Raw genomic sequence first — 203,038 nt, forward strand, 5'->3', positions numbered from 1 at the left:
TGTGGTGGAGCCCGATACCAAACGATGAACCCAGCAACGATAACCCCGGCAAGGGTTTTCCCTAATACAAAATCAAAGTACTGCGGAGGCTGGAAATCTGAAATAGAAACAGAAAATGCTGAAACGTTAAGTCTGTTTTTCTCTCCACAGATGCTGCCTGACCTGCTGAGTATTTCCAGCATTTTCTGTTTCTATTTCAGATTATCAGCATCCGCAGTATTTTGATTTTGTATTAGAGAAAAATCTTCCTGATGGAAATGGTTAATTGAAAATAATCAATACTTAATTGAAAGCAGAAGAGAATTAAATCAAGCGTACAATATGAAAATGCATCATTCAGAGTCTGTTCATGAATTGTAAATCCTATGGGAATGCTTAGAACTAACTAGGTCAGCTCACAGTTTTGTGACTAAGTGAATCATGTTTTGATGGCATTTTAATGACTTGGAGTTTGAATTCTGCATCTTCTGAAATCAAAATGTTTGTAGCTCATTAACTGAGATATTTGTTCATCTGAATTCTCAGCATTTTCTATGTGTAATTGGCACTTTCATCGCCGAATATCTGAGCTTGTGTGTCACTGGCAATGTATTGGCACTCCAATACTTTGTGCCATGGAATGGTTGGACCTGATTTGCCTTCAATGATTTTCTATTTGTCTAATTCCTCATTTCAGCTGTATTGTCAGCAGAAGCACCCAGTAGAGACACATCACGCTGAGTTACTGTCACTCAGATACTGTTGTGTAATGTAGCATTGTCAAAAGCCTGGCAAAAAAATTGTCTGCTTTCCCTTGCAGCCAGAAGAATGCCACACGTAGGCTGAAGAGCATAACGATGAGTTAGCTGGTTGGCTCAGTGGATAAATATAGATCCTGTGTGGTACCGAACCTTACAGATATAAAATATATGCAAGTTTGATCGCTGCTCTGGGAGCTGTTCATGCTAAGGATGTCGAAGGAGGAGGTGAGGAAGTCATTAGGAAATGAACAGAGGTGTTGATGTCATCCTTAGTGGAGAGTTGAGTTGGGTGATGATCCATTACTTCAGTCTGTTTAATCATTATGACCAACATCAAGTTTTATCCCCCCCATGTATATTGGATTCTCCATTCTCTAGACTCCAAAAAGACCTTTTGGTTTGGATTGCATTCCTCGTTATTCTCAAAATGTGGGCCTCTGAACTAATCCCTTTCCTATGCCAATTAGTCAACCCCTCTTATTATCAGTCCACCTTTGCTTACCTTGAAAGTTTGCTTGTATTGACCCTATCTCTAAGGAAGACGGTCTGTTTTATTCTTCAAGCTACCGTCCTATTGTCTCAACATCAGTATTTTGTAAAGTTATGGAAGGAACTGTGAACTCCCAAATTATTTATCCCCTTGAAAGTTCTGGTCTAATGCAGGATCACCAGTATTGTTTTTGGCAAGGTCATTTCACTGATTTAATCTTGTGTGGAATGAATGGATCAGTATGCTGCAAAATTAACAACTGCCCTTTACTGAGCTGTTTTGCACCAAGGATGCCTGGGATCCCCTGACCTCTTGGAAAACATATAGTCAGACTGTATATTCAGACTAAAAATACAGCGGCAAAAATGAATACAGCCAAACAATATTTAGCTTGTATTTTGCTTATTTCCTGAAATGAAAATAATGTCTTTCAGAGTCTTGGATTTTTTTTTCCGATTCTTTAAACAGAGTCTTGTTGATCTTTTTAGATAAGTTGTATAGGCCTTTGCTCCACAGTTATAATCATAGAATGGTTACAGCATGGAAGGCCATTCGGCCCGTCGAGCCCGTGCCGGCTCTCTGCAAGAGCACTTCAGCTAGTCCCACTCCCTGGCCCTTTCCCCGTAGTCCTGCAAATTATTTTCCTTCAAGTACTTATCCAACTCCCTTTTGAAAGCCGTGATTGAGTCTGCCTCCACCACCCTTTAAGGCATTGAATTCCAGATCCTAACCACTTGCTGCGTAAAAATGTTTTTCCTCAGGTCGCCTTTGGTTCTTTTGCCAATCACCTTAAATCTGTGTCCTCTGGTTCTCGACCCTCCTGCCAATAGGAACAGTTTCTCTCAATCTACTCTGTCCAGACCCCTCATGATTTTGAACACCTCTATCAAATCTCTGCTCTAAGGAGAACAACCCCAGCTTTCCCGTCTATCCATGTAACTGAAGTCCCTCATCCCTGGAATCATTCTCGTAAATCTTTTCTGCACCCTCTCTAAGGCCTTCACATCCTTCCTAAAGTGCGGTGCCCAGAATTGGACACAATACTACATTTTAGGCTGAACAAGTGTTTTATACAGGTTCATCATAATTTCCATGCTTTTGTATGCTATACCTCTATTCATGAAGCCCAGGATCCTGTAACGTTTTTTAACTGCTTTCTCAACCTGCCCTGCCACCTTCAACGATTTGTGCACATATACCCCTAGGTCTCTCTGTTCATGCACCCCCTTTAGGATTGTACCCTTTAGTTTCTATTTCCTCTCTTCATTATTTCTACCAAAATATATCACTTTGCACTTTTTTCTGCGTTAAATTTCATCTGCCACGTGTCCATCCACTTCACCAGCCTGTCTATGTCCTCTTGAAGTCTATCACTATCCTCCTCACTGTTCACTATACTTCCAAGTTTTGTGTCATCTGCAAATTTTGAAATTGTGCCCTGTACACCCATATCCAAGTCATTAATATATATCAAGAAAAGCAGTGGTCCTAGAACTGACCCCTGGGCAACACCACTGTATACCTTCCTCCAGTCCGAAAAACAACCGTTCACCACTACTCTCTGTTTCCTGCTACTTAGCCATTTTGTATCCATGCTGCCACTGTCCCTTTTATTCCATGGGATTCAGCTTTGCTGGCAAACCTATTATGTGGCACTTTATCGAATGCCTTTTGGAAATCCATGTACACCATGTCAACCGCATTGCCCTCATCAACCCTCTGTTACCTCATCAAAAAACTTGATCAAGTTGGTTAAACACAATTTGCCTTTAACAAATCCATGCTGGTTTTTCTTGATTAATCCACACTTGTCCAAGTGACTTAATTTTGTCCCTGATTATTGTTTCGAAAAGCTTCCCCACTGCTGAGGCTAAACTGATTGACCTGTAGTTGCTGGGTTTATCTTTACACCCTTTTTTGAACAAGGTTGTAACATTTGCAATTCTCTAGTCCTCTGGCACCACCCCTGTTTCTAAGGAGGATTGGAAGATTATGGCCAGTACCTCCAAGATTTCTTCCTTCACTTCCCTCCACGTCCTAGGATGCATCCCATGTGGTCCTGGTGACTTATCTACTTTAAGTGCAACCAGCCTTTCTAGTACCTCCTCTTGATCAATTTTTATCCCATCCAGTATCTCCTCTATCTCATCCTTCACTATGTCTATGGCAGCATCTTCTTCCCTGGTAAAGACAGATGCAAAGTACTCATTTAGCACCTCAGCCATACTCCTCTGCCTCCATGCGTAGGTCTCCTTTTTGGTTCCTAATCAGCCCAACCCCTCCTCTTACTACCCATTTACTATTTATATGCCTATAGAAGACTTTGGATTACCTTTTACATTAGCTGCCATTCTATTCTCGTACTCTCTCTTTGCCCCTCTTATTTTCCTTTTCACTTCTCCTCTGAACTTTCTATATTTAGCCTGATTCTCCAATGTATTCTCAACCTGTCATACGCATTCTTTTTCTGCTTCATCTTGCTCTCTTATCTCTTTCGTCATCCAGGAAGCTCTGACTTTAGTTGCCCTATCTTTTCCCCCTCGTGGGAATGTATCGCGACTATACCCGAAACTATTTCCTGTTTACAGGCAGCCCATTGTTTCATTACAGTTTCGCCTGCCAATCTTTGATTCCAATTTACCCGGGCCAGATCCGTTCTCATCCCATTGAAATTGGTCTTCCTCCAATTAAGTATTTTTACTCTAGATTGCTCCCTGTTCTTTTCCATAGCTAATCTAAACTTTATGATACTGTGATCACTGTTCCCTAAATGTTCACCTACTGACACTTGCTCCACTTGACCTACTTCATCCCTCAGAACCAGATCCAGCAATGCCTCCTTCCTCGTTGGGATGGAAACATACTGATCAAGAAAGTTCTCCTGAACACACGTCGGAGTTCTGTTTCTTTGCCAGGACTTAGAAATACAATCAAACTGAATTATGCACCCTTGGGCTGCCTAGACGTAAGCTCACTTCTTTCTCAACAGACTGGTCATTTTCATATTTATTTCCGTCATTCGAGTAGATGGGATTGGGCATATGGACAGCGACTCCTTTTATTGTATAGAGAGAGCTTTAGTAGATCAGGCATGAAACAAAACCTTCTGGAATTTCCATTTGGCATGCTGCCAGGTTAATGGTTGTGGCAATCACAGATAACAAGCTCAATTTCTACTGGCAGTGGTAAACTTGCTTAAATTACCATTTCAAACCAATAGATAATAGCCAGACAATCTTTACCTGATTAGATAACATAAACAGATGCAAGCTGCCTCCCCTGGAGCTAGCAGCTATTCTCCAGACAGTATTGTATATAGCTGGAAACTCAGCCTCAAGGTGCCACAAACTCTGTTCCCTAGCCATTGACACTATCCCTCTCCCTGGCAACTGTCTGAGGCTGAACCAGACTGTTCGCAACCTAGGTGTCGTATTTAACCTCGATGAGCTTCTGACCACATATCCGCGCCATCACCAAGATGGCCTACTTCCACTTCCATAACATCGCTTGACTCAGTCCCTGCCTCAGCTCATCTGCTGCTGAAATCTCATCCCTGCCTTTGTTACCTCTAGACTTGACTATTCCAATGCTCTCCTGGCCGGCCTCCGATCTACCACCCTCCATAACCTTGAGCTAATCCAAAACTCTGCTGCCCATATCCTAACTCACACCATGTCCTGTTTACCACTGCCAGAAGAAACTGAGCTTGTTATCAGTGATTGCCACAACCATTAACCTGGCAGCATGCCAAATGGAAATTCCAGAAGGTTTTGTTTCATGCCTGATCTACTAAAGCTCTCTCCCGGTCCAGCAATGCCTCAATTTTAAAATTCTCATCTTTGTTTTCAAATCCTTCCATGGCTTCACCCCTCCCTATCTCTGTAACCTCCTCCAGTCCTACAATCCTCCGATCTGTGTGCTCAGCCAATTCTGGCCTCTTGAGCACCCCGATTTTAATCGCTCCACCATTGGCGGCCGTGCTTTCAGCTGCCTAGGCCCTAAGCTCTAGAATTCCCTCCTTCAACCTCTCCGCCTCTCTACCTCTCTTGCCTCCTTTTAAGACACTCCTTAAAACCTACCTCTTTGACCAGGCCTTGGTCATTTTCCCTAGTAGCTCCTTATATGGCTCACTGTCAAATTTTGTTGATAGCACACCTGTGAAGTGCCTTTCGCTGTTTTACATTAAAGGTGCTATATAAATGCAAGTTGTTGTTGATGTGACATAGGCTCAGTGTACACTGCAGGAATGTCTGTCCATATAACAATTTATATTAATTTAAACATACTGGGTCTAGAGCTTCATCTGCATTTGTGCCCAGATACATCTGTAATCTGGGTGACAACAAATTACGTGGTTTAAAAGATCATGGAATTTTGGGCAGCAGTGAGTTACACACATAACTACAATACGCCCAAGCCTCCTCGATCTTTTACGATCGTCCATCGAATCTCCGCCCACAAAACTGGCCACGCCCTCGACTCTAAAATGCGAGTATCCTCCAATTGCGCTCGTGCAGGGGGTCTCTCAACATTATGACCAGATTTTCAGGCACCGCAAGAAACAGTAATTTTTCGGGTCTGTTAATTGCATGTTTTTGAACATTTCTTTTAAATTATCCTCAGAACTGCTCTGTATTTTCTGTTGGTGCATTTTTATGGCATAAGTATAAATCAGATTAAAATTGAAAAGCTTCCCTGATTGCAGATTCTTAAACAGCTGTGCCTGATGTGCATAAATGATGGTTAAATTGAATTGAAACTTTAAATGTTACAACTCAAAGAAGAAACCTATTGGTGTGAGTTGTGTTTTTCCTTAAGCCCCCAACTGTTTATGCTGATTTCTGCCCATTTACGGTCATTTTAAGTTCAGGCATATTCTAATCAGATTGGGAGGATAGTTGGGCATAACTGGACATCGGCAAAATGAGTGTGACAAAATGCGCATTTTCAGGTCTAACTTCAGGGTTGTGCCTACAGAGGAAACTTGAGGCCTGAATATATTGTGAAGAGCTGTAGTCTGAGGAAGGGAAAATGTGTAATAGCCAAACTCTGTGTGGGCCCACCAGCAGTGATCTCAGTTTTTCTTCATAATATTTTTGTACTTCTCTACAGTTGTTGCTCTCTGAATTGTTACTTTGTCTCCGTATTTACCAAGCAGACTAATAGGGTGGATGTGACATTAGAAGAGATTTTTAAAAACATTTAAGATAGAAAGGAGGGAAATAATTGATGAAATAATCAAACTTAGAGAGGATAAAACCCCTGGTCCGGGTGGATTGCATCCACGCCTGTTAAAGAAAGTTAGGGAAAAGATAGCAGAGGCAGTATTACATATATGTAAAAATTCATTAGTAAAGGGAATAGTGACAGAGGACTGGCAGACAGCTGATGTTATTTCTATATTTAAAAAGGGGGATAGAATAAGTCTAGGAAACTATAGAGCAGTTAACTTGACGTCGGTGGTAGGAAAGATAATATAATTTTACTCAAAGATGTAATAAGAAATCTAGAAACCAAAAATATAATTGAGTAGTTAGCACAGATTTCAAAAAGGGCAGTCATGCTTGACCAACCTGATTGAATTCTTTGAAGAAATATAGATATGTGAAGAGAAAAAGATTGGTGAAGTCAAGCATAGGTCCCTTGCAGTCAGAATCAGGGGAATTTATAATGGGGAACAATGAAATGGCAGACCAATTAAATACATACTTTGGTTCTGTCTTCACAAAGGAGGATACAAATAACCTCCCAGAGATGTTGGGGAACATAGGGTCTAATGAGAGGGAGGAATTGAATGAAATTAGTATTTGTAGGGAAATGGTGTTAGGGAAATTGACGGGATTAAAGGCCGATAAATCCCCAGGGCCTGATAATCTACATCCTAGGGTACTTAAGGAAGTGGCCCTAGAAATAGTAGATGCATTGCTGGTCATCTTCCAAAATTCTATAGACTCTGGAACAGTTCCCATGGATTGGAGGGTAGCTAATGTTACCACACTATTTAAAAAAGGTGGTAGAGAGAAAACGGGAAATTATAGACCGGTAAGTCTGACATCGGTAGTGGGGAAAATTCTAGAGTCCATTATAAAAGATGTAATAGCAGAGCACTTGGAAAACAGTGATAGGATCGGACAAAGTCAACATGGATTTACAAAAGGTAAATCATGCTTGACTAATCTACTGGAATTTTTTGAGGATGTAACTGGTAGAATAGATAAGGGAGAACCAGTGGATGTGATGTATTTGGACTTTCAGAAGGCTTTCGATAAGGTCCCGCATAAGAGATTAGCGTTCAAAGTTAAAGCACACGGGATTGGGGGTAAGGTACTGTCTTGGATAGAGAACTGGTTGGCAGACAGGAAGCAAAGAGTTGGAATAAATGGGTCTTTTTCCAAGTGGCAGGCAGTGACTAGTGGGGTACAGCAGGGATCAGTGCTAAGACCCCAGCTATTCACAATATATATAAATGATCTAGATGAGGGAACTAGATGTAGTATGTCCAAGTTTGCAGACGACACAAAGCTGGGTGGGCGTGTGTGCTGTGAGGAGGATGCAGAGAAACTCCAGTATGATTTGGACAGGTTGGGTGATTATACTGCATTTGCCATGCATCTGCCCAATGTGGATAAATGCGAGGTTATCCACTTTGGTGGCAAAAACAGGAAGACAATTATCTGAACGGCAATAGATTGGGGAAAGGGGAAGTGCAACGAGACCTGGGTGTTCGTGTGCACCAGTCGCTGAAGGTAACCATGCAGGTGCAGCAGGCGGTTAAGAAGGCAAATGGTATGTTGGCCTTCATAGCGAGAGAATTCGCGTACGGGAGCAAGGATGTCTTGCTGCAGTTGTACAGGGCCTTGGTGAGACCACACCTTGAGTATTGTGTGCAGTTTTGGTCGCCTTATCTGAGGAAGGATGTTCTTGCCATGGAGGGAGTGCAGCGAAGATTCACCAGACTGATACAGGTAGACTATCCTTTATCCAAACTTCCGAAAACCGAAAACCTCTAAAAACCAAAAGTTTTTTCATTCAGCGTAAGTCGTGCGCACGACATGACCAGAGTGGCGCACGACTTACGCTGAGCAGGGCAGAGGGTCACAGAGTTCCCTCCTGGGTAGGAGTTTGCAGGCCGAGCCGGGCAGTGTGAAGGAGGTACCGGGAGAGTGAACCCAACAATACAGCGGCCCATCCGATATTCTTTTCTCCACCCCCCACCCGACCCCCGACCCGTCCGATATTCTTTTCTCCCCTCCCCTCCCCACCTGACCCGACCCGACCCCCGACCCATCCGATATTCTTTTCTCCACCCCCCACCCGACCCCCGACCCGTCCGATATTCTTTTCTCCTCCCCCCACCCGACCCGACCCCCGACCCGCCCGATATTCTTTTCTCCCCCCTCCCACCCAACCCAACCCCCCCCCCGCGGCCCGTCCGATATTCTTTTCTCCCCCCCGACCCCCGACCCCCCCGCCAACCCCCACCCCCCGCCGACCCCCCGCCAACTCCCCCACGCCGACCCCCCCCGCCGACCCTGACCCCCCACCGACCCCGACTCCCGACAAATTTCCCAGTCTTATAAAATACCTTCTGAAATCCGAAAAATTCCGAAAACCGAAACTCAGCTGGTCCCAAGGCTTTCGGATAAGGGATAGTGTACCTGTGCCTGGGATGGCAGGAATGACGTATGAGGAGAGATTGGGTCGATTTAGGCTTATATTCGCTAGAGTTTAGAAGAATGAGAGGGGATCTCAATGAAACTTATAAAATACTAACAGGACTAGACAGACTAGATGCAGGAAGGATGTTCCCAATGGCGGGGGAGTCCAGAATCAGGAGTCACAGTCTAAGGATAAGGGGTAAGCCATTTAGGACTGAGATGAGGAGGAATTTCTTCACTCAGAGGGTGGTGAACCTGTGGGATTCTCTACCACAGAAGGCTGTGGAGGCCAAGTCACTGAATATATTTAAGAAGATCGATAAATTTCTAGACGCAAAAGGCATCAAGGGGCATGGGGAGAGAGCGGGAATATGGTATTGAGATAGAGGATCAGCCATGATCATATTGAATGGCAGAGCAGGCTTGAATGGCCTACTCCTGCTGCTATTTTTCTATGTTCCTAACTGTTTTTAAAAAGCTGACAATTCAATAAGGGCCTATGACCTGTGATAACAAGTAGTTACAGTGGATTTGTAATTTGATCATAAGACTTGCATTTATATAGCGCCTTTCATGACCACCGGATGTCCCAAAGCACATTATAGCCAATGAAGTACTTTTTGAAGTGTAGTCACTGTTGTAATGTAGGAAACGTGGCAGCCAATTTATGCACAGTAAGCTCCCACAAACAGCAATGTGATAATGACCAGATAATCTGTTTTTAGTGATGTTGATTGAGGGATAAATATTGGCCAGAACACTGGGGCTAACTCCCCTGCTCTTATTCGAAATACAGCTTCAAAAACTGTAGATATACCCAACATTATTCCACTTGTATGGTAGGGAAAAATATATAAATGCCTGAATGGAGACTTCAAATGATAATGGTTCAAAACTTTCCCCTTCATTGCCATCCATTTCTCTTCCTTCCCTTATCATGCTGTTCCTACCCAAGTATCACTGCCAATGCGAGTGAATCTGGTCACTGTATACAGTTGCTGTGAATGTTTGTTCATGACAGTTTGCACCTAAAGTATGTAGCAGCCAGAACCACATTTATTAGCAGCAGTACTCGGGAAGGAGCAGTGCAGAGAATTTGTAAAAGAGGACAAGGATTTTGAATTCAACGCTTTAGAGGACAGGGAGCCAATGGTGGTTGCCAAGAACAAGGGTGATGGGCACATTAGATTTGGTGCAGCACAGGATGGAAGCAGTAGAAACTATTATGAATCTTAGGTTGTGTAGGATGGATCTTGGGAAGCTGGCAAGGAGAGCACTGGAGCAGTCGAGTCTGGAGGGAATGAAAGGCCAGGTGGGGCAAGGGCAGAGTGAGCAGAGGTGTAAGTAAAAAGTATTTTCAATGGATAGGATATGGGGCTGGTAACACTTTTTTCAGGATCAATAAGGACACTGAGGTTGCAGCCTCAGTAGTCGGAGAGGGTTGGAATTGGAGGCAAGAGTCAGGCTCCAAAAAGGTTGACTTTAATCTTGCCTTTGTTAATTTGCAAAAAGTTTTGGCTCATCCTGTGATCAGTTTGGTAGATCCTGTCGCCAATTAACTAACACTGCCAGTACCTCCTAATGAGAAGCAAAGAACACCAATTCCAGGACAAGAAATTAAAGTTATAGAGACAAGAGAATTTGCACAGTCAAACTTGGAACTACTTTGCTGCAATATGAAGTTACACTGGCTCCCTCTTCTTGGCAATTATTTAGCATTTGTGCCCTCTGGACCATAGTTAATTTGGTTCAGTGGCTACATGTTGCTGCAAAATCAATTTAACAGTTGGTATGTATTTGAGGTCATCCTAGCTGTCATAGAAACATAGAAGATTGGAGTAGGAGTAGGCCATTCGGCCCCTTGAACCCGCTCCGCCATTTAATAAAATCATGGCTGATCATCCAAATTCAGTACCCTGTCCCTGCTTTCTCCCCATATCCCTTGATCCCTTTAGCCTTAAGAAATATATCTAACTCCTTCTTGAATATATTTAATAAGTTGGCTTCAACTGCCTTCTGTGGTAGAGAATTCCACAGGTTCACCACTCTCTGGGTGAAGAAATTCCTCCTCATCTCTGTCCTAAATGGCTTACCCCTTATCTTTAGACTGTGACCCCTGGTTTTGGACTCCCCCGCCATCGGGAACATCCTTCCTGCATCTAGTCTGTCTAGTCCTGTTAAAATTTTATAAGTTTCAATGAGATCCCCTCTCATTCTTCTAAACTCCAGCGAGTATAAGCCCAATAGACCCAATCTCTCCTTATACGTCATTCCTGCCATCCCAGGTATCAGCCTGGTGAATCTTCGCTGCGCTCCCTCCATGGCAAGAACATCCTTCCTCAGATAAAGCGACCAAAACTGCACACAATACTCAAGGTGTGGTCTCACCAAGGCCCTGTACAACTGCAGCAAGACATCCTTGTTCCTGTACTCGAATCCTCTCGCCACGAAGACCAACATACCATTTGCCTTCTTAACCGCCTGCTGCACCTGCATGCTTACCTTCAGCGACTGGTGCACAAGGACACCCAGGTGTCGTTGCACTTCCCCTTCTCCCAATCTATTGCCGTTCAGATAATAATCTGCCTTCCTGTTTTTGCCACCAAAGTGGATAACCTCGCATTTATCCACATTATACTGCATCTGCCATGCATCTGCCCAATCACCCAACCTGTCCAAATCATACTGGAGTTTCTCAGCATCCTCCTCACAGCGCACACGCCCACCCAGCTTTGCGTCGTCTGCAAACTTGGAGATATTACATCTAGTTCCCTCGCCTATCATTAATATATATTGTGAATAGCTGGGGTCCTAGCGCCGATCCCTGGGGTACCCCACTAGTCACTGCCTGCCACTTGGAAAAAGACCCGTTTATTCCAACTCTTTGCTTCCTGTCTGCCAACCAGTTCTCTATCCAAGTTAGTACCTTGCCCCCAATCCCATGTGCTTTAACTTTGAACGCTAATCTCTTATGCGGGTTCTTATTGAAAGCCTTCTGAAAGTCCAAATACACCACATCCACTGGTTCCCCCTTATCTATTCTACCAGTTACATCCTCAAAAAATTCCAGTAGATTAGTCAAGCACGATTTACCTTTTGTAAATCCATGTTGACTTTGTCCGATCCTGTCACTGTTTTCCAAGTGCTCTGCTATTACATCTTTTATAATGGACTCTAGCATTTTCCCCACTACCGATGTCAGGCTTACCGGTCTATAATTCCCCGTTTTCTCTCTACCACCTTTTTTGAATAGTGGGGTTACATTAGCTACCCTCCAATCCGCGGGAACTGTTCCAGAGTCTATAGAATTTTGGAAGATGACCAGCAATGCATCTACTATTTCTAGGGCCACTTCCTTAAGTACCCTAGGATGTAGATTATCAGGCCCTGGGGATTTATCGGCCTTCAATCCCGTCAATTTCCCTAACACCATTTCCCTACAAATACTGATTTCATTCAGTTCCTCCCTCTCATTAGACCCTATGTTCCCCGACATCTCTGGGAGGTTATTTGTATCCTCCTTTGTGAAGACAGAACCAAAGTATGTATTTAATTGGTCCGCCATTTCTTTGTTCCCCATTATAAATTCCCCTGATTCTGACTGCAATGGACCTACGCTTGACTTCACCAATCTTTTTCTCTTCACATATCTATAGAATGTCATCCGGTTAAGTCCTTCAGATGATAACTTGGACTCCTACAGTTAAATGTTTACTCTTAGTTAGATTTTCTTACCTGGATACCTTCTTGACAGGGAGACTTCAGCTCTGATAGTTTGTAATTTGGGCTGTTATTTTGTGTAAACATATTTTCATATTGGGGGTATCTGGTTGCACAGCACTCTGTTGCACATGAAGTGGTAATGTTCGTATCTCTCTCTCTTATTTATAGAACACAAAACAAAGGCTGCAGCAGGTGTGATCAGAACTGTTTGTCTCCCTTTCGCACAAACATCTTTGTTTTTAGAAAAGAAAATACTCTGAATTTTGTCTCTAAAGTTTTTGAAATATATCCTCTAGTTGTTGTTCAAATAATTTTGGAAAACATTTGCGCAGAAACTGCTAGGAATAAAAGAAAAATGTTACTTAGTATGACTGATGCATCTGGGAGATTTGGTACACTGCACATGCTCAGAGTGCTCAAACCAAATTCAACTCATTGCATCTTAGTTCTGGGCAAAAATATCAACTTTAAGCCATAGGACAGAAGTAGACTATTCAACTCCTTGAATCTGTTCCACCGCCATTCAATTAGATCATGGCTGATCTGTTTATCTGCCTTTGATCCATGCCCCTTGATATCCTTCCCTAACAAAAATCTGTCTATCCCAGTCTTGAAAATTTCAATTGACCCAGCAGCCACAGCCTTTCGGGGGAGAGAATTTTAGATTATCACTACCCTTTGCGTGAAAGTGTTTCCTGATTTCACTCCTTGATAGCGTAGCCCTAATTTTAAGATTATGCTCCCTTGTTCTGGATTTCCCTACCAAAGAAAATAGCTTGAATAAAAACAGAAAATGCTGAAAATACTCAGCAGGTCAGGCAGCATCTCTCTCCACAGATGCTGCCTGACCTGCTGAGTATTTCCTGCATTTTCTGTTTTAATTTCAAATTTCCAGCATCTGCAGTATTTTGCTTTTGTTTTTGTTAGCTTCTCTAGATCTACCCTATCTAATCCTTTTATCATTTTAAACACCTCAATTAGCACTGCCCCTCCCCCTCCCAAACCTTCTAATCTCAAGAGAATACAAGTCAAGTTTATCCTATCTTCATAATTTAAGATGGTATCATTCTGGTGAATCTGCGCTGTTGCCCCTCCAAGGCCAATATGTCCATCTTGAGGTGCGGTGCCCAGAACTGAATGCAGTTCTCCAAATGGTGTCTGACTAAGGCTCTGTACAACTGCAGCATCATTTCTTCCCCTTTGTATTCCAAGAGAAGCTGAACCCTTCAAGAAAAAAAACTATAAAGCATTAAGTGACATAAAAGACAATTCAGTAGATGTAATTTTTTTTGTGAAATATGTAATTTTCTCAGTTTTAAAATGTTGTTTAAATCCTTATTTATGACATTAGAATTTGTAGTTAATGAGGGAAAAAATAGCATTTGGAGAGACTTGTGGTAGCTCAGTGGCCAGATTGTGCTATTAGCATGATGAGTTTACTTAGGCATTTTCCATTATTAATGTGAACATGGACATTCATAATGGAAAAGTGTGACAGAAATGTGATAGTAGAATGTCAAGTGTTGCAGGTAGAAGTGTGTGCAGTTGTAATATTTTCAATATAATTTTTTTCTGCAGTTAAATGGCAACTGTTTGTGGAATTTGGGAATCAGAAGTAGAGTTGGTTGGAGCGTAGAAGTTTATCTGTAGTACAAGCTGTGTTTCTGATAGATGTAAAAATGAGGCATTACATTGCTACCGCTCCCTCAGTACTGCACTGGGATGTCAGCCTACATGTTTGTGCTCAAATCTCTCAACTCCAGCGCTGCAGATGGATGTAATTACAGTGCGACAGGTTTGCATAAGTAATCTCCATTTACAAATGTAGACATGGAATTTATAATAGAAAGTTGACACAATGTGACAAAAACATGACAATAGGTAGAAAGGTTTTGTAGACAAGAAGTGTATGCAGATACAAGATTTGTAATGGCCCGGAATTTGCGGTGGGTAGCGTGTTATTACCCCTCTGAAACTGACCACAACTTCAGGATTTAGCCCATGCGCATCCTAATGCAGAAATCCTGAAGTTGCGGTCAGTCATTCACTGCTCGGACACTGGCTGTGCTGTGCTCCCCCTCCATAGCTGGCAATCAGTGAAACTGATGAAAACTTGGGCTTTTCCGCAGTAATATCGCTGTTAAATACCCCATTAAATGTTAGACTTTGTTGGATTAAATGTAACTGAGATTTTAACAGCATATTGACAACTAAACAAACATTATGGCCCTGAAAAAATTGTTTAAATTTTGTGGAGTGTCAAATTTCTCCATTATAATAAAAATTACAATTTTTAAGAAACTTGAAAAAAAATTATATTTTTTAAAAATGTGTCCATATTTATTTCAGGTTTACCTTTTTCCCCATATGAGAGCCCAAATCTTTGTTTTGCTCGCTAACATTTTAAAAAAAGTCAGAATCAAAGGAACTTCTTCACTTCCTCGTTTCCTGTCTGAGAATTCTGCATTGTGATTGGTTGCTTAGACAGTTTGTTGACGTCACAGAAGCTCGCGCTATGGAATTCTCATTACACTGCAGTGATCTCAATTGAATGTCGAAAAAGCCAAACTTCTCGCCACGGCGATTGTGAGATCTTTGTGGGCAGCTTTCTTCGGGGTCAGCGCGGGTGCCTTTGCTTCGCCGCTGACCGGACGTCGCCTCTGAATCAAAGGTTGTGGGTTCAAGTCTCACTCCAGAGATTTGAGCACAAAAATCTAGGCTGACACTCCAGTGCTGCACCTTTGGAGGTGTCGTCTTTCGGATAAGATGTTAAACCAAGCCATGTCTGCCCTCTCGGGTGGACGTAAAAGATCCCATGGCACTATTTCGAAAAAGAGCAAGGGAGTTATCCCCGGTGTCCTAGCCAATATTTATCCCTCAACCCATAACACTAAAAAACAGATTATCTGGTCATTATCACATTGCTGTTTGTGTGCAAATTGGCTGCCGCATTTCCTACATTACAACAGTGACTACACTTCTAAAGTACTTCATTGGCTGTAAAGCACTTTGGGACATCTTGAGGTCACGAAAGGCGCTACATAAATGCAAGTTTTTCTTTTTTTCTCTTTTTTTTGTCTGACTGGTAGGCAAACAAAAAAAAGGTGCTCCTTCAACAATTGAGTTATATTGACAGTATAGGGTCTCCACTTGTAGTGTGCAGTTACTTTTCCCTTGACTCTCCCATCTCTGTACACTCATTCACACTTTACTGATTATTTAAATTTCTGTGTGCTCTAAATTTGTTTAAAAATGTATTTTATTTGAATATATTAGTGTTGGCAAATTACCTATTTGTAGGTAACAGTATGTGTTGTAAATAGTAAGTAAACTACATAGATTATTGTATGTGAAGCTTTCATTAATATGGTATGAGAACAGCTCCCTCAATGAATTGGTGGGTAAGTAAACTGCTCAGTGTAGTTCTAAGCCATATACAGGAAACTTTGGTTTATCCGGAGGTTGTATGTCCGGAAACCTCGATCTAACGGCAGAAATCAGCAGCCATTTTGGTTAGGGTTTTTTTCTTCTCCTAGCATTTTTTTTTTAACAGTCAGGCTCTGGAAAGCATCTCTGTAGCTTAGCAACAGCTTCAGAGACGCTTCCAAGGTACGGGCCGAGTGTTTACAAGCTGTTGCTAAGCAACAGTGTTTGTTGTCAGATACGGAGATGAAAACCTCCCGTATCCTTCAACATTAGCGCTGGTCTATCCGGAAGTTTTGATAGATCGGCAGCAGCTCGGTCCCGTCGGTGCCGGATATCGCGAAGTTTCCTGTAGATTAGAAAGCGGCAGGTTAAATTCCCAGTCTGTGCTAAGTCAACTGATCTCAGCTTTAATAATCAGTCAGTATGTTTGGGCTGGGTGGCACAAAACAGTCAGTGTTTCTGCTTTTGATTGCTTTCCATTTGACCCCTGCTGGAAAATGCCTGTGCGTGGGTGTCAAATTAGAACAGGATTGAGCTCAGCAGTGATGCCTTAACATGAATTAATGATCAGTATAATTTAGCCTACTTGTACATGCCCCCAGATGTGGCTATATAGATATTCTAAAGATTTTGATTTTCTTTTCCTAAGGTAGTCTCCTTCCTTTACGTGAAGGTGTTGAACTGTGCTGGGATTTGAATTCACGGATACCAGCAGCCCTCCATTGCCTCAGTCGCTAACATCGCAAGATAGGTTTGGATGAAGAAAGCCTTTTAAGCTATTTGATCTCATCCTTCCAGAATACCAACTTTGCCATTACAGCCTCTAGATGTTTCTTAAATGAGACAAATGTCTTGGCCTCAAACACCTTTCCGGGCAATCCATTCTAGCTGTTGATCACTCTGTGGAAAATATTTCCTGCCCTAAATCTGCTCTTCACAACCCTGAATCTGTGCCCTCTTGACCTACGACCCTGTGCCCATTCTGGGTGTGTGAGTGTAGGCTGTGAGTGTCAGCAGGCTATTATACCTTGACGGGCCATCAAAGCTAAGCCTGATCCTTTTGCTTTTTTCTGTACATTTTCCAGTCAGGAATTAATGGATAATTGAGTGTGGGTCCTTGGTTGATCTTTGATTGATAGCTCAAGGACACTAGCTAATTTTAGTGGGACATTCCTTATCTACCTGGTTCTGTATCCTACCAAGTGATGCATTTAACAACTAAACCATTAAGGGATCCATATGTATCCTTAAGTACTTGAAACACCGTGCTTTTTACCTGAGTTTACATTTTAAAAATGGATACACAGTAGCTCCCCACCCCAAGCTCTGCTGATGCAAGACTGTACAAACCAGGAGTTTGATTCCTGGCTGAGTTAACTATTCTCAGCTGGAGCAGTGCTAAAGGTGCTACAGTTTCCCTGACCTCCCCAGGAATGGAAATATCCAGGATTACACTGAAAAATGGGCACTTGAATGAGACACTGAAGAGCCAAACCTACAAAGAATCATTGATTTAAGGAGAGAAGAGTTAAGTGACGCACATTGGAGGACAAGAAAATAAAAAGAGCTAGTAAGGCCTGCAAATTTTTGTTTTAGCTGATTAATATGGGAAATGGAGGAGAGCCCATTAGTTCCTATTGGGTGTACAAAGTATGGGTTGCAACTGCAATACATTACTGCTTATACTGTACCAACGCTAAAGTCATACCTCATGAATGCGCAGCCAGAGGGTGTGTTTGTGCTGAAGTGATAGTGGGGTAGGCCTTTGTACTGCAAAGTTTTCATTAGAAAGAAAAACTAGGGTTGAGCTTGGAACCAACTCAGAAACATAACAAAAGCTTGGCCGATTTAATCATGCTGCTGTCAAACTGAGCAATTGTCAGGTCAAGGTTAAGGTCAAATGTGTTTTTGTTTTCACAATGAAATTAACTTTAAACTGAGCAGAGTTTCACCATGGAGGAGAGGATTCAGCAGAGGTTTGGAATCAATAGACATGCCTTAGTTTGAACAACAAGTTTGGTTTGATGCATTCATGCTTAATAGAGGCTCCCAGTAGACATGCTCATTGTACCATTGTTTTTACTATACCCCCAGCCCCTTTATGGGAATCTGATTCTGTCCTTGCCTGATGTCTATGTACACTCGCTAATGATAACAGAAACTCTCCTCTATCCTGGAGTCACGAGGCAATTTTAATGCCTCCACTGCTGCAAATTTTTAAGATGGGCTGAGAACAGACCAGATATTGAACCTGGACGTTGCTGATCTGAATAAATCAACACCACCTGTGTTTTCTGCTGTGTTGCTGCGATATAGATTCAGTATAGTCTGTAATCATTGCTGCAGCGACAGATTATTATTTGTCATTCAGCTGCTACATTTGTGTTCAATTATGCAATTCTATATTAAATTTTTTTTAACCAAAGCAAAGGATTAAACAGCTGGGCAACTTAGAGCCTGAGGCTAACATGTTTAAATTGCTTTATCCAAGTTAAATGTATTGGGGGAAAAATTCAGTTGATTTGCGCCTCCCATTAGTGCCCTAAGAGGGCACTAACGGGGCACAAAGCAACTAGCGCCTGGGGTCGGCGCCGCCAACGCCTCCTAATTAATTCAGTGGGAGGTTAGCGGCGGTGGTAACCATTAGCGCCCCACAACGCTGTGCCGCCGGCAATGACGTCATCACCGTGCGCAGCGCCCTGCTCATGCCCTGGCCGCGATCTTCGGTAGCATCCCCTGACTTACCGCCAGACACTATGTTCGCCAGGGTCAGGGGGGCCTACCTGCAGCCGGGGTGGCGCAAATTAAAGGGGAGGTGCCTGGTGGGCATTTTTGTTGCTGGCCGCCTGCCAGCACCAGCCCCCGTTGCTGTCCCTGGCCTTCTGTGCAGCCCCCGCACCCCCCCCCCCCGCGGGGTGCAGGCTGCGCTCCGTGAGCCCGGGACATCTCGAGTGCTGGCACTCCGATCCCTGGTGGGCCAACTGGGCCCCGGGTTGCGCTCCGCAAGGCCCCTCCCATTTAATAAGGTGAGGAAGGCCTGCAGTACCGCGGCACGATGTGCCGCAGAGCATAGTGCTGCAGCACGTAGCGCCGTGATATTCACTTCCAGTAGTGCCTCGCCTCCCTCTTGGGGCGCTACCAGTGGATTTCGGGCGCGACCCAATTTTTCCCCCATAAATTCTTAAAGCAAATGTTAGTGAAGGGCAATCCCATTTGACACCAAATTGTAAAAGAATGTAAAGTATGTTTTTAAATGATTGCATTTTTCTGTGCATCTGTTTTAAATGTAAAATTGGTTACTTTTATTTTCAGTATCTCCATTTTTAATTTAGCTAGATTAAGTTACATTATTTTTCTTTTTGTCAGGGTTGACTCCAGCCACTCAGGGATTTTCCCTTTGACCTCCATTGACTTTAGTTTTGCTAGACCTCCTTGGTGTGATAGTCAATTGAATGTGGCTTTGATGTTGAGGGCAGATACTTTCACATCTTTTGTGGCATTCAGCTTTTGCATCATGTCTGGATCAAGACTGTGATGAAGTCTGAAAAATGAGGGTTTATGGCAGAACCTGAACTGAGCTTCAGTGAGTAGGAGTCATTTAATGACACTATTGATGGTGTGGCAATTGGCCGGGTGAGATTTATTTTGTTATAATAAATCTTGGTAATTTCTTTCAATAACGATGATTTGCAGGACAATGCAGGTAAATATTTTTGGAACGTTTAAATATCTGAAAAGTCTTGGAAGTGGGACACACTTTCTCTAAAGGTTGCGCTTACCTCCTCACATTTTCTCAATCACACTTTCTTTTAACTTCCCTAATGTTATAAAACAGTGTATCCTCTGACTAGCCATGAGCAACTTGATGGGAGATCTGCATATTGTGAATCGCTGTGCCACTTTTGTGTCACGCATTTGTGTCACTCCAACATAGGCCATAGGCAAATTTATTCTAACGTAGACAAATTTCCTCGACACGTTTATTCTGCCACACCTCATTGAGTTTGTCTTCCCACATGGCTCACTACTAACTTTGGTCCCTGTCAATGTTCCCTCTAAACTGCACGCCTGCACGCAGCAATCTTGAAGGTACTGTGCAGGTCACTCACAACTTCTGCAGCCGCGCAAAAAAAACTGGCCACGCACAACACAATTTTAGAGGGAACATTGGTCCCTGTGTCCTTGGCTTCTATTTTCGCAAAAGCTACGGAAAGCCACAGAGAAGTAAGTTAGAACAAACTAAGAACAACTGAACATCAGCACCTAGGTATAAATGTAGGAAACTTCAAACTTTTTAAACAATGATTTGTACAATTACAATAATTTGCAGTTTCTATCTCCTGCACTTGATTCTTTTCCTTAGAGGTGCAAAACCATCTTAAAAAAACTGTGTTTCAGTTCCCTCTCTCCAAGAACACAGGATTCATAATGTTTACACGTTCTTAATTGACCTGTCAATCAAACAAAGCCAGGGTTCTTTTCTGAAGCCTGAACACTTAAGTGAACTCATTATTTATTTCAAGAATGTAGAACAATTACTCTTTTACCCTTCAAGGATTGCACATCAACATTCTATTTTACATGCCTTCTAAAACAGTGCATCCTCCGATTACCATGAGAAACACCATGGGCAATTCACTAAAATATATGGTCAATCTTCCATTGCATTGCAAACAGGGAGTCAAGACCAAGGGCAGGATTTTCATTCAGGAGTCGGGTTGGAGGCGGGACTACAACTTTCGGGGTTGTAGTCCCGCCTCCATCGAGATGCGGCCAATCCACGCAATTTTAACTTGATTGACCTTGTTGAGCACGCCCAGCGGGCTCAGCAGGCCAATTAAGGGCCACCCGGCAACAGGTGACATCACAGACTGAAATTTCATCTGTCAAAAGGTTTTGACAAATGAAATATCAGCGTTTCACAGCTGTTTGAAGCTGTCAAACACTGACAGTCTTACTTCTAACATGAGTCCTACTCCACAGACTCAGTTAGAAATCTCTCCTGCACAGAAAGCTGCAGGCTGTCACTTTTGACAGTTCGCAGCCATTCTGTTTTCTGTGCCGGTGAGATGAGGGACTCTGGGACCTAAAGGAAGGAAGGCTGAAAAGGTAAGAAAAGGACATTTAAAATTCTTTAATCACTTTAGACACACCAAACACACTTACCTTTGCACTCATGCACACGTCACTCACCTGAACACCGACATCTCGACCCCTCCAAGTCCTTCAACCCGACAGCCCGCCTCCTCTAACTTGGCGTGGTTTGGAGCCGTCGGGAATCCCACACTTCAACCTTAAAAATAGGGATTAGGCTAAAAACTGCCTGTTAACTACCTGTTAATTGGCACTAATCCCTTCCCGCCTCTGGTAGGCGGGTCACAGTGCGGGGCGGGTACCCCTCCTTTGAAACTGGCATGGAGGTGGGTTTGGGTGCGGGATGGAGTCGGGTCCCCTGATTTCGGGATTTTAACCCCCCGCACGCCTCCAATCCTGACTCCACGGCCCAATGAAAATCCTGCCCCAAGCGTAGAAAGCAGGTTAGGGGGTGAAGGATAATTGGACCAGGGTGCACAAATGTAATTTGACCCCTATTTAAAGTCATATTTCTGTCCATATTTTGTACAATACTTTGATTTTACATGATCATTTGCAGTTAAATAGACAAACATGTGGCAATTTGGGAAAGAGAAGTCGGGTTGGTTGGAGTATGAGTTTCTTATAGTACAGGCCGAGAGCTGGAGACACAAAATTCAGGTGTTAATGCCACAACTGGTGGGAAGATGTAATTGCAATGTGACAAGTTAATATAGGTAGCTTCCATTATCAATTGGAACATAGGAACTTGTGGGAAAAATTGACAATAAGAAGTAAGGTTTTGTAGACAGGAAGTGTGCACAGATTTTAAATACATTACTGGTAGATGGCCCATGGTGTTGCACAGAGGGCGTCAAGACCAAGTGCAGTCTTCAGGTGAAGTGGAGTAAGAGGCCGGTGGATAATTGGACCAGAACTGCCAGTATCGGTAGCTAAAGGACTTCCCATTCCCTTGCACCAGTTATGTGTATATTCACTTAGGCGTGCCACTGCAGAGATTGTCCAGTAATGGGAGGAGTTTGAGGGCAAAAAGTGGGGAAACAAGGTTGAAAACAACATGCATTCTAGTATGTATCATGTAATTATATTCCAGCTAACAGTCTTGTGGTGTTAAATAAATGTATTATTCCATTTAGCTTTTAAACACCCATTACAGGATGTGATTTATTGACTGTAAGGCTATCTATCTATTTATGTAAAAGTTTTGAGTGTCCATAGGACTACAGACGTCACACTTCGAAATTTCAAAAGTATTTTAAAATAGAGAAACCAAAGCGTGCTTTTTTTTTCCTGACTTGGAACCAGAAAGGTACAAACACCTGGCAATCATCAAAATACCTTCACCAAACAACTATTTTATTTATACACATGGAAATTACAACACTGAAACAGGCCATTTGTGTTGGTGTTTATCCTCCACACAAGCAGTAGTCCTCATCCTATGTACCTGCCTGGTTTCCATATCGTTATTCCCCCTATGATTGAGCTCAGGAGCTGTTTAGACCACTTCCCCAAAATGTATATGAACAGTGATCTTAAAGGGATAGGCCAGATTAGCATCTAAACATCAAAAATGTTCCAAACAATGCCACAGGATATCAGCTGATTTAATATAAATTTACAGATCACAACAATAGGATTTCACATCAGCAAATGCAGACCAACTCTGCTCCTTTTGGATTGAGACCAAATACTTTAGCAAAAATGTTTTTTCAACTAAACATTGTACTGTGACAGTTAAACCTGATGTTGGGTTTCAACAGAGCCAAGGGAGGCTGTCAAGGTCTGACCTTCTATAGGTAGGTCAAATCTTAATTGAGTTTAGAATGTAACTAGGTGGGGAGGGGGTTGGGCATACATTGCATTGAATATCCCCCTCCCCAGAGTAATGTTCTGCTTTAATGCACATAAACATCCTTTTATCTATTTGTGTTGAGGAAAGTGTGACTGCCAACAGCCACAATTCCATTTTCATTTGGCCTCGACTTACAATAAAATCCAATTTAAAAAAAAAATGTATAAAATCACTGAAGCTATTTTTGTGAAGGTTGACTAAGATCTCAAGATATTTGTAAAAGAAATGTCAAGCTTCTGAAAAGTGATGGGACTCCTTTCACTGTCAGTCACGATTCTAAGATGAGCAACAATTTGGAATTTAGCACAGCACTGTATATTAACTATGTAATTAATTTGCAATGTAGCACTCTTGTGCAAGTTTGTCCGATAACAGGAGCATACTTGTTTCCACCTCGGTGCCTCTGTAAATGTCTGATTATGTTCATCCTAAAAATGTTTAATTAGTGAACGGCTAAAACACAAACGACCTAAATATTTGTAAGCTTCAAGTTATATTACAAATACTACAGGTATTTCAGAATTAGACAACTGATTTACAATATGATAGGAAGATGATGTCATTGGGGGTGTGTCAGCAAGTCTGTCCACAGATTCAGCTGGGGTTGTCAGCAGTGGTGTCAGCTTGGCTTAGTGCTGGTGCATTCTTGCCTCTGAGTCAGGCCTCACTCTGGGACTTGAGTACATAAACGAGACTAACGATTCAATGCATTACTGAGACAGAGCTGCACTGTTGGATCTTTTGGATCAGACATTAAATGAGATCTCCTCTATCCTCTCGGATGGACGTAAAAGATCCCATGTCACTATCTGAAGGGAGTTCTTCTGGTGTCCTGGCTAATATTTATCCCTCAACCATCACCATCAAAAACCAGATTATCTGGTCATTTATCATTACTGTTTGTGGGAACTTGCTGTGTACTTCAGCTGCTGCATTTTCCCACATTACAATAGCGACTACACTTTAAAAAGTACTTCATTTGGCTGTGAAGTGTTTTGCGACATCGAATGTGAAAGGCATTATTATATAAATATACTAGTTCCTTCCTTTCACTTTTCCTCTTGCTTTTTCTTTCGCATTTGTCTTTTTAGTCATAGATGCCGGGGTGTCTCTTTTTTTAACCGTACCTGTTGAATACAGTGGTATACTGAGAAATGTATTCTCCATCAGTAGGGAGAAGCCATTGTAGGTACTGTATGGGTCAAAATGGTTTTCGGTAGTAGCGAATTGGCAGACCCTTTTACACCCCACCCAATTGTCTTTTCCGTTGAAGTTATCACCCATTTTCCATTACCACTGAAGACAAATTTCATCCCCTGTAACTCAATTATGTTGTACATAACAGTAGTTTCTGCTACAAAACCTTGCTTTTCCATAACTTTTACTCCATAATTATTAAATACATTTAAATATATTTCAGAAATAAGCAACTCCAAGTCTAACACATTTTGATTGCTTCCTGAAGACTGTTAGAAAGTGGTTCTGCTTTTCACAAATACTTAGATACAGGTATTTTTGTGTCTATCTTGAAACAAAACTAAGTTTATTTTCTTTAAGATAGAAAGAAATTGCTTTGAAATAAGTGAAAACAGTGACTCCTGCCAGGATACAATTCCACCAAATTAAATGCCTCACCTTCCTGCACTCGTTCTCTGTCTTGTTCAGTTATGTTTGCTACTTTTTGCCACGTCCAAAACCACCAAGGAAGCAGAATAGGAGGGGAGGGCTAAAAGCGTGGCTGTTTCATTTTATTTATGAGGAAAATGTCTTTAAAATCTTAATGACGATACCTAATGCCTCTGCATGAGAAGGCACAGAAGCAACCAGGAAACAATGTTCTTTTGAAATTAATAAAAATAATAATCTTGCAGTTGGTGCGATAGATATACGTTTGCATTTGTGATTTAATTGATAACCCTTGGTGTTGCACACAGAGTATCAAATCCAAGGTAATGTCCAATGTAGTCTTAAGGTAAAGTGGTGTTAGAGGGTGAGAGATAATTGGATCAGGGCATGCAGCCGTAATTCAGACCGTTTTAAAGTCATGCATTCTGCTGTTTTTATATCCCATTATAAATTCCTATGTAAACTGACTGTAATCTTGTCACACTGTAATTGCATTCTCCCACCAGTGGTGGTGCTGCAGTACCTTCACTGGAGGAAGATTCTAATCAGTGTGACAAGTTTATGTTGGCACTTTCCATTATAAGTGCGGACATAAGAATTTATACCTTCTTCTTCTTAGGCAGTCCCTCGGAACCGAGGATGACTTGCTTCCACATTAAAAATGAGTTCGCAGGTGACTGATGAGTCCAATGCGGGACCTACAGTCTCTGTCACAGGTGGGGCAGACGGTGGTTGAAGGGGCGGGTGGGTGGGGTGCTTGGGTTGACGTGCGCTCCTTGCGCTTGGCTTCTGCTTGCTCCCAGCGAAGAGACTCGAGGTGTTCGGTACCTTCCCGGATGCTTCTCTTCCACTGTGCGGTCTTGGGCCAAGGATTCCCAGGTGTCGGTGGGGATGTTGCACTTTTTCAAGGAGGCTTTGAGGGTGTCCTTGAAGCGTTTCCTCTGCCCACCTGGGGCTCTCTTGCCATGCCGGTGCTCCGAGCAGAGCGCTTGTTTTGGGAGTCTCATATCGGGCATGCGGACAATGTGACCCGTCCATCGGAGCTGATCAAGCGTGGTCAAAGCTTCGATGCTGGGGATGTTGGCCTGAGCGAGAACACTGACGTTGGTGCGCCTATCCTGTCAATGGACTTGCAGGATCTTGCGGAGGCAGCGTTGGTGGTACCTCTCCAGTGCTTTGAGGTGCCTGCTGTACATGGTCCATGTCTCTGAGGCATACAGCAGGGCGGGTATCACTGCTGCTCTGTAGACCATGAGCTTAGTGCCAGGTTTGAGGTCCTGGTCTTCAAACACTTTCTTCCTCAGGCTGCACTGGCACACTGAAGGCGGTGTTGGACTTTGTCATCGACGTCTGCCCTCGGTGAAGGTGTTGACGATGGTTTGGAGTTCGAATTTATAATGGTAAAGTTGACAGGAGGTGCATGCAGATACATGATTTTTTAAATAAATTATTGGTTGATCTCCAATGGCACTGCTCATGGTAAGTCAGAGGATTGGATGTTTTACAAATCCTCTTTTACAACAATAGGGGTGTTATCATCCCAGTTGACTGGCTGGTGGGTGGTGAGGCACCAAGACCAGGGAGAGAAGTTGCTGAAAAAACTTTTGAGGCTAGAACCAGTAATATGTGGAAAGTCTTGCGTTACTACTTTGTAAGGTAATTGGAAGTGCTTACTTCATGTACATAGTTTTCTCCTTTTTGTTATACAGCTACAATGTATTGGATGAGAATTACTGTAATGCACAGGAAAGAGGAATTCTAATATACATTATCGATCAATGTAACCAATATTGTAAAAGAAGTATGCAATATGATTGCATTAGCCTCCTGGCTTTGATAGAAACTTGTCTCACGAGTGGCAACATCTTGCCGTTAATGAAGTTTCCCCACATGCCTGTATTTTCCACCACATTACAAGCCCAAATCAGTATCATGGTGGTGTGGCCCTTATCAGCGAATTACACCTTCTCCTCCTTCAAGCACCTCACTTTTATTCTACGACTCTCCTTTAAAATCATTGATCTTTACTACTCCCCCACCCAAAACCTCACCGAGTTTCTCCCTCATATATAACAATAATAATCAACTTTATTGTCATTGTTAGTGCACAAGTGCAGTACAACGAAATGTGGGCTTGCGGCTCCCGAGAGTGTACATTTAGATTAAGACATTTAAACATTCAACATTCATTTGGCTTGTAATACATTACATAAACATAACCATAATAAAGTGCATTGGCAGATGTGCAGGCTTTAGAGTTTATTTGTGGAGTTCAGTAGGATGACAGCCCTGGGAAAGAAGCTGTTCCTAAATCTGGTCGTTCGGGTTTGAATGCATCTGTAGCGTCTCCCAGATGGCAGGAGGGCGAACAGACTGTGGCTGGGGTGGGTAGGGTCTTTGATGATGGTCCGTGACCTCCGTAAACAGCGTTTCTGGTATATGTGCACTATGGTCAGTAGCCGGGTGCCGGTAATGCGTTGGGCAGTTTTGACTACCCGCTGCAGGGCTTTCCGGTCATAGTAGCTACAGCTGCCATACCATACTGTGATACAGTTCGTCAGGATGCTCTCTATTGTGCAGCGGTAAAAGTTAGAGAGGATCAGGGGTGACAGGTTACATCCCTTCAGCCTCCTTAGGAAATATAGGCGCTGCTGGGCCTTCTTCACCAGAGAGGAGGTATTGAGGGGCCAGGAGAGGTCTTCCGTGATGTGGACTCCGAGGAACTTAAAGCTGTCCACCCTTTCCACCACAGCCCCATGGATGTGGATGTGACTTCCGCCTTTAGACTTCCTGAAGTCCACAATGATTTCTTTGGTTTTCTTGATGTTAAGGGCCAGGTTGTTATCGGCGCACCACTTCACAAGATGCTGGACCTCCTCCCTGTAGGCTGACTCATCGTTGTTGGTGATCTGGCCTACTACCGTGGTATCATCCGCAAACTTGATGATGGTGTTGGAACCATGAACAGCCACACAGTCGTGGGTGAAGAGGGAGTAGAGGAGGGGGCTCAGCACACATCCTTGTGGGGCCCCCCGTGTTCAGGGTCAGGGGGGGAGGTGTGGTTACCTAATTTGACAGACTTTCTTTCTTTCCTTAGCCTCTGTACTGAGTGACTGCTCATCCTCAGTGATTTCAATCTCCATCTTAGCTCACCTAGCCCTCCCTCCTGATTTCACTGCTCCTCCCACCCCACCCTTAACCTCTCTCTATATAAACTCTCCTATTCATACAGACAACCTCATGACCTTGTCAGCTTACATAGTCTCTCTACATCCATTGTCTTGATCCCAGACGAGGTCATCTCTGAGCACTTCCTTATATCCTTCACCACCCAACTCCCTTCCAACCTCCATTCTTTCTGTTTGCCCCAGGAATAATCTCTTTCCCCAAGTATCTTACAATTGTACTTTCAAACTAGGGATGTCAATCTGCTGAACCGCACCCTTAGCTCCACCGTTGATAGCCTTGTCGCCAGTGAAACCCTTATCTCTCCCACTTGGTAATTCTATAGTTTAGCTATCCACCAGATTTGACTTGGTCACAACAAGCCTCATAGTCTTCTGCAAAAACTGCTCACTCATCTAGGATCATCCTGAGAGCACAGATAACCCTTGGCTTCTTTCCATTACCATTTCTTTACACCCCTTCCTCCTGCTCCCACCACCTTCACCTCCAATAACATCTGTGAGGAGCTCATGGACTTCTTCACCACTACCATTGAGACCATCTGTTTCATTACATCTGCTGCATCTTCATCAACAACTTGCATTTATATAGCATCTTTAATGTAGTAAAACATTCCAAGGCGCAACCCGCCCATCTCCTTGCCCACCAGGCCAAACCTCTCCCAAGGCTTACCCTGCCTTAGCCCTGAACCCATGTCTTTCTCTAGTTTCTCTATTTGCCCTCATGCCCGCTATGAGCTTGTCTTGTACAAGAGACTCGCCTGCAACAACAGAATTTTGCATTAGTAACCAAAGTGACTGTACTAGTACTAAATTTGGTTGTTACTTCTGATCATTACTATGCCTCATTTACATTTAAAAGACTTGCATTTATATAGCGCTTTTCACGACCACCAGACGTCCCAAAGCGCTTTACAGCCAATGAAGTATTCACTGTTGTAATGTAGGAAACATTTATAGTTATGGTGAGGCAGTCTGCATTATAAATAAGGGAGTTTCTCATCATGCATTGCTCATCGTGTATCATTTTAGGCTGACCGGATTTCAGGGCAATGATATCAGACACCACTGACACACCCAATTAGTGTGTGTCTATAGCTATATGCCCGCAAAGCTATTAGTCAGAACGTGTTTGGGCAGGGCAGCTGCTAACACTTGAGTGAGACATACTGCTAGGAACTACATGCAAGGTCAGTTGAGTTTTATTCTCTGTGTAGCCCAGATTGTGTCCTTCCAACTCCTTTCGCTTGTCATTGCCGCAATGTTACATTGTCAACAAACGTTACTTGATTTGTAAATAGAATGCAAAGATCGAGAGGGTTACTACATCCGAAATGCAGTTAAGCAATATTTTCGTCTTTACTGAAAGCAGCATTTAAAAAAGGACTGTCTTTGTTACGGGGAAGAACAGATGGAACAGCTGCACATCATTTTCATTATGATGATGTCACATGCACAAGACCTATATATACACAATATTATATATATAGTCACATTTATTTGAAGACTGCATCCCTTTAACACTAGTAATTTTTGACATCCATATAGAATCATTACTGCGACACAGTAGCACATAATTACTTCAGTATTCTGTCATTATTTTTTCAAATTGTGTGTATTTTTATCCAAATGTTAATTTCAGTTCTTACCTCCTGAATAGCCTTTATGTTTTGTTTTTTGCAAATTCTCAGCAGTTAAGTGTTGTGGCCATTACATACTGAATTTACATTACAATATACTATTGATATGTATTATTTATGACAAGTGATGTCTGATTGTAGGTGGGATGACCTTGGCAGTGTGCCAAGTATTCACTGTGTGGGGGAAAATGTGCGGGAGGAGAGAAGAGGTTTGTAAAAACCATTATTGCATAGGTTGGTTGGTTCCCCCTGTTGTTTTCTTTACTGGATGGCTCCTGTATGCTGTCCTGCTTTAGTGCTTTGTACATATCTGGGAAATGTTGCAGGTCTGTTGGTAATAGTACAGAAGTGGAGATTATATCTTGAATAATTTCTCCAGGTTTAACCATCAGTGAGTATATGATTTCTTTGGATTGAGCCATTTTTCAAAGACCCTTGATAAAGAATGGTCCAGTAAGGAGATCTATTTGGAAGTATTTCAGTGCAATGTGTCACCCTGCTGCAGCTGGGAGAAAGCCTGGGGCTTTGGCCATTTTGGGTTTGTTCTGTTCACTATGGGAAGTCCTAAGAGGTTCTCATGTGGAACTGCAGGCCTACAGCCCAACTACAACTACTAAATATTAAAATATATACAAATATTAAAATGTCAAGTAGTATAATGATTCTTGCTCTAGTTTTCTTTGTTTTCTGCGCACACTCGGAGGTCGAACTCCAAACCATCGTTAACACCTTCACTGAAGCATACAAGAGCATGGGCCTTACACTAAACATCCGTAAGACAAAGGTCCTCTACCAACCTGCCCCCACCACACAGTACTGACCCCCCTCGATTATCAAAATCCACGACAAGGCCTTGGACAACGTGGACCACTTTCCATACCTTGGGAGCCTACTATCAACAAGGGCAGACGTCGATGACTAAGTCCAACACCGCCTTCAGTGTGCCAGTGTAGCCTTCGGTTGCCTGAGGAAGAGAGTGTTTGAAGACCAGGACCTCAAACCCGGCACCAAGCTCATGGTCTACAGAGCAGTAGTAATACCCGCCCTCCTGTATGCCTCAGCGACATGGACCATGTACAGCAGGCACCTCAAAGCACTGGAGATGTACCACCAACGCTGCCTCCGCAAGATCCTGCAAATCCATTGGCAGGATAGGCGCACCAACGTCAGTATTCTAGCTCAGGCCAACATCCCCAGCATCGAAGCTTTGACCACGCTCGATCAGCTCCGGTGGACGGGTCACACCGTCCGCATGCCTGATACGAGACTTCCAAAACAAGCGCTCTACTCGGAACTCCGACACAGCAAGAGAGTCCCAGGTGGGCAGAGGAAACGCTTCAAGGACACCCTCAAAGCCTCCTTGAAAACGTACAACATCCCCACCGACACCTGGGAATCCCTGGCCCAAGACCGCACAAAGTGGAGGAGAAGCATCCGGGAAGGTGCCGAACACCTCGAGTCTCTTCGCCGGGAGCAAGCGGAAGCCAAGCGCAAGCAGCGCACGTCCACCCAAGCACCCCACCTACTCGCCCCTTCAACTACCGTCTGCCCCACCTGTGACAGAGAATATAGGTCCCGCATTGGATTCATCAGTCACCTGAGAACTCATTTTTAATGTGGAAGTAAGTCATCCTCGGTTTTGAGGGACTGCCTAAGAGAGTAGTATCATGTATATCTTCTACCAAATAATCTTGTAAACATAAAGATGTTGCATTTTCATACATGCCAATATTCTGCGTTTTAAGTTGACAACTCATTGTTTCAACCGCTGTGTTAGCTTGTTGCTGGTTTCACCAGAAAAATCAGCTTTATCGCTGAGAATTCCCAGATCAGTTGGAAGCGTGGATGTTAATTTCTCATACTGGTGGTTAAACATGAGCAGCAGGCTCGAGTAAGCCCACGACTATCCTCTGTGCCTCTTGGCATTCTTCAAAGGGCCCATCTAGGTATCGTCGCTGCTTCCTTATGAGCATTGCTATTTCCACAGCTGTCTATTTCCTCAACCACTCCCTCACCTCAACCTTTGCCTTTGTCGCTTGCAAAACCTTGATTGGTCATTCCCCCAGTATGGTCCCCATCTTCGCGCTCTCAAGTCCAATGAGCACAGACTTGACTTGGCTGTATCTGGTGCACAACTTGTTTAGCCATTATCACCATGTCTGGTCGGACCTCAAGCACAATCAGACTATGTGCTGTTCTGCTAAAACCGTTCACTACTTCAGCATCATCCTGGAAAGAAATTTCATTAATAATTAATAAGAAATATAATAGATTGGAGGTTGCTAGTCAGGTCCCTTATTTTTACACTTCAACTTTGCCTCATGGTAATCTTCCCTGTATCCTTCCATAAGAACATAAGAAGTAGGAGCAGGAGTAGGCCATACGGCCCCTCGGGCCTACTCCGCCATTCAGTAGGATCATGGCTGATCCGAACCTAGACTCACGTCTGTTAAGTCCGTGAATGATTGAGACACGGACCAGCAGGAGTGAAAACAAATAAGTCTTTACTGGTGGAAGTCAATAGTGAAACTAACAAACAGAGTCTCTCTAGCGCCTTTTATACAGGGGTGGTCACTGCCGGTACTGCAGTCTGAGACCAGTTATTCTCTAAAAGGTACATACACAACAATTCCTCCCCTTTTAGATAAACAGTACATAACATTCATTTAACAACTAAATGATAACGAATTACAATCACAATTACTGTTGCTAGATACATTGGTTAAGTTTAAGCAATTATAAGTTCAGTCTTTGAGGAGGCTTCCTGATTCTGTCTGGATAACGCCTCTTTGGGGTATCAGGTTCTTCTGGCAATGTTGCGTCGGGATCAATGTCTTTGTTTGGTTCATCTGCTTCCAATATTACCGGTTCTGCGGTAGCTGCAATTGGAACGTCAATTTCATTACCAGGTGTATCAGATCGTGGTGTGGAGTTGACGTTTTCCAGTGACTCTAGAATCTGGTCAGCATGGCGTCTTACAATGCTCTCCCCAATGTCCACGGTATACATGAGAGGTCCTTGTCGTGTACAAATCATTCCTGGCTGCCATTTCTCAGTGCGGTAGTCCCGGGCCAAAACTGGTTGACCTATCTTAAAACTCCTGGTCGGCCTTTCATTCATATTCTGAAACTGCCTGTTCTCCACATCTCTTCGGACGTTTGGCTTAACCAAATCCAAGCGGCATCGTAGTCTTCGATTGAAGAACATCACGGCTGGAGTTTGGTTGGTAACCGCATGTGTCGCATTCCGGTAGGCAAACAAGAAGTTGTCCACCTTGTGTTGTAGGGGTATATCTTCATTACACATTGCCTTGATAGCCTTCTTGAATGTTTGGACAAATCTCTCGGCCAATCCATTAGTGGCTGGATGATATGGGGCAGATGTGTAATGCTTAACGCCATTGTTCTTTAAGAACCTCCGGAACTCTTCAGACACAAACTGTGGTCCATTGTCAGAGCAAATCTGTTCAGGCAGCCCATTCCTGGCGAATATGGTTCGCAAAAACGTGATAGTTTTTTCCGTGGTGGTTGAGGACATTTTTATTACCTCTGGCCACTTTGAATGTGCATCCACCGCAATTAAAAACATCGAGTCCATGAAGGGACCAGCAAAATCAATGTGCACCCATTGCCATGGAGATGAGGGCCACTCCCATGGATGCAGAGGAGCTTGTGGTGGGGCGTTTTGGACCTTCTGGCATCCTGCACAGCTCTTGGTCATCTCTTCGATTTCTCTATCGATTCCCGGCCACCACACAAACGCTCTGGCTAAGTTCTTCATTTTTACCCCACCCAGATGACCCTCATGAAGCTCATTGAGTACTCTATCCGTCAACTTAGGTGGAATTACTACTCTGGATCCACACATCAAGGTTCCTCTGCACACTGACAGCTGTTCTCTTCTCGGCGAGAATGCTGGCAGCAGTGGTTCGCCATGTGCTGGCCATCCCTTCACCGTTAAATCATAGACCCGTGATAGTATCGGGTCATTCCGTGTTTCCTTTTCTATGTTTGCATTCGTCACAGGGAGACATTCGACTATGGTCGAGTGGAATAACTCCATTGGATCCACTGAAAGGTCTTCTTCCACCGTTGGCAACGGTAGGCGTGACAATCCATCAGCATTTCCATGCTGTTTAGTTCCTTTCTACTCGATGTCATATTGGTGTGCCCCTAGGAAAAGGGACCGTCTCTGCAGCCGTTGTGCCGTCATTATCGGTACGCCCTTCTGAGGGTTGAAAATGGAGACAAGAGGTTGATGATCGGTTAGTAGAGTAAATTTTTGACCGTGCAGATAGTGATTGAACTTCTTCACCCCCCACACTAGGCTGAGGGCCTCTCTGTCAATCTGGGCGTAGTTACGCTCGGCAGAAGTTAACGAGCGTGACGCAAAAGCTATCGGCCTCTCTAAACCATCAAGGAATTTATGTGACAGTACCACCCCAATGCCGTAGGGAGACGCATCACACGCCAGCCTGATTGGCAGTGCTGGGTTGTAGTAAGCCAATACTTCCCTTGAAGTGATTAAGTCCTTACTCTTCTGAAAAGCACGTTTACAATCATCATTCCATTTCCATGCTACCCCCGTTCGTAGCAGGGTGTTCAGTGGGTGCAGAATTGTCGACAAATTCGGCAAAAACTTATGATAGTAATTCACCAACCCGAGGAATGACCTCAGTTGCGACACATTTTTAGGCGCTGGGGCCTTAACAACCGCTTCAATTTTGTCAGGGGATTTATGTAACCCCTCTTCATCAATCACGTGGCCACAATACGATATCTGTTTCTTAAAAAATTCGCACTTGGGGCGGTTGGCTCACAGCCCATGTTCCCGTAGTCTAGTGAGCACCTGTTCTAGGTTGTTAAGGTGTTCACTGTCATCTTCACCTGTTACAAGGATGTCGTCCAAGTAACACTGAGTCCCCGGAACCCCTTGCAGGACTTGTTCCATCGCTCTTTGCCATATCGCCGGAGCCGATGCTACTCCGAATACCAATCGATGATACTGGTAAAGACCTTTGTGAGTGTTTATCGTGAGATACTTCCTAGAGGACTCTTCAACCTCCATCTGCAAATATGCTTGTGCTAGGTCAATTTTTGTAAAACGCTTCCCTCCAGACAGTGAGGCGAAGATGTCTTCTATCCTTGGAAGAGGATATTGTACTGTGTGAAGGACAGGGTTCACCGTCACCTTGAAATCCCCACAGGTGCGAATCTTCCTTGGCTCTCCAGACTTATTGCTTAACGTTTTCTTCATGACAGGAACAATGGGTGTCGCCCACTCGCTCCAGTCGACCTTAGACAACACACCCACCTTCTCCAGATTCTCCAGCTCTGCCTCGACGGCTGGGCGAATTGCATATGGTACCGGTCTTGCTTTGAAAAACTTGGGAACTGCATTCTCTTCTATTTTTATCGAGGCGGTTACGCCTTTAAGCGTGCCCAGTTCTTGTTGAAATACCTCTTTGGCGTTAGCTAAGATTGTTGACAATCGTCCAGGAGTGACGTCTTCATCTTTTTTACCGTCCACCGTCATTGCATGAATGGAATGCCAATCTAAGTTTATCTTCCTGATCCATTCCCATCCCAATAACGGTGGTCCACCATTTGGCAGTATGTAGAGATACAATTTCTGTATTTTCTTGCCATTGTATTCGACAGGCACCCTTATTTTTCCTCTGGGGTATACTTTTTGCCCCGTATACGTCGTCAAGACGATGGATGTCTCTCTCAAGGGTATGTGTGAAAATAGCCGCTCGTAGTCTCGTTGATTCATGACGGTTAGCGCTGATCCTGTATCCAATTCCATTTTAACTTGGGACCCTGCTATCGTGAGGGTGACCCAAATGGTTCGGTGATCCTCTTTTGCGATTACATTGTGAAGTTTGAGACAGCTTAGTCTCCTGTTTCCGGATTCACTATTGCTCATCTGGTCTTCAGAACTACTGTCCGTCATCTTTTGTACTTTCTTGTACGGTTCCTTAGTAGCCTTTTTGTTGTCGCTGGTCTTCTTCCCAGACCTGCAAACTCGTGCAATGTGTCCAATCTTCCCGCATTGTCTGCATATTTTGTCTTTGGACCAGCAGTCCTTCTGGTCATGGTTAGTTCTGCCGCAGCGATAACATTTTGCAAATCCCCGTGTCATTTCGTGGGTGCCGTATTCCTGTGGTTTTTGTTGAATTTCTGCAGCTCCCCTGGCTGCTGCTTCATACGATACTGCCACACTGAAAGCCTTATCTAGCGTCAGCTCTTTTTCTGAGAGTAACTTCTTCTGTGTTCCTTCACTCAGGAGTCCACAGACAAATTTGTCCCGTAGGGTATCTGCCAGTCCTGCTCCGAACTGGCAGTGCTTTGATAGCTTGCGTAGTTCCGTAAGATACTCAGCATTGCTCTCATCTTTGTGCTGAGTTCTCCTGTGGAATTTAAATCTTTCTGCTATCAACAGCGGTGCAGGGTTTAAGTGTTCCTGTAGGATAGCAACAATTTCGTTAAAACTCTTCGCCTTCGGTTTGGCTGGAGTAATCAGGTCCCGCAATAGGCCGTACGTTCTAACGCCCATTAAGTTTAGCAATATCGATGCCTTTTTCCCCTCCGCTATTTCATTTGCCTCGAAATATACCTCGACTCTTTCCACATACGTGGTCCAGTCCTCTAATGTATTATCAAAAGCAGTGATACAGCCAGTCTTCGGCATCTTGCAAATCTAAAATGGCACCTCCCGCGCTTTGCCTTCGTCCCCGATTTAACAAAATGGCGCCTCCCGCGCTTTGCCTTCTTCCCCGCTGTTTTTAGCGCTGCTTTCCACGGTTTCTTGCGCGTTAAATATTGATTCTTTTTCTTTAATTATTTTCCCGTCGTGGGGCGGACCCTCTGGGACACTTCCCTCCCTCTTCTTAGGTCCGAACGCTGCCCGGCTTCGAAGCACCGGCCGCGCCCTGTGTGCTCCACCCTCTCTCTTTGCTTCCCGACTCGCTGCCCGGCCCCGTTGAAAAGCCACCCGATCGAGCTTCAGCCCGCCGCAGCCCAGGAAGGATCAGAGCACTGCCTGCCACCAGCCCGATTAGCTGGGAAACCACAGACCGAGGAACCCAGCCTGGCTCTGGACAGTCTCTCCTGCAAGTTTTCAAACCGATGATTGACGGTCGACGCCCGTTTCCCTAGTTTCTTTGGACTCTTTTTTTTCTTTCTTCTGGCTCCGACCTTCAACAACGTCGTCTGAGGTGCTGCCGAGTTGCAGGTAAGTTCGTTTCTTACTCGTCGCCAGTGTTAAGTCCGTGAATGATTGAGACACGGACCAGCAGGAGTGAAAACAAACAAGTCTTTACTGGTGGAAGTCAATAGTGAAACTAACAAACAGAGGCTCTCTAGCGCCTTTTATACAGGGGTGGTCACTGCCGGTACTGCAGTCTGAGACCAGTTATTCTCTTAAAGGTACATACACAACAATTATTAGCTAGGAAACTGTCTATCTCTGTTTTAAATTTATTTAATGTCGCAACTTCCACAGCTCTCTGAGGTAGCAAATTCCATAGATTTACTACCCTCTGAGTGAAGAAGTTTCTCATCTCAGTTTTGAAAGGGCAGCCTCTTATTCTAAGATTATGCCCCCTAGTTCTAGTCTCACCCATCAGTGGAAACATCCTCCCCGCATCCACCCAATCAAGCCCCCTCACAATCTTATATGTTTTGATAAGATCGCCTCTCATTCTTCTGAATTCCAATGAGTAGAGGCCCAACCTACTCAACCTTTCCTCATAAGTCAACCCCCTCATCTCCGGAATCCAATTTTAGTATGTTTTTAATGATTGGAGTGTGTAATGATTTTTATTTCTAATACAAGAAAATCAACTTTTTGACAGAGTTAAAGAACAGTCTAGGCTAGAAATTACTGTTCCCGATGAGAGTGGGCAAATAATTAACATTTTCGTGACATTCTTCAAATCTGCGTCGGGTCCCAGCAGGGGCTCATCGGATGACCCAGGCGACAGGTAGTCGGCGTGAGCCGAGCTGGTGCTTTGCAAAGTTGGTACAAGCCAGGCTCGTGGGTCAGTGTCCAGCAGGGAGAGTGCAGCCGCTACCTGCGCGTACCTCTGAGCCGTCTGCTGAGGGTGATGACGATGCTGCACCTGCTGCAGACACCTCAGAGACTCTCCCCAGAGCTGGTTGGATTCCTTTCCACCTATTTTCCAACTTTGGACCGGTCACTTCGCTCGGACCTCTCTCCCGGTTAATAATTTTTAATCTACTCGCTTGCCCTCCCTGGAAAAGTATAACATATCCCAGGGAGGAGACAGACTCCAGTCAGCGGGGCAGATGCGAAGAATTTAAAAGGCCTTAAAACAGCCCCAAGCTATGAAAATGGCTCCAGGAAGCTGATGATGCATGAAGGGAGACACACGGCCCTCAGGTTTCAATTTAAAAAAATTACCGAAATAATCCTCAAGCCAGTGAACTCGCCCAACACACATGGCAAACGGTGTTCAACAGTGCGCATGCGCACAGTCTTTGTATCTGAGACTATTCCAATCATCTCAAATACAAAGGGGAGGAGAGGAAGACTTCTGGTGGGTCAACCAACTCGCGGACCCCTAGGGGGGCATCAGACCCCCCCCCGGTTGAGAGTTCGCGTGTCCCAGCAGCAGCCAATCACAGGAGGCCCGACGAAGATTAATACAGCAGAAAGAAAATGGTTTGTTTTCATAGTTCAGATCGCGCAAGTTGGGGTACATTTTCGTTAAAATTCCTGTGTCTCACGATTAATCTGAGAGTTGGCAATACTGGGTATATCTGCAGCTGAAGTTATGACAAGCACTACTGCATTTTCAGTCTAACGGTTTGTCACAAGGCTGCTTTTGAACGGTCAGGTTTTTTTTCGGCTGTCAGTTTTTTGAAGCCAGCTTTTGCTATTTTCCTAGGTTGGCATGTAAGCAGTTCATTCCGTTTAACCAAATTAATCAGCAATTCTAAATGTTTTGAACCTTAATGATTTTGCACTTGGCCTCTGCAAGGATGAGCTTTTGAATCCCTCTCTGTTAGCTGGTACATTGACGTGTCTCTGGAGTACAGATCTTGCTGTAGTTTTTAAGGAGAATGATAAGTGCCGTGTTGTTGTTGTGCACACAGCCTGAGGGGCACTTGCAGCTTCATTAATGACCCCGAGTTTCAGAAACAGCCACTAACTCCAACAACATGTTTTTTCAATTCTGTCTGCACTCAGCTGTTCTGTGGTAAAGGATCGTGGAATACACTTAAGAAACAAAGCATTACACCTGGGGGAAGAGAATGGATTGATGGTAATTGTCAGCGGTGAGAGGACTGAGATGCATGCTAGGAATTTTCAGAAACATTGCTTATGAAACTATTCGAAACTTCTAGGCCAAGTAAAAGTTAAATGTTAGACTGTTTTTGTTTCTTTTACATCTGTAAGTTTCTTTTTCTTCAATGTTGAGCCATTTTTTTATCTGTATTTTAAACAAAGCATTCAGCAGCTAATCAAAGCTCAGATGTGATTTTCCCAGAAAAATTACTGAATCACAGACCCTAAAACACTGGTTAAAAAATCCAAGAATCCCTTCTGAGAAAATTGCAATTGAACTCATCCAGTTCCCTTAAACTAATTACCCAAATAAGAAGGTAAAAGAAAGTCAAGGACAAGAAAAAGCTATTTGGCCCACCACAGCAATTCACAGCAGTCCAACTCACCCAGCCAGCATCAAACTACATTTTGAATGTCCCCTAATGTATTTGACTTTACTTATACAGGGGTGGGCATCCTGTTGCAACATTCATAGGCATTGGTCCCACTGCTAAGTTTGTGGGGCCCTTTAGGCAGCTAAGGCGGATGCCTAAAACAGGCGTTGGGCCCCTTAAATTTGTAAGTTAGTGGCCTACGCCTGCTGAACGACCTTTTGGTAAAATTAGTCACCGATGAGCGGGGAGGCGTCAGGCCTGCCCGGCTCAGGATTCTTCAGCGGCTCCGGCAGTTACCAACTAGTCTGCAGTACATGGCTGTATTAAGCAGACTACAAATGCATCTGTTCACTAGGGCTAACCAACTTATCCATCGACCTCCGCAGCGGCCGGTTACCCCCATGTTAAGGGCGTCACTGACTGCACACCTATTGCCAACAGGGCACCACCACACGGCCAGTAATATTCATAAATAGAACTGTGCAGCTAGTGGCTGCTCACAGAAACAGAATTGTACAAGATATCCAGGCAGCTGTCACGATGTATTTAACCTGAGAACGTCTACCATCCCCCCGCAATATTTGAGCCTATCAGAAATGTGGCTGGCTGGCTGCTGGGGGACAAGGGGTACCCCCTCCAGATATGGGTCATAACACCCCTCTGCAACCGCTCCACTCCCAAGCAACATCATCGAAGCAATGGGAATGCCAGGATCATTATTGAGCACACCATAGGGAGTCTGAAGCAGAGGTTCAGATCTGGGGGCTCCTATGAAGAGTCTCCCACAGCATTTGTGTGCTGCATATTTCACAACCTCGCTATAAAGAGAGGCCTGCATTTGGAGGAGGCAGAGCTGCTGCAGCAGTCATCGGCTGAGGGAGAAAGAGGGGCACCTCAACACCCTGCAGCAAGAGATGTGAGGGACCAGTTCATTACTCAGCACCTCCGTGATCTGCTCAATCCCCTACCCTGAGAACTTGCACAGAGCCCCTCTGCCTAACAGTCTTTCTTACATCCTTACTGCTTTCTTAATCCTGTATTGAAGAACATTTAAATAATTTAGACAACTTCTGCATCTATGGCCTACTGTGAATGCATACTTAGAAATTGCTATAAACTCACACTACACTGTAAAGTGTGAATGTAATTAAGGCGATTTAATTTAACACCAAACATACCAAGTGCTCATCGCATAGTGTTTTCCTTAAAAGTAAATTTCCTAACTCTCTACTACTCCTACAAGCTGCACCCCTAGTGGCCTGAGTAAAGCTGGTGGAAAGTTGCTGTTGCTCACATCGGGACCTTTCAGATGCTCATGGCCGATGAGTTCTGGGTGCTCGAGCCTGTGATGGCCCAGCTACAGACTGCTGGACCTCGGCTGCTGCCGGTGCAGTCCGGCTCAGCTGACTTGCTAGCAAAATGAAGGGTATTGGCTCGAGGGGGTGGAGAGGGAGCAGAGGTTCTGCCATCTGGAGAGAGGGCAACAAGTACTGCTCCCATGGCACCACTGCCACTTCTCTGGGGCTGGGGCTCATCACTTCCACTAATCTGCAGGAGATCAAACTGCAAAAGATGAGTGGCTCATTAAAAGCCTCTATTTATTCAGTCCACCACTCTTTCCAAGATGGAGCCCTGAGCCTGCAGGACAGCCGTTTGAGCTTCCATCAAAGCTGCAAAACATGTGAGCATAGACTCCTGCTGTGAGGACCCGGCTGCAGAGTCCCTCGAGCTGGCCACACTAAATGCAGAGTTCTGATGCCATGTGAGATGACACCATGGAGGCTGGAAGTGGACTCCTCCATACTCAGCTATGGTGCTAAAACTCCTTGGCAGGCTAACTTTGTTGCAGTAAAAAACTTGAAGCTCTAGAGCAAAATAATATTTTTTTAAGCAGGTACCTGGGAGGGATTGAGCATTGTGCATCCTTAGGAGGATGTTCCTCCTCTGAAGTTTCTGGATAAAGTCTTGCTGCTGTAAAGGATGCAGAGGAAAGAAAAGTGACCTTTGTTAGGATAGCAGGTAAAAGCTGGATATTAACAGGTGATAGTCCTGAGAATACAGCTTGGAAACAGTGAAGCTAGCTGCATCTTTGCTGAGGTGAATCGAATGTTACAAGTAATATGCAGAATCATTGCTCTGGAATGCTGCTTGCCTCGCCTTCCCCGATGCTCATGGCTCTGCCTGGGGCACTGATCTCTAGGAAGTGCTGCTATGCTTCAGTGAAGACGGTGAGGTCTGGAACTCCTTCCCCACTCTTGTTCCTCTCCTTTGCATTGTGTTTTTTTTGTTCTGCAGAAAAAGAGGACGAGAGTTAGTGAGTGGCTGTTGGATATATGTGGAGCTTGTGCACACAGTTGATGTGTTGAGAGGTAGAAACATGACAAGATGGAATGAGAATGGGCATGTGATGAATGTAAAAGGAAGTGTGTATGATGTGGTGGGAGGAGTTGGTGGCTGTCCAAGTGGTACTATGCAAGAAGAGAATGGTATAATGAGACAGTGAGAGGTGTTGTGCTGTGCCCTTGTGACAGGAAGCTGAAAGATGTGATGGAGGGGAGGGAATTGATGAGAGTAGTGGGAGAGGGGGTGAAAGGAGTGCTGTGAAGTGTTGCTGAGAGAGACGGAGAGATGAACTCGCCATTGCTGCTCGCGTGAGGTTATTGAACAACCTCTTGTAATGCAGCCATATCGGGGGGGTCTGATGTTGTTGGAACTGACTGTCTGCAACCTCTGTCCAGGTCTGAACTACTGTTTCCCTGGGGATGCTCTGAGAAACAGGCACACCTCTTTTCGTCTCTGTCTGTGGCTCTGTCTCCGTCTGTCTCTCTCGTACTGAGTCAGCTGCAGAGGCCACGAGTGAAAGCAAGGATGCAACCGCAATTTAAGAGACATGCAAGAGTTCGGCTGGCTGCCTGATGCGCTTGCATTGGGAGAGCAGGCCGCTATTCATATTCAAATGAGGCCCAGGCCTCGTGCCGAAGAGTTCGTGGGGGACTCCCACCAGTCCCGAACCAGCCCAGAGTTAAAATTGGGACTTATGTTATTGGTCCCTGTCAATCACCAGACAGATCAAGGGGCCACTGTTGTAACTATACAAACTGCACAGTTGCTGGTCACATCCTATGGTATATGCACATAAATTAAAGGTGCAGTCATGGCGCATCACATTTAAAGTTCTGAGGAAGGAGTTTGCTGATTTTTAAGTATGAGAAACAATGACTCCACTTGTGTCACATCACCACATTATTATGTCAATATGTGCATGACATTATCACAATGAAAGTGATGTATGATTTTTTTCTGGGGCCTTAAAATTACCACGTGGATACTTATTCAGCTTTGCTTCCCTAGATGTCTCTGGTGGTAAATGGGCCACCCAGTGTGGTACAGAGTCATACAGGCTGGGAAAGTTCTTGGTTCAATCCTCCACCTGTGCTGAGCTAGTTTTTTCAGCTAAGATGGTGATAGGGTACTGCAGTTGACTTGAGCACTCTTGTGCTCGGTTAGGAAAAATCTAGGGTTCCCATTCACGATCGCTATCCGGGTCCCCTTGCTGGAAAATGAAAACAGAATTAAGCTGAGCTTTGATGCCCCTGAATGGCCACTTTGAGGTCTGGAGAACTGCCAACAACTGTGGTCTCGTACCTGAGGAAGAGTACATACCCTCGGTAGAGGAAGAAAAAAATTATAGAGCACTTTAGCTTCAAATATATCCTTCCTTCTTCTTAGGCAGTCCCTTGGAACCGAGGATGACTTGCTTCCACATTAAAAATGAGTTCTCAGGTGACCGATGAGTCCAATGCGGGACCTACAGTCTCTGTCACAGGTGGGACAGACTGTAGTTGAAGGGGCGAGTAGGTGGGGTGCTTGGGTTGACGTACGCTGCTTGCACTTGCTCCCGACGAAGAGACTCAAGGTATTCGGCGCCTTCCCAGATGCTTCTCCTGCACTTTGTGTGCGGTCTTGGGCCAGGGATTCCCGGGTGTCGATGGGGATGTTGGACTTTTTCAAGGAGGCTTTGAGGGTGTCCTTGAAGCGTTTCCTCTGCCCACCTGGGGCTCTCTTGCCGTGTCGGAGCTCCAAGTAGAGCGCTTGTTTTGGGAGTCTCGTATCGGGCATGCGGACAATGTGACCCGTCCATCGGAGCTGATTGAGCATGGTCAAACCTTCGACGCTCATATATATATTGTACTTGTTGCTGGCAATTGAGAAACAAGCTGTTTGTTTTTATCCATGAAATGTGGTGCATTTAAATTGATTTTAGACATTTCGTGCAATTCATTGTACATTCAATTAAAACAACTCCCTTCTGCTCAGAAAACTGAACCAGGAGCTTACTTCCAAATTGTTCCCATTTGCTGAGTACCCTGGTGCTTTGCCATCTAGTCAGAATTACTTTAATTGGAAATGTGAAACCAGCAAGTTTCATGAGTTGGCATGAGTACAGTTTAATTTTCCTAAGGTAATGCACATTCATGCCGTTCCTTGAATGAGTAACAAAACAGAAACACAGAATTGTTTGCTGTGCAAATATGTTAACCACCACACAATGGTTTGTCTTTCTGTATTTGTACTGAACAGTTAACTGAACATGTTTAGATTTTTATTTAACCAAGCATTTTCCAATAAACCTGTCATCATTTAGCACCTTTGTCTTGGTTGTTGGAAGGGAAAACAGCAGACTACTTCAGCTGCAGATATCACACAAGCTGTGCTGTGACGTTTTGAGAAACACTAACCTGCTTCAATGCAATTTGTATAATTTCATTGCAGTGTTTGGCAAACATAGAAGGAAGTGTGACAAACATATTGTGTAACACTCCCTTTGAACAGGCATTGTTTACCTAAAATGACACTTGTTTGATGGTTACTCAAAAAACCAACCTCGATGCCTCTGTCCTTGCAAACCACTGCTCCATCTTCAACCCCCTTTTCTCCAACCTGTGTTGTTCTAATTCTGGCATCTTGTGTATTCCAAAATCACTTCGACCCACCATTGGCAGCCATCTAGGCCCTAAGCTCTGGAACTCCCTCCCTAAACCTCTCCTCCTTGTTAAGACCCTCCTTAAAACCCACATCTTTGGCCAATCTTTTAGCCACCCTTCCTAATATCTCCTCCTATGGCTTGGTGTTGATTATATTTCTGTGACACACCTTGGGATTTTTTTTTACATCTAATGGTGCAATAAAAATTCAAGTTGTTGTTCCTTGATGTGTATTTACATATAAGTTTTGTACTATTTGTCATTAACTATGGTATGGGATAACTATCTGGGGTGAATGCTTATTTCTTGTCCATGCCCTCTTATGATCTTCATGTATTAAGCTATGAGGAATATGGCTACCTAGTAAGCAGCCCTGCACCTCCTACATTTGCATTAAATTATTTTATATTTCCAATTTTTTTAGCATTGGGCATCTCAAAATCTGGACCAGGAAAAGGAACAAAACACTGTCATGGTAGTAGAGGAAACAAAGCAAGGCCAAGATGAAGATAGGAGACCAAATTGAGTAAGGACACTGGAGGTGCGGAGGAGTGTGAAAGGGAAACTGGACTAAGTTCACAGTGAATCGAGAGAGAAGCAAAGCCAGGGTCACAACAGGAACTGGGGGAAGAGGAGGCTGAGCAAGCTCTTGGTGGGGAGTGGTCAGAACAGACCATTTTATATATCTTTTGATTTTTCTTAGAGATGGTCTTAATCCAGGCCATATACAAAGGCTTGGGCTGCACTAGATTGGCCCAGTAGTGCAGATTTGACCTGCAAGGACATTAGGCCTAACCTTTTGGAGTAAAGAATAGATAAAGGAGAACCAGTGGATGTGGTGTATTTGGACTTTCAGAAGGCTTTCGATAAGGTCCCGCATAAGAGATTAGCATGCAAAGTTAAAGCACATGGGATTGGGGGGTAAGGTACTGACTTGGATAGAAAACTGGTTGGCAGACAGGAAGCAAAGAGTTGGAATAAACGTGTCTTTTCCGAGTGGAAGGCAGTGACTAGTGGGGTAGTGCAGGGATCGATGCTAGGACCCCAGTTATTCACAATATACATTAACGATCTAGATGAGGGAACTAGATGTAATATCTCCAAGTTTGCAGACGACACAAAGCTGGATGGGCGTGTGTGCTGTGAGGAGGATGCAGAGAAACGCCAGTACGATTTGGACAGATTGGCAGATGCATGGTAGATCAGTATTATGTGGATAAATGTGAGGTTATCCACTTTGGTGGCAAAAACAGGAAGGCAGATTATTATCTGAACGGCAATAAATGGGGAAAAGGGGAAGTGCAACGAGTCCTGGGTGTCCTTGTGCACCAGTCGCTGAAGGTAAGCATGCAGGTGCAGCAGGCAGTTAAGAAGGCAAATGGTATGCTGACCTTCATAGCGAGAGGATTCGAGTGCAGGAGCAAGGATGTCTTGCTGCAGTTGTACAGGGCCTTGGTGAGACCACACCTTGAGTATCGTGTGCAGTTTTGGTCGCCTTATCTGAGGAAGGATGTTCTTGCCATGGAGGGTGTGCAGCGAAGATTCACCAGACTGATACCTGGGATGGCAGGAATGACGTATGAAGAGAGATTGGGTCGATTAGGCTTATATTTGCTAGAGTTTAGAAGAATGAGAAGGGATCTCATTGAAACTTATAAAATTCTAACAGGACTAGACAGACTAGATGCCGGAAGGCTGTTCCCGATGGCGGGAGAGTCCAGAACCAGAGGCCACAGTCTAAGGATAAGGGGTAAACCATTTAGGACTGAGATGAGGAGGAATTTCTTCACCCAGAGAGTGGTGAACCTGTGGAATTCTCTACCACAGAAGACAGTTGAGGCCAATTCATTAAATATATTCAAGAAGGAGTTAGATATATTTCTTAAGGCTAAGGGGATCAAGGGATATGGGGAGAAAGCAGGGACAGGGTACTGAATTTGGATGATCAGTCATGATCGCATTGAATGGCAGAGCAGGCTCGAGGGGCCGAATGGCCTACTCCTGCTCCTATCTTCTATGTTTCTAAACCTAATTCAAATACATTTTTGCCTCTATATAAGTGTCCTTTTGAGGACAAGAGAAATGCTGGCAAAGTGTTTCCAATCATACCTGATGAATTGAGTTCCAGCTTATTCCTGTCTGTTGTGTGGAAATTCTCAAGAATATGTCAACTTACTCATCTGCCTGGATTCAGTTCAACTGGTTCAGATCACCATTTAAAAATCTCCCGTGATGTACCAAGTTCCAGAGTGATGAGCTGTTCATTTCTGATCACACCTTTTGGCATTTGGTTTCATTATGTATGTGCCCTGGGTTGTTGTTCCTGAATTAGACAATAATAGGGTGTCTTAATTATTTATTTCTGAATAGGTACTGATTATCTTTGATTTTTTTTTGTATAGGGCCGCTGTACAAAATCTGTATGGCATTCAGGCCTCAATTAAGAGCCCGACTGTTCCAGAAACTGGATCTATTTGCAAAGAACAAATCATCACTTGCCTTAACATGCACTCAGGAGGTTTTTAACTGCTTTCTATTAGACCCAAATCATATGTCCTGAAAAGTAAATAAGGCGCACCTATTTATATGTGGTTAGCAGCAGGTGGAGGTGGATGAGTCATGCATGCAGTTACATTTGCAAAGAACAAAACACTCACAGTTGGTATGTTTTCTCACATCTATAGTGGGAGGCCATTAGGCATCAAATTGGGCAACTGGAAAGAGGGTTTTAGTGGAATGCTTGTTCCATCTATCGTACGATTGATGACTAGAATATAACAGATGATTTACATTTTAGTGATGTCAATTTTATTGATGTGCAGCACTTAAAACAACTAACTTATCAGAATTAACAACAGAAAATGCTGGAAAAACTCAGCAGGTCAGGCAACATCCGTGGAGAGAAATTTGAGTTGACGTTTCGGGTTTGACCCTTCTTCAAAACTGGAGAGAAAAGGAACTAGATCAGAATGTCTGGTCTGGACATGTTGGTGTCAAAATAGAGCTATATTTCATATATGCAAACAGTTAACACTTGCTTCTCTGTTTAGTAGGCTATTTTATTTTTGGCAAATATCTTAAAATGGAGCTGGTTTTCAATTTAGTTTGCTAGCTAGCTGATACTAGGTTGGACCAGTTGTATGGTGCGTAGTCAGATCTATACAATGTATCACCCACAACGACAGCATTGTTTTCATTTGTGGAATGACATATTATTGCCTATTTTTGGACACCCAAAGTCTCAGCCTGAAAGTTATACTGCAGTGACACAATGGGGCCAAAAATGCATCAGGCACTCTATGGGACAAGATTGTTAACCTAGCACTATAATCTAAGTTCAGCTTATTTCAATATTTTTCCACATGCTTAGTGCCTAGAGGTCAGGGGCAGGATATCTGATGGTAGCAACTCTTGCTGCATGTTTCTGAAAAGTGGAGGTAGGACTGCATTTAGTGTGAGTGCTGAGGAGATCCTGCAGTGAAGGGTGGCTCTGTTTGGAGGAGAGGGCAATATAGTGCAGTGCCAATTCAGTATTGAAGAAGGCGACAAAGTGTATAAGTGCAGTCTCTCTCTCTCCTGTGGCTTGGACCTGGGAGTAGGTGAGGAATAAATTTTCTGGCCTGCGCAAGGCTGCCAAGGTAAGCGCACAAACAAAACGGTTACATCTTATTATGTTGCCTTTCAAAGCATCTTGATTGCTTTGACTGTAAACTTGCTTGGCTCACCATCTCAGTATACTTTTCCAATTCTTTCTGAAAATATAGGTATGTTCATAGTTTCCATGCCATCCTCTCTTCTACATTCCTCTCTTCACCACCACCACCAAAAAACAGATTAACTAGTCATTCATCTTTATACTGTTTGTGGAACCATGCTGCGTATAATTGACTGCCCCATTTGCCTACATAACAATGGTAACTGCACTTCAGAAATAATCTATTGGTTGTGAAGCACTTTTGAGATGTCCTGAGGACATGATGAGGTGTTGTATAAATGGGACAAGTTCTTCTTTCTTAATGTTGCCATATCAAAATGTGACTGCGTGACCTATTAACTGGCAGCTAACAAGCACCAAGTATGATGCCAGCACAAGGTTCCTCAATGCTGGTGTTCACATAGGTTGGCTGGTGTCCTGGGCATGTGGGTGGCTCACTTCTGTCACATTCCTCTTTCCAACGCATGTTCCTTTTAACCCTGCTCTCTGAGGAAGGCTGTACATAACCGGAGGCGGCACGTGAAGCCTGGTTGGGGGTTGGGGTGGGGGGCGGGGAGCTAAGAGGGATCACCAATGCTGCCAACATTGACTTACGACAACAACTAGCCAAGCGCAAGGAGCGCACGTCAACCCAAACACCCCACCCACCCGCCTCTTCAACCACCGTCTGCCCGACCTGTGACAGAGACTGTAGGTCCCGCATTGGACTAATCAGCCACCTGCGAGCTCATTTTTAATGTGGAAGCAAGTCATCCTCAGTTCCGAGGGACTGCCTAAGAAGAAGACGACGAGAGGGCAACAGTGGACACATTATTCACCACCCTATAGGTCCTGAGTACTGAACTTCACATTTGCTGATGTAATAACTCTGGAATGAGGAAAGAAAATTCAGGAACGAGGAAAGAAAATTCAGGAATGAGGAAAGAAAATTCAGGTGGTACAGAGGAAATCATAAAAGATTTGCATTACAATACTATTAGGTTCCTCATCACTTGATCTGCACTCACTTGAGGCATCACGGTATTTATAAAAACATAAGAAGGTAGGAATGAGAAAGGGACGATGTTAGCAACTCTAAATGCGATAATGTTAGTCCTTAATGTTAATGAGAAAACTCGGAAAGCACTGTTGCAGTGCAAAACACTCTCCCACTTTAAACAAAACTGAAGATGGTGTATTCTACTATTACAAGGTCAGGGTCTTACCTTGGATATTCTCCCTGGTACAGTAATGCTAGTTAGTCGCTCTTGTAAGCAGTCTGAGCATCTTATGTGTAGGGTTATGCTTGTACAGTCTTCTATCTAGCTATGCAACTTGGGAAAATAAGGCAGGTTCTATAACGAGCAGGTGATCCGCTCTGCTAGATTACCAACTAGGCAATGAAGATGAATAATTACCACTTTGTGTCTTTTTCACGTATGTTTCTTCAATCTCTCCAAACATGAACTGAGCAAACATTTGGTGAAATGAGGCAAGATGAGAACCATGAACCTGCTTTATTTCACAGCACGTGAACATATAGACCAACATGATCGGCTTCACTTATTTCAATTAGTAGTTTACCTACACATAATAATACAAAATAATGACATTCTGTGCTTCCCCCACATTAATGGGTAATCTTGCTTGACTTTAAAGTAATTTTAAACTACTGTCCTGTATTTTACCCTTGCAATCTTTGCTGGACCTGACTGTCCTCGTAGTAAAGCAACTGCCTGTGTCTCTGTCTTTAAAAAAAAATCTCCCTCTGTTTACAGCGAAAAGGGGTTAGACACAATGTGGTGAGGTGTTTGTCAATTGCCAAGACAGGATGAATTGCTTTTTATTTACAGCCTATGAGGAAACCACTTCAAAGCTAGCTCATTAGCATTTTGACCACCTGTCATCTGTCTTTTTTAAACTTGTGTGCATTCACTATGCATTAAAGCACAATATCTAAAAGTAAGCTTTTACAAATTCTTTCTATGGGAAAAATGGTCACAAAAGCCCAGACATTGACACCTATCTACAGTATTGGAAATGCCTCTGTTCAGTAACTTATTTCCTCAACTGCTTGTATCTTAAGCTGCTCTTGCGTTAACGTTCAGGGGGCAGGGGTTGTGTGCGTGTGTATGCGCGTGTGATGAGGAGGGACACCTTTGGCACTCTGCACTGCAGAAAACAGGGACCCATCAGTTGAGTTCATGAGCCTGAGGCAGTATGGCATGAAAATGTAATTTTGCATATGAAGCTTGATTTTTAACATTCAGTTATGTAATCTTAGCAATAGAATTGTACTGATTTGTTTTCCTTGCTTTAATTAGGAATTTTATTTTCTGATCAGTTATATTTAAAACTAGCTCATTAAACCCCTCCTCAATGAAACTAAAGAAAGGTGACTTTTTTCTGTGGTACTTTAACACTCTGTTAGGTGTACAAGACTGTGGTGGGTTCACTTTTTTCTCCACCCCACTTCGCCTGCTGAAATACCTCATCTCTTCCCAGTACCTTAGTCTATATTAGATTCAGAGCTTGCATTATGCTCAGTCATGGGGAAGGAGCTACAGTCACCATTCATTGGACACTGTTTTACTGCAGCACCAGGCGCATTCTTCCCATTTCCCATGCCAGCCATCCTGTGGGATCTCCATGTGGCGTTAGTGCCAAATTAGGGACAGTTTTGTGCTGTCGGCTCATGACCCAGAAAATGGATTGAATTGCATTTCACACAGGACCCTTATAGCCAGCAAATGCAGGAAACTTTCATCCCGTCAGTTTGAGATGGATTTGTACAGACCAGTATCTAATCCACTGAGTCGCCTAGTTCAAATGTGAATCTCTGTTTACAAACCATTAGACGCCTCAAGGTAAATATTTTCACTTAAACTGGCTTGCAAACCAGGTTAAATAAAACTGCAGCTTTGAGAGTGAACCAATGCTGCACTACTCAGGCTTTGTATAAGGTGGGGTGGCTATGTTAATAAAGGAAGGAATCACTGTAATACAGAGAAATGATATTGGGTCAAAAGATCAGGATAATGAAACAGTTTGGGTGGAGGTAAGGAATAATGGGAAAAAAACACTAGTGGGCATAGTCTATAGGCCTCCGAACAGTGGCAACTCTGTTGGACGGAGTATCAATCAGGAAATAGTTGAGGCTTGTAATAAGGGAACATCTATAATTATGGGGGATTTTAACTATCATATTAATTGGACAAATCAAATTGGGCAGGGCTGCCTTGAGGATGAGTTCATTGAGTGTATTAGGGATGGGTTTCTTGAGCAGTATGTAACTGAACCGACCAGGGGGCAAGCAACCTTAGATCTGGTCCTGTGTAACGAGACAGGATTAATTAAAAATGTCCTAGTAAAGGATCCCCTTGGAATGAGTGACCATAACATGGTTGAATTCCATATTCAATTAGAGGGTGAGAAGGTTGGATCTCAAACAAGCGTGCTAAGCTTGAATAAAGGAGACTATGAAGGTATGAGAGCGGAATTGAGTAGAGTGGATTGGGAAAATAGATTAAAGGGTAAGACGATACATGGTCAGTGGTGTACATTTAAGGAGTTATTTTACAACTTCCAAAAAAAATATATTCCACTGAGAAGAAAAGGGTGTAAAAGAAAAGACAGCCATCCGTGGCTAAGTAAAGAAATTAAGGATAGTATTCGACTAAAAACAAGGGCATATAAGGTAGCCAAATCTAGTGGGAGGATAGAGGATTGGGAAAACTTTAAAAGACAGCAAAAAATAACAAAAAGATTGATTAAGAAAGGGAAGGTAGATTATGAAAGTAAATTAGCAAAAAATATAAAAACAGATAGTAAGAGTTTTTATAGTTATATAAAAAGAAAAAGGGTGGCTAAAGTAAATGTTGGTCCCTTAGAGGATGAGACCGGGAAATTAATGGTGGGAAATATGGAGATGGCAAAAACACTGAATGAATATTTTACATCAGTCTTTACAGTAGAAGACACTAAGAACATCCCAACACTGGACATAGAGGGGGCTAAAGGGGGGGAGGAGCTAAACACGATCAAAATCACTAAGGAAGTGGTACTCGGTAAAATAATGGGACTCAAGGCGGATAAATCACCTGGACCTGATGGCTTACATCCTAGGGTCTTGAGGGAAGTGACGGTAGGGATTGTGGATGCATTGGTAATAATTTTCCAAAACTCCCTGGACTCGGCAAAGGTCCCGGCAGACTGGAAAACTGCTAACGTAACACCCTTATTTAAAAAGGGCAGTAGACAGAAGGCTGGAAACTATAGACCGGTTAGCCTAACATCTGTGGTAGGTAAAATTTTGGAGTCCATTATTAAGGAGACAGTAACAGGACATTTGGATAATCATAATTTAATAGGACAAAGTCAGCATGGTTTTATGAAGGGGAAGTCATGTTTGACAAATTTGCTGGAGTTCTTTGAGGAAGTAACGTATAGGGTGGATAAAGGGGAACCAGTGGACGTAGTGTATTTAGACTTCCAAAAGGCATTTGACAAGGTGCCACACAAAAGATTATTGCTTAAGATAAAAAATCACGGGATTGGGGGTAATATTCTGGCATGGATAGAGGATTGGCTATCTAACAGAAGGCAGAGAGTTGGGATAAATGGTTCATTCTCAGACTGGCAATCAGTAACTAGTGGTGTTCCGCAGGGGTCAGTGCTGGATCCCCAACTCTTTACAATCTATATTAACGATTTGGAGGAGGGGACCGAGTGTAACATATCAAAGTTTGCAGATGATACTAAGATGGGAGGGAAAGTAGTGAGTGAGGAGGACATAAAAAACCTGCAAGGGGACATCGACAGGCTAAGTAAGTGGGCAGAGATTTGGCAGATGGAATACAATACTGGAAAGTGTGAGGTTATGCACTTTGGCAGGAAAAATCGTAGAGCAAGTTATTATCTTAATGGCAAGAAACTTGAAAGTACTGAAGTACAAAGGAATCTGGGGGTCCTGGTGCACGAAACTCAAAAGGTTAGTATGCAGATGCAGCAAGTGATTAAGAAGGCCAATGGAATGTTGGCTTTCATTGCTAGGGGGATAGAATATAAAAATAGGGAGGTATTGCTTCAGTTGTACAAGGTATTGGTGAGACTGCACCTGGAATACTGCGTACAGTTTTGGTGTCCATACTTAAGAAAGGACATACTTGCTCTCGAGTCAGTACAAAGAAGGTTCACTCGGTTAATCCCGGGGATGAGGGGATGGACATATGAGGAGAGGTTGAGTAGATTGGGACTCTACTCATTGGAGTTCAGAAGAATGAGAGGCGATCTTATTGAAACATATAAGATTGTGAAGGGGTTGGATCGGGTGGATGCGGGGAAGATGTTCCCGATGATGGGTGAAACTAGAACTAGGGGGCATAGTCTTAGAATAAGGGGCTGCTCTTTCAAAACTGAGATGAGGAGGAACTACTTCACTCAGAGGGTGGTAGGTCCATGGAATATGCTGCCCCAAAAAGCTGTAGAAGCTACATCATTACATAAATTTAAAACAGAAATAGACAGTTTCCTAGAAGTAAAGGGAATTAAGGGTTACGGGGAGCGGGCAGGAATTTGGACTTGAATCTAGGTTCGGATCGGTCATGGCCCTGTGGGTAGCGGAGCGGGCCCAGGGGCCGTGTAGCCTGATCCTGCTCCTATTTCGTGTGTCTAATTCTGTTAGATTCAGGAGATGGTTCTGTGATAGTGGATTGGCGGTTAGGATCAGATCAGCCATGATCTTATTGAATGGCGGAGCAGGCTCAAGGGGCCAATTGGCCTACTCCTGCTCCTATTTCTTATGTTCTTATGTCATAATTAGCTACTCGGGCAATGTGGCAAAATGTTAACATTTTCAGTTACCTTGTTAAATTAATGAGTTATTAAAATATACCACTCCCAGGATAGTAACTAATTAGTTGTTAAAGCACCCTATTCTTTACCTTTAATAACTTGTTTTCTTCCCTATTAAGGACATACTAGAATTTTACCAAGCTAGCTAGTTGATATTCATGAGGTTTGAGAATATATTTTATTAACTTATCTTTTTTTTTCCTTTTTAGCAACAAAGGTGGCTGAAGCTTCCAAGAAGTAAATGTATACGTTTTTCAGATGCAGATAACGCCATGATGCCCACAGGGATCGATGTTACAGGAACTGAAAGATACTGAGTTCGTTTATGTAGCCTTAACAACAATTTTTTTAAACTTGCTTCAAAGGAATACAGCTGATCTGTACATGCTGTATAATAGTACCGTTCCAAAAAGAGTTTTTACTTTGAGAGCATGCAGTTAGTCATGTTCGTTGGGAAGATTTCCACCTTGAGCCAGTACTGTGTGCATTTGTTACGTTCACTTCATTGATTCCTGGATTTCTCAGCCAGTAATTTTCTCCTAAACCAGTCTTCATTACCAGTATCACCAAATCCAGGGAGAGTGTAACAAAGATTGACACTGCTGAAGCATGTCCAAAACCACTGAGATTGTCAATCTGTCATTCTTGTTGGACAATGAAAAGGAAATGATTTTGGAAGTTTTACACAGAGATGAACAGTTGAGAAAAGCTGAAGAGAAGAGAATAAGGTGAGTGGTATGTGGGGAAAAATGGTTTTTTTTACAAGTTGTCAGCAGCAATAACAGTCAACGTGATAAATTGAATTTGTACCCCGGCCAAGAATTCACACAGCGGCACAAAATGTTTTCGTGGCTAGTACACTTTATTGCTTTTGTAAATGGGAAAGAAAAATGAGCAGAAGACTGGTCTGCTTCCTGTTTGTGCAGTTTTCTGAACATGGTGAATTCTGGATCTCATCTGGGGTCTAGGGAAACATACCGTGAAAGAAAGGTACATTCCAACAGATAAAATCACAAGGTGAGGCAATTCGGTCCACTTTTTTTTGTGCATCTTTTAGTGGTTAATTCAAGATCAAGAGACTTGCGAGTAAGTCAATCCACCCAGCCTCGATCAGAAAATGTGTGTAGCATGCTAGGAGAAGAGCCTTGAAGTGAAGGCAAAGCTTTAAATGGATGAGAAAAACAGCAGAATAGCTAAGTGTCCTAAGCAAATAAGCTAGTATGGGGAGAAAATAAAAGGTATTGTTATGGAAGTGTACATAATGGATGCTACACATTCCCTAATGCTGTCTGTTTTTATTGGACAGGTTATTATCACAAGACAAAAGACACTGTTGCATGCATTGACTCATCGTAATGTGATTTCTCTTTATTTGGGAGGAGTAAAATCTAAAATCACTGATGCATTTCATTCTTTTGATTGAATGATCCCATATCAGGAAATGCTAAAAGTGTACATGATCAATGAATTAATAATGACTGGAAGGACAAGTCTGTTCTAATAGCACTGGCAGTAGGCAGTTGCCCGGAAGCTGCTGTCAAATGATAATTGTCTCTCAGCATGCTACAAATGTGCTAAAATATACATAAGCTAAGTCTATTCCCCTCAGTGTCCACTCCAATGACAATAGTTTCTATATATAATTGGTAAAGCCAAAGTTGCTTCCATTGACCTTTTGTGCTCTGTGGTGAAATAACCAGTGTTAGCTTTAAAATGTGTGTAGTATTTTAATTGAACATTTAGCAGTAGCTGTATCATTACTTTTTCCTCAATACAAGACACACTGTTGTATTTTAACATAGTACCTATAGAATTGATTGTTAATTTAAAGCACAGTTTTTGAATGTCCATTCAGATTTATATTTGCAACTGTTTAGCTATTAAAGAAATGCTGTGGCATCATTTAGATCTTCTTCAGTCAGTCTCCTACCCTCCCAGATGAGACAGGTGGGGCAAAGAATTCACACAGTAGCACAACATGTTTTTGTGGCTGGTACACTTACGATTTTTTTTATATTTAAGGTGTGTAAATCAAATGACTCTTCCCTTTCCAGTACCTTATATAATTCCACTCTTGAGCTACTGCCCTGCTTCTTTTATCTTGCCGTCAGTGGTCTTCTGGCTGCTGTGCAAGCCAACAGAAGAACTTTGAGGAAGGTTTAATGTGGGTTGATCTTTTCTTAATTATCCTATTTTTAAAAAAAAGTTTACAGATCAAAGACATGTTAGTGCTTGTAAAATTTGCAATTTTATCTTTGCTCCTTGTTGACCTGTGATAATAGATGCTTAAAATGCCTGCCACTGTACCATTTCAGGTCATTTAATCAGTGATGACATTGCAGTATTTCAATTTGGACTTCAAAAGAAAATCACAAGTGCAGACGGCCCCTCGCTAGTCCCTTCATAATAGTGACAAGACCTTGTCCTTGCACTGTTACACCCTCACAGTACAATTTGAAGGAGACAAGTTGAGACAGATACCTTTCTATACTTCCTGCAACCAGTCTCAAACTTTATGGAGAGTATTTAATCAAATCAGTCAGTCGCATTCTACGACATAGCTGCTTCTTTAGACAGCACTTGGAAAGGTACAACCTTTAGCAAATCTCTTGTGTTATGACTCAAATTTGTCTGCAAAAGAGGATTTATAGTTTGAAAGGTCAGTCCTTGGTTGAGGTATGCAGCGTATACCTGGATGATTATCCTTCTCCTCTTGTACAACCTGACAAGAATACTTTCGTATCAGATGCATACAAAAGATAATATAGTGTTTTCCTCCTTTGAATGCCAAGCATGCACCCTTCCATCCTTCTGATTCCTTCTCGGCTTCTGTGGAAAAAGTATTTCTGCTGTCTACCAGCTTTATCATCCTCTTCAATGTTTTTTAATTATTCAGATTTGTTGTGGAAAACAAGGATGGTGATATATAGGACATGGAAAGAGGAGGGTGATATGATCTAAATAATGAGGTTAAAACGTTTCAAAAAAAGCGTCCTCATCGATTCATCTAAGACGACTTGAACTACTTCCTCTGGCATATACAGGATAATTTTCAAAGAATCAGGAAGAGAATAGCAATTCACCCATATGGTTTAAATTCATTTGTAAAAAGGATTTACACTTTGAAAGGTCACTTCTTTTTATATTTGGACATTACAGCCGATTTCTTATTCTTTAAATATTATCCTCTGTATGTCAAAGACAGAATTGTTTGTATCCATGATCTGATGATGCCATTCGCCACCCAAATTGCATCTTCTCAATAGAGGAATTTTAGGGATGGGCAATAAATGCTGGCCTTGCCAGTGACGCCCACATCCCAGGAATGAATTTTTAAAAAATTAAAAATTTAGCATGGTCCTACAAAAAGATTATTGCAAGAAGTTTATGCTACAGCAACATTTAGACTCCTGGGGTAGAATTTTCTTGTGGTTGCACCTGCTCTTCTGCCATAATTTCAGCAAGTAATCAGCAGAAACGCCAGAGAAATGGCATGTAAACAGATCTGATCTAGCCCAGCAACTGCATTCTCTGCTGAACTGCTTCTGTGAGCTCAGTTTCTGCTACTCCCACTGAGACTTTTCACTCCACACTGGGATAACTCTTGATCTGTTCCTGCTGGTTCCCATACTGCTCTGGATACTGCTCCCATGATCTCTGCATCGCCACCATCTGCTTACTTCCTGTGGCTGCTGACTCTGCTCTGCTTCACTCATCCTTCAGAACTCCTCCAACATTTGCTGGACTCAGTTGGACCAGCTCCTCAAGTTACTGCTGCTGCTCCTGATCTTTTGCTCTCTGCACGGCCCCACAGCTGTTTCTCAGACCAGCTCCCATGTCTGCACTGATCTTGTCAATGGATGCTTTACCCTTCCTGGTCTTCCCTGCTCTTAGTCCTTGGGTTTCCTTCTCACTGGTCTACTGGATCTGCTGGCGTGCTAACACCTGAGGTCACTACATACCTCCTGACTCCTGGTCAACTCTCTGCTCCTCCTCCACCCTCTGATTCCATTGGACAACCTCCACCAGCACCTCGTCAACTCTTGTAGCTTCTCTACTCCTGTTGCTCCAATCATGACATGGTCATCTCTGACTCCTTCCTTGTATCCTTCACCACCCATGTGCCCCTCCCAATCCCACTTCTTTTTCATCCGCCCCAGGAAAAAATTCTGAGCCTAAGTCACATATAACTCCACTTTCAAAATCCCAACTACCTAACCTTTGGCTTTCCATTTGCCACAACAACTCCGCAACTCAGTTGCCTTTATCCCCAGCAAAATCTTCACTATCTCTCATCCTGGTTATTTCTAGTACAGCTGCCATTTCTGCTTCCTTCATTCCAGGGAAGACCTGAGCATATTTGGTGCACACCTGAATAGCCATCCATTGCATATCTGGCTGGACCACGTCAAGCTCCATCGAGCCTCTCTGCTTTGCCAAAACTACTCGCATCTCCTAGGATTATCCTGGAGAGCAAAGATATCTCCCTGCTTCTTTTCTCTACTACTAACGAACTCCCAAAAGCCCTCTTTCCCTCCTCCCCTTACCTCTAACAACAAGTGCACAGGTCACATGGATTTCTTTATTACCAAGATAGAGACCATCTGTTTAGCTACTTCTGCTGATTTCTTTCCTTACCCATGCCCTCCCTAGCCACAAACCCAGGTCTTTCTAGTTTTTCTTCAATAACCCCCCTCATGCCCTCTACAAGCTCATCTTGTCCATGAGACTCACCTCCTGCTCCTTTTGACCCCATTACCATGAAACTTATGACCACCCAACTTCTCTTCCTGTCCCCCATGTTACCCGGCATTGTAATTAGTTCCCCCTCCTTAGGCACTGTCTCCCTTGGCCCCTTTGTCCTTGCAAACTACGGCTCCATCTCCAAACTTCCTTTCCTCCCCAGTCCTTGAACATGTTGTCACCTTCCAAATCCATGCCCATCTTTTCCACAACTCCCATTTGAATCCCTCTTGCAGCATTAAAACAGCTCTAACCAAAGTCACAAACAATCTTTTCTGTGACTAAGACCATGGTGCATTATTGCTACTCATCCTGCATACAGCCTTGGACACTGTCAGCCACACCAGCACCTCCAACACCTTTCTTCTGTTATTCAACTTGGTGGAACTGTCCACTCTTGGTTCCATTGGTACCTATCTGATCATAGCCAGAGCATCTCCCACCCTCACACCATCACCTTGGGAATCCCCCAGGATCAATCCTTGGTCCCCTCCTTTTCCTCATCTATATGCTGCCACTTTGCAACATCATCAACTGCAGACATGGGGTCAGCTTCCACATGTGCGCTGAGGACACCCAATTCTACCTTTCCACCATCTCTCTCAACCCCATTATTGCCTCTATCCTGTCAGACTGCTTGTCCAACATCCAGTCTTGGATGAACTACAACTTCTTCCAACTAAACATTGGTAAGACCAATGTTATCATTTTTAGCCATTAGCTCAGTACCCTAGCCACTGACTCCAACCTCCTCCCCAGCCACTGTTTTAAGCTGAACCAGACTGTTTACAACCTCAGCATCCTACTTGACACCAACCTGAGCTTCCGACCCCATCTCCTCTCCATAATAAAGCCCACTTCCACCACTATGGGATCGGCCACCACTGTAACTGCCACCCCTACATTAGTCCAACAGCTTTGGAAATCCAAATTCATGCCTTTTTCATCTCCAGACTCGATTACTCCACCGCTTCCTGGGCAGCATCCTATCCTCCACCCTCCATAAATTTCATCTCAATCAAAACTCAAAGCCAGTATCCTATCCTGCACCACATTCTGCTTATCCATCACCCCTGGCTTCTGGTCCCCAATCCTCAAATGTAAATTTTTTATCCTTGTGTTCAAATCCCTTCGCAGCCTTGAATTCCCTATCTCTGTAACCTTCTCCAGCGCTACAACCCAGGAGATGAAATCAATGACTTTGGTCTTCCTGACTGTGATAAATCCATTAAGTGGAACAAGGACTCAAAGAGGCGATATCATAGAATTAACACGAGTACTTTATTAACAACTGGGGAAACACGTTTACAGACAACCTGCATCAGCATCCTGGCATTCCACCTTCTGCTGACCTATACAGGAAGCAAACCTCTGACCTTAGTAGCAGCATTGGCTACAGCACCACCTGGTGGATAACCTTAATCATAACATCCCAGATTACTATATCCCTCCTCCCTTAAGATTTCAGTATGAATTTCTTAACAAACAACCATTCCTGAGGGTCACATAAGGAGTCTCCATTCATCATGTTCCATACTTGACAAATCTAACAGTTCAGTATCAATCTCTCTGGTGGCTTGCGAGGCCTTTGTGAATGTCTAACAGTAAAGTCCCTGCTTGTTTGTGGTGAAGCCACCAGCTGCTCCTGAGCAGTGCTCAGAGTATCTGACTCTGCAACGATGGTTTCCTCTTGACGGATAGGTTCCTGTGGAATTATCTCTGTCCCTGGTGGTGGCACCACAGATGCACTTGGATAACTGGGGGCAACCCTGTCTTCAGTCATTGCATCTGGAACCTTCATTTCAATTTCCCCTTGTCTGGGAAGTATCTGATCTACATGTCTGCGTACTACCCTACCATCTCCCAACATGACCTTGTATGATACTGGACCTGTCATTGAGTCTATGAAGCCAGGAATCCACTTTGGTCCATAACTGAAATTCCTGGTAAGGATCGCATCTCCTTCTCCAAAACTTTGACTCTTTGTTCTTTTGTCATGGTTCTCTTTTTGTTTGTTTTGTCTGTTTTCCATTTTAGGTCTGGGTGGACAAGGTCAAGAATGGAGCGTAGTCTACGACCTAATAACATCTCAGCAGGAGAGAGTCCTGTGGTGGATTGAGGTGTTATTCTGTAGCTGAACAGAACCCGTGACACTTTGGCTGCTAAACTCCCTTCTGCACTTTTTTTCATCATCTCCTTAAATGTTTGTACGGCTCTCTCCGCAAGTCCATTCGAGGATGGATGATTTGGAGCCGAGGTCACCTGCACTATGCCATTTTTTCTCAAGAACTCTTTTGTCTCTGTACTCACAAAACAAGTGGCATTGTCACTCGCCACGATCTCCGGTAGCCCTTGATTACTGAAGCTCTGACGCAGGCAGTCTATAGTAGTAGTGGCGGAAGCAGAATTTACAGGATAAACATCCATCCATTTGGAATGTGCATCAATGATTATGAGGAACATCTTCCCCATGAATGGACCCGCATAATCTAAGTGCAATCTTCTCCATCGTTTATCCGGCCACTCCCAGGGGTGGAGAGGAGCCGCTGCTGGTGCCTTCCGGTGTTCCTGACAACTGCTGCATGTCTTCACTAGATTTTCTATCTCCTCATCTAGCTTTGGCCACCACAAGTAACTCCTAGCCAAGGCTTTCATACGGGAGACCCCATGATGACACTGATGTAGCTGCTCTAGGATAGACTGTCGTGCTGGCCGTGGAATAATCACTCGTGCTCCCCACAACACGCAACCATCCTGCACACTCAGCTCTCTTTTCCTGACACTGTAAGGTGTGAAGTCAGCCCCTTCCGGATGCTGTGGCCATCCCCTCACCACATATTCTTGAACTCTAGACAGTACTGGATCTTTACCTGTCCATGTTCTGCAGTCACAAGTGCCGTGTCAGTGTCCTCCAACATCAAAACTCTGTCCTCCAACATCAAAACTCTGTCCTCTGGAGCTGCACGGATAGGTGTGCCTGGCAGTGGAAGACGGCTCAAGGCATCTGCGTTCCCATGGTACTTGCCCGCCTTGTAGACGATGACATACTCATATGCCCTCAACGTCACTGCCCACCTCTGGATCCGGGGTGACACCATCTGTGGAACTGCTTTCATTTCATTGAAAGAGAGGGAAGAGGTTTATGATCGGTGCATATGGTGAACTTCCTGCCATATATGTACTTGTGGAACCTCTGTAACCGAAACATTACTGCTAACCCCTCTTTGTCGAACTGGGAATAGTTTTTTTCCGCTGGTGTTAGAGTTCGGGACATAAACCCTATTGGTCTTTCAGTTCCATCTTCCATGCAGTGTGAAAAAACTGCCCCCACCCCGTAAGGTGAAGCGTCACAAGAGAGAATGATATCTTTCTCTGCATTGTAGTGAACCAGCACATCCGACGACAGCATCAGTTTCTTGGACTGTTCAAATGAAACCCCCTGCTCCTCTCCTCACTGCCACTGTGTCTCCTTGCGCAGTAGTTTGTGAAGAGGTGCTAACACAGTTGACAAGTTTGGTAAAAACCTGTTATAATAGTTCAGCAGTCCCAGGTAAGCTTTTAACTCAGCCACCTTTGTAGGAGCAGGGCGTCCTGCAGTGCTTGTACCTTCTCCTTGAGTGGATGGAGCCCGGTGGCGTCCACTCTCTGTCCCAGGAACACTGCCTCATTCCCCAGGAAAGTGCACTTACTCCTCTTGAGCCGGAACCCTGCCCTCTCCAATCTCTGTAGTACCTCTCTGAGTGCTCAGATGCTCCTGGTCAGTTCTTCCCGTCACCAGAATGTCATCCAGATAGATGGAAACATGTGGAATCCCTTGCAGTACACCTTCGATTGTCCTCTGGAAGATAGCTGGACTAGATGAGACACCAAACGGTAAGCAGTTATATGTAAACAAGCCCTTGTGTGTATTTATGGTGACATACTTCTTTGATTCGTCATCCAGTGTAATCTGCAAGTAGGCATGACTCATATCCAACTTTGTGAATTTCTTTCCTCCAGCCAGGTTTGCAAAGAGATCCTCTGTTTTGGGAATAGGATACTGCTCTAGTTTGGACACCCGATTGACAGTCAATTTATAGTCTCCACAGAGTCTTACCGAATTGTCCGGTTTTAACACAGGTACTATGGGAGCTGCCCATTCCGAACATTTCACCGGCTCCAGTATGTTCTCTCTCAATAGACGGTCAAGCTCAGCCTCTACCTTTGGCTTCATGGCATAAGGCACAGGTCGTTGTTTAAAAAACCTTGGCGGTGCCTCCTTGTCTACATAAATCTTAGCTGGGGGGCCATTAAATGTGCCAAGTTCCTCCTTGAACACACTCTCATGTTCACTCAACACTTCTTGCAAAGTCAACTGTTTGCCCGCATCTATTTGATGTACTGCTCCCCAGTCTAATTTAAGTTCTTTTATCCAGCCCCGACCTAACAGGTTTGGTCCGGTACCCGATACTATAACTACAGGTAGCTGTTCCACTGTGTCCCTGTGTTGCACAGTTACCTTAGCTGTACCTAATGTCACTACTCGTTCACCTGTATATGTTTTAAGATGCAGGGAGCAAGGCTTTAACTCTGGAACTTTTGCACGGTTCCACAATTTTGAGTACTCTGCCTTGTTCATTATGGTCTCACCGCACCCTGTATCCACTTCAAAGTTCACCTTAGTGTCATTTACTGTCAGTTGCAATGTGATAGGAGCCACTTTTGGAATGTTCTCTAACATGCTATACATTATGAACATGTCCTCTTCTTCCTCCGCTTCCCCGCTGATGTGGTGTGCTCCATGTTTTTTCACTTCTCTCCCTTGGTTTTTCTGTCCTCCCCCTTTTGGTTTGGATTCCTCCACAGGTGATTTCGCCCTGCAAGCTCGTTTTATGTGTCCTTGTTTCCCACACTTGTAGCACTTTTCCTCCAGAAACCGGCATTCACTCGCCAGGTGATCGCCCTTGCATCTATAACATGCCTTCACATGCTCACGTTGTAGTTTCTGATGCATGTTCAACTTGTGCACAACAACCTGACCTGCAACTTGCGTAGCATTAGCCCTGTCTGAACCCTGCATTTCTTTTACATCTCGGTTTGCTGTCTCTATGGCTTGAGCAAGTTCCAATGCTTTTTCATAAGTAAGCCCAGTCTCGGATAATAATCTACGCTGCATTCGGTTGTCCATAATTCCGCAAACTAGCCTATCTCGCAGCATTTCCTTCAGGTTGTTCCCATAATTGCAATCTTGTGCTAATTTACGCAACACCGCTACATAGCCCATTACGCTCTCTTCCTCTTTCCTGTTCCTTGAATTAAACTTGAACCACTGTACAATCTCACTAGGCTTAGGGTTGAAATGTTCTTTTAGCAAAGCCACTAATTCAACAAATGATTTGTCCCAGGCTTTTCAGGACTGAGCAGATTTTTCATCAAACTGTAGGTTTGGCTTCCCACTGAACTAAGCAGAATGGCTTTCCTTTTTTCGGCATCATTTATTTCATTTGCTTCGAAAAAATAACCCAACACTTCACAGTATTCTTCCCAGGTTTGTGCTTGAATATCAAAAGCGGAAACCATTCCTACCATGGCAGCTATGCTCTCTTCCAGCTTGTAGCTAACTTTAGCTCGTGATTTTGTTGTTTAAACGTCCCGGCAGACTTTTCTTCTTTATGCAGGGTCCTTAAGTTGCCTCGTCGCCAAATGTGATAAATCCATTAAGTGGAACAAGGACTCAAAGAGGCGATATCGTAGAATTAACACGAGTACTTTATTAACAACTGGGAAACACATTTACAGACAGCCTGCATCAGCATCCTGGCATTCCACCTTGTGCTGACCTATACAGGAAGCAAACCTCTGACCTTAACAGGAAGCAAACCTCTGACCTTTGTAGCAGCATTGGCTACAGCACCACCTGGTGGATAACCTTAATCATAACATCCCAGATTACTATACTGACTTTAAGCTGGAGGAAGTTGTGACTTATCCATGACTTGATATTGGACAGGCAATCTGACAGCATGGAGATGATTGAGGTCAAAAGAGGTGGTGAAGAGGGTAAGAGCATCAGCATACCTGTGGAAGTTGATTACATGACCGCAGATGATGTCACAGAGGGTCAGCATGTAGATGAAGTGGAGGGGGACCAATGATAGATCCTTGGGGGACTGCAGAGGTGACAGTGCAGGGCCATAAGGGAATCCTGAAGATGTGCTGGCTGCATTTGGATAGGTAGGAGTGGAGCCACCTAAGGGCAGGCCCATGGATTTGGACAACATAGGAGAGGAAAAAGACCAGGATAGTGTGGTCAACCATATCAAATGGTGCGGAGAGGTCAAGGAGGGACAACCACCATTGTCACAGTCACAAAGAAGAAAATTGTGATTTTGGCCAAGGTCAGTGCTGTGAGAAAGGTGGGATTTGAATGCAGAGTTTTGGGACAGACGGGTACAGACCCAAGAGTTAATGACTCATTGAATGACCTTACAGATTTAGCATCCATAACAGGAGTGAAAGTCTTCGATTAAAACTATTAGACCCTATAGAGAGCATTCACTGCTGCTACGAATGTTGGGATAGCTGTCTCCAGAGCTATCTCTGGAATAAGCAGCACTTGCAGAAGAGGTAGGAGAAAGCTGGAAGAAAGCAATAAGTATGGAAAATATATTCCCCACCCCCTTCAATCTTCTTCACAGAAAAGTGAAAATCAAAAAAATAAAATAAGCCTACCACACAGATTACAATCAGGCAGTTATAAAGGGTAGCAGGTTAGTGCACCACAATACTGCACATGCAAGCTAATTTGTATTTAATTTTAAATAAAAACAGAAATGCTGGAAATACTCAGCAAGTCAGGCAGCATCTGTGGAGAGAGGAACAGAGTTAACGTTTTAGGTCGATGAGGGTTCGCAGAACCTATTATATTTTATTATTGATTTACATTTTTGAATTCAGTTTTTTTTAAAGTTTTAAGTATAAGTTGACAACATTTAGAAGGGTGTGTGTCAGAACCGACAGAAACTGGAAAAGACAAAGCTATGAATAAAGACTTCAAAAGAACCAAGAAAAAATATTTAGAACAATGGAGAAGAGAATAAAAGAAAACGCTTTGTGAATATAAACACATCATTCAGACATTTGAACACAGAATAATTCCCCTCAATTTCTAATTAATTCACTGTTACTTACCTCATGAAGGAAATAACTGAACAACGTAGTACAAAATGAGGAACTATTGCATTAATCATTGGCAATAATGTTGGAAATTAAAATCTGGAGTATTCAACAGACAAGCCACGAATAAGATGTAACCATAGTGATACATGGACAGTTAAAAATTTGGAGACAGAGTGAGAACAGACTTAAGTCATATTTACAGGTTATATAAATTAAACTGTCCGTGCAGTTCTGTTCACACAATAACTGTGAAAGATTGGAGAGTAAATGACCTCTGGCCTGGTTCAAGTGCTAGGAATGGGGGGGTGGGGGGGGAGGGAATAACTGCCTAGACAAAATCATAGTGCCAATCCAGTCAATTAACTAACATTATTTTCTTTTCAGCCTCCTGGTCTCCTCCGGCCATACATTGCCTGTGGCCAGTAGGGTGGGTGGTAGAATTGGCCCTAGGCCACTATTAGTGTTGCTTTTCACTAGCTGCTTGGGATTTTCCCAATCCAAATCAACATGGCTGGGATCTGCGACTCAGTATGGTGGTCCAAATCTGTGTCACTTGCTGCTAGGGCTTGGGTGGTCAATCATATTGACACCATCCAGGACAAAGCAGCCCGTTTGACATTCACTCCCTCCACCACCGGCGTACCGGGGCTGCAGTGTGTACCATCTACAAGATGCACTGCAGCAACTTGCCAAGGCTTCTTCGGCAGCACCTCCCAAACTCGCGACCTCTTCCACCTAGAAGGACAAGGGCAGCAGGCGCATGGGAACACCACCACCTCTAAGTTCCCCTCCAAGTCACACACCATCCTGACTTAGAAGTATATCACCGAACAGCACTGTGGGAGTACCTTCACCACATGGACTGCAGCGGTTCAAGAAGGCGGCTCACCACCACCTTCTTAAGGGCAACTAGGGATGGGCAATAAATGCTGGCCTTGCCAGCGATGCCCAGATCCCATAAGCGAATAAAAAAAATATTGCATCCAACCAAACTTTGTTGAATAATTCTGACAATAACAATAATGGTAACATTCACACCACAGAAGTGCCAGGCAATGACTATCTCCAACAAGCGAGAGTCTAACCACCTCCCCTTGACATTCAACTACATTACCATTGCCGAATCCCCCACCATCAACATCCTGGGGGGTCACCATTGACCAGAAACTTAACTGGACCAGCCACATAAATACTGTGGCAACAAGAGCAGGTCAGAGGCTAGGTATTCTGTGGCGAGTGTCTCACCTCCTGACTCCCCAAAGCCTTTCCACCATCTACAAGGCACAAGTAAGGAGTGTGATGGAATACTTTCCACTTGCCTGGATGAGTGCAGCTCCAATAACACTCAAGAAGTTCGACACCATCCATGACAAAGCAGCCCGCTTGATTGGCACCCCATCCACCACCTTAAACATTAATTTCCTCCACCACCGGCGTACCATGGCTGCAGTGTGTACCATCTACAAGATGCACTGCAGCAAATTGCCATGGTTTCTTCGGCAGCACCTCCCAAACCCGCGATCTCTTCCACCTAGAAAGACAAGGGTAGCAAGCGCACGGGAACACCACCACCTCCAAGTTCCCCTCCAAGTCACACACCAGCCTGACTTGGAAATATATCGCCGTTCCTTCATCGTCGCTGGGTCAAAATCCTGGAACTCCCTACCTAACAGCACTGTGGGAGCACCTTCACCACACGGACTGCAGTGGCCCGTGACCTAGCTAAATTCAATACATGTGTTGCAGGTAGGATGCAAACTGATGTTTTTGCACTGTAGGCTTGAGGGGAGGAGCCAGACTACCTTTTGAACGAACACTGATTGTGTGATTTGTTCAATTAACTGTATGACAGACAATTGATTTTGAATCCGAATGTCACTTGTGAAAATCCAAACAAGCCACCACAACTGGTGAATGGGTACATCAGTGACTTGATCCATTTATTCAGCAGAGTTGCTTGAAGATAGTCAAACTGATGTAGAATCTTCACAGGAAAACAAGGTAAACTAGCTAGCAAATGGTTGAAAGAAGAAATCTAATTTGGCCTGGTTCAGATTTCTATAAAAACATATGGCTTTTTCACCAACATGTTCTTGGATTAGCTAATTTACATTAACTTAAACATCACTTATCTTTTATTTGAATTCTTTAATAAAACCTGAAAAGAAATGGAGACGCACCTCAGCCCAGAATGCCTCCTTCATACTCAATATATTTCTGAGATGCCATGTACCTCTAGGCCTAGAAATTCAGTTGGTTGCGCCAGCAGTTAGCGCCTTAAGAGAAGTGAATTTCGGGCGCTATGCGTGTAGCGCCCGGGTGCAGCGCAGTTTGCGCCTCGCCCCAAATTAAGTTGACCCTTAGCGCCGGCGCAAAGTTTAGCGCCCGCCCGGCTGCGCGTGCAGAAAATGACGTCACATCCTCGTGCAACGCCCTTTGCGCGCCCCGATTCCAAACTTCAGTCGGACCGCCCCATTGTGCGGCTGGCGGCCAGAGCGTTTGTAAAATGGAACGCAACACAGCCGACGCGGGCCCCGGGGAGTGCAAATTAAAGGGCACGTACCCTGCAGTATAAAGGGCAGCCATTTTGCAGCAAACACTCTTGTGCAACGGATTTCTGGACACACAAGGAGGAGAGCTAACTGGTTTCGTGCAGCAATAGCTCAGGTATTTTTGGACTCAGGCCAAAGCGCTGCAAGTGCCCTGTTGGAAATTTGACTGTTTGCCAGCATTTGATGGGGGCTGCATGGGGTGCCAACGCGGAGTTTCAGCGCCATGTGCGTAGGGCTCGCAGACGCGGGGTCAGAGGGGCAGCCCTGGCTAGAGGCAGAGGGGGCAACAGGCGTCGGCAACATAGGCCTTACCCAGTCAGGGTATACCACCAGCAGCGCTCCTACCTCACCATGAGTGGTGCGCGATGTGTAAGAAGGCTGAGATTCCGAAAGGAGGTGGTTGCAGAGATCTGCCACCTGCTTCGCAGAGATCTGCGTCCAAAGCTCAGGTGCAGGACGTCTCTGTCGGTGGAAGTGAAGGTGACGGTGGCATTGAACTTCTATGCCACCGGCTCCTTCCAATCCGCTGTTGGGGACATAGCTAACATATCCCAGTTCGGCGTGCATCGCTGCATCCGCCAGGTGACCGATGCCCTTTTCAGAAGGAGACGCCAATTCATCTCCTTCCCCATGGCCCTGGAGAGCCAGCATCAGCGTGCAGTGGGATTTGCAAGACTCGCGGCCTTCCCCTTGGTGCAGGGCGCCATTGACTGTACGCATGTGGCTTTGCGGGCACCTCTGGAGCATGGCGAGCAGTATCGCAACCGGAAGGGCTACCATTCTCTCAATGTGCAGCTGGTGTGTGACCACAAGCAGCGCATCCTGGCTGTCAATGCCTGCTTTCCAGGCAGCTGCCACGATGCCTTTATCCTGCGGCAGAGTACTGTGCATGACATGTTCGAGGCACAGCCTCCCCCAAGAGGATGGCTACTCGGGGACAAAGGCTATCCTTTGTGTACCTGGCTCATGACCCCGCTCTGCGCGCCCAGGACCGCTGCTGAAGAGGCATACAACGAGAGCCATCAAAGGAGCAGAAACATCATCGAGCAAACTATTGGGGTCCTCAAGCAGCGGTTCCGCTGCCTTGATCGTTCCGGCGGATCTCTGCAGTATTCGCCGCACCCGGTCTCCCAATTTGTCGTAGTTTGCTGCATGCTACACAACCTGGCTCTCCGCAGGATTCAGGCACTGCCACCTGACGTTGGACCACCACCTCAGGAGGAGGAGCAGGAGGAGGAGGAGTACGTTCCCAGGAGGGAGCGACAAGGTCCAAGGGCCGTCCGTCGCCAGCTTATTGAACGTAACTTCTAAGCCCCCTGTCAGGGAATGCCTTGTGGCCATGAAGCAAGATGAATGCAGCCGCTCCGCAAGCCCTCAGCCGGCGAAGGCAACAAAGACTAACAAGAACAACCATGGACACTGTCTGAATAAAGATAAATTTATATTTGACAAAAATGAAACCCCTTCCCACATGAATCCCAAAAACAATCAACGGCCCCCACAAAAAGTGCAACAAACGACTCACTCCCACTACCTGGGGAGGAGTAACTCCACATTTGAACAAACCAGGCCTCAACCTCGGCCTTAACGCAAAAAAATTACCCATAAACAAAACAACCATGGGCAAAATAAAGATGTCCACCGCCATATAAAATGAAAGCTGGCCACACCCTCTACTTAGTGGCCCGCGAGGGCGAGACCTTGTCCAGCCTTTTGGCGCCCCTGCCCGGCCTGCTGCTCCTCCGCAAGCTCTGCCCAGTGGCTGCTGCGAGGCTGGGGGAAGGCGCCTGAGGGTCAGATGTCCTTCCGCCAGATGGCCTTGGGGGGCGGCCTACACAGGCTTTGGGCCTCGAGGGGCCGGCTGTTGATTGGCGCACATGTGCATGCCCACCATCAGCTCCAGCCGCTTGCCGTTGACACTCCACTGGGGGAGTGGCGGCGACGGATGGCGCAATGTGGGCAAGCTGGCGTATTGGAGGCGCTGGCTGGTGATGTCGCACGCTGGCACTCACCCGGGCACGCACTGCACGATCAGCACCAATCAGCCGAAGGGCGGATCGCTGTGCTGCTGCAGCGCGGCGGGTGTCCTGGCGATGCCTGGCTGAGGCAGCGCGTGTGGCAGCAGTGAGTGCCCCTGTTGCCCTGGTCTGCGCCCGCATCACATCCGCCACTGACTTGACGGCATCAGCCAGCGACTCCATCGCCGGAGGCATCCGTTCCACTACCTCCATCATCATCCGGCCACTCTCGGCATTTGATGCCCCAAACTCCCGCACACTGGTCGCCAGCGACTCGATGGCCTCAGGCATCCGTCCCACCACCTGCATGAGCTCTGTGTGGCGGCGGTCCGAATCCTCGGCCATTTTGTCCAGCTGGCGCGCCTCCTCCGAGGTGAAGGTGGCCGGACTGGAGGCGGGACTGTCCCGCTGGGGAGCAGGGGTCCGAGCTAGGCGACCCTTGGCACGTTGCTGGCGCCGAATGTCCGCAGCAACTGCACTCCCTTCCGATCCTTCCCCCAGAGGGGGGAAGGCCGCGGCCCACCCGCAGCCCTCCTGGGTGGCTGGACGCCACTGGTCCCAGCAGCTGCACTCCCCTCCGAAAGTTGCTCCAGGCTCTCGTCCAGGGAAGACGTGTCCAACACTTCGCCCTCTGCTGCGGGACCTGAGTCCTCCCCTGATGGTCCGGGTTGCTCTTCCTCCTCCTCCTCCCCCTCCTCCTGTTCGGAGGGGCTGTCACTGGCAGCTTCAGGGAGCTCTTCGTCACCAGCTGAAAGCAGGAAGGCACAAGAGTAGCTTCAGAGTGAGGAGAGGGCGTCAGCGAGGGAGTCATGACTGGTGGCATTCAGCGCATTGGTGGCACAGTGGCAAAGGAGGTAGCTCGGATGCGCAAGTGCGACGAGAGAGGGCCAAAAGGCGAGGTCCTTACCATTGCCGGGCAGCGGAGGGTCGGCTTCTCCGCACGCTCTGGGCACAATCACGCGGCCTCCCATGAGGCCACTCACGCGCTCCTCCAGGGGAGTGAGCTTCTGGAACTTGGCGCGGCCTCCCCCGGTGATGTCGCGGCGCTTGCGATTATTCGCAAGTTTAGCCTGCAAGAGAAAGGACGGGCTCTAAGTACGGTGTGTAGCCGTGACGTAGTGTGCACTGCCTCCCATGGTGGAATAGCTTGGCCAGAGTGTAGCCCTGATCTAGTGTGCACTGCCTCTCATGGTGGAATAGCTTGGCCAGTGTGTAAAGTGCAGAATGTGCAATTGATGCTCATGACTGTCCCAAAGCTGCTGGCTGAGGGCTGCCCATTAGGCCTTTCAGGTCCCTTTGCCCATCATGTCAGGTGTACATGCAAGAATGAGGAGGAGAGTGGAAAGGGTACTCACCCTGACAATCCTGGTCAGGTCATTGTATTTCTTCCGACATTGCACCTTGTCCCTGGGGGCATCGCCGTAGGACGACACCCTGGTGGCGATCTCCCTCCAGGCTTTGGTGTAGACGCGGTGGGTGGGATTCCTGCCAGTGTCTGGGAACAAGATCCTGCGCCTCTTCTCCAATGCTGTCAGCATGATATCCAGATCACGCTCTGAGAAGCGCAGGGCACGCTCACGGGCCTTCTCATGCGTTGCCATGGCTCCTTGGGCTCAGCAGCAGTGTTGAGGCCTAGTTTGAAAGCTGCAGTGTGCAGGGCGTGGCAGCAGACCAAATCGTCCCTTCCCCCTTTAAGAGCTGGCCGGCGCCACGGGGTCTGCTGTCAATCAAAAAATGACCGCACCCGCGCTGCGCCCCGCCTCGGCGCTATCCCTCTGCACCGCCGGCTTAGCGCCTAAAGATAGTCGTGTAACGCCTCTTTTAGCGCTCCAGCAACCTCTTAGGGTGAAGCAACTGAATTTCGGCGAAGGGGGCGCAACTTTGGGGCGGGCGCTAAAGTCGGGCAGGCGCTAACGTTAGCGCCCCAAAACTGGCAAAACTGAATTTCTAGGCCCTAGTCCCTCTCCTGCTTATTCCATGGCTCTGTACGCCAACCCCAATTTATCTCCAACTTCTCTCCCAGCAGTTCTGTGGAGCGCTAACTTCGCCGGGGCGCTACACCCGGAGAAATTAGCACCCCCATGCCGGAACTTGAGTGGGTGCGCCCCAAGAGGGAAGCGGGGCACTACTGGAAGCGCCCCGCATCCCTCTTGGGGCGCTGCGAGTCAACATCGCGCCGCGGTATTGCAGGCCTTCCTCCCCTTCTTAAAAGGGAGGGGCCTTGCGCAGCGCAACCCGGTGCCCAGCTGGGCCCCCGGGGATCGGTAGTGCTGGCAAAAGAGCCCGGCACTCAAGAGAAGTGCCGGGCTCTTGGAGCGCAGCCGGCACTCCGTGGTAGGGGCCGTTCAGGAGGCCGGGGATGGGAGCGCAGGCAGGTGCTGGCAGGTGGCCAGCAACAAAAATGGCCGCCCCACACCTCGTAAATTGCGCCTCCCCGGCCGCAGGTAGGCCCCCCTGACCCCGTCGGACATAATGTCCGGTGGTAAGTCGGGGCGTTCTGAAGATTGCGGCCAGGGTGCGAGCGGGGTGCTGTGCATGGCGACGATGTAATCGCCGGAGGCGCAGCGCCGCGGGGCGCTACCGATTAGTGCCACCGCTAACCTCCAGCTGAATTTCGCGGGAGATGCCGTGCCTGGGTGCTAATTGCTTTGCAACCCAACGGGAGGCGCAAAGCAACCCAATTCCCCACCCCCCCATACCTCTATGCTTCAGCCTGCTCCCTCTTTCTCTGACTGCCACTACTGCTTCTTATTCCCGGAGCTAAACAGTTCAAGAGACCTGACATCGTTAGGATGGAGAAATCTATACTTGTGTAAATAAGGGTGAAATACTAGGCAGGGTGCTTCAAGCTAGAATGGATTAGCTAGCAGGCACTCCGTTTTCTATTAGACTGACACAAGTGTTGAGTGTATCCAGTCCTTCCTCTCATGATTTGATTTTATGTCAGTGGCAATGAGTGTCATAGAATGAGAATCCAGCTCAATACAGTTTACAAGAAAATTAATTGCAAGCTTTTTAAAAAATTAAAAAATAACCTAGTGGAAAATACTCCACATGGTGATGGACTCGATTGGTTGTAAGCAGCAAGATCCCAAATTCCAACTCTGGTCTGAACTGAACTAGCTGATCACCAGCTGATGATATGGGCTATAGTACTGCAAAATAATTGGGTGTTCCTGTCTGCAGAGGTGGAAAAATGAGTTATTTTGGTGAATGGCTACCCAGTGTTCCTTGCTGGAAAGTGTCCACATGGATGTTGGATGAGAACAAGACAAGGTTGGCTGCGATGCCCAATGTTCATTGTCTAGAGTCACATGATGAGTCACTTTGAGAGATCGAAGACCGACTGGTGCCCAGTGAACCATACCCCTGTATAAGTCATTGCCTTAAAGCAAGGGGGGGGGGGAGAAAACTAGGCAAATAAAATTAATATTTATATTTCAATGGTTAGTTATTCCTAAAAAGTTTGTTATTGAAGAGAATTTCAATGTATAACTAGAATAGGAGTCTCTGTGAATATGTAGACCATCATTATGACCTACATTGATTTATTGGTGTTCCTTCACATGTGTGAAAGACCCTTCACAGCCCAAGTAAACTACAGTACCATTTGCCATTCATGCATATGACAAAGCTGTTGTTATACTGGTGAACTACTCAGTGCTTAGTGTGTAAAGGAAATCCTGTAAGTGATATCTTAGTCTCAAAAAATTGCAATTTTCACCTTGTTTAATCAATACTAATAATGAATGTATCTCAAACAAATTTAGTTGCGAAGATCAAAATACCTAACAATGTTACCTCTAATTAAAATGGTCAGTTCCCTTTTGTATAATTTCAGAAACTATTCAAATACAAACTGAATATCACTGGGGTGAAAAGGTCAGCGAAACTGCAAAACAAAAAATCGTTTTTAGTTAAATAAAACCGATGGGAACGGAAACCTGAATCTCTCCTCCCCTATCCGGTAGATTTTTGGTTCATTAGCTCTTTCACTCATCTTGTCTGATTTTTAAAATAAATATTTTTGTATTCAATTAGTTTACAACATACAATATTTTAATCTAACCCTGCACATAAATTAAAGTGGTGTTCCCCAACTGTGATCCCCTAAAAGTGGAAATGTATTTATTTTTTCTTTGTCTTTGGGTTGTTTATGTTCCTTTTTTAAAAAAAATGCAACATCCTTCCCCCAGCCCCCATGCAATGCAATATTCTCAGACAAATAGAGTAACGCTGCTCTTTAGTTATTCACTATGAGATGTATGAATAGGTGGCTTAGTCTAGTTTTTTGTCTCTACGGTTTTTCATTCACCGTGTGAAAATACTTGCTGTCTATTTAATTCATCTCTGCTTTTAGTACCCCAGCATTTCAGTTTAAGCATTAGAATGCGAAACCTTTAAAAGAGTTCAAAATCCCTGCTAAATGAGGTATGATATTCATTTAACAACAACAACATCTTACATTTAATTTGATAAGATTCTGTATCATTACAACATGTTACTGAGTATCTCCTGTGTAGTTCATACACTGAAGATCTGATGCAGTTTGCGAAGCTTTTGTCCCTGCCTGGAAACTCACTCAATTTGAACTCAGATTGGAGAAATGTACCCAATCTGCAATGCTCCTGATTTTCTAGTGATTAAAATTGGTCTCTGCACCCAATTCTCTGACCCACATTCATGTCGAGTCAGGCTCCATGCCGGGAGCAGAACCCCACAAAGTTTACCCTATAATATTATCCTGAGTTAACTTAGAAGAGAAGGAAAATGTGAATATGATTAAATGAGAGAGATTTAAGTAGTGAGCTTCAGGATGAATCACTGAGCACGAGTGAGGAATAGCAAATGGTGATGGAATTTAATGAACAGGAATCTGCTGGCCAAATGACCAGTTTGCATCCTACTTTGGTTGCAGGGCCAATGAATTCAGATCACATGGGGTCTGATTGCAAAAGAAGGTTCTTATTGACCACAATTACCTTTCACGTTATTTTAGGCCCTGCTAGGTATAGTGACTAGTGTGAAGAAATCCACTGACCCCTTTTGTGAGGTTATGCAGGACGGTGCAGAGAACAACAACGACTTGCATTTATATAGCACCTTTAACATAGTAAAACATCCCAAGGCGTTTCACACGAGCGTTGCCAAACAAAATTTGACACCGAGCCACATAATGATATATTAGCACAGATGACATGGTCGAATAGGTAGGTTTTAAGGAGCATCTTGGAGGAGAGAGAGGCGGAGAGGCTTAGTGAGTGAATTATAGAGCTTAGGGCCTCAGCAGCTCTAGGCACAGCTGCCAGTGGTGGAACATTGAAAATCAGAGATTGGCAAGAGGCCAGAATTGGAGGAGCTCAGATATCTCTAAGGGAGAACCATGGACATGTAGCAACTCCTTAGGCATCTGCAGCAGAGCAAACAGAGAGGTATAAATCCTAACACGGTGGGAGTATCTCTCATAAAGGCTCATTGCCGCTAAGGTGGTCTTGAGCTGAAACATACAGCAGACCCTCTTATGCAGCTTCAGCACACTGGGGGATAAAATGCAGAGCACAATGATGCAGGACTTCACTAACCTTATTGCTGCAATCGGACCTGCAAGTCAACAGACATTCTGAGGACAAGTCCATCACAGGGACATGACTAGAGTATGAACTAGTGAGGCCGCTGTGTCTCAAGGCAATGTCACAGCCAGCTCATTTAGTTACCCCCTTGCCAGAACGCAAGTGACATTCCTGGGGTCATTGTCAGTGTCTTGATCTGGCCTTGCCTCCTGGTTGGCCTCCCACCACCTCTTTGACAAAATTATGCAATGTATAGCAGATACAATGATATTGGAGACCCTGGCAGGGGTGGACTGTAAGATGCTCCTGATTAGTTCAATCACCCTTGTATCTGCATTGACCATGTTACATTTGCTTTCTGTTTCTGTGCATGGCTGCTGCAAAGATGCCAGTTAGGCTGAAGCAAAGAGTCTTAGGCCTCGATTTGTATGTGGGGCAAGAAGGGTGCTAGTCACTTGTTTGATACATTTGTGGGCAGCAGAACTTGGCTAAGAAGGCAGATGAACCCTATCATAGTCTGGAAAGAGGCGGAAACATATCAGTTGGTGGTGACCTTGATTAGTTGTCTGTACCGAAGATGGCACTGCTCTGTAACTGCCTCTGTGCTGACCCAGAGCCTGAGGAGACGGTTGCCCTCGGTCATTGTCAGGTACATATGTCTGGGCTTACAGATACAATTAGTGCGAGCTGATCTCCAAATGTACAAGAGATAGCTCCTGCTGTTGACACTGTTAAATCCAGTTTCCAGAGATTGGAAGCAGGTTTGTAACCAATTTTATCTTAAAAGGAATTTAATATTATGGTCTTGTCATTTTCATCTCTGTTTCAGCTTTCCCTCTTTCATGCATAAGAATATAAGAGCTCTGTTAATGTAATTGGGAGAATGGGCTTATACTCACTGGAGTTTAGAAGATTGAGAGGGGATCTCATCGAAACCTATAAAATTCTGTCAGGCCTGGACAGACTAGATGCAAGAAGGATGTTCCCGATGGCCGGGGAGTCCAGAACCAGGGGTCATAGTCTAAGGATAAGGGGTAAGCCATTTAGGACTGAAATGAGGAGGAACTTCTTCACCCAGAGAGTGGTGAACCTGTGGAATTCTCCACCACAGAGGGCGGTGGAGGCCAGTTCATTAAATATATTCAAGAAAGAGTTGGATATATTTCTTAAGGCTAAAGGGATCAAGGGATATGGGGAGAAGGCAGGGACAGGGTACTGAATTTGGATGATCAGCCATGATCGCATTGAATGGCGGAGCAGGCTCGAAGGGCCGAATGGCCTACTCCTGCTCCTATCTTCTATGTTTCTATGTTTCTATGTAATGCCTCATTTCTTCATAAGTGACCCATTAATGAGATTGCATTCTTCAAATTGTATGTTTCACAGCCACACATTCCTGTGATTTTGGTAATAAAACATGGAGGAATAAATAGGTGTTCTGTTTTCTTTTATTAAAAGAAGAATTTTGCACTCTTTACTTTTCCCTCTGAGAAACAGTTTTACAAACAGCAGAGGTCCAATTTCCTTTTCATAGATCAACTCTTCCTACCCACCTTCTCACTTTATTTATCCCTTTTTACTTCCAAAAACCCATTTAGTTGTCTCTTGATCTAACTTATACTGTCACCTTCAATGGAGTTTTGCAGTAATTTCTTTGTTTTTTTACGCTTTGATTGAAAAATGTTCACTTGTCTTCTATTACTCCTGACTTCCGCATTTTCAGCTCATGTATTTAGATCCATTGCCATAGTCAGTAATTTGCCTGACTTCATTTTGTCAAGTCTTTTCATAATCTTAATCTTCAGTTAGGTCACATTGAACTCACTTTAACAAATAAAACGAGTCGAATGTCCTTAACATTTACACATAACTTAATTTCAAATATCCAAATTATCTCTTTATTTTACTACTTCTTTCTACTTTTCAGTTTGTAGCAGAGATTTTTTTCCTAGCATTCCAAGTCAAGATACAGCTTCTCAGCTGGTAGCTGGCACACTGTTTGTTCAGACCGGGAACATAAGAACATAAAAACATAAGAAATAGGAGCTGGAGTAGGTCATTTGGCCCTTCGAGCCTGCTTCGCCATTCAACAAGATCATGGCTGATCTTCTACCTCAACTCCACCTTCCCGCACTATCCCCATATCCCTTAATCCCTTTGTTCCTAAAAATGTATCGACCTCTGCCTTGAGTATACTCAACGACTGAGCATTCACAGCTCTCTGGGGTAGAGAATTCCAAAGATGCACCACCCTCTGAATGAAGAAATTTCTCCTCATCTCAGCCCTAAATGGCCTACCCCTTATTCTGTGACTGTGACCCCATGTTCTAGATTCCCCAGCCCGGGGAATTTTTTTTCCAGCATTAACCCTGTCAAGCCCCTTAAGAATTTTGTATGTTTCAATTAGATCACCTCTCATTCTTCTAAACTCTAAGGAATATAGGCCTAGTCTACTCAATCTGTCCTTTTGTATCTTAAGGATCTCTTCTATAATGGAGATCATCAGCCTGTTGGAAGCTGCTCTTGATGTGAAAACATGGAGGTGAAATTCGTCTTGAGTGGTAGTGCAAACCCGCGATAGTGAATCGGCAGCCCATGTTACACTCTTGGGGTAAAAGAGAAGTCTTCCCTCTTCTCAAGCGGACCCCCTGAGATAAGGGGTTGACACTTGCCCTATAGCAACCACAAATTCACCAGACGGACACCTTGGATAAGTTCACGATTTTTATTCAAGCAAATGCAAGGGGAAAATCCCAGTCTCATCCCAGAGAAAGGATTCTTCCACCGAGTATCAAATACATACAGCAATTATACCCTAACTTGAGGCGTGCACCCCCTGTCTACGATCATTGATTGGTCTACAGAATTATCTGTTCCTGCTCTGGCCAGGAGGTGCTTACATCATGTTTTGAGAATCTGTATGTCCTGCCTTATCTTAAGCAAGGACATAAGAGCAGCTTATTAGCTTTACAGTTCTTGTTTTGTCTAGGTCCTACATGTCTTGCCTTATCTTAAGCAAGGACAAAAGACCAGCTTATTAGCTTTACAGTTCCTGTTTTGTCTAGGTCCTACACTCCTAAGCAAGGATAGGAGACAAACTTATCAGCCTTCTAGTTTCCTACTAATTTTAATTCTAAGAAGTTATAGTTTCTTCTAACTTTTAATTCTAAGAAGTCTTTTTTGTCCCCTTACAATCCTCCTTATGGCCCTTGGCTATATGCCCAAGCCAGGCCATTTCCCTATTACTTTCTCATGGGTGAGCCCCAGGTTTGTCCCTCCGTTTGGGTAGCTACTTTCCAAACTGCAGGATCTGCCTGTTGACTTTCCCATCGAGGTTATATAAGATAAGTCCTTTCTGCCGGACTTTTTAAATTTGCCGTATCCAGTTTTTTTCTTATCGCTCTCGCTATGGCTTGTCTCTTATTCCTGCTACATTTTTGACAAAACAATAACAAGATCACCAATACAACGCCTTGTACGACAACCAATACATCTGATATTATCCTTATCCAGGGATGTATTTGCACATTGAGTCCAGCATTCCAAAACTTAGTATACCAAGGCTGACTAGCCAACATTTCTTCAGTGTCCTTTTGTAGCTTATCTATTTCTTCCATCAAAATAACATACTTTTGTCTCTGCTTCTGAATGTCATGCTCCAGTTGGGTCTGTTCTTCATTCAGTTCGGGTATCGGTTTTCCTTGTGGCCTTATTGCCTTTGTATACCCTTCTTGGATAGTGTCCGTCACTGTCCCATTAATAGTTTCTTCTTTTAGTTCAGGATATATGATATACCCGTTTATATCTGTCTCTTCTTGTGGGGTAAAGCAGAAGTCAGTATCCGTGATGGCACAGGAGGTGGTCCCTCTCTTATTCATAACTGTCATAGTGGGTGCCTTGGTGCTTACACACCATTGGCAGGCTTTGAAAACCAGTTCTCTAACCAATCAGCAGGGGTGACTCATTTGGCTACTAACCAATCAGCAGGGGTGACTCAAACAGTATAAAAAGACCGGTGCTAGTGCGAGCAGCACTGAGTGCGGGTAGCAGAGAGTGCTGTGAGTTTGGGTAAGTGAGAGAGTTCGGGTAAGCGGGGTGTTAGGCGCTGTTTCTGTTTTGTTTCTGGCCTTATTTTCCCTGCCAGGCTAGGATTAGCAGACATCGCAGAGGCAGAGCAAAGAGGCGAGGCCCAGTCGAGGCAGCCGGGAGCAGCAGCGGGTGTCGAGTCGAGTCGGAGCAGCGAGGCGAGGCAGCCTAAACAGGCTCCACAGGCAACATTCCAATGGAAGGTCAGAATTCAAAAGTGACATCACAGCCAAGCTGGTAGGTGATTGGCTGGTTGGTGAGTACTTTTCCTTCCCTTTTAAACCTTTATAAGTTGGTAAGTTCAATTAAATAGAGGTGTGATATTCATCATCTAGAATCGGGGCAGAGGGTATTTAAAAATAATAATAAATTTAATTAATTACATAGAATGGGAGAGCAGGTGATGTGTTACTGCTGCAATATGTGGGAGCTGGTGGACACCATTGATGTTCACAGTGATCACATGTGCAGTAAGTGCTGGCTGCTCGAGGAACTCCGGCTCCGTGTTGATGAGCTGGAGTCCGAGCTTCAAACACTGCGACACATCAGGGAGGGGGAGAGTTATCTGGACTCTGTGTTCCAGGAAGTAGTCACACCAATTAGATTAACTAATTCAGATGTAGTCCGTGGTCAGGGACAGGAGGGTGTGACGATGAATGAGGCAGGTACGGGGGTCCAGGAGGTAGTGTTGGAGGAGCCACAGCCCTTGCTCTTGTCCAACAGGTTCGAGGCTATTACTCCCTGTGGGGACGGGAACAGGGATTGCAGGGAGAATGAGCAACCTGGCCACAGCACTGTGGAACGAGGGGCCATTTAAGTGGGGGGAGTAAAAAGAAATGTTGTAGTGGTAGGGGATAGTATCATTAGGAGGATAGATAGGGTTCTTTGCAGCCAAGAGCGAGAGTCCCGAAGGTTGTGTTGCCTGCCTGGTGCCATGGTTAAGGACATCTCCTCTGGGCTGGAGAGAAACTTGGAGTGGGAGGGGGAGGATCCAGTTGTTGTGGTCCATGTTGGTACCAACGACATAGATAGGACAAGGAAAGAGGTTCTGCTGAGGGAGTATGAGCAGCTAGGGGCCAAATTAAAAAGCAGAACCACAAGGGTAATAATCTCTGGATTACTACCTGAGCCACGAGCAAATTTGGCTAGGGTAAATAAAATCAGAGAGTTAAATGCGTGGCTCAAAGACTGGTGTGGGAGAAATGGGTTTTGCTTCTTGGGACACTGGCATCAGTACTGGGACAGGAGAGAGCTGTTCCGTTGGGACGGACTTCACTTGGCCAGTGCTGGGACTAGAATCCTGGCGAATCGAATAACTAGGGCTGTAGAGAGGGCTTTAAACTAATTACTGGGGGGGAGGTTTCAAGAGAGCGAAAAATAAAAATGTCAGCGGAGAAGGCAATAGAGCAAGGTAGCAGTGGGGGAATTAAAAACCAGAATGTGTCAGGAAGGGACAGAATATATAAAGATAAATGTAAAGTAGTAAAGGGGGTAAAAGCAGGAATAAATTGTCACAAAACATATTTAAAAGTTCTTTATCTGAATGCACACAGCATTCGTAACAAAATAGACGAGTTGACGGTACAAATAACTAAACATGGGTATGATCTGGTGGCCATTACAGAAACATGGCTGCAAGGTGACCATGACTGGGAACTAGACAACCAGGGGTATTTCACTGTTAGGAAGGACAGACAGGAAGGAAAGGGAGGTGGGGTGGCTATGTTAATAAAGGATGGAATCACTGCAATAGTGAGAAATGATATTGGGTCAAAGGATCAGGATAGTGAAACAGTTTGGGTGGAGATAAGGAATAATAAGGGGAAAAAGTCACCAGTGGGCGTAGTCTATAGGCCTCCTAACAGTTGCAACTCTGTTGGTCGGAGTATAAATCAGGAAATAGTTGGGGCTTCTAATAAGGGAACAGCTATAATCATGGGAGATTTTAACTTTCATATTGACTGGACAAATCAAACTGGGCAGGGCAGCCTTGAGGAAGAGTTCATAGAGTGCATTAGGGACGGGTTCCTTGAGCAGTATGTAACTGAACCAACCAGGGGCCAGGCAATCTTAGATCTGGTCCTGTGTAATGAGACAGGATTAATAAAAAATGTCCTAGTAAAGGATCCCCTTGGAATGAGTGACCATAACATGGTTGAATTCCAAATTCAGTTGGAGGGTGGGAGAGTTGGATCTCAAACCAGCGTACTAAGCTTAAATAAAGGAGACTATGAAGGTATGATGGCAGAGTTGACTAAAATGGACTGGGTAAATAGATTAAGGTGTAAGACGGTACATGAGCAGTGGTGTACATTCAAGGAGATATTTCACAACATTCAAGAAAAATATATTCCACTGAGGAAAAAGGGGCGTAAAAGAAAATACAGCCATCCGTGGCTAAGTAAAGTAATAAAGGATAGTATCCGACTGAAAACAAGGGCATATAAAGTAGCCAAATCTAGTGGGAGGATAGAAGATTGGGAAGCATTTAAAAGCCAGCAAAGAATAACTAAAAGATTAATCAAGAAAGGGAAGATAGATTATGAAAGTAAACTAGCAAAAAATATAAAAACAGATAACAAGAGTTTCTACAGTTATATAAAAAGAAAAAGGGTGGCTAAAGTGAATGTTGGTCCCTTAGAGGACGAGACCGGGAAATTAGTAGTGGGGAACATGGAGATGGCAGAAACGCTGAACAAATATTTTGTATCAGTCTTTACAGTAGAGGACACTAAAAATATCCCAACACTGGACAAACAGGGGGCTATAGGGGGGAGGAGCTAAACATGATTAAAATCACTGAGGAGATGGTACTCGGTAAGATAATGGGACTTAAGGCGGATAAATCCCCTGGACTTGATGGCTTACATCTTAGGGTCTTGAGAGAAGTGGCGGTAGGGATTGCGGATGCGTTGGTGGTAATTTTCCAAAGCTCCCTGGATTCAGGAAAGGTCCCAGCAGATTGGAAAACTGCTAATGTAACGCCCTTATTTAAAAAGGGAGGTAGACAAAAGGCTGGAAACTATAGACCAGTTAGCCTAACATCTGTGGTTGGTAAAATGTTGGAGTCCATTATTAAGGAAGCAGTGACAGGACATTTGGATAAGCATAATTTAATCAGACAGAGTCAGCATGGTTTTATGAAGGGGAAGTCACGTTTGACAAATTTGCTCGAATTCTTTGAGGATGTAACAAACAGGGTGGATAAAGGGGAACCAGTGGATGTGGTGTATTTGGACTTCCAAAAGGCATTTGACAAGGTGCCACACAAAAGATTACTGCACAAGATAAAAAATCACGGGATTGGGTGTAATATACTGGCATGGGTGGAAGATTGGCTATCTAACAGAAAACAGAGAGTTGGGATAAATGGTTCATTCTCGGGTTGGCAATCAGTAACTAGTGGTGTTCCGCAGGGGTCAGTGCTGGGACCCCAACTCTTTACAATCTATATTAACGATTTGGAGGAAGGGACCAACTGCAACATATCCAAGTTTGCCAACGATACAAAGATGGGAGGGAAAGCAGTGAGTGAGGAGGACATAAAAAACCTGCAAAAGGACATAGACAAGCTAAGTGAGTGGGCAGAAATTTGGCAGATGGAATATAATGTTGGAAAGTGTGAGGTTATGCACTTTGGCAGAAAAAATCAAAGAGCAAGTTATTATCTAAATGGAGAGAAACTGCAAAGTGCTACAGTACAAAGGGATCTGGGGGTCCTGGTGCATGAAACACAGAAGGCTAGTATGCAGGTACAGCAGGTGATCAGGAAGGCCAATGGAATCTTGGCTTTTATTGCAAGGGGGATGGAGTATAAAAGCAGGGAAGTCTTGCTTCAATTATACAGGGTACTGGTGAGGCCACATCTGGAATACTGCGTACAATTTTGGTTTCCATATTTAAGAAAAGATATACTTGCTCTCAAGGCAGTTCAGAGAAGGTTCACTCGGTTGATTCCGGAGATGAGGGGGTTGACTTATGAGGAAAGGTTGAGTAGGTTGGGCCTCTACTCATTGGAATTCAGAAGAATGAGAAGCGATCTTATCGAAACATATAAGATTGTGAGGGGGCTTGATCGGGTGGATACGGGGAGGATGTTTCCACTGATGGGTGAGACTAGAACTAGGGGGCATAATCTTAGAATAAGGGGCTGCCCTTTCAAAACTGAGATGAGGAGAAACTTCTTCACTCAGAGTGTGGTGAATCTATGGAATTTGCTACCTCAGAGAGCTGTGGAAGCTGCGACATTAAATAAATTTAAAACGGAGATAGACAGCTTCCTAGCTGATAAGGGAATTAGGGGTTACGGGGAACGGGCAGGGAAGTGGACGTGAGTCTAGGTTCGGATCAGCCATGATCCTATTAAATGGCGGAGCAGGCCCGAGGGGCCGTATGGCCTACTCCTGCTCCTACTTGTTATGTTCTTATGTTCTTATTCTCCATTCCCTTGCGGGGCGGCGGTTGTTTTGGAATCCTGTGTCATTGGCGTGATACTCAATGTGCACCCTTCCGTTCAGCCATAACCACAGTCATCCTTGGTCATTCTTGGTGGATCTCGGCATAAAACAACTTGGTTATTTCTATAACAGTCATCTATGTTAATACCCCTCGTACTGTTGTTCTCTTTAATCACATGTCTGGACAAGTCATGGTAGCGCAAGCGAGTTTGGTTCCTTATCTCCCTTATATTGTTTGTTTGGTATAAGGGATCTCCTTTTGTTACGTTATACTGCGGTATTGATAGTACAAATCCTATTATTTAAATGTCCGGTTATGCATCTAGCTTTTGGTATCCAAGCATAACTATTCCTCCGTACCTCACACGTATGCGTCATGTTTTTATCTAAGGTCCAATTGGTAAATACATCATTTGGTATCCAATCCGGCACTTCTCCATGTTGGAGTTGCTCTAGGTTATGTTGTACTTCACTAAGTATCCATGCTCCGTACCCTGCGCAAACTATTCCGACTGTAGTTGCCGGCTCATGTCTTCCCCTGCTTTGTTTATCAAATTTATAGTTCTGGCCTGGTCCCGTAACATGTGGGCCACTTGTAGCAATTCTCCCTCCGCGCCATCACCTAGCTATGCCTGCAGTCTTTGATTATCCCCTTCCCTACCCAACAATTCTTGTAAGATTCGGATTAGGGCATCAACCCGATCGTCTATGGTATGCAGGTCTATAGTGTTCACCGTCGCAACCCCTGCCGCGTATCCCACGCCTGCCATTTCTAGTATCCCTCTTTTCTCTCTGTCCCCTTTTCTACCTGTCCTCCTTTTCACATTAAATGTCATGGTTCTTGATTCAGGGCCTTCAAGAGCTCGTAGGGTCAAGTTATTGTATAGGCTCATTGTTTCCTTTCCACAAAAGCTGGGAATAGTTATATCCGTTAGGTTTAGGAACACCGTAATTATTCGTTGGCGTACCCCAAAGTGTATTTTATCCTTGGTTTTCTTTATTACCAATCCCCCTTTTGCTCCAGATTTCATAGTTGGGCACGTAGGTGGTGCTGGGGCCATGGTGGTCGGGACCGTTGTGGGGAATGAAGTGGTAGGATGTTTAGTAGTAGTGGGGTCATTGCGGGGGCTAATCTTCCAACACCATAATCTGAGTCTGGGCATTGGGAGCTTTGGGAGATTGGGTAGATTCCCCATTCATCCTCCCTTTGTTGGGGGTAACCGGAGAATTGAATGTAATCTAGCTCGCATCTTACTCGCACCCCTTTATCCAGCACACATGAGAATATCTCATCATTAATTTTATTGAAACATATGGTGCCCACCTCTTTCCATCTCACTACCATCCCTCTTATATCAGCATCTCCTGTGTGCCAGCCAGGTCTATCGTTGAATACGCTGATACCTGTTAGTCCAATACTACAATTTAAGTTTGCGATTTTTCCGATTGTCATCGTTAATGTCCCTTGCTCCTGATCACAGCTAACGTCGCTCGAGTTTTTGTAATACAAGCCTTGTTGGTTCTTTTGTCCGGCCTGCACAGCTTCTCCCGTGGCTCCCCCTATGATCCTGTAAAACATAATGGCCCTGAAATTCGGGTCTCCACGGGTGAGTACGCGCTGGGTACTCACCCGTAGGCCCAACGAAAGTGCCGGTTTCGTGCATGCACTGCGCATGCACGGGAAACCAGAACTTCCATTCCCTTAAAGGAAGCGGTTCAGAGGTGGAACGCGTGCGCCGGAGAGGCAGCGCATGTGCCTGGAACTTACGTTTTTTTTACAGGTTTCTCCGGGAGGGTAAGTCTCCAGCAGTTACACTTTTAAAAAGCAGGCGCAAGGCCTGCTTTTAACAAGGTAAGTGGTGAATTAATTAAAATTAAAACATTTTTTCCACAGGTTTATTATTTTTAAATACTTTAAAGAAAGGTAAGTTTATTTTTAGCCCCATTAGAAAATGTAATTAATTTTTTCAAAAATTTAAATTATTGTTTAAAATAGTTATTTTATGTAATTTATAGTTATTTTATAAAAATGTGATTAAAAAAAAATTATTTGAAGTTTTAGTTATGTTTTGGGGCTTATAGTATTTATAGTTTTGACAGCTCTTCCTGTCAATTATATGAATGGGCATTCCCTGCTACCATTGGCTCTCCATGGCCCACGTGATCCCAGGGGACGCTTCGAACTAACTGCGCCCCTGGGATACACAAGCACTGCGCACTGGCAGTTGGAGGAGGCCCAGGATCGGAATCCCACGCGGCCCCACAGCACAACGGCCGGCACGCTAGTAAATGCAGGTCAGAGGTTTACACCCGCGGGAAGCCTCCGACCCGAATTTCTGGGTCATTATTTCCCGGTCGTCACCGGTTAATTAGAGTCCATGCCTTTTCAACTGGGTCCAGTGTTTCCATTTGCCGGTGCCCCTTATATCTACGTATGCACTCGTGTCACGTACCATTAATACCTGTTGGGTCCAGTCCATTTTGGCGAGAACCCGGGTTTCTCTGGGTTGTTTATTTTTACTATTACCTGACTGCCTACCTGGGGTATTTGGACTTTCTGTTTCTTGGTAGCATTCTCTAAGTCTTTAATTATTTATTGGTCTCTAGCCTGCGCTTTCGGGTTGTGTAATTGCTTACAGAGTTCCATCACAAACCTCCGCATTCTGACTTTATATGGTCCTACGTCCTCACTTCCTGTGACCAGTACCTCGGGCAGTCTCATTGCTCTCCCCGTCATTAATTCAAAGGGCGTCAGTCCTGTAGTCCGGCTAGCGGTTGCCCTTAATATCATCAGGACTCGGGGCAACATGTCCACTCATCGCTGCCCGCGGGGTGGTTTCTTCCTGTACCTTAAGCATGTTCACCTCCTCGGGCCCAATTTCACAAGCACCGACTTGGGCTTCATTGGTCAGATTCCCTTTCTCAGCTGCCCGCTTGGCTGCCTCGTCTGCCCATGCATTGCCCTGTTGGTGTCAGCCAGTAATCTTCCTGTGTGCTTTAATTTTTATTATTGCATACTCTTGGGGTAGGAGGGAGGCTTCCACTAATTCCTTGATTATATTCTCGTGTCTTATGGGTCCTCCTGATGTCATATATCCTCACCTACTCCAGGCTACCATGTAATCATGCACTACCCCAAAGGCATATTGACTATCTGTATATATGTTTACCCTTTTTCCTTCGGCTAACCTCAGGGCTTCGGTGAGAGCCACCAATTCTGCTACCTGAACTGATAGGCTTCCTTCTAGTCGACCTTCCCTTTTAACCTGTCCATTGCCATCTACCACTGCCCATCCTGTTCGTGGTGCCCCTATCTACATATAGATCCATTTCCGCTTCCTTGAGCGGGGCTTCACTAACATGACTATTTTCCCCTTCACTTCCTGTTGGGTTACATTGATGTTCCTCTCCTTCCGTTATAATCCACCCTGCGGGATTGTTACCGTTGTCTTTAACTATTGTTACTGTGCCATTGGGGGGGTATGAGCATCGCCTCCCATGTGGCCCTACGCGTATCTGATACAGTTCTTAGCCTTCCTGTGTTAAGCAACTCTACTAGGGTATGCTGGGTATGTAGGATAATTTGTCCTGATATCACTATTGGTTCACTAACTCTGATGGCCCACGCAGCGCAGTCGAGGGCAGCAATGCATCTGGACAATCCTGCAGCTACAGGCTGCTGTTTAGTGGAGTAGTATGCTACCGGCCTTTGTCTATCCCCATGCACCTGAGTTACTACCACATTGTAATGATCCTTACTGTGGTAGTTATAGATTTGGAATGGCCTATTCTGGTCTGGTAATCCCAGGGCAGGGGCACTTACGAGGGCTTGTTTTAACTTTACAAATGCTGTTTCATGGTCGGGGCTCCAGTCCACCGGCTCCTGGGATGGTTTCCCCCCTTTGATCAAATCCTGTATCGGCTGGGCCATTTCTGCATATTCTGGGATAAAGTTCCGGCAATAATTAAATAGCCCTAGTACCTGCCTGACCCTTTTCACAGTTCCTGGCCTGGGCATCATTCTAATAGCCTCCTTTCTGTCTTCGGGCATTTGTCTCTTCCCTTGTATTATTATGTATCCTAAGTAGGTTACTTCGTCCTTCCCTACCTGTACCTTTCTAGGGTTTACCTTTAGTCCCGCATTCTGTAGGGCTTCCAGTACCATAGTCAATTGCATATTGTAAAGGGACCTGCCATTATCGGATGTTCTCGCGGAGTAATCTTATTCAATGCGGTCTACACAAATTTACACCAACCAGAATTTCACCGTGGCCACAATGAAAGTTTGGTTTTAATAGGTTAATTAGCCTCATAACTCCAATTTAATCCAGATCAATTTTGTTTTTAAACTCACCAGCATCACTTGGAAAAGAAAGAAAGAAGCCACATTAACAAAGAAACAGTCACCCATGCCTTGTAAACATTCAAATTCATTTTCTTCCAGGCACATTGGCAACTGTAACTTCAAGGCTGAAGCTTATCTTTTGTAAAACAATTAACAAACTTAAAACAACACACGCTTGTCCATCATTCAAGACAAGTCTTCAAAGGGTTAAACAGCTTTTAGCTCTCTGTACAAAAGAGTGGGTGGAGCTAAAACAAACACAACAGACACTTTCAAAGACAGAAAACTTCCACACTTTTAACACACACTTTCACACAAACTGAGATTCCAGCATTCCTTTTAAGATTCCTTTCACTCAGCAAATCCTGTATTTTACTTGTTTTGGACAGAAACTGATAGCTTCTGTGTCGATAAAACTTTAATTTTTTATTTCCTTATTCCCTTTCTTAAATTACTGGTACTCGGGTACAATTTTAGCACCCGTTTTTGGTCCCAATTCGAGTACGTCTACTCAACTCATAATATGCGCGAGCCACTAAAATGATGAGCTTTTCTTCCTTTAATTTTGTATCCTTAGCCCACTATTCTCTTTGTTTTACCGGTGGGTCGTTCGGTTGCCAATCGTTTTCCTTCATCGTATCTGTTAGTTTCACATTCTTTTCCGCTAGCATTTTTACTAGGGATCCCTCCAGTCCCCAGTCATACCCGTTGGCCTTTCTTTAAGATCGCTGGGGTCGGTACGTCGCCTCTAGGTTACTCTTGTATTCCTTCTTGTCTGCGCCGGCCGTATACAACCAATACCGGTTCACTGGTATTGCCTCATTGGCCGTGCTTCAGGACCTACTCTTAACCTGTAAAATGCTGGGGTCAGTACGTCACCCCTAGGTTACTCTTGTATTCCTTCTTGTCTGCGCCGGCCGTATACGACCAATACCGGTTCGCTGGTATTGCCTCATTGGCCGTGCTTCAGGACCTACTCTTAACCCGTATCCTGCTTATTCCTCGGTTCCCGTCAGTTCGTGGTTTGCTATACTTAGTTCTTTTATACAGATTATCTCCCCTTCCATCCACAATGTATCAGCTCTATCTTGTAGGTGGTATTTAAAAAGTACTCACCCCAACAGCTGCCACATTGTTCGGATCGGGGAGTCTGTATCCTGCCGACTACGCCAATTGTTGGGGTAAAAGAGAAGTCTTCCCACCTCTCAAGCAGACCCCCTGAGATAAGGGGTCGACACTTGCCCTATAACAACCACAAATTCACCAGACGGACACCTTGGATAAGTTTCACGATCTTTATTCAAGCATATGCAAGGGGAAAATCTCAGTCTCATCCCAGAGAAAAGATTCTTCCACCAAGTATCAAATACGTACAGCAATTATACTCTAACTTCAGGCGTGCGGGCCCCCCCCCCCCCCCATCTATGATCATTGATTGGTCCACAGAATTATCTGTTCCTGCTCTGGCCAGGAGGTGTTTACATCATGTTTTGAGAATCTGTATGTCCTGCCTTATCTTAAGCAAGGACATAAGACCAACTTATTAGCTTTACAGTTCTTGTTTTGTCTAGGTCCTACACTCCTAAGCAAGGATAGGAGACAAACTTATCAGCCTTCTAGTTTCCTACTAATTTTAATTCTAAGAAGTTATAGTTTCTTCTATCTTTTAATTCTAAGAAGTCTTTTTTGTCCCCTTACACACTCCGCCTGAAAAGAACACCAGGCGGAGTGTAGTATGGGTTGCCAATTCACTCACTATCGCTCATTTTGCGCTATCATCCAAGACCAATTTCACCTCCACAGTCTCTATATAAAATACTTTTAAAAGGCAGAACTCCTCAATGTGTAAAGAGACAGTTACTTGGGAAAATATTAATTTCACACTTTTTTATTCCTTTTTAAATACTGGTTCGTGAATAATTTTGTTCATAGTCATAACATAACAGCACCGAAGGAGGCCATTTGGCCTATCGAGTCCGTGCCGGCTCTCTGTAGAGCATTCCAGTCAGTCCCATTCCCCTGCTCTATCCCTGTAGCCCTGCAAGTTTATTTCCCGCAAGTGCCTATCCAGTCTCCCCTTGAAAACATTGAGTGTCTCCGCTTCCACCACGATTGTCGGCAGCGAATTCCAGGTCATCACCACTCGCTGCATACAAAAGTTTCTCCTCACGTCCCCCCTGTATATCTTGCCCAAAACCTTAAATCTGTGTCCCCTAGTCCTTGTACCATCTACTAGTGGGAACAGCCTTTCCCTGTCCAGCCTATCCAAACCCGTCATAATCTTGTACAACTCTATCAAATCACTCCTCAACCTCCTTTGCTCTAATGAAAACAAATCCAGCTTCTTTAGCCTGTCCTTGTAGCTAAGATCCCCCATCCCCGGAACCATTCTGGTAAATCTCCTCTGCACCCTCTCAAGAGCTTTCACATCCTTCCTAAAGTGTGGTGACCAGAATTGGACGCAATACTCCAGTTGTGGCCTAACCAACGCTTTATAAAGGTTCAGCATAACTTCTCTACTTTTGTACTCAATACCTCGATTTATGAAGCCCAAGATCCCATATGGTTTGTTAACCACTCTCAATATGTCCCGCCACCTTCAGGGACCTATGCACATTAACTCCCAGGTCCCTCTGTCCCTGCATGTTAAGTCCGTGAATGATTGAGACTAGCAGGAGAGAAACAAACAAGTCTTTACTGGTGAAAGGCATAAACGAAACTAACCAACAGAGGCTCTCTAGCGCCTTTTATACAGGGGTGGTCACTGCCGGTACTGCAGTCTGAAACCAGTTATTCTCTTAAAGGTACATACACAACAATTCCTCCCCTTTTAGATAAACAGTACATAACATTCATTTAACAACTAATGATAACGAATTACAATCACAATTACTGTTGCTAGATACATTGGTTAAGTTTAAGCAATTATAAGTTCAGTCTTTGAGGATGCTTCCTGATTCTGTCTGGATAACGCCTCTTTGGAGTATCAGGTTCTTCTGGCAATGTTGAGTCGGAATCAATGTCGTTGTTTGGTTCATCTGCTTCCAATATTACCGGTTCTGCGGTAGCTGCAATTGGAACGTCGATTTCATTACCAGGTGTATCAGATCGTGGTGTGGAGTTGACGTTTTCCAGTGACTCTAGAATCTGGTCAGCATGGCGTCTTACAATGCTCTCCCCAACGTCCACGGTATACATGAGAGGTCCTTGTCGTGTACAAATCGTTCCTGGCTGCTATTTCTCAGTGCGGTAGTCCCGGGCAAAAAATGGTTGACCTATCTTAAAACTCCTGGTCGGCCTTTCATTCATATTCTGAAACTGCCTGTTCTCCACATCTCTTCGGACGTTTGGCTTAACCAAATCCAAGCGGCATCGTAGTCTTCGATTGAAGAACATCACGGCTGGAGTTTGGTTGGTAACCGCATGTGTCGCATTCCGGTAGGCAAACAAGAAGTTGTCCACCTTGTGTTGTAGGGGTATATCTTCATTACACATTGCCTTGATAGCCTTCTTGAATGTTTGGACAAACCCCTCGGCCAATCTATTAGTGGCTGGATGATATGGGGCAGATGTGTAATGCTTAACACCATTGTTCTTTAAGAACCTCCGGAACTCTTCAGACACAAACTGTGGTCCATTGTCAGAGCAAATCTGTTCAGGCAGCCCATTCCTGGCGAATATGGTTCATAAAACTGCGATAGTTTTTTCCGTGGTGGTTGAGGACATTTTTATTACCTCTGGCCACTTTGAATGTGCATCCACCGCAATTAAAAACATCGAGTCCATGAAGGGACCAGCAAAATCAATGTGCACCCTTTGCCATGGAGATGAGGGCCACTCCCATGGATGCAGAGGAGCTTGTGGTGGGGCGTTTTGGACCTTCTGGCATCCTGCACAGCTCTTGGTCATCTCTTCGATTTCTCTATCGATTCCCGGCCACCACACAAACGCTCTGGCTAAGCTCTTCCTTTTTACCCTACCCAGATGACCCTCATGAAGCTCATTGAGCACTCTATCCGTCAACTTAGGTGGAATTACTATTCTGGATCCACACATCAAGGTTCCTCTGCACACTGGCAGCTGTTCTCTCCTTGGCGAAAATGCTGGCAGCAGTGGTTCGCCATGTGCTGGCCATCCCTTCACCGTTAAATCATAGACCCGTGATAGTGTCGGGTCATTCCGTGTTTCCTTTTCTATGTTTGCATTCGTCACAGGGAGACATTCGACTATGGTCGAGTGGAATAACTCCATTGGATCCACTGCAAGGTCTTCTTCTTCCACCGTCGGCAACGGTAGACGTGACAATCCATCAGCATTTCCATGCTGTTTAGTTCCCCTGTACTCGATGTCATATTGGTGTGCCCCTAGGAAAAGGGACCATCTCTGCAGCCGTTGTGCTGTCATTATCGGTACGCCCTTCTGAGGGTTGAAAATGGAGACAAGAGGTTGATGATCGGTTAGTAGAGTAAATTTTTGACCGTGCAGATAGTGATTGAACTTCTTCACCCCCCACACTAGGCTGAGGGCCTCTCTGTCAATCTGGGCGTAGTTACGCTCGGCAGAAGTTAACGAGCGTGACGCAAAAGCTATCGGCCTCTCCAAACCATCAAGGAATTTATGTGACAGTACCGCCCCAATGCCGTAGGGAGACGCATCACACGCCAGCCTGATTGGCAGTGCTGGGTTGTAGTGAGCCAATACTTCCCTTGAAGTGATTAAGTCCTTACTCTTCTGAAAAGCACGTTTACAATCATCGCTCCATTTCCATGCTACCCCCGTTCGTAGCAGGGCGTTCAGTGGATGCAGAATTGTCGACAAATTCGGCAAAAACTTATGATAGTAATTCACCAACCCGAGGAATGACCTCAGTTGCGACACATTTTCAGGCGCTGGGGCCTTAACAACCGCTTCAATTTTGTCAGGGGACTTATGTAACCCCTCTTCATCAATCACGTGGCCACAATACGATATCTGTTTCTTAAAAAATTCGCACTTGGGGCGGTTGGCTTGCAGCCCATGTTCCCGTAGTCTAGTGAGCACCTGTTCTAGGTTGTTAAGGTGTTCACTGTCATCTTCACCTGTTACAAGGATGTCGTCCAAGTAACACTGAGTCCCCGGAATCCCTTGCAGGACTTGTTCCATCGCTCTTTGCCATATCGCCGGAGCCGATGCTACTCCGAATACCAATCGATGATACTGGTAAAGACCTTTGTGAGTGTTTATCGTGAGATACTTCCTAGAGGACTCTTCAACCTCCATCTGCAAATATGCTTGTGCTAGGTCAATTTTTGTAAAACGCTTCCCTCCAGACAGTGAGGCGAAGATGTCTTCTATCCTTGGAAGAGGATATTGTACTGTGTGAAGGACAGGGTTCACCGTCACCTTGAAATCCCCACAGGTGCGAATCTTCCTTGGCTCTCCAGACTTATTGCTTAACGTTTTCTTCATGACAGGAACAATGGGTGTCGCCCACTCGCTCCAGTCGACCTTAGACAACACACCCACCTTCTCCAAATTCTCCAGCTCTGCCTCGACGGCTGGGCGAATTGCATATGGTACTGGTCTTGCTTTGAAAAACTTGGGAACTGCATTCTCTTCTATTTTTATCGAGGCGGTTACGCCTTTAAGCGTGCCCAGTTCTTGTTGAAATACCTCTTTGGCGTTAGCTAAGATTGTTGACAATCGTCCAGGAGTGACATCTTCATCTTTTTTACCGTCCACCGTCATTGCATGAATGGAATGCCAATCTAAGTTTATCTTCCTGATCCATTCCCGTCCCAATAACGGTGGTCCACCATTTGGCAGTATGTAGAGATACAATTTCCGTATTTTCTTGCCATTGTATTCGACAGGCACCCTTATTTTTCCTCTGGGGTATACTTTTTGCCCCGTATATGTCGTCAAGACGATGGATGTCTCTCTCAAGGGTATGTGTGAAAATAGCCGCTCGTAGTCTCGTCGATTCATGACGGTTAGCGCTGATCCTGTATCCAATTCCATTTTAACTTGGGACCCTGCTATCGTGAGGGTGACCCAAATGGTTCGGTGATCCTCTTTTGCGATTACATTGTGAAGTTTGAGACAGCTTAATCTCCTGTTCTCGGATTCACTATCGCTCATCTTTTGTACTGTCTTGTACGGTTCCTTAGTAGCCTTTTTGTTGTCGCTGGTCTTCTTCCCAGACCTACAAACTCGTGCAATGTGTCCAATCTTCCCGCATTGTCTGCATATTTTGTCTTTGGACCAGCAGTCCTTCTGGTCATGGTTAGTTCTGCCGCAGTGATAACATTTTGCAAATCCCCGTGTCATTTCGTGGGTGCCGTATTCCTGTGGTTTTTGTTGAATTTCTGCAGCTCCCCTGGCTGCTGCTTCATACGATACTGCCACGCTGAAAGCCTTAACTAGCGTCAGCTCTTTTTCTGCGAATAACTTCTTCTGTGTTCCTTCACTCAGGAGTCCACAGACAAATTTGTCCCGTAGGGTATCTGCCAGTCCTGCTCCGAACTGGCAGTGCTTTGATAGCTTGCGTAGTTCCGTAAGATACTCAGCATTGCTCTCATCTTTGTGCTGAGTTCTCCTGTGGAATTTAAATCTTTCTGCTATCAACAGCGGTGCAGGGTTTAAGTGCTCCTGTAGAACAGCAACAATTTCGTTAAAACTCTTCGCCTTCGGTTTGGCTGGAGTAATCAGATCCCGCAATAGGCCGTACGTTCTAGCGCCCATTACGTTTAGCAATATTGATGCCTTTTTCCCCTCCGCTATTTCATTTGCCTCGAAATATACCTCGACTCTTTCCACATACGTGGTGCAGTCCTCTAATGTATTATCAAAAGCAGTGATACAGCCAGTCTTCGGCATCTTGCAAATCTAAAATGGCGCCTCCCGCGCTTTGCCTTCTTCTCCAATTTAACAAAATGGCGCCTCCCGCGCTTTTCCTTCTTTCCCGCTGTTGTTAGCGCTGCTTTCCACGGTTTCTTGCGCGTATTCATTTTCTTTTATTATTTTCCCGTCGTGGAGCGGACCCTCTGGAACACTTCCCTCACTCTTCTGAGGTCCGAACGCTGCCCAGCTTCGAAACACCGGCCGCGCCCTGTATGCTCCACCCTCTCTCTCTCTCCTTGCTTCCCGACTCGCTGCCCGGCCCCATTGCAGCCCAGAAAGGATCAGAGCACTACCTGCCACCAGCCCGATTAGCTGGGAAACCACGGACCGAGGAACCCAGCCTGGCTCTGGACAGTCTCTCCTGCAAGTTTTGAAATCGATGATTGACGGTCGACGCCCGTTTCTCGAGTTTCAATGGCCTATTTTGTTTTTGTTGTTGTTTTTTTTCTTCTTTCTTCTGGCTCCGACCTTCAACACGTCGTCGGAGCTGCTGCTGAGTTGCAGGTAAGTTCGTTTCTAACTCATCGCCAGTGCTAAGTCCGTGAATGATTGAGACACGGACTAGCAGGAGAGAAACAAACAAGTCTTTACTGGTGAAAGGCATAAACGAAACTAACCAACAGAGGCTCTCTAGTGCCTTTTATACAGGGGTGGTCACTGCCGGTACTGCAGTCTGAGACCAGTTATTCTCTTAAAGGTACATACACAACACTGCACACTCTTTGAAACTGTGCCATTAAGTGTATATTGCCTCTCCCTGTTCCTTCTGCCAAAATGCATCACCTTACACTTCTCTGTATTCAATTCCATCTGCCACATGTCTGCCCATCCTTTCTATGTCCTGTTGCAGTCGATTGGTATCATCCTCACTGTTTGCCACACCCCCAAGTTTGGTGTCATTGGCAAATTTAGAAATTCTACTCTGTATTCCAATATCCAGGTAATTTATATATCAAAAAAAGCAGTGGACCCAGCACTGACCCTTGGGGAACACCACTGTCTACCATCCTCCAGTATGAAAAATAGCCATTTACCACAACTTGCTGTTTTCTGTCCTTAAGCCAATTCTTTATCCAAGCTGCCACTGACCCACCTATTCCATGAGCCTCAATTTTGTTAACCAGCCTTCTATGTGGTACTTTGTCAAACGCCTTCCGAAAATCCATGTAGACAACATCCATTGCATTCCCTTCGTCAATCCTCTCTTATTACTTCATCAAAAAATTCAATTAGATTATCATAATCATCATCTCATAATTTTATTGTAAAATATGAACATGAAAACATTTTACACCAGTAACCATGGATTGTCATTAAAAGAGGCAACTTGGAAGCCAAGTTATCTATTATTACAAAGGGTGGCGTGCAACAAATGTCATCTCCACTCATTCTACTCACTCACTTCCCGAAGCTCTTGTGCATTTCAACCATAGACATAATGATTATTGCATACCTAGCAGATATGCTAAAGTCCTTCTGAAATGAGAGACATGCTGTCCGAGGACGTGGTAATCAAGAGGCTGGATGATGTAAACAAAATGCTAAGTGTACTAGGTGTTGATTGGATTGATCTGAGAATATTAAAGGAGCTGAAGAGTGGCATAAGAGCTTCACAGGAGATTTTCTAAAGTAGTATGATAGAAACAGGGCAAGTACAAGATTGGAAAATAATGAACATTATTTTGATTTTTTTTTTAAAAAAAGGACCCAATCTTATATTTTAGAGGGTATTTTCAATATAAGATACAATTTCACCACCCTCACCCCCCTTAGCCCTTCTAGGTGTTGAGGGGCAAAAAAATCTACTTGTTGGGCTGTTGTTGAAGCACACACATTCACTTTAGTGCGGAGCACTGTGCAAGGAAGTTGTTGAGAGATAAAGAGAGCCTGTTGTGGCAAGACCTGTAATCCATTACCACTGGTGGCACCACTGCCTCTGGCAGTGAAAATTACATTTTTCCTTTTGACTTTTTGTAGGCTGCAGCAGGCGATATATGTAACATCAGTCAGTCTGCAGTCCATTCCTGTATCAAGTAGGACACTGATCCCCTCTTAAAGGCTAATGTCTATATCAAGTTCCCCATGGCCACCAGGAGCCTGCAGGAAAGGGCTGTGGGATTTGCTACCATTGTGCAGGATGTCGTAGACTGCATCAATGAGCTCGGACCCACCATGATAGACCATTGGGCACGACGGTCCCAGATGCAACATTGACGTAGCTGCGCCATTATTATTTTTGACGTTCCAGCAATTTGCAACGCAAATAGTGCGATGTGAAGGGAGAGGTAAAAAGTCAAATTAACATAGTTTGCTGGGAGATGTGCCATTGTAGCAATTTCTGGCCCAATATAGTTTCCTAAGAGATCAGTGCAACAATTTCTAAACACGCTTAATAATGAACTCTATATATTAATTGCCAACAATTTTCTCCATTGAGAATATGCATGCCTTTACCTCGAACAGGTAGAGTGAGACTGAACTCCAAATCAGAAATAAGAAAAAGAAAGGAACTTCCACAATGGCCTAGTGATGGGGTCACCCACTAAGCCAGAAAGTTCCAGGTTGATTCCTGGTTTGTACGGTTAGCTGATCTCGACCATAGCAGAAATTGAGGCACTAATTGCCTCAGTGCCCCTGGGCTCCTGAGTGGAAAATCAGCCTGGGCTCCAGCTCCTTATTACTGCTATACATTGAGCCCTGCTAGAAAGTGTATATGCATGTGGATGTTAGAGAACCAGATCAGCTTGCCTTTTAATCCCTCAATGGTTGTATAGCCTGTTAACAATCACTCTCTAGACACTCATACAATGAATGGACACTTGTACTAGGTATTAGGAAGTGGGCAGAAACTGTGGAGCCATATCACACTAAGAGTCAATGCTCTCCAAGAAATAGAGAAAAAAGGAGCAGAAAATTGGTGAGGGAACAAAAGAACATGAGTCGGAGATTGCATTCACGGTGTGTTGTCGGATGTTAATCAAACTCAAGCAGGACAAATCCTGTCCCACAGCCACTCCAGCTTATAGATATGCTGAAGCGATTTGTAATAACGCTTAATTTCACTTTTTAGCCCTATTGCGGACTATAGGACTACATCTTTGAATACCTTGCTTATTGGTGCCATGAAATTTTCAGTATGACTGGGTTAAACACCACTTGTTCCAGAGACTTTGCATAAAATACATAAAAAACAATGTTGATTATTTTAACATGTTCTTACTCCAATATACAGAGCATTTGCTTTCCATAACATTTTAGAGTATTGCCATTTTGTGTAATTAATATTTCAGTCTATCCACCTGTTGTATCAATACATCCATAACTCAACCAACACTTCTTTCATGTCCTCTCTCTGTTTCAATTCTTCCAAATGGTGTTGCATTGTGAAGATCTCTCAAAACCTACAGACCAAGTTCACATTCCTGGTAAATAAGTTTAGAAAAGCAGGGTAATTAAGGGCATGGGACAACTGCAGAGTCTTTTTTTTTAACAAAGTCTATGATATGACAATGCAATGGTTAACATTCTGACATGTTCACATAACTGTGGCAACTCTCTGAGTTAACCGAATTATTAAATTTGGAACATGGAAGGACAGAACAAGGGTGTTGGTATTATGTGTGATAACACTTTTGTTATGGCATTGCTGGATATTTAGAGATCATTTTACGCTTGTCATATTCTGTCTGGTTATCAAATTCAGCTTTAATACAGTTGCTGCTCATTATTGGATGGTTAATGAGGAAGATAGGCATGAGACTAAACCCATTATAATTAGGAAAAAGTATGGTAATTAAATCAACAAATAGAATGACTAATGTAAAAATGACACAAGTAAAAGGCTGCCTGCCTTCATCATACTTTGACCAGCTTTAATATGCCTGTTGCTTCCACAGGCCATATACAATCTGCACCATCATGGACTCTGTCTGCTTGAATACACCCTGATCCCCAAAGATAGTCAAGCAAAAACCAGAATGTGCATTGATTCTCATTTCTAATGTTCTGTCCTGAGCTGCTGTCCTCCACAAACAACATTCCGCTCTCTTTGCATCAGTGGCACCGCAATCACCTATCTCTGGAAACCTCCAATCCCGTTGAGAGCTAAATATTTATCCAGCTCCTTTTTGAGGAGTTAAGCAATTCCAGCTTTTGCTAGGCTCCTTTGCACATATCTACTACTCTTGGGAAGAAAGGTTGCATCTCATCTCCAGTCTCAATCCAGGCTTTTTAATATTAAGCCCCGAGATCCCAAGTTCTATGCTCGCAGTCGAAGGCAAATAAACTACTTAGATCTACATAATTGATGCCTCTCAGCATTGTAAAACCCTTTGGGCTCGATTTTCATTGAGCCGTGGAGGTGGGCTTGGAGGCGTGCAGGGGGTTAAAATCGCAAAAACTGGTGGGCGGAACCCCGGCCTGGTTCCCGACTCCGATCAATTTTAACTCAGTCGTGTCTGATGGTCCCGACTCCGTCCCGCATCTAACAGGTGGGACTGGTCGTTAAGACCCTTAACAACCACTAAATGGCCTCTATAATCCTATTTTGAAAGGCCCTTGTGAATTTAACCCTTTTCCCACATGAAACACGCCTGGTGGGAAACACGAATGTGAAACCTGGCGGGAGCACTATTGGACTGCTGACTATCAACTGCAGGTCAACCATTAAAGAGGAGATTTGATCAGCCATGATTTGCAGGTGGCAGGACTTAGTGGTCTCAGGTCTGGGGCAACTTTTAGAAGGCTTAACCACACCTGTGGAAGGTTGGAGCCTCACGCCCATCTTCAGTGTGACCTCCTGGGAAACCCCTCTCGCCACCTTCACTCAGCGCTTCCTCAATGGAGGCATATACCAGAAGCATGGGAGCCATTTAGTTCCTTCCCACCTGGGCATTAGAGGAGCTTGAGCACCAGCCACGGCAGCAGCAGAACCAGGAACAACAGCAGCAGGAGCGCCAGGCTGCTGTTCACCCACCTGAAGCTGCACAGGTCAGAAGGGGCCAGCGCCTGGAAGTGGCTGGAGAGCACCTTGCTGCACATCAGGGGGGCCATGGGGACCCATATCTGCAATGGCAGTCCTACTCAGAAGGACTTCCATGAAGGTCTGGTTTCTCTGTTCAATAGATGCCCATCGCTCCTCAAGAGATATCATTCTATTCTGAACAATTACCATGTTTTCCATACCCTGGCGACTAAGCTCCTCCATGGCCGTAGCCATCCTCTCCTCTATGGTAGCCAGCCTTATCACGAAGGTAGCAATTTTTTCCACGGATGTAGCCAACCTTTCAGTGGTGATGCGTTCATGCGCCAATGACTCCACAAAGGCTCTGCTCATGTTCGCTATGGACTCCTCCATTCGCTCCACACTCGCAGCGACCCTAGAGACAAAACCTGCCAGAGACTCCTGCATATGTGCCTGGAGTTCCATCACCTCTGATCTTAAGGATGGACCCAGAGGCAGAGGGTCGACATGCTGCTGAGCCGAGCTGGCAGAGTCCTGCGCCCTCCAACTAGGACTCTCCACTGCTGTCCCTGTCTCCACAATCTGCTGATGCTCACTTGTGAGCTGTGAGACACCAGGTGACAACATTACTCTATGTCCCGAAAGTCCCACCGAGGTGTGAGTGTCTGCGCTGGTGCTGGGTGCACTGAATTCTGCTGACGCTGCGCCCTCAGAGATTGCAGCTTCCTCTGAGGAGTCTGGCTGCTCAGCCTCTTCTTCCTGGCTAGGGGTGACGGATGCTTGTGATGGTCCTGTGGGGGAGTAAAGGAAAGAGTCAGAGATGTGATGCAAAGGCTACATGCACATAGCTTTTTGCAGATGCTCATAAGTCCATCTGGTACAGCTTCACAATCATTATCAGCGACTCATGCAATGTCAAAGAGAGAGATGGGAAACTTTTCCGTCACCAGCTTGCTGTGTTACAACCGTCTGTCCGTCCCCCATGCGCGAATCATCCTCTATTCCCATAGTTTCCAGGACGGCCTCCTCCCAGGGGGTCAGGTGGGCTATTGAGGCTGTCCCTCCTCCTGTCCTGACTCGCTCTCTTTTGTTGTGAGCTCTCTTTTCCTGCAATGAGGGAGACAAGTGGAGGTTGAGTGAGAATGAAGGAGTGAGTGTAGAGATTGCATAGCATAGATACTTAGAAGAGACAAAGATGGAGTGAGGTTGCAAGACCAAGGGCCCCTGTGTGTTGTCAGTTGTGTTCAAAGCATCAGAGTGATAGGGAGTGTGAGGGCTGCATGGTGGAATAGTTATGTGAATGTGAGCATAGAGAGGGAATGGGTAAGGGTGCATGGATGTCAGTGTCAAGTGGGATGTGGAGGAAGAGATTGCTAAAGCTGAGTGCCGGTGAGGAAAGGCAATGGGGATCAGATTGAGGGTGATGGGAAATTCATACTCACTTTTCCAGTGCGCTGAAGGTCATGAAATCTTTTCCTGCACTGTATCCAGGTTCTGCGGGTGACTCCCAAGGAGTTGACCTCCTCAGCCACCTGCATCCACACTGCCTTGGTTTGACTGGAAGGCCTCTTCCTCCCTGATGAAGGGAAGAGCACCTCCCTGTTGGCCCTAGCCCCATCCACTAATGCCTGCAGTGCCGCCTCGTCAAAGTGAGGAGCTGATCTGGCCCTCCCGCTTGTCATATTTGCTGCAGCTCCCTCACACTGCACAGTCAAGAAGCTTGGCAGTCTGCAGAAGAAGCAAGGCTTGCTGTGGACCTTAAATGCTGCAGCAATGATGACGTCATCGGAGGGGACTTTCAGTCATGAAAAACCCATTTGCAAAGGCTTCCCACACGTTGGAAATCAATTGGCCAATTGAGTTAAAATTGCATCAATCTCCCACATCCATTTAGATTCGTGTGGGAAACACGAAATTCGGATAACACGACACCATCCCGCACCTGAGTTAAAATCACCCCCTTTATCTCTGCTCTCCTAAATCTTCTTTTCTCCGATTAAAAACTATTTCAGCTCCGCACGCCTTTCCCGCAAGCCTTTCCCCAAAGCCTAACAGGCTCAGATTTTGCGGTCAGTGGCGAACGAACAGCGCTCACCGTTCATTACACTTACAGCTGCCCACAGACTTTTTGCAGGCTTTTGAGCAGCAAATTAGTCATTGGGAGTCTGCAACAAAGATAATGGTGAAAAGGCACATGCTGAAACACTTGTTACAAATATAAGGCAATTTTGACTTATTTTGGTCTAAGAACATAAGAAATAGGAGCAGGAATAGGCTACTTGGCCCCTAGAGCCTGCTCCGCCATTCAATAAGATCATGGCTGATCTAGGGCTCAAAGCCACTTCTCAGCCCGCTCCCCATAAACCTTCACTCCCTTATCTTGCAAACATTTGTCTATCTCCACTTTAAATGTATTTAATGACCCAGCCTCCACAGCTGTCTGGGGCAGAGAATTCCACAAATTTACGACCCTCTGAGAGAAGAAGTTCCTCCTCATCTCAGTTCTAAAAGGGCGACCCTTTATTCTGAGACTGTGCCCCCGAGTTCTAGATTTCCCCATGAAGGGAATCATCCTCTCTGCATCTACCCTGTTGACCCCCCTCAGTATCTTATATGTTCAATAAGATCACCTCTCATTCTTCTAAATTCCAATGAGTATAGGCCCAGCCTGCTCAACCTTTCCTCACAAGTCAAACCCCTCATCTCTGGAATTAACCTAGTGAATTGTCTCTGAACTGCCTCCAATGCAAGTATATCCTTCCTTAAATAAGGAGACCAAAACTGTACGCAGTACTCAAGGTGTGGTCTCACCAATACCTTGTACAGTTGTAGCAGGACTTCCCTGCTTTTATACTCCAACCCCCTTGAAATAAAGGCCAACATTCCATTTGCCTTTTTGATTACTTGCATGCTAACTTTTTGTGTTTCATGCACAAGGACCCCCAGATCCCTCTGAACTGTAGCATTTTGTAACCTCTCTCCATTTAAATAATAGTTTGCTTTTTTATTTTTCCTGCCAAAGTTGATAACCTCGCACTTTCCCACATTATAGTCCATCTGCCAAATGTTTGCCCACTCACCTAGCCTGTCTATATCCCTTTGCAGATTCTTTGAGTCCTCTGCACAACTTGCTTTCCCACCCATCTTTGTATCATCTGCAAACTTGGCTACATTACACTTGATCCCTTCATCCAAGTCATTAATGTAGATTGTAAATAGTTGGGGCCCCAGCACTGATCCTTGTGGCACCCCACTAGTTACCGTTTGCCAACCAGAAAATGGCCCATTTATCCCGACTCTCTGGTAACTGTCCTTTGAAATCAGGCACAATGCATGAGATCTTAAGCTACTTCATTACGTATGTTGTGAAGTTTGTTGTTAAAGTCTCCCTAGTAACAGATTTGAGAGATAGTCCAGCATACAATTTTCAAATACATACAGGTTTCACAATAATGAATATGATGGCCTATAATATTTTGAATGAGGCTGATAGCTATGATTTTGTAATGAGCATTGGCAGCAGGTTAAGAGCTATAAGGAGCAAATGTAGAACAGTTCTCTGATGGCATTGTCATCTTGATACTCAGATGAACAAAGTTATGACTCATCCATGACTTGATGTCAGACAAGGAAGTCTGATTGCACATAAGTGGCTGTGTGGTCAAGGAAAGTGATAGAAAGATAAAGTTGAATGTCATCACTATACATTTTCTGATGATATTCAACTTTACCTACCACGCCTGTCTATGACGTCATCGAGAAGTGCATGTAGATGATGAGGAGGAGGGCAAGCACAGATTCTTGGGTGACTCCAGAGGTGATAGTGCGAGGATGTGAATACTAGAGATGTGCTGGTTATATTAAGACAATTAGCAGTAGAACTACTCAAGGACATGAAGGTGGACAATGGAAGAGAGGTTAAAACACATTATAAATGCAAGTTATTGTTGCCATTGTCTTTGTCTATAAATCCCTCCAGGGCATCTCCCCACCCTATTACGACAATCTCCTCCTGCCCTGTATCCCTTCCCAAATGCTCAGTTCCTCTGACTGGGGACTTTTATGCATCTCTCTCCCCCTGCCCTTCATGTCATCATTGGTGGCAGAACAGTATTGTTGTTACTCTTCTTTCTTCACTGTCAACAACCTTCTCAAAACCCATATCTTTGACCAAGTTTTCAGTCATCCATCCTAATCGCTTCCTTCTGTTGCCTTATGCTAAATGGAGATGGACTATCTGGGAAGTCCTTTATTAACTTGTGGAGATTACTTGGGACTGATGGGTAAACAGGGGTCAAACTTGAAGGGAGCCAAAGGCTGGGACCTGGTTCTGATGGGTGCATGTGTTGCTGGGGTCTGGCACCTGAGTGGGTGAAGGGAGGGGCGGGGAAGGGCATATAGGTGAAATTATATATTTTGTGTAGTTTTTCAATGTGCTATATTTGTTTTATAACCCTCCTGAACCACACTCCCACCCCCACGACTTGCCTGAGTGTTTGCTAGGTGGCCTTGAGGCTGTGCGATATACATTGGCCAGAACCCAGCAAGTTCTGAGAACCCAGCCTCTTGCAGCACTTCCCAGACAGCAGGCCCATGTGACCTGACAGCTGACAGTCCAGGAGCTGAAGGTCCCACTATAATGAAATTGAATGGGTTTGTTCTTTCTGATTGGTTGTCTTTAGTAAGTGGGATTCTTCTTAAGAGGTGATGGTTTTTGATTTGCTTTGCTTATTTCCAGTGAACTTTAAGCCAATCATGCATTTCATGTCCTATGGATACATGAACATGTCAAGACATTTAAAATGCCATACTAATATGATAATAGTCAGAACATATGAGATTTTCTTCAAACTGCCTCAAACAGATCATACCCAATTTCTCCCAGGGTGTTTTCCAGTTCTGACGAAGGGTCACAGACCTGAAACGTTAACTCTGTTTTTCTCTCTCCACGGATGCTGCCTGACCTGCTGAGTGTTTCCAGCATTTTCTGTTGTTATTTCAGATTTCCAGCATCCGCAGTATTTTACTATCGTTTCTAGTATTTGGTGGCTAACTACATCTTGTCTTGTGATCTTTGTACCCTCCATCATCATCATGTTCTGTTAATTCACTGTCACAGTTTGCATATGTTGAATGACTCCAGCATCTAGAAGAGGCTATATCTATTTGGAACTATTTGAAACTCAATGCTGTACTGCTAGTTGCTCCTGAAGCACTGTGGCACTTAAATCAGCAAATAGTTTCATTGACAGTAGCACCTAAATCTAGTTGAGATCTGACTTGCTTGTTACATAGGAACAGAAGTAGGCTATTTAACCCCTTGAGCATGATCCACTGTTCTTTAGGTCATGGCTGATCTGTACTTCAACTGCATTTACCTGCCTTTTCTCCATATTCCTCGATACTCTTACCTAACAAAAATCTACTGATCTCAGTCTTGAAAATGTCAATTGACTCAGCATTCACAGCATCTCTCTAATATTGAGATTGTATCCCCTTGTTCTGCATTCCTCCAGCAGAGGAAATAGTTTCCGTATATTTACCTTATCGAATCTCCTTTTCATTTTAAACAACCTTCTATACTCCAGGGAATACAAACCAAGTTTATGCAACTTGTCGTCATAATTTAACCCTTTAAGCACTGGTATCATTTTGGTCAATGCTGCTTTTATTTGGTCACACATTGAAAGCAAACCCGGGAGATGGTTACAGGGACGGAAATTGCCAGAGATCCAATGGGATGGCGCTCCACCCTGCCCAGCCGCGCTAGAAAATCGGCATTACATGACGGGAAAATTCTCACTTTTGGTTTTTGTCACTGAGTTAAAGGGACCGTAGCCAATCTAAGACTAGATTTTTTTTTAAATAATTTTTTGCCACTATCATGTTGCAAAACCCAAATCATAGAAGAAATTTATGGTTGACATACATGTGATGCAAAAGAAAAAACAATTCCAGGATTTCTTCACCCAACTAAATAGCTGAAATCCAGAAGTCCAATTTAAACAGTAAGACATAAAGTTACCTTCCCCTGACATTCTCACAACCAGCAACCCGTCCATTGAAACTGTCATATTCCTGAACAAATGGTCATAGATCAGCACCCATAGTTTGATGCTCATTCTTCATCAGTGGCAGAACATCCACGATGAGAAGGTTAGAGCACCATGTGGTATAGTATCTGGTGTATCACTAGGACTGATTTGAAGGGATAGCCATGGTTATACTGCATACTCAGATCACAGTTGAGTTGAGGAGAGCATTGCTGTACCAAAATATTGAGACACTACGTGGCACTCTGCATAATCGCTTGGAATGGTGATCTTTTAACTGGTTGAAAAGAGCTAATGGGAAAACTAAAGGCAGTACAAGTTTTTTTTAAACTTAAAACATTTAATTTCCAAAAGTTACCATTATTGGTGAGATGCTGTCTGTTTATTGCCTTCAAATGTGCAGTGCAATGTCCTGTGTTCATGCAGTAGTGCAGAATATTAAAAAGATTATAGATTTTTATATAATGAAACATGTAGGAAATATTGTCCCTCATGTCTTTCAGCCCTGATGCATTCTGTAACGGTCTTGCTCAATAACACAAAAAATTTATTGATGTTTTCTCACAATATTGTTACTTATGAGCCTGAAGGCACAATTATCTGGTCAGACTAGGTTCAGCTATTCTGTGGAGGTTGATGCCAATTCCATTACACAGCAACTTGATGATTCATTGCACTTATTATCAACTATCATCCACACTATCACTTATTACATTATATGTCATGATACAAAGCTTTATTAAGGGAACCAACTTTTGCCAGTGGTGACATACAAATACCATTTATGAACGCTCTCTTTTTCCTAGTAACACTTTCTATATTTTTGTCAGACAATGCTGGAGCATTACCTCAGGCTATCGATTGGTCACTGTTTAAAAACCTGGGGAATAATCAATGAAAAGTAAGATTGATTTTTGGCATCACAAATGAGAAAGTCACAGGTGCTGTAGGCTTGAGTTCGTAATATGCAGTTAAATGTCTTTCAGGATCAAGAAAAGAAATGTGTTGTGTCTCATCATCTATATCTGTGAATAATAAATGAACAAAAGAAAAAAGAACCCAAATTCTTAGGGAGAAAAATTCGGTTGATTAGCGCCTTCCGGGCGTGGCGATGTTTGCGCCGCTCGCGAAATTGACTAGACATTTTGCGGCGGCGCTAAACACTACCACCACGATCTCCTGTGCCCGCAGATAGTGACGTCAGTCGAGCATGCAACGCCCCGATAGCGCCCCAGACCGGATATTGAGTGGCCCCGCCTGGCGCTAGCAACAATAGGCAGAGGGGAACGTTTTGCAGTCGGGAAGGGACTGGGGGAGCGCTATTTAAAGGCAGCCTCTTCCTGCCTTTTTTTGTCGGCGATATTTTTGCACCACGCATTCTGAGAGAGAGAGACTTCTGTGAAGATTCAACGCTGTGTGAAGGAGTTTTGGGTACTGAGCAGCACTTTGCAGGTTCATTTTGATTTGACCTTCCTTGCTTCGATTTAGAAGAGACTATGGGGGCTGCACTCTGAGCTCTTTCCCTGGGCCTCTCCACTGTTCTTTCCAGCAGAATTGATGTACAGGTCTCTCCAGGCCGAGATTCAAGGCTGCAATGAGCAGGGTGTGGCTGGAGAGCAAGATCGATCCCTTTAAGAACTGGCTGGCGCCAGTGTGTCTGTGTTCCATTGCTAACTGACATCACATGAGCTTCGCCAGCGCTGAGGTAGCGCCTCGCTCCTCGGCGTTAGCACCTTAAGAGAGGTGTGTAGCGCCTGATTTAGCACTCCAATCACCTCCAGGGGCGATGCAAGCCAAGTTTGCAGTCGGAGGCGATAATTAGCGCCAGGTGCTAAACTTTGCGCCCAGCCGATAATTGCGCCCCAAACGGGGCGATACCGAATTTCTCCCCCTTAGCCTAGAAAACTGTAACAAGCAGTTAGTTCACATTCTGCCATTTCCTATAAACAGAACCGATCAATATTTCCACTTGTGTCATTAGGATGTAGCTGTTAAATTAGAGATAAACTTAGACGGATGTAATTTAACTCACTAATTTATAATTCTATAGGCCCAATTTTCTTATCACTTTATGTAGGGTCACGTTCTATTTCACTACATTCTGAATTCCATTATAGCATATTGTTTGCCGCTCTTGTTCCACCATTTTCAAAGGAGCACCAGGGCACCGCCTGGCATCAACGTGGTGCTGGGTTCCCTCGATTTAGAATTTACAGGCTGTTCCAAGGTTTCTGGTTTGTTTCTTTCAAAGAAAAAAAATGTAGCAGCATGGTTAATGTCATTTTTGTTCTCAATTGCTATAAAAATATATTTTTTTTTAAATTGAAATTGGATGTTTAGACACCCCCCCCCCCCCCCCAAAGTTCTGATCGAAGTTTTCAAGATATTAAGGGGCACAGATAGAGTAGATAGAGAGAAACTATTTCCACTGGTTGGGGAGTCTAGGACTAGGGGGCAAAGTCTAAAAATTAGAGCCAGACCTTTCAGGAGTGAAATTAGGAAACACTTCTACACACAAAGGGTGGTAGAAGTTTGGAACTCTCTTCTGCAAACAGCAATTGATGTCAGATCAATTGTTAATTTTAAATCTGAGATTGATAGCTTTTTGTTAACCAAAGGTATTAAGGGATTTGGGCCAAAGGCGGCTATATGGAGTTAGGTCACAGAGCAGCCATGATCTCATTGAATGGCGGAACAGGCTCAAGGGGCTGAATGGCCTCCTCCTGTTCCTATGTTCCCCACCAATCTTACTGAAACACATTCTCTCCCCAAAGGAAACATCGCAGTTACCCAACTCAACCTTTAAAAATATGATATGGAACAGGGCTTGTGGTACAGGCATTAATAAACAGCAGCTGATTTATCTGATGTTACTTTATATCACTGACGACTCACGGGCGGTAATCTTGGGATTACTACCCAAGCCACATGCTAATTGGCATAGGGATAGAATTATAGGAGGCCATTCGGCCCATTGTGTCTGTGCCGGCCAAAAAGTGCTATCCAGCCTAATCCCACTTTCCAGCTCTTGGTCCCTAGCCTTGTAGGTTATGGCACTTCAAGTGCATATCCAAGTACTTTTAAATGTGATGAGGATTTCTGCCTCTACCACTCTTTCAGGCAGCGAGTTCCAGACCCTCACCACCCTTTGGGTAAAAAAGTTCTCCTCAACTTGCCGATAATCCTTCTACCAATTACTTTAAATCTATGCCCCCTGGTTATTGGCCTCTCTGCTAATGGAAATAGGTTCTTTCTATCCACTCTATCTAGGCCCCTCATAATTTTATACGCCTCAATCAAGTCTCTCCTCCGCCACCTCCTGTTCCAAAGAAAACGACCCCAGCCTATCCAATCTTTCCGCATAGCTAAAATTCTCCAATCCTGGCAACATCCTCGTAAATCTCCTCAGACCCTCTCCAGTGCAATCACATCTTTCCTGTAATGTGGTGACCAGACTGTACGCTGTACTCAAGCTGCGGCCTAACTAGTGTTTTATACAGTTCAGGCATAACCTCCCTGCTCTTCTATTCTATGCCTCGGCTAATAAAAGAAAGTATCCCGTATGCCTTCTAAACCACTTTTTTTTAGCAGGACAGGTAGAGAAGGTGGAATAGACAGATCAAGAAGGTGAATGCGTGGCTGAAAGGCTGGTGTGGGTAGGAGGGGTTCCATTTCATGGGACACTGGCACTAATACTGGGACAGGAATAAGCTGTACCGCTGGGATGGGCTTCACCTGAACTGGAGTGAGGCCAGTGTCCTAGCAGAAAGGATAAATAGAACTTTAAACTAGTAAGACGAGGGGAGGGATCTGGTGAAAATGACATAACGCTGAAGGTAAGGAACAAGGGTAACAAACAGTCAGGAAAGAAATACAGTTATAAAACCGAAGTATAAAAGGACTGTTAAAAATTAAGTAAAAGGAGCAATATTATTAACAAATTAAACTGCCTGTACAGCAATGTGCACAGCATCCAAAATAAAACTGGGGAACTGGAGGCAATAATCCGTAGTGAGGAACCAGATTTAGTAGGAATAACTGAAGCATGGCTACATAAAGAACAGGACTGGCAACTAAATATTGCAGGTTATAACGTAATCAGAAAGGATAAGGAAGGATGGGTGGGATGGGTAGCTCTACTAATTAGAGATAACATAATGGCAGTAGAATAAAGGGACATACTTAACACAAGGTTAGAAACAGGGTCCATTTTGATTGAAATAAATGATAGAAAGGCATCATACACGCCAGTAGGGGTATACTACAGACCACCCAATAGTGGAAAGGAAGTGGAGGAAGAAATATGTAAATAAATATGTGAAATGAGTAAAGGGCATAGAATAATAATCATGGGAGATTTTAACGACCCCCAAATAAACTGGCAAGAAGAGGTAGTGAAAGGGATACAGGGAATGGAGTTTTTATAATGTGTGCAGGACATTTTTTTATTCATTCACGGGATGTGAGCGGCACTGGCAAGGCCAGCATTTCTTGCCCATCCCTAATTGCCTTTGAGAAGGTGGTGGTGAGCTGCCGCCTTGAACTGCTGCAGTCCACGTGGTGAAGGTACTCCCACGTTGCTGTCAGGTAGGGAGTTCCAGGATTTTGACCCAGCAACAAGGAAGGAACAGTGATATATTTCCAAGTCAGGATGATGTGTGACTTGGAGGGGTACTTGGAGGTGGTGGTGTTCCCATGTACCTGCTGCCCTTGTCCTTCTATGTGGTAGAGGTTGTGGATTTGGGAGGTGCTGTCAAAGAAGCCTTGGCGACATACAATCAGATTCACAAAAAGGGAGAATGTTCAAAGCAAACTAGTTGCAAAAGCAGTGAACTGCAATAAAAAAAACTCAAAGCAAGTGTTTCGACACTGGCACACATCACTTAAATGAAATGGTGCACATTAACTCTTTTGAGTACTTAGGGGGAGAAATTGGGTTGGTTTGACCTCTCGTTAGTGCCCCCGGGGGACGCAAATCCCCTAGTGGCCGGGCGTGGCGCGGTGCCACTAATGCATCCCGCAAAATTCAGCGGGAGGTTAGCGATGGTGGTAGCTGGTAATGCCACGCGGTGCTGCACCGTCGGTGATGATGTCATCGCCATGTGCAGTGCCCCGACCGCAAACCTCCCTTGCGCCCACTGACCTATTGCCGGAGGATATGTCTGACAGGATCAGGCAGCGTTTTTGCAGCGGCAATGGCGCTACTTAAAGGGGAGGTGTCGGGTGGCCATTTTTAATTTGGCCAACTGCCAGCACCTGCCCCTTTTCACATTTTATGCAGGGTGCCGGCTGCAATCGTTCAGCCCGACACTCCTCTTGAGTGCCGGGCTGTTTTCATGGCACCCCGCTCCCCGGTGGTTCAGCACATGGCGCTGCTGCACATGGCACCGTGAAATTCAGTAGTAGTGCCCCAAGCAGGAGGTGGAGTGCTTTCCAGTAGCACCCCACCTCCTGCTTGGGGGCGCTACTACTGAATCTATGGCAAAGGGGGCGCTAACTTTTTCGGGGCACTAAAAGTAGCGCCCGGCGACGTTAGCGCCCCAAAATGGGCGCCACCCAATTTTTCCTGCTAAATGTCTTCTGGAACTTGTATGTTTGTTAACTGCCAAAAATGATTTTTCTTTCGTACCAGTATGTAAAAAGCCCAACAAAAGAGGGAGCGCTGCTGGATCTAGTAATGGAAAATGAACCAGAACAGATAAGAGTAGTAGTCATAGAGGAACATCTTGGTAATATCGACCAGAAAATCATAAGGTTTAAGACAAAGATTGAGAAGGATATAAGTAAGACAAAGACCCAAGTAATAAATTGGAAAAAAAGCTGATTTTAATTGGATGAGAATGGAACTAGGGAAAATAATGAAACTATGGAAAAATTTACTGACCAACATAGAAATAGAACAGCAGAGGGAAACATTTAAAATGGTGATCAAGAGTGTCCAGGAAAAAAAAAATCTCACTAAAAAGCAAGAACAAAAAAGAAATAAGGGCAAAATTGAAACTAAAGAAAAAGGTACACACTAAGTATATAAACAACAAAGCAAAGGATGACAAAGGGAAATACTAAATGGTTAGGAAAGAAATCAAAAAACAATTAGGAAGGCAAAGAGAAACTACAAAATTAAATTATCAAGGAATAGTAAATAAATAGTAAACATAGAAACATAGAAGATAGGAGCAGGAGTAGGCCATTCAGCCCCTCGAGCCTGTTCTGCCATTTAATGAGATCATGGCTGATCATCCAAATTCAGTACCCTGTCCCTGCTTTCTCCCCATATCCCTTGATTCCCTTTAGCCTTAAGAAATATATCTAACTCCTTCTTGAATATATTTAATGAATTGGCCTCAACTGCCTTCTGTGGTAGAGATTACAGAAACTTCACATGAAATTGGCTAAACCACCCAAGTGCCTACTCTTGTGTGTTGTTAATTGGTATGCTTGCAGTAGGATGAGGGTGAGTGTGAGGGGTGGCTAGTGAAATGGGGAAGTGATAATGTAGATAGAGAGGGATGGGTGGAGGTCCAAGCTAAGTTGGTGTGAGTAAAGATGTGCAGGAGTAGGGTAGGGAAGACAGAGTGATGTGGATGTGATGAGTGGCACAGTAGGATAAGGTTGAGTGTGGCTTGGCAGTAATGTTTTGTGATCTACTGAGATCATTGAAAGATTTGTGCCACTGCAGCCTGGTCCTCCTGACGACATCCCTGCTTGGGTCCTCCTGTGTAATGTGCAACCAGGCTGCGTTGATCTCCTGGGGAGGTCTCTTCTGCCCATGGGAAGGGAAGAGAACCTCCCTGCGTGCTGTGACTCCGTCCATGCGTCCATAAACATATGGAGTGAGTCATGGGTGAACCTGGGTGCAGCCATGCACCTCTGTGCAGTGCTTGTCAGTGTTTGCAGCACCTCAATGCTTTAGAACACTGACAACAGAACTGTCAAAATCAATTTGGACATGGCCCCTTTAAGGAAACCGGCTGATGACACGTCATCAAATGACATCATCAGACCCACTTCCTTTTAATTGGCCAGGAACCTCGCAGGGCGGGCTTAACAAGCCCAATGAACATAAAATCACTTGGAGACTGTGGGCTGCAGTAGGCAGTGGGCTGGGACTGCAACACCGACCCCGGCCGCCCCGGACCCGCCTTAGTCAGCGAAATCACGGCTGTGGAGTCAAGACAAGTAGCAGAAAAAACAGAAAACAGAGAGTAGGGGTTCAGGGTAGTGACTCACATTGGCAAATGGTGACAAGGATTAGTGCTGGGACCACCTTTGTGCACCATTTACATAAAGGATTTGGGCTCGGGAATCAGAAGCACAATTTCAAAATTTGCGGATGACTCCAAATTGGGGGCTGTAGTTAATACAGAGTAGAACTGCGATAAAATACAGGAAGACATTAATAAAATTGGCAAATGAACTTCAATATAGATAAGTGTGAGGTACTACATTTTGGTAGGAAGAATAAGGAGGCCACACACTCCTTGGAAAATAAGTGTCTAAATGGGTAGAGGACAGAGAGGTCTAGGGGTACAGATACGCAGATCACTAAAAGTAGTGACGCAGGTTAATAAAGCCGTGAAAAAAGCAAACAAAGCACTGGGATTCATTTCTAGAGGGATAGAATTAAAAAGCAGAGAAGTTATGTTAAACTTGTATAGAACCTTGGTTAGACCACACTTGGAGTACTGTAAACCATTCTGGTCTTCATCATATTATAAAAAGCACTGGAGAAGGTGCTGCAAAGATTTACTAGAATTCAGTCATCGTCTGTAACAGAGAAGTTTCTAGAATCTTATCCATGGTGGTGGACAGGCAATTTGAAGAAAAGATGAAACTAAACTGTATTAACAGCAGGGTTTAGTGCCACCCTTGAACCATGCTGTATGCAAATATATTGGTGTGGAATACTGTCAAACCATTCAAGGTGATTTCCTTTTTTATTCATTCACAGGATGTGGGTGTCGCTGGCAAGGCCAGCATTTATTGCCCATCCCTAATTGCCCTCGAGAAGGTGGTGCTGAGCCACCTTCTTGGTAACATTATAGAAGCACTGAAGAAGGTGCAACAAATTTACTAGAATGATATCAGAACTGAGAGGTTATACCTATCAGGAAACACTGAATAGGCTTGGGGCTCTTTTCTCTTGAAATGGGAAGGCTGACGGGAGATCTGATAGATGTCTTTAAGATTATGAAAGGGTTTGATAGGGTAGACGTAGAGAAGATGTTTCCACTTGTGGCGGAGACCAGAACTAGTGGCTATAAGTATAAGATAGTCACTAATAAATCCAATAGGGAATTCAGGAGAAACTTCTTTACCCAGAGAGTGGTTAGAATGTGGAACTCGTTACCACAAAGAGTTGTTGAGGTGAATAGTGTAGATGCATTATGAGGGAGAAAGGAATAGAAGGATTTGTTGATGGGGTTAGATGAAAAAGGGTGGGAAGAGGCTCGTGTGGAGCATAAACACCGGCATGGACCTGTTGAGCTGAATGACCAGTTTCTGTGCTGTAAATACTTTGTAACAACTTACAGAAATTCATTCTTCTAGATGCGTGACATAATTTGAAAGAAGTACAGAACAGAAGGTTAATTGTTGGCATAGGTTATTAAGATGGTACAACAAAATAACTGAAGAAAATAAAATATGAGCATGAATGGTAGCAGACAGGCTCTAGAAAATCAGAAGTGATTTAAAAATAAAGGCCCCAGTGAAAACATTTCTGTTACTGTAACTTTTATGTTTAAAAATTCTTGTTTTAACAACTTACAGCACACTATACAGGAAACTTTGTTTTAACTGGCACCCAAAATATCCGGAAATCTTTCTTAACCGGCAAAATTCAAGAGTAGTGGCCGTGTAACCGGGGTTCCTGGATCTGTGGCCGTGTAATCGGGGTTCCTGCACCTGTGGCCGTGTAACTGGGACTCCTGCACAAGCGCCGTGTAACCGGGGCTCCTGCACCTGTGGCCGTGTAACTGGGACTCCTGCACAAGTGCCGTGTAACCGGGGCTCCTGCACCTGTGGCCGTGTACGGGGCTCTCGTACCTTGGTAAGTATACCTCTCTGTAATCTGAACCTTTTGATCAACCGGCATCACACCGGTCCCGTCGGTGCCAGATAAAAAAGAGTTTCCTGTATTACAAGCATGTTCATTGGAAGCACAGGGATATTATGACTAATGTGTGTTGGCTGTGACTATAGTGGTTGTAATGTCACAGTTCTTCTTTAGCCAGAGAGTGGTTAAAAAGTGGAACTTACTACCACATGGAGTAGTTGAGTTGAATAGCATAGATGCTTGTAAGGGGAAGCTAGATAAGTGCATGAGGGTGAAAGCAAAAGAAGGTTATGCTGATAGGATTAGATGAAGTAGGGTGGGAGGAGTCTCGTGTGGAGCATATACACCGGCATAGACCAATTGGGCTGAATAGCCTGTTTCTGTGCTGTAAATTCTATGGCCCAAAAATTGCAGAACTGCGAAAAGAATACACACCTACCTGATGGGGGCCCTCGTTTGTAAACTTGCTGTCTGACGCTGCGTCCTGGAGGGCAGCGTAATGGCCCAAGGATTCCAGGGGCCTGGTCCTCCAATCAGGAAACAGAATTATATTTACATCATTTCAGAAGGAAATCCTGTAATCCGATTTAATTACAATTACTTTACAGGATTGGAATTTAATTCCTAATTAGCTTCATTCCACCAACTTCACTACATCTTAGTTCTGTTAATAAAAATTTAATTTTGCTGATAATTATTGACATCATTAAAACTCCAATCTTTGCAGAAACAAGAAAATCTCATTTGATGCAATTAAACAATCCGATTTCCAAGATGAAAATGATGCAAACAGGCACTGCGTATGCAACATTTTTGTACGCAATTGCTGGAAAGTTGGTGGGCAAATAGCCCAACTCTGCGCAACCCAGCAATTGGTTTTTCTTTGGCCATGTGGATGATCTGACAACACGTATGTTGACCGATTGCAATTTTGGGTTTTAGCACATGCGGAAATCCCGAACTTGCGGTCCATTTCAAAGGCGGTATGACGGCATACTCTCAGAGTACGCCGTCATACCCACCGCAAATTCTGTCTCATTATAATTCTATCTGGTTCAGTTAATACAGTCTCATTTCATTAATACCTTATGCTCATCTCTCTTCCCAAAATGTTCTTTTCTTCTTCCTTGTTGCTAACCTTGGCCATGTAGCTCAGGAGGAATAGTGCTTGCTTGGCAACTTGGGCTTCTCTGATTCAGTCCCAGACATACCTCACAACTGCAATATCTCGGTGAGTTTGGTCACTTCTCAGTAGGGTCTAAGATGGACTGCTGCACAGAAAGGAGAGAGAACTATGTCCTGGATGGAGGCAAAATAATACTAAATCCTGTGTTTTGGTAGGCATGCAGGTGTCACATTGGAGCAAATCGTTGTTGGTTAGAAACCTGCAAGGAGAAAAGCAAGTTGTCATTTTAAATTATTTTAAAATTATTTTTAGAATAGACCTCTGGAAGCAAAATATTTGTGAGATGTGCCAATAGATCTCCTGAATCTAGCTAGTGGAGCTTTGACTGTTTGTTGCTCTGGGTCTGATCACTGCACTCTGTAATATAACCAAAATGATGAATGCAAAAGAGTAAAGGGAAGAGAGGTTTGGCACTGCAGCATCACTGGATCCCCAGGAAATTAGTGTTTATTTTGTCTGCCACAGTACAGTGCGATTGCAGATTAAATTAATTGTACCTTGCAATTAATGATTCACATTAGTCATTTTTTCTTTGTCACTTGTTTACTTTGGGAGCAGTCAGCAGTAATGAAAACACTAATTTGCCAGCAAATAAATATTTGAGCCTTTATAGTTGTTTAATGGTTATTTCCAAGTATTGGTTTATGCATTTTTTAATTAAATCATACATCCCCTCAGTAATTAAAAAACTTCCAAATGACTAATATTAAAGTTCAACATTACCTGATTACAAGGATTATGGCAGGCAGTACACACATTCAATAATGATCATATTACGACTGTCTTATTTATGTTGGCCGTATTCATTCTAAGTGAGCTAAGAACGAGAGGTTAAGCTCATCCCTTTACAACTTTGGAAATGCCTCACTTGAAGATTTTGCAGCAAGAGCAAGTCATATGTTACGCACATTGCCTGTGAGGGAGAGTTTTTTTTTATTGGTGGCCGTTATTTCATAAATTGTGCAACTCGCTAATGAGATGCGTGACCTTTTCTACCAGAATATCACTATTTTTACCATACCTGTGGAAGCCAGGTGAAGGACCCATACTGCATTGGCGAACATCTTTTATATTCAACTACCTGCTATTTATTCCTTTTTACAGTTATAAAATTGAAAAGGGTCTAAATTTAACATTGTTGCCCAACAATAAGTAATTTAACAGCGCAGCAGCCCACGCCTAATCTGTATGGGAGTTTGGGCCACTGCTAAATTGTTTGGGGCCTTATTTTAGACGGAGGTTGTCTGAAATGAGCACAGGCCTCATTTCGATATTGAAATGAGGCTCCGGCATTCATTTCAGACCCGGACTCCTAAATTCATTTGTCCCAGTCGGAGTTTACAATGCACAAGCTCTGACGGCACTTCCAGGACTTGAGCAGCCTAACTAACAGTCCTTAAAGGGATCGCTGGAGGACACTCAAAAAAATGCCCAAATATGTGGAAAATGTTTAGTATTTTCTGGAGTGGAAAGGAGCAGCAGTGTGCCTCCTGGCTCCACAAAACAAGTGTGGCCCGTTACCAGCCCACCCTCACTCCCATCTTCCCACCCCCCATTCCCAGATATACCTCTGGGTCTCTGCGAGGGGCGACATTGTAAGACAGGTGAGCTGCATTGAGGCGCCTAATTGGCACCCGCAACTTGCTTGACTTATTCTGTTCTGGCGAGCCATTGCTGTGCACCACCAGAATAGCGATGGGTTTGTGGCACTAAGAAATTAAGGCCCGAAAAGTTTCAGACCAGTAGTCCGTGATATTGCATCCTAGATGCTAAGAGATAGTCGTGCAGCTCTACCAGCAGTTGCTCTTCAAAGCGACGATCAATATGTTTTGTTACAAGGGTAGAGATTTTCCATTGTGTCTAAATAATGTTTTTGTTGAGTAACATATGCTTTTTTAAACGCCTGTGCATTCCTAAGATAAAGATTATTTTTGCCTGTCTGCCCCCGACTGATCAGATGAAAATCTCTTCTATAAGCTGTAAGGATCCTTCTACATGAAATGACTTGAGCACAACTGGCCACTATTCAGCACATCAGCATTAAATTGGCAATCTGATTTCAAGGCTGTAGGAATGGGAAAAACTCAAGCTGGTAGAGGGGGTGGGGGTGCTTTTCTGAAGCAGTGATCAGGGCACATTGTTATGGCTGAATAAGGGAAGTTTTTCTCTTCACCTAGCTGTGATACACCTGAGCTGGAAGCATTTGCTGGTGACTCTTGAAGGGAAGATTTCCTCTATGTTTTATGTAACAAAATATTGAACCAATTTATAAAGAACACATTTATGATTTCCCTGCACATAGACAAAATCTGCTACTTTGGAATGAAAACCATTTCCATTACTTAGAACTAGCATCCTGAACTTTGCTACAACCTTCTATTTGCCACAAATGTATAAATTGTGTATTTCTCATTGATCTGTCATTGTGCTTCACACAATTTTTAAAATATTATATATTGTGCTATGTTTCCTGCTATTGCATTGCTCACTTGCATATATTATATAGCCATTAACTTTATAATGAATGAGAAGAAAATGTTGAACTCTCCTGTCCAAAGTTATACTTTATAAGTAACCCTGGTGTGATATTTTTGAATGTTTTTTTATATCCCAAGAAACATCCAAACGATCATTATGTCACCTTTGATGTCATTCCTTTTTAGTCACATGGTTACCAGAGACCAATGGTCAGCAGTTACCGTGGGCCAATGACAACTGTGATATATTAGTCATATTGTTTCTGCACATCAATCACAACATTCAAAAGAATCAAGCAACGATTGGAATGTAACAATCCAATGAGCCATTGTGTATAAACTGAAATATGCCGAGTTCCTGCCTCGCTTAGTCAACCTTTACCACTATCAGTTCACACCCATGTCAGTCAAATGTTTAAAAGAAAAATCAGGTTGGTCACATGCTTGCAATCACATTTCTAGAAAGTGATACAAATGGAATGTTCATATGATTACTATTAGTCAATGAGATTGCTCAAAAGGGACATACACCTTTTTTGTTAAATAAGACTTTTTTTATTGTTGCTTTCTTATTTTTTTGTTATATATCTTGAGATCAGAAAATATTCCGCTGAAAACTGACAACTTTACATTTCTCCAAAGCAACAAAGTTTACCAGTGGTGTTCTCACAACTTTAGACCTGTTGTGTTTCTAAAGTGCAAAGTCCACAGTAGGATGCATGCTTTAGACCTCAATACTATGAGCCTTTTTGGACTGATGTACACTATTACTCATTCCCTTTTCCCAACAGTACTTTAAAGTTCTTTTTTCCCATTGGCAGCACAGTCAAACTCCCATATGTCTGCTTCATTACCGTTGTTTTCTTCCCATTTTGCTCTACTGAATCATGCTGCTTTATGGTGTCGTAGGCTCCAGCAGCCCTCCAGTACCTCATTCAAGTGATTGATCTTCACGTGTGAGCATCAACATGAATGTTGCAGGATATTTGACCATTGGGCATCATAGCCAAGCCTGATCCTACCTTCAGCACATGCAACCGCTAGCATGCACAGAATTAATGAATAATGACTAGGAACTGATTGCCCCTTGCCCAATCTGAGGACAACGGGGCCAATTTACATGGCACCAGTGCATTCCCAGCTGAGATCAGCCAAGTCAACATTGATAAGGGATCAAACATGACATCTTCCTGGTCTGCATGGATCAGTAAAATCTCATGTGCATTTAACCACGGAGTCATCATCATTTTTCTCTGTTTATTACGGCAGCAGATTATCTATAAAAACAAAGTTCTCAAGTTAAATGCAAAATCAATACAGGAAACTCTGGTCTCCGGCACCGACGGGACCGGCGTGTTGCCGGTTTATCAAAAATTCCGGATGACGGAGAGGGTTATCTACCGAGGCTATTTTTAACAAAGAAAAATAAAAAAATCAAGAAATGTGCAGTATACAGTAATTGGGTACTACAGAATGTTGTGTTAAATGGATGGTGGAAGATGCTTGATTAAGTACAGTACTGCCAGTTGAGGGTAATCCATAACTCTTTAATTACTTAACAGTAAAACAAAACTTATAAACGACTGTACAGTACAGTATAAAGTACGGTGGTTGACTGTACACTTATTCCAAGTCAACTGGTTCGTCAGGAGTATCCATGTCAGCTGGGTCATCAGGATCATGCACTTCAACAGATTCTTCAGGCACTTCCACTGCTTCAACTCTTTTGGAAGCTTTCTTAAACATGTCCCGGATGTCTGCTTGCTTAGTGGACTCTTGCCTTCTTTGTAGAAAGGTGGAATGCAGAATATGGAGGTGCATAACTTCTTGGGCAGAATAGCAAGAATGGCTTTCAGCAAATTTGAGTAATGAAAAAAAATCTTCTGCAGCTTTAGCTTTAGCCCAAGAAATCTTGTTCTCTTCAGAAATCTCATCCTCTTCACTTTCCATCTCACTTTCCTTTTCTTTCTTTGGATTCAAAACATTCTCCATTATTTCATCATCACTTAGCATATGCACAACAGCAACTTCTCTATCTGCATCAACCCACTGCTCAATATCACTTTCACTGAGGTGACGTAGAGGGTTTGCTGGGCCTACATTTTTCACCATGCAAGCCATTTCCATTACTGTAGTCCTCTTGGGACGAACATTGAACCCATGAAATTCCTCCTCTGAAGAAGAACCTTCAGCAAACATTACAGAAGGCCACAATTTGCGCCAGGCTTGTCTCAAAGTGTGACCTTTCACCAAGTTCTAGGAACATGCAACATTAAAGATGGCATCTTTAAGATTGTATTCCTTCTGAAATGCGTGAATACCTGTATTGTCATCTTGGCTTATCAGTTTACGTAGGAAGTCTTTCTTGGGTAACGACACTTGAGATTTTGGATAACGCCCTGGTCCATGGGTTGTATGAGAGAAGTTACATTTGGTGGCAAATAAATGGTGAAAATATTTCCCGAAACCAACTCGGATTCATGCGGATGGGCTCTACAATTATCAAGCAATAAAATGCATTTGCTATCTTCAGGTTTTCCTATTCTACGGAAATGTTCCCTCACAGATGGAACAAAAATATGATGGAACCCATTCGAAAAGATTTCCTTATCCATCCAAGCATTTCTTTGAGCTTTGTACTCAACAGGTAAGTGCCTCACATTTTTAAATGCACGGGGATTTTTATACTTCCCAATGACAAGAAGTTTAACCCAGTGTGATCCAGCAGCGTTAGCATGGTTACACAATCTTTATTTTTCTTGTAACCTGAAGCATTAGCCTCACTAGCCCCAGCAAACGTTGATTCTTGAAAAATCTCCAAAATAAGCCAGTTTCATCGGCATTGTATAGCTGTGTTGGCAACAAATCTTGTTGCTGCACAATCCGATTGAAATAATCGCAGTATTCTTCTGCGGCGTCGTGATCAGCTGATTTCTTCTCCCCGGAAATATCAAGTCGTTGTATCCCGTGCCGTACCTTGAAGCACGTTAGCCATCCCTCAGAGAAAGCACACTTGTAAGTGAGCTCCATCTTTGCGTAGAAATCCTTCGCTTTTTCGATTAGCATGGGTCCGGAAATCGGAACACCCTCTGAACGCTCAAGAGAAAACCACTCATAAAGCACGGTATCCAGCTCTTCAAGCTTAGGCGTACGAAGCATACGCCGTTTCTCTACGCTCTTAGATGTCTCCGAGCTTGAATAAAACTGGAGCAGCTTATCCTTCTGCGATTTGATGTCGTAGATTGTTGACGAACTGATTTAGAATTCATTCATAATGTTGATACGCTTCTCTCCCCTTTCTAGTCATTGGCATATATCGATTTTCTGTTTTAAAGTTAACACCACTCTCTTCCTTTTGCTTGGACCAACTTTTGGGATTTCCATAATGCAATCCAATGACGACCAGCAGCGTGGGAGACACACAGTACCCCTGTAAAATGGCGGATCAGAAGAGACTACCGGCAGCGCGGGAGAGTCAGACTCCTGATGCAGGGTTTTTGAGGTGCTCCAACTTCCGATAGCGCCAAGAGGCCGAGTAGTGGCAGTTTGGAGAACTACCCCCACTGACTAACTCGGCCACCGTTGGAGACTCGGACTCGGACTCGGCAACATTGCCGGTTATTGATGTGTTGTTTTCGGAGCGAGAATTTTGCCGGTTAATAGAGAATTCCGGATATTTAGGTGCCATTTAAACGAGAGTTTCCTGTAGTAGGATTAATGCTTTAGACCTCGATACTTATTTTAGAGCTGATGTACAGTAACACTTTTCCCTAACAATACTTTATTAAATGGCATGTACTTATTAAACTAAAGTGTGCTGCCCTCCTCTCTTGTCTGATCATCCTTGAAACCACCCAAGTTTAGGTCATCCGATCAACCTTATTTGAACATCGGCAATGTTGCCGCTGGCATTAAAATAACACCAATCAGAACATTTTGGCTAGTGGTGAGATTGGGCAGCTTCTAAGTAGCAATGTGTTGTCAATAAAAACAGAAAATGCTGGAAATACTCAGCAGGTCAGGCAGCATCTGTGGAGAGAGAAACAGAGTTAACGTTTTAGGTCATTGACCTTTCGTCAGAACTGGTGAAAGGTCATCGACCTGAAACGTTAACTCTGTTTCTCTCTCCACATTTGCTGCCTGACCTGCTGAGTATTTCCAGCATTTGTTTTTATTTCAGATTTTCAGCATCCGCAATATTTTGCTTTTGTAATGTGTTGTCAGTAATGGCCGTCTATAAATCCATGGTTTACATTTGTCATTTTACGAGTTACTGAGCGAACACTCTGGTTTATTACAGGAAGTTAAAGAATGAGCTAATCAAAATCCGTGGTGCCGGGGGGAATCGAAGAAACCAGCCAGTCAGTGACCGAGTCTGTAAACGATGCCAGAAGACGCTTGGCATAATCTTCTGGCGAGGGGACCTGTGCCAGGCCTGCAATGACCGCGTGTGTACAGAATGTCGCATTATAGTCAATGACAGGAGCTGGAAATGCACTGCGTGTGCTAAAATTGCGTATGTATTTGATTTTAAAGCAAATATTAACCAGCAAAATAATCCTAACCACTCTAATTCTAACTATTTAATGGTCAGGACATTTTGTGATGCAGGGTTAATCATAGCTACAAGTAATCACAGTCGCAGTGAAGCATTGCTGCTCTAGTCACTGGTTACCTATTGTCAACACCCACGTTATGAAAGTACAATATGCTTTCCCTCGTATGTGTAATCATAAAAATGACACTCTCATCTATGTTCTTTATTCAGTAATTATGTACAGAACTGCCAAAGCTTCTCAGAGATGCTATAAAAAGGCACTTCATCGTAAAATATTTTTTGATGAGCTTTTATATTTGGTATGGGAGAAACACCAAGGAGCATATGTTTATTTCATTTTGATGCCATCACGTGCCATCGATCCAATTTATGGTTGCTTGCATCGTTGCAGCACATCTTCCATCGTTACAGCAAATGTTCCATCGTTACAGCAAATGTTCCATCATTACAGCAAATGTTCATGAACAAATGAAAAATTACTTGCAGAACACATTTTCATGAAGATCATGCCCATTAAAATTGGTTATTATAAAATTCTGATACAATTTATCCCCAGTTAGATGGGATATCAAGCTGAAGTTTTACAGCTCTGCTTCTTTCTGCATCATTATAATTTCATTAATATACTCCAATTTCATTGAAGCCAAAATAAATAGGCCTGTACTGGTCACTAATCGGGTACCGGTTTTCAGTAGCATGAAAGGAGACTGTCAGAGGCTTGGAGTTCAAGAGTTCTTCAATGTCTTTTTAATACTTTTAAATGTGGTGAATGCATGCACTGCAGTTAAGCATAACAACTGTTCTAATGTTTGACATTTTGCACCTTCAAAATATAGGAAGAAATACAATACTCTCAGATTTGAAATTGCACCATGGTATACTAGTGATTAAATGCTTAAACCTTCATCTGAATGTCCTAGATTTATATTAGTTATTAATTATTCTGAATATTTATTTAATTATTTATTTATAGTTAAGTTTTTTTTAATGTGTATAGTAAATGAAATACCTAGCCTAATTTCCTCCGGATCTGCTGCTCCTCAATTGTGCTGATTATGACGCCACTTTGTGATTATTCTCTGGGTTTGTTTAACTGTCGCGAGTCTCCTTTTTAAACTGCTCCAATTCCCGCTCTTCTTAACTGCTGGGCTGCCGTGGATCTCCTTTTATACATTGTATCTCATGCAATAACTGAAATCAATGGAATGAAAATTGGGAGGGTTCTACAACGGTTGGGTGTTCCACTCCGCTAGATTACCACCCAGGCAGTGAAAGTGAAAATCACCCCAATTAAGTCCATGTAAGAAAATATTAAATATGGTATGTGCTTAAAAAAAATACATAGAAGATAGGAGCAGGAGTAGGCCATTCGGCCCCTCGAGCTCGCACCGCCATTTAATGAGATCATGGCTGATCATCCAAATTCAGTACCCTGTCTCTGCTTTCTCCCCATATCCCTTGATCCCTTTAGCCTCAAGAAATATATTCAACTCCTTCTTGAATATATTTAATGAATTGGCCTCAACTGCCCTGTGTGGCAGAGAATTCCACAGGTTCATCACTCTCTGGGTGAAGAAATTCCTCCTCATCTCAGTCCTAAATGGCTTACCCTTTATCCTTAGACTGTGACCCTTGGTTCTGGACACCCCCACCATCAGGAACATCCTTCCTGCATCTAGTCTGTCTAGTCCTGTTAGAATTTTATAAGTTTCAATTAGATCCCCTCTCGTTCTTCTAAACTCTAGCGAATATAAACCGAATCGACCCAATCTCTCCTCATACTTAATTCCTGCCATCCCAGGTATCAGTCTGGTGAATCTTCGCTGCACTCTCTCAATGGCAAGGACATCCTTCCTCAGATAAGCTGACCAAAACTGCACACAATACTCGAGGTGTGGTCTCACCAAGGCCCTGTACAACTGCAGCAAGACATCCTTGCTCCTGTACTCAAATTCTCTCGCTATGAAGGCCAACATACCATTTGCCTTCTTAATCACCTGCTGCACCTGCATGCTTACCTTCAGTGACTGGTGCACAAGGACACCCAGGTCTCGTTGCACTTCCCCTTTTCCCAATCTATTGCCGTTCAGATAATAATCTGTCTTCCTGTTTTTGCCACCGAAGTGGATAACCTCGCATTTATCCACATTGGGCAGATGCATGGCAAATGCAGTATAATCACCCAGCCTGTCCAAATCATACTGGAGTTTCTCTGCATCCTCCTCACAGCACACACGCCCACCCAGCTTTGTGTTGTCTGCAAACTTGGAGAAATTGCATCTAGTTCCCTTGTCTAGATCATTTATATATATTGTGAATAGCTGGGGTCCTAGCAACGATCCCTGCGGTACCCCACTAGTCACTGCCTGCCACTCGGGAAAAGACCCATTTATTCCAACTCTTTGCTTCCTGTCTGCCAACCAGTTCTGTATCCAAGACAGTACCTTACCCCCAATTCCATGTGCTTTAACTTTACACGCTAATCTCTTATGCAGGACCTTATGGAAAGCCTTCTGAAAGTATAAATACACCACATCCACTGGTTCTCCCTTATCAGTTACATCCTCAAAAAATTCCAGTAGATTAGTCAAGCATGATTTACCTTTTGTAAATCCATGTTGACTTTGTCCGATCCTGTCACTGTTTTCCAAGTGCTCTATTACATCTTTTATAATGGACTCTAGCATTTTCCCCACTACTGACGTCAGGCTTACCGGTCTATAATTCCCCATTTTCTCTCTACCACCCTTTTTAAATAGTGGAGTTACATTAGCTATCCTCCAATCCATGGGAACTGTTCCAGAGTCTATAGAATTTGGAAGATGACCAGCAATGCATCTACTTTTTCTAGGGCCACTTCCTTAAGTGACCCAGGATGTATCTGATTATCAGGCCCTGGGGATTTATCGGCCTTCAATCCCATCAATTTCCCTAACACCATTTCCTTACAAATACTGATTTCATTCAATTCCTCCCTGTGTTCCCCGACATCTCTGGGAGGTTGTTTGTGTCCTCCTTTGTAAAGTCAGAACCAAAGTATGTATTTAATTGGTCTGACATTTCTTTGTTCCCCATTATAAATTCCCCTGATTCTGACTGCAAGGGACCTACGCTTGACTTCACCAATCTTTTTCTCTTCACATATCTATAGAAGCTTTTACAGTCAGTTTTTATGTTTCCTGCAAGCTTACTCTCATAATCTATTTTCCCCTCTTAATTAATCCTTTTGTCCTCCTTTGCTGAATCCTAAACTGCTCCCAATCCTCAGGTTTGCTGCTTTTTCTGGCCAAATTATATGTCCTCTCCTTGGATCTTATGCTATCCCTAATTTCCCTTGTTAGCCACGGTTGAGTCACCTTTTTTGTTTTATTTTTATGCCAAACAGGGATGAACAAATTCTGTAGTTCACCCATGTGATCTTTAAATGTTTGCCATTGCCTATCCACCGTCAACCCTTTAAGTAACGTTCCCCAATCCATCCTAGCCAACTCATGCCTCATACCATCGTAGTTTCCTTTATTTAAATTCAGGACCCTAGTCTCTGAGTCAACTACTTCACTCTCCATTTTAATGAAGAATTCTATCATATTATGATCGCTCCTCCCCAAGGGGCCTCGCACAACAAGATTGCTAATTAATCCTTTCTCATTGCATAATACCCAGCCTAAGATGGCCTGATCTCTAGCTGGTTCCTTGACATATTGGTCCAGGAAACCATCCTGTATACACTCTAGGAATTCCTCCTCCACAGTATTGTTACTAATTTGGTTAGCCCAATCTATATGTAAATTAAAGTCACCCATGATAACTGCTGTGCCCTTATTGCACGCATCTCTAATTTCCTGTTTAATGCCATCCCCAACCTCAGCATTACTGTTTGGGGGTCTGTAATGTTTTCTGCCCCTTGCTATTTCTCAGCTCTGCCCATACAGATTCCACATCATCAGAGCTAATATCCTTCCTTACTATTGTGTTAATCTCCTCATTAACCAGCAATGCTACCCCACCTCCTTTTCCTTTTTTCCTGTCCTTCCTGAATATTGAATACCCCTGGATGTTGAATTCCCAGTCTTGGTCACCCTGGAGCCATGTCTCTAATCCGAATTATATCATATCCGTTTACATCTATTTGCGCAGCTAATTCATCCACCTTATTACGAATGCTCCTCGCATTAAGACACAAAGCCGTCAGGCTTGATTTTTTTAACACTCTCAGTCCTTTTAGAATTCTTATTTACTGTGGCCCTGTTTGATTTACACCCTTGATTTCTCTGCCTTCCACTTTTGCTTTTCTCCTTCCTGTCTTTTGTTTCTATCCTTGCTTCCCTTTCCTCTGTCTCCTTGCACAGGTTCCCAACCCCCTGCCATTTTAGTTTAAACCCTCCCCAATGCTGCACTGAGGTAGGGGGTAGCACAGTTTCGAGTTTCTCAAGAGTTTCTACAAGTTTGTATTGTGAAGCCAAGGTGTGAGTTTGTGATGTTGCATTGCTGTTCTTAACCTCTGTCAAGAGTAACATAATGCAAAACGTTCAGAAAAATAATCTATTTCTAAGGTGTGCTGCTTTGCAGTATGGAAAAGGCATTCTGAAAATGCACAGGCTAAAGTCTGCCGACCAGAAAGAGACAGAAATACAAAGCAAGAAGGCAGCTAAGAGAGAAAGGAAGGGAGGGAGAAAGGAGAGAGAGACAAAAGGGAAAGAGAAGAGAAGGGAAGGTTAGGGAGAAAAAGAGAGACTGAGGTGACGGAGAAGAGGAGACAGTAGGGAAGGTGGAGGGAAATGGAGAAAGACAAAAGAGAAGAAAGAGGGAAAGAGGCAGGTGAAGGAAGAAGGCGATAGTGGCAGCTCGGCTCAATTATGATACCTCCCCTCTAAGTCAGAAGGTTATTAGTTTTAGCACCAATCCAGGAGTTGAGCACATAGTCTGGAGCAGTGCTGAGCGAGTGCTACATTGTCAGAGGGACAAGCTTTCTAATGAAATGTTATACCGAGGGCCCATCTGTAGTGTATGTACCTTAAAGAGAGAACTACTTTTACAGCTCCTGTATACTGTAGTACCGTCTTTAGACTACCCTCCTCCAGTAAACACCTGTTGATTGTTAAGTTACAGCCTCCATGTAGTTATTGGAAAACATACTTTAAGAATCACGGATTCAACAGTGGCGACGAGGTCGATTCGAATCTACCTGCAACTCTGCATTTCCCTTCAAGGATTCGCTCCGGGAGGGCGGTGGAAGAAAGTCGAGGCCAGAAGCACGGGCGTCGACCACGAGCAACCGCCCAGTCATCCGGCAGAGAGTGAACATCGCAGGGGAGGCTGTTGAGAGCTGGGCTTGGTTCCCCAGCCACGACGATCCAGCAACAGACTGGCAACAGGTACAGCGCAGACCCTTCCCGGACAGCAGCGGCTGGAGCCGACCGATGGCATAGAAAAAGCCGAGCAGCGTCGACGGGGTAAGAGGGTGAAGCGCACAGGGTGCAGCCAGGGGTTGAAAACCGAGCGGCGTCGAGGAAAAACAAAAGAGAGAGAGAGAGGGTAAAGCAGGAGCCGGGTTCAGGACCGAGCGGCGGCAACGGGAGAGGCGCACAGGAGAATGCGCAGAGCACAGCCAGGGCTCAAGGGCTGAACAACGTCCACGGGGAGAAGAAGGGAGAGCGCGGGAGATGCCATTGAGCCGCGGAGAAGAAGGGAGAGCGCGGGAGACGCCATTTTAGAAGCCGCAGCGGAGAAGAAGGGCAAGCACGGGAAGAAAGGAAAGCGCGGGAGACGCCATTTTGTGCCAGCGGAGAAGAAGGGAGAGCGCGGGAGACGCCATTTTAGACAGTTAAATCACACCCAGGGATGCCGAAGAGTGGCAGTATCACTGCGTTCGACAATGAAGTCGAAGATTGGGCGACATATGTGGAACGCATTGAGGTGTACTGCAGGGCGAATGAAGTGCCAGATGCTAGGAAAGCACTGGTTTTGTTAAATTCCATGGGTGCAAAAACTTATGGCTTACTGCGAAACCTAATAACCCCAGAGAAGCCCGTGGATAAGAATTTCGAAAGCATAGTGGAAATCCTACAAGACCACTTAAACCCCACACTGCTGCTGATAGCAGAAAGATTTAAGTTCCACAAAAGGAACCAGCATAAAGATGAAAGTAATGCCGAGTACTTAACGGAACAGCGCAAGCTATCGAAACACTGCCAGTTTGGATTGGGACTAGCAGATACGTTAAGGGACAAGTTTGTGTGTGGGCTTCAAAGTGAGGGAACCCAGAAACGGCTTCTATCAGAAAAGGACCTTACGCTGGACAAGGCTTTCAGCATGGCAGTATCATACGAAGCAGCCGCACGGGGCGCTGCAGAGATACAACGGAGACCGCAAGAATATGGCACCAATGAAATGTCATATGGAGCAGGGAAGTGTTATCGCTGCGGCAGAACAACACACGACCAGAAGGATTGTTGGTTCAAGGACCAAGTGTGCAGACAGTGTGGAAAAGCAGGACACATAGCAAGAGTCTGCAGGTCAGGGAAGAAAACCAGCAGCAAGAAATCTCCACAGGAGAAGTACAAAAAGGTACATAAGGTGATGGACAGTAGTTCAGACGAACAGAAAAGTGATACAGACTCCGGAAGCAAGGAGCTGGGTTGTCTGAAACTACATAAGGTAATCAAAATGGAGGATCACCAGACTATCTGGGTCACACTCAAGATAGATGGAGTCCAAGTGAAAATGGAATTGGACACAGGATCAGCCCCAACAGTCATAAACCAAAGGGACTACAAGCGGCTATTTTCACATATACCCTTGAAAGCTATAGAGATTGTCTTGAAGGCGTACACGGGGCAAAAAGTCTACCCCAAAGGAAAAATAAGGGTGAAAGTGATATACAAAGGCCAGGAAATACCTAAAATGGACCTATATGTATTGCCAGATGGAGGACCACCACTACTAGGACGTGAATGGATTCGGAAGATACAATTAGATTGGCATTCCATACAGGCACTGAAGGTTGAGCCAAAAAGGATGACGACGTCACACCTGGACGACTGTCAAAAATGCTAACTGATGCACAAGAAGTGTTCCAGGAGGGACTCGGAACACTAAAAGGCAGAACAGCGACGATTAAAATAGAGGAAAATGCAAGCCCAAAGTTTTTTACGGCCAGACCGGTGCCTTATGCGATCCGACCAGCCGTCGAAGCAGAGCTGGAAGGGTTGGAACGTTCAGGAGTACTGTCCAAAGTAGACTGGAGCGAGTGGGCTACACCCATCGTTCCTGCAATGAAGAGGTCGTTGAGTAATACGCCTGGGGAACCAAAGAAGGTCCGCATCTGTGGGGATTTTAAGGTGACAGTGAACCCAGTCCTTCACACGGTACAATATCCGCTTCCACGGATTGAGGATATTTTTGCCTCGCTATCTGGAGGTAAATGCTTCACCAAAATTGATCTGGCCCAGGCGTACTTGCAAATGGAGGTAGAAGAAGCCTCGAAACAATACCTCACGATCAACACTCATAAAGGTCTCTACCAATACAACCGGCTGGTGTTCGTGGTAGCATCGGCTCCGGCTATTTGGCAAAGGGCGATGGATCAAGTCCTGCAAGGGATTCCAGGGACCCAGCGTTATTTGGACGACATCCTGGTCACGGGCGAAAATGACAGTGATCACCTCGCCAACCTGAAGAAGGTGCTCACTAGATTAAAGGAATATGGGCTACGAGCTAATCGCCACAAGTGCGAGTTTTTCCAGAAGCAGATCTCGTATTGTGGCCACGTTATTGATGAAGAGGGGTTACATAAGTCCCCTGAAAAGATTGAGGCAGTAGTCAAGGCTCCAGCAGCGGAAAATGTGTCACAACTGAGGTCGTTCCTCGGGCTGGTGAACTACTACCATAAGTTCTTACCAAATTTGTCTACAGTATTACACCCACTGAACACCCTACTGCAAACGGGGGTACCATGGAAGTGGAATGACGAATGTAAACGAGCTTTCCAGAAGTGCAAAGAATTGATCACATCAAAAGAGGTGTTGGCCCATTTCAACCCAGCACTACCAATTCGGTTGGCATGTGATGCATCACCCTATGGTATTGGAGCGGTGCTGTCGCACAAATTCCCAGATGGGTTGGAGAGGCCAGTAGCCTTTGCGTCTCGGTCACTAACCTCAGCCGAGCGCAACTACGCCCAGATCGACAGGGAGGCCCTCAGCCTAGTATGGGGAGTAAAAAAATTCAACCACTATCTGCATGGGCAGAAGTTCACCTTGCTGACTGACCACTAACCACTTGTCTCCATCTTTAATCCAAAGGAGGGTGTTCCGGTGATGACTGCACAACGGTTACAAAGATGGTCCCTTTTTCTAGGGGCGAACCAATATGAAATAGAATATAAAGGCACGAAACAGCATGGAAACGCTGATGGGCTATCACGCCTGCCACTGCCTACTGTGGAGGAAGCACCAGCAGTGGACCCTATCGAGATATTTTATTCGTCGATAATTGAACGATTGCCAGTAACTAACGCGGATATAGAGAAGGAGACCCGCAATGATCCGACACTGTCTCGGGTATATGATTTGACGGTGAGGGGATGGCCAACACATGGCGACTCACTGTTGCCAGCATTCTCATCCAGAAGAGAACAGCTGTCAGTATGCCAGGGGACAGTGATGTGTGGATCCCGAGTGGTAATTCCACCCAAGTTAAGGGAGAGAGTGCTCAATGAGCTTCACGAAGGTCATCTGGGAGGGGTGAAAATGAAAAGCCTTGCTAGGGCTTATGTGTGGTGGCCGGGGATCGATCAACAAATCGAGGACCTAACAAAGAGCTGCTCAGGATGCCAGAAGGTCCAAAATACACCACCACATGCCCCTCTACACCCATGGGAGTGGCCCTCCTCTCCATGGCAACGGGTGCATATTGATTTTGCTGGTCCATTCATGGACTCAATGTTCTTAATAGCAGTGGATGCTCACTCGAAATGGCCTGAGGTGATGAAAATGTCCTCAACCACTACAGAGAAAACGATTGCAGTCCTACGGACCATATTTGCCAGGAACGGTTTGCCAGAGCAGATTTGCTCTGATAATGGACCACAGTTTGTGTCCGAAGAGTTTCGGAAATTTATGAGAAGGAATGGGGTATGGCATTACACATCCGCCCCGTATCATCCAGCCACAAATGGATTGGCTGAGAGGTTTGTACAAACCTTTAAAAAGGCGATAAAGGCCATGTGCGATGATGAAATTCCACTACAGCATAAGGTGGACAATTTCCTGTTAGCCTGCAGAAATGCGACACATGCAGTTACCAACCAGACCCCGGCCATGATGTTCTTTAACCGAAGATTGAGATCTCGTCTGGATTTGCTCAGACCAAATGTGTGAAGAAATGTTGAGGATAAACAATTCCAGCACATCAATGAGAAGCCGACAAGGAGCTTCAATGTAGGACAACCAGTCTTGGCCCGTGACTACCGAACAGAGAAATGGCAACCCGGAACGATATGCACACGGCAGGGGCCATTAATGTACACAGTGGATGTCGGGGAGAATATTGTGAGACGCCACGTCGACCAGATCTTAGCGTCACAGGAACGAGTCAACCCCATGTCTCGCGTACCTGGGGATGAACCCGACATACCGGTAGCATCTACCTCAGAAACAGTAGCAGCGGAAACTGATGAACTAACCGACGAAAGGGGCCAGAATCGCCTCCGCACCAAGAACAAGAACCTCAGGAAAGGCGCTATCCAGAAAGGATCAGGAAGCCGCCCCAAAGACTGAATCTATAAATGGACTATTTCAGTTTAATGTGCATGTTAAAGTGTTAATTGTTATTTGAATATTATGGGTACTGCTAATCTAAAAGGGGAGTAATTGTAGTGTATGTACCTTTAAGAGAGAACTACTTTTACAGCTCCTGTATACTGTAGTACCGGCAGTGACCACACCTGTATATAAGCCTTGAGCATGCCTCTGTACTGTCAGTCTTTAGACTACCCTCCTCCAGTAAACACCTGTTGATTGTTAAGTTACAGCCTCCGTGTAGTTATTGGAAAACATCGTACTTTAAGAATCACGGATTCAACACCATCCACAGCCGAATTAAGAACTCTTGGGGCTCTAGAGATGAAGAACATTCAGGGCATCTCCTTACACACACACCCCCTCCCCCATCCCAGCCCTGATTCATTAAATACCTACCCCAGCACTGGGAGGCACAGGAGTTGATGGGTTGCTTCTTGTTCCAATGGGATTGGAAACGGGGTAGCTGAGCGCCTTCTTGGGTTGTAACAGGCGGGCTGCCTATTGAACTCAGATCGCCACCCCTGTCAGAGGCCCCATATTTAGCTAAAGCCCCTGAGCAAAGAAAAGTTGAGGTGACACCTCTTAACTGGGCGCCATTTAGTAAAGATTGAAGGTTTCCTTTAAATGAATGCTGAGTGGAATTTTTTACTTGGGCCTACAGATTACTGCTTCCTTTCCCTTTAGTAATATTGTTAAATTTCATGCCATTGTTTTGTTGGTGAAGATCTGAAAGGATTAGTTTTAGGCTTCCCTTGACCCTTCATGAGAGAGTGGCAACCATTTAAAAATGGATTCAGTTTCCCATCACAATCTTTTTTGCAATAATACTGCTGAGCGTACCCAGTGTACAGGACAATCCAGCAGATATATTTAGAAAATTAATATCCCAAAATAAACTAAATTTAGTGAATTAATTTAACATAGAAAAATAGGGTGTAAAGCATAGCGTGTAGGGTACATGATCCTCAGATCGCATCTTTATAAAAATAATCTCAGTATTTTGATACTTTTAATGTTGACATCTTTTGTGTAAGTGGGCAGCAGGTTTCAATTGAGGAACGGTAAAAACAATTGAAAATGAAGAATAATAGCTTACGAATATTGGGACAAAAAATTACTTGCAGTATTTTGGGATATCAAGCAGATCGTACAAGGCCTACACTGAAATTGGAGCCCTAAAACCAACATTTGCCCTCTGTCCCAAAATGCTACAGATGGCAAGTGAGTAGGAAATGGTTACTCACATATGATTAAGAATGACTGATGCATTACTGCCGCACTGGGTGAGATTTAAGCTCTCCATTACAGCAGCTTTAATGATGATAACCTGTGTATTTCTCAAATATTGGGGAGCACTGGATCCTAATATTTTTACAGATAGCCTATGAACTATTGCTGGCAGAAACACTATTAGCCTTCTAACCTGTAATTATTTTTACAAGTATATAATTTCCCATTGCATATCTTTAAATGTGCTGTTTTTAGAGAGAGTTTACTTTAGAGATGAAAAGTAAGCACTGGCCTAAAGCAACGGAAAAAAATTAAATATAAAGAAAATAATCATGAAAAATGGCAGAACACAGTTGGATATCATGGTATCTTTCTGAATTAAATCTCTAACTGTTTTAATATTGCTCTGTAGTGTCGCAAACAACAATGTTTAAATGAATCTCAAGAGTAATCAGTATGGAGCACTTAAAAATTAATTCGCGGACTTAATGAATGTCAATTTTAATCGGAGACCAACCAAATGGCCATCAAGAGTTTCTAAAATGTAAAATTCATAGTGTTTTCAGAGTTATTTCTTGTGTACAGAAGCTGCTATTGCATTGTTCTTTCTTTTTACAGACAGTTGAGGGTGGTCACTGGTGAATGGTTTTTTGAAGAGAGATCAAAACGATTTCAACCTGCATCAGGGATGGGAAGTGAAATCATCAAGCAGTCCATCATCAGGAAATCTATAGGTGGGATACACTGGACATTTCCTTTCGAGTTTACTGTTGCCACTAAATGTTAAAGGAACAATGTCCCCTTCTGTAGGTCTACATACAACTTCAAATATTTTAACAAATCTCTATTTAGTCTGGACAGGTGGTCTAGTAGTTACAGTATTGTCGGTTTAGGATTCAGCCCAATAAAATTCTTTAATGCTGTGGTTATTGTTAAACTTATCAGTGCTGCACCACAAACAGGGAGCTGCACTACTCATTAAAAATTCTTCACTTTGATTGGTTAAGAAGATACACACATTGCTTGCCCTGTCACAGGTTGCAGATCCTCTGTAGAGGGTGCTATGGTTTTTGGCTCTCTAATTTACAGCAAGCTCCAGTGCAAAAACCCCATAAAATGTCTATGGGCAAGTGTAACAATCGGCTGGTGCTCCGCCGTTCATTCGCTGCTGGCTGCAACATCCGGCCCATTGATATTTTCTGACTAGTTTGCTCAACAGTCTTCAGCAACTACACACCTTTTATGTCAAGTGAATCAATAGTCCTACTAAACAGCATCATCAAGAGTGGATATCAAGGGATTTCCGCAAGTGGCAGATTTAAATCAATGTGAGCACACATAAAGACCACGGTTTGGTTTCCTATGAATGTATAAAACTGATTTCAAGTTGACAAATAGAAAATAAGAGCAAGGGCCCTTTTAAAAAGGGAATCTTCATCACTTTGGGGAGTCAAAGTGTCCTAATGATGTCATGAAGTAACGTTCTTGATCTGCAACTGAGGTTGCCTCCATTCGTACAATATCATCAAGATATGATATCCGAAACAAAAGACTTTCCTGATTAATTCTACAAGGTGATGAGGGCCTTCAATTTATATTTAACTGGCTACACATTTACAGCAAGTACTAAGAAAATATAATTTAATAGACTTTGTTTAATTGCATGTTTTGATGATCCCAACCCAATGTTAAATTGGAGAAGTGGCAGGGAATTTGCTATATGATTTTTTAAAATAGTTTTATTGCACTTATTAAATAGTGTGCATAATTTGTAAATGACTGGTAGTAGTGTGGGCCTCAGAAAATAGAAGCTGAGGAAGTTTGTTACAGTTTATCAATTATTTGATTCAGTATCCTATTTATTGCCTTGCAATGACCTTTTTTATGCCTGTAGTTCAGTACTACATTAAAAATCCACTTAGCTGCTATGTTTCTTTATTTGATTCATTTGCATTTTTGCTCTCTGTTGTCTTGCTCTTACAACCCACATCATCTGCTCACCAACAAACAGCATCCTCCAGTCAGCAGGGTGGAACAATCTGGACTGTCTTTGGGGCATTCTGAGGTAGTGAAAGGCGCTATGTCTTTCAAGTCTGTCTTTTTTCCAATGGGGTCTCACAGATACACCCCTTTGGATGACAGAATCATATACCTAGATATTGGGTAGCAAAAGTAAACTTATGATGGTGAAAAGTGCAGGTCCATTTATGGAAGAGACCAGTAATGCTAACCCAAGAGAATAACTAGGAATTACCTTAAACCTGTAACACCTACCAATCTGAACAGTCATAGTGTACACCAAATTATAGGCATTGTGTTATCTGCTGTGTTACACTGGAGCCAATACAATTGTATTTCACCAAACAGACCAGCACTTTGAGTGGGTCTCAGTGGAATTGATGGAGTTAGAAGTGCTTTGTAGCTGCCTACTGGAATTATTGCATTATACATTTCACTATAAAGGGAAGGAAAAGTCACAGACATGGTACACTCCAAAGTAAACAATTTTCTGATATGCAGTCCAGGCATTTGCTGGGAGTGCTGAAGTGGAAAATCTCGCATTACAAATTAGGAGATGCCTTATTTTTGTTCATGTGTGCATGAAAAATACTATGAAAGTTCAGATTTAAAACATTTGAATATTTTGTTTGATCCAAGTATATGATTTATTTAATTGCAAAGTTTGTGGCACTCTCTGGAAACAAAGCTAAATAAGTGTTATATTTTTATTTTCAGTGGAACAGAAATGTAATTTGCTCTTTTCACTCCTTTCAGGAGGCAAGACTGACCAGCCAAAGGCAAAAACACGTCCACAAAATACAGAGGAAGCTTCAAGGACCCTCCCCACATTAACCAGAAATGAGAAGAAGATAGTTCCAGATGCACTCAGACGGCTCAAGTAAGTAAGAGAGGAACCTTAAGGATCTGCTGCATTTTCTGCATTAAATCCCTTACTGGGATATTGTCTCAGTTATAGTCTTCATTCAAACAGCTGGATTTGCTGTAAGGTAAGAGATGTGCAACTGAAGAATACTTTGGCCAAACTGCTTAGATTATTGAGGAGAAACGTTTTTTTCCCAATTTTCTTCCCTTTTCGTATCTTGTCCTAGAGTGGTTCCATGGGTGCCCTCTGACAACTTATCTCAATGGCCACTCTTCATATGTTAGATGATGACTTTCAGCTGGCTATTCGACTATTGGGGATATCCTGTTCCAACCTAAAGGCAGCACACTTGCACTTCCCAGCAGGGGTCACTGGACAGCAATAAGAAACAGGAAACCTTGACAAACAGAAGTCAATTGTAATACTTCCATTGCTACCTTGACTAAAATCACCTAACACAGGATTGAGCATGGGAGTATCGTGATCCATATACTTAGTATTACCATGCAGTGCATTTTGCCTTCATCCACTGGGGAAGCTTGCAGAAAATCTATTTTCAAATTGCTTACTACAGTAAATTGTATCAGTCAATTCCTTCTTAAAAGCAAGTTGCATTTTTCAACAAAGCACTATTTCTTTAGTGTAATTCACCTTTTGTACTGTTGCTAATTGATCATGAAACTATTATAGATGTCTATGGGTTATTAATTACCAGTTGGGCTGAATGGCTTGTTCTTGTGCTGTAAATGCCATGTAATATAATGAACTAACAATAGGGCTTAATTTCAACCTCGCAATTGTCAATTTAGTGTCAACTAGGAGCATTTTTGTATTGTCGGCCCACACCCACTAAGAAATGTACTGAGATTGGCCAAACACATTTCAAAGAGGGCCCTTACAGTCAGTAGAGAGAGGAGGCTTTCATTCCGCCAGTCTGCACTGAATTGAAACCTAGGTCCCAGAATTCCACGCACTACCCAGTTGCTAGCTCTTACCCCACTTGTTCTTGTGTGAAACAGACATGTAATATATTGGTATTTACTGCTTAATGCAAAGTGTAATGAATATGGCAATAAGGTGACTATATTACATAGGATTACATAGGATATACAACACAGAAACCGATCGTTCGGCTCAACCAGTCCATGCCAGCGTTTATGCTCCACTCGAGCCTCCTCCTGTCTTTTCTCATCTAACCCTATCAGCATAACCCCTTCCCCTTCATATGCTTATCTAGCCGCTCCTTGAATGCATCTATACTATTCGCTTCAATCACTCCCTGTGGTAGCAAGTTCAACATTCTCACTGCTCTCTGGGTAAAGAAGTTTCTTCTGAATTCCCTATTTGATTTCTTGGTGACTATCTTATATTGATGGCCTCTAGTTTTGCTCTTCCTCACAAGTGGAAACATTCTCTCTGTATCCACTCTATCAAAACCTTTCATAATTTTAAAGACCTCTATTAGGTCACCCCTCAGCCTTCTCTTTTCAAGAGAAAAGAGACCCAACCTGTTCATCCTTTCCTGATAGTTATACCCTCACATTTCTGGTATCATCCTTGTAAATCTCTGCATATATGATATCCAAATATGTCCATGATAGATAATGGATGTAAATTATGACATAATAAAATAGTCTTGGTGACCAGATTAAGAGGATGTTCTCTTCACTTTGAGACTGAAAATGAAAAAGGCTTGCCAACCATGTTTTCATGAAGACAAATGTCCTTTAACTAGAACTTCTTAAGTTAATCATTATAATCATGCATTAGGCTTATTTTGATAGTTGTCCCTCTTTGTTTGGGTCTACCTATATTGCTAATTGTTGGGTGAACAAAGTTTCTCCAGTTAACAGTTTGGATTTATTTGGATTGACTTGTATGACCATTTTGGATCAGTTCAGACTTCAGATGTGACCGCTGTCTGTTTCAGTTAATTGAAGTACCATGTGTGGCAACAGATCCCCTGGTGATGTGTTGTAAAAGATTTACTTCAATAAGAAATCTGATCAGAATATGGGGTTGGATTTTGAATGAAAGGAAAAGAATCTGAATTCATATTGAATTCATCTTGATTGGTCCAAGTACAAAATATGGATGAAACTGCTTTAAAACACAGCAAAAGAATAAACAGAAAAACTGTGACCTGCCCCACTCCCCCCACCATTGAAATTATGCAAAATTTAACTGTGCTCTTCTCTTCTACTCTGTGGCAGCTTCCTTCCCGACAGGAAACATAGCAAGTCCAATCTGAAGATACAGAATGATCAGGGACTAGACACAAAGTCCGAGGATGGAAGAAGCATTAATTATGCAGGCTCAGACTTTGAAATGGAAAGTATACATTCCACAACCCGATCTGGCAGGTAATGAATGGATCACGTATTTTAAAATATACACACACATAACTACTGACCCTCTGGGACACTATAGGCAGGTATTTGTTCTGTCTCGGTGCTTACATCTGATAATGACGTGGAAATTGTGTTCTGCTGCCATTCTTTAGTTTGCTTCAGAAGTTGACCTTTCCCGATATTTCTGAAGACTATCATAAGGAGCACTGAGACAACAGGCAATGAGATAACACTTTTCAGAATGTGAACTTGAATGCAAAATGCATTAAGTTCAGCCAGTTACACGAAACTGCTTGATCTTAATTTCTCAATTCCATGTAGCTTCAAAGATGGACCCACTATAACAGAATTCCCTCTGGTGGTGGTGCAACTGCACAACAATGCTCATGTACAGGATGTTCATATGACAGATAATAAATATGCCCACTGGATTCCCCCATTAAATTCAGAGGGATATAAATTCACCAATGAAAATATGTTTTGCATTATCCAGGTAAGGATTAAATTACAATCTGACATTTTTAATATTAAAAGTTAATTAGTGTTATTTTACTTTACTTAGAGACATTGTATAATGGAAAGCTTACCTGTAACAATACTTATATATCAGGAACTAACTGAGAGCATCACTAACTGATCATTTGATGAGATGCAAAATACATTGGGGGAAAAATTCCTAAAGGGCACTAATGGGGCGCAAAGCAACTAGTGCCCGGGCGCAGCGCCACCAACGCCGCCCGCGAAATTCAGCGGGAGGTTAGACTGTCAGACACTCTGTCCGACGGGGTCCGGGGGGCCTACTTGAGGTCGGGGAGGCACTATTTAAAGGCGAGGTGCGGGGCGGCCATTTTTGTTGCTGGCTGCCTGCCAAGACCTGCCTCCACTCCCATCCCCGGCCTCCTTACCCACGCCCCCCCAGAGTGCTGGCTGCGCTCCATGAGCCTGGCACTTCTCTTGAGTGCCGGGCTCTTTTGCCGGCACTCCTGATCCCCGGGGGCCCAGCTGTGCCCTGGGTCGCACTGCGCAAGGCCCCTCCCCTTTAAGAAGGGGAGAAAGGCCTGCAATACTGCGGCGCGATGTGCCCTCGCAGCGCCTCAAAAGGGAGGCGAGGTGCTTCTTGTAGTGTCCCGCTTCCCTCTTGGGGCGCTACCACTCAATTTCCATTGCGAGGACGCTAATTTCCCGGGCACGAAGTTAGCACAGGGGGTGCTACTCAATTTTTAGCCCATTAAGTTCAGTCAGTTACACGAAGCAACACGATCTCAGTTTTTTCCAGTTCTTTTCAAGGATTAATTCAAAATGTCATGAATTCTCCTGAACACTCTTCCTTTCCAGAAGGTGCTGAACAATGCTGGGTTAAGGCTGTTTGACTGCTGCCATCCTTCCATACCTCGCTTTCATGTTTGAGCTTAGAAAGGGGGTGTCGGTGGCTTACTGGACCTCCCACATGTAATTTCCAGCAGGAATCACTGGATAGCAGTCAGGAGCAGCGGACAATGGCAGATTGTTCCAATCCTCAGCACAGGGGCAGTAAAGCCATATTGCTATGCCCCACTGCTACCCCAGTTGAAATCAGCTGATGCAGCACCACCTTCCTGATGTGTATGGCTCACTGGGTTATGCAATTACCCATCAGCCTGTAGGGGAGCTTTATGAAACATTTTGTTGTTACAGTCACCTTTGAGATGTGCCATATTCCATTGGCTATACAGCCCAAGACGCTCTTGGCTATCTTTATTGCTGGCATACACTGTGCCGATGGATTCAACAATTGCACCACTTCAAAAGATTTGTATATTTGAACCCCTAAGTCTGCATTTAGAGTGCATGTTCTCTCCTTATTCTTTCTCCCAAAATGGCCTCTACAAGCTTACCCACTACTGATGGTAAATCATAGTTACCCAGTTTATCCCTCTCTCCCCTTTTGAACTGCTATGTTACATTGGTGCAACCTCCATATCCAAGAATGTTTGATTGCAGTCAGAGCCTCTAATATTTCCTCCCTGACTTCCTGCAACATTCTACAATGCATGCCATCACGGCTTGATGTCTTTTTCCACTTTGAGTGTTGCCATTATTTTTGGTATTACTTCCTTATGTATAGTTATTCTATCTGATTGCTCCACCGCATTATCTTCTACACATTAATTTCTCTGAAAACCAAGGCAACTTAGTCAATTATTATCTCTTGTCATCCCTTCATCCTCCACGAGAAGATTTTCTTTTTCATCTCTTGTCCAAGCCTGCTTATTTTAACCAGATCTGTATCTTTCATTATTTAAATCTCTGTATAATGTTTCCCCTCCATCGTTTCTCCAGCATATGCAAGTACAGTTTAAACGTACTGTGTTGAGCTCGAGGCTTTCATCATAAATTAGTTGTTTCAAGCTTGAAATCCTCCTGATCGCTCTTCATTAACCCCCTTCTAATGCATCTATATCTTTTTTTAAGTAGGGGGACTAAAACTGCATGCCAAACCCTAGAATTGGCTTCACTATTGCTCACACATCGGGCAATTCTATCCACAGACATTAATGACAGTATGTGTAACAATATTAATATGTGGAAATTGCATAACTAAGTTGAACACCTAATTATTATAGCTCCACTGCCTCATTAAAATCAATGGCAAGATCAAGTTTTCTTAATTAACGTCACTGTGATTGTCACAGCCACTTAGACCACTACAGAATGACGCTGGTAGGCTCAGTATGTTTGGTGCAATCACAGGAATTGTAGTTTACTGTTTAAATTAATAATTAATTGTGTTGTCCTCATGTGGTGCTTCTTTATTATTCAGTGGTGCAGTTCTGACTGTGTCTAAAGTCACTGGTGCAAAGCAATAGAAATTATATATCTGGCGGGAGCGGATTGCCGGTTCCTAGCCTTAAACTACCATCCGAATGTTACTTTTTTTGTAATTCAGATCACTGTTCCATCTAATGAATTAACCAGAGAGATATAAAAAGCTTAAGGTGAATTTGTGCTTGTTTCTGCCCATCAGTTCAACCTTCAAACATCTATTTTAAACACTTCCAGGCCCAAGTAGCAACACATCGCAATAGGCTTTTATTTTAGCCATTGGCTGCTCCTCTCCTGATCCGTCTCTATGCTCGCTGCGGCATTTTCTAGTTATTTTTCCAGAAAATTTGCCACTGGAGGACTGGGGATCACAGCAGTCTAATTTGTGTCACAATATCGCCTTCGCAGTGAATTTTTAACATAATAAAAACATACCTTCCAAAAAAAATGTTCATTTATTTTTTGCTCCTACCTCCAATTGTCAAACATCTTCCTTCAGTGATCAGGATTCAGTGTCTAAATCACAGGCTTCGTCACATCTTTTGCTGGTATTGCTCTATTTAGCTAAGAGGTTTCCTTAGAATAGATCTGGTCTTGTTAGTTCTTCTAGAAGCAGATTCATATCAATGTTACACCCAACAAAATTAACAGTTAGCTGTGCTTAGATCTTTTTGCTGCTATGTGCCAGGAAATCAGTGTTTTACACCTGAGGTTATGTATTGCTGCATAGCAGAGGAGAGGTGAGAGTAGCTGCTATCAAGGCAGCATTTAACCAAGTATGGTACGAAGGTACACTACCAAAACTGTAGTCAATGTGTGTCAAAGGGAAAACCCTCCAGTGACTGAACTCATAACTGATGCACAGGAGCATGGTCACAGTTGTCAAAAGCCAAACATTTCAACCCCAGGATATCGCTGCCAGAGTTCCTCACAGCAGTGCCCTTGGCCCAAGATGCTGCTTCATCAATGATCTTACTGAAATTGCCTACCTAACACAGTGTGGGAGGAGTCTCTTCACATGGACTGCAGCGATTCAAGCACAAGGCCCACCATCACCTTCTCAGGGCAACTAAGAACGGGCAATAAATGTGGCTTTGACAGCATTGCCTACAACCCAAGAACAATCATAAAAAATATAGGCACAAGAAGTGTTAGAGAATGTACTAAAACTCATAGATCAGGAAGGTCTGGTTTATTCCAAAGTCTGTGCTGAGTTAGCTGTTCTTAGACAGGATGTAGAAGGAGATGTTGCAGTTGGCCTCAGTAGTGCCCAAGGCTAGGGATGGTGAAAAGATCATGCAGTGTTCTTGGGCCTGATTGCATCCAGTGACCATGCTGGAAAATGCAGATATATAGAGGTCAGGTGAGCATGGGATCAAGCTCAGCATTAATGCTCCTTCTGTTGAAGAATAATCACTGTCTGGGCTTGCATATGAAGCACAGTAGCTTGTGTTACATAGTGAAGGACTGCCAGAACCCCAGCACAGAGCCACACCTTCAGGACAGGAGGACAGAATTTTTTTGGGGGAAAAAACATGTATTCCATTCTGTTTTTTCGTAAAATTATGCAATGCTAATAAAAAAAATTTTGCTTGAATGAGAAGTTAAAAAATGACAACCATTACATTGTTTGGATGCATGACTGTTGGCTTGTGCAATGTGAGTATTTTTCTGGCCAGTTATATGTCCCAGATATGGGTATGGGATAACGAAATGCCATGAAAGATTAAAAGTCTTCCATGAAATACGGTACTGCGCCTGTTTTACAAAATCCTATTTTAAATTTTTGTGAACAGGAAGTCTAGAACTGATGTAAGCAGCCTGGTTGAAGCCTCACAAGCACTAGCTCAGTCCTTACCACAGGACTACACAGATCGGACAAGTGAGCTTAGTGTTAAAATAAATTCTCATCCACAATCAAAGCATGGATCACCCATGAATTCAAGGTAATCCAATAAAATAATTCCTGGATTTTAAAATGAAGTCATTACTATTGGTGGTTGAGTTGTTGTGAGCCAAGAGAAGATGGCTTTAAAGCACTCAAGTGGACGTTCTGTTTCATAGCTGCACTCTAAGTTTAATTGATAGCCTGCCAGCACTAGTCCATATATGTATGCTGCATGGAATTAGTGATGTATGCACAGGTTTTATTTTCATTTGTGGCACACATTAAAGGGGTAATTTTAATCATGCCTGCCTGATGGAAACCATTGTGGCTGTCCTGCCAGACCAACCTAGCAGGAAGAGAATTCGTGGCCAGAAGAGGCCCAAAAATGTTAGTGGTTTTACTTGTATTTTAATTTTCCTTGTGGGGCCAGGAAGAGCACGAGTACTTTTCTTCACCTCACAGGAAAAGTTCAGACCTCCCCCCTGCCCTGAGCTTCTCCCCCACCCTGGTCACAAGGCCCTCTGGAACCTACTCCCAGCAACTTACCCGAGTGCCGGGCACAGTTCCTTTAGTCCCCAGTGGTCGCCTTAATCTATCCAGAGAACTTGTTTGCAAGGACTACTGTTTGGGTAGAAAGAAAGATCTCTGTTGACTACTGTTCTGTCAATGCCAATGTACACAGAGATGGTGCATATTACCTTGTGTTATGCAAAGGAGATGGGTAGTGTGGTTAATATTGGGGTCACTGATGTTGGTTCTTCTGGTTACATCAGCTGCAGTTGATCCCCTTGCAGTCTCTGGTGGTCCAGGTTGATTGGTACACAGAGTAAAAGATATCCTTCAGAATTATATTATAAATAAGCATTCTCGTATAGTTACAGTTAATGACTTGTGTCATGGTAATAAAATACATGACTAATCATGAATAATAAAGCAGAATTCATGCTTATAAATGTTACTAAAATCAATAAACAATTTTAATTATACAAGTTTAAAAATAAAGTCCACTTGTGTTATAAATGGAAATTTTCCACTTGTATCCTTTTACTTGAGAGCATAATGTTTGTGTTTTTGTAGTGAGAGTATTGTGTCCCCTTGGCTTGACTTTAATGTCTTCCTTTACTTGATTGGCTTGCTACCTTATGTCAAGCCCAAAATAGGACAAAGCTAAGTGGAAAAATGGACTTTAGTTTTCAAAGCGATGTATGAATTTTCTTTCTATTGATGAATTGAATGAATGACCAATGAGCATTGTAATATAGAATTATTTTTTTCCAGTATAAGCTTAAATTAAGCCCTAAAAACTCTTTTAGAAAGAATAACAAAGATTCTGAAAATCCATCAGTCTCTCCTGCTTATAATGCTGAGTCCTATCGTATATCTTTAGTTTCTGCCAATTTCTCCCCCCACCACCTCCTCTCTTGAAGTTGTCATCAAGATATAAACCATTTGTTGAGGTGTATCTGCTGACCCCCCCCCCCCCCCGCCACCTTCCCCTTGCCCACCAAGCCAAACCTCTTCCCCAGGTCTCTTCCCACTCTAACCCTGAACACCTATCTCTCCCCTTTCCTCTCGGGCTCATTTCATCAATGAGGCTCACCTCCTGCTCCCTCATTTCCACTAAACTATTGACCACCCAACTATCCTTTCATGCTAACTGACACTACAAATGGCACCATCTCCTTAGGCACTGTCCCCCTTCCTTTCAAAACCATTTTTATCATCCCCTCCTCATAAAACCCAACCTCGACCCCTTGCAAACTACTACTCCATTTGCAAACTCCTTTTCCTTCAAAAAGTCCTTGAATATGTTGTTGCCTCCCAGATCATTGCTCATCTGTCTCACAACTGTTTAAATACCTCCTAATCAAGTTTACAAATTCCCCGCAGCACAGAAACGTCCCTAACCAAAGTCATGATGCATGGTGCATTATCCCACAACCTCTCTGCAGCCTTTGACACTGCAAACCACACTATTCTTCACCAATTCCTCTCCCCCATTGGCCAGCACAGTGGAACTGCCCTCACTTGGTTCCATTTTTACCTATTCAGTTGTCCATCACCCATCATAAGGGATTCCACAACTAAACTTAATAGTCCGGATTTTGCAGTTGTAATTACGGCGAAACTGTCAGCGTTCACCATCGTTACAACTGTGAAACTGACAGCAACTTCTGGCGTCCGCACATGCGCAGCTAAATGCAGAAATCCAGAAGTTGCTGTCAGTCATTCCCTGCTTGTCCACAGGGCGCGCTGTTGAACTTCCCGCAGCTGGCAAACAATTGAAATCACTGAACTAATGAAAACTTTTGCGCTCTAATATTGCTGTTTAAAAACCTTCGAAAAAATTAAGCCTTGTTCACTGAGGTATGTGGAATGCTTCAGCGATTGCTTCTACACCCCCTACTGTTTATCTACATCAATTACCTTAATTCTAAAATCGTCCCATGAATTTCAAGAAATTGCTGTATTTGCGCCGTAAATACAAATTAAACTCACTGCAGAAAGTTAGGGCTAGTATTTCATGACTAAAAGGACCCTTTTAATGACCAGATTTATGTTCCTGCAATGTTACACAACCTCAGAGGCCTAGAAAGGGAACAATAGAAAATGGAGTCTCACTGCTGCAGCTAGTAAAATTGTTCCTAGAGTTTTTTTTAAATTTAAAATTTTTTAAAAATCTTACTTTTCCTTTATGTCTTTTTTTCTCTCACTCTTAATCTAATTTTTTTTTCATCTTCAGTTTTCTTTCTGTAGTTAATTTCACTCAAATTCATTCTATTTCCTTCTCCGCCATTCGCTCTCGTTCTCTATCCTTAAATCTCAATAGTTAATGAGATAGACTATTGGTCCCATCACTCACCAAGGTCACAGATGCCTCGTTGACCTAGTTATCAATTCGCACTTCCAGCAATTTGCGGCATGAACATTTTTCGAACTGAAGGGTGAGGGAAAAAATCCAACTTGTGGGGCTCACCACGAGATGCTCCGCTCCAGTAAATTCTGGCCCAATGTAAATTGGTTAAATTTGCAGATTATACTAAACAAGGGTAGGGTGGTTGAATTTGAAGCAGCCATTGAGTTACAGAAGAACCTAGACAATATTTGCAAGTGGGTAGAACCATGGTAAGGGAAATTCAATACAGATGAGTGAAAGGTCTTGCACATTGGAAAAAACTGTGGGGCAAACTTAGTTAACAAATGTTGAGCTAGCTAGGGGAGAGTTATAAGAGGCCTGGAAGTGAGAATAGACTCAGCACTGACAATGTTCTGTCTTTGCAAAGCAGCAATTCACAAAAGAAACAAAATGTTGAGCTATATGCTGAAGCAGTAGAGCGTGGGGAAAGCTCAATGGACCTGCACTGCAGCACAGAGACTCCCTAGACAGGAGTGCAGGTCAGAGATAGATTGCAACACTACTGTAGCACTGATTCTCTGACTTGCTGGGAACACAGGATCACTGAATAAACCTTTACAGTCTGAGGCTGTGATACTGAAGCTGTCTAATGCTCTGGTCAGGTTGTACCTTGAATACTGCAGTCAGTTTTAGTCTCCAAAGCACAAGGAAAACATCCAAGCCCTAGAAGTGGCGCAGAGAAGAGCAACACGGCTGAATCCTAGTGTCCACTATTTTGCCAGTTACTAATGTAAAAAAAAATGGGTTGTAGTGTCAGAGAAAAGTTTGAAAAACTTGCATTCTTCAGCCTGAAAAAGCAGAATGAGAGACCTTATAGAAGTATTTAAGATACTGAGTGGAATAGAAAATGTTAGCCCTGAATACTAAGTGAAACTACCACTGCAGGACAAGTGGACAAAATGGTAAAAGGCACCTTCTGTTCAGGAATAATTCAAGGAAGCACTTCTTCACATAAAATGATTAATGCCTGGAATGGTTTTCTGGGCAGGCAAAAACTCTGGGCTTATTCAAGAATGAGTTGGATGCTATGATGCGGGAACCTTGGGTTTCTCTGGAAGGATGAACTAGCCTGAATGACCTCCATCATCTGTACTTAATGCTAGATAGCCAGCTTGAAATGTTGGCCTGAGGGTCATTTACACAGCAGCTACCAGTTTGAACTGCAGTTTTGGTTTTAGCCAGGGACTATCCAGGTCACTGCAATGTGATCTTACACATGCACAGAGCTCCTCGACCAACAGTTAGATTTTAAATGTTTAGACAATGCAGGTGGCAGCCAATTTTTTTTTAAATCCTGCCGCTGGTACAGAGCCTCGCCCACCAAAATCCCAGGTGTACTCCCATGAACTTAAGAGATATAGGCCTAGAAATTCACTGGTGCCCCGTTTGGGATGCCAGCCTCACCAGGGCGCGAGAAGTACCGCCCCGGAAGGAGTCGCGGCCGCCCGCCGCAAATTCAGTTTCAGCGCCCAAGACGGAAGCGCGGTGCTACTCGAGGCGCCCCGCATCCCTCTTGGGGCGCTGCAACTGAAAATCGCAGCGCAACGGCATGGCGCGCTGCGGTACTGCAGGCCTTCCTCCCCTTCTTAAAGGGGAGGGGCCTGCTGCAGCATGCTCGAAGAGCGCGAGTGCCGGCAAAAGAGCCCGGCACCGAGGAGAAGTGCCGGGCTCTTGGGACACAACCGGCACTCCGCGGGCGGGCGGGGGGCTCAGGAGGCCGGGGACGGCGGTGCGGAGAGGTGCTGGCAGGCAGCCAGCAAAAAAATTGGCCGCCCCGCACCTCTACCGCCGCAGGTAGGCCCCCCTGAACCGGTCGCAAATTGCGACCGGCGTTAAAGCAGGGGGCGCTACTAAATTTCACGATTGGGGCAGTTGCGGGGCACTGCGCACACCGATGACATCATCGGTAGCGGCGCAGCACTAATGGCTAGCGCCGCCATTAGCGACCCGCTAAATTTAGCGGGAGGCGTGGCCAGTGGCGCAAAACCCACTAAGTGCCCTGTTAGGGCGCTAATGGGTGGCGCAGGCCACTGAATTTCTAGGCCATAAAATGTGCACTCCCAGCAGGTGAGGCTCTGTGCCACAAGTGCACATTCATAAAATTCATCCACAAAAGTAAAACATTGAAAAGTCTGGATTTAGACGTGTAGTTTTGTTGAGCTCCCACAGGTGCAATTCATTTGCAGTGGAGCCCAGTGCAATGCAAGCAGTTGCTGAAAATCTCAGGTCTTCATTACCATTTGTTATCCACAGCAGAATATCAACCCCAGTGTCACAGATCTCGCCAGCACCCAGCAAACGCAGCATTGTATCAGATTATAGAAGGAAGGTAAGTTTGATGACTTTGTTCACAATCTGACATTATCTTGAGAATATAATCAGAAGTTAAATTAAACCATGTTGAACATCAGAATAATTCCTCATTAGAATTTTCATACAGCTCTATCACATCAGTGGATGTTACATTTTGTCCTTGCGCAAGTGTACACTCAGCACATGTGAAATCCAATGCTGTGATTGGAATCTAAGAGGCTTACTAGTTAAATTATATGTTCGGCAGATGAGCAGTAAATGCAATGTTGTCTCAACCTAATTCATTGCTGGAACAATCAGAAAGCTTATAGGAGCCCTGCATTTGAAGAAAATATACTCTACCCAGATTTTCCTTTCTCTTTGAGAAATAACTTCTTTCTGCTTAGAGTTGTTAACATGGAATAGTGTGCCACCTAGTGAAGTAACTGCTGACTGACTTGGAGGATTCAAAAGGAAATTGATTTAATTGATGATTTCAGAGGGAATAGAGCGGCATGGGTAGAAAAAGATAAAAGATGTTCCGATCCAGACCTGAAATAGGACCTGGATGAAAAGAGCAAGTTGAATGGCCTTTCCTTCCTCTGACATTCTTTTTTGACTGTAATATTTTCTCTTTCTCAATCCATGTGAATTCCAAAGGAATAAAAATGAAAATAAAAGTGTGAATAATGTTTTCAATGGCACTGATCAAATTGATCAGTTTTCTTCCCTCCCCTTTTCCCTTGAAACTGGGACTCCCTGCCGGGAAATTGTGCCATGGCTGAGGCGCACCCTCTGCTACCTCACGCAGTGGCCAGTATGGGCATGTCAATATTAGGTGTCTACTGTGGCTCAGTGTAGCACTCTCGCCTCCGAGTTTAAGAGGTTGTGGATTCAAGTCCCACTCGAGGCTTGAGCACAATATCTAGGCTGACACTCCAGTGCAGTACTGAGGGAGTACTACACTGTCGGAGGTGCCGTCTTTACGATGAGATGTTAAACCAAGTCCCTATCTGCCCTCTCAGGTGGACGTAAAGATCCCATGGCACTATTTCAAAGAAGAGTAGGGGTAATCTCCCCAGTGTCCTGGCCAATATTTATCCCTCAATCAACATCACTACAACAGATTATCTGGTAATTATCACATTGCTCTCTGTAGGACCTTGCTGTGCGCAAATTGACTGTCACGCTTCTTGCATGACAACAGTGACTACACAAAAGTGCTTTACAGCCAAATAAATAATTTTTTGATGCCCCAAGATCATGAAAGACGCTATATAAATGCAAGTCTGTCTTTTTTTTTTACCATGAGCCTTGATAGTGAGTGTCTAAAAGCTATGCATATGTGGTCACCACAACCAAGCCCAAACCTGTTCTCACATAAGAACATAACATAAGAAATAGGAGCAGGAGTAGGCCATACGGCCCCTCGGGCCTGCTCCGCCATTCAATAGGAACATGGCTGATCTGAATCTAGACTCACGTCCACTTCCCTGCCCTCTCCCCGTAACCCCTAATTCCCTTATCTGCTAGGAAAATGTCTATCTCCATTTTAAATTTATTTAATGTTGCAGCTTCCACAGCTCTCTGGGGTAGCAAATTCCATAGATTTACTACCCTCTGAGTGAAGAAGTTTCTCCTCATCTCAGTTTTGAAAGGGCAGCCCCTTATTCTAAGATTATGCCCCCTAGTTCTAATCTCACCCATCAGTGGAAACATCCTCACCACATTCACCCGATCAAGCCCCCTCACAATCTTATATGTTTCGATAAGATCGCCTCTCATTCTTCTGAACTCCAATGAGTAGAGTCCCAACCTACTCAACCTTTCCTCATACGTCAGCCCCCTCATCTCTGGAATCAACCGAGTGAACCTTCTCTGAACCGCCTTGAGAGCAAGTATATCTTTTCTTAAATATGGAAACCAAAACTGCACGCAGTATTCCAGGTGTGGCCTCACCAAGACCCTGTATAACTGCAGCAAGACTTCCCTGTTTTTATACTCCATATACTCAACATCTGTACATATGCATTTCCAGCCCGGATAGTGATGAGGAAATGGAACCTCCTAATTTCCCTCTCCCGAACCCATGGACCCTGAGGCCAATTGTGGCTGTTCCATTACCCCAGCTGAGATCAGCGAACTCAGCACCGGCTGAAGTTTGAATCTTTCTTGTTCCGTATAGCTCAACTACTCACTGGATAAACTTGCTGAGACATCAGAGTTCCTTAGAGGCTTTGTTATTTAAAAACAAATTTGATGGTGTAAGAGGTACTCCTTGAGAACTCCGTTGGTGCTGTTCAATTACAAGTCTATAGCTGAACTCTGAATTCTGTGATGCCAGAAAGAGATAACATAGAGATAAGTGCCTCCATGTGCTGCTTTTGGATTTAAAAAAAAATATTTGTACTCAAAGAAGTTTTGATTTTAAATGTTAATTTTTTTCCTGAATACTGGAATCCAATGCTAAGCTTGGTACTGGGAAATGCCATGGGAACTGAGCTCTCTCTAGTTGAGAGACTATGTTCCATGCATCTCTCTGTGCATTGAAAGTATCTTTTGAGGTCAGCAAGTAGCATTTCTGATTGGGCTTTTTTAATCACCATAACAGTCTTGAACAATCAAAAGATGCAAAAAATATATTTCAACAAAACTGTTTTGCATTGAGTGACATGTTATATTTTGATTGGTAGGCAGAATCTTCAGAAAGTGTCGACTCTCTACCAGTGAGCAACAGTGTGCCTGAGGATCTGTCCAGAGGAAAGCACAATATGCCTACAATAGCAATTTCCAAATATTCCATTTCATCAGGTGTGTGCATGTCTTTTAACACTTCTCTTAAACATGCAGTGGTTAACAACTTCTTATTGCACGGCTGAAGTCATAGGTTCAAGTCCCAACATGTTCAGTGAATTTTTCAGTCCTTAGCTGAGTTGTAAGATGGGATGAGTGGGTTGTTTCATTGAGGTACAATGTCTCACCTTCTGCAGAAAAAAAAGAGAGGAAAGGACAAACTGCAGTGATGTACATATTGGACTGTTTCATGGAACTGATGCTAGTCACTGGACCAATTATTTCTGCTATTTTTAGTGTCCCCCTGCACACCCACCTCATTCTCCTAGTAGATATTGTTAAATTAAAACAGGTTTGTGTCAGCAAGTATTTCCACTTCACCCTAGAAACAACCAAAGTCACACTATGCTAATAGAAGGGAAAATAGGCAGAGAGCTGATTTCAGTACTTAACACATTGGTCCAGAAATTCGGGTCGGGGGCTTCCCGCGGGTGCAAGCTCCCGACCTACACTTACATATCGCACTGACATTTGAAGACTGGGCCTGTGTGGATTTCCGGTCTGTGGCCCGGTTTAGCTCCCGGCGCGCTGTGCGTGCGTGATCCAGCGGCGTACTTAGTGCGATGAGCCGGTTGGGATCATGTGAGCACTGGGCAACCAATGGGAGTTTACAAAAGTCCATTCATGAGTTAGACATAAGACCTGTCAAACTCATGAAAAGTCCGGGCGCCCAAAACACTACTTAAACTTTAAATAAAAGTTAAAAAAAATTCCAATAATTAAATTAACTATTAATAACTTTAAAAAAACTATTTTAAACAATTATTCAAATTTATGCCAAATTTTTTTTTCAAGAAATCGGGTCCAAAAATACACTTACCTTACTGTAAATTCTTTAAAAATAATAAAGATGTGGAAAAAATTTCTAACTTTAATTATTAGACCACTTACCTTATAAAACTAAGTCCTTACGTCTGCTTTTTACATTCGTAAAAAGTGGAGGCCTTCACGCACGGACAAACCTGTCAAAAAAACTGAAGTTCAACGCGTACGCGCTGCCTCAAACGTCGCAAGGGAACCGCCTCTTAACCCCTTGGTTCAGAGGAGAGGAAATGCCGGTTTTCTGCGCTTGCGCTGTGCATGCTGAAATCTGGCACTTCCAACGGGCCCACGCATGAGTACCCCGTCCGTACTCACGCGTTGGGACCGGAATTACTGGGCCATTCACTTCCAATGAGGACTTCCCATAGCAATGTTCCTCTTGTTCACCTCCACACATAGAAAGTACCATGATCATAAATGGAGACCTAAACTGTACCCTCCATCCCCAGCAGCACCAACTCCCAGGTGACACGGTCGAGCTGATTTCCAAGTTTGTGTTACCAGCAGTGAACCTCGCCCACCAGAGACACACATCCATTCATGAATAGAGAATTGTGAGCAGTACACCCCAATTTACAAATTTGCCAGTGGGCGACTCTCCCCACTGATAAAATGATTTCAGAAAATTACCCCCTATTTCTCAGGAGATGCGGACAAAACAATTGCGAGAAATGTAACAACCTTGGCTTGGTAGGATGATGGCAAGTTATACACTTCACAGAAAAGGAGCTCACCTTTACTTGAGAATAGACTTCTCAAGCAATCCACTTGGCTCTAGTCAAACACAGTCAAAAGCCTCCAGTCTGAGAAAGATCATGGGCCTGACATGCACCTGAATACCAATTGGCCCAATTCAGAACATGCACACACAGCAGCTCCTAAAACAGTTTTTCTGCTCTGGCTGAAGCCATTGTATAAAACATAATGATACAACTCTTCTGCACATGCACAATGTTTTGGCACACATGGAGAAGAAATAGCTCGCAAAGTGTGGGCATCCTGAGAGCCATGCACATGGGAGTACCATGTGAGTTGCGTGGATTAAGATAATTTTACTCGCTCAGAAAGCAAGTGGTTAGCAACAATGCCCTCCCAGGTAACAATAGTCCTTAAATATGGTTTATCTAATAAATCCTTTCTCTTCCATCCCCTCCTCAGATTCTCTTTGTCATGAATACTCTGTTAAATGTGAATGCCACCTGGCACAATAATTTTACCTGGCAATTAGTTGTGATACAGGGGCTGTGAATTTAATTCTGGAGACGGGATGGGGGCGGGTCAGCTGGTTTCCGGGTTCTGGTCCTGCCCCCAGCTGCCTCCACTCTGCAGATGTGATTTTCCCTTGATTGGCCTTGTTAAGCCCGCCTGGCCAATTAACAGGAAACGGGTCTGATGATGTCATTTGATGACGCATCATCTGCTGGTTTCCTTAAAGGGACCATGCACAATTTTATTTTGACAGTTGATCTGTCAGTGTTTGACAGCATTGAGGTGCTGCAAACACTGACAATCACTGCACACAGGTGGACACTTGCACCCAGGCTCTTCACAGCATACAGGGAGGTTCTCTTTCCTTCCAAAGGCAGGAGACCTCTCCAGGGCACCAACCTACCTTGAACCTCCACCCAACCCTCTCTATCTACTTTATCGCTTGCCCATCTCACTAGCCACCCCTCACACTCACCCTCATCCTACTGCAAGCATACCAACTAACAACACACAAGGGTAGGCACTTGAGAGGTTTAGCCAATGTCCATGTGAAGTTTCTGGTAATGTGTTGTCATACAGTGTAATATCTTTTTCCAAAAGTGCCCCTTATTGGACAGATCTGAGCACACATTGAAAAGTGTCTTGTTGAGTTCCAGTGATTGTTCAGTCATAACTCCCCCCCTCCCCCCACTATAGTGATGTGTGTGCATAGAATGGTTTGGGCATTAAAGGGATGCTTCACGGTGCTGGTGTGGGATGGTGTCAACCTGGTGCATCATGTGGCAGCCAGGATTTACAGCATCAAGTGAAGAAAATCTAGCCATGGTGATGCCATCGCTGGCTTCCCAGCCAGCAATGTTGTCAGTGGCTGATGCCCTGTGTCCAGTGCAGCATCAGGTGGGTGAGGAGGAGGTTGGCGCTCCTGGTGCTGGTGCTGCTGTTGTGGCTGGTTGTGGTGCTGCCGTGGCTACTCTTCCTCCGAATGTGACGACCAGGATGAGAGGATGTAAATGGTTCCCATCCCGTTACTATAGATTTCAGTTGAGGCAAGAAGCTTGCAAGCGCACAAAGTGGCCTGAAATTATTGCAATCATGTAACACTGCAGATGGGTGTCAGCTTGACCAGTCACAAGGTCAGTAGATTTGCAAAATCTTATCCCAAACCTCCAACAAAGTTGTTGCATTTGAATGTCAGCCATGTTACAGGGCGCTTTTAAAGTGCTGCACCAATGACTACAATTCATGTCCTCGAGAAACTCGTCTCCTTGCAGCTGGCGTGTTTCTGACAAGAGAAACAGGAGCCAGAAGCACAAAAATGGGAAACCACTATCAAAATAGGATTAACAAGGCAGTTAACAGGCTCTTAACTGCCTTAACTTCCTGTCCCACCAGTTCCCATGTCAGTTTGGGAGTGTATGACCCGACACTCACGAAAATCGCGTGGGGGTGGGATGGAAGCGGTTTGGCAGTCTGAAGCCATTTTTTACGATTTTCGCTGACGACCCGCCTCCTCAGGGCTGTTAAAATCGAGCCCATTCAGTGGGGGGTGGGTGGCGGGGAGTCATGAAGTGGGCAACATCAACATGGTGATTTTTATTAGCATACTCTAACCAGTCAAGACGATGATAATCTAGACTTTCAGGACACTTTTCTTTGTTTAAGACGCCTATAATGTTATACTGGCCCATAATATCACTGTTTCTTTGGTACAGATCGCAGTAGATCTGAGGTGGACCTGAGTGGATCCTATATATCAGGAAATGAGGATTCCATTAGCCTCAGGTGTAAATCCGTGCCTGGAGGTCTCAATGAAGCCACGGTCAGTTGAAAACATAATTTATTCATTCCTGAAATATACAAAAACTCTCATAACCACGTCAGTCATAAAGGAATATTTTTCTATAGCGTGAAATGTGTTTTTTTAAATTGAAGTAGTTTAGTAGCTATGCAAGCAAAATTAGCACCACTGGGAATACGGTGCATTACAGTTTATGAGATGCAGCCTACCAGTTTTGTAATTTTAAATCTCTACATTTGTTGCCTTACACACAAGCCCCCAAGTAATGGTTTCATTGAAAAAACATAAGAACATAAAAGATGAGGCATCTTTCCATACTTGCCTCATATACTACCTGAGGTAACAAAATGCCTCTTCCTAATCACAACTGCCATTAAACTGAGTCATACAGTTAATAGCAGAAGTGAGTGCACCATCAGAATAGAGCCTATATATTAGATGAATTGGCATTTGGGGGAGGATATTGTGAGGACTAGCACCTGTTGTACTATTGTGCATCAGATGCTGAGCTCTCATATTATTGGGCTCAAAGGTCTGAGGACTATTACACACCTGATGTATCTAGCAACATTGTAGGCCTGTTGGGTCCTGGTTGTGAATAGGGCATTGCTGTTATTGTTGGGCAACTGATTATTTCTGCACTGTTTGTAACTTGCTACGAGTCTTCCTGCCAGCTACTTAAAACTGTACTGCATTTTTTATCATCAACTTTTGTACTGCTGTAGTTTTCAGAGAGTTCATTACCTTCCAACTATGGGTGTACCTCGATATTTGCAGGTTCTAGAGTGGGAGGACAAAGATCACATAAGGCATGAAAGACTAGTGAAATTGTACCTTAAATGCTCCTTTTGGACACTTCCTTATGCTGACACTGGTATATACAGGGCCAGTGTCTTTTATCTGGATCTGTCTGAAGAAATCTGAAATTACAGACTTAGATTCCCAAAGGAAGTTTTCAGTGAACTTTACACACTCTTACAGCCAGACGTGGAAGTCAGTTCCAGCAGAGGGCTGGCTCTGTCGGTGGCTTTCAATTGTACAACTACTTTGAACTTTTATGCAGCAAATATACTGCAGTGTTTATACCACTGTGATCTGGTTTCTGTATTACAGCACTACAAGGCATGTAGTACATGTGTAGCTCAACTGGGTTCAGAATTTAAAGAAACAATGAACTAAATTTATGTGTTCATAAACTGGTCACAATTTTAATTTATCATTGGTTTTTATATTTTCTACTTTCCCTTGGAATGTAGCACTTACCACATTATCTTCGTGATCCTGCAAAAAGGAGGGTGGGTTCAGCTTGGCTACAGTGTTGGTGTTTAGAAGGTGCACCAGAGCAGTGTAGGCAGCGATTCCTTAGCCAGTGTCCAGTCGCTATAGCTGATGACCAGGTCAAAACTGGGAAAACTCATCCTGTAAGAGGAGTGTCATTATGCATATGTTGCATGACTAAGATTCAAACAGTGGTCTCCTATACGTCTCATTCAGCCTCCTGTTTATAGTGAATGGGCTACAGTTTTTTTTTATATTCTTAAACTCAAAGTGAGCATATGAGTGTTCCTCGTGAACATGGAAACCAGATATTTTTCATAATCTGAGCTGAACGCAGTTCAATAGTTTAATGCACAGTTGGCTGTGTAGCTGGCTTTATGTAAAAGCTATCATTAGGTTAAAAGCTCAGATTGTTCAGAATCATTCCAGTCACTGAGTAACAGCTGGAGCTTCCCCCATAAGACATGGGGCCGTATATTCCAATCCCTACAGGTGTGTACGCACTGTGTACACACCCATAGGGACATCGGAAATGCCGGTTTCATGCATGCCAAGCGCATGCGCTGAAAACCAGCATTTCCGATCTGTCAAGAATGCTCTTGACAGATCGGACGCCTGCCCTGGAGAAGGGCCTCTGCGGGCGGATAGTTCCGCTTTCTGGAGAACCTCTGCCTGCAGAAAACCCTTAGAAATCTTACGCATGGTAAAAGCAGGCAGAAGGTCTGCTTTTACCAGGATAAGAGTTGAAAAAAGTTTTTTAAAAATATTTTCACTCATTTATCATTTAAAAATACTTTTAAAAAGGTAAGTTTATTTTTAGCCCTGTAAAAAACTTTAATTATTTTTTTCAAAAAGTTAAATTTTTGTTTAAAATATTTAATTTATTGTAATTTCAACTAATTTTAAAAATTTAATTAAAAAAATATATTTAATGTTTTAAAGTGTTTTTGGGGTGATCACCATTCATATATTTGACAGGTCTATCTGTCAAGTGTATGAAGGGAGATTCCCTTCTTTGATTGGCTCCCCATGGTCCACGTGATCCTAGGGACGCTTGCAAACTGCCTGCACCTCTGGGATATGTGGGCCCTGCACATTTCGAGTTGGAGAGGCCCAGGAGCGGAAGTGTCCGGACATCAGGAGTCCTCAGGTAAGTCCGTAGAGTTGATCCAGATCGGAGGCCTCCGCACGCAGGAAGCCTCCGATCGGAAAATACGGCCCAATATGTTTCCAACCCCAATAACAGAAACTTCTACACATACTGGATGAATTCAATTAACTATAGATAATGCAAAGCTGTTCATAATTATTTTGTATTTGTGTATAATAACTATTCATTATCTATGAAGATGAAAGTACTTGTAAGATATTGGAACAATTTAATACTTTTTAAAGTAAACATGAAATAACTTTTGGCTAGCTAACCAATGACAGGTTTTTGTATTGCAGTTAAATATGTATTGTGGCAGCTTAGGGGCTATGCCAAGTTTCTTAGAATCTGGAGTAAAATAAAATAGAAGGATGTTTTAAACTTTAAACTACACATAAAGGGTGATAGAAAAATACTTATTCATGTTGTTGTTACAAGAAAACTTTCTGCCCCTTACAAAACATGTGTCCATTAAGTATTTGAGTTTATAGCGAAAAATGGCAAAATGACTTCCTGTTGTGTCCTTGGCTACTCTACCCTGCACAATGCTGGTGGCTCTGGTCTCTGTTTACAGCAGAAGCATCATCAACATACTCTTTACATATGGTGTACCCAAAGTACTGCACTGAACTTGTCTATATTGCAATGGGATGCAAGAGATGTAGTAAAGGTGTGGTATTTTTCAACATTAGTTGAAATGGGTCACAGTGTTTTTTTCTGATCCTATATATTCCTATGTTTATGGTATAAAACAAAATGTTAAATAACAAAATCTTAAATCCATGCAATCTTTTGCATAAACAACAGTGTAAAACATATTAAAACAATTCCCCTATATTCACCGTGATGATATGTGACTTTTAGGATTACCTTGAAGAGGAAGAAGAGGAAGATATTGATGACTTAGTCTCTATGTATCGCCCAAGTACTGGAAGAAGCAGTCTGGGAAGTGGGTTATCTATAGTAAGTTTGGAATAAATGTGTGTGATATCACTAAACTAGCATGAATAGTTATTGTTCATGTATGTTGTTCTTTAATATTATGAGAAAGCTTTAATGAAAGTTTGTAGCATATACTGTGTGTGTGTGATATATTTATTATACTATATTCCTGCACCTTTAGCACTGTTAATGCTTTAAATTATTGATGTGATGAACAGTAAATTGAGTGGTCCAATGGTTTAGACAGTGTCCTTTCACCTCTAGGACTGGGTTCAAATGATCTGTCTGCTAGCTGTAAAGACTATGTAAAATGGGTTTGGACATTTGCAAAAGTTGCACTGGTGCAGTAGGGGGTGTTCATCTTGCGTTGGGGCAGAGTAGAAGGAGCTTTACTCTGTATCTGACTGTGCTGTGATGGATCTAGGAGTTCTTGATACTGACACTTGGTGCCTGAAATGGATTTGTACTCCCCAGCACTAGCGTCCTTTACATTGATGAGTTAAATACGTCAAATACTGATGCCTTCAGTACACAAAGATTCCTGATCCTTACAGCAATAATATTTTGTGTGTTCTAATAAATTATAATTAGCAAATGTTATTACTGAATTTCAAATATATGCCTAGTGGTTCCCGAGCTGTTTTGGGCAGAGACTGTCTCAGATAGAGAATGGCACAAAACAAATCTAAAAAGCAGCAAAAAACCTTTTTCTAAATGGGAACATTCAAAAGTAAAATAAGCATATCATAAAAGGGCAGCATTGAGCAAAATAATTGTTTTGATCCAGCTGGAGTATTGTGTCCAATTCTGGGCACCACACTTTAGGAAGGAAGTGAAGGCTTTGGAAAGGGTATAGAAGAGATTTACTGGAATGGTTCCAGGATGAGGGGTTACAGTTACAGTTACAGATAGACTAGAGAAGCTGGGGTTGTTCTCCTTAGAGGAGAGAAGACTATGAGGAGATTTGATAGAGGTGTTTAAAATCATGAAGGATTCAGATAGTAAATAAAGAGAAACGGTTTCCAATGGCTGAAGGGTCGATAACTAGAGGGCACAGATTTAAAGTGATTGGCAAAAGAACCAGAGGCAACATAAGGAAAAACTTTTTTACGCAACGACTGCCTAATAGGGTGGTGGATACAGATTCAACAGTAGCCTTCAAAAGGGAACTGGATAAATATTGCAGGAATATGGGGAAAGAGTGGGGGAGTGGGACTAACTGGATTGCTCTTCAAAAGAGCCGGTGGAGACTCAATGGGCCGAATGGCCTCCTGCTGTGCTGTACTATTCTAATGTTCTAATTATCTGAAGTTTCTAAGCCTGCTTTTTTGACAGAAGCAGAGTATCCATCACATAAAATATACTAACAATTATCTAAACAAATTGTGAAGGCATCAGTTTTTCTGAAAAACTGTATTAAAGGTCCTGAGAAACAACATTGTAATAAATATTTGTGACAAGAGCTGACATCTCCATTGGCTATGCTATCTAAAGGTTTCATTCTTCTCCTTCCTTCTTTGAATTTAATTCACAGTAATTACACTGTAGATTAGTGTGAGTAATAACAGGTCAATGGGAATATAGTTGAAGAGGAGTTAAAGGGGCATATTGTCAAAAGCACATTCATAGCGATGCACGGTACTGTAAATTAATGAGGATTCAACATGAAGGGCATCACAGAGCTTATTATATAATGTTACTGATTATGTTTTTGAACTGTTTTCAAGACAGAAGCTAGGTGAGATTTGGCCAAGGATTTTGTTTTAGAAGACATTTTAGCAAGATGTTATAGCCTCTTTAAGATACTTCCATTATATACTAGTGAGATAGCAAGTTAAAAATTATTTGTTATGTTAGGGAAATTGTTTCATTTTTCAAATGAGTTGTTACGCAAGATATGTTTAAAAACAAATACTTCACACTAGAGAGGGATGTGAGCAGTTCATCCATCCAGCCAACATAAGTACCCATTGTTGGCACAAAATCCCACTGGGGCTTCTGACTGGGAGAAGTTTGTCATCTTTCTCAGCTGAACAAGGTTGCATGTAAGCTAGCAACCATAATGAAGATGAAGAAAGAAAAATATTTTATGTAAAAATACTTTTGCCAGAATTGTTGACAAATGAGTAACCAGATGCTATTGCATTTATGTAACACCAAACCTTTGCAGTTAGGTTTCATATTCTAAACTTTCCTTTTTTTAAAAATAACCTTTTCTTTTCACAAGAAAATTTATCTTTATTCTTCACCTTATGTGGAAGTTCTAATTAAGCAAGCTATATGTGTGTGAATTCTTTTTGTTTCAAACAGATCTTTCAAATATGTTAATGTTGGAAATCTTGCCTGTGTGCAAGTGCTCTTTCAGTGGTGTGCTTCCTTTTGCTGCAATGCTGTATTCTCACTATCACTCTGCAATGTCTTTGTATTTTTCTTTAATTATTGCCATGTCCTGTAACGCATTACCAGTCAAGCTCTGACAAGAAGTGGACATTCCTTAATGTACCTGATCATGATGCAGAAACCGTGAGTTGAGTTGCCTTGCCTGCAGATTTACTAAGATATCTATTTTCTCGCTTTTATCTTTTTACAAATACATCTTTAAGCATAGTGATTTGCATTTTAGGTGGCAAACACAAAGGTATGTTTATTAACATTTCCCCAGCACTTAATCTTTCTTAAAATGCATCTTTTTCCAAAAATGCATCTTTTTCCAAATAGACATGTTCTGAAAATAAAAGCCACTCATTCTGGTACATAAAATGTGGCCTTTACAGGTAGAAAAGGTTAACATGCTCCCAGCACTCTGCAGGTTGCAAGATTCTGTTTCTCATTCAACTGATTGCTGAAATGTCAAGTAACTCGGATATTATTTCCAAAAAATGACTGAGGTCAATAATAGATCCCCTTGTGGAACTGTGTAGCCAAAGACTAACCAATATAAAAGATAAATGGCACATGCCATTGTTTTGCTAAGAAAGTGAACATTCTTATCTTGTAGCTTCCTCTCTCAACAGTTTTCAATCACATATAAATATGTTTGAATTGAATAAGGTCCTTTAGAAACAATTCTTGATTTTGTAGAGCAAAAATCTGCATTCCAGATGCTGTTATTTTATTACCCAAAGCCCCAATCATTTGGGTGTTAAACAAATTGATGTAATAAGACTGATGCGGAACTTTGATGCCATTATGTTAGATTAGCTGACTATGGATTTTCTTTGAAGTGGGAGATTTAACAGCCATGTAAGCCTCTGGGCTGATGCTAATGTGTATCATTGGCATGGTAATGTTATTTCAAACAAGTCACTATCTATTTTATCAAGACAAGTTCTGTATTCATAATTAATTCTGTTATCCCACTATTTGAATTTTTTTTTTAAACATTTATGTTCCTCCCTTTCTTTAGATCTTTCCTAGCAATGTTCCATTCTTACCAAATGGGCAGTATTTCTTTTGGGGAAATGCCTGAGGTTTGCATGATGTCACTTCCTCTGCCCCCCCCCAAAAAAAAGATAGGATATTCACAGTGTGAAAATCATGGAAAAGAGGTACAACCTTGAATCCTACAATTAATATCCTTCACCACCTTGTCCACATTTTCATAACTTTATGGCTCAAAAGATAGCTTGGAAGTCAAAATTTGAAAGTGGTAAGAATTAACCTCTAAACCAGAAAATTATGAGTTAAGTTCCAGGTCGCCTTATTTGAATGATTTTTGCTCGTGGGCTTTAGATGGTAGCTCTACAAGCAGGGGCTTTCCTTCTCCGAGGAAAGGAATAACTCCCACACTCTTATCGGACCATTATAGAACCACATTGACTGTGGTTGTGAAATAGCTTGCCGGTTTAGACACTCAAAGCTAGATACATGTGTAAGGGGGGGCTTTTTGCTGGTTTTTGGTAATTTACCTGGCCAGCAGCCTTTGCTGCTGCACTCTAAACCAATGTACAAACAGCGGTTTCGAATCGCTACCCCTCCTTCAGTTCTCCCTTGTCCCGGATTTCTGCTACTGGACCTGCTCTACAGGGGTCCCAGAACTCTCCTTCCCTGTTCCCTGGCTTAGACAGCTTACTCTGAACATGAATGGCTCCTCCCCCCACACAAGCCACAGTGCTTGCCTGTGAACTCGAACTTGCTGTGGGCTGAGGATTCCTATTCTCAGGTTCACCCCTCACGGGCGGACCGTACCTCCGTTGTCGGAGCGGGTACACTGGTCCTGGTCCCCGCCTGCCTAGCGGGACCTGCTCGCATTCTCCTATCACCCCATTGTCCACCCCTCCTTGCTGCCAGAGCTCCTCAAGACTCGGAGCTGTGGGCTGCGGTCTTGGGGTCTCTAATTCCCAATCCAGCACCGTTCTGGGTGCTGCCTTTGGGATGGTTCTACTTGGGCTGCCAGTAAAGTCCAGCTGACCTGCCTTCGGGCTGATCAGACAAATCATCCCCTTTGATGCATTTAAAGCCATGTTAAGGCTTTCTATCTCTGCCCTACAGGGGCCATGATCTGCTTCCTCAAAACTTAGGGCGCAGGCCAGCTTATAAGCTGCCTTTACTTCCCTAAACTTCTCCTCCTGCTCTGTCCCTTCTGAGGTGAGGTGGGCATTCTCTTCCCGCAGTCTCATCTCGCTCCTTTTTACTCCTATAGTTTGGTACTTTAGGAATTCTATCTCGTTCCTTGCATGGCTTTTTCCCTCGCTAGCTTCTTGGGTGAGGTGTGCGATTTCCTCCTGTAGCCTCATCTCTCAGTCCCTTGCCTCTGTGACTTCCTGCACAAGGCGCTCTATAAATGCCTGGCATTTCGTGACCTCTAGTGTGAGGTGTGCATTCTCTTCCCGCACCCTCATTCCACTAGCTCTGGCCTCATACACCTCTCTGAGGCGTTCTACCTCCGCCTGGCATTTTTCAAGCTGGGACTCCTGATTCTTGGCCTCTTCAACCTCCTCCTGCACCCTCTTCAAACCCTTCTTAACCCAGCCACCTATACCATGATAGGTCAGCCTACACGCTGCTGCTAACATCCGCAGGGCTACCCACATACTGAAAATGAGAGAAACTATAGCTGATGCTTTCTCCAGATCCAGACCACTTATTAAATCAAAAACTGCCTCCACTCCTACCTGGCTCGCCATTTGTAAGGGGGGGCTTCTTTTTGCTGGTTTTTGGTAATTTACCTGGCCAGCAGCCTTTGATGCTGCACTCCAAACCAATTTACAAACAGCGGTTTCGAATCGCTACCCCTCCTTCAGTTCTGAGTGGAGGAACTTATAATTCATGATATTAAAACGGACAAGTGGTTTGGATGAGAGAAAAATCAAGTTTTATTACCTAAATAAACTACAATCAAAAGAATAAGCTATACCACACGAACACAGTAATTACAGTAAAACTATATAACGGGGTTGCAGACAGCGAAAATGAGGGATAAAATGACTACAATGCTATTTAAACAATCTTAGCAATTACTCTCAAATCACCACCCCAAACTCCTGCTAGGTTGCCTTGTTGAGGAGTCAGAACACCCTGCTCACCTGTGGTCCAGCGAAGTAAAAAGAGAGAGATAGCTTCTCAGCAGCTATCTTTATACCTGGTGAGCCCCCTGCCGTTCTGCCTTGCAAGGGCTGTGTGCAAAATTCCCACCTAAAGGGTCCAATACACAAGAGAAAGCTGTGATTGGCTAACTCAGAGTGGTTGGACTGGGTTAATGTGTCTTCCGGAGCTCCCTGGGCTGAAACAAAAGGGAAATACAGCTGCTCTATTGTCCAGAATGCTAGGTGATTTAAGCCCATTCAGTTCTTAAATGGATTCCCATTCAAGATCCAAAAGTCTCTTCTGCAGTTTAGATGTATCCACTCGATATACAAACAAATGCTAATAGCATTCAATTGCTTTGTAAACATAGCATTGTCCTGTGGTAACGTTTTGTCTCCATTGAACCTTACTTCCAGACACAGAAAGCTGCTTCCAAGCCCCTTTGTCTTCGGCCATGTGGTGACAGCCATTTTTATCCCTGGAAATTTAAAAGCACAACGCCCAGGGATTCTTTAATCAAAAAAATTAATCTTCAGAACTGTAAATTATTGCGAATTCTTACACATGGTGACAAGGCCCTGCAAGATAAGAAAAATGAGGCAAAAAATTGTCATAAATATTTATTCAGTAACAAAAGAAAGCTACAAAAGTCCTGTTTTGCACTTATAAACTGGTGTTTTGAGTGGGTTGGTGTTTTACATGTACATTGAAGACTTTTAATCTTCACTGCCTGGGTGGTATTCTGGTGGAACAGATCACTTGCCCCTTACAGAACATGAAATTAATTAAATGAAAATTAGGCAGCTCCTATAAAGGGCCCTGGCAGATTACTGTCCAGGCAGTGAAGATGAACATTTACCCCATTAGTCCAAGTTTAGTTAATTTGCAGAATTAAAAATCTGCTTGAATTGGTTGAATCAGTTATTTGTGAAACATGAACTATTATGGATATTATTCTGTGACTCAGTAAATTTACCACAATAGCGCTCCACCTCTAAAAATGACCCATTATTATGTAGTTTTAGTTCTGAAACAAAGTGAGTGTTGATATTCTTCTATTATGGATGCAGTAAACAGAAACATGCTTTTACCTCATCAGTTCAATACATTACAAACCCTCTTAACCTGCATTAACTGCTGTTGGTAGTTGTTTTATTATGTCTGTTAGCTAGGTTATCTAAAAATAGACAAAAGGCTTTTTGCTCATTTTCATAAGTCTTCATGTCCTGCACCCTATAGCCTGTGCTTTGTCATACCAAGGAGAAAGTATATCTGTTTTAATACCTCTCATTCAAGACTGCTGTCCACTGCAATCAATTAGTGGGTAGTAATGAAATACATCATAATATATGACAGCTTTTAGTCAATCTCATAAATCCTTTTGTTACAAATATTTAATACTTGCAAGTATATAATTGTCAGTATGAGATACATGCAGTCTTAGGTTATTGATTTAACCAAAGACCCAATGCAGGAGTGAGTAAAAAAAGATCTTTCCGCTGCAAGTGCACATATAGTCAAAATTTCATACAAGATCACAAAATAATTATGGATGAGGAAGATCAACCTGCCCATATTAGTTCATCCAACTAGACACATCCTACAGTCCCCCCACTGCAGTATCTCATTGTTTCTGAGATGCATCCAGAGTTTTCACCTGCACCACTCTACTGGGAAGTCCATTCGAAGTGTTGATCTCACACTTGTGGAGAACTCCCTGATATCAGTCCTATTCTTCATTTTATTAGTTTGAACTATGTCCTCTTGTCCTACTCCTGCAATTTAATTTCAAATAATATTCTGGATTTACCTTTTTCCATACCAATTACTATCATGTATACCTTTCAGAGCCCTGCTTTCCAGGCTGAAAATGCCCGAGTCTCTCCAGTCTTTCCTCACAACTCCGACCCCTGATATTCGGGATCAGCTCATAGCTCTTCTCTGCTTGAATATCTCCCTTGTGTTTTGGCAACCAGAACTGGATGCACTACTCAATGTGTGTCGTCTTACCAGAGCACTGTACGGTTTGATCATGGCTTCCTCTGACTTCTATTCCACTTTTTTCTATTATGTAGTTCAACATTCTTTTGGCTTTTGTTGATTGCTGCTCTGTATTGGTTTGACATATTGAGGGTAATTTTGCATTTGTGCGATAGCGTAAAACGGATGCTAGTAAATCTGCCGTCCGTTATACATCTCCCCGATTTTTCACTGGAAATTAAAATTGGGAGAGATGTAAAATGGGCTGTTGATTCGCTATCGCCCGTTTTACTCGACTGCACAAAGTCAAAGTTACTCCCGTTGAGTGCTGGGTCTACTAAGACCCCAAGGTCTCTTTCCACTTTATCCTTTCATGGAGTACATGCGTGGCTTGTTTTATATCCTATGTGCAGTACTTTACACTTGTCTGCATTAAATTTCATCTGAGACTAATCTAAATGAAAAATAGTGGTCCCAAAGCCAAGCCCTGGGGCACCCCACTCAGTACCTCACCCCTCTCTGCCTGCCCCCCCCCAACCCAACCCAGCCTGACATAACACTAACAAATATTTCTTGTTTTCAACCTATCAACCAGTAGCTTATCTATTCCCAGAATTGACCCTGAATCCCCACAGAGTTTAAGTTTGACTAATAGCCTTTCATGGGGGACTTTGTCAAATTACCCTTTTAAGTTTAGGTACACTACGTCATAAGGCTTATCCGGCAAAATGCTTCCTTCAAATACTATGCACATGCATAAAGAGTACAGTGTAATCAATACGCTTTCTGTGGACAATTATTTCGTACTGGGGAAAGCCAAACTGTGTTTACATAAATCATAGATGAGCAAGCTGTTTGGATTTGACTCATTCTTTTAAAAAGACAAATACATTGGTGTAGTCACTTCAATCCTTCCAACTGTCAAGCTAAATCAGTGTTACTTTGCAGTAGTTTCATAATTTTTTCAATGCTGAACCTAATTTTTTTTTTAGATCTGGCGCTGTGTGACCGACTGTTGAGAAACGCGACACTGGGGTCTGATACGAAATACAAATAGATCTTTTCACTCCACCCATATGATCAATTTGTAAAAACAATCTTTATTGTAGTAGTGCTTAGTAGACCCAAGAATATCATTTCTTAAAGTTGTTGCTAACAGTAGGGAATATCCTAATGATAAAAGGCAAGAGTGGAGCTAGAGTTGTGATATGACCTACCTCAGTCATTAAGTAAACAATTATAGTACCAAGGTTTACCTGATATTTTAATTCATCCTTGGTGTGACTGAGCATTAGGTGAAAGGCTGATAAACACTAAAAACTCATTTAATATCTGATCTGTTAACACTATTTATTTGTTTCTTCTTGTAGACCAGTTTAAATAGTATGATGAGTGTCTACAGTGAAACAGGAGACTATGGCAATGTGAACATCAGTGGAGAAATTCTCCTTGCAATCAATTATAGCTACAAAAGTGGGGCACTAAATATTATTGTGAAGGAATGTCACAATTTAGCGATTGCAGATGAGAAGAAGCAGAGAACTGACCCGTAAGTATTATTTTCCCTTTTTGAAGAGATTGCTTGGTGTTTAAACTGGAGTAATCATCAGATGCTCTGGTCAAATACTTGTGGTATTACATGCAAATCTTGGTAGCTCTCCTTTAGCGCATTAACCAGCTCAGAACAACTTCTTCATGCTTATTTACTCCATTTCAAGGGTGTTTATTGTTGTATGTCAGAACTTATACATTTCTTTTTCACCTGCAGCTACGTGAAGACTTACCTCCTTCCAGACAAATCTCGTCAAAGCAAACGCAAGACTAAGCTCAAATCCAACACAACAAATCCAGTTTTCAATGAAACGTTAAAGGTTTGTCAATCTGGTTTCTTTGTGAATCATCAACTAACTCCATTAGGAAGCTGTTCACTCCCCAATGTTTCAAAAGGCGTTGCAGATTGGCCGCCTATTATAGAAACCACCCAATTTTAATTTCCATTGATTTCAGTTGGAAATAGAAATTGGACGGTTTCTATTACGGGCAGTCGATCCACAACGCCAGTTGTATGCCCAGGCAGCAAGTTGAAATTCTGTCCCCAATGTAATATTCTGTTGCTAGAGTGTAGGAGTGTAGGCATGTTCATTTAAGGTTATGAGATCTGATTGACAAAGTGAGTTGATTCAAAAGTTAACTGCAATTCAGACTAGAGACAAGAACTGTGGCTTTGTTTGTGGCAGGTCAATTAAAAACCTGCAGACGTTGTGGTTCCGATATTTTCTGATCCTGGAGAGTTTCTCTGCACAGTGCATGAAAAATAGAAATACAAAATTGCATGAATATGTAAAGCTTTTATATTAGAGATGTTTGTGATTAAATGTGGATCTTGTACTACACTCGCTGTAGACTAGAACTTGTTATACTTTTCTTTCATGTTGAAATAACTGCCTTAAGAAAGCAGCATTTTGGTGACAGGCTTGAGGAGACATTTCAGTTTGATTCATTTTATTTGCTACTAAATGGCAGCATTTCATTGGCAATACATGGCTGAACAGAATGTTTCTAGATGACTGCCTCAGCTATTATCTGTAAATTATCCCATTTTTGTAACCTTTCTTGCAGTACGTCATCAGTCACACACAACTGGAGACAAGAACTCTACAGCTGTCAGTCTGGCACTATGACAGGTTTGGACGGAACAGCTTCTTAGGTGAAGTGGAGATACCATTTGATGCCTGGGATTTGGAAAAACAAATTGAGGAATGGTTTCTACTGCAGCCAAAGGTGAGCTTCTAAATACAAGATTAGAATAGAGGGTTTCCACTCCCAACAGAGTAAGGGAAAATCAGGAGGGACAATCACCTCAGGCCATTTGCTATTGGCGTGTTTCGGAGGGGAATTGGAAGAGGCCCAGGATCTGGTCACCTATCTGCCCTTGCAGCTATGAAAGTGCATTTTGTGGAGGCATCCAACTGGAAGGAGAGTAAATAATCTTTAAAAAAAGACTTGACCTTCTCAAATGAAATACCAATAGTATACTAAGTTCTGCCATTTGCATTAAATTGTATAGGAAGTCCTATAGTGGTCAATACCATGATTGATGATCACGTGATGAATCTGATGTAACAATTTCAACAGACCTGTAGCGGTGTATATTATTTTAAACAGCAATAATTGTCCTTTTTCTTCGCTTCTCTCCTCCAGGCAGTGACTCATACTGGGATACAGTACTTATAAATCCTCCAGTACCTCACTGACTTAGGGATTTTCGGGGGGGGGGGGGGGGGGGGAAATTCGGTTGATTAGCACCTCCCGTTAGCACCCTAACAGGGCGCAAAGCAACTAGCGCCTGAGCGTGGCGGTGTTAAATACTACCGCCACGATCTCCTGCGCCCGCAGATCGTGACGCAGTCGAGCGTGCAACGCCCCGGACCGGATATTGAGTCGCGCCCCCCGCTGCTAGCAACGACAGGTGGAGGGTAATGTTTTGCAGTCGGGAAGGGGCTGGAGGAGTGCTATTTAAAGGCGGGTGCTGCCTGCCTTTTCTTGTTGGCAAAATTTTTGGTACATGCAGGTGAGAGAGATGTCTGGAAAGATTTAACACTGTCCTAAGGAGTTTTGGCCCTCAGCACCACTTTTGAGGTTCCTAAACGCCGAGCACTTTCCCTGGGCCTATCCATTAGTGCATCCAACACAATTGCTTTAGAGGTCTCTCCAGCCAGAGATTCAAGGCTGCAATGAGCAGGGTGTGGCTGGCCAGAAAGATGACCCCCCCCCTTTAAGAACTGGAAGGCGCCAGTCTGTCTGTGTTCCATTGCTAACTGACATCACCAGCGCTCTGAGGTAGCGCCTTGCTCCTCGACGTTAGCGGCTTAAGACAGGTGTGTAGCGCCTGATTTAGCGCTCAAATCACCTCCAGGGGTGATAGAGGCCAAGTTTGCAGTCGGAGGCGATAATTCGCGCTGGGCGCTAAACTTTGCGCCCGGCTGCTAATAGCACCCCAAACAGGGCGATACTGAATTTCTCCCCCTTGAAGTATTAGCTACAAATCTTAAATGAGTACCTATATAGTTGTTGCTTATTAATAACATCAAAATGCCATTCATTTGAAATGGAAAGTCTGCCTTTCTGTATGCAATGTATATTTTTGAATTCAAACAAAATATGTTTTAGAATCACAATCTTTTCAGCTTATATGTGGCATGAGAGTTTCTGATGAGCACTTTTTATAGTTAGTAAACCACTCCATTACTTGTCTCAACACAGATTATTCTTTAAACTGAACTGAAACAATATTTGTCATTCTATAACTAAAGCAATCATTATAAAAATCATTAAAATTAAAATAATGGTGCTTAAAGCAAAGTATTATAGCCACAATTTTGCATAACTGATTTAAAACCATGTTTGGCTGAATTTTATGTTCCTTGAAGTGAAGGATGCCAGTGCTAGGAAATGGAACACTTATCCTTTTTTGCTCACACAGTCAGTATTAAGCAGGCCGGTTATAGCACACCATTCTGCAAAGTAGAGCTCTTAAGCTCCAGGTTTCAGAGCTTGAGCAGCAGCTGGTGTCACTGTAATGCATCCGTGAGGCTGAGAGCTATGTGGATAGCATGTTTCAGGAGGTGGTCACCCCACAGCATAAGAATGTGCAGGCAAAGAGGGAATGGGTGACCGTCAGACAGACAAGGAGGCCCAGGCAGGTAGTGCAGGAGTCCCCTGAGTGCATCTCACTCTCTAACCTGTATGAATACCGGTGAGGGTGATGGTTCCTCTGGGGAGTAGAGCCAGAGCCAAGTTCATGGCACCAGCTGTACAGGGGGGGGGGGGGGGGGAGGGGGAGAAAGAGAGAAGGAAGATCGGGAAAGCAATTGTGGTAGGGGATTCAGTAGTTTGGGGAACAGACAGGCATTTCTGCAGCCGCAGGCATGATTTCAGGGTGGTATGTTGCCTCACTGATGGCAAGGATGCCACTGAGCGACTGCAGCACATTCTGAGGGGGGAGGGTGAACAACCAGAGGTTGTGGTCCATATCGGTATCAACAACATAGGTAGAAAGAGGGATGAGGTCCTGCAGGCACATATTAGGGAACTAGGAAAGAGATTAAAAAGCAGGGCCTCAAAGGTAGTAATCGCTGGATTACTCCCGGTGTCACGAGCTAGTGAGTATAGAAATAGGAGGATAGAGCAGATGAATGCATGGCTGGTGAGATGGTACAGGAGGGAGGGCTTCAGATTCCTGGGACATTGGGACTGGTTCTGGGGGAGGTGGGACCTGTACAGGCGGGACCAGGTTGCACCTCAACAGAGCCGGGACCATTGTCCTCACGAGGGGTGGGGGGGTTTGCTAGTGCTGTTGGGGAGTGTTTAAACTAATTAGGCAGGGGGATGGGCACCAGGATGTAGCATTAGAAAGGAGAAACAAGGTGCACAAAGGATTGGGAGAGACAGATAGCACTAGAGTAAGAAATAGTATGGTATTAGGTGGGGTCAGACTAAGAGAGAATACAAGAAGGTCTAAGATAGGTTTACAGTGCATGTGTGTAAATGCACGAAGCGTGGTAAATATGGTTGGTGAGCTGCAGGTGCAAATAGCAACATGGGAATATGATGATGTGGCGATAACAGAGACCTGGCTCATAAAAGGGCAGAATTGTGTACTAAATATTCCTGGATATAAGGTATTCAGGAAAGAAAGGTGGCAGTATTGATTAAGGAGACTATTACAGTGCTGGAGAGAGAGGATGTCCTAGAGGGGTCAAGGACAGAATCAATTTGGTTAGAGTTAAGAAACAGTAGAGGTGCCATTACACTGCTACATGTGTTCTATAGGCCACCAACTAGTGGGAAGGATATAGAGGAGCAAATTTGCAGGGAAATTACAGAGTGGTGCAAGAACTAATAGAGTAATGATGATACAAAAAGAAAATACTGCAGATGCTGGAAATCTGAAATAAAAACTGAAAATGCTGGAGATACTCAGCAGGTCAGGCAGCATCTGTGAAGAGAGAAACAGAGTTAACGTTTCAGGTCGATGACCTTTCGTCAGAACTGGAAAAAAGCAGGAAATGGAACAGATTTTTAAGCAAGTGCAGGGGCTGGGAAAGGGGGGAGGGGATGAAAGAACAAAAGAGTAATGATAATGGCAGACTTCAACTATCCTAATATAGACTGGGATAGTAATAGTGTAAAGGGCAGAGAGGGGGAAGAATTTTTGAAGTGTGCTCAGGAGAACTTTCTTGATCAGTATGTTTCCGGCCCAATGAGGAAGGAGGCATTGCTGGATCTGGTTCTGGGGAATGAGGTGGGTCAAGTGGAGCAAGTGTCAGGGGAACATTTAGGAAACAGTGATCATATATCATAAGGTTTAGATTAGCTATGGAAAAGGACAGGGAGCAATTTAGAGTAAAAATACTTAATTGGAGGAAGGCCAATTTCAGTGGGTTGAGAATGGATTTGGCCCGGGTAAATTGGAATCAAAGATTGGCAGGCAAAACTGTAATCAAACAATGGGCTGCTTTTAAAGAGGAAATGGTTCGAGTACAGTCGAGGTACATTCCCACGAGGGGAAAAGGTATGGCAACCAAAGACAGAGCTTCCTGCATGACGAAAGAGATAGAGAGTAAGATGAAGCAGAAAAAGGGGGCGTATGACAGATGTCAGGTTGAGAATATAAGTGAGAATCAGGCTGAATATAGAAAGTTCAGAGGGGGAGTGAAAAAGGAAATAAGAGGGCAAAGAAAGAGTATGAGAACAGATTGGCAGCTAACATAAAAGGGGTTTCAAAAGTGTTCTACAGGCATATAAATAGTAAACGGGTAGTAAGAGGAGGGGTGGGGCCCATTAGGGACAAAAATGGAGACCTACGCATGGAGGCAGATGACATGGCTGAGGTACTAAATGAGTACTTTGCATCTGTCTTTACCAAGGAAGAAGATGCTGCCAAAGTCATAGTGAAAGAGAAGGTAGTTGAGATATTGGATGGGATAAAAATTGATAAAGAGGAGGTACTAGATAGGCTGGCTGTACTTAGGATGCTGAGAGAAGTAAAGGGGGAAATTGCAGAGGTACTGGCCATAATTTTCCAATGCTCCTTAGATACAGGGGTGGTGCCAGAGGACTGGAGAATTGCAGATGTTACATCCTTGTTCAAAAAAGGGTATAATGATAAACCCAGCAACTACAGCGCTCATCAGTTTAACCTTGGTAGTGGGGAAGCTTTTAGACACGATAATCTGGGACAAAATTAACAGTCACTTGGATAAGTGTTGATTAATTAAGGAAAGCCAGCACGGATTTGTTAAAGGCAAATCGTGTTTAACTATTGTGTTTTGATGAGGGTGGACGAGGGCAATGCGGTTGATGTGGTGTACATGGACTTCCAAAAGGCATTTGATAAAGTGCCACATAATAGGCTTGCCAGCAAAGTTGAAGCCCATGGAATAAAAGGGACAGTGGCAGCATGGACATGAGGTTGGCTGAGTGACAGGAAACAGAGTAGTGGTGAGCGGTTGTTTTTCGGACTGGAGGAAGGTACACAGTGCTGTTCCCCAGGGGTCAGTACTAGGACCATTGTTTTTCTTGATATATATTAATGACTTGGACTTGGGTGTACAGGGCACAATTTCAACATTTACAGATGACACACAACTTGGAAGTACAGTGAGGAGGATAGTGATAGACTTCAAGAGGACATAGACAATCGGTGAAATAGGCAGACACAGGCAGATAACATTTAACGCAGAAAAGTGCAAAGTGATACATTTTGGTAGGAAGAACGAGGAGAGGCAATATAAACTAAAGGGTACAATTTTAAAGGGGGTGCCTGAACAGAGAGACCTAGGGGCATACGTACACAAATCGTTGAAGGTGGCAGGACAGGTTGAGATAGCGATTAAAAAAGCATACAGGATCCTGGGCTTATAAATAGAGGCATAGAGTACAAATGCAAGGAAGTTATGATGAGCCTTTATAAAACACTGGCCCGACCTCAACGGTGTCCACACCGCACTATAGGAAGGGTGTGAAGGCCTTAGAGAGGGTGCAGAAAAGATTTACAAGAATGGTTCCAGAGATGAGGGACTTCAGTTACATGGATAGACTGGAGAAGCTGGGGTTGTTCTCCTTAGAGCAGAGAAGGTTGAGAGGAGATTTGATGTTCTAAATCATGAGGGGTCTAGACAGAGTAGATAAGAGAAACTGTTCCCATTGGCGGAAGGGTCGAGAACCAGAGAACACTGATTTAAGGTGATTGGGAAAAGAACCAAAGGTGACGCGAGGAAAAACTTTTTTACGCAGCGAGTGCTTAGGATCTGGAATGCACTACCTGAGAGGGTGGTGGAGGAAGATTCAATCGTGGCTTTCAAAAGGGAATTGGATAAGTACCTGAAGGAAAAAAAATTGCAGAGCACCAGGGAAAGGGCAGGGGAGTGGGACTGGCTGAAGTGCTCTTGCAGAGAGCCGGCACGAGCTCGATGGGCTGAATGGCCTCCTTCTGTGCTGTAACCATTCTATGATTCTAACTCTCACTCAATAATGTGTCTTAGTCCCAACCTCAGATGAGAAATGCTTATGGCTATTTTAGTACAAATTAGAAGCAGTTTTGTCTGTGGCCTAAGCCTTTATCTAACCTTTTTCCCACTACTCCAAGATAGAAAGTCACCACTTGGTCATTAGCAATGTTTGAACCATTGCTAGGTGGACAGCAGATAGCAGGAGCTCCTCCTGAGTAGCATGGTGAGCAGCACACTAACCATGTGTGAGTGCAGGACCACCAGCCTCCAGATCACAGCATGGGCATCGCTGTACCCCATCCCAGCATGGGCAACGCTGTACCCCATCCCAGCATGGGCAACGCTGTACCCCATCCCAGCATGGGCAACGCTGTACCCCATCCCAGCATGGGCAACACTGTCCCCCATCCCAGCATGGGCAACGCTGTACCCCATCCAGTAGTGATTCCACAATTTGGGGGTACAGAGCAACAGCATCATTGGTTTGTCGTTCTGCAACCCAATCATGTCATGGTATATATTGAACAGTGGTTATATGAGCAACTATTCTCATAACCACCCTCCAAGTAATGACTGCAAACAACTGTTGTCCAAAGTTGAAGTCAGGTTTAGTATTAAGCTGAAATGCAAACTGTATTGACACAATGATCTTTGGCAAGTACTGGTGAAGTCACAGTGAACTGTTCTTACCTTCCAGGACCCATTTGTTTTCAATTGTAATGCAATATACCTGTACATGAAATATAAATAATATGTCACAAAATGCAATTGTTCGATTACTTCAACCTGCACATCAGAAAAGCTCTAAGGATACAAGTGCAATCAGTATATGGGCGGATTTAAGTGCTATTCTTACAGAAATACTTGTCCTTTGCTTGTTCTTAGATGGAGGTTGCTGTAGATAATGTTCTACAGTATAAAGGGGAATTGACAATTTCTTTGCGTTATGTCCCATATGCTCAGCATCTACCCCATCCACCAGAACATGGAAAAGGTAAGTGAATTTACATCTATTACAGCTGCTCTATGTAGAGTACAACAACAACAAATTGTATTTATATAGCGCCTTTAACATAGTAAAACCTCCCAAGGTGCTTCACAGGAATATTATAAGACAAAAATTTTGACAGTGAGCCAGAAAAGGAGAAATTAGGCCAGGTGACCAAAAGCTTGGTCAAAGAGGTAGGTTTTAAGGAGTGTCTTAAAGGAGAAAAGAGCGGTAGAGAAGCGAAGAGGTTTAGGCAGGGAATTCCAGAGCTTAGGGCCTAGGCAACAGAAGGCACGGCCACCAATTGTTGAGCAATTATAATCAGGGATGCTCAAGAGGGCAGAATTAGAGGAGCGCAGATATCTCATTGTTGTTGTTGAAGCACTGCTCCTGTACCAATGGCCACGAACTGAATGTGAAATTTCCAGGCTTCACTGGGAAGACCCATTTTTTAGTTGGTCTTAGTGAGTCTCAGTAGTTTTACATTAGGTGTGCAACTGGCTCCATGGGACCTGCTCTTGTGGGAACTGGTGATACTAGCAAAGTCTCGCGAAATGTAAGAACAGCTTATACTTATGTACAGAGCAGGGGTTCATTACATTGTTTTCCTGTAGATTTCTCAACCATTATTGCAATCAAAATTCATTCTGATCAAAGAACAACAGAGCCCACATAGTTAAATAGGGGTGTAAATAGCATACTAAGGATAAGCAGGTGGCTTTCAATATGTATAAGGAATCTGATAGGCAGGAGGTTTGGGTAACTAAAGACTAGCAAAAAATAGGTTAAACAAAAATGAAAAACCAAGAGAACACAATGCAAGATCTCTGAGAAATCTCAAGTAACAGTGAAGAAGTTTTCAAGTATATACACAGAACAAATAATGTGCACAAAAAGGTGTCAGGCCTGCTCTACTCAAAATTCTTAAACAGTTGCTAAGTAGCAGCCACCAACAAAAAAGTAAAATATTTTTTTCAAGTTTAATGTGGAGCTAGGAGGAGCAGGAGTGCTCCTCCTGGTTCCACAGCACTCCTGAGGGGTGCTGCTGGTCTGCGATTGCATCCCCTCCCATTCTCCTTCCTTCCCCATCCAGGAATTAGCTGAGGTTTGCTGCTACCAAGGCAAGCGGTGCAAAATTGATCCCTTTGTAATGGGCAAGCTGCCTCTGGAGGTACGAAAGGTGCTGGCAGCTCACCCAAATTATTGAAATGAGGCTGGTTACAGCATAGAAGGAGGCCATTCGGCCGTCGAGCCCGTGCTGGCTCTCTGTAAGAGCACTTTAGCCAGTCCCACTCCCCTGCTTTCCCCGTAGCCATGCATATTTTTTTCCTTCAAGTACTTTTATCCAATTCCATTTTGAAAGCCACAATTGAATCTGCCTCCACCACCCTTTCAGGCAGTACATTCCAGATCCTAACCACTCGTTGCGTAAAAAAGTTTTTCCTCATGTCACCTTTGGTTCTTTTCCCAATCACCTTAAATCTGTGTCCTCTGGTTCGCGACCCTTCCGCCAATTGGGAACAGTTTCTCTCTATCTACTCTGTCTAGACCCCTCATGATTTTGAACACCCCTATCAAATCTCCTCTCAACCCTTTTGCTCTAAGGAGAACAACCCGAGCTTCTCCAGTCTATCCACATAACTGAAGTCCCTCATCCCTGGAATCATTCTCGTAAATCTTTTCTACACCCTCTCTAAGGCCTTCACATCCTTCTGAATTGGACACAATACTCCAGTTGAGGCTGAACCATTGTTTTATAAAGAATGATTATAACTTCCTTGCTTTTGTACTCTATGCCTCTATTTATGAAGTCCAGGATCCCGTATGCTTTTTTTAACCGCTTCCTCAGCCTGCCCTGCCATCTTCAATGATTTGTGCACCTATATTCCCAGGTCTCTCTGTTCATGCACCCCCTTTAGGATTGTACCCTTTAGTTTATATTGCCTCTCCTCGTTCTTCCTGCCAAAATGTATCACTTCGCACTTTTCTGCATTAAATTTCTTCTGTCACGTGTCAGCGTGTCTATATCTTCTTGAAGTCTATCACTATCCTCCTCACTGTTCACTACGCTTCCAAGTTTTGTGCCATCTGCAAATTTTGAAACTGTGCCCTGTACACCCAAGTCCAAGTCATTAATATATACCAAGAAAAGCAGTGGTCCTAGAACCGACCCCTGAGGAACACCACTGTATACCTTCCTTCAGTCCGAAAAACAACCGTTCACCACTACTCCCTGTTTCCTGTCACTTACCCAATTTCATATCCATGCTGCCACTGTCCCTTTTATTCCATGGGCTTCAACTTTGCTGGCAAGCCTATTATGTGGCACTTTATCATATGCCTTTTGCAACTCCATGTACACCACATCAACCGCATTGCCCTCAACAACCCTCTCTGTTACCTCATCAAAAAACTCAATCTAGTTAGTTAAACACAATTTGCCTTTAACAAATCCATGCTGGCTTTCGTTAATTAATCCACACTTGTCCAAGTGATTGTTAACTTTGTCCTGGATTATCATTTCTAAAAGCTCCCCGTTACCAAGGTTAAATTGACTGGTCTGCAGTTGCTGGGTTTATCCTTACACCCTTGTGTGAACAAGGGTGTAACATTTGCAATTCTCCAGTCCTTTGGCACCACCCCGTATCTAAGAAGGATTGGAAGATTATGGCCAGTACCTCCGCGACTTCCTCCTTAACTTCCCTCAGCATTCTAGGATGCATCGCATCCTATCCTGATGACTTATCAACTTTAAGTAGAGACAGCCTTTCTAGTATCACCTCTTTATCAATTTTTATCCCATCCAGTATCTCCACTACCTCCTCTTTCACTGTGACTTTGGCAGCATCTTCTTCCTTGATGAAGACAGATGCAAAGTACATAGAAACACTGAAGATAGGAGCAGGAGTAGGCCATTCGGCCCCTCAAGCATGCTCCGCCATTTAATAAGATTATGGCTGATCATCCAAATTCAGTACCCTGTCCCTGCTTTTTCCCCATATCCCTTGATCCCTTTAGCCTCAAGAAATATATCCAACTCCTTCTTGAATATATTTAATGAACTGGCCTCAACTGCCCTGTGTGGCAGAGAATTCCACAGGTTCACCACTCTCTGGGTGAAGAAATTCCCCCTCATCTGTCCTAAATGGCTTACCCCTTATCCTTAGACTGTGACCCCTGGTTCTGGACTCCCCCGCTATCGGGAACATCCTTCCTGCATCTAGTCTGTCTAGTCCTGTTAGAATTTTATAAGTTTCAATGATCCCCTCTCATTCTTCTAAACTCTAGCGAATATAAGCCTAATCGACCCAATCTCTCCTCATACGTCATTCCTGCCATCCCAGGTATCAGTCTGGTGAATCTTCGCTGCACTCCCTCCATGGCAAGAACATCCTTCCTCAGATAAGGCGACCAAAACTGCACACAATACTCAAGGTGTGGTCTCACCAAGGCCCTGTACAACTGCAGCAAGACATCCTTGTTCCTGTACTCAAATCCTCTCGCTATGAAGGCCAACATACCATTTGCCTTCTTAACCACCTGCTGCACCTGCATGCTTACCTTCAGCGACTGGTGCACAAGGACACCCAGGTCTCGTTGCACTTCCCCTTTTCCCAATCTATAGCCGTTCAGATAATAATCTGTCTTCCTGTTTTTCTCACAGACGTGGAAAGCCTCGCATTTATCCACATTATACTGCATTTGACATGCATCTGCCCAATCACCCAACCTGTCCAAATCGTACTGGAGTTTCTCTGCATCCTCCTCACAGCACACACGCCCACCCAGCTTTGTCTCATCTGCAAACTTGGAGATATTACATCTAGTTCCCTTGTCTAGATCATTTATATATATTGTGAATAGCTGGGGTTCTAGCACCGATCCCTGCGGTATCCCACTAGTCACTGCCTGCCACTCGGAAAAAGACCTGTTTATTCCAACACTTCGCTTCCTGTCTGCCAACCAGTTCTCTATCCAAGACAGTACCTTACCCCCAATCCCATGTGCTTTAACTTTACATGCTAATCTCTTATGCAGGACGTTATCGAAAGCCTTCTGAAAGTCCAAATACATCACATCCACTGGTTCTCCTTTATCTAGTCTACCAGTTACATCCTCAAAAAATTCCAGTAATTAGTCAAGCATGATTTACCTTTTGTAAATCCATGTTGACTTTGTCCGATCCTGTCACTGTTTTCCAAGTGCTTTGCTATTACATCTTTCATAATGGACTCTAGCATTTTCCCCACTACGGATGCCAGGCTTACCGGTCTATAATTCCCCGTTTTTTCTCTACCACCCTTTTTAAATAGTGGTGTTACATTAGCTACCCTCCAATCCATGGAAAGTGTTCCAGAGTCTATAGAATTTTGGAAGATGACCAGAAATGCATCTACTATTTCTCGGGCCACTTCCTTAAGTATCCTAGGTTGTAGATTATCAGGCCCTGGCGATTTATCGGCCTTCAATCCCATCAATTTCCCTAACACCATTTCCCTACAAATACTGATTTCATTCAATTCCTCCCTCTCATTAGACCCTATGTTCCCCGACATCTCTGGGAGGTTATTTGTGTCCTCCTTTGTGAAGACAGAACCAAAGTGTGTATTTAATTGGTCTGCCATTTCTTTGTTTCCCATTATAAATTCCCCTGATTCTGACTGCAAGGGATCTACACTTGACTTGGCCAATCTTTTTCTCTTCACATATCTATAGAAGCTTTTACAGTCAGTTTTTATGTTCCCTGCAAGCTTACTCTCATAATCTATTTTCCCCCTCTTAATTAATCCCTTTGTCCTCCTTTGCTAAATCCTAAACTGCTCCCAATCCTCAGGTTTGCTGCTTTTTCTGGCCAAATTATATGTCCTCGCCTTGGATCTTATGCTATCCCTAATTTCCCTTGTTAGCCACGGTTGAGTCACCTTTTTTGTTTTATTTTTATGCCAAACAGGGATGAATAAATTCTGTAGTTCATCCATGCGATCTTTAAATGTTTGTCATTGCCTAGCCACCGTCAACCCTTTAAGTAACGTTCCCTAATCCATCCTAGCCAACTCGTGCCTCATACCATCGTAGTTTCCTTTATTTAAATTCAGGACCCTAGTCTCTGAGTCAACTACTTCACTCTCCATCTTAATGAAGAATTCTATCATATTATGATCGCTCCTCCCCAAGGGGCCTCGCACAACAAAATTGCTAATTCATTCTCTCTCATTACATAATACCCAGTCTAAGATGGCCTGATATCTAGTTGGTTCCTCAGCATATTGGTCCAGGAAACCATCCCATATACACTCTAGGAATTCCTCCTCCACAGTATTGTTACTAATTTGGTTAGCCCAATCTATATGTAGATTAAAGTCACCATGATAACTGCTGTGCCCTTATTGCATGCGTCTCTAATTTCCCATTTAATGCCATCCCCAACCTCAGCATTACTGTTTGGGGGTCTGTATACAACTCCCATTAATGTTTTCTGCCCCTTGGTATTTCTCAGCTCTGCCCATACAGATACCACATCATCAGAGCTAATATCCTTCCTTACTATTGTGTTAATCTCCTCTTTAACCAGCAATGCTACCCCACCTCCTTTTCCTTTATTCCTGTCCTTCCTGAATATTGAATACCCCTGGATGTTGAATTCCCAGTCTTGGTCACCCTGGAGCCATGTCCCTGTAATCCCAGTTATATCATATCCGTTTACATCTATTTGCGCAGCTAATTCATCCACCTTATTACGAATGCTCCTCGCATTAAGACACAAAGGGGGAGAAATTGAGTATAGCCCCGTTTGGGGCGCCAGCCTCGCCAGGGCGCTAAAAGTAGCGCCCCGGAAACATTCGCGCCCGTGCACCGGAAATTGAGTGGTTGCGCCCCAAAGGGAAGCGCGGCACTACTGGAGGCACCCCGCATCCCTCTTGGGGCGCTGCGACTGAATATCATGGCGCAACATGACGCAGCGCCACACGCTGCGGCACTGCAGGCCTTCCCTTCGGGAAGGGCCTTGTGCAGCGCGATCTGGGGCCCAGTTGGGCCCCCGAGGATCGGGAGTGCAGGCAAAAGAGCCCGGCACCGAAGAGAAGTGCCGGGCTCTTGGAACGCAGCCGGCACTCCGTGGCGGTGGGGGGGGTTGGTCAGGAGGCCGGGGACAGGAGCGCAGGCTGGTGCTGGCAGGCGGCCAACAACAAAAATGGCCGCCCCGCACCTCGCCTTTAATTTGCGCCTCCCCAGCCGCAGGTAGGCCCCCCTGAACCGGTCGGACATAGTGTCCGGCGGTAAATCGGGGGCGCTGCATACACCAATGACGTCATCGGCAGCGGCGCAGCGCTAACGGTTAGCGCCACCACTAACGTTCCGCGGAATTTAGCGGGAGGTGTGGGCAGTGCCGCGCCCGGGCGCCAGTCGCCTCTGAAGGCGCTAACGGGTAGCGCAACCTACTGAATTTCTCCCCCAAAGCCTTCAGGCTTGATTTTTTAACACTCTTAGTCCTTTTAGAATTCTTATTTACTGTGGCCGTTTGATTTACACCCTTGATTTCTCTGCCTTCCACTTTTGCTTTTCTCCTTCCTGTCTTTTGTTTCTATCTTTGCTTGCCTTTCCTCTGCCTCCTTGCACAAGTTCCCAACTCCCTGCCATTTTAGTTTAAACCCTCTCCAACAGCACTAGCAAACACTCCCCCTAGGACATTGGTTCCAGTCCCACCCAGGTGCAAACCGTCCAGTTTGTACTGGTCCCACCTCCCCCAGAACCGGTTCCAATGTCCCAGGAATTTGAATCCCTCCCCCTTGCACCATTCCTCTAGCCACGTATTCATCTGAAATATCCTTCTATTTTTACTCTGACTAGCACGTGGCACTGGTAGCAATCCTGAGATTACTACCTTTGAGGTCCTATTTTTTAATTTACCTCCTAACTCCCTATATTCAGCTTTAGGACCTCATCCCATTTTTTACCTATATCGTTGGTACCTATATGCACCATGACAACTGGCTGTTCACCCTCCCCCTCCAGAATGCCCTGCAGCCGCCCCGAGACATCCTTGACCCTTGCACCAGGGAGGCAACATGCCATCCTGGAATCTCGTTTGCGGCCGCAGAAATGCCTATCTATTCCCCTTACAACAGAATCCCCTATCACTATAGCTCTCCCGCTCTTTTTCCTCCCATCCTGTGCAGCAGGACCACCCATGGTGCCAGGAAGTTGGCTGCTGCTACCTTCCCCTGATAAGCCATCTCCCTCAACAATATCAAAAGTGGTATATCTGTTTGAAAGGGGGATGGCCACAGGGGACCCCTGCACTACTTGCCTGCGCCTACTACTCTGCCTGGTGGTCACCTATTCCTTTCCTGCCTGTGCAGCCTTTACCTGCGGTGTGACCAACTCCCTAAACGTGCTATCCACGATGTCCTCAGCATTGCGAATGCTCCAGTATGTATCCATTCGCAGCTCCAGCGCCGCAATGCGGTCTGTCAGTAGCTGCAGCTGGATACACTTCCCACAGACATGGTTGTCAGGGACACAGGAAGTGTCCCTGATTTCCCATAGTGCAGGAAGAGCATGCCATGGGGCTGAGCTGTCCTGCCATGAATTATCCTTTAATTAATTCAAATTAAATTAAATCAAATCAATACCACTAATTACACTACAATTAAATGATATACTCAAGGGCCCTTGTTTACTACCACTCCGCGCTACACAACAGAGACCCAAGAAACGTTAAACCACAAAATGTAAGTTTGAAAACTCATTTACTACCTCAGCCATGCCCTCTGCCTCCATGCATAGGTCTCCTTTTTGTTCCCTAATCGGCCCCACCCCTCCTCTTACTACCCGTTTACTATTTATGTGCCTATAGAAGACTTTTGAAACCCCTTTTATGTTAGCTGCCAATCTATTCTCATACTCTCTCTTTGCCCCTCTTATTTTCTTATTCACTTCCCCTCTGAACTTTCGATATTCAGCCTGATTCTCACTTGTATTCTCAACCTGACATCTGTCATACGCCCTCTTTTTCTGCTTCATCTTACTCTCTATCTCTTTCGTCATCCAGGGAGCTCCGGATGTAGGTGCCATACCTTTCCCCCTCATAGGAATGTACCTCGACTGTACCCGATCCATCCCCTCTTTAAAGGCAGTCCATTGTTCGATTACAGTTTTGCCTGCCAATCTTTGATTCCAATTTACCCGTGCCAGATCCATTCTCAACCCACTGAAATTTGCCTTCCTCAAATTAAGTAGTTTCACTCTAGATTGCTCCCTGTCCTTTTCCATAGCTAATCTAAACCTTATAATACTATGATCACTGTTCCCTAAATGTTCCCCTACTGACACTTGCCCTACCTCATTCCCCAGAACCAGATCCAGCAATGCCTCCTTCCTCGTTGGGCTGGAAACATACTGATCAAGAAAGTTCTCCTGAACACACTTCAAAAATTCTTCCCCCTCTGCCCTTTACAAATATTACTATCCCAGTCTATATTAGGATAGTTGAAGTCCCCCATTATCACTACTCTATAGTTATTGCACCGCTCTTTAATTTCCCTGCAAATTTGCTCCTCTATATCCTTCACACTAGTTGGTGGCTTATATAATACATCTAGTAGGGTAATGACAGCCCTGTTATTTCTTAATTCTAATCAAATAGATTCTGTCCTTGACCCCTCCAGGATATCCTCTCTCTCCAGCACTGTAACATTCTCTTAAATAAATACTGCCACCCCACCTCCTTTCTTTCCTGAACACCACCTAGCCAAGAATATTTAAAACCCAATCATGCCCTTTTTTGAGCCAGGTCTCCGTTATCGCCACATCACATTCCCATGTGGCTATTTGCGCCTGTAGCTCACCAACCTTATTTACCACGCTTTGTGCATTCACACACATGCACCGTAAACCTATCTTAGACCTTCTTGTATTCTCTCGTAGTCTGACCCCACCTAATACCTTACTATTTCTTACTCTAGTACTATCTATCTCTCCCAATCCTTTGTGCACTTTGTTTCTCCTTTCTAATGCTACATCCTGGTGCCCAACCCCCTGCCAAATCAGTTTAACACTCCCCAACAGCACTAGCAAACCCCCACCCTCCTGCAAGGACATTGGTCCCGGCTCTGTTGAGGTGCAACCCGTTCGCCCAGTCAACCCGTTGTACCACCTCCCCCAGAACCGGTCCCAATGTCCCAGGAATCTAAAGCCCTCCCTCCTGCCACGCATTCATCTGCTCTATCCTCCTATTTCTATACTCACTAGCTCGTGGCACCGGGAGTAATCTGGAGATTACTGTCTTTGAGGTCCTGCTTTTTAATCTCTTTCCTAGCTCCTTAAAATCTGCCTGCAGGACCTCATCCTTCTTTCTACCTATGTCGTTGGTACCGATATGGACTGGACCACAACCTCTGACTGTTCACCCTCCCCCCTCAGAATGTTCTGCAGCCGCTCAGTGACATCCTTGACCCTGGCACCAGGGAGATAACATACCATCCTGGAATCATGTCTGCGGCCACAGAAACGCCTGTCTATTCCCCATACTATCGAATCCCCTACCACTATTGCTTTCCCGATTTTCCTCCTCCCACCCCCGTACAGCTGAGCCACCCGTGGTGCCATGGACTTGGCTCTGGCTGTACTCCCCAGAGGAACCATCACCCTCACCAGTATTCCATACTGATTGGAGAGCAAGATGCACTCGGGACTGCTGCACTACCTGCCTGGTCCTCCTGGTATGTCTAGCGGTCACCCATTTCCTCTCTGCCTGCACACTCTTGTGCTGCAGGGTGACCACCTCCTGAAACGTGCTATCCACCTCAGCCTTATGGATGCACCACAGTGACGCTAGCTGCTGCTCAAGCTCCAAAACCTGGAGCTCGCTCTCCGGGCTCTCGGGCCTCCCTTCATCTTCGGCCATGCCTCTCGCTCTCTCCCCTTCCCCCCTGCTGCGAATTCCCACTCTCTCCAAATTCCCAATGTAGCACTCTGTCTAGAAGCACTCCGTTTAGGATCACTATGTGCAGCCCACTCTCTATGGACTATTTGGCCCAAATGGCTATTTTCCATTTTGTAACTTGTATATATAAAATTTAGAATCCATTCTGGTTGATAAAGACATACAATCCAATAGAATATCTTGCAAGATATTTTATTCCTGGACGACCTCCATTCAGGATATATATGAAACAACACTTTTCTATATTTCTACCTCGTTTAGCGTAGCAGAAGGTGCCTGACCCATACTGTAATATACTGTTACCACTAGATAAGAGAGCACGATAACTAAGTAACCACCAACCAAAAAGGTTCTGATGCTCAGATAGCCAGATACTAATTGTAGACATAATCCTCTATCTCTTGCTGTAGAGAAGACAAACATAATTAGGAAACTGCAAACCAAATGTATATTAGTCTCTGGTCACCTGTATCTTTATGACTTGTAGGTATTGCTTTATCTTGAGTCAGTTTGATATCTCAGTAACAGTTATTACAAAGTTTGCACCGCAGATGTTTACTTTGCTGCGGTGGCGCCTATAGTTGCGACAACAGCTTCAGTAATTCTAAGTTGTGAGTATAATGTAGCACCTCTCACTTTTCTCAATAGGATGTCTTGTGGCCTGTAATATACTTCGCGTTTGGATAGAAATACACTGCATAAGCCAAGGCATTTAACACTAAATTGTTACCACTATTGTTTCCAAATGGAATGGTTTATTGTGACAATAATTATTTGGATTTTAGCTTAAAAATAATTTAAATTTCTTCCATTCCACACAGCTAAAAGAAGTTTCACTAGAGGAAAGAAAGGCTCTGCCAAGGCATCCAGTGGCGGAGTATTGGAGGTGCTCATTAAGGAAGCAAAAAATTTAACTGCAGTAAAAATGGGAGGAGCTTCAGATACCTTTGTAAAAGGGTAAGTTTTAGAAAAAATCAGCATCACCTTGTGTTCCTTGAGGCATCACATGCAAATTGGATAATCTGTGACCAAAAATACATCATTACAATGCAGTAACAAGTAGCTGTAAATAATTAACTGGGATACTAGAGAAAGCATTTCTCCCAACTATTAGAAATTAAAATGTAACCTAAGAGAAACGGCAACAGAGACAGTGGATACTGAATCATTACTAACCTGCATATTACCACTGTGATTATTTGTACAGGACTATGACTCATCACAGGCAGAAAACAAATGGTGGGAAGATTTTGACAAGACTTCAATGCTGAGAAGATTTACTAAAATTCTTATTTAGGGAGCTCTTACCAGCATTATTTTATGAGGGGGATTGACAGAGTAGATGCTGAGAGGTTGTTTCCCCTGGCTGGAGAGTCTAGAACTAGGGGGCATAGTCTCAGGCGAAGGGGTAGGTCATTTAAGACTGAGATGAGGAGAAATTTCTTCACTCAGAGGGTTGTGAATCTTTGGAATTCCCTGCCCCAAAGAGCTGTGGATGCTAAATCGTTGAGTGTATTCAAGGCTGAGATACATAGATTTTTGGACTCCAGGGGAATCAAGAGATTATGGGGATCGGGCAGGAAAGTGGAGTTGAGGTCGAAGATCAGCCATGATCTTATTGAATGGCAGAGCAGGCTCAAGAGGCCGTATGGCCTCTTCCTGCTCCCAATTCTTATGTTCTTATAGGAGAGCGAATAGATTCAGATGTGTAATGAATGTTTAAAGGTTTTCTGTTTCTGAGGTAAAATGTTAACTTCTTGTTGCTTGATTTTTTGTTTTAAATCAGATACTTGCTTCCTGACAACAACAAAACTTCTAAGCACAAAACACCCATCATTAAAAAGAGTGTAAACCCCCAGTGGAACCACACCTTCACCTACAGCGGCTTACACCCTAGTGATCTACAAAATGTCTCCTTAGAGCTAACCGTCTGGGACAAAGAATCACTTTCCAGCAATGTTTTTCTAGGGGGCATCAGACTCAACCATGGCAATGGTAATTACATTAAAAAAAAAAAATCTCTTTTTAACCTCTTTGTCCTCTATTTTTCCACAATAACCAGCTTACAAACTAACAGGGAAAGTAGTCTAAGGAGAAAAGTCAATCTTTGCTCAGACTGTAGCCATGTAGAAATTATAGCTATGGTGCTTGGCCCAATAGCTACAATGCTGTTGTTGTATCGCATTTATATTCATGAGAGCTGCATAAGTAAAACAAAATCAGGCAATATGGTTCTATTTACAACAATAAAACTGCTACAAGTTTAATCTATTGAAGTAAGCTGGTGGTTGGGGAAACCGCCTCCAACCTCCCTTTCCCACACTGGAGTGTAGTTCCGTGGCTATTAGCAGCTCTGCAGTCCTTCAGCCAAATAAGCTAAGAGGTCTCTGGAAAAGAAGATGGTGCAAAATAGTGGTAGTAATAACAAAAGCTTTTTCAGCTATGTTAGGAGTCAGAAGACCGTTAAAGATCGTTTAGGGCAGATTCTCGGCTTGTGGCAGAGCCGTTAAATGAATTTTGAGTCAGTCTATACTCCTGTAGCTGATGCTCCTGTTCCAGCTGTGGAGTGCCCTGTATTAAATATTAAGATAGATAGAAATGATAAACCCTGCCACATCCTGGTAGCACAAAAGCTGCCCACCTTTAAGTGGGCAAGCATGTACAATTTAAACTAAAATGTGGGAAATACAGTCATTGCTTACTTCCTGCCATTTGCTTCAATGTAAAGTCAGTAGAGAGGGGCCTGGCAGCATCAAGCAACATTTTTAGAAAGTGCTTTTTTTTTTCCCCCAGGAGCTGCCTCTTCCTCCTGCTGCAACAGGCCCGAAAGACAGTTAACAGAACGCCTCTGTCCTAACTCACCAGCAGACGCCAGAGAGGCCCCACACTTGTATGCAAATGATCCTTGGGCTAGATATACAGCCAGGGTGTGTGGGCATCTCCAGAGTGGGTGGAAGTCCCACCCACTAACTGGATAATATGAAGCAATGGTTGAAAACAGCAGGAGGTTGAGAACTAAAATGTACAGGGTGAGAAATTCCTGAAAATGAAAAAAGATTTTAAAAGAACGCAATTGTTTAGTAACACACTTTGCGTGCTGTCTTGCAAAAGTGTGAACGTTGAACTACTAATAATAATTCACTCAGTTCATTAACTTGTCTAGACAATGTCCTTGCAGCAAAATCAGTCCAAGAGGCCGCTCCCTAGGCACAGCATTACTGAATTCCATAAAGACAAGTTAGTGCAGACTTCCACTTTTTGTCAAAAAAGTTGAGATTTATGCTAATCTGCCCAATAAGTTGTTTAAATACAGTTAGGGAATCTGAAAAGTGGTCACTTTAACGTGTTTATCATTGTTTATTACACAAATCTGGATTTGGATTGTTGATCTGACAAAAGAACACTGCCTGCCTGTCTAGATGATAATTTGACATGTTTGGTTGGTAAGAATTAAAAAAAATTACTGGTATGGCACCTAAATGTTTATGCTGTCACATACTTGTTGCTCAACAGGTCAGAGCTATGGGAATGAAGTTGATTGGATGGATTCCCAAGGGGAGGAACGGCACATCTGGCTTCAAATGATAGCGAACCCAGGTGTCTCTGTGGAGAGCACAATAATGCTGAGAGCCAGCATGGGAAAGCGGCAACTTTGAATTGACAGACGGAAAGAATACAACCTAAAATACTGTCATTAAACTACTGTATTATTGAAGCTGACAAAGTCGGGATAATTCTGTGACTGAACATATTACCTTATAGTAGTACAGCTGTATTTTCACTCTTTAATTTTTGTAAATACATTTCCTTGAGATTTTTTAAACCGTTTATTTTTTTTGTAAAAAAGTATCTGGTGTCTGCTTAACCGGTACTGCAATTGGGAAGAGAAAACATTTTTCTCTAGTTGTTCAGCTGTGTCTGTCTCTGTAGGTTAATAATCAGGAATTCAGAGAGGTTTGGATACTTTATCGAACAAGGTTCCAGTTCTAGTCGCAAATACCACCAACAATTAAACTGTCCCTGTTTCCTGGTTTAACTGAGTTAGCGATTTCAGTGATATGAACACAAGTGCAGAGATTTTCTCTCTGCAATAGCTCTTCTCTGTTAACTCTAGCAAGATCATAACTGATTATGAAGAACGTGGTGCACAGAGGAAACCTTTCCCAATATCTTGTAACAAAGTATGTTTCTATTTAATGGCAGGTTCCACTCTGGTCAGTGGATTGGTCATTTTAAAATGCCAATTTATTCCCTCTCTTGGCCTTTCTATGCCACACAACAATGTTTCCTGCTCCAGGGATCCCACGTAGTCGGCTTTTCAATGCAAAAACCGCACATGCGAGGGTGGGTAGCTGGACCAATGCAGCTCAAGCCAACACCAAAAGTGAATGCGAAGGCCCTACATGAATCACTGTCTGACTTTGCCTCTCTCCTTATAATTCAACTTGTCACCAGCTACTGTCAGCAGGGCTGTGAACAGAAACTCACTGTGTAAATAATTCTTTTAATAGGACCTAGGGAAGAAGGAAGTGGTGGCAATTAAAACTGTATGCAAATCAAAAAAATTACAGAACTGTATTTCAATAAAACTGAACTTGCATGTACTAAAACGATCATGAAAAAGGACAAACCATAAAGTACTTTCCCCACCTGTAATGGCAGTAATCTAATGTAAGAGTGAAGAATCCAATGTCTGTTAGTCTACGTGAAATGATGTACGTGCTCCATGGTGTGTACTGTAAGCACATTATCAAAAAACATCAGAAGGTATCTGGAAACGCTTTGTTTTGGCCATTGCCCCAGCTAAGATTTTAGGAGGAAACCAAATCATATCAAAGTCAATGAATCCTGAAGTTCTCCTGAACATATCCGTTGCCTTTGCACGCTAAACAAAGAGACTGGATACTCACCATGTAACCACCACACCCAAACCATGCAGTTCTTTTGTGGTAATCTTCAAGGATTCTAACATGCTACAAGTTACAAAATTATAAATTAATGACTTCAGCTATAGTTATAGCAACAATTTTGTAGTTCTGGATTCTAGCACATTACCATTAGTAGATTTCATAGATTCAGCCATTATGGACTAAAATATTCCTCTGTTAAAAATCATACCCCAATGGTTCGTGGTAAAGTATATGGGATATCTCATTTGATCCCTGGTTATTGTTGGGTAAACCGATCTCGGCTGGAGCAGCCATAGGTTGGGCCTATACTCATTGGAGTTTAAAAGCATGAGAGGTGATCTTATTGAAATATATAAGATTCTGAGGGGGCTTGACAGCATAGATACTGAGAGGATATTTCCCCTTGTAGGGGAATCTAGAACTCGGGGGCATAGTTTCAGAATACGAGGTCGTCCATTTAAGACGGAGATGAGGAATTTCTCTCAGAGGGTCGTGAATCTTTGGAAATATCTACCCCAGAGAGCTGTGGAAGCGGAGTCATTGAATATATTCAAGGCTGAGACAGACTTTTGAACTACAGGGGAGTCGAGAGTTATGGCGACAGAAAAATGGAGTTGAGACCAAGATCAGATCAGCCATGATCTTATTGAATGGCGGAGCAGGCTTAAAGGGCCGAATGGCCTACTGCTCCTATTTCTTATGTTCATAGAGGTGCTACAATTGGCTTTAGTGGCCCTGGGTAGCAGAAGGGGAGAGGGTATGCTATGGGCACTCCCAGTTGTAATCGCAATACAGCAAGCCCTACTCCAAGTGTGGGGTTATCATTTTTGGTGCAATCCCCCAGAGCCAAATAGTCTGGTAACACTCACATAGAAGTAATGGCCACAATGGTGATGTACTGGAAGTCAACCTTTGCCCAGAGAACCATATTCCATCGAGAGTCAGCAGCTTCAGGCAAAGAGGGGCAGAGAGAAACATAAAATGTTCAGCTATTGTGGAAGAGGTAATGTGACATACACAATAATGTAGAGTCCTCTAGCACTGGTTTCCTGGATTCAATATGGCTAGTGCAATAGTGAAACATGATAAAGTGCAACATTATCCTTTTGTTTTGAACTGTTAAAATAAAAGTCATTGTGTTATATCTATTACAAAACAATGTTAACTGTGCTATTGTTATAATGATTATGAATTATTGGGGAAAACTATTAACTCCCAAGATTTAAATATTTTTAAACTGGTATTATAGTTTATCTATTCCTGCACCAGATTACCCTCAGCTCTTGTGTCATCAAAACTTTACAATTTAAGCTATATACATTTCTACATCTTTATAAAAATGACATTTGTAAAACAATTCCTTCTAACATAAAAATGTTCGTTTATTCTAATGGTTGTATGAGAGTAATTTTTGCCTTTATTTTACTTTTTTCTCTATAAATATGGAAAGGGGAAAGATTGCAAACATAACCATGCAGCACTAACTCAAAATAGCTAATATTCATCACCTGCAATATGTTGTTTCTAGGTCTCTGCAATGTAATGAAGCATCTCAAACATTGCCGCTATCAAAAACACACTTTTTAAATGGCTTATGAGGACACCGTTTTAGAGAGGCAGTAGTGTACTTGCATATGTACAGTTATTTCATAATACTAGATTTATATTAAATAACCAGAGTTCTCAAAGTAGATACTGGCCAGTTACTATATGCAAGTACACACAAAGGTTTTGTAAAAGCTGAAGATACTAAGGTAATATTGGGCAGTTCTGATTAAAGGTCACACCCAACTCATAAACCTAACTTTGTCATTCAAATGCTGATCAATTTGCTGTTGCTTCCAGCATTTTGTGCTTTTATTTCACATTTTCAGGACTTGCAGTTTTCTTTTTACCATTACATAATTCTGACTAGGGGTGGCTATCTAAAACTAAATAAAATGCTCATAGAAAGCAACTTTTCCCCCTAGAAAATACTTGTAACTGGCAAAATATTTTGGCCTACAAAAAAGTATCTACATTAGTTAGAATATGATCATTAAATGAATAGTCCAGGATAAGACTCTGCAATAGTCTAAGTATTCATGTGAGAATTTTCCCCCTCTACACCATTTTATATCTTATACTAAAAATCTTACCTGTACAATTCCTGTCAACTTCCATTATAAATTCCAATGTCCATATACACAATGGAAACTGCCTATGCAAACTTTTCACACTGTAATTACATCCTGCCTCCAAATGGTGTGCTGAATATATAGTGGAAATAGAAGGAAAGATCAGAATGTATGACTTTAAAATGGAGACTGCATTATGTCTTCACGCACTGATCTAATTATCCCCAATGTCTGGCCCTGCTTCCCCCAAGGCTATGCTTGACTCCTATGTGCAATGCCATGGGACTAGTATATATAAATAATTTAAGCAAATAAAAGTTTCTAAGTTAGAAACATCAATCAATCTTTATGGTGTTACGAAGGCTTTGTGCTGGAAAGATACTAAATACCACACAAGTAAGATTTTTTTAATGTAGTACAGGAACAGAAGGAAGTGATTAAAAATAGATTTGAATATTGTAGTAATGTCTCATTCCTGCCATTTTTCTGCAAAAACCTTTTGTCTTCAAGATAAAAGGTCCCTGTTCCAATTAACAATGTGTACCCGCCTTGCTTATAAATCACAGTAACAATGTTGACATTACTGTATTGGGTAATTGCAAATGGCCACATTATCACAAGCTCCTTGAAACTCAATATAATTGTTGGTCTTAGCACTCCAGCTGTACCCCGACATAAGGGTATTTCATAGCACTCCGGTATGTAACTCAATATAGTGCTATGTCAGAGCACTCCAGGATAAGTGACACTGGAACGGAAAATTCTACTATAAAATAACCATAACCTAGGGGACTTTTAGCTCCCAGAAATTTTTTAATGGATATCCTTTGTGTAAAAAAAAAGAAAAAAAATAGAAAATTATTACACTGTTTTGTGATGTCTTTCATTATAAGGAACAGGCTTCTGAACTGCTCTAACCAGGAAAAATGTGGTAACACGATCTACCAGAGACAGATCAACATACAAGCTATATCCAATTTCCTCTATTGTACGCTACTGTGCTCATTTCCTACATACCGAGTAGAATATTTCCCATTTTAACTTCCAAGTGTGTGCAAAACATTTCACACCAATGCTTTGAAAAATGATTACCTGTGTTATCAAGCAGAATGAAGGTGAAATAAGCAATCATGAGTTACATTAGGATGCTCTGTACACAAAGCTGATAATATTTTTATATGGAATACATTTAAATATTTTAAATAATGTAATTATTTTTAATAAATGGCCAGTACAAAAAGTACAAACATTTTCTAATAGTCTCTCAATAGACAGATCAAATTAGAAATGGATTGGTTTATCAATATGCACAACATAAAAAAATTGAATTGACCAAAGTTATTGGCCTGGAGTTTCCGCTAGGTTGCGCTGGTTTTTTCAACGCAATTAGCCCAAAATTGGCCAAACAAGCGCAAAAGATTGAGGAATTTCAGGCACAAATTATGTCCAATGAAAATCAGTTCCGCGATCTTTTGCACTAGTTTAGAAAACACCGTGCTAGTAACCAGCCTCACCCATAAAACTGGCTACGTCCCCAGATTGAATTAATCACCATTGCGAGTTCCCGCTAATTGTGCCCTTTTGCGGGCCTTCAAGGGCTCTTAAAATCAAACTTTCTTTTAGGCGCAAGGGCACCAATAGGCACATTTTAAAAGCTTTAAAATATTTTTTAATTTATTGAGAAACTGATTACAGTACGCCAATGTAACTAGTATAGTTCTGTATAGTTTTTTAAAGTCATTTCAGTTATTTAAAATCGGGTTACTCATGGGTGGTGAACTAGACACTCTAATTAAAATTGTTTATTTTTTGTGATTAAACCCATTTTCAGCTGTATTAATAAAACTGCAACAGTTTACTACTCTTAAATATATCACGGAATATTTTTCATGCAAAAATTTCTTTTTTTTAAAATTACGTTCTAAAATGCTGCCCGATTGCGCATGTTCACGGAAGATTTTGCGTTTGGCGATATGCAAATGATTTGAGTGGAAACCTGAGCAAAAAAAAACGTATTAAAGCTAGCGCAATTTTGAACGCAATTTCTGCCCGGATCGCCGATTGCACCCAAAGCAGAAACTCCAGGCAATCTTTAAATCATAAATCACCCTTGTTACGATTAGTTTGAAATCAATGCAGCAGTATGAATGAATCAGATATCTTTCAAGTCATTCCAGGTCAGTGTTGAAAATACACAAAAATATGGGGAAAGATAAATAGCTAGCTTTGTAATGTCTGACATTCTACACGGAAGTCTTAATAACTTTTAGAAGTAAGCATTACAAATTAAGAGTATAACAAAAGGTATTACAAGCCTTTATTTTATAATACAACTAAAACCACAATCCCAATAACAAGAATAAACATGCTTAATATTAATGTAAGGACAGTACATAGCAATAAAATATCCAAGTGTGTAAACATATTTGCATGGTAATATATGTAAGCTTGTGAACAGAATGCAAGGTGTAGAGCATTTAAAAGTATAAACAAGTAATCGCAATCCGTTTATGTTTCTTTATTACTAGTAATAAAATAAGATTGCCAAAACAAAGAACATACAAACTTGTGATTAAAAATACTAACCACTGACTCTAGCTGAATTTGTAACATTTCTTAACAATACCAACTTCAGTGCATGTTAATAGCGGAGCTTGCATTACACATGTAGGGTGAAGGAAGCTCATCAGCAAACCATTAACATCTCTACTTAGAGCCTCCTTAAAGCACTGACAGTCGATCTTTTTGATCCAAGAGCATCAATTTAGTCTCATTCAGGTAAGTCCGTGCAGGCTGCACAATCCAAGCCACAGTTCTCTTTATATATCTGTCACGTTGGTGTCAGATAGATGAGTGTCAAGCCAGGTAAGTTTCCTGTCCCTACATCAGCACTTTCACCTAGTAGCTCACAGAAGAACTCAAACACTCAACTGAGGATGGTGGATTAGAGTGACAAGTAATCTTCTGGTCAGAAGCAGGTTAGATGCTCCATCCAAGTTTTAAAAAAGGTGCAGTATATTGATTTTGCTTTATCGTCTGAAGGTTAACAAGAAGTACACAGTTCAGCTACACACTGAAAAAATGCACCAGTTTAAGTGCTGCAGTGCCTTGGCATTTCAGAACCAGAATCTGGATTCATCACTGACTGATGTTTGACCACAAGAATGGTTTGATTACATAACTAGGATTGTTACAAAGCCAGTAAAAGATATTCAAATTAGATAAGCAAGAACCCACCTTCATGCCAAATTCTGCATGTGGCAAAGGTCACAGATATGACAGCCCAGTGGTAATCATGGGCACGCATTTTACTAGTAAGAAAAAAATATATATATATACTTTTTATTCATACTAATAAACAAGATTTAATGGGTAGCTCTCATTTTCAGTCATAAGTTTTATTAATACATTTGTACTCTACCTCCTTCACTGCACAAATTATTAATCCTCAGTGATGTGGTTTGAAAGAATATAAATTCTACCAGTTGAATGAAAGTAAAGAGCACAGCAAATAGAGTATTTTCTAACAATAGTATTCCTCATCTAGCTCATTATTTTAAATGGTGTAGCTATGCTAACATAGTACTCAAAGCAATAATCTGCTTTGAACTACAAAATCTGAAACATAATGCAAGTGTCAACCTGACACAGGGAGTGCAAGTGCTTCTACACAACATTTGAAAATAATGCATTTTGAAATGTTACCATAATATGCCCCAAACTGCACATTTGTCTTTTGCCATTTTGGTTCAATTTAATAGGAGCGGAGTTGATGTTAGCACCATAATGGGGACTTTGTTTCGCTCCTGAGCTCCAGGAAGTGCCCTCTCCCCTCTCTGTCGAAATATTGCTTCTGATCAAAAAGATTTATACTTCCATCTGTAATTATTCTGTAAGTGGGGGCTCAGCTTTAAGTTGTTTATATTCATTATGAAGTGATTTTTGTTTTCGTGACTCTGCTGAACATTACTGACTGCTCAGTGCTAAACACCATTCTTAAATAAAACACTCCTGCCCAGTAAAGAGACACTCACTGCCTGGGAAAGTGGATGAAACACTTTGTATTTTGGGTGGGGGAAATGTAAGAGAACTTTTTTTCAATTGAGATCATTTTTTAAACCCACAGGGCTCTAATTTTGGACTGTTGGGCATTAAGGCATTTTAGATAGTTCAGCACCAAAAAAGAACAAACTTGCATTTATATGATACCTTTTCATATCGCTCAGAAATATCCCAAAGCACTTCACAAAATTAATGGGGGTTAAGTTGGGCTGCATAGTGCCCATTTTTCAGGAGTTACGTGGCCACCCAAAGCCCCAAATGGCGGGCAGGAAGTGCACCACCCACCATATTGGGAAGGACAAACAAGGGGCATCGTTTACCCATGCTTGAAGCAGGTATTCGTCCCTTTTCATATGCAAATAAGGGGCTTAACACCTGCTTAAAGTCCCCGCTGCAACATTGGTTTGCGCTAGCTGCCTCAGGGAACACCAACCCTAAACATTGCCTAAAAGGTAAGTACTTACCACAATCACCATCCTGATTGCCACTGCGCCCAGCCCCAAAATCAGTCTTCTGACCCCCAACTCCCTCCACTCCAATGCCTCCCCAACATCCGAGACCCCAATTGCTCCCTCCCCGGCCCCTGATGCTTCCCTTCCCGAACCACCCAATCTCTCCACCCCCCACCCGAGGCCTGCAAATCCAACCCTGGAACTAGCAGCAGCCCAAACTTGCAGCATTTACCTGTCTGGCCTCCTCCCGCAGCGCTGCCTTCAGTATAATTGAGGTCTGAAGCCCAATATCTGGGGCTCCTCAGATATTCGGCTTCCGAATTTCTCCCCTAGTGAAATTCAATCACTATTGTTTTGTAGGCAAACACAGCAGCCATTTGTACACAGCAAAGTCCGACAAACAGCAATGATACGAATGACCAGTTATTCTCTTTAGGGTGAATTTGATTGAGGAAAGAATGTTGGCCAGGCTTGGGAGAATGCCTGGCACTTCTTTGAATAGTGCCAAGCAATCTTTAATGGCCAACACAAAAGCAAAATACTGCAGATGCTGGAAATCTGAAATAAAAACAGAAAATGCTGGAAATACTCAGGTCAGGCAGCATCTGACGAAAGGTCATCGACCTGAAATGTTAACTCTGTTTCTCTCTCTCCACATATGTTGCCTGGCCTGAATATTTCCAGCATTTTCAATCTTTAATGGCCACCTGAATAGGCAGAAAGGCCTTGGTTTAACATCTCATCTGAAAGATGGCACACCCAACAATGTAGCACTCCCTCAGTACTACACTGAAGTGTCAGCTTAGATTATGTGGTCAAGTCCTGGAGTGGGGCTTGAACTCACAACATTCGAACTCTGAGGCAAAAGTGCTACCAACTGAACCAAAGTGACAGTAAAGCCCTAAAGTTGAGTCTCTGTACCCAGTGCAGAGTTTCGCTCAAAGGAAGTGCAGATTGGAGAATCAGGCACGGCGATCCACGTGGTCAACTTGCTGCTCTCCCGATATTCTAGATAATGATATCATTTCACAAGGTCAGGGTTTCAATGTGCACACTCAGTATATTTTAGGAAACAACATTTTACTGCTGGTGACAAGTTGGGAATCAATTACATTTTAGTCAAAGTTATTCAAAACACAAGCCAAAGTGATAACTATCTTGATGGAAGACAGCGAGGAGTCTTATGAAAACACTGAAACCTCAAGTGAAGGGCAACAATAGCAACTTTCAGGGATCAAATACCACACTGTGCTGCTGAACAGCAGGAAAGTCATCACCTGTTGTTGGATCCTCCACAGGATATTCTCTTGGGCACACTGTAAAAGCAGAGGGTCTTCAAAAATAGACTAGGGAACAAATCAGACAAACAAGATAAATGTCAGCCCAATAACAACTCCACCTTCAGAGCCAGGAGAATATATGGCTCAGCTAAGGGCCACTGATATTGTCCATTTATGCAGTACTAGCTGGAGTGCCCGGCGGTGCTGAGGGTTTTTTGAGGGCATGTTGTTGTTGGAAAGAGAGAGAGAGACTGGGTGAGAAGAGAGAGACTAGGGGGAGAAGAGACACTGCTGGATATAGTTTGGGATTAGCCTGGAGAGGGGGGGAAGGAGCGCCTCAGGCCTGGTCCGATCGACCCCTGCGAAGGAAGAAAGCGAGCTCTCCCTCCCTGTCCCACCCCCTCACTCTTTCCCTCCCTCACCCACCCCCTCACTCTTTCCCTCCCTCACCCTCTGTCTCTCCCTCCCCGTCTCTCCCTGCTTTACTCTCTCCCTCCCTCCCTGCCCCTCTTCTCTCCCTCCCTCCCCGTCCCTCCCTCCCCCCCTCTCCTCTCCCTCCCTCACCCCTCTCCCTCCCTCACCCCTCTCTCCCTCACCCCCCTCTCCTCTCCCTCCCTCACCCCCCTCTCCTCTCCCTCCCTCACCCCCCTCTCCTCTCCCTCCCTCACCCCCCTCTCCTCTCCCTCCCTCACCCCCCTCTCCTCTCCCCTCTCCCCCTCCGCGGATCAGCGCCTCAGGGCCAGCCGGTGCGCGGCGTAGCGCGTGAGGCCCGGCCGGACTCACCTTAGCTCAGGTCGCGCTCCAGGCCGACATTGACGCGCGCACTGACTCCCGCCCCACCAGCCTTTACTAAGATGTGGGAGATGGCTACGCTGGGCCCAGTCCTGCGCCGACAGCCTTTACCAAGATGGCGGCGATCGCGGGGCGGGACGGGCGGTGCCTAGCTCGGGTGTGGCTGGCTAGGAGAGGCCGAGGCTTCGAGGCCTGCAGGTGGGGTAAGCCTCCAAAGTTGCGGCGCCCGGCGGATGTAGCGAGTCAAGAGGAAAAAAAGGTGAAAGGTAGGAAAATTAATCAGCTTAGAAAAAATCTTTACAAATTAATTTACTTTTTTAAAAAACAATTTCCCCTCCACACACACAGAAAGTGGGAAAAATAAACACAGAAAGTGGGAAAAATAAATCGTTAGGAATCAAGATGGCGGCCACTCACCTCCGCTCAGAAGGATTAGGCCCGCCCACACACGCAATGAAATGCCCCCGTGACGCACCGATTGGTCAACCATCAGGTTAATCCCCTGTACGATTGGTCAACCATCATGTCACTCAACGCTAATGAGCGGAATGTTGCCGTTTTTTTTAACCTTTTTTGTATACTGTCCGAACAATTTTTGTCTGACCAAAAAGTAAATACGCCTATTAGACTCCCCTAATTATAAGCTTTCTTTTGATATAACATATGTGTAGGTACGCTCTATAACTTTTGATTGTATAGCCGGACAGAAAGACAGACCAACCATTTTATATATACTAGCTTGAGTGCCCGGCGGTGCCGAGGCTTTTTCGAGGGCATGTTGTTGCTGGAAGAGAGTGAGAGAGTGACTGGGGGGGGAAGAGAGAGAGCGACTGGGGGGGAAGAGAGCGACTGGGGGGGGAAGAGAGAGTGTGGCTGGGGGGAGTGGGGGAAGGGGTAAGGGGGGAGGGGGGGAAGGGGAAGGGGGGTGAGAAGGGGAGGGGGGAGCCAGCAGACCCTCTCCCCTCTGCCAGTGTTGAGAGTTGCGCTGCCGGCGGCGGTTGGGAAGGCTAGGCCCCAGGGCCTGGGGCACCCGCACTGACATGGCCCAGCCTAGCGCAGCGCCCCGGTCAGCCCGAGCTCCGGAGCCGCCGTTCGGCCGCAGGCCACAAAGCACCCAAGGCCAGTGCCGGCAATGGCTCCGCGGAGCTCCGTGCCGCCCCACGCACCGACATGGCCCTGCCAAGCGCAGCGCCCCGCCCTCCCGAGCCCCGCCCTCCGGAGCCCCACCCCCCCCTCCCCGAGCCCCGCCGATTGCGGCTGGCCAGGCCCGGTTGCCGGGGTAACCCTCCTCCCCTCTCCGCCCTCCCAATCTCCGGGACCGGGCCTCAGCAGCTTAAGATGGCCGATTGCGGCTGGCCGAGCCCGGTTGCCGAGGTAACCCTCTCCGCTCCCCCCTCCCCCTCCCCTCCCGAGCCCCGCCCCCCCACTAACCTGCTCGCTTCCCTCTGCCCGCGCTCTGTGGGCCCTGTGTGGAGGTGCGCGTGCGCCGTGCAGCGCGAATGAAGCACGAGCAGCTTGCAGTGAGCCCAGCCAGCCTTTACCAAGATGGCTGGCCGCTGGTTCGGAATTGGGCCCAGCGGGACGGACGGTGCGTAGCTCGGGCGTGGCTGGCAAGGAGAGGCCCCGGCTTCAAGGCCTGAGGCCTGCAGGCAGCAGACCTGGAGAAATCAAACAGATAATGGACTCATTTGTTACACACAAATTATATAATGAGTTAGTTGGGCTCCTAAGTACCAAATTTGTGGTGGATAAAATGCCCTCCACACACAAACTGGGAAAAAAAATCAAGGGCGGAATCAAGATGGCGGCAGCTCAGCTCGGGTCAGAACGATTAGGCCCGCCCACACACGCAATGTGACGCACCGATTGGTCAACCATCAGGTCACTGAACTGTAGGATTGGTCAATCGTCACATCACTCAACTGTAGGCTGGCCCGCCCGCACACGCGACGAACCCGCCCCCGTGACACAGCGATTGGTCGACCGTCGGGTCGCTCGACTGTACGATTGGTCGACCTTGACGTCACTCGATGCTAATGAGCGAATAATGAGCGGAATTTTGAATAATGAGCGGATAATGAGCGGAATTTTGAACGTTTTTTGGATACCGCGGGCGCAATTTTTGTCTGACCGAAAAGTAAATATGCTTATGACCGTTCCGGAATGGTAAGCTTTCTTTTGATGTAACGCACGTGTAGGTGCGCTCTATAACTTGAGAGTGTATAGCCGGACAGACAGACAGACAGAAGGACAGAAGTACCGCTTTTATATATAGACTAGCTGGGGAGCCCCGCGTTGCGAGGGCAATTTTGGGGCGCTTGGTCTCCCTGCCCGTGTGTCCCCCCTCTCCCTGTCATGTCCTCTCCCTGTCCTATCCCTCCCTCCCCTCTCTCCCTCCCCTCCTCTCCCTCCCCTCCCTCCCCCCGCCCCCTCCCCTCCCCCCGCCCCCTCCCCTCCCCTCGCCCACCCCCACCCCACCCCTCCCCCACTCC

At 43.7% G+C, this 203,038-nt stretch overlaps 1 protein-coding gene and 1 pseudogene across 3 annotated transcripts; one reads left to right on the forward strand and one right to left on the reverse strand.

Annotated features, from left to right (window-relative positions):
• The first annotated feature begins 53,847 nt into the window (after window positions 1-53,847).
• On the forward strand, window positions 53,848-193,228 carry sytl5 (synaptotagmin-like 5). 3 transcript variants are annotated; one of them, XM_086006622.1, is made up of 18 exons: window positions 53,848-54,386; window positions 123,507-123,722; window positions 135,416-135,531; window positions 137,573-137,696; window positions 139,895-140,044; window positions 144,631-144,780; window positions 149,893-149,968; window positions 152,625-152,742; window positions 156,528-156,634; window positions 159,906-160,004; window positions 162,450-162,506; window positions 168,860-169,038; window positions 169,258-169,360; window positions 170,109-170,270; window positions 176,888-176,996; window positions 187,755-187,890; window positions 188,720-188,928; window positions 190,447-193,228. In XM_086006622.1, the coding sequence occupies exons 1-18, from the start codon at window positions 54,268-54,270 to the stop codon at window positions 190,587-190,589; spliced, it is 2,373 nt and encodes a 790-aa protein (XP_085862748.1). In that variant the 5' UTR covers window positions 53,848-54,267; the 3' UTR covers window positions 190,590-193,228. The 3 variants fall into 3 exon arrangements, with proteins under 3 accessions (XP_085862748.1, XP_085862749.1, XP_085862750.1); XM_086006623.1 differs by having other exon boundaries at window positions 149,896-149,968; XM_086006624.1 differs by lacking the exon at window positions 162,450-162,506.
• Window positions 79,129-85,303, reverse strand: LOC147107537 (uncharacterized; annotated as a pseudogene).
• Window positions 193,229-203,038: the final 9,810 nt, after the last annotated feature.

This window comes from Somniosus microcephalus, chromosome 14 (genome assembly GCF_052327205.1).
Source record: "Somniosus microcephalus isolate GS21.2 chromosome 14, FLI_Smic_1.0, whole genome shotgun sequence".
In the NCBI taxonomy this organism is placed as follows: domain Eukaryota; kingdom Metazoa; phylum Chordata; class Chondrichthyes; order Squaliformes; family Somniosidae; genus Somniosus; species Somniosus microcephalus.

Coding starts and splice junctions, on each gene's coding strand:
- sytl5 (XM_086006622.1), top strand. CDS start 54,268: ATGTCCAAAACCACTGAGATTGTCAATCTGTCATTCTTGTTGGACAAT. Junction 152,743..156,527: donor CAAATATTCCATTTCATCAG/GTGTGTGCATGT, acceptor TCTTTGGTACAG/ATCGCAGTAGATCTGAGGTG. Junction 188,929..190,446: donor CAGACTCAACCATGGCAATG/GTAATTACATTA, acceptor GTTGCTCAACAG/GTCAGAGCTATGGGAATGAA.